At 31.5% G+C, this 288,358-nt stretch overlaps 16 protein-coding genes, 1 long non-coding RNA gene and 1 other non-coding gene across 26 annotated transcripts; 9 read left to right on the forward strand and 9 right to left on the reverse strand.

The window, feature by feature from the left end:
• Positions 1-2,382: 2,382 nt before the first annotated feature.
• LOC132915416 (farnesol dehydrogenase-like) lies at positions 2,383-6,237 on the reverse strand. The gene is made up of 5 exons (XM_060975210.1): positions 5,904-6,237; positions 4,593-4,719; positions 3,543-3,675; positions 2,890-3,030; positions 2,383-2,439 (listed from the first exon to the last, which is right to left on the reverse strand). The coding sequence occupies exons 1-5, from the start codon at positions 6,196-6,198 to the stop codon at positions 2,383-2,385; spliced, it is 753 nt and encodes a 250-aa protein (XP_060831193.1). The 5' UTR covers positions 6,199-6,237.
• A 1,997-nt stretch (positions 6,238-8,234) lies between these two features.
• On the reverse strand, positions 8,235-12,276 carry LOC132915425 (farnesol dehydrogenase-like). The gene is made up of 5 exons (XM_060975218.1): positions 11,977-12,276; positions 10,666-10,792; positions 9,615-9,747; positions 8,975-9,115; positions 8,235-8,525 (listed from the first exon to the last, which is right to left on the reverse strand). The coding sequence occupies exons 1-5, from the start codon at positions 12,269-12,271 to the stop codon at positions 8,469-8,471; spliced, it is 753 nt and encodes a 250-aa protein (XP_060831201.1). The 5' UTR covers positions 12,272-12,276; the 3' UTR covers positions 8,235-8,468.
• Positions 12,277-13,964: 1,688 nt separating this feature from the next.
• Positions 13,965-18,405, reverse strand: LOC132907040 (farnesol dehydrogenase-like). Its single transcript, XM_060959777.1, has 5 exons — positions 18,020-18,405; positions 17,606-17,732; positions 16,655-16,787; positions 15,990-16,130; positions 13,965-14,593 (listed from the first exon to the last, which is right to left on the reverse strand). The coding sequence occupies exons 1-5, from the start codon at positions 18,315-18,317 to the stop codon at positions 14,531-14,533; spliced, it is 762 nt and encodes a 253-aa protein (XP_060815760.1). The 5' UTR covers positions 18,318-18,405; the 3' UTR covers positions 13,965-14,530.
• A 4,339-nt stretch (positions 18,406-22,744) lies between these two features.
• Positions 22,745-27,888, reverse strand: LOC132907045 (farnesol dehydrogenase-like). Its single transcript, XM_060959791.1, has 5 exons — positions 27,556-27,888; positions 25,165-25,291; positions 24,090-24,222; positions 23,682-23,816; positions 22,745-23,168 (listed from the first exon to the last, which is right to left on the reverse strand). The coding sequence occupies exons 1-5, from the start codon at positions 27,851-27,853 to the stop codon at positions 23,109-23,111; spliced, it is 753 nt and encodes a 250-aa protein (XP_060815774.1). The 5' UTR covers positions 27,854-27,888; the 3' UTR covers positions 22,745-23,108.
• A 3,564-nt stretch (positions 27,889-31,452) lies between these two features.
• Positions 31,453-36,215, reverse strand: LOC132907053 (farnesol dehydrogenase-like). The gene is made up of 5 exons (XM_060959801.1): positions 35,894-36,215; positions 34,814-34,940; positions 32,798-32,930; positions 32,390-32,524; positions 31,453-31,876 (listed from the first exon to the last, which is right to left on the reverse strand). Exons 1-5 carry the CDS (start codon positions 36,189-36,191, stop codon positions 31,817-31,819), a joined length of 753 nt encoding a protein of 250 aa, XP_060815784.1. The 5' UTR covers positions 36,192-36,215; the 3' UTR covers positions 31,453-31,816.
• A 7,917-nt stretch (positions 36,216-44,132) lies between these two features.
• LOC132907031 (synaptosomal-associated protein 29) lies at positions 44,133-46,410 on the forward strand. The gene is made up of 2 exons (XM_060959769.1): positions 44,133-44,559; positions 44,919-46,410. The coding sequence occupies exons 1-2, from the start codon at positions 44,290-44,292 to the stop codon at positions 45,432-45,434; spliced, it is 786 nt and encodes a 261-aa protein (XP_060815752.1). The 5' UTR covers positions 44,133-44,289; the 3' UTR covers positions 45,435-46,410.
• Positions 46,411-47,070: 660 nt separating this feature from the next.
• On the reverse strand, positions 47,071-54,054 carry LOC132907062 (uncharacterized). 2 transcript variants are annotated; one of them, XR_009658108.1, is made up of 3 exons: positions 53,919-54,054; positions 47,555-47,645; positions 47,071-47,314 (listed from the first exon to the last, which is right to left on the reverse strand). It is a non-coding gene; the product is annotated as an uncharacterized LOC132907062 (long non-coding RNA). The 2 variants fall into 2 exon arrangements; XR_009658105.1 differs by lacking the exon at positions 53,919-54,054 and adding an exon at positions 48,603-48,813.
• Positions 49,584-52,277, forward strand: LOC132906996 (peptidyl-prolyl cis-trans isomerase FKBP4). Of its 2 annotated transcripts, none has more exons than XM_060959698.1 (6): positions 49,584-49,740; positions 50,096-50,429; positions 50,541-50,661; positions 50,760-51,007; positions 51,087-51,596; positions 51,853-52,277. In XM_060959698.1, exons 2-6 carry the CDS (start codon positions 50,097-50,099, stop codon positions 52,018-52,020), a joined length of 1,380 nt encoding a protein of 459 aa, XP_060815681.1. In that variant the 5' UTR covers positions 49,584-49,740; position 50,096; the 3' UTR covers positions 52,021-52,277. The 2 variants fall into 2 exon arrangements, with proteins under 2 accessions (XP_060815681.1, XP_060815690.1); XM_060959707.1 differs by having other exon boundaries at positions 49,585-49,740; positions 51,842-51,959.
• Positions 54,055-54,432: 378 nt separating the features above from the next.
• LOC132907015 (GMP reductase 1-like) lies at positions 54,433-57,145 on the forward strand. 2 transcript variants are annotated; one of them, XM_060959733.1, is made up of 6 exons: positions 54,433-54,665; positions 55,104-55,223; positions 55,383-55,640; positions 55,749-55,937; positions 56,028-56,227; positions 56,299-57,145. In XM_060959733.1, the coding sequence occupies exons 1-6, from the start codon at positions 54,579-54,581 to the stop codon at positions 56,492-56,494; spliced, it is 1,050 nt and encodes a 349-aa protein (XP_060815716.1). In that variant the 5' UTR covers positions 54,433-54,578; the 3' UTR covers positions 56,495-57,145. The 2 variants fall into 2 exon arrangements, with proteins under 2 accessions (XP_060815716.1, XP_060815726.1); XM_060959743.1 differs by having other exon boundaries at positions 54,434-54,665; positions 55,120-55,223.
• Positions 57,132-66,347, reverse strand: LOC132906963 (far upstream element-binding protein 3). 3 transcript variants are annotated; one of them, XM_060959666.1, is made up of 14 exons: positions 66,024-66,347; positions 65,466-65,544; positions 65,060-65,260; positions 64,320-64,449; positions 62,928-63,176; positions 62,636-62,807; positions 62,317-62,523; positions 62,035-62,218; positions 61,796-61,953; positions 61,592-61,706; positions 61,349-61,510; positions 61,051-61,268; positions 60,685-60,967; positions 57,132-57,765 (listed from the first exon to the last, which is right to left on the reverse strand). In XM_060959666.1, the coding sequence occupies exons 1-13, from the start codon at positions 66,105-66,107 to the stop codon at positions 60,710-60,712; spliced, it is 2,217 nt and encodes a 738-aa protein (XP_060815649.1). In that variant the 5' UTR covers positions 66,108-66,347; the 3' UTR covers positions 57,132-57,765; positions 60,685-60,709. The 3 variants fall into 3 exon arrangements, with proteins under 3 accessions (XP_060815649.1, XP_060815653.1, XP_060815642.1); XM_060959670.1 differs by lacking the exon at positions 57,132-57,765 and adding an exon at positions 58,636-58,882; XM_060959659.1 differs by lacking the exon at positions 57,132-57,765 and adding an exon at positions 58,921-59,625 and having other exon boundaries at positions 66,024-66,346.
• A 539-nt stretch (positions 66,348-66,886) lies between these two features.
• On the forward strand, positions 66,887-70,195 carry LOC132906985 (glutathione synthetase-like). Of its 2 annotated transcripts, none has more exons than XM_060959686.1 (12): positions 66,887-67,061; positions 67,457-67,640; positions 67,712-67,787; positions 67,865-67,989; positions 68,056-68,098; positions 68,169-68,242; positions 68,299-68,463; positions 68,566-68,719; positions 68,778-68,885; positions 68,987-69,276; positions 69,350-69,523; positions 69,988-70,195. In XM_060959686.1, exons 2-11 carry the CDS (start codon positions 67,465-67,467, stop codon positions 69,474-69,476), a joined length of 1,338 nt encoding a protein of 445 aa, XP_060815669.1. In that variant the 5' UTR covers positions 66,887-67,061; positions 67,457-67,464; the 3' UTR covers positions 69,477-69,523; positions 69,988-70,195. The 2 variants fall into 2 exon arrangements, with proteins under 2 accessions (XP_060815669.1, XP_060815661.1); XM_060959678.1 differs by lacking the exon at positions 66,887-67,061 and adding an exon at positions 67,074-67,334.
• Positions 69,609-83,405, reverse strand: LOC132906945 (vitellogenin receptor). 3 transcript variants are annotated; one of them, XM_060959628.1, is made up of 32 exons: positions 83,294-83,405; positions 82,574-82,640; positions 82,354-82,481; positions 81,822-81,965; positions 81,182-81,287; positions 80,939-81,088; positions 80,704-80,820; positions 80,417-80,542; positions 79,987-80,202; positions 79,651-79,822; positions 79,150-79,351; positions 78,856-79,047; positions 78,662-78,782; positions 78,422-78,562; positions 77,885-78,137; positions 77,540-77,742; positions 77,306-77,458; positions 76,891-77,018; positions 76,687-76,811; positions 76,014-76,216; positions 75,133-75,308; positions 73,364-73,608; positions 72,823-73,136; positions 72,443-72,682; positions 72,168-72,320; positions 71,786-71,931; positions 71,618-71,709; positions 70,766-71,003; positions 70,506-70,683; positions 70,124-70,421; positions 69,944-70,064; positions 69,609-69,883 (listed from the first exon to the last, which is right to left on the reverse strand). In XM_060959628.1, exons 1-32 carry the CDS (start codon positions 83,309-83,311, stop codon positions 69,764-69,766), a joined length of 5,286 nt encoding a protein of 1,761 aa, XP_060815611.1. In that variant the 5' UTR covers positions 83,312-83,405; the 3' UTR covers positions 69,609-69,763. The 3 variants fall into 3 exon arrangements, with proteins under 3 accessions (XP_060815611.1, XP_060815621.1, XP_060815630.1); XM_060959638.1 differs by having other exon boundaries at positions 83,309-83,330; XM_060959647.1 differs by lacking the exon at positions 69,944-70,064.
• Positions 83,406-84,424: 1,019 nt separating this feature from the next.
• LOC132907025 (zinc finger protein 236-like) lies at positions 84,425-87,844 on the forward strand. The gene is made up of 3 exons (XM_060959755.1): positions 84,425-84,592; positions 85,341-86,010; positions 86,321-87,844. Exons 1-3 carry the CDS (start codon positions 84,532-84,534, stop codon positions 86,484-86,486), a joined length of 897 nt encoding a protein of 298 aa, XP_060815738.1. The 5' UTR covers positions 84,425-84,531; the 3' UTR covers positions 86,487-87,844.
• LOC132907009 (ATP-dependent RNA helicase me31b) lies at positions 87,676-96,066 on the forward strand. Its single transcript, XM_060959720.1, has 8 exons — positions 87,676-87,939; positions 88,944-89,113; positions 89,248-89,454; positions 89,553-89,724; positions 89,805-89,955; positions 90,051-90,246; positions 90,364-90,534; positions 90,681-96,066. Exons 2-8 carry the CDS (start codon positions 88,973-88,975, stop codon positions 90,975-90,977), a joined length of 1,335 nt encoding a protein of 444 aa, XP_060815703.1. The 5' UTR covers positions 87,676-87,939; positions 88,944-88,972; the 3' UTR covers positions 90,978-96,066.
• Positions 96,067-99,305: 3,239 nt separating this feature from the next.
• Positions 99,306-115,198, forward strand: LOC132907069 (leucine-rich repeat-containing protein 24-like). Its single transcript, XM_060959820.1, has one exon. It carries the CDS (start codon positions 100,619-100,621, stop codon positions 102,599-102,601), a length of 1,983 nt encoding a protein of 660 aa, XP_060815803.1. The 5' UTR covers positions 99,306-100,618; the 3' UTR covers positions 102,602-115,198.
• Positions 115,199-145,777: 30,579 nt separating this feature from the next.
• Positions 145,778-145,860, forward strand: Trnal-uaa (transfer RNA leucine (anticodon UAA)). Its single transcript has one exon. It is a non-coding gene; the product is annotated as a tRNA-Leu (tRNA).
• Positions 145,861-168,971: 23,111 nt separating this feature from the next.
• LOC132907302 (uncharacterized) lies at positions 168,972-179,770 on the reverse strand. The gene is made up of 7 exons (XM_060960253.1): positions 179,711-179,770; positions 179,469-179,591; positions 176,904-176,966; positions 176,122-176,184; positions 175,950-175,991; positions 175,800-175,874; positions 168,972-170,152 (listed from the first exon to the last, which is right to left on the reverse strand). The coding sequence occupies exons 1-7, from the start codon at positions 179,768-179,770 to the stop codon at positions 170,078-170,080; spliced, it is 501 nt and encodes a 166-aa protein (XP_060816236.1). The 3' UTR covers positions 168,972-170,077.
• A 7,744-nt stretch (positions 179,771-187,514) lies between these two features.
• Positions 187,515-201,706, forward strand: LOC132915438 (arginine kinase-like). The gene is made up of 4 exons (XM_060975224.1): positions 187,515-188,074; positions 190,623-190,788; positions 198,791-199,092; positions 201,590-201,706. Exons 1-4 carry the CDS (start codon positions 187,571-187,573, stop codon positions 201,704-201,706), a joined length of 1,089 nt encoding a protein of 362 aa, XP_060831207.1. The 5' UTR covers positions 187,515-187,570.
• Positions 201,707-288,358: the final 86,652 nt, after the last annotated feature.

Consider the following 288,358-nt stretch of genomic DNA (forward strand, 5'->3'; position numbering starts at 1 on the left):
TTGAACAAAGAAAATTTTATTTCAAATATTTGCGAATCACAACTTTACAAACGTAATTAAAAGTTAATGTCTTTCTAATTCGACTTCAAATACGTTAAAGAATGAAAAATTCTAATATTTAAGACTCTTTATTTATAATTAAAAACACTAGGAAGAACAGCTGTATCGTATTAGAATTCGCACACCTACAGAAATATCGCAATGCTAGTACGGACAAAAATATTCTCTCGGCTTCAATTCAAATCCAAATCAATATCCATTCGAAATTTTAAATCAAAACGGATTTAGATTACTTTCCGATCCTAACTCAACAGGAATTCAATTTTTCGAAATATTAATTAAAATCTACGATTTGCCCAATGAATATCACGATGGAATGATATATATATCAGGCAAGAAAAACAAACACTAAGCTCATGAAAAATAAAGCAAATATACGCGAATAAAGTAAATAAAATAAAATATAACAAAGCATAGTGACAAAGTAGTAACAAGAGTGACTTCCTATGCTCTGAATGATCAAGAGGATCGTTTGCCATTCTGGCTGGCTCTACCTACTTATAATTTACAGACGTACCAGAAAGTATGCTACCTATGACATAGGTAAGAGTACCTACCTATACCTACATATCAGTAAGATAACATAGGTAATGCAGGTATCCTACCTATCCAATGTGACCCTATATATAAAACATGACATGACAAGCACAGCAACATTGACTGCATAATTCACACACATGACACCTGGGCGCTAGAGTTTAGCGCATCATTTTCACACTCTATTATACCTATCATTTTGACGAAACCGACTGATCAAAGCCAGTAGCCGTTGCGTAAAACACGCAACGTGATAAACGCTGTATATGATGCAGCTTGTTGCGATCAACAAATTACAGGGTGCGCCGTTAGAATTCGGACAGAATTCAATTTGTAGTTCCCACCATATTAGAATTCAGATGTTTGTGCTGATTGACTCTGAAGTTAGTTAAATATGTCAATAAGTCTTCTATAACCTCAAAATGACAGAACTCGTTAAGCAAAACCCGGAATACGATAGAAGAGCGGCGATTATAGAAAGTCTTCGCGCCGGGTGGATGCCAAAGTGAATCGGAGGAACGACCGTTGGCTGGCCCACAATCTCGAAGATGTTCCTGTTGTGGGCAAAACCAAATTTCCAGCAAGTGTTCACGTTTTGAGCGTTGTCTCAAGTGAGGGCGACGTCATGCCTCCGCACTTCTTCCAAAAAGGCGAAAGAATCACAAAGGAGGTTTATTTGGAGGTCCTGAAGACAGTAATAAAGCCGTGGATGGAAATTACGGCTTCTGGAAGGCCGTATTTATTTCAACAAGATGGCGCACCTGCTCACACAAGTCATCTTGTTCAAAATTGGCTCTCTGACAATGTGGACATGTTTTGGTCGAAAGATTTCTGGCCTCCTAACAGTCCCGACCTAAACCCATTGGACTATTACGTGTGGGGCGTTATCGAGAGACAAACTAATAAATGCAGGCACCCCAACGTCAACTCCCTACGAGCTGCTATCGAGTCAGAATTCGCGACAATTAAACGCGACCAGTTGAAGTCAGCGTGCTCGCGCTTTAGAGCAAGAATAGAGCAGGTCATAGAGGCAGAGGGTGGTTACATAGAATAAAAGTTCTCAGCAAGGACCCTTTAAATGAGATATAACAACATTTTCATGTGTTTTTGTGTATTGACTTAAATAAACAACTTTCTGCACAAAACTTCTTTTGTCCGGATTCTAACGGCGCACCCTGTATATATTGAAATAATAAACGAATTGAAGTAATATTTTAGCATAATCTTATATTAAAAACCATAGCAGATCTACGAGAAGAAATAAGATTTATATATTTAAGAAATAGCTATTGAACAACGGTGTATACTAGGAATTAAGTTGGAAAAATTAACCTAAAAATTCTTACAAAATATTGGACTAAACATTAGCTTCCATATATTACTTCATATATATTATTTAATATATCGTTTAATGAAAAATAAAAAATCTCTTCTTCTAGTACTTCTCGTTTATTAAATAAACAAATTAATTTAACGAAACACACAAAGTTGGATTTCTTAAAAGATACATCCCGATTTTCCATGTTATGTTTTACCCAAAGAATTTGTCTGATGAAATCAAACAACGTTCTTACGTTTCTTTATGATATATTATAAATAAGGAACATTAAAACAATATCGAAATTAACGAAATATCCCCTGATTTACCCCGATACTTGCAGGATAGAAGTAACACACGGATTTTGTTGCTATCGTACAATGATCTAATAATGTGATCAGCTGCAAAATTCATTAAAATCAGCGGTTTGCGACATCTAAACAATGACATCCTTAGATTCAGGCACTTCATGGTAAAATAGCATTAGATCCCAAGCCTTGTGGTAACACCGTGATTTCCGCAATCTGCAAACAATATTTTTATGAATACTAAAGTCAACCATTACCAGCATAATTATTAATGTCAGTACAATACCCAGATATGTCCAATGCCCAAATATGAAGAAAGAAATAAAAGAAAATGTCAAGTAGGTAAAATAAAGGAACATAAATAAATTAAAAAACAATAAAATAGGAGACGAGTTAAAATAAACGAATGTGTAAAAAGTGTTATCTAACTCTACAGTTGTTATACGAATTATATGGATTTATATAACGACAGAATTAATAATATTTCTCTATACAGGTATTTTGTCGAGTACCTAGACCCGAAAGGATCACAAATTCTACAGAAACGTGGAAACGAGAATAATGTAAAGGACATTAAAACCAAGGGTTAAAATTTGAGACGATGATGTTGCTGAGAGATGTTACAGTGTGTATAGTTTTATGGATAGGCATTTTATCTGTACATACCTCTACCGATCCCGGTGTTCCTAGCACGTAAATCACTATTTCGGCGATGTCCCTATCTTTTAATAAAGTATCTGGGGAGACATTCATGTAAGTATAAAGCCGTTTCAACATATCCGTCCGAACATATCCAGGGCTAATGGTCTATTTAAATATACAAATAAAACAATGTGAGAATTGTATGTCCTTATAATACATGCATGACTACATTTTATTATTGAGAATTATATTAATAAAAGTAAAATCATAAACAATTCTATAGAGCCAATTTTAATTATAAAAGTAGGAACGCTATATATCAAACAGTTTGGTCGCATTCCAAATTCGTTGTAAAGAAGATAATTTCAAAAAGGAATATCACTGAGAACCCATTTGATTTCATTTTGAACAATTTTCTGAATTGTTGAAAAGGTAATTGTTTCGTGCAAACAAACCAACATTATTAGAAAAATGTAATAAGTTTCATTACTAATTAATGAACTTTTATTTTCATTGAATGTAATAATTTTAAATAGCACGACGCGTGTTCATGAAATATTAGTTCACCATGAATGGCCTTACAGCATTATATATAGGCTTTAATTACCAGCCTTTACTTGCCGAACAAAGATAATAATATATAATATTGTATACATATGTAAATAATGACCTCTTACCGTTATTTTGATATCCAGTGCGGCCGCCGATATTTCGTGACGGAGTTCTATCCCTAGAGCTTGTAGAGCGTATTTACTAGGACCATACATGCCCATCGGTATGCTTATAGCTTCAAGATATAATCCGGCTATGCTACAAATATAACATCATATTTAATTTAAAAACGTCATAATTCAGCTGAGTGTGCAAAATTAGCATAATATCCTCATCCTGGATTTTAATAACACTTTATGTTCTTCCTTCTATCAGGCAAACAATTGAAAAGTAATAATAAAGGAACAGTAGAATTCCAAAGACTTCGCAGAATAATAAAATAACCATAATTATTAAAAGAGATATAAACTTAAAGTTACATCGCGTTAAAGGATGTGCAAATGTGATAACGTATCGTTTATTTTTATGGTTTTTGGTCTTGAACTTACATCGACAGAAATTATATCGATTGAGTGGTTTATGGTATATAAAAATATAAAGATGTAGTGCAACACTCGCATATTGTTGAATATATTCGATAAATGAGATCTCAGTTTGACAAATCGATGTATATCTGTATGAAATGTAAACATTATTTATTTAATCCGGCTCTACATTGCATTAAAAATAAACTTCTCCTCGTTCTTCTGTGTCTGACATGTATATTATAACTTTTTAAAATTCTAAGAATTACTTAGACAAAGTATCTCCCGAATTGAATTAAAGTTTATTTTAATATAAAACAAATATTTTCTGATAAACCATACTATACATTATTTAATGATTTAAGTAGTTATAATTAAGCAAATATATACAATATACATATAAAAATATATTAAACAAAAACGTTCTTGCCACGAATAGAGTTTATTTTGCAGTGTTCGATATAAGAGTTATGTGTCTTGCTATGAATCATTTTATGATGAAAACTGAAACTATACATTTCGATTTAAAAAGAACAAATAAGATTGCAAAGAATGCAGAGGGATATTAGCCTGGAAGGCTAATCAATATTTTCAAGCGAAACAATGATTTTGTAAATTACTGAGGAAATAAATATAAGGTGTAATAATTACTCGGAGATATTAATTATATGACCCCTACTCTGGCGTTTTCTCATAGAATTCATTGCTTCTCGTGCAAGAATTGCTGGAGCCATCAAGTTAGTATTAATGAGATCCTGACATTCCATGGAATCTGACTCTGTAACAGAACGTTTATAATTAGATCTGACGTATACAAATATACATATTATTATGTATCCAAGTTACAGTAAAACTTATTGGATTTAATTGTGTGTAGAATGGTGGGATTTTTTATATATTACGCTTATTATATGCGTGTATTTTAATCATTCTTATTCTCTCAGGCTTTCTGAGCTGTTAAACTTCGTAGTCTTTTTAGAGTTAGTAGTTTCTCGGGAGTTCTGCCTTGATATGATTTGATTTATAGTGTATACCATCTGGTGACCAGCTCTAATACTGTGAATACTTTAGAATGCACGAAAATGTCATTTATGGATATATCGTCTTCTTCAAAATATCGCTATTTTGTCCTTTAATATCACAAAATATTGATTTATCAATACCGCAAGACGCGATTATTACCATTGTATTTATAATTTTATCTCTTTTTAATTAATATTTCACGTTTTTCCCGAACTGATAAGACGATAACCTGAGATAAAAAATGTCAACACTTAATGAAGATAAAGCTGAGTTTATAATTGTAAAACATTTGTAACATAGCATAAATTGCAGTCGTCAGTAAAATATCAATGCCAATTTATAGATAACAATTTATCAAAATTTATCACTTAGAAATTGTAACGACTGAGATTAACGTATCTTGGAAAATCAAAGATCTTTATTTGTTTTGTTTGTACGTTTGAGCATCCGGTCTAACAAAACAAATATACCTCTTCCTCGTACCATGGAACACCTTCAACAGTAAACCGGTGACTTTACCTTAATGACGTTAACTTAATAAAACAAGATCATTCAAAATAATGTTTGTATTCACTCGAGCTGTTATATTAATGGCAAAGCTAAATTGATTTTTTTGAAATTACTCACATAACTGACTTCTCAGTTAATTCTGACGAATTCTGAGACACTAATTGCACATAAACACTATTTATGCAACGAAAGCGTTCCTACTACAGATAGTGATATGCTATAGGAAAATCCTGAATATAAATATTATTCAGCCATCTGGCCACAAATGACTGGCATTAAACGAATCCAGAATATTGTAATCATTTTACACCTTCAGAACAAAAAGTGTATAACCCATGGTTACTGGCAATATTTGAGAAGAAAAAGAAAATGCAAATGCAAACATGCATTTCGTAAAGCATCCTAGATTGATATCAATAAATATTTTACCCATGACATATGAGAGACTGAAGATGCCAGCATTATTCACTAGAATGTCAACGCCACCAAACTTTTCCTCGATCGTGTTGAACGTTCCAAGTATTTGATCTTCTTCCGTTATATCGCACCTCATCGGAAAAAATAAGTGCTTTCCAATCATTGCAGCAGCTTCCACGAGCTTATCCATTCTTCTTGCTAAACCAATCACTTTAATTCCATGGCTAGCCAGAGCTTCCGATATCGCGAGACCAATTCCTCCGCTCGCGCCAGTCACAAGTGCTACTTTTCCGTTCCAACAATTCATTACTCGTATTGCCGTGTTACAAAGTAACTGCGCGTGATAGACTTTTCCGTTATAAGAAGGATTTCGAACTCTTGCTCCTACCAATTAGCGGCCACTTGAGACGTACCGCAGGAAGTAACGCGTACTTATATCTCCGTAGAAACGTATATATAATAACTTACTATTTACAGAGTGCCCAGATGCAACGAGTTAAATATCTCGAAACACAAAATGAAAAATACGGAAGGATGTTTCGGATGAAAGTTATAAAGAAGCTGATGGTACAATCATGAAAATTTTGAGAAAAATCGCGATTATATTTCTTTTATATATTCATTATTGCGCGATTTGCGTTTATAATCACAACAAATACAAAATAAAGAACAATGCAAAAAGTAGCTGTCTATTCCATATGATCTCGGAAACCTATTCTACACAAGTGGTCGTTACATGTGTTTGTTTATACCAGCTAACTTCTGTTTACCGAGTTCAAAACCTACAAGATAATGATGACTCATTACAAATTGGTTATTATGATCACTGTGGTAGTTTTTGTGTTATACGCGTTCCTTATTTATTTTAACCGAAGAGAAGGTCGGGTACATGTTGTTACTTTGTAACGAAAACTTTATTCGAAATCATGGATAATGGATCGTACATGTAACTCCATCATAATATTTAATTAAAACTAACTAAAATATTTTATCGGCCGGTCAAATTGACCGCTCGCGGTAGGCAAGGCAGAATATAATTTTTTCTTAGAAGAAAAAAAGCAAATTCAAAGTAACTATCGAAAAATGTATTGTATGCATGTTTTAGGAAAAGTTAGAAATTATGAAGCTATATTATAACGTTCAATTATCGTTAAATTCGTGTAGAATTTCGAAAACCGTCAATTTGACCGGCACTGGAAAGTTTAATGTTAGAATAGCTACTTTTTCCAATGTGGCAGTTCTTCAATTGATGACATAACATTCAAGCCGAATTATTAGCGAAAAGTAGATAAGATAGGGAAATTAAATAGAACATCCATTTTGTTATTTTATTGGTGATGAATGGACCGCAGGTTTGTATGCATTTGTGAAATGTTTAGAGGTGCAAAAACACACAAAGTGCACATAGTATGTAGAAATATATTAAATATCTAAAGAATAGTACTCTTTATAATAATTATTATATCAAACAACTTTTTCAACAAGTGCTAGTTTTCTAATTAAATCGGAAAGATATAAGTTTTTACAGAAGTTCGTAAATATTGCAAACTAATGATGAATCATCAATCTTTACACATTAACATTATAGAGCACTTATCTTGTCACATATATATCATCTTAATTACTTATTACTGTTTTTTCGAAATATTAATCGAAATCCACGATTTATCCAATGCTCAATATCACGATGGAATGACATATATATCAGCCAAGAAAAATAAATACTAAGCTTATTACAAATAAAACAAATACCACGAATAAAATAAATAAAATAAAATACAACAAAGCATAGTGACAAAGTAATAATAAGAGTAACTTCCCATGCTGTAGATGATCCAAAGGATCGTGTGCCTATCTATGAGATAGGTAAGAGTACCCACCTATCCTACATAGACCTCACGACCACCACGATTCTCACACACGACATCTATGCACCAGATTTTGGCACATCACTTAATGCGATCAGCGAAATATATATTGAAATAATAAATGAATTGAAGTAATATTTTAGCATAATCTTATATTAAAAACTATAGCAGACCTACAAGAAGATATAAGATTTACATTTTCAAGAAATAACCGTTGAACAACGGTGTATACTAGGAATTAAGTTGAAAAAATTTACCTAAATATTTTTACAAAATATTGGACTAAACATTAGCTTCCATATATTATTTCATATATATTATTCAATATATCGTTTAATGTAAAATAAAAAGCTCTTTTTCTAGTACTTCTCATTTATTAAATAAAGTAATTAATTTCATAAAATATCCAAAGTTTTATTTCTTAAAGAATACATCCCGATTTTTTATGTTGCATTGGACCGAAAGAATCCTTCTGATGAAGTCAAACAACGTTCTTACGTTTCTTTATGACGTACTATAAATAAGGAACATTAAGACGATATCGAAACTAACGAGATATCTCTTGATTTACCCCGATACTTGCAAGATAGAAGTAACACACAGATTTTATTGCCATCGAACAATGATGTAATGATGTGATCAGCTGCCAGATTCATTAAAATTATCGGTTTGCGACATCTAAGCAATAACATCCTGTGATTCATTCCAATCATCCTACAATAGCATTAGATCCCTTGCCTTGTACTAACACCGTGATTTCCGCAATCTGCAAACAATATTTTTATGAATACTAAAGTTAACCATTACCAGCATAATTATTAATGTCAGCATAATACCCAGATATGTCCAATGCCGAAATATGAAGAAAGAAACAAAAGAAAATATCAAGTAGGTAAAATAAAGGAACATAAATAAATTAAAAAACAATAAAATAGGAGACGAGTTAAAATAAACGAATGTGTAAAAAGCGTTATCTAACTCTACAGTTGTTATACGAATTATATGGATTTATATAACGACAGAATTAATAATATTTCTCTATACAGGTATTGTTCGAGTACCTAGACCTGAAAGGATCACAAATTCTACAGAAACGTGGAAACGAGAATAATGTAAAGGACATTAAAACCAAGGGTTAAAATTTGAGACGATGATGTTGCTGAGAGATGTTACAGTGTGTATAGTTTTATGGATAGGCATTTTATCTGTACATACCTCTACCGATTCCGGTGTTCCTAGCACGTAAATCACTGTATCGGCAATGTCTGTATCTTTTAAAAAACCATCTTCGGAGAGATTCAAGAATTCATAAAGATCCTTTAACATATCCGACTGAACAAATCCAGGGCTAATGGTCTATTTAAATATACAAATAAAACAATGTGAGAATTGTATGTCCTTATAATACATGCATGACTACATTTTATTGTTGAGAATTATATTAATAAAAGTAAAATCATAAACAATTCTATTGAGCCAATTTTAATAATAAACGTAGGAACGTTATATATCAAGCAGTTTGATCGCATTCGAAATTCGTTGTAATTTAAAAAAGGAATATCACTGAGAACCCATTTGATTTCATTTTGAACAATTTCCCTAATTATTAAAAAGGTAATTGTTTCGACCAATCAAACTAACATTATTAGAAAAATGTAATAAGTTGCACTATTAATAAATGAACTTTTACTTTCATTGATTGTAACAATTTTAAATGGAACGGTGCAAAAACATGAAATATTAATCCACTTTAAATGGTCTTATATCCTTGTAAGACTTAAATCGCAATCTGTACGTATCGAACAAAAATATCATTATATAATATAGTATAGATATGTAAATGATGACCACTTACCGTTAATTTGATATTCAGTTCGGCCAGTGCTATTTCGTGACGGAGTTCTATCCCTAGAGCTTTTAGACCGTATTTACTAGGACCATACATGCCGATCGGTACGGTTACAGCTTGAAGATATAATCCGGGAGTGCTACAAATATAGCATCATATTTGAAAACGTCACAATTCAGCAGAGTGTGCAAAATTAGCATAATATCCGCACCCTGGATTTTAATAATACTTTTTTATGTTCTTCCTTCTATCAGACAAACAATTGAAAATAAATAATAAAGGAACAGTAGAATACCAATGACTTCGCAAAATAATAAAATAGCCATAATTATTAAAAGAAAGATATTAACTTAAAGTTACATCGCGTTAAAGAATGTGCAAATGTGATAACGTATCGCTTATTTTTATGGTTTTTGGTCTTGAGCTTACATCGACAGAAATTATATCGATTGAGTGGTTTATGGAATATAAAAATATACAGATGCGGTGCAACACTCGCATATTGTTGGATTTATTCGATAAATGAGGTCTTAGTTTGGTAAATCGATCTATATCTGTATGAAATGCAAACATTATTTATTTAATCCGGCTTTACATTGCATTAAAAATAAACTTCTCCTCGTTTTCTTTGTGTCTGATATACCTATTATAACATTTTAAAATTCTAAGAAATACTTGGACAAAGTATCTCCCGAATTGAATTAAAGTTTATTCTAAAGTAGAACAAATATTTTTTGACAAACCATACTGTACATTATTTAATGATTTAAGTAGTTGTAATTAAGCAAATATATACAATATACATATAAAAATATATTAAACAAAAACGTTCTTGCCACGAATATAGTTTATTTTGCAGTGTTCGATATAAGAGTTATGTGTCTTGCTATGAATCATTTTATGATGAAAACTGAAACTATACATTTCGATTTAAAAAGAACAAATAAGATTGCAAAGAATGCAGAGGGATATTAGCCTGGAAGGCTAATCAATATTTTCAAGCGAAACAATGATTTTATAAATTACTGAGGAAATAAATATAAGGTGTAATAATTACCCTGAGATATTAATTATATGACCCCTAGCGTTGCGTTTCTTTATAGAATTCATTGCTTCTCGTGCAAGAATTGCTGGAGCCATCAAGTTGGTATTAATGACATCCTGAAATTCCGTGGTATCTGAGTCTGTAACAGAACGTTTATAATCAGATCTGACATATAAAAATATACATATTATTATGTATCCAAGTTACAGTAAAACTTATTGAATTTAATTGTGTACAGAATGGTGGGATTTTTTATATATTACGCTTATTATATGCGTGTATTTTAATCATTCTTATTCTCTCAGGCTTTCTGAGCTGTTAAACTTCGTAGTCTTTTTAGAGTTAGTAGTTTCTCGGGAGTTCTGCCTTGATATGATTTGATTTATAGTGTATACCATCTGGTGACCAGCTCTAATACTGTGAATACTTTAGAATGCACGAAAATGTCATTTATGGATATATCGTCTTTTTCAAAATATCGCTATTTTGTCCTTTAATGTCACAAAATATTGATTTATCAATACCGCAAGACGCGATTATTACCATTGTATTTATAATTTTATCTCTTTTTAATTAATATTTCACGTTTTTCCCGAACTGATAAGACGATAACCTGAGATAAAAAATGTCAACACTTAATGAAGATAAAGCTGAGTTTATAATTGTAAAACATTTGTAACATAGCATAAATTGCAGTCGTCAGTAAAATATCAATGCCAATTTATAGATAACAATTTATCAAAATTTATCACTTAGAAATTGTAACGACTGAGATTAACGTATCTTGGAAAATCAAAGATCTTTATTTGTTTTGTTTGTACGTTTGAGCATCCGGTCTAACAAAACAAATATACCTCTTCCTCGTACCATGGAACACCTTCAACAGTAAACCGGTGACTTTACCTTAATGACGTTAACTTAATAAAACAAGATCATTCAAAATAATGTTTGTATTCACTCGAGCTGTTATATTAATGGCAAAGCTAAATTGATTTTTTTGAAATTACTCACATAACTGACTTCTCAGTTAATTCTGACGAATTCTGAGACACTAATTGCACATAAACACTATTTATGCAACGATAGCGTTCCTACTACAGATAGTGATTTGCTATAGGAAAATCCTGAATACAAATATTATTCAGCCGTCTGGCCACAAATGACTGGCATTAAACGAATCCAGAATATTGTAATCATTTTACACCTTCAGCACAATAAGTGTATAACCCATGATTACTGGCGATATTTGAGAAGAAAAAGAAAATGCAAATGCAAACATGCATTTCGTAAAGCGTCATGGATTGATATCAATAAATATTTTACCTATGATGTATGAGCGATTGAAGATACCAGCATTATTCACTAGAATGTCAACGCCACCAAAGTGTTCCTCGATATATTTGAACGTATTAAGTATTTCATCTTCTACCTTTATGTCGCACTCGATCGGATGAAATAGATACTGTCCAATCATTGCGGAAGCTTCCGTGAGCTTCTCCATTCTTCTTGCTAAACCAATCACTCTAATTCCATAGCTAGCCAAAGCTTTCGATATCGCGAGACCAATTCCTCCGCTCGCGCCAGTCACAACTGCTACTTTTCCTAACCAAGCATTCATCGCTTGTGTTACCGTGGTGCAAGGTAACTGCGCGTGGAATACTTTTCCGTTATAAGAAGGATTTCGAACTCTTGCTCCTACCAATCAGCGGCCACTTGAAACGTCCCGCAGCAAGTAATGCGTACTTATATCTCCGTAGAAACGTATATATAATAACTTACTATTTACAGAGTGCCCAGATGCAACGAATTAAATATCTCGAAACACAAAATGAAAAATACGGAAGGATGTTTCGGATGAAAGTTATAAAGAAGCTGATGGTACAATCATGAAAATTTTGAGAAAAATCGCGATTATATTTCTTTTATATATTCATTATTGCGCGATTTGCGTTTATAATCACAACAAATACAAAATAAAGAACAATGCAAAAAGTAGCTGTCTATTCCATATGATCTCGGAAACCTATTCTACACAAGTGGTCGTTACATGTGTTTGTTTATACCAGCTAACTTCTGTTTACCGAGTTCAAAACCTACAAGATAATGATGACTCATTACAAATTGGTTATTATGATCACTGTGGTAGTTTTTGTGTTATACGCGTTCCTTATTTATTTTAACCGAAGAGAAGGTCGGGTACATGTTGTTACTTTGTAACGAAAACTTTATTCGAAATCATGGATAATGGATCGTACATGTAACTCCATCATAATATTTAATTAAAACTAACTAAAATATTTTATCGGCCGGTTAAATTGACCGCTCGCGGTAGGCAAGGCAGAATATAATTTTTTCTTAGAAGAAAAAAAGCAAATTCAAAGTAACTATCGAAAAATGTATTGTATGCATGTTTTAGGAAAAGTTAGAAATTATGAAGCTATATTATAACGTTCAATTATCGTTAAATTCGTGTAGAATTTCGAAAACCGTCAATTTGACCGGCACTGGAAAGTTTAATGTTAGAATAGCTACTTTTTCCAATGTGGCAGTTCTTCAATTGATGACATAACATTCAAGCCGAATTATTAGCGAAAAGTAGATAAGATAGGGAAATTAAATAGAACATCCATTTTGTTATTTTATTGGTGATGAATGGACCGCAGGTTTGTATGCATTTGTGAAATGTTTAGAGGTGCAAAAACACACAAAGTGCACATAGTATGTAGAAATATATTAAATATCTAAAGAATAGTACTCTTTATAATAATTATTATATCAAACAACTTTTTCAACAAGTGCTAGTTTTCTAATTAAATCGGAAAGATATAAGTTTTTACAGAAGTTCGTAAATATTGCAAACTAATGATGAATCATCAATCTTTACACATTAACATTATAGAGCACTTATCTTGTCACATATATATCATCTTAATTACTTATTACTGTTTTTTCGAAATATTAATCGAAATCCACGATTTATCCAATGCTCAATATCACGATGGAATGACATATATATCAGCCAAGAAAAATAAATACTAAGCTTATTACAAATAAAACAAATACCACGAATAAAATAAATAAAATAAAATACAACAAAGCATAGTGACAAAGTAATAATAAGAGTAACTTCCCATGCTGTAGATGATCCAAAGGATCGTGTGCCTATCTATGAGATAGGTAAGAGTACCCACCTATCCTACATAGACCTCACGACCACCACGATTCTCACACACGACATCTATGCACCAGATTTTGGCACATCACTTAATGCGATCAGCGAAATATATATTGAAATAATAAATGAATTGAAGTAATATTTTAGCATAATCTTATATTAAAAACTATAGCAGACCTACAAGAAGATATAAGATTTACATTTTCAAGAAATAACCGTTGAACAACGGTGTATACTAGGAATTAAGTTGAAAAAATTTACCTAAATATTTTTACAAAATATTGGACTAAACATTAGCTTCCATATATTATTTCATATATATTATTCAATATATCGTTTAATGTAAAATAAAAAGCTCTTTTTCTAGTACTTCTCATTTATTAAATAAAGTAATTAATTTCATGAAATATCCAAAGTTTTATTTCTTAAAGAATACATCCCGATTTTCTATGTTGCATTGGACCGAAAGAATCCTTCTGATGAAGTCAAACAACGTTCTTACGTTTCTTTATGACGTACTATAAATAAGGAACATTAAGACGATATCGAAACTAACGAGATATCCCTTGATTTACCCCGATACTTGCAAGATAGAAGTAACACAGATTTTATTGCCATCGAACAATGATGTAATGGTGTGATCAGATGTGAGGTTTATTAAAATCGGCAGGTTGCGACATCTAAGCGATGACACTCTGTGAGTCAGTTATGCTGTGGAGTACCTGAAGTTGCCGTGCCATGTGGTGTTATCGTAATTTCTGCAATCTGCAAACATTATTTTTATGAATACTAAAGTTAGCCATTAACAGTATAATTAATGACGTTCGCTCAATATCCAAATATATCTAACATGCAGATATAAAAAAAGGAATAAAAGGAAATATAAAGTAACTAAAGTGAAGAAACATAAATAAATATAAAAAAAATAAAATGGGGAAAGTGTTAAAATAAACAACTATATAAAAAGCGTTATCTAACTCTACAGTTGTTATGTGAATTATATGAATTTATATAACGACAGAATTAATAATATTTCTCTATACAGTTATTGTTCGAGTACCCAAACTCGAAAGGATCACAAAATGTTCGTGACCCTGAGCTCGAAAATATGTGGCAGCTAAAATTATTTATCACAGGAAGGATTGACTGACAAAGATTATTTGACAGTAAAATAGAAGGATGATAAAGAAATTATTTATCATTAAGTGAAAGGCCGACGAAGTTTATATAAGGTGGACTGTACACAAACTGAACAGGTTTAATGTGAAAATGTCTCGACGTAAGTCTCAAAGAACTGGTGACTAAACTGTTAATGGACACTGAGTGCACTGTCAATGTCCCCAGAATGAATAGCGAACCAAAAATGAACTGTGCGTGTCATCCCAAAATGAACTGGGAATATCTGCCCAATATGAACTACGATACTACTTGACAGAATTGCTAGTGCCACTTGAGTGAATGATCGTTAATGCCTATTAAACGTAGCCGAGAAGAAGCTCTTTGTAAAACCTTTACACGAGCGATGTTGGCAAAAATAAGACACGTGGATTAATTGTCCAAGTATTTTCGACTTTGCGTCGAAGAATCTGTATGCTAATTCCGCAATGTCTTATTCAGCGATTATAACAAGCAATAAAATCTTCATGAAGCGCTATGATTTGACCAATACATACTAGAGTAGAAAATTAAAGAAGGGAAAATTCCTAACTCGCTGACCGTTACAGACGACTGCAACAGAATAAGTGTATTCCTCAATATCTTCATAAAGTTATTAGTGCTAGGAGAATCAGAATTTCTTATAAATATAAACGTATAATGATATAAACACACAAACATAAAAACAAAAATGTATAAAGACATAAATGCTTAAAAATATAAATGAATAAAAATATAAAAACATAAATGTAAGATATAAGATGACCGTAAGAAGAAATTCTGACTTGGTATATAAAACTTCGTATACAATGAAATGCGAAGGATATCTGTACGAAACAGATATCTTAAATTAAAAACGAAATAAAACAAGTACAAATGAGGGACCGTGGAAAGGAGACTAATATAAAGGACATTAAAGCTATGGGTTAAAATATGTGACGATAATCTTGCTAAGAAATGTTACAGTGTGTATGGTTTTGTGGATAGCCATTTCATCTGTACATACCTCTACCTTTTCCGGCGTTCCCAGCACGTAGATCACTGCTTCAGCGATGTCCGCATCTTTTAAGCCATAATCATCAGGGATGTGTGTTATATTACGAATACTTTTTATCATATCCGTTATCACAGCTCCAGGGCTAATATTCTATTGAAATGTAAAAATAAAACAATGTGGGAATTATATTATATTGTATATGCGTATATTAAACACATGATTACATTTTATTATTGAGAATTATGTTAATACAAAAGAAATCATAGACAATTCCGTTAAGCCAATTTTAATTATAAGAATGACAACGCTATATATCAAGCAATTTGATTGCACTTCAGATTTATTGTAAAGACGGTAATTTAAAGAAGATATCATCAGGAAACCAGTTGATTTAATTTTGAGCAATTTGAAAAGAAGTAAGCATTCTTAAAAAGGTAACTGTGTTGTACAACCAAATTAACATTATTAGAAAAATTTAATAAGTTGTCCTGTTAATTAGTGAACGTTTATTTTCATTGGTTGTATTAATTTTAGATGTCATGAAGCGTAATCATAAAATATTAGTAGCATTAAATAGTCCTACATCTTTGCAGGATTTAATTCTTCGATCTTTACCTATCGACCAACAACAGCATATGTAATATAATACATATATGTCAATAATGAACTCTTACCGTGATTTTGATATTCAGCTTAGCTGCGACTATTTCGTGACGGAGTTCTGTCCCTAGAGCTCTTAAGCCATATTTACTAGGACCGTACATGCCGATCGGTATGGATATAGATTCAAGACATAATCCGGCTATGCTATAAATATGAATTATATTTAAAAATGTAACACTTTAATCAAGCTATCTGTGCGAAATTAGTATAATTGAAAACAGTATGGTTTAATTTGGAGAAAAGTACCCCCATCATGGATTTCAATGAAACGTTTTTAAGTTCTTCGTCCTAACGTACAAACTACGAGAAAGTAAGCAAATGTGATAGACGTTTCATTTGTTTTTATGATTTTTTATGTATTTTGGATGTTATGTATATATCGATAAAGGTTATATCTATTGCGGAGACAATAGAATATAAAAATATAGAGATACAGAGTGACATTGACATATTACTGAAATTATTCGATAAATAAAATCATAATTCGATAAATCAATCTATATCTTTGAGATATGCAAATATTCTTTATTTATTTCGGCCATACATTGTATTAAAAATGAATTATAACTTTTTTAATAATTCTAATAATATGGTAGGAGAAATGTTTCATGAATTTAATTCAAATTTATTCTAAAATGAAACAAATACTTTCTGACAAACGATACTTTACATTATTAAACGATTTCAGTAGTTGTAATTAAGCAAATATGTACAATATACGTATAAGAATATATTAAACAAAAACGTTATTCCCACGAATAGAGTTTGTCTTGTAGTGTTCGATATGAGTTATGTGTCTTTCTGTGAATAATTTTATTATGAAAACTGAAACTATATATTTAGATTAAAAAAAAAAAATAAGATTGCAGAGGATAAAAAGCGACATAAAGTAATATATTTTTTCAAACAAAACAGTGATTTTGTAAATTACTGAGGGGATAAGTATAAGTTATTATAATTACCTAGAGATATTAATTATATGACCCTTAGCATTGTGTTTTTTCATAGATTTTACTGCTTCTCGTGCAAAAATTGCTGGAGCTATCAAGTTAGTATCAATGAGTTTACGATATTCTTCAGTTTTTGAGTCTAAAACAGAACGTTTATAATTAGATCTTACAAATACAAATATACATATTATTATCTATCTAAATTACAGTAGAACTTCGATTATCCGAACTAATTGTGTGTAAAATGTTGAGATTTTTTACATATTACACGTATTATATACATATATTTTAATTATTTTTATTCTTCCAAGTTTTCTGAACTATTAAATTTCGTATTCTTTTTAGAGTTCTTTCTTGCTGTGGTTTATACCATCTGATGACTATATTCGTAAAACACCATATATCGATATGAATAAATATTTTTACCGATAATAGGTGTGGAACTAAAAACTCCAGCATTATTCACTAGAATATCAAGGCGACCAAACTTTTCGTCGATCCATTTGAACACCTTAAGAATATCTTCTTCGTTCGTTACATCGCACTCGATCGGGAAAAACTTATCCTTTCCAATTTCTCTGGCAGCTTCGTGAAGCTTGTCTATTCTTCTTGCTAAACCAACTACTTTAATGCCATGGCTAGTCAGAGCCTTCGATATAGCGAGACCGATTCCTCCGCTCGAGCCAGTCACAATTGCTACCTTTCCAATCCAGCGATTCATCATTCGTATTGCGGTGCTACAAAGTCACTACGCGTGGAAGTGTTCCGTTGTAGTTTAAAAAGAGATTTCGGGCTCTTACCCCTACCAATCGCGGCCACTTGAGACGTCTCGCAGCAACAACTACTTAATATGCAATCTACAGAGTGCTCAGTTTCAATGCAACGAGTTAAATATCTCAAAACACAAAGTGAAAAATACATAAAGGTGTAATACGAAAAATACGGAAAGTTATAGAGAAGTCGAAGTTACGATTCTGGTAACGATCGCGATTATATTTTTTTTTATGAAGTATATTCGATACAGGAATTATAGTTATAACTATAGCTATACGTCCGTTCCCCCCACCCCTTCTCCAGAGTTGAATTAGTCAGTGCAAACATTCGAATTACATTACGTAAAGATACGTAATAAATACCTATAGCGACTAGAGTTAATGAGTGTAATTCCTAGTCAATTACCAATGTTTAGGAACAAACATTGTCGCAAAAAAGTAACAATACAAAAGTTAGCTCTCTATTCTATATTATCTCGAAAAGCTATTCTAGCCAAGTGATCGTTACATGTATTTGCTTTAAATAGCTGACTCGTGTTTAACATAGCTATTACATGTACTATACTCATAAAATGTTGATGACCCATGATGAGTTGTCATTACGATTTCTTTTAAAATTTTTCCTGCTGCGAGCACGTTTCTTGTATGTTTTAACCGAGGAGAATGACAGGTACATGTTGTTGTTACTGTATAATAAAAGATTTACTTGAAATCTTGGATAATGGATGGATAATAGATATAACTCCGTCATAGTATTCAATTAAAATCGCAATATTTTCCAATGTGGCAATTCTTCAATTAATGACATAACATTCAAGTGGAACTACCAACGAAGGACAGATAAGATAAGAAGGTTAAATATTGTAGAATTACCACTTTGTTACTTTGTGAATGATGAGACCGCAGATTTGTATGTATTTTTGAAAAGTTTCGAGATGTAAAAACACACTTTGGCTAATATTACAAATCGCTTCTGTTGTTACATACAAATTCTGTCGATTACTTAGATATACGCAATTTCAGTAATACTACTTGATTAGCTTTATCAATTTTACTAGTAGACATGTCGCCGTTCCAGTGCTGCAATGACGCAAATACGAAGCAATTTTTCAGGATTCGAAAGAAAACAATTTCATTTAGTAAAGCTTGTAATTAGGTATCAATGTATATGTTATATAATATTAAGACAAACAATATTTTTTGCCTTCTCTAGTTACTCTTAAGTACGTCTGTGTAACTAAGACTCTTATCGTTATTCTTACAAAATGCGATAGCCAACAGCGAATACTTTTTTTTTTTATTTAAAGAGTTTGACCGAGATTACTTTATACTTTATACTTTATACTTTACTACAGTAGCCATACTGTATGTTTCATACATAATTCGGACTTATAACTCTAGCTTAAGGCCTTAATTATACAAAAGAACGATAAGCGATAGGACATCCGATAGGCAGTAAGCGGTAGAGCGGCAAATCGAGCACGGCTGAGCAGCAAAAAATAATTCAAACCTATATCATTGATTAAGTCACGTCTGTGGATTTATTGTATATAAGGAATAAGCCGTATAACAGCTAAGCGACGAATGTATTCGCTTAACGATGCCACGATCTATAACTTTAATTTATTTTATGACCCCCAAACATCTTTTGCTGCTTATCGTTTTTTACTCATCACGGCCATAAAACGCTATTCAGTTTTAAATGCCCAACAACGAATATTTCCATAAAAACATAATTAAAATTATGAAACTGTTATACTGAAAATATTAGATATGTCTAAGACAGGGAACTTGTTTATTTTAGAAGTTGCAAATTTGCAGTTACGTGATTATTGCCTTGAAACGAAGATATCTACATATATTGTAGGTGGTACATCACACCCGACAAGAATGATTAATTAAATCTTATTTTTCTTCTACGATTTATCCCAATTTCAGTTGGAACAGAATTATATTTCAACTAGTTACGAAAATTACACTGCATAGTTGGATTGATTTGAAATTTCATGAAACTTCAAATCATGCTGAATGGCTACTCTTCGTTAATTTATTTCATTCACTTTCATCTATGCACTTAGTAGAAATAGAAAACATAGCAAAAACCAGAGAATAATTATCAGTATAAAAAATATACATATATTAAACGCGTTGCAACGCATGTTCACTGCATGCGTTACGATTGAAAATTATATTTTATATATTTATCACATTAACTTCTAGAGCGACATTTAGCTTGACGTAGATAATAATTATGCTTATGTAAGCTGTTAGATATTATTCGTTTTGGACATTATATAAAATGTGGTATAAATACGATTAATATGTACTTGTGTTGTTTTATTCTGATGATTATTTTTATCTATATATATATATAGATATATATTAGTTATATATATATTAGTTATATATATATATATATATATATATATATATATATATATATATATATAACTAATCTGACATTAATGACAGTCCTCCTAAAACAGTAATTTTAAAAAAATATCGCCAATAGTGATTTATACAAAATATGTCAAAGCTCTTGAAGATAATTACAATGTCTTTATGTTTCTCCTTGTTCCCTATAACATGTAAGACTAGTAATACCCTAAAAAATTTCATATAGTTAGAGAAAAAGTTTACTACTCGATCTTTTGCAAATATGTAACAGGATTTCACTCGCTTCATAGAGATCGTTAAATAATGGTCATATTTAAAAGCACTGGATTTGGTTCTGTAATGAGAGAAAAATACATGCATGTATACATTGAATTGTTTGCATTAACTTCTATCATATTTTAAACGTAGATACCAGAAGTTCTCAAGTAACGCTTACTGAGATACTTCATTCTCTGTTTATTCAAAACATGATAACGTGTATTTTAATCGAGTAATTGAGGCTTATCTCGTAGCATTTACTTTTCATATTTGAAAGTCACTCCCAAGTGAAACAAAAAAACAAATAGAAATTTGATAAGGTAAGATTCATTTGCTAGAGATATGACATGCACAAGATATTCAATAACTGACAGTACAATCCAGCAATTCTAATCGTAAATTTGAATTTACGATTAGATTAAAATATTGAATTTATTCAACTTCCACTTTTGCTCGTATTTGTATCAGCAGATGCAAAGTCAGGGATCCTATGACAAGGTTAGGATTATTGTCTGCGAGGATAAATCTGATGCGAAGTCACGGCGACGCTAGAAAGTCACATGCGGGCGCCTCTAGCGCAACACAAAGAAGCCCAATGAGGTGAGTTCTAAGTTAACAAACAAACTCGATCTGAAATCAGGGTGTAAATATAATTATGTATATTCTAGGTACGCATGCAATATGGAATTATCATAAAAATTTATAAATGATAATTGGTAACTATGATATTTAATCAAAGAATTTAATATCAAAATTGTTTTGCTCGTACAAAACATTCATTTCACCGCGCCAAAATTCACACTACAGGGAATCGTAAAGAAAGATACATGACATTATTACAATTAGTTATGGAATTTCGCAAAACTCCGAAGATCATAAGAAAGTCAGGATAGAATGCGTGCGCGAACTGAAAAGGATATGCATTGAACAGGAAATGAATAGAGAATACTAGATTATACAGACACTAAATTTTACTGACAATCAATTACTACATATTTATGATAGATTAAAATCTTGACGGAAAAAATAAGTATTATGTGTGAACTAAATATAGCACAAGCAAGTATTTGCACAACAGTATTTTTACACGCGCATTTGATCGTCGTCTTTCGCGAACAGTTTCAGGAGTCAAGGTCGTCACTGATAGGCGATTTTCGGACGATCCCATGACCAGCTGCGCGCCAGTAGGAGAAAGTCTATATAAGAATGTCGCGAATTTCAAACATTAAACAAATGTGAATTCCTCTTCTTTGATGCTTTGATGTGAATATTAATTTATTGTTATAAGTAGTCATTAATTATTTCATTACTTCATTACGGACTATAAGGTATAAGTACCTAAGACTACTGAGTACAGATAACACTCAACAGATACATGCAAAAAAGGGAAAAAGAACAAAAAGTACAACAGACGCGCATTCTTAACAGTAACAGCATTTATGTACAATTCAGATGGCAAGTAAAAATATAGTGGGAAGTGGATTGGATTAGGACTCAGGAAAGGTCTCGTATGTAGCCACTTCGACGCGATAAGAACTGGCACCTGATATTTGTTTTCAGAAATTAATCTGTAGAAAACTATGCCAAGCTAAGAACAGCGTAAGATGTATAAGCAACAGTTTTAATTATGTGATAAATATGTGTAGGCTAAGTCTATTGTACGCACTTACGCACAAAGAGGTACTTTTTTCTATTTAAAGGGAAAAATATAAAGCTCCGTTTCCTAATCCATTTCTTTATTAAATAGGATAATGGATCTAACATAGTGCCCAAGGTTCTACTCCATAAAACATTCATACATACATCTTGATTGTACCATATTGCGTTAAGATTCACAATCGTTCTGATGAAATTATCGGTTCTTACATTCCTTTGTATAAATGGTAAGAACTTAATAGTAGTAATAATGTAAATACAAAAGGTTAATCGAATATCTAACAAGATATGTCTTCAACTACTCTGATACTTGCAAGGTAGGAGTAACACACTAATTTTGTCGCCATTGTACATTGATGCAAAGATGTGATCCGGCGTGAAGTTCATTAAAATCGGCATGTTACAGCATCTAAGTGATGACTAACTGTGAGTCAATCCCTCTGTGGGAAAATAAATCCCGTGCCGTGTGGTATTACCGTGATTTCCGGAATCTGCAAACAATATTTCTATGACTATTGAAGTTAATCATTATTAGTAAAAATAATAACGTTCACATAATATTGACATATGTTCTTAATTGAAAAAAGAAGAATTCTATCATCCTATAATCATCTATCATCCTATAATAATAGAATGGTTACTTTCACATATCATAGAAAGAAATATAAAAATTGTATGTCTAGAAAGAAATAAAAGAAAATATCAAGTAGGTAAAATAAAGGAACACAAATAAATAAAAAAAGAATAAAATAAGAAAGAAGATAATTCAATAATCAACTGTATAAAAAAGGTTATTTAGCTCTATAGTTGTTGTACGAATTATATGAATTCATATCACGACGGAGTAAATAATATTTCTTGTGTTTCTTCTATAATGCGGGAACGTGGGAACGAAGTTGCTATAAAGGCAATCAAAGATGTGGGTTAAAATGTGTGACGATGATTTTGCTAAGAGACGTTACAGTGTGTATGTTCTTGTGGATAGGTATTTTATCTATACATACCTCGACCGTTTCCGGTGTTCCTAACGCGAAGATCACTGCTTCGGCAATGTCTTCAACTTTTAATATAAAATTATTGCTGACGAAATTCCGTACACCTTGTATCATATCCGTCATCACAGCTCCGGGGCTGATGTTCTATTAGAATATAAAGATAAAGCCATGTGAGTATTATTTGTTCTTATAGGGTATTCATGGTTATATCTGATTATTCAGAATTACGATAATACATGGGAAATCATAGACAATTTTGTTGAGCCAATTTTAAGTATTGAAATAATAACGCTATCTATTAATGCCATGTGTTTTCAATGTTCCCACCTTCGAAAATTATCATTTTCTTATCTGTACGTATGGACTAAAGATGACATTAAATAATATACTATACATATGTAAATAACGAGCTGTTACCGTGATTTTGACGTTCAGTTTGGCCGCGTTTATTTCATGGCGGAGTTCTATTCCCAGAGCTCTTAGACCGTATTTACTAGGACCGTACATGCCAATCGGTAAGGCTATAGCTTCAAGATGTAATCCGGCAATACTATAAATATGCTTCATATTAAAAAATGTAATAATTTAATCAAGCTGTCTGTGAAAAATGAATATAATGGAAAATAGTATAGTTTAATTTCCACGAAATCAGGGATTTTAATGAACCTTTTTTAAGTTCTTTGTTCTAACGAACAAACTATGAGAAAATAAGCACAGACATTTTGTTTGTTTTCATGTTTTTTTATATATTTCGGATATCCTGCATATATCAATAAAAATTCTACTAATTGGGGAGATTATGGAATATAAAAATATAGGGATATACAGTGACATTGACATATTACTGAATTTATTCTACATACGAAATCTTAATTTGGTAAAGCAATCTATTAGATTGTCCCAAAGATTGTTTCATTTTATAAAGAAATAATAGATGCACAACATTTCTTATTTTATATTATTTTATCGAATTATGTATGATCCATTCTGTTCCATCGGAACATATGAACAACACATGATAATAATATTATTTCCTCATAAAACGAATGAAGCTTGTGGTACAACTTAATACATTTGGGCGAAATGCAAATATTCTTTATTCCCGGCCTTATATTGTATTGAAGAGAAACTTCTTTCCGTTTACTTGGTGCCTGATATGTCTGTTATAACTTTTTTAATAATTCTAATAATATGTTACGAGAAGTGTTTCATGAATTCAACTCAAGTTTACTCTAGAATGAAACAAATACCATTTGAAAAACGATAGTCTTATTTTGTAGTATTCGATATAAAAGTTACACGTTTTGCTTTTGTTTTCTCCGTTTGCAAATAAAAGATGAAAACTGCTTCTTTAGTTTAAAAAAAAACAATTAAGATTTGAGAGGACAAACGGAACAATAGATTCATCGGCATTTTCCACAGATATATTTAACCGACGCTGTCATCAATAAATTACGGAGGAAATATGTTCTTATGTAATACATAGAATTACCTGGAGATATTAATTATATGGCCGCAAGCGTTGCATTTTTTCATAGATTTTACTGCTTCTCGTGCAAAAATTGCTGGAGCTATCAAGTTAGTATCAATGACCTTGCGATATTCTTCGGTTTTTGAGTCTGTAACAGAATATTTACGATTAGTTGATATAAACAGAAACGTATCTATGAGTATTATTATATATCCAAGATATCATTAGTAAGAGTAATTAAATATTACAATTGGAACATGTAAGAATCAACGTTAGATAAAATAACTTCAATTTCGCGAGTAAAACTGTATTATTTGTGTAATATTTGACATTTATAACATTCACATTTAAAAATAATAACTAGAACAGCATCATTATTCTAAAATAATAGATACTGTAGGGAATCACACAACTGGGAACAAAATATGAATTATATTTGAAAACATCAGTCGAAAATATCGAGCACAATTCTTTTTATCAGATTTCATTTTCGTAAAAACTGTACAGATATATCCTAAATACATGTACCAATGTTTTTATCTGGTGACTTTTGCTAATTTGAAAGAAGAAAGTCTTGATCAAAACCTGATTAATATAAACCTAAGTTTCGAAATTGCAAAGCAACTGCTAGTAAATTATCAGTAAAATATCAGTGATAATTTATAACTAACAATATGACAAAATAAATATTCAAAATAAATACTCAAAACAATATGTCAAAATAATAAATCAAAATCACATATCTTGTCACATCAAAGGTTCCCATTTGTTTATTTGTATGGTTGAATTTCTGCTCTAACAAGCAAATGTTGTAATGCTTATGTTTTAATGCAAATGTATGTAAATACTCCTTCCTCGTACTATGGTACGCCTTCAACAGTAAACCGATGACATCAAAATTAAATTAATCAAGTACAATAATTCAGAGAAATGTTTGTAATCACTCGAACGGTTATACTTTTAACGAAATTGAAATTTTCTTGAAATTTTCCACACAACCGACTTCTCAGCTAATACTGAAGAAATCTGAGACACTAACTCCACATTGTCAATGAAATAATACACACAATAGAAAACAAACAATATTCTACAGCCCTATTTATGGACACAGAGAAAGCATTCAACAAAATAAACCACGAAAGCCTACTACAAACAATCAAGAAACAATTCCCGGAACAAATATACCAATTAACAAAATCATATATGAGCAACAGAACCTTCACAATAAAAATCAAGGCTGCATACTCCGAAGTCAAAGACATCAAAGCAGGGGTTCCGCAAGGAAGCGTCCTAGGACCTATATTATACACACTATACACGGCCAACATACCAACAACTACCAATAGCAAAATATTGACATTCGCGGACGACACAGCCGTACTAGTCAGGCACATTAACCCTGTAACAGCAGCCACAATACTACAAAAACACATCACAAAAATAGAAAAGTAGCTACAAGACAAACAAATTAAAGCTAACCCTGACAAATGCAACCACATCACATTCACACTACGAAAACAGAACACCAAACATCTTCCTGAACGGCACGCAAATAACACAGACAAGGCAAGTCAAGTACCTTGGACTTCACATAGATACATACTTCACATGGAAACAGCATATCAAATCAATGATAGACAAAATACAGACAGCAAGGAGACAAATGCACTGGTTAACAAACCGAAAATCCAAACTAAGCACAGAAAACAAACTAAAAATATACAAATAATCATAAAACCAATCTGGACCTACGGAATTCCACTATGGGGAACAGCAGCAATGAACCATATAACCAAAATCGAAACAATGCAAGCCAAAATCCTTAGGACGATAGTAAACGTCCCATGGTACGTTAGAAACGAGGACATACGGAATACCAACGGTCAAGGAGGAGATTACCAGACTCGCAAAAGATACAGAGAAAGGATAGAAACACACCCGAACCAGCTGGCAGCGGATTCGAACAACATAACAAACATCGCAAGAAGACTAAAAAGAAAACACCCAATAGACCTCATAAAAGATGTAACCTAGCAAACACGAAGATGGCACCCCGCTGGGGGTAGCCACCCACATGCTATATTTATTATTTTATTTTTTTTTTTTTACCAATAAGATATAACACTTTACCAAATGTCCTTCAGGACAAATTGTAAAAAAAACAAAATAAACTAAAAAAAAAAAAGAAAACAACTAACTCCACATCAACACTATTTGTCCAAGGAAACTTTCCTACTACAGATAGTAGATAAACGAATCTAAATTATTGTAACCATTTTACATCTGTAACACAATAATATAACCCATAATTGCTGACAATACTTAAAAAGAAAGAAGAATACAGAAAAAAAGAAAATGGAAATGAAAGCACATTTGTAAAACACCATATATCGATATGAATAAACATTTTACCGATGATAGGTTTGTCACAAGCAAGTCCAGCATTATTCACTAGAATGTCAAAGCGACCAAACTTCTCGTCGATCCATTTGAACACCTTAAGAATATCTTCTTCGTTCGTTACATCGCATTTCATCGGGAAAAATTTATCCTTTCCAATTTCTGCTGTAGCATCCTGAAGCTTGTCTATTCTTCTTGCTAAACCAACTACTTTAATGCCATGGCTAGCCAGAGCTTTCGATATCGCGAGACCGATTCCTCCGCTCGAACCGCTCACAAGTGCTACTTTACCGGACCAACGATTCATCATTCTTGTTGGCACACTGCTACGTAACTGCACTTGAAAACACTGCGTTACTTTATATGACGGCTGGCACGCACTGGCCTTGATTTCTACCAATCAGTGTTCTCTCATGACATGTCGTTCCAAGTAAGTACTTACATAATACATTACATTCTATATGTTACGACCATTCGCGGAGAGACGCGGTCGCGAGGAAAACGCGTCAGCGAGAGGTGTAAATTCTCGCTACGATTCGGTTAATCGACGCCGCGAAATAGTCGTTCCCCTTGTTTCGATTAAGATAACAGGGGTGGTTCAATGAATCTAACACTGTATTAGCAGGTTAAGATACTAGGTATATTTAATCTTACTAGGTATATTAAATCTTACAATAATATGAGCGTCACAAATATTTGGCGATGAATACAATAAATGTGTTACAGAGAACTTCAACCGACTTTACGATATTTCTCAACGAATTAACTAAGCGACTTTCTTCGGCGGAACTCTCGAAGTATGCAGTTATGTCTTACAAACGGACTGATTTAAGGGTAGAGTCGTTGCTCGACTTGTTGATTGCTCGGACGATGAAAACGAACTGACTTGAAAGTGACGATGCTGTGTCGAAGGAGAGCTAAAGAAGAGTGTGTCTAACGCACGGGATCATTGGATTTATTGATGACAGTTTTTGGCCGGGAAAGTGAGGGTATTAGACATTGTTTCTATTGGCTAATAAGACTGTCGATGGACTAGGAAGGGTCTTAGCCGCCCTCGATAGAGAGTTGATACTAGGAAGCATCGCATGTGTGCAAAACTAACTTTCACGTGTTTTCCCGAAAGAAACCATAAACCTTAGAAAACGATTTCGTAAAAGGATCTTTGTTTGATCTGAAAGACTTTAGCTAGATTTTTCTGAGATTTATGGTCGGTCCTTGAGAGTCTTAAGGGTATGCAATAAAGATGTACGGACATCGGGCTGCCATCCTGCCCGCGATGTGAGGCCCGGTCCAGCTAGAGAGTCGGCCGACGTAACACAATAGAAACGTGTTTGTAATGACCTTCAATCAGCAGGCCTCGTACATTAAATGCAATTAATTAAATATCGCAAAACATAACATACAAAATGCAGAAAGATTATTCAGTAGTAAATTATAGAGAGACAGATAATTCGATCATGTATATTCCGAGGAGGATAACAATTTTATTTATTAGAAACATTGGATATATAAATCATAGCTATAACTGTAGCTCCATACAGTCAGTCCACCTCCTCCCACAACGAGTTTAGTAGTCATAATTAATTGGTGTAAATAATCATAGCAATCTACTACAAAGACACGTACTAGGTACCTACAGCGGCTGCATTTGCTAAGTACAAATTCTAATCAATCATCGATGTTCAGGAACGAACTTTTGTTGAAATGAAAAGCTAGTTTTAGAACTCTATTTATGGTATTCTTTATATTTAAGGTGGACTTTTGTTGTGATAGTACTACACGAGTGTAGATGTCGATGCTGTGGTAGTGCTGCTTTTCTTATTATTTTTGTATTCTGGAAAAAATATCGGACTCCGATCTCCGGAATTTGAACCTGGAGGCCGAACGTTTGTAACCTAAGGAGCTAACCACTGCGCTGCCGTCGTCCGAAAGTACTTCTCGGCGTCCGGTGGTATTTGTTGTCGAATGCCATCACATATTCATTGTTACGTGATTTATATTTATATTGACAGCAAATAAAAAATAGAATACAAAAATAGCTCTCTATTCCATAAGATCTCGAAAACCTATTCTGCTCATAACAACTGAGTCATGTTACAAAAAGAGACTAATAATACTTATAGAGCACCATAGCTATAAAATAGCGATGAATCATTATGAGCTGGATATTTCGATCGCTTTGGCAGTTTTAGTGTCACAAACGTGCTCCTTATTTATTTTAATCGAATAAAATAAAGAGTACAAGTTGTTATTACTTTGTACTTGTAGATTTACTTAAAATCTTGAATAATGTGTCATACATGTGATTCTGCTATAGTTTTTAATTAAGGTCGCAATATAAAGTGCATTTTAGTCAAGTGACTCATCCTTATCTTGTTATATTCACTATTGACATTTGAAAGTCATTGCTAAGCGTAACAATTGCGAAATGCAAAAGTAAACGGATAGAAATATGATAAGATAAAATTGATTGGTCAGAAATGTTACATGTACAAGGTATTCGGTGACTGTCGGTGCAATCCAGCAATTCTAATCGTAAATTTCTAATTGAATTGATTCAGCTTTCACTTCTGCTCTTATTTGTAGTCATAAATATGTTACATGTCAAGGCTGTGAGTACCGTGATATGGTATTTTATGAAATACGGTTGCAATTATTTTAGTAATGTGCTCCAAAGGTCATATATATCAAATTCTGGATTACTGTTTGCGAGGATGAATTTGAGGCGAGGTCAGGGTGCTTCTAGAATGAAGTCACGTGCAGACGCCCTTGGCGCAAACATCAAGAAGCCGAAGTTGGCGAAAAAACTCGATCCGAAATCAGCGTATCACTAGGAGAAATGGAGCAATCGATCTTGATACGAGAACGTGGAGCTGTTAGGGGGATTGGACAATGACCCTAACGGGAAATCGGGGAACTTTCATAAGGCTTGTTGTCAAATTGTTTTGCCAGCGCAAAACATTCATTTCACCGCGCCAAAATTCACACTACAGGGAATCGTAAAGAAAGATACATGACATTATTAAAATTAGTTATGGAATTTCGCAAAACTCCGAAGATCATAAGAAAATCAGGATAGAATGCGTGCGTGAACTGAAAAGGATATGCATTGAACAGGAAATGAATAGAGAATACTAGATTATACAGACACTAAATTTTACTGACAATCAATTACTACATATTTATGATAGATTAAAATCTCGACGAAAAAAATAAGTATTATGTGTGAACTAAATATAGCACAAGCAAGTATTTGCACAACAGTATTTTTACATGCGCATTTGATCGTCGTCTTTCGCGAACAGTTTCAGGAGTCAAGGTCGTCACTGATAGGCGATTTTCGGACGATCCCACGACCAGCTGCGCGCCTGTAGGAGAAAGTCTATATAAGAATGTCGCGAATTTCAAACATTAAACAAATGTGAATTCCTCTTCTTTGATGCTTTGATGTGAATATTAATTTATTGTTATAAGTAGCCATTAATTATTTCATTACTTCATTACGGACTATAAGGTATAAGTACCTAAGACTACTGAGTACAGATAACACTCAACAAATACATGCAAAAAAGGGAAAAAGAACAAAAAGTACAACAGACGCGCATTCTTAACAGTAACAGCATTTATGTACAATTCAGATGGCAAGTAAAAATATAGTGGGAAGTGGATTGGATTAGGACTCAGGAAAGGTCTCGTATGTAGCCACTTCGACGCGATAAGAACTGGCACCTGATATTTGTTTTCAGAAATTAATCTGTAGAAAACTATGCCAAGCTAAGAACAGCGTAAGATGTATAAGCAACAGTTTTAATTATGTGATAAATATGTGTAGGTTAAGTCTATTGTACGCACTTACGCACAAAGAGGTACTTTTTTCTATTTAAAGGGAAAAATATAAAGCTCCGTTTCCTAATCCATTTCTTTATTAAATAGGATAATGGATCTAACATAGTGCCCAAGGTTCTACTCCATAAAACATTCATACATACATCTTGATTGTACCATATTGCGTTAAGATTCACAATCGTTCTGATGAAATTATCGGTTCTTACATTCCTTTGTATAAATGGTAAGAACTTAATAGTAGTAATAATGTAAATACAAAAGGTTAATCGAATATCTAACAAGATATGTCTTCAACTACTCTGATACTTGCAAGGTAGGAGTAACACACTAATTTTGTCGCCATTGTACATTGATGCAAAGATGTGATCCGGCGTGAAGTTCATTAAAATCGGCATGTTACAGCATCTAAGTGATGACTAACTGTGAGTCAATCCCTCTGTGGGAAAATAAATCCCGTGCCGTGTGGTATTACCGTGATTTCCGGAATCTGCAAACAATATTTCTATGACTATTGAAGTTAATCATTATTAGTAAAAATAATAACGTTCACATAATATTGACATATGTTCTTAATTGAAAAAAGAAGAATTCTATCATCCTATAATCATCTATCATCCTATAATAATAGAATGGTTACTTTCACATATCATAGAAAGAAATATAAAAATTGTATGTCTAGAAAGAAATAAAAGAAAATATCAAGTAGGTAAAATAAAGGAACACAAATAAATAAAAAAAGAATAAAATAAGAAAGAAGATAATTCAATAATCAACTGTATAAAAAAGGTTATTTAGCTCTATAGTTGTTGTACGAATTATATGAATTCATATCACGACGGAGTAAATAATATTTCTTGTGTTTCTTCTATAATGCGGGAACGTGGGAACGAAGTTGCTATAAAGGCAATCAAAGATGTGGGTTAAAATGTGTGACGATGATTTTGCTAAGAGACGTTACAGTGTGTATGTTCTTGTGGATAGGTATTTTATCTATACATACCTCGACCGTTTCCGGTGTTCCTAACGCGAAGATCACTGCTTCGGCAATGTCTTCAACTTTTAATATAAAATTATTGCTGACGAAATTCCGTACACCTTGTATCATATCCGTCATCACAGCTCCGGGGCTGATGTTCTATTAGAATATAAAGATAAAGCCATGTGAGTATTATTTGTTCTTATAGGGTATTCATGGTTATATCTGATTATTCAGAATTACGATAATACATGGGAAATCATAGACAATTTTGTTGAGCCAATTTTAAGTATTGAAATAATAACGCTATCTATTAATGCCATGTGTTTTCAATGTTCCCACCTTCGAAAATTATCATTTTCTTATCTGTACGTATGGACTAAAGATGACATTAAATAATATACTATACATATGTAAATAACGAGCTGTTACCGTGATTTTGACGTTCAGTTTGGCCGCGTTTATTTCATGGCGGAGTTCTATTCCCAGAGCTCTTAGACCGTATTTACTAGGACCGTACATGCCAATCGGTAAGGCTATAGCTTCAAGATGTAATCCGGCAATGCTATAAATATGCTTCATATTAAAAAATGTAATAATTTAATCAACCTGTGTATGCAATATTAGAACAATTTATAAACAGTATGGTTCGATTTACAGGAATGCTCCCTCATTATGGATTTTAATTAAACTTCTTTAATTTCTTCGTTCATACGTGCAAAATACGATAAAACTGCATTCGGATCCCAATGACTTTGTAGAAAAATAAAATACCGACCCTCATTAAACGAAAGGAATTTGCGTAATGTTTCATCGCGTTACAGACGCAAATGTAATAGATATTTCATTTGTTTTTATATGTTTTGGTGCAATTTGGACGTTGTGCTGATATCGATGGAGAGGACTATGGGACATAAACATAGAGAGATACAATGCATTGAAGCGCAAGATATCACCGGATTTACTCGATAAATGTAATTTTATTCAATCTATATCTACCTATGTCTAGTATATCTACAGGGTGCGCCGTTAGAATCCGGACAAAAGAAGTTTTGTGCAGAAAGTTGTTTATTTAAGTCAATACACAAAAACACATGAAAATGTTGTTATATCTCATTTAAAGGGTCCTTGCTGAGAACTTTTATTCTATGTAACCACCCTCTGCCTCTATGACCTGCTCTATTCTTGCTCTAAAGCGCGAGCACGCTGACTTCAACTGGTCGCGTTTAATTGTCGCGAATTCTGACTCGATAGCAGCTCGTAGGGAGTTGACGTTGGGGTGCCTGCATTTATTAGTTTGTCTCTCGATAACGCCCCACACGTAATAGTCCAATGGGTTTAGGTCGGGACTGTTAGGAGGCCAGAAATCTTTCGACCAAAACATGTCCACATTGTCAGAGAGCCAATTTTGAACAAGATGACTTGTGTGAGCAGGTGCGCCATCTTGTTGAAATAAATACGGCCTTCCAGAAGCCGTAATTTCCATCCACGGCTTTATTACTGTCTTCAGGACCTCCAAATAAACCTCCTTTGTGATTCTTTCGCCTTTTTGGAAGAAGTGCGGAGGCATGACGTCGCCCTCACTTGAGACAACGCTCAAAACGTGAACACTTGCTGGAAATTTGGTTTTGCCCACAACAGGAACATCTTCGAGATTGTGGGCCAGCCAACGGTCGTTCCTCCGAATTTTATAATTTCGACCGGCGTTCTCCCGGCGCGAAGACTTTCTATAATCGCCGCTCTTCTATCGTATTCCGGGTTTTGCTTAACGAGTTCTGTCATTTTGAGGTTATAGAAGACTTATTGACATATTTAACTAACTTCAGAGTCAATCAGCACAAACATCTGAATTCTAATATGGTGGGAACTACAAATTGAATTCTGTCCGAATTCTAACGGCGCACCCTGTATATGAAGTACAAACATTATTTATTAAATCTGGCCTTATTCGTTATTAAAGATAAACTTTTTGTCGGTTCCTTTGTGAATGACATATCTATTTGTAACAGTTTTAATAATTCTAATGATATGTTAGGCGAAGTGTTTCATGAATTCAACTGAAGTTTACTCTAGAATGAAACAAATACCATTTGAAAAACGATAGTCTTTATATTATTTAATTATTTCAGGAATAATATGTAATTCAATAAATATGTAAGATGTGCATATAAATATTATATTGTAAATATATTAGGCAAACAATTGTATTCGCTCGAATCGAGTTTATTTTGTAGCATTCGACATAAAAGTTATATGTTTTGCTTTTGTTTTCTTCGTTTGTGAATAAAAAATAAAAACTGCTCATTTAGATTAAAAGAAAAACAATTAAGATTTGAGAGGACAAAGGGTACGGATAAATTCATCGGCATTTTCCAGAGATATATTTAACTACCACTACCATCTATAAAATACGGAGGAAATATATTCTTATGAAACACATAAAGTTACCTGGAAATATTAATTACATGGCCGCACGCGTTGCACTTTTTCATAGATTTTATGGCTTCTCGTGCTAGAATTGCTGGTGCTATCAAGTTGGTATCAATGACCTTGCGATATTCTTCGGTTTTTGAGTCTGTAACAGAATATTTACGATTAGCTGATACAAACAGAAACATATCTATGAGTATTATTATATATCCAGGCTATTATTAGTAAGTGTAATTGAATATAACAGTTGGGACATGTAAGAATCAACATTTAGATAAAATAACTTCAATTTCCCGAGTAAAACTGTATTAATTGTGTAATATTTGACATTTGAAAAATTCACATTTAAAAATAATGACTAGAAAAGCATTATTATTTTGAAATAGTAGATATTGTAGAAAGCAAACATCTGGAAACAAAATCTGAATTTTACTTGAAAAGATCAGTCGAAAATATCGAACATTTTTCACACAGCATAAGTGCTAAGCGTCAGTAATATACCAGTGATAATTAATAAATAACGGTTTGTCACGTTTGTCAGAATAAATACCACTTAGAGATTTTAACAACTGAAAATCACATATCTTGCAAAATAAAACGTTCCTATTTGTTTTATTTGTATGTTTGAATTTCTGGTCTAACAAAACAAAAGTTGTGATGCTTATGTTTAAATGCGAATGTATTTAAATACTCCTTCCTCGTACTATTGTACGCCGTCAACACTAAACCAATGACATCAAGATTAATTCAATCAACTACGATAATTCAGAGGAATGATTGTAATCATTCGAGCGATTATACTGATAACGAAATTGAAATTTTCTTGAAATTTTCCACACAACCGACTTCTCAGCTAATACTGAGGAAATCTGGGACACTAACTTTCACACCAACAGTATTTGTCCAACAAAAGCTTTCCTACTACAGATAGTAGATAAACGAATCTAGATTATTGTAACCATTTTACACCTGTAGCATAATAATATAACCTATGATTACTGGCAATACTTAAAAAGAAAGAAGAATACAAAAAAAGGAAAATACAAATCGTAGCATATTCGTAAAATACAATATATCGATATGAACAAATATTTTTACCGAGAATAGGTGTGGCGCCAAGAACTCCAGCATTATTCACTAGAATATCAAGGCGACCAAACTTTTCGTCGATCCATTTGAAAACCTTAAGAATATCTTCTTCGTTCGTTACATCGCACTCGATCGGGAAAAATTTATCCTTTCCAATTTCTGCTGTAGCATCCTGAAGCTTGTCTATTCTTCTTGCTAAACCAACTACTTTAATGCCATGGCTAGCCAGAGCTTTCGATATCGCGAGACCGATACCTCCGCTCGAACCGCTCACAAGTGCTACTTTACCGGTCCAACGATTCATCATTCTTATTAGCAAACCACAAAGTAACTGCGCAGACAGGCACGGCGTTACTTTATATGAAGAATTGTACGCACTGGCCTTGATTTCTACCAATCGGTGTTCTCTCACGATATGGCGTTCCAAGTAAGTACTTACATAATACATTGCATTACATACAAATGTGTATGTAATGACCTTCAATTAGCAGGGCTCGTACATCAAATGCAACTAGTTAAATATCCCGAAACAGAACGTACAAAATACAGATGATGTTTCAGTTGCAAATTATAGAGATACAGATGATGCGTATATGTAAATCCCGAGGAAGGTGTCGATTACATTTTTTTTATTAGAGACATTAGATACATAAATCATAGCTATAACTATAGCTCCACACAATCAGTCGCCCTCCTCCTCCTACAAGTTTAGTAGTCATGATTAATTGGTGTAAATCATCAGAGCAATCCACTACAAAGACACGTACTAATATCTACACCCCCCCCCGGTAGTAATTCGTAAGAGAACCCGTGGCACCTCTACCAAACGTCGGGATGATCACCGTGGAGGTTTTAGCCGGTACGAATCCGGCACTACCCGGCGCCCTCCCCTCGGAGGGCGCGGAGCACCTATGAAGATTTCCTCCACGAAAAAAAAAAGGTATCTACTGCGGCTGCATTTGCTAAGTACAAAGTCTAGTCAATTATCGATGTTCAGGAACGAACTTTTGTCGAAATGAAAGGCTAGTTTTATAACTCCATTTATGGTATTCCTTATGTTCATTGTTACCTGATTTATATTTATATTGACAACAAATAGAAAATAGAATGCAATACAAAAAATAGCACTCTTCCATAAATTCCCGTAAACTTATTCTACACAAGTGATTGTTACATGTTTTTGCTTATAACAACTGAGTTATGTTACAAAAAGAGACTAATAATACTTATAGAGCACCATAGCTATAAAATAGCGATGAATCATTATGAGCTGGATATTTCGATCGCTTTGGCAGTTTTAGTGTCACAAACGTGCTCCTTATTTATTTTAATCGAATAAAATAAAGAGTACAAGTTGTTATTACTTTGTACTTGTAGATTTACTTAAAATCTTGAATAATGTGTCATACATGTGATTCTGCTATAGTTTTTAATTAAGGTCGCAATATAAAGTGCATTTTAGTCAAGTGACTCATCCTTATCTTGTTATATTCACTATTGACATTTGAAAGTCATTGCTAAGCGTAACAATTGCGAAATGCAAAAGTAAACGGATAGAAATATGATAAGATAAAATTGATTGGTCAGAAATGTTACATGTACAAGGTATTCGGTGACTGTCGGTGCAATCCAGCAATTCTAATCGTAAATTTCTAATTGAATTGATTCAGCTTTCACTTCTGCTCTTATTTGTAGTCATAAATATGTTACATGTCAAGGCTGTGAGTACCGTGATATGGTATTTTATGAAATACGGTTGCAATTATTTTAGTAATGTGCTCCAAAGGTCATATATATCAAATTCTGGATTACTGTTTGCGAGGATGAATTTGAGGCGAGGTCAGGGTGCTTCTAGAATGAAGTCACGTGCAGACGCCCTTGGCGCAAACATCAAGAAGCCGAAGTTGGCGAAAAAACTCGATCCGAAATCAGCGTATCACTAGGAGAAATGGAGCAATCGATCTTGATACGAGAACGTGGAGCTGTTAGGGGGATTGGACAATGACCCTAACGGGAAATCGGGGAACTTTCATAAGGCTTGTTGTCAAATTGTTTTGCCAGCGCAAAACATTCATTTCACCGCGCCAAAATTCACACTACAGGGAATCGTAAAGAAAGATACATGACATTATTAAAATTAGTTATGGAATTTCGCAAAACTCCGAAGATCATAAGAAAATCAGGATAGAATGCGTGCGCGAACTGAAAAGGATATGCATTGAACAGGAAATGAATAGAGAATACTAGATTATACAGACACTAAATTTTCAATTACTACATATTTATGATAGATTAAAATCTCGACAAAAAGATAAGTATTATTTCCAAAGTAAATATAACACAAGTAATTACACGATAGTATTTTAACACGTGCATATGATCGTCGTCGTTCGCAAACAGTTTCAGGAGTCATGGTCGTCGCTGATCGGCGATCTTTGGACGATTCCGTAAACAGCCGGACGTCAATACAAAAAAGTGTATCTAAGAATATCACAAGTTGCAAACGTTTATAAATTCTATTACTTCATGACAAACTGCATGTGTAGCAAAGTCCAAAACTACTGGGCACAGCTAACACACAACTGATATACTCAATGAAAAAACAAGAAAAGAAAGGAAAAGTTAGCAACAAAAACAGTATGCAATTAAAATCCAAACGGTAGATAAAAACATAATGAAAGGTGTGTGGGATTGAGAGTTCGAGCAGGTGTTGTATGTAGGCACTTCCACTGGATGAGACCTAGCAATTAACATTCTTTTTCAAAACTTAAACTTTGGAAAGCAATACCAATCTAAAAACTACGATAACGTAACACGTCGTAAAATGTATGAGCTTGAGGTGTACATGTTTGTTTGTTGCTGTCTGGCCGATATAGTTGTGGTGATAGTGCGCTACTGCTAGTGTATAGGATGAGACAGGTTCTGCTGCGAATCGCCGGTGTCGCTGCTGGGGTACTGCTGTATTTTTCTTCTCATTTTTGATGCCGTGGAAGAAAAATTAGACTCCGGTCGCCGGTATTTGAGAGAACCCGGGTCCCGAACGTTCGTAACCTAAGGCGCTAACCACTGCGCTGCCGTCGTCCGACACTAGTTAGTGTCGAGTGATGATATTTTTGCTGTCGAGTGCCGCCACAAGTTTCAGTCTTAATGTATATGTAGGCTAAACCTACTGTTGTCTCGGAGTGGGAGGTGTCGGCCGAGGAAACATCTCGGATCATCTCTACATCGTGATGGACGTGACAATCGGTGGCGCGGGAGGCGACCATTCGTTCGGGTCGTGCGGGCCCGAAGGCTCATCGAGGAGAAGAAGAAGGAATTTCCCGCGATGGGCGGCGACCCGCCGCGACGAGGATTTCATGACTGCGGCCGCAATGGCCGTCACCTGGGCAGAAGAACCCCCGGCGGATGAAGAAACGGGGGCGAGGGCAGTCTGCCTGAGACCCGACTTGCACGCGATCTGCGATTCATGTATGCCGCGGTCCGGAGCTCCACGCCGCGCCGGTGTGGTGTACTGCTGATCTGAGGAGTTCGCCCATCTCCGCGTGGTGTACATCCGCGCCAGGCGCCGGTATACCAGATCCCTACCGCGAAACGCGAGGGCCTCTGCAGCGAGCCATCAAAGAGGCGAAGAGACGAGCCTGGGATGACCTTCTGGCCACCCTCGACTCCGATCCCTGGGGGCGCCCATACAGACTAGTGTTGAACAAACTCCGTCCTTGGGCATCCCCCACGACGGAGAACATGGACTCTCAGTTCCTGGAGGAAGTCGTCGGGGCCCTGTTTCCGGGAGCGGTGAATGAGGAGGAAGGCAGGACAAACGAAGAGCGGGAGCTACAGCCGCCGGGGGAGGAACCACGGGACACCGCGGGAAACTGGAGCCCGGAGTCGGCGATCACTGAGGATGAGCTGACCGGAACTGTCGAGAAGATCGGAGCGCGGAAGACCCCGGATCCCGACGGAGTTCCGGCCCGCTTGTGGAAGGAGGTCGCCGGAGTCTTGGTCCCGAGGCTGAGAACTCTGTTTGACAGATGCCTGTCACGGGACGAATTCCCCGTCCTATGGAAGGTCCTGTTGCCGAAGCCGGGACGTTCTCCAGACTCACCTTCCGCCTTTCGACCTGTGTGCCTGTTGGACCAGGCTGGCAAGCTGTTGGAGAGGGTTGTGGCTGCCCGACTCGAGTCGCATTTGTCCCGACGTGCTCCCGGGCTACACGACAGCCAGTTTGGCTTCCGGAAGGGACGGTCTATGCCAGTAAGTAGTATGTAAGTCTTACTTTGTAAGTAGTATGTAAGATTTTGTGGATAGGTATTTTATCTGTAGATACCTCGATTGTCTCCGGTATTCCTAGCGCGTAGATCACTGCTTCGGCGATGTCTCCAACTTTTAACATAAAATCATCGTAGATATCCCCGACATCGTGTATGATATATATTTTATCATATCAGTTATAAGAACTCCAGGGCTAATGTTCTATTGAAATATAAAAATAAAACGATGTGAGAATTGTTTGTGCTTAAAGTACATGCACGACCCCATTTTATTATTGAGAATTACGTTAATACATGGGAAATCATAGACAATTTTGTTGAACCAATTTTAATTATAGAAATAACAACGTTATATATCAACGCCATGTGTTAGATTTAGATTTTAAATGTTCCCACATCTTTGTAAATTTTCATTTTCTTGTCTTTATGTATGGATAAACAATGGCATTAAATGATATACTATACATATATGAATAACGAGCTGTTACCGTGATTTTGACGTGCAGCTTGGTCGCGTTTATTTCATGGCGGAGTTCTATCCCGAAAGCTCTTAGATCGTATTTACTAGAACCGTACATGCCGATCGGTATGGCTATAGCTTCAAGATGTGATCCGGCTATGCTATAAATACGAATTATATTTGAAAATTTTATAATTTAATCATGCTGTCTGTGCAAAATTGGTATAATTGGAAACAGTATGGTTTAATTTGGAGGAAAGCACCCCCATCATGGATTTTAATGAAACGTTTTTAAGTTCTTTGTCCTAACATACAAACTACGAGAAAGTAAGCAAATGTGATAGACGTTTCGTTTGTTTTTATGCTTTTTTATGTATTTCGGATGTTATGCATATATCGATAAAAGTTATATCTATTACGGAGACTATAGAATATAAAAACATAGAGATACAGGGTGACATTGACATATTACTGAATTTATTCGATAAATAAAATCATAATTCGATAAATCATTTTATATCTGTGAGAAATGCAAATATTCTTTATTTATTCAGGCCTTATAATGTATTAAAAATAAACTTCTCCCCTTTTTCTTGGTGTCTGGTATGTCTGTAATAACTTTTTTAATAATTCTAGTAATATGTTGGACGAAGTATTGCATGAATTCAAGTCTAGCTTATTTTAGAATAAAACAAATACTTTCTGAAAAACGATTCTCTTATTTTATAGTGTTCGATATAAAAGTTATATGTTTTGCTTTTGTTTTCTTCGTTTGTGCATAAAAAATAAAAACTGCTCATTTAGATTAAAAGAAAAACAATTAAGATTTGAGAGGACAAAGGATACGATAGATTCATCGGCATTTTCCACAGATATATTTAACTAACACTACCATCTATAAAATATATTCTTATGAAATACATAAAGTTACCTGGAAATATTAATTACATGGCCGCACGCGTTGATAGATTTTACTGCTTGTCGTGCAAAAATTGCTGGAGCTATCACGTTAGTATCAATGACCCTGCGATAATCTTCGGTTTTTGAGTCTGTAACAGAATATTTACGATTAGTTGATACAAACAGAAACGTATCTATGAGTATTATTATATATCTAAGCTATTATTAGTAAGAGTAATTGAATATAACAGTTGGGACATGTAAGAATCAACGTTTAGATAAAATAACTTCAATTTCGCGAGTAAAACTGTATTATTATTTGTGTAATATTAGTATTTTGAAATAGTAGATATTGTAAGGAAGCAAACATCTGGAAACAAAATCTGAATTTTACTTGAAAAGATCAGTCGAAAATAGCGAACACAGCTTCTTTGAATCAGATGTAATTTTCGTAAAGATTGTTCGGATATTCCTTAAATACATGTGACTATTTTTTTAACTGATGAATTTCGAAAATTTGGAAAACAAAAGCCTCAATCAGAACTTAATTAACGTACAGCTAAGTTTCGATATTGCAAAGCATTTTTTACACATCATAAGTGCTAAGCGTCAGTAATATATCAGTGATAATTAATAAATAACGGTTTGTCACGTTTGTCAGAATAAATACCACTTAGAGATTTTAACAACTGAAAATCACATATCTTGCAAAATAAAACGTTCCTATTTGTTTTATTTGTATGTTTGAATTTCTGGTCTAACAAAACAAATGTTATAGTGCTTATGTTTTAATGTAAATGTATATAAATACTCCTTCCTCGTACTATGGTACGCCGTCAACACTAAAGCGATGACATCAAGATTAATTTAATCAAGCAAGGTAATTCTGTATAACAATAAAATTAATTTTTTCTGTTATATTGATAACAAAGCTAAACTGATTTCTTAAAATTTGCACATAACCGTCTTCTCAGCTAACGGTCAACATTATTTGTCTAACGAAAGCTACAACAGATAGTGGTTCGGTACAGGAAAATCCTGGATAAGAATGTCATCCAACCATCCGGCACCAAATAACAGGCATTAAACAAATCTAGATTATTGTAACCATTTTACACATTTTGCACAATAATTGTATAACTCATGATTACTGACAATACTTGAGAAGAAAAGGATTACAAGAAAAGAAAATACAAATGCAAGCATATTCGTAAAGTATCATAGATTGATATCAATAAATATTTTACCGATGATAGGTGTAACATAATCAGCTTTGACATTATTTACTAGAATGTCAAGGCCACCAAACTTTTTATCGGTCCATTTGAATGCACTTAACAATATTTTCTTCTTTCGTTACATCGCACTCGATCCGGAAAAGGGATACTGAGACAAGTACACAAATACGTATATGATAAACGGAAGATTATTATAAATGTATATATGTCGTAAATAAGTAAGTACAATTGCATATTATCTAAGTGTAGATTGTACTGGCAATGTAGAAAAAATGACAATGACAATAAACGTGTAAAGTAATGACAAAGACAATAAACGAGTTGTTATAAATAGTCATTAGTGGTAATGAGAAATTATGACACTTAATGAATTTATTATCGATAATACTCCGTTCATTGCCTCTTCTACACTGCTATATAATTCATACCGCATACATTTATTTCACCGCATCAGAATTCACACTATACTTATATATAACGTTCCTAAAATTAATACTATGGGGCACCACAAAACTACAACGATTTTTAAAGATATAAAGATGGAGTGCGTGAAGGCGATAACTACAGCGCTCTCAGTACGAGAGCTGAAAAGCAACATAGGAATAGAGAAAGAACTCTGCATAGGGGGAGATCTCTTGTTTCCTTGCCTAATGACGCCTGCATATTTGTGCAGTAAATATGTAAATGTTACAGCGATCAACGAACGGGTCAGCCTGCACGCATGCAACCTTCTGTTTTCATTCTTATGTCGCATCCACTTACATGGTAACATATGGCTTGCCTACTCTATCTTTATACTCTATAGCGACGATACATAACATTACTACTCTCATTGACTTATCATGAGGCATAACACAAAGTTTAATAAAATGACTACACCACGGTTATAGTATAAATGTGTCTCGATACTCGCTAGGGACAACCGTCCAAAAATTGCGTCGTGAAAAATTAACATGGAAAACAATAAAGTTATCGTGTTTGCGAGACAGAGATAAGTAGAGTGTCTGCCTTTGTTTGGGACATTCATAGCAAGTCACGCATGCGCAGAACGAGAACTTTCTTTATGTTGATTTTTCATGACTCAGTTTTCAGACGGTTCCTTCTATGCTTTCAGCATAGGAGTGTCCAAACCTATTTAATGATTGTGGTCTATATTAGATGTAGTTTATGATTCATGATTTCATTTCTGAATTTTAAATGGAACTATATGCAATATATTTTTTATTATATCTAACTTAAAATATACCTTTTAAGGAAAAAGGATAGTTATTTTTCAGAAAGATAGCAGGATTATAATTCGAATTCTTAGAAAAAATTTATAAACTTTGATTTTCTATTAAAATATTTGAATATTACTGATGACCTGCGATACATATACATTTACATGTAGACTGCCATCTATAACGTAGTTTCAGACTTAGCCCACAGTATAAGATTTTACGTGTCTTGTGTCTACGAATGTCACTGTATCGGACGATTTAGCCAGAGTTTGAAGCAGATTTAAAGACAATATTATCAAGTGCGCGATACGCTGTAAATATGGCAAGTCAAAATTATTTAAGTGATCCAAAAAATCCTTTCTTCTCTCTTGAGGATGATATAGACGACGAAACTTTTCTAAAAAGTGCACCACCAAGATCTGGTCTTACGACTTACAATCAGTATAATAATTTTGACAATGGCCTCGAACAAAAACGTCAACAATTATTGCAACGAAAAAAGGAAATAGAAGAACGTACAATACAATCAACAAAAAGGTCTATTTCGCTTTTAAGAGATTCCGAACAGATTGGAGCTGCTACTGCAGAGGTGATTCTAATAATTTGTCACTATTAAATATGTTATTTTTTACGTCTTACTATAAAAATGTATTTCTTGAAATATTTATATAATGTTTATTTGGTAAATCCTGTTTGCCCATTTTTTATTTACTATGTTAAATTGTTTTTAATATAAAAGAGATAATTTGTTATTATAAGGAAACTACTGCATTTAAATTTAATATTTAATTTATCTAAATATACAAATTAATTTGTGAATTATATAAAATATATTAAAATGTAAAATTTATTATACAATATGAACAAAATATTTATTTATTGCATGTTCTCTTTAATGTATTTCACTACACATATATGTATAGCTGTATATTAAATGTTTTATTTCAGGAACTCATTAGACAGAGAGAACAATTAGAAAGAACAGAGAAAAGATTGGATGATATTAATAGCACGTTAAGGTTTAGTCAAAAACATATCCAAGGAATAAAAAGTGTGTTTGGAAGCCTTAAAAATTACCTCAGTGGTAAATCAATGGATGCACCAATACCATCAACTATATTATCAGAATCTTCTAGCTCTGAATCTATGACATCTCCTGCTCTATCTAATTCGTTAGAACAAGTACAGACTAATATAGCTAATACAAGTCCAGCATTAAAATTGCATGGCCTAGATAATGATATAGAAACAAATTCTTTAAGCAATAATGTGAGCAAAGTATTAGAACAAAATTTAGATGAAATGAGTGGTTCATTAGCTAGATTGAAAGGTTTAGCAATAGGACTGTCGGAAGAAATAGATCTACAAAATGACTTGATCGACAACATAACAGATAAAGCAGAAAAGACAGATATTATGCTTCAGAAACAAAATAAAGACCTAACTCATTTATTAAAAAAATAAGTCATATATGTGCAATAGATAAGATTTAAAAAATGTGTTTAATATATTAAATTCATTTATATTTTAAATGAATGAGTAATAAATATTGCCTTCTTTAGTTTGAAAAATTTTCATATATGTTATTTATTTTGTAAGATTACTTTATGATATTTTGTAAAATACATATTAGAGTAATGTAAAACCTTATGAAGAAAAGTATAAAAAAAAGAATGCACTTCTATACTCATAATTATTATTTCAACTACTAGTTTTATTATTATTCACTTTGTATATTATAAGAAATTTCAATTTAGAATTAAATATATATTATATTTCTTCTTTCCTGTTCTCAGCAAGTCAAATTATCTTTAATTTTCCTGCTAAAGTTATTAGACTTAAATTTTTTAAAATATTATATTAAGATTTAAATCATTTTTATATTGTTTTAACCTTATATATCAATCAATGAACTAAAAATTATACAAAATACTGTGATAGAAAAGAATCAGCTGTAATGGATAAGTGATAATTCTTATCTTATGACAATTCAAATATTACATTTCATTAAAATTTACGGCAATGAACATTGTTGTTAGGAATATTAGATAAACTTAACAATTTTTGTTTAAATTAGATAAGTTTGATAATGCAATCTGATGTTCAATAATAATTGTGCATAAACCATATCAAAAAATGTAAATAAATTACATATAATATTAATAAATGTTACTATAAATTGAAGAAAACTGATTTAAGGATATAATTCTGAAAGCAATGTTCTGTATACTACAAACTGCTTTAAATGTAACAGTTTATGTTGCTTGTAATAGGATAATTTTCTTTGGATAAATTTGCATATAGATATTTTGTAAAAATAAGTATAGGAATACATTATAAACCAAATTATCTAAAGAAGAGGAACTTCCCTTTAAAATTAATAATAATGGAAAATGTACAAATATTTATACAAATTACAATTGCTATTTACACAAACCTATAGTTATTCGTTTTTATTATATTATATATATATTATACATATATATTAAATATTTGGTAATGCCCATATAATCATAAAATCATTAAATACATTTATAGATTTTAAGCATATATGCTAGTAATGGAAAAAGATCTTAATTACATGGTATGTCACTTGAACAAGGAAAATATTTATAGTTTATAAGTACAACTTCAATCTCACTGCCAGTGATATTAAATAAAATTAAAAAAGAAATGTGTTATAGTTGTTTGACCTCATTTAAATTATATTGTCATCTTTATATGTGTATATGTAAGTTTGATATAATATTAATAATGTTGTATTATTGCACATGTATCGTAGCTATATGAATGTATTATATTTGCATGTACTTATCCATAGTCATTTTTTTTCTCTTTTGAAGATAAAACATTGATTTCCTTAATACATTTTCTACACATAGAACTATATATGTATAATTTGATATACTTGTATTAAAGAGGAAATGTCCTCTCTACTTATATATAGTACCTTTATACATTTTTAATATATAAGATAAAAATAATTAATGTTTTATACATATTGAATATTTGATATATTAATAAATAATCATGTTAATAATGTAAGAGAAATATAATTATAAAACTGTCATTGAGGTATACAAATAATAAAACCATGACATTTATCGTAAATTCAATTTATCTACAAGAAAATGTTCTATTTGTTCTAATTTTTGTTTCATTATGTGTTAAAAACAACAGTATATATAATTATATATATATATATTACTTTCAACAAAAAAATATAATTCTTTTACAATATTTTATTGATTTGATCTTATTATTTATTTTTTCTTCTATTCCATTTATCTCAGTTTTTCTGCGTTAAGGTTGTTGAGTGGTACTGGTGGTGGTGCTTTGTCTACCTGCAATTAAGTACAATAAATTAAATATTATGTAATGGAAAACTTTTATCATAAATTACTTGATATTTCCAAAAAGGAGTATTTAGATTTAAAATGTTTATTGATATAGTTGTTTATATTTAATGTTTTTTTATCCAAATCAACTAATTGTTAAAAATAACAATTAGTAATTTGTGAATATTGAATTTTGAAATTTATTAATTTAAAGATAATATTTGCTACTATACAAATGTAACTTACCACCGTTTCCAAAATTTAACCGTCGACAACCAACTTTGCCATCATGATGGGAAGCAAAGTGAGATTGAACATTCATAGAAATTCCGGATGCCTATCAATAAAAAAAGGTCTATGCTACACAACGCATTATTAAAATTAAAATACATTTTAGACTAACGATTTTTTGATATAAATAATACAATATCTGCTTAGAAAATATTATGGATTGCATCGATTAATGTATTAAAATATACGCGTATGATCTTACTTAAAAAAGCTATCTTTATATCTATTTATATTACATAATCACATGATTTTAAGGTATACAAAATTATTAACGGATTGAATAACAAAAAGGTTATTTGCAATTGAAATTATAAAATTTAGATTTTTATTATGAAATATTATAAAGTTATTGGTTAATATAGTTGGTAATCATTTGATGAATGTATCAGTAAAATATTACACCAATGATAATGAAACGCCCTCAAGATTACAGATAAGCTGTTTCAGGAACGAAGCAAAACCGTAAAATGATATAAATTTATTACCTTAATTACCTTCACAGAGGAACCTAAAAACTAACCACAGTATATTTTGCATTAAAAAAACAATAGTAATGCAAATTTCAATTCATCAAAGAACATGATTTTATGCAAAAATAATACATAATAATATCCAGTGTATAGTATAAAACACTATATAATAATAGAAATCGTTCCAGTGAAATTTTTGATGGAGTGATGATATATAAAAGGGACGTAAACAATAGTAGAATAAAATACTTAAACAACTACATTTCGATATATTATTATCATATTTGTAATTTCTCGGGAATCAATATGATAATTATCAAAACTACAACAGCATATTCATATAAATTGCAGCGCCAATTTTAGTTTTTAGTTTTATAAATTTATATGTATACACAATGCAATAAAAGTAAGTTTCTTTTGCTCTTATACAAATTGTTCTAGTTATCTAAGAGCATTTAAATTCTTCTCTCAGTACTACAGTCATTTATGACATTGAGTGGCAATACAGTATGGAAATATTATCAAAGCCTTACCGCAATGAAAAGTAATATACAAAGAAATAAGTGCATTTTGAACAACTTCATCCTGAGATTTAAATTGGAAAAAGACTCTTGTAATCTGGATGTTTGCGTATTTATACTTGTACAATACAATTAAAGTATTTATCTTCCATCAGAGAAGTATATTTGCACGATTACATTTCCTGTAATCTTCTACAGTAATTGCGTGTTTTTATCTTTGTTTTGTGTTAATATTACTCTTGTACAGTGGTTAAAAAATACGTGTTATTTGTTAGTTGACATAGAATTTAATTGCAGTAAAATTGCATAATTTTAATCAGTTCAAAATCTTCAGAAAAGCACGATAAAAAATATCAAACGAATGAAAAAATAATTACTAAAAATTCCATTCGTGTCAAATAATCTTCTTCTCACTACTCGATTTAATTTACGATTTGCTATATTTATTAATTACATTATTATGTGCAACTAAAAGGAGCGATCTATCATTTATATTCTTAATTTAATATAAAATGATTATAAATTGTACATATACATACACATTTTGTCATAAGTGACATATTTCTCAATATTTTATTTTTATGAATATACATAATTTACATAAAGATTCTGTATTCGTTTAATAAAAAATATGTAAATTATATAAGAAAATAAATAATGTAAATAAAACATAATATATTACTTTTATTACATAATATTTTATTTTATATTTCATATAATTTGTAGTAATAAAAGTAATATGAAATACGTAAGACTAGTTATTCTATTAGGTAAAACTACAAATAATTTATTCATAAAATAAAGTTAGATATATAAACAAAATATATTTTGTTTATACGATTTTTATAATCTAATTATTATAAATAAAGACATAAATTCACTGGAAATGTATTACTTGCAATTACTCGTATCTATTCGTATAAAATATATCGATATTACAATCGAGATACTGCAACTAAAAGTCGGTAATCGATACGGAAACGAAGCTTTAGAATTTCTGGTAAGTTCTATGGAATTGATTACTTTGAACGAACTGCGAGACCAGACCAGTCAGTTTCTAGTTTCTAGAATCGTCTGCCTTACTTTAACGTATTTTTAGTGTTACGTAAAAGACTATTTTATTACAAAGATATTATTTAAAGATATAGAAGTGAGTATTTTTGTACATTTCATGTACATATGTACATACTTTCGTTTATATTCTGGAATAAATATGTATATTTGTGTACATTTTCTTCTATTCCTATAATAGTTAACTGCGTTAAATTTGTCATTTTTATTAAGAACTGTGGCAATATTAATTTTCAACTTATTAGTATCACTTTTCTCTTATATTGAATTTTAAAAAGATTCTGCTTTATGTTATGCTTGTTTATTGTTTGTTATGTTTATTCTGCGTTCTGTATCAATAATCAAACCTATTATTTTTCGTAATATAAAATAGTAAATAGAAATAAAACATTAAATAAGAAACATGATATTTATTATGCTTTCTTTAAATTTAGAATGGCCATAGACATTTCTCCGAACAAGGATGGAGGTGTACAGAAAGAAATAATTAAGGAAGGTATAGGAGATGAAACTCCATCACCTGGAAGCAGTGTAATAGTACATTATACTGGTACCTTAATGGATGGAACAAAGTTTGATTCAAGCAAGGATCGTAATGAACCATTTCAATTTGAACTTAAGAAGGGAACTGTAATTAAAGCATGGGATATAGGGGTAGCTACTATGAAAAAGGGCGAAGTTGCACTATTAACCTGTGCTCCTGAATATGCATATGGGAAAAATGGCAGTCCACCTAAAATTCCTTCAAATGCAACACTTAAATTTGAAGTAAGTTATTAGGTTCAAATTTTTCACATTTATATGAAAATATTAATTTTTAGTAATATTATATTTAAAACTTCAATTAATAAAAAATTTAATATTGTGAAATATTGAAAGATTGAAATGATTGATTGGAAAGGAGAAGATTTAAGTCCCGAAAAAAATGGTAGTATTGAAAGGTATCAGATTGTACAAGGAAAAGATTATATTACTCCACAAGAAGGAGCTTTAGTAAATGGTAAATATAATTGTGCATGATATTTCCACTTTTTGAATATAATCTTTGAATATACTCTACTTTGAATATAATCTATCTCAAACTTATTCCTTTTTCAGTACATCTAACTGGAATGTATAATGGGAACGTATTTGAAGATAGAGATGTACAATTCTCCCTCGGAGAAGGAGAAGATTGTGGTGTTATAGAGGGTGTAGAAAAGGCTTTGGAGAGCTTTAAAAGTGGAGAAAAATCAAAACTAAAAATTAAAAGCAAATATGCATATAAAAACGTTGGAAAGCCTGAATTTGACATTCCACCAAATGCAACTGTAGAATATACAGTAGAATTAAAAAGCTTTGAAAAAGTAATTATTTCACTAAGATATGTAAAATAATAAATTAATTGTATTATTTTTTAATTCACATATTCCATGCACATTCCAGGCGGTAGAAGCTTGGTCCTTAAAGAGTCATCAACAAATAGAACAAGCTAAAGTGTACAAAGAAAAGGGAACAAATTATTTCAAAATAAACAAATATAACTTAGCAATTAAGATGTATAAGAAAGTAACTTCATTTTTGAAATATGAAGATCGCTTTGAAGGAGTTCTTAAAACGGAAAGAGATAATCTTATTTTATCAGCGCATTTAAATTTGGCTTTATCTTACTTAAAAATAGAGCAAAATGTTGAAGCAAAAGATGCATGTAATGAAGCTTTGAAATTAAGTCCACAAAATGAGAAAGCTTTATTCAGGAGAGGACAAGCATACCTCGCATTAGCATCACCTGAAATTGCGATTAAAGATTTCCAAGAAGTTTTGAAAATAGAACCAAAAAATACAGCAGCTATAAAACAAATTGGAACTTGCAATAATCTTATCAAAAGGCAATTAGCAAAAGAGAAAAAACTGTATGCAAACATGTTTGACAAATTTGCCCAAGAAGACAAACAGGTTTGTGAAAAACAACAATAATCTTATATAATATAGACTGGAAGTATTTAATTTTTTGTTTTATTCTTATATGTATAAACTTAATGATTGATAACATGTGTTTCATTTATATTATAATACATAATTAAAAAATATGTAGAATACAATAAAGTTGTTTAAATTTATGTCTGGTTAAATGCATATTCAAAATAAGTTTCTACACCATAAATTTCTACGTCGTGATACGTTTGACCATAAATTGTTAGTAATGTCACAGAAGGAAGAGGAGGAGCTGCGAGATCAACCAGATGTGATGTGTGGGACCTTGGGTGAATGGGGGCAGGAAGAACGACCTGGAGGTAGAGATGCAACTGCCTTTGAAAAGGAGAATCCTAACATACTTATGCTCAATGCTAATGGTACTGACGAATTTAAAAATATGTAAAATATTAATTATTTATCTGCTCCATTCCTTACACTGCCCCGGTTTTAACTACCACCAGTATGAAATTCTGTTAACTATTGGTTTCTAATGTGTTCCAAGTAGTACCATTTCAGCAGTACCACATAAAAATGCATGTCATTTAATTTACTATCTAGTTTATTAGTATTCTGTGACATATGATGCAGCCTAGTCAGGAAATTTCGTATTTTGCGTAATTGAATCAAAATTTTTAAGGAATAAAATTTTCTTACTACTCATCTTGTTCAGTTTTTTTGTATATATTCAGGACATAAGGCAAGAATTATCAAAATTTAATTCAACATAAATTTATTTTGTAATTTTACCAAATGTAATTTATCTTTATTTACAAATTTATGTTCAAAATTACAATGTTTACATTATTATTATTACATGTTTTTCATTCCATATAATTACAAATGCAGTGTGATAAAACTAAATGATAATATATAATACTTGAACAAGTTATACCCTCGAATTTTATTTACCTTTATATAAACAATATTATAAATTATTATTATTACATGCAATACTAAAAGAAGGTAAGTGATTTTTAACAACTTAAAAAATCTCAGAATGTTGCGTTTGAGCGGACCTAGGCATCATTTCCGTGCAGTTCTATCTTTCGGTGGTATAGAAATATTCAGTATCATTCTGATCGCAAGAATCTCAACAATTCAACCAAAACAATGCTATAACAATGAAATAAAAAATATAAAAACTTGTATTTTTCTTATTTTGTTGATTTAACAATAATTGCGTCATCACCGGAACAAATTACAGGGAACAACGAAAATTGCTTTGAACCATCAATTTCATGGAGCAACAGTGGAAATATTTACGATTTACAACTTACAACGCATATAATTTCGTAATATAAATAGTTCCTAGTGTTATCTATAACCTGCACCGACAATGACACAATTATTAATAAATTGCCGAAACAAGAAAATAAAGTTTCTTATTCTTCATTTTATTGTTATAAGATCGTCTTAATTGAAGTGTTGAGATTCGTACCGAATGATACCGAATATGGTACTCTCGAAAGGTGGACGATGCGATCAACTACACAAGCGGTTGTATCCGAGTCCGTTCAAAAATAACATTCTGATATTACATTGAATACTAAAACTGATGCTACATGCATTGTTTAGAGTTTAGTTCGACTTCTCATCACTATAACAAACAACTTTCGTCGCTTGCCAACTAATGGAATTCGGTCGCAACGTATTCGAGGCCAGACGGATTCAGCCATCGCCATATGAGGGTTAAACTAATTTCTACTTTTTTAAACTGGTCTGTCTAGATATGAATTCCGTGAATTGTCTTGCTGTACCACATTTGCTTTCCTTATTCCTCATTTTTACATTTAATGTGTTTACAAGATCACATCCATAATCAGATAATAGCACTCAATTTGTAGAAAGTCATCAGTTAATAAATTTTAAGTTACAACAGAAGGATATATTTAATACATTAAAAAGAAAAAATGTCGAACGAAATAGAGAAAGGGTCATGATGTTTATAAAAATATGAATAATTACATTGGAATTACATTTCAAGTAAGCACATCGAGCTAAATGAGAGAATACACAGAAGCGGCTAATTGCTTGCTTTGATTTCGAAGCTATGTCAATATTCGTGAGCGCGTGGGTAAATAGAATCATCGGACGAAAATGCGAGACTCGCTTCTCCTTATCATATAGAGAACAGCGATCGTCTTCTCCTAATTGTAATGTCAGATATCTCGAGATATTAATCCTTTGGCGATAACGCATGTATCCAAACCGCTCTGTGTTCTCGCCTATCATATAATTATGATTCTAGCAACAGCTTACAGATGGCGCACGACATATAATTGTAATAGTAAGCGTACTTACATGTTGCACTGCTGCCATTATGAATGTTCTCGCGAACGCGGGTTCCTCCGAGTTAAACGAATAACTCTGTATCCTGTATCTAACTGCTTCCTAAAGAATTTTTATTAATTTGCTTAGCAACAGAAATGTTGATGCAGTAATAAATTAGCTTATGACAAAAAACTGATAGTTTCAGTTAAAACGTAAATATTAAGGCTGTAGTAAAATTATTCTTTTTACTTACTCTTACAATTGAAGTAAGTAAAAGATAAATAAATAAATATATCAAATAAAATTGTATAAAAATTGAAAACTTATAATATTAATAAAGAACTATGCAATAAAATTACCTAAAAGTAAATAAATATCATAAAGTATGTTGAATTATATACGTAAATTTTGTTTTTGCTATTGGTTATCTTATAAAGTTTAATCTGGTTTAATTAATACTGCAATAGATATATCTTGCAATCTTATTGGTAAGCCTTACTATTTGTACGTGTTAAACGAATGATATGTTCAATTACTAACACATAGTCAACGACTATTAAACACATTTAAGGAGATCAGCGATCAGCGCGAAACTACAGTCACATTCACACACATATAATCATTAGCCCTCGACAGGACTGGATTGAAGTCGTGTGCTAAAAGTGACTGAGGAACTAATTGTTTTAAAAAATGCCTAATATTATAAACGATATCAAATTAGATTTTAAAGATGTTTTATTACGCCCAAAAAGGAGTACGTTAAAGAGCAGATCCGAAGTAAGTAATACTTATATAAATTTTATTAAGATTGGTAGACAAGGCTACATTTTTTCATCCTTTTTTTTTAAAGTTTTAATCAAGTTTCATATATAGTTAGTAGAATGTAAAATTATAATAATACAAACTTTTCGTAATTAATATGTAAAAAGACACTTTTTTAAAATATGTATAATAAAAGTATTTTTCATGAACACAAGAATATTATTAAAATTTCTACTTATTAAATTTTCATATTATTCCTGTTTATTAAAACTTACTATTAACAGATAATAAATTTGATATCATAATTATAAAAAATTTATATATTTGCAACTTAATACATAATCAAGAACATGTGTATTTATATATCTCATTCTTTATGAGCATTTATTAATATTATTTCAAATTATTAATTTCTTATTCAATATTAACGAATGAAATACGTTACAATTCTAGGTTGATTTATTTACAGAAATTACATTTCGTAATTCGAAACAAACTTACAAGGGAATACCTATAATCGCTTCAAATATGGATACAGTAGGAACATTTGAAATGGCTAAAGCTTTATCAAAGGTATGTTCCAAATGTTTATTCTTTATTGTGCTGCAATAAAATTGACTCTTGTAGTAAAAATTATTATTATTATGATTAATAAATGTATAATGTTATATTGTAGAATCACAGAATATGAACAAATTTGATGTCTTCATATTCCTTTTATTACATTTTTAGTACGGTCTATTTACTACCATTCATAAATATTATTCGGTGGAAGAATGGAAGGATTTTGCTTCTGAAAATGCCGAAAATCTTAAATATGTAGCTGCCAGCTCTGGCACAGGGAAAGAAGACTTTGAACGGTTGTCAAATGTCTTGACAGCTGTACCAGAATTATCTTTTATTTGTTTAGACGTAGCTAATGGTTATTCTCAACATTTTGTTGAATATGTTAGAAAAGTGAGGGCTGAGTTTCCTAATCACACAATAATTGTAAGTAACTATATTATAATTTTTAAGGAAAAAATAACAGGCATTAAATTTTTTACCAGTAATTTAGATCTTGTATTTGAAAGTAAAGATTTATTGCTGCTATTGTAGGCAGGAAATGTAGTTACTGGTGAGATGGTAGAAGAATTAATATTATCTGGAGCTGATATAGTAAAAGTTGGAATTGGCCCTGGATCTGTGTGTACTACACGAATGAAAACTGGTGTAGGATATCCACAGCTAAGTGCTGTAATTGAATGTGCAGATGCGGCTCATGGTTTAAAAGGACATATTATTTCTGTAAATAACAGTATACTGTGTTTGTATATGTAATAATCTTTGTATGAATATAATTTTATGTGAATTATTAACAAATGTATTTTATTTTAGGATGGTGGTTGTACTTGTCCAGGTGATTTAGCAAAAGCTTTTGGTGCTGGAGCAGATTTTGTAATGGCAGGTGGTATGTTTGCGGGACACGATGAATGCGGAGGTGATTGTATAGAAAAAAATGGCAAAAAATATAAACTTTTTTATGGTATGGCTTCAAGCACAGCAATGAAGAAGCATGCTGGTGTTGCTGAATATAGGTTGGTATATGGATATAATTATAATTTTAAAGTAAATTATATTCTTAATTTTATTCTTTAAACCTTTTTAGATCATCAGAAGGTAAAACTGTGGAAGTGTCTTATAAAGGACCAGTGGAAAATACTATATTAGATATACTAGGAGGTTTGCGTTCTGCATGCACATATACGGGAGCTGAACGGTTACGTGAACTCCCACGTCGTGCTACATTTATACGCTGTACGCAACAGTTAAATCCAATGTATGGTCCACCACCAGAAATCTGAAGCTATTCTAATTATTTAATCTATTGTAGTACACATTTAGGGAAATTATTATTACAATGGATCAATTAACAAATGCTGTTATTTGCTGGCAAATAATGTTTATGTAAAAATTTAAAAGCTTCAACTAATGTAAGTGTATATACGTTTTGACGACAATTTTAAATTGCACTGGATTCAGTGAATTCAAAAGAAATAACGCTTAAGAGCACAAATATGTGAACTTTATTTTTATATTTATATTCTTTTTATGAGTATTTCAAGTTTAATTGTATATAGACATATACATATATAACATTACTCATGTTTAATAGTAATACACATACAAGTAGAATCTGCCAATATTAGAATGAAATATATCTAAATTTATTTTGTAAAATGATTCTATAAAGCTAGCAGGATTATATGTTTGATGCATATATGCATATAACTTCCACATTTACATTTACATTACATTTTACATTACTTAATTACATATATGTACATATGCAGAAAGTAAATTTACATATACATGCATGAGTGGAATACGAATTTTAAATGTATGTATAATAATATTATGCCAAATAATATGTTAGTAAAAATATTAAAAGCTGGAATTCTGAAATATTTAATTGGTGATTATTTTATCAATAATAAATAATTATATCTTGAGAATCATGTTTTATTAAGATATTTTTTGTAATATTTCACAAATTAATAGTTCTACAAACCTTACAAACCTTTCCTTTAAATATTATTGAAGCTAACATTTTATATTAAATATCATACGCTTCAAATATCCATTACTTGAATTTCTTGATTAGAATGTATGAAACGTACCGTCTTTGTTCCTGAAACATTTTCATTATTTGTATCTACTGCTATAATTAAAAAAATATAATAAATATAATCTTTAAAAAAATTGTGTATAATATTTCACGCTAACAATTATATTCAAATATCATTAATACACAACTACTCTATCTTTTAAATAATAAAAGAATTAAGTACTATTTGGTTTTACTTACTTTAAATAAATTGTAACTGATATATAAAATATATTACTAAAACAAATATAAATATACATTTTTTAAACTTTTTGCTGTTACATAAAATAAAAACAATTCTCTTTAATTTAAATGTCTAATATAACGTTTGTACATTTCTTGCGTGTATTAATTGTACTTAAACATATATTAGAGAACAAGACACACATTAAAATTTTAAGTTATAACAGAAAAAGGGAATACATGGTATTAAAAATCATACCAAATCACTGCCGGTTTAATTCATAACTGTAACAAAAAGGATAAATCAAAATTTGAATTTTCATATTATACAACTCTATAAAAAATATAAGGCGAAATTCATTTTGTACTTCAGTCATTATTATATCTACACTACCTAGATGTAGAGATTGTGATTTAATAAGACTACATTTATACAAAGTTTTCTTTCAATCATGCTATTTTCGGCTATGTTTAAATATATTTGTACATATAGATATTCAACCATACAAATAAACTATATTTAAGTGTAATATAATATTAGCAACAAATACAGGTATACAAAACAAATAAAGTTCTGATCCTGAAAAATTAAATGTGTTTGATACGTACAAGAAAGTAATGTATTTATAAAATACATAAAAATATGTTATGAGTTAAAAAAAATAATTTTATTATGCATATGTGTATCAATACATATATATTAATAATTGTCACTTTTTAATAAAATTGAATACTTTCTTTTATCATTGCAAGCGTAAATCACAACATTAAAAAAACGTAAATAACAAGTTCTGTTTGAAATTATATCTAGTACACATCCAATATCACATGTCAAAATTTTTATGCAATTCATAAGTAAAAAATGAAACAATAAGTATACAAACAACATTTTTACGTTACTTATTTGAAATTAAGTTATACAATTAGTTTGTTTTAATAAGTAAAATATTATATGTGAAGAAACAATAAATATATAACAAAAAAAAAAAAAAAAAAAAAAAAAAAATGCCAGTCATGTTTACAAGTATGCTTAACATGATTATGTAGAAATACATAGAAAATATATCTGAATATTGTAGATGACAAAAATTTATAAATTCAATTTTGATAAAATTTAGATGATTTGAAACTTAGTTTTACATATGACTAGTAGAATTGTCTACTATAATTAATATATTTGTGAAAATTAGTAAATAATATGTAAGACATATTCTATAAGTTATATATAACAAATAATGTGTGTGATTTGATATGCCATCCATTATTCTCTGGTTTAGCAGGTCCTGATTCCTTTGAATATAAACACACAGAATGTTGAATGAAAGTCTTAAAATAGTAGATCCCCCTGATGAAATTTATCGTAGAACAGGTAAACATCCCTACAATTGGCTGCTCCAAAAATCTAAAATAGTAGTGGTATATGACAAGAAAAAGCAAAGAAACCAAGGTAAAATTGTATTTAGTATTGTTATAATAGCATATATGTGTACGTAGACCATCATATGTGCATCATATGCATACATAATAGATAAAACAGTTCATAAACAATAGAAACGAATTTTAGCTGTCTTTATAGCCAGCTTTATACTTATAAAGTTTTCCTAATTCGATAAAGATAAATGTTTCATGAATGAACCAGTGAAACATAAATAATGATATATCGAAATAAGTATCTAAATGTATTTCTTATCAATACATTGGTAAGGATAATTTTTAGTATCTTTAATGATAAATGGGAAGCATAATATGGATATTTTGTTGCAGATTCCTCGTTCCTGTTTCTCACCTGCTGCTTCACCTGCCAGTTTCAATTTATGTTACAATCAGGTGTTATGGAACAAAAATACATACAATATTATAAGTAAAACACAAGTAGACATCATGTTAATATCATATAATGTTAAATTCTGGCATTTCTCTCGTTACTTAAAATTAAAACCATGAGTATCCTACAATATGTATATATCTATGTATATAAAAGAACACAAAATATTATGGTATAAACAAAACATAGTTGGTTCTAGTGGCATTTTTTAAAGTCTATGGATTTTGCGAAGCGATCAACTATCGTAATTTATTGTAAACAGTATATGAAGTTACAGCAGGCATTAACCGCATCCTGATGGGAAACTATCTGAAAACTATCTGAAATAAACAAACAATAATAAAACACATGAAGCATATATAAATGTAAATGTACTTTCAAAGGTGTAAAATATATCATATTAATATTTAAATAAAACATTAAAATATCATAGAGATTTGTCATTTTTACAAACATTTATCTCCCTGAAAGTATCAACAGTTATCAGTGTGGGTATGATATTTCCTTCTTCTTACACCATTGATTTTCATAATAAACAATAAATATATCAAGCCAATATAAATGTAAGTGATTGAACATAATAACATATGATTAATATATGCACAAACAATCATGTTGTATCAAATTATTTTGTGTGTATTATATCAGAAAACAATTTTTCCTAAGTAGAGAAGAGGATATTTTGTTTAATCGTAATTTGTTTTGTACTGAAACATGTAAACATATATATAAATGTACATAATATATACAATATTCATGAAATATGAATTATTGTACTTATTTTCCTTAAAGTTTATACTATAGAAATCATGTATAAATTTGTAAACAACCTTTTCGATGAATGCTTTCCATTTGTCAGAATTAATTAAAAGATAAATCAATTCCTTTCTTTCCCTCTCTCTTTATGTCAATTACTAATTTCGTAATTCACCAAATTAGAGTTTTTACTATAAGTTTATATCTCTGAATTTCATGAATATTTTTTTAGGTTCATGAGTAATTTAGGAATAAATTATAGTATAGCTATAGTATACTTTATATAATTATATAACTTCAAATTATTTCACAATACTTAAAAACTGCATGATTTTATTGCACTCGATTTTACATTGACTTAATATAAATGAATATTTAGAAAAATTGTATGATACAAAGAAAGGAAAAAGATATGAAAAAAAAAAGAGAAGAATTAATCATTAGTTTCGCAAAATTCTTGGATCTTCTATTGTAAAGTATTTAAAAGATAAAATAAAATTGAAGGGAGGAAAATTATACCAAGAAATCTCCTTGACATATTATTAGGCTAAAACTTTTATCTCATACAATTTTCTAATAATTCATGCATGTTTATTTATGGTACATAAATAATAAATACTTACAGCTAATATTTTTCCTGGTGGAAGTTTAACTTTCTGTATTTGTTTGTGAGTAAGGATAGTTTTGATAGCCCGTTGGAAAAGACGGATTTTGTTGACCGGTTTGTGGCTGTGTGGTAGCTCCAGCTCCCGCTGCATAGTAGCTCGTTGGAGTTGAACTAGCGTTTATTGTTGGATAACTACCGTAAGCTTGTGGAAATGCATTAGGAGTCCCACTCGCTGGACCAGATTGACCTTGCATACTTTGTTGCATATTTTGAGCCATTTGATTGTTTTGCATTCCCAACTAATAAATATATAAAATTTACTATTTTTTATACATTAAATCCATTGTGCTATAGTTTTTCATATTTGTGATAATTAACATACCTTCCCTGCTTTCATTTGAGCTTCTATAGCTTCTGCTTCTTTTATTTTACCAATACTTCTATAATACTCTGCCCATTGTGCACTATAATCAGCCTGACCTCCATTCTGTGTAGCTCCAGTTTGTTGTTGTTGCTGTTGCTGTTGCGTTTGTGGTTGTTGTTGTTGTGCTGGACCAGCAGTATTAGCTGTTGATGTATTAGTTTGGTTTTGTGTATTTCCTAAATGTAAAAATAAACTTTTTTTAATGTTCATATTTTGTACCAACCTGCCTAACTTTTGCATTTTTATAATATTTTACCTGACTGTTGATTATGATCTTGTTTTCCTTGTTTTGCTTGTTGTTCAATCATATCTGCTTCTCTATGCATACCTAATGATCGATAATATTCTGCCCATTGTGCACTATAATCTGGTTGTCCTGTTTGTGGATTTACTTGAACAGGAGCTTGACTTGCTGTACCTTAATCAATGTATAATGTATAATAGAATATATGCGTTGAGTACTTATGTCTTTTTACAATGTAGATGTAAACATACTTACTTGTATCAGTAGTTTGAGGTTGGTTTGGCCAGGCTTGGTAAGCTGTTCCAGCATTCCAAGTTGGATTATAGCCAATTGCTCCTTGTGTACCAGTAAATGACGTATTAGCTGGAGCCTTTGATTTAATTTATATCAATGAGTTATTAAGTAAGTTAATAATATTTTTCTCACACGTACTTAAAGATTGTATTATCAAATATTTACCATGCCTAACTTTTCGCTAAATATTCTTTTTGCATGCTCTACTTGTTCAGGGTTTCCACGAATTATGAAAATTTTTTCATTTTCATTACTTTGATTTCTTCTATCTAGTTCACAATGTGCTCCAGTCTGCTGATTTATTTGTTTAATGGTTTCACCACCTAAAGTAATTAAATGCTCACAATATTTCTAACATAAAGGATACTTAACTTATATATTTATAAAAATCAATATAATTTTACCTTTTCCTATAATAATACCACATTTCGAAGATGGGACAGTGAACATTGTTTCTATTTTATCTTGCATAGGTCCTCCTTGACGCCTATCCCATCCGCCATATTCATTTGGATTACGATTATTGCCAAATCCATTACCTCGTGGGCCACTTCTTGCTCCTATATTACTTCTACCATCATCTCTTCTCTAAAAAATAAGTACAAAGATTGAGATAAAGGTAATATTATTCTTATGAAATGTAAAGAAGATGTAATAACATAATATAGAAAAGATATAATAATTACCATTACACTATCAATAAGTTCCTGAATGCGTTGACGCACTTGTTCTACAGCTTGATGTTTGCCAGACACTATGCACTTTCTGTCTCCTGGGCCATCCTCCCGTCCCTGTTGAAACTGAACTCTTGCACCAGTCTCTGCCTGTATTTTTTTAATCATATCTCCTCCTTTACCAATAACAACACCTACTGCTGCTCTTGGAACAAGTACCTAATAATTAAATACAATATTTGTTTATACAAATACGATCATAACTACAAAATAGTTTCTAAATATTATAGATAGAAATTACTGATATTTATAAAAAAGTATGATATCGTACTTCTACTCCATCAGTGGTTCCAGAACCATGGTTAAAACTACTATCATTTGAATAATTTCCACTCCTATCATTTCCTCTTGCACCTCTATGAAACATTTGCATTTCTTTTTCAGCTATTAATTCATATACTAGTTGTTTAGCATATTCTACCTTTTGTGGATCACCAGTTATCCTATATAAAAAAAAGAGCTATAACTTTACTATCTCTTAAAGCAGTCTACATTTCAAAAATGATTCTTCTTTACACCAAAAAGGAACAAAAAACAAGGAATTAAATTGTAATTATTATTACCTTAAAGGTTTTTCTTGTTCTTGAGAAGGACCTTCTTGAATAACAACCATCTTAGCTCCAGATTTTTCTTGAAGTTGTTTTATCGTTTCTCCGCCTTTCCCAATAATTAAACCAACTTTTGGCCCAGGAATCATTATTTCAACAAATCCTGAATGACTCATTATTCCACCACTGCTTCCACCCATATCACCAATTCCTTCAGTTCTACTTCTTTGATTTACAATTGATAATACCAATTCTTTTGCTCGACTGAAACACACACAATTTAAATGTGCAATGTAATTGTGAATAATGTTAAGTTAGAATTATAATATAATCTATTAATGTACAGTAATGTAATTTGTTTGCAACACATGATGTGATGTCTACTGTGTGCCAAGGTATTATAAGTCATGAATGTAACATTAACATTTTGTTGGACAAAGAGTTATTTCTTAAGTGTATAATAAAATTAAATTTCATGTTAAAATGTCGTAGGCTTAATTATAAGCAGATTTAAAGAAATAAAAATTCAATTTCTCTTCTTGTTGCGAATAACACGTCCCCATGCATATCCTATCCTCCTTCCTTCCTTCTTTCTCTCCATATCCTATTGAAAGCAAAAAACTATTAGTAAGTACAAAATTATTAAATTAAAAGCCACAACTTATTGATAAATTCTCAATGGGAAAATATTCTGAAGCGTATGTAAAGTCAAGTATGAGCCCGCTATTCACATCCAGGAGCTAAGTAAAGACTCTGTAAAACATTTGACAATTTCAATATGCGAAAGCATGTAACCTACATTTAAGAAATGCATGTTAACATGAAGTGATAGCATATGGAGTATACTAAACACACGCAAACTATATTTCACCAGTACTATCTGTGCTTGCAGCACATTTTCTAATGAGTACAGTCAGTGTATATAAAGCATTATAATTATATATTACAACATCACAATGTAGATTTTTAAACCATTTTGTCAAATAGTTGATACTTTCAGGTGTTTCTAGGAGATTTTACAGTGGAACTAGGTGGATAATTTGTTATTTAAATTAATAATAATCTAATAATTTCGTATATATCAAATATAAGGAGGATAGCAGGTTTGTTTTCCTATATATGTGTTTATAAAATGTACACACATATATGTAAATACATATTTATATATATGCACATATAATTCTTTCTTCCTTTCTTTCTATGTATATATATAACTGTATGTATATATACATAAGCATATGTACAGATGTAAAATATATATTTTGCATTATGAGTGTAATCAATAAGTGCCACTTGACATAACACCACGAAGTAATCCTTTGTTCTAGGCAAAACTTTATAAAGTGGAAATTGCATTGCATACAAAATAGTTGAAATTAACGAAATAAGAAGGGAAAAACAAGTTACTTGACAGCTTCTCGTGAGCCAGTTAATGTGCAAAGACGTTCAGGTAGCCCACCACTTTCTGGTGCCATTTGTATTTTACATCCTGTTTCACTCTGCAATCTTGTTATTTGTTCTCCACCTCTGCCAATTACTGTAAAGATATTATTATTAATTATGATAAACCATTCAAACTTATTATGCTAATTTAATTTCTAGTTTGAATTTATATAAACTACATTAAATCTGTTGTCATTAATGTTGGTAAATTCTTTTATGGTAGTTACACGATTTATAAAAGAGTATTGAAATATAACATAATGCTAATTGCAAATCAAAAAATAGTACTTTTTGATTTAAATTTAATGCATAGACATCGAGAATATCAAACATATAAACATTTTTTTATGTATATCAATTGATTTTTCAAGAAAGAAGAAATATATAGGATAATATACTGAAGTAAGTAGTCAAATTTTATAACCACATTCTGTTCTTTCTTATTTTGAAAAAGGATTACATAAAGATAAGTCTAGGAGCTTTTCTGAGTTATAAACACTCTTCATTTATGCTTGCAATGCCTGTAATTTTATAAAATGCTAATAATTAATAAAATAATGCCAAGAAGTGTTTAATATCTCAGAAACAAAAGTTTCTGGACTTATGTTTGTATGACCTATCTTCATTCTTAAGAAAAGTAAAATATAATATCAAAATTTGATCATCTATTTTGTCATCCTGTATACAAATAAATGTTTACTTACTCAGTCCAACCATGTTATCTGGAACTCTGATATCTTCATTACAAATACCTCCTACATTTCCAATCGGTCCTCCTGAAGATCCCGCTTGTCCTGTTCGTCCTGTTGGATTAATTGATTCCCCTAATGCATTACTTCCTGCTGGGCCTCGAAGTCCCATTAATGGGTCTGATACCAGTGATGCCATTTTTTTTGCTTCAGGTTCTAAAGTCATGAATCCATGTTAAAAATATAGTTTATTTTCATTCTCTATTGATATCTTATAGTAAAATTCTTGTTATATTTAAAGAAATTCTAAATATGTATTGTATCAGCATTATTTTTATATATATACATCCTAATTTTAAATTCAATTCTTAGTATGCTTAATTTTATAATAAATTTTTATTGCATATATGTATAATATTACCTGATCCATCTTCAAGGGGTCGTTTTAACTTTGTATCTTGATTATTTTGAGCACCAGCTGGATTAATCTTTGCAGCTATCTAAAACATATAATCATAAAAAGTTTAAATTATTCATAGCTTATTGAAACCAAATATATTTAACTAATATAAATAAATCAAAAGACAATGCTAATAATTATAGAATAACTTACCAATCAAAACTTTTTTACTATATTTATTAAAAATATATAATTCATACAAATATGAATTATGTGCATATAAATGACAAATTAAATAAAACAAATAAGCACTGTAAATTAAAATTTATTAACACTATGAATATCGTGTAAACATTCCGAACTCTTTTTTTTATAATTTTCAAATAAGTCAATAAACGTTTAAATAGAACACCATTAACCGAAACAAATGCGATTACTCATACAGATATGAGATTTTTGTTTGTTGATGATAAAAGTCGACGTATGGTTCTAACAAAGGTGTGAAGTGTGATATGGCCTACTTACGGAAATATGATTTAACCATAACCTAAACCGTATTAACTTAACGTATGTACTTACTTGTTTTGCACGTTGCAAAGCTGCCGCAAATGCTGAGCTTTGACTAAAATTCTGAGGCGGAGCAACCGCTGAATAGTCACTCATGATGGAACATGAAGCAGCGATACAAATAAAACTATTCTAATATTTCTTTCAGGAAATTGCTATTAATGATTAATTTTGTTTGATTAACTCTAATGTTTGAGGTTTAAAACGTATTTCACACAAAATAGAAATATTTTAACAAATTGCTTTGAAAATACACAATATTAGAAAGCAAAAGTTTATGACTGAAAGAACTGTGCTTTTACAGAAAGATCAGTACAGCGCAAGCGTCGGTCATAGAATATAATATTTTGAAGACTGGTAATTATTTTAGAAAGACATATCAGTGAAGACAGAGCTTGAAATAGAATTGTATACAGCATGTCTGGATACCTAGAAGAAAAAAGTTGGCACATAAAGTTCTCTTCCATAACATTTAAATTCTATTCGTTAACACATATTTAAAATACATAAATAAATAATATATATATTTTGTAGAATTATATATATATATATCCATATGTTTATTACGCAAAGATGAATTAGTACTATTTAAGTATTATCAATGCAAAAATATTTATTTATATTAAGAAAGTTGGCAAAATAAAGTTTGGATAAATGTTTCACTTTTTAGATATTTACATACTATGTATACATAACATGTGTACACCTCTTCATCGGGTGTATACATATGTTCATGTTATATATATGTATATATTATATATATTAAATAATACATTTTTATCGAATATTGTATCATCTATTTATAAAATAATAATATATATATATAGGTACTGTTTATGAAAAATGTGATATATCTGTACGAAACTTCAATATATGTGAAAGATAAAATTTATAATGTATTTATTATTGTTAAATAAAATTTCTTTTCTAAGACGATTGAAATATTTTTCGGAAATAATGACATGTTATGGTTGTTGCAATTGTAATATTTATATGAATAATTATTTTTATTTGAAACTGGAAATACATGATAAGGATTTACATTATCATGTACGTATATGTTTACACTTACACGTAGTTTCGTCTTTGTGTAAAGTTATGTTTAATCATAAGATAAAGATATGGCTAGTCGCTTACCCAACAATTATTTTGAATGATAGTTGATGCAGACTTTAAGTGTTTCTTGTTTGAAATTTCGTATATTTTATTAAATTTATATGACAATGGAAGCTTCACGTTTAGAACCTTGTATTCAATTACAATTATCAAGGGAAGAATTAGAAAATGTTGTAGATAAGGCTAAGGATTGGGCCCTTATGCATGGTATTAATTTATAGATATATCAAACTAATGAAAAAACTGGCTCATTGTTTCTTATTCGTCAACATATATAATAACGATTTTATTGAAATCAAACAATTCAAATTTAACTTATTTTTATTCAGGTATTAGTATGCGATCAAAAGTATCCTTTAATAAAAATCAGGTACAAGTTTTACCATTTACTTTATTACCATCAAGTTTTCCTAGAAAAAAATTTGAGAAAGCTAAAGGTATACAAGTATTATTGAATGAACTGATACATAAGGTTGCACATGATAATAATTTTCTAATAAAAAGTTTAAAAAGGTATATAAAAATAATAAGTTGTTTGTATTTGTATTTATATGTGTTATAGATAACTGTTTTATATCTTTTAGTACAATTGATGCAGATCCATTTACAGCAAAATTATTTAACATATATGAAACTATATATAAGGAAGGATTTAGTCAAGTAAAATATTAACATAATATAAATTTATTTTAAATAATGTATGATGAATAAGTCTCTAAGCAATTTTTCTCTTATAGACTTTAAGTCTTGGTCTACTTCGATCAGATTACATGTTACATGAGAATCAGATTAAACAAGTTGAATTAAATACTATTGCAAGTAGTTTTGGAGGAATAGTTACAGTTACTACTCAATATCATAAGTAAGTTTTTGTTACAAAGTACACAATATATTTTGTATGTTGTATCCTAATATAATACATTTTTAGATATATCTTATCAGAAGTTGGACATGCGGATAAAGTAAAAAATGTAGGTATCTTTAATTATTCTGTATTTATTAAGTCTTTCTGATCTTTATTAAACTTTTGACCATGTTTAGATTCCAGAAAATAATCCAATTAATGGACTCTGTAAAGGGCTAATATATGCATGGAAATTATATGATAATGAAAAGTAAGTAGTACAAATATGGTAGCTAACCGTTAAATAATTAACATATTTTATTATAGGGCTGTAATATTATTTGTTGTTGAAAGTATTACTTATAATGTATGTGATCAGAGATTTCATGAATTTGAAATTTCTAAAATTAATCCTGATATTAAAATAATCAGAAGAAGTTTAAGAGATTTAGTGTCCGAAGCAAAGTTGGGACCAAATAAACAATTAATAGTGTATGTAATTATATAAAATATTTGAGAAGTTGTTTAGATATTATTAAATTTACTGTCTATATCTAAATAAGAAATTATAAAATAATATTTTTTTATTTTTAGTGGAGATTTAGAAGTTTCTGTAGTTTATTTTCGTTCTGGTTATGAAGTTGAAGCTTACCCCACTGAACGAGAATGGGAAATTAGATTATTAATCGAACGTTCAAAAGCAATAAAATGTCCATCAATACAATATCATCTAGCTGGTACTAAAAAGGTATAAAAAATACTCATTGTTGTTCTGAACAGTGTAAATAATAAATAACTTTTATTAGGTACAACAATCTTTAGCTTATCCTAATGTACTTAATGTACTTTTAAGAGATGATAATACAATAAAACAAATACAAGAGGTATTTGCTGGACTTTATTCTTTAGAATTTGTAAGTATTAGAAAACATTAATTGCAATTGTAATTTATACATATGATCATTTTAATATTACATTTTGAAGCTATTTTTATACTGTTCTGCATTGTAAACAGAATAACGAAGCAGAAGTAATAATTGATAATGCTATGTCAAATCCTAAAAAGTATGTTTTAAAACCACAAAGGGAAGGAGGAGGAAACAATGTTTATAATGAAGATATAAAGACTCATTTAGAATCCATGAGAAATTCAGAAGAACGAACAGCTTGGATATTAATGGATCGTTTTTATCCTCCTGTGCAAAAGAATTATATTGTACGTGCTCATAATGAACCATTTGAAGATAATCATTTAGATTTCTCTGATGTTGTATCAGAACTTGGTGTTTATGGTGTCATTATAGGGTGTGTAGTAAAATATATTTCTTTCATAATTATTCTAGAAATTATATCGACTGACTAAGTTCTCATTTTACAGAAATAATAATGATATTATATACAATGAAGAGGTAGGACATATTCTGAGAACAAAACCATCAAATGAAAATGAAGGGGGAATAGCAGCTGGAATTGGAGCTATTGATAGTCCTTATTTAATTAGTTAATACAAAAGATATTCGTATAGTTGCGAATTACCGGATATAGTTCAAAAGTATGAGTAATTTATATTATAGAATTATATCTTTATATATAATAATGTTAATAAAGAATGTTAAATGATAATTATTATAATTAAATATTATTGATTATTCTGTTTTTATTAATTGTATGTAAAAGGATATATACATGAAGGTTTTACATATTATTAAATATTTATAAAGTAGGTAAATAATTATGTACATAGTTAAATTTGAGTTTCATTTTAATTTAGCAAAAGTTAATATATATTATACTATATTAAGCGAATATCCTGTCCATTAGTAGATTCTTTAGATTCGTCATCTGATTGATCGAAATTGAGAAGTTTCACCATTTGTTTTTCGCCCTTTTCTGGTATATTTTCATTGTGATCCTAAATATAAAAAAAAAACATATATGTTTTCTACAACTGAATATGATGTAAGTAATTTACCTTTTGTATATCTATAATCGGATTAACGTATTCATGTTCTCCAGGTGGTAAACCAGAAATATAATTGAGCGAAGGTGTGATCTCATTTCGTTGCTGATATGATGGATTTTGGAAATGAATACTGCAAGTAGGATAAGAAGCTAATATTTCTGACTAAAAGTGAATTATCGATTAATTTACCTGAGATTATTTTTCTTTGAAAAGCGTGGTTTAATTTTCTGGTAATAAAAGTAGACTAACGCAACTACGATACATGCTAGTACCGTAATTATTATACCAATTAAGGTCCCGTGTTGATAACGAATATTTTCGTTTCTACGGCCAGCTATTCTCGTATCAAATTTAATTTTTATATTTGTGTTTTCCATGCAAGTACTTCTGGAATCTTTCAGATATCCATTGTGACAAATACATGCGGATCCGTTGTTTCCCGAAACACACATGTAACTGCATTTATGTCTCTCGCAAGTGTTTTTTCCTAATACAGAAATGTGAGTTTTGAACGTATTTCTTATTAGAAAATAGCATAAAATTTTGATAATCAATTAATTATTTAACTAACCAATAGGTTGCCTTATTGGGTGCGAAATAATAAAGTACTTGTCGATATTTGAAATACCAATGGTAATCGTTACACACGATTTGTCACCGTATAATTTGCATTTTTTTACTTTACCAGTTGTACTCATCGACCAATATAAAGAATCCTCGTATACGCTAATGCTCAAAGCCTGATGAACCTATGATATTAAAAATAAGAATAATATGAACATATCTCGAACAATATCTTCCTTGCATAAATTATAATCTAATAGAACTTACATCTGTGTTTAAAACTATAATACGATTAGAACCATCTAAATTCGAGGACTCAATATTTTTATGAAACGTATCTGACCAATACAATCTGGATCGCGTATAATCAATAGTTAACGCAAAGACAATACCAAGATCTCGATGTACAATCGCTGTTATATTAGTACCCATTGTATTGGATCGATATATTCCCGTCATAGGTCTATCGTAAGATGTCCAAGAAGTTTGGCTCCAAAACAACCACCTAAATTGAATAATAATATATATAATATTATGTATAATACTATATATATAACAATAATATATGTACTATATATATTATATATATAATAATTGAATAATAATAAAAAGTAAATGTTCACATATAAAAACTGCTACAAGATAGTATACTTTACTATACTATCAGCACTAAAACTTTATAAATCTTATGACTAAATGTTTCAAAGAATTTAGCACTGTGATTCGTGTCTCAAATTACCCTAAACCTTTGGGATGAATGATTTACGATCGTATTCTTTAAATCCTTCAATTTTGCAGATAATATATATATATATATATATATAATATTTTATATATTATATATAATTATATATATTATTGTTTAATTATATATATATACTTATTATATATAATTATTAATTATTATTATATATATAATTATATATATATATATAATTTTCCAAATTTTATTTTATACATAATATATTGTAATATGTTGTATAATTTGTAATTTATAATCAAATTATATTATATAATAATAAAATTTGGAAAATAAAATAAATATTTATTTAGAATCGAATGAAATCATTTTTAAATGTTACACGCCAAAGAGGTATAAGTTTCTTAATTAAAACATACCCTTCTTTTGGTTCGACGGCAATAGAGACTGCTCGGTTTTTTAGTGGGATTGGTACTACTTTAGCACACTTCTGCTGTTCTAGATTGCATACCTGTAAATTAAAATTTAAAAGATTTTCATTGCTAAATATAAATACCGAATGAACGCGAATAATGAATATTCGATACCTGAATACTGCTAAAATAATCATTATCATTGAAGTATACGTTGTCGGTAATCCAATCAACAGCTAGAGCTCCCGGTCTGCCAAGGCCGGTAACAGTCTTTCGTTCCTTGGTTTTCATGTTTATTTTACTTACCATGCCCAAGATATCTATGGGAGATATTGTATTCGGAGTTTAACAAAATGAAGAAATAAGATTATATTAGAAATTTAGTAAAATGTTTGAATCAAAGCAATAATGCGTATGTTGTATATAAAATGCATATGCATGATTTAGTCCGTAAGTGAGCTATAGAAAAATTTTTTTGCTAAATCATTAAGGATAGAATGTGTTTTGGAAAAGAATATTTTATGCATTAAGACAAGTAAATTTTGTTTGATATTACCATTGCTCCAGTAGATAGTGTTTTCCCTCGTGTTCGCATCAATACCGCTTATTTCAGGATTTAGTTCTTCATAAATAACTTGAATTGAATTTAAATTTGATGATAACCTCCTGATATCAGCATTAGAAACAGTAATTATTTCCATTTGTGATCCTACAATAAAATAATTTGTTACAGTATGAAATATTCACCTATTATACATTTTCTATAATTATTTAATTATTCCAAACGCAAAATAAACAAAATAAAACTTAAGAAGCTAAGTGTTTCTTTACCAGCCACTTTGCATGAAGTTTTATCGCTTCGAATGACGTATCCCTCGTGGCATGAACAAGTAAAAGATCCATTAGTATTATAACATACTTGTGAACAAACATTGTTTTTACATTCGTCAATATCTTCGCAGGATTTAAAATCATTACTCAATTGATATCCATTTCTACAACCACAGACGGGACCAATGGGTGTTTTGTGGCACATATTTGTGCAGGGATTGTATTTGGTACACGCAATTGCTGTAAAAATATATATTTTAAATGTGAATTATTGTGTTCACATATTACAGTAACATTGATTCAATTTATCAATTATTAGAATTGTTAAGTTACAATTAAAAATGATATATTTTCATTTCTTTTGTCTGCACTGTACGTACCACATTGTCCGAATTCATCGCTTCGGTCGGAACAATCTACTTTTCCATCGCACACATTGGCAAAGGGGAGGCAGGCACCGTTGGAACATTTGAATTCTTTGCAAATAGAATTCGTGCTGATACCACTTATTTTCGAATTCGAATTACCACCGTCACAATCTTTTTCATCCGATCCATCCCCACAATCATCTATCCGGTCGCACACCCAGCTTTTATCGATGCATTTCTGATTGTCGCAAACGTATTCTTCCTTTTGGCATCGAGGGCAATTACGTTCATCGTCGTTCTTTGGACAATCTGTAACGCCGTTACATCTACGAAAACGATAAGTTAATAAAACGGAATAATTGTTTGCTTTCTTCATTTCATTATGATGAAAATACATTTATTAAAAAAGGGATGTATAAAATTAAATGAAACTCATTGTAATTTAAATTTACTTACTAAGTAAGTAAGCAATGTGATAGTCTTAGAAATTGATTAAGAAAATGAATGTAAAATAATTAAAAAATTAATAAATAATAGTGCTAAATTGACTAACCTGACTTGTTTCGGAAGACACAGTTCTGTGTTGAAACATTTATACTGATCTACAGTACAATTGACATAATTTCTGTTACCCGTATCCTTGCAATATTGTTCATCGCTGTCATCCTCGCATTCACTGACTCCATTGCATTTTAGCATTAAATCGATGCAACGACCGTTGGAACAGGTAAACATCTCGGTTGGACACGCGTTTCTTTGGCATGTTTCGCTCTCGTCGGAACCGTCTGGACAGTCAGCCTTTATCCACATGAAAAATTAAATAATTATGCAATTAAATATTTTAACAAAACAGGCTGGGTTTACTTTTTAACTAGTTGTACACAATGTATAAAAAATAAGTGTAAAAACTATCGTAATGTGATTCTACACTCCTCAATAAGTGGAGTTTCGTAAAAAAATATTCAAAGGGAGAGAAAATTTCAAAGGGATTATGGGTCGCAAATGCCCTTCCTGTCAGAAAAAAATGTTGAAGTTTTAATAATTCTTAAACTGGCTTTATTTGCAGTGCGTTTATATTCTGCAGTCGGATCTTATGTAATTTGCTTAAGAAACGTGAACATAAAAATCGCAAATACGTCGCATTTATTACGTATGCAAATGTAGGTAATGATGTAGGCAAAAAGATAGGGGCGATAATATGATCTCCAATAATCATCTTTGATCGAAACTTTCAACATCACTGCTTGTGGATTTTTGTAAGCCCAAATCCTGGCACTTTGTCGATTGAGGATGTTACAACTCGAGGAACTGCTTTCCATAAATAAATCCATAAATAACACACGCTCTAAAAAGCATGGATCGCATGGTAACTTACACAGCATGGCAAAAGTTTTGTCAAGTAGCATAGTCATTTGCCTGGAGTGCTTGAACGCGGCGAATTTTTTAAAGACGTAAATTTTTTTCTCTGATTATTCGTCGCACTGTTACGTGACTGATTCTTACTCGATGAACTACTTTATGTAGGTCTAATAGTGGATAAGAACGAATAAAAGCAATAATCAACCTATTCTTCTTTACGCTAATTGATGCGGGCTCGATCTGTATTTAAATGCCGCAATATTAATTTTTGATTATCAAATTCTTAACATAGTCGCTGAAAATTGTATTATCATGGAATGTCTCCTGCACACAGAGATTTACCATTATTCCTGTATTTTGATATATTTCTCGAGGTGATTCCTAATTTTTTGTTGCTTCGTAAAAAGTACGTTACTTTTTCATTAAATGAGAGTAATTAAATGTAAACACATTATGGATTAAACCAGTTTAAGGAATATTAAAACTTTAATACTTCTTTCTGACAGGAAGGGCATTTGCAGCCCATGATCCCTTTGAGACTTTCGTTGCTCGTGATGAGTAGAACATGTTGCAATAAAAAAAATTTGACCTTAAAAATCATGCTAAAGATTAATTTTTGCACGAACATTTTTTTTACAAATCTCTACCGATTCAGGAGTGTAGTGATATGGAGGAGTATGACCAAGTTGTCGTTCCGCCGTTTTTCTTTGTCGAGGAAAGTATTAATTACGATATAATCAACAAAGACAATGGATAGTGCAGTAAGATTGATTCATCTTTCTCGTTTTCCGTTCAAGTACAATTTAAGTGCATTAGAAAAGTACAGTTGCATTGTTTTTAAATTACAACGCATTATACGTTGTTATATTACAAAAATAAACAATAGTGTATAATTTACACGTAAAAAATGAATATTTCGTAAGGTACTGATATAAAGAAGCCTAATGGAAGGTTTGGACTCACCTCTCCATCGCATTTCCACGTTTTGGGTATACAAGTCCCGATTTCGCATGCGAAGGCTTCGCTATCGCACTTGTGTTTGTCGCAATTAAGTTCGTCCGAAAAATCGGTGCAATCACTTTGTCCGTTGCACACGAGATATTTCGATATGCAAGCCCCTTCGTGACATTGAAACTCATCTGGAAGATATTAGAGTCATCGTGAATAATTGTTGGCCGCTTGACGACGAAGGCCTTTATTCAGCCTTCATTCTGCATACATATCGAATATAGTTTTTCGATGTTGATGTCTTATGACAATAGCATTATTCGACTCGTTTACACAAGTTCGAGATATCTTATCGCGTCGAATAAATTGATTGAAAAAGAATCGAAACATGATCTTGATAAGGTATATAACTGAGAATCAATCGGATATTTATTTTTATTTCCATGCGAGAGTTAGAGTTCAAGGAAAAGTATGTATATAGAAATATAAGAACAGGAAGAAAAAATATAAATTTTTCTCTCCTTACTTATATAAATCGATAAAGTCAGTGGTCTTTCTATTGCTTCAAGCTTGAGATTAGTTATGAATAGATATTATCAATTCATTTAATCACTAATAACGTGACTTCAGCTATGATTACTTTATTCGCGTGTTACGATTGTTCAAGCAAACAACACGATAGTTTTAAACAATATTAATTTATTGATTCAAATAAATATTCGATCTATTTAATAGTTTCATTCACTGATCTCTCAATTTGATCTACATTGTCGTTCGCTTTATATACACAGTATATAATTTTTCGCTTATAACGTGTGCTCTAAATGTTTAGACAGTCTTGTTATTGTAGACAATAAGCACGTTATAAATAAGATTTAGTAAGGGTTTTGATTTACTGGAGTCGCATTCCTTTTTATCACAGCCTTCCTCATCCGATCGATCGACACAGTCGTAGTGGGAATTACAACGTTTCGTCTTGCTTATGCAGTCGCCGTTTTTACATTGAAACTGATCCTCATGCTTGCACCTTGACCAATGGTGTTCATCGCAAATACTTGATTCATCTTCACCATTAGGACAATCCTTTATTCCGTCGCATCTGAAGTTATTGTGAAATATTTAAGTTTAATAACGCATTCAGATATTAAATATAAAATATAAATGATAGTAGTATTTTCAAATTTACAAGTATATTCTGCATATCAAAATAAAATAAGATGAATTCGTATATTTTTATCCAATAAAGGTATGAAATAATTTTTATTGTCATGTTACAGTCGTGAATTAGCAAGTGTTGAATGCCAACGCAGACTGATGGTTTCCATCGTTTAAGTGATCTTAAAATTATAAATTGATTGAACATCGTACAATTCGTTTGATACGATTGATTCATCAAGTCTTATACTAAAAATACAAAATAGTAATTATCCATGAAGTAAGAATTTCAGTGACTATGTTTCAGAGATTAAATTTTTATCTACTCATGATTAATAGACATAGAAAGTTACAGAATACACTTATAAATTGATAAATTCCATGACTGAACCATTCAAGATAATAATATCTTACCTTTGATGGGATTTTATGCATATATCGTGTTCTCCACATTTTATTTCGCCAGCATTACACGCAGTTTGAAGAGTACACGTTCGATTATCTACGTTCAACATCATGTCGGGTGGACACGCACAGATCTGAAAATTTAAATGAAATATAAGTACAAGGATAATCGGATCTCAAAGAAATCGTATTATTCAAATACTCTAAGCTTACATATGAACCAGCATTAGATAACAGGCACACGTGAGAACAATTTCCGTTGTTGTTGTGACACTGGTGATTTTGTACGTACGTTTGGTGTAAACTTATTAACTGCATTCTATTCAAGTTTTCAGGTACTTCTGAAAGATACAATTGTTTCTGTATAATTGGTATAATTCTTTCTTTTTTATATTCGATTATCTATACGATAAATTGGATTGCGTGATTAATCGCTATTTGTATTCTTTATTCTCTTTATATCCCATTATTATTTTATTTAATTGCATAAAATGCTAAGAATAGAGAAAACTTAGTTAAGATTAAATCCATTCATCTAGACAATATATTTAATTATGGTTGACGATTCAGGTCTGTTGATTAATAATTGATTATCAAAGAGTTTTATAATTTATTTCATATTACTCACCTAATGTAGTATGCTTCTGATATTGCTGTGTGTTGCTTTTGTTGGTCCAATACAATTTGTTCGATTTATATTGAGTCCAAAACACATAGTCACTAAGAACAGTGAGACTCACGGGTTCCGCTAATCCAGTGCGGAAGATATATGTTTCGAAACCTAAAAAATTTAATTATATTTATATTTATATCTATATTATAGCCATTAACATTAGTCGTTTATCACGATAGAAATACAAACCCGGAATGGTCGTACTACCAATACGACCAGTGCCTTGATCACTCCAAAACAATAGTTTCAGAACTCTGTCGTAGCACAAAGATATTTTCGGTCCAATTAAAGGTGTCTTATTCCCTTCGATCGTGACTCTTGGACCAAGCCCGTTCATGTTCATTAGGTCTATGCGATACAATTCATTCGCTCTGAATACGACCATCATGATACTAAAACATCATCATCTTATATAATGATCTTTCCATAAAGATTCTATCATAATGCTTAGCAAATTAAAATAAAAAAAATATATATATTGAACTATATCGAAATTCATTCGTCCTTTTGCGATTCATGTACAAAAATGATTACCTTTCTTCAGGTACAAGTGCAATATCGTAAGGCTCGTCTTGGAAGTAGAAGATCGTTTTCTCATTGTTGTTCAGGTTGTGGACCTCGATAGTTTTGTGTTTCACATCCGACAAATATAGATTATTTCCGATGTAATCGAAATCCATTCCACCTAGTATTTCGTTTTCAATAGACATCATGCTTTTCTCTTCACCAGTTTGCATGTTAAAATGGAAAATGTTGTCCCTTAGCTGATCGCTGGCTAGTAAACCACCTGTGTCGATTTTTGTTCGATAATATTGAAAATATTTAAAAGCAGCAATGTTATATAACTATAATGATATAAATGTTACATATGCTCGATGATTTTTATAAACATTAAAGCGTTGTGATGTCATTATGAGCTTAAATAAAATCACGTTAAATAACATTATTCGACTTTGAAAGGTTTCGATCGCTTGTTTAGAGCAACGAATATATATTTGTTATATGAAACATTATGGTTTGTCTATTGGAATAAGTAGGATGTTTGTCAATAATCGATTATTAAAGTCGTACCAGTAAGTGGATTATAAGCAACCTCGGTGACGTGATTTAATGTGTCGCTGATAGTAATTTTCGGTTTTCCCAATAGTTCATGATAATAGTCTATGAATCTGTTTCCTGCTGCGATAATTAAATGCGTCTTCTTCTTGACCGCTGGAATTTATTTAATTCGTGTGTATATTTATTTAGTTATTAAATATCAAGTTGCGTCTTATATTTAATTCGCTAGTTTACGACAATAATACAACTTACCACGACAAGTATGGTTATCAGAATTTAATTCTTTGTCCAATGTGCAAGCGCAAGTATAGCTATTCGCTGAGTTTAATAGACACAATTGCGAACAGGGGCTTGAATTGCAGGGATTCGGCATCTATTATCAAATACTGCATCATTTATTTACGAATAAATTGATGAGAAAGAAAGAAATGAACGCATAGAGTTACCTTGGGTTTTAAAACAGAGTGATATATGTGTATGCCATAAATAGTACTGTTTGCAGACGCTAAAACTTCCCAATTTTTACCAGTGAATTTATCACATGATTGTATGGTATTAGATATCCAATCGCTCCAGTACAACTTATTTTCAAATACAGCTAATGAAAATGGCCTCTTTGCTATATCTTTTAATATGGCCTAAAATGGTACAAATAAAAAGCGAGTAAATAATTTTTACTGCAATTATGGTTCTTCAGATGAACATTTTTCTAATGTTCGGTGTAGAAATGTGAAATATACCCTTCGATCTGTGCCATCCAGTCGTACCGATTCGATTACTTTTGCTTTAGCGTCTATCCAGTATAATCTTTCGTTCGCGTAATCGATAGATAAACTGTTTGGCAATTCTAAATCTTTGCTGACTAACACAGTGTTATTTTTTCCATCCATACCTGCCCTTAATATGCATGAATCCATGCCCCATTTGGACCAATACATTATACTGGAAACACATAATTTTATTATTTATTTTGAACTTGTAAAAATTCCTTAATTTGTGTTACTTCTTAAATATTTAATTACAGAAAGTATAATAAAAAGCTGATAAAAACAAGATATGGCAATTTTATAAAAGTAGTAATATAAAATTTCATAATTCTTTTTTAAACAGATATTTAGGGAGATTGAAATACTTTATTTATCCGGATGCTGAAATTGAATCTAATTTACTGATTTGAAATGAATTGAAATTGCTGATTTTGAATCTCAATTTTCAGTCTTTTACGTTTGAAATGCACTTACCCACTGGACGGTAATAAAGCAAGACCTCGCGGTTTATCGTTCTGTTCTTTTATTATAATAGTGCAATAAGAACCATCATTGTTACAAACTCCGATATGCATATAACCACCGTCCGCGAAATATATGTTGCCTGTTACCCAATCTACTGCCATGTCATCGGGGCTGTTTAAACCTTGAAGATATATATATGAAAATGAGCAACAAAGGAAATAAGTAACGTACATGCAAACTTCAGATGTGTGTATCACTCTGATCTAATGAAATTAAAATTTTGTAATAAAGTACAGTAAGAAAGATTAGAGTAATTTGAGAATACGATTTATATGCATAATTTACCTGCTGTAACAATGACCTCTCGCTGCGAACCATCCTCTAAACTTTTGATTATCGCTTCGTTTCCGTCCTCGACATCGGACCAGTATACATTATTCGCGTCTAAAGAAATGGCCACGGCGTGTTGCAAATTTTGAGTCACCGGATAATACAACCGAGAATTGAGATAAATACCACGGATTTCAGATTTAACTGAGAACATCATCAAACCTTCGCCACCTGTGGTTAAACAGCAGAAAATAGATACTAATTAGAAATACGTAAATATTTACGAAAATGAGGCTTTTTATCTTTCAAGAAGGTATTTATCTTTCAAAACTTTTCCTTTTTACTGTTTCTATTTGTTCTATCACTCATATAATATAGAACCTATCGCAGATAAGAATTAAATTTTTAAAATATTTTGTTTGTACAAAACTGAGAAAAGATTTACCTTCGGCTTGACAAGTTCTTTTGTCATCGTTCAGACTGTAACCAGATTGACACGAGCATGTGTAAGATCCAACGCTATTGATACATTCTTGATCGCAAACTCCGTAATTATCGCACTCATTCATATCTATAAAATAATAAATATGTATATAAAATAACTTTGTAGTTTCTTTTTGATCATGGTTTTAGTAATTAACTCGAATCTAAATCAGATCTGAATATTTATGCCTGTATTCAAGCTTTAGTTCAGTAAAAAGAAAAAATAAATTGTTCATCTTTTATCTTTACCCTCGCATGAAGTCTGATTGTTCACCAACTTGTAACCTGGTCGACACGAACATTGAGCACCTTCAGGTGTTTTTCTGCAATTATGTTGACACTTTGCTTCCTTGCACGATGCATCAGCTATGATTGGAAACAATTAAACCTGTTACTGTCAAATTGCCAAGGCTTGGCTCAAAATTACCATCACTCAGATTTTATATTATTGAGTCGAAACAATATCTCCTTTATTACTACTTACCCTTCATACATGCATCTATATCTTCATCTGAATTATCCCCGCAGTTGTCCTTCTCATTACAGGTTGTGTTCAGAGAAATGCATCTTTTATTTTTGCACAGATATCGATCGTACTCGTTGTTACATTCATCGACTGGTATCATATAATTCTCTATGGATTATAAAATAGCAATGTAAATTTGAAACTTGTAGATCTTATTTAACATCAAAATATAGTTTACGGAAAGAAAAGAAGAAAAATTACCGCATTTTTCTTCATCGCTCTTATCCGGACAATCTGGGATACCGTCGCAAACCCATTCGTTTCTTATGCAATGGCCATCTTTGCATTTGAATGCGTCGCAATTTACCTGCATTAATTGAGAATATATCGATTAGAAGAATATTTGTAATTCATATAATTTTCAAATTAGTAAGTCAATCTGCTGTAAGAAACCAAAGAACCACCTTGTAACATACGTAAAGTCTGATGTACAATAAAGTATTATTATTATTATTATTATTATTATCATTAGTATTATTGTTATTATATAATCTTAAAATTCATTTAGAATATAATATATCAAGAAAATTAAATATTTCACTTTTGCGTTCAAGTTACTATAAATTGAGACAAAAATAATATATCTTATTAACATCATTATTGCTTAAAATAAAAATAATAAGTAGCTGATCAATTATGGAATGCTTGATACATGCATCATATATAGATGAAAGTTATGAATAATTGTAATGAATATCTTCAATCTGTAATATCGATTGATATTTAATCTAATTTATATTATAATTCATAAACAAACTTATATATTTTTTCATTCTCGGAGTACCGATCTAGGAATTATGCTGTCACTTGATAAGAGGTCAAAATTTAAATGCGATCTCACATCTTTTACGCAACCATCGTACTCATCACTGCCATCGGAACAATCTTCTTTTGCGTCGCAGAATTTTTCTATCGGTATACAAGTATGAATATCGGAACATTGGAACTCGTCTATAGCGCAACGTATCATTTCAAGGTTTTGAAGCTGAAATAAAAAAATTGATTTTGTTACATATTAGAAGTATAATATAAGAATATTATATATATTATATATATATATATATATATATATATATATATATATATATATATATATATATATAATATAAGAAACCATTTCGTTGTAAAATATACAGTTCCGAATAAAATAATAATTTATAAGATAAAAATAAATATGTATGTAATCCAATATATATAGTGTATAATACTTTATCGACTTATGGAACATATTGAGAAATTTCAGACGTGGAATATTTTGCAATCTCTTGCAAATAATTTTAAATTATTTAACTACTTTAATAATAAAAAATATAACAATAAGCAATATATTATTATAAATATCGTTTTGATGATAATTATGAATTAATATATACTTGGTAGTCTTCACAACCCGTTTCGTCGGAACCGTCACCGCATTCATCTTCTCCATCGCAGCGGAAGGTGGATGAAATGCATTTTTTGTTCGAGCACAAGAAGAGATCCGGTGGTTCGCAGCCTATAGCTTCAAATTAAAAGGTAAAAAAAGTATAAATTAGAATGCGCTAGAAACAAATTGTTACTGAATCTAATTGTAGTATGTACGATTAAAGTTACCTGCGGTATCGGCGCGCGGGTTGAAGATGCTTACAACTAGAAGTACGAACAATTTGCGATACATAATCTGAAATAATTTTTGTCGAATTAATTCACATTTTTATTAAGCAATTGGAAATATTTTCCTATTGTTTTAAAGTCTTCATCGGCATAATTTGTTTAATCGTTAGAATGCCATGGTCATCGTAGAAAACTAATTCAAAAATATTTGGTTTTTATATCATTGATACAACAGGTATGAGAGCAAAAGTTCAAGCGTTACAACACAATGAAGTAAACATAAGTTGAAGAACGCAATTATGATAGAATTTGAGGGTCAAATCATCATCGTATCACTTTTCGATGGTTAAAGTCTTTTCAACGGCACCAATGTTCCTTGTGTATTACTAATTGTATCTTCTCATTTATGTTTTTCATACATTTTCAACTATTATAAATGCTTGAGAATCTCGTAAATGACACAATATGAATAATAAATAAAATACTAATCAGTATATCCAATACATTGACAAATGTAGATTTTAAGTATATTATACAAACTTAGATCTGCAAAAATGATATCACAAGCGAAACTTATTTTCATTAAATTAAGTAAAGTTTGTTTTAACTACACTAACCCCTAATAAAAACTACGGAATCAGATCTGAATTAGGTACTCTTTATAATAAAATTGGCGAAATGAACATTTTATAACATAACTACAAAGTGGCATATACTTACGAGAGGTGTTCTTACCATTACGACTGTTAAACGAAAACTAAAGGCCGTTACAGAGACCGTACCAAAGTTGTGTAGTTGAGGTCGTTTTTCTAATAATACACATATTGTTATGAATGCTTCTGTGTAGGTTATTATACATTAATATAGATTTCATTCTATTCAGACTTTTGAACGGGATTAAATCATAAATAAGAAATGATTTATACATACATAAATTATTTTTTTTTATGTATATTTATTAAATTTAATACTAAATTTATTATACAATATATTATAAACTAACTAATAAAACAGTTAATAATTATAACAGTAATGTTAGAGTAATGTGTATAAATAAATATTTTTTGAGAATATTTCGTATAATATGTAAGTACACGTGAATTACGCTTAGGAATGATAATTTGTTCTTTTAAAAGTTATAATTTATCGTAAATTTCGCGTAATAGAAGAAATTGTATATGACGGTACAAGTTTCGTAAGAAATGTATACAAACAGTTAGTTCGATTATGTATACACATTATTCTTAAGTTTAAATTTGCTCGACCTTTACGAAGCTGGAAACGAATAACGTTTATATGAAAATTATTCCAACAATTAAGCCATTTCTCATTGCAACTACCATACCATTTTTAATTTTTTATTTTTACAAATTATTATTTATTACTTTTCAAATTTTTATTTTTACAAATTCTTATAAATTTTTACGATCTTTATACAAATATGAAATATATATATATATATATATATATATATATATATATGTGTGTGTGTGTGTATTTCCAAATATTCTACTGTAATATTTCCATCTGCAAAATAAATAGGAAGATTAATTTCTATAAATAAACTATACGTGTTGTTCACATATCCTATAAGAAAAGAACAATCCCCTAATATATCGTTACCACCTACACTTAACAAAAATGATAAGCTTTACCCTGCGCTTAATTTGGATAATTTGAAGAAAATATACATTTTATTATATTATTTAATAATTTGCTTCTCCTTTTCGCCTATCCTGAGTGAGAAAAAGAATCGATCGATGATGCCTGGAAATGCGTTTTTTTCTCACATTGGCTGTGGGTGAATCTTTCGATATTACAGTACTGAAGGCATAAAGAAGATAACAAATGCCTATCAACTATGTGACAGTGGTTTGCTCCATCGCTGTTGCAACGCCCAACACTTTATTGTATTTCGTTCCTTTAGTCAAGTTGTGTCCGTTCGTATTCGCGAAAACATGCCGCGTTGTTTGATCAAGTCGATGACAAGATACAGAAAGACCGATAACTCTTCTGAAGGTAAGAAACATTTCTTTGCTGTACAGTAAGCTACAGTATGCCCAGAAACGACGAGTGATATTTTAGCGTGGTTATGAAGAAGAAAGTACGTATGTATATCGTGTAACTCATAAAGTTGTTGAAAAAGATGAATTGCGTTTCTTGCCCTGAATCTCAAGGTCCATTTTTAGCTAGACATTCGTTAATGATAATTAAACAATTCGCATATAGAGCGCGTATTCTATCGTAAAAGAAAAGAAAAAATTTGTTTCATGAGACTTTACCAGTGCGCGCCCCACTATCCCCCAAACTTCTAGCATATATTATACGTTATTCTACTCGTTTTCACGTGTTGAATACGAATATTGTATTCGTTTTAGTCGGAGATGATGATATTACCTAAAAATTCGTTAGATACAGTTTCAACTTCGAACGTGTTTTCTTTGAAAGCTAACCCAAATCTACCTTAAAACTAACTTAAAATCAAACGTAAATCTAATGTAAAAATTTAATGGTACGAAACTAAAGGTACGTATGCCGAAGGAAAGATGACAACCATAAAGTGTATTAGCTTGGCTTTCCACGTTTGTATTTTTTTGTATTTTTGGCACGGTTTTGCCCGTTAAGGGGGTTTGCCCGGTTTGCTCCGCTAAGAACGAATGCGATATTGGTATTCAGCGTGTTAAAACGAAAAGAATGATGTGCATTATGTGGAAAAAACTTGGGGACACTGGTAAAGTTCGATCAATTGTTTTTCGTACATTAATAGAGGCAGAATTACCATGGACGCCGCCGTCATCGGTTGATGCGAAGAGAAAACATCAGACCAAAGATAATTCTACGAAATGTAGTAATATATGGACGTCTTCGAAATTACCAATCGTAACACGATATACGTTTAATAAAGAAAATACTATGTTGTGGAATAAAGAATCTAATGTAGACGAAGTAAAGTTAGGGATGGTAAATTTTTCTAACATCGAAAATACGATATCGTCGACTACTACGAATGTTTCCATGAATACCAATCAGGTAGTGATTGACCCTAATAATAAACAAAACGTGGAGAAAGTGCAAATACCATTGACATCAAATTCCGAAAAAGTAGAGTACCCGGTAAACGTAAGTAATAATGAAATCAAGGTGGCAGTAAATTTGAATAGGACGTTCAATGAAACTGAGAATCAAACGACCTCGCAAGCATTATATCTTACTCCAAATAAGAAACAGATTGATTCCCAAAATCAGTATCTGGGTGGCAATATGAAAACGTCGGGGGTGGAGAATCCACAAAATTGGAAGCGAAATAAAACTATGCATTATTGTCCCTACTGCCGCAAAAGCTTCGATCGTCCATGGGTGTTGAAGGGTCATCTCCGCCTCCATACTGGTGAACGACCTTTTGAGTGTCCAGTCTGCCATAAATCTTTTGCTGATCGGTATACAATACTTCCTTGTTTTCGTTCAATATTTATCGGTACACCACAAACATTAGCACGCGTTACAAATAATAAAAAGATTTTGTAATTTTGTTGATATGTAATGATTATGATAGAAAGTTTTTAATGAAAAATGTATAAGAATGAAGACGACAATCAGATATCTTGATCGCGTAATCCGTGCGTAATGTGTTAATTCGTGCATCTCTTGAAATTATTTATTTTTTAATAAATTAAGAAGTTAATTTTATTGATTTAATTGTATCGTTTTATAAAATTAAGGCTACGGTGTGACGTATATATTTTGTAGATCAAATTTACGTGCGCATCAAAGGACACGGAATCACCATCAATGGCAATGGCGATGCGGGGAATGTTTCAAAGCATTCTCACAAAGACGATATTTGGAACGACATTGTCCGGAAGCTTGTAGAAAATATCGAATATCTCAAAGGAAGGAACAAAATTGTAGCTAGAAGACAAATTTTATTTCTTTAATATAAACATATTTATATAGACAAATGTATAATATTATACATTAAATATATTTCGTTAATTAACTACGTAAAATTTGGATTCGAAATATTGTATTGTTATTCTAGTATAAATATGTACATATACTATACAATAGTATGATAAAACCATAGAACAACTTTTAACTTTTTCGCTCGTACTATTTCCCTTGGGTCAAGTTTATAAATTTCAATAAGTGGAAATATTAATTATATAATGTTAAGACAAATTCACATGTCTCTTTTCTACGAATAATAATTGTTTTATTTATTACCAATGATAGAAGCATTTGAATCGACAAAGGATATGACATAGAAATAAAAATTCGAATAGCTTGATCTTTATTTGTTAACTATACATATTCTTTGAGAAACAAAATCTCATTCAAAAATATTATTTAATTCTGTATTTAGTAAGTAGTAACAGTATTAATTGAATTTGATTTATTTATCGTCGCAGTTTTATGGCTCCTCGTAGCGTTAATTTTACGAATATACACATATATATACATATATATACACATGTTTATAATAGACCATTATAGTTTTATAGCTCCCCGTAATGTGAATATTGGCACGATAGATATGAATTGTACAGTAACGTAGTCGAGACAATGAATAAAGAAATTTTAGTAATAAATTGATTGATTACGTATCATAATTACATATTATCATTGATATATATATATATATATACCCACTTGTTAATCTACATATTTACTTTTGTTGTTAATATGTTTAAGTTCAAGTCTGTTACCCAATTTATTATTTGATTAAAGTGTTGAGTAGTTCAAATCTTAATTAGTTGGGTTTATTTCCCAATTATTTAGAGCTCCATGGGTAACAACCCAAATCCGAATTCCCTAGAAGAACACACAATAAATATACCGATAAATGTTGGGGCACAAAAACCCAAGTGACACGAAGCGAAGTTTTCTAAAAATTATAAAACAAAAGGAAAATAATAAATTAGCTAACTAACTAACTATAATAGTAAATGGATCGACGTTCGATCGAGCAAGTTCGAGATACGATACGAGGTACAATTTAAGAGTGCGCCTTAAAGCCTCGCGTGAAATTAGGCGTCATCATCGATAGAGGGCGCGCAATAATGTAACGGTTTCTAACCTAAGTGAGTTTACTCTTTCATGGCGCATGTCGTGTACGTTCAACGAGGAATAATTATCACCCGCATTTGACGCAGTGCGTTAGTCTCATATTACTAACGGAAAAGAACGTAATATAGTGCCGCGTATTACGCGATACGCTTTCCGAGCAAGTAATCCGTGTTAGTGCTTCGTAAGAAAGAACGCGGCGGTTAAGCACTGCAAAGAAAACTTGACATTGGAACGGCCATTTTGGCGTGTTGTTTCCTAATCGAGTGCTCAGCTCAGCATCGATATCCATCCATTTCAAGGCAAGTAGCTCTGTACTATATAAAAATTTTGTTAAACGAATGATTTTGCATTTAAGGGAATTTCGTTTTTCGTTCGGTCGTGTACATATATTCAGAAAGATTTTGGACTTGTTCCATAGAAAAGAAAATTGACTTTGCACAGATGGTCTGTACTCTGTTTTTCATCCTGCTCACAAGTATGTCTGACGGTAGTAACGTGATGTATTAACATCGACCACCAAATCAATCTTATTAGTATATTGAAAGTATGCCGTATAAATAACATGCGATTATAATATTAATTACGATTTTCTGTTGAATATGCATATGTATGATATATAAAAATGTTACCAATATTTTAAACTTTCCGAATAAATTATCTTCGTTTTTCTCATGGATGTGATATATTTGGTAAACTTCGTTTAATTTACTTCGTAAACAATTTTGTGTCTTGTAATTGCTGTTTTTGTTACAAGTTATATAAAGATTATGAAATACATTGAAATGATTGCAGTATTAATGTTATATTAATTTAGGCAATGTATTATAATTTTCCAAAATTCCGTTTTATATTATGTTTTAATTTATAAATTTAATTTCATGTTAATTCATAATAATTTTATAATGTTTTAAATGTTAATGATGTTGTGAAATTGATATGTCTAAATGTAGTATGTATATGTTCTTCAAAATTCAAAGTTTTTCTAAACAATATCAGTAGCCAATATTGAACTGTTAAACTTCCTTATAAGGTTGAAATACATAAAAACTAGTATTCTTCCAATCAGTATACCTATGATGTTTACATTCTATTGTGATCTTTTCAACAGGTCACATATATTGATATTGCTTTTTGTTCTATGAACGTGTTAATGTTCCATTTATGTCTTATACTCGCAATTTCAAGTAACTTCATGGTAGTGTTTATTGTTTATTCTATTATAGTTAAACAATTAATTGTGTAAGATATTTATTATGTATTTTAAGTAAATATTCCATTTGTAAAAGAAAATTTATATTTTTAGGAAATAGATAATATTTCATCATTTCCAAAATGATGACAGAAACACATATAAATTCCAATCATGTCCTAAATTCTGGTTTGAATACCAAATCAGAAATAGACAAAATGGACGATGTGGGTTGGAAAGCCAAATTAAAAATTCCACCAAAGGACAAACGAATTAAAACTAGTGTAAGTTATATATTATAATTATTCTAATTTTACTTTAGTTATACTTTATCCACTAATACAATTCTATGAATTTAGTTATTTTATCTATTTTTGGCTTAAATTATTAATAAAAATGTTTACACAAAAATTTTTAGGATGTTACTGATACTCGTGGCAATGAATTTGAGGAGTTTTGCCTAAAACGAGAATTATTAATGGGCATCTTTGAAAAAGGTTGGGAAAAGCCTTCCCCAATTCAAGAAGCCAGTATTCCTATTGCATTATCTGGTAAAGATATCTTGGCCCGTGCAAAAAATGGGACTGGTAAAACTGGGGCCTATTCAATTCCAGTGCTAGAACAGGTTTGCATATAATTAATTGCTCTAATATAATTAATTATGTTACTAAAATGTTTCATTGTGTTAACTTTAATATTGTTATTATTAATATATCACCTTAGGTTGATCCACGAAAAGATGTGATTCAGGCACTAGTACTTGTACCCACTAGAGAGTTAGCTCTTCAGACATCGCAAATTTGCATTGAACTGGCAAAACATATGGACATAAAAGTAATGGTAACTACTGGAGGAACAGACTTACGGGATGACATTATGAGGATTTATCAGACAGGTTTGTATTTAATGTATTTTTTTATAAGAACTAATTATAAAAATTAAAAATATTTTACTTATGATGTAACTCGTTTTTAGTACAAGTAATAATAGCAACGCCAGGAAGAATTCTTGACCTTATGGACAAGAATGTCGCAAATATGGATCATTGTAAAACTCTAGTTTTGGATGAAGCAGATAAACTACTGTCGCAAGATTTTAAAGGAATGTTGGATCATGTCATTTCCAGGTATATATTCTAGTATATAATTATTGATGATATTTTTTTATATTATATATATATATTATTGTACTTTAATTTTTTATTGTCATACATATATTTAGATTACCACATGAACGTCAAATACTGCTGTATTCAGCTACATTTCCCCTGACAGTGAAACAATTCATGGAAAAACACTTAAGAGATCCATATGAGATTAATTTAATGGAAGAACTCACATTGAAAGGTGTAACACAATATTACGCCTTTGTACAAGAACGACAAAAAGTTCATTGTCTTAACACACTGTTCTCCAAGGTAAGGTCACTGTAAGGTCTGTTTTACATAATATATTTAATATAAAAATTTACTGAAATAAGTTCTACTTTTTTTTTTATCAAGTACTTCTGCCTAATTTAGTTTTTGTTTTTCAAGTTGCAAATAACACAAAGCATAATATTCTGCAATTCAACACAACGTGTTGAATTACTTGCAAAAAAGATAACAGATCTTGGATATTGCTGTTATTATATACACGCGAAAATGGCGCAGGCACACCGAAATCGCGTGTTTCATGATTTTCGAGCAGGACTATGCAGAAACTTGGTAAGTGTGTAAAATTATTATATTATTAACTAAGTAAATTGTATGTGTTTATTGACTTTTTTTTAATGAGAAAGTTATTGAAGTTTAATTACAATGTTTAATTTTATGGAAAAGTTTAAAGTTATATATTAATGTATTCTCTATAGGTTAGCAGTGATCTGTTTACTCGTGGTATTGACGTACAAGCTGTGAACGTCGTTATCAATTTTGACTTTCCAAAAATGGCAGAGACATACCTTCATCGTATCGGCCGATCAGGACGATTCGGTCACTTAGGTATAGCAATTAACCTAATCACGTACGAAGACCGTTTTAATTTACATCGTATCGAACAAGAGCTTGGAACAGAGATTAAACCTATTCCAAAGGTAATAGATCCAAGTTTGTATGTAGCAAGACCAGAAGACAATAATAGCATGGAAGAGGGTAATGTGTCTAAGTAGTTTCGATACATCATCATGATGTTTATATGCGCTCAAAGAGTTTGAAGTGTTAAATGGTGATTGTGTGACTCGTACATGTAAGGCATACATTGCTATGCTTTGAACTCACAGAGTGAAACATTATTTCAGTCTGAAAAGTATTGTCTGGGGTGTTTAACAGTGTATAAAGACAAAACAGTGCTATGAACATTTAGATTTAAAAAAAAAGTGGTCTATATAGAAAAAAATTGAAAATTTCAATTAACATCATACTAAAACGGCGGAAACATGAATTACTTGTAAATAAGGCATACTGAGCATGAAACAGTGAACTCAGTGAATGAAGTGATGCGAATGCCGGTGCGAGTCATTCTTTGTACATAAATACATATAAATGTACATAATCTAAAGTGCGCGCCAGAGTCAAGCCATTATCAAGAGCACAACATGTAAACAAATAACATGAGTAACATAATAATCATTACATTTTACCACAAACTGTAAATATTACATGTGAGTATTCATCATTTTAATAGTAAATTTTTATACAATGGCTTCATACTTCCAAGATTTTTTTGTTCCTTAAGAAAAATGTGATGGGATGTGTGATTTAAGAAGAAACACAGCATAATGAGAGTAAACTACAGTTTAATGCTGTTTGTATCTGAATACCATAAATTAATCCATATACCCATTACTTTTGCATTACCATACTTTACATATAAATTCTTCTTAAATATATGATCACAAATTCTAAATATTATATCGATCTTAATATTTGATCATGGCTTGATTTTGCTACCTGTCAATGCTGTCATACAACTCTGAAATTCAAATCACTTTTCAAAAAAGGCGAGATAATCTTTTTTCTTTCTGTAAAGTGGTAATAGACTGTTTTAAACTTAATCTGATTTTTTTTTACGAAATTGTGATTGAGAGTCAGAGGTTGTAAAATTGACTAGTTTTATATAATTATTTTTTATAAATAACTGGCTGGTGGCATTTGTCGAAGTTAGGGATTCTATGTAAGATGTCTATTGAATATTTGTGTCTACTGTAATTCAAAATTGTTCCACCAATTGATATATGAGTAATGACATTATCTAGCAAGGATTCTTTGTTACATTTAAGACACATTTTAGGTAAAACTACGAATATAAGCAAAAATGTACATATTGTAGCATAATAACAATATCATTTTCTGCAACAGATAAAGACAACTGCCAAAATATAATGGAACGTCAGCATGGAATCCCCTTTTATTCTTGGTTTTTTTTTTTTTTTTTTGATATCTGTGTACATGTTAACCATATAAAAAGGTAAAAAAATGTAGACGCATGTAAGAAGTAATTTTCCATAAAGTAAATTTCTATTGTTAATATTCTCCCATGAACGAAAAAAAGTGCACCACCAGCCAAGACGACCTAGGTTTATGGAACGAAATGTGTATACATTAATAGGCAATAGTAGCATATTTCATATTTGAAGCAAAAAATTTCAATGAGAGATATTAATGAGAAAAAGGTGATGGAAAACGGTTTGGAATGCCTTTAGACTTATAATATCAGTTTTGACGGATATTTTGCTTCTGCGGTGGAGGAAACAGGAGAGATGTCCTATGACGACTAAGATCTTGACTGCTGGAATGAAGAGTTAGTATAGTATAGTATGATCTTAAAAGTATTTGAAATTTTGCTTTAATACAAATATGGAACTAAACTTAATTTTGAATATCCGTCTAATAACGCGATGGATTTTTATATGTGTAAAATTTTTAAATCTGCATGAGATAAAACACTCAGCTTTCTAATCAATATAGTTCCATATAATGTCAATATAAAATTAATATGTAATTATGCTTATTACTTAAAAACTTTGACTTTTAATTTAATATTTCGTATAGATGACACATATAAATACAATCATAATGAGTACGAATATTTGATACAAGAGTTCTATGCACTGACTCGTACGCATATCAAAGATGAAACGAAAAATCCTTTTCGTTCTCCGTTTTCATTGCCCACAATAAAATGTAAGCCTGTTTTTAGTATATGGGGTAATGTGGTTTTTGCACAAAACATTTTATATAATTCTGTTCTATTTAAGAAAAAGAAAATGATATGCTGTGAAATTATTAATTATCTGACGTATTATAAATTCTCTCTTGTATCCACTATCTGAGCATTAATGCTGTGATTTAGTATTATAGTATTAAAAGCATTAAAAACCGTTTTTCTATGCTGACACAAATTATAATTTCATACGTACGACGTTTCAATATTAAAAATGTGTCTGTAAACGCACGTATCAGGGTGCAACAGCATTATCTATCGATTTACACTTTTTTGCCAGTTTGAGAAAGAATGTGATTTAAGAAATTCGTTTATTATAGAAAATCTCGAAACAATTGAGTATAAGCGCGCATCGTATTGTTGCAAGAATCAGGCATTATGATGCTTGGAACGATAGAAAAAAAGAGCCAGTTAATGGTAGAGAATCAATGTGTAAAACGTTCTTTGCCATGTTGGAATATAGATTCCAAAGTGGAAAGAAAAAAAATTAGTTACAAAAATTGGCAGTGATTTATTGAAATAATTACGTAAGCGTTGTATTTATAACAGTTTAGAGAGGAACACATAGTGTTTTTTTCATTGTGGCTCTATCTTTTTACCGATTATTACGTTTTTTTTTCATATACGAAGTTACTTATGCTGAGAAAGAAAGAAGAAAAAGTGCATTTTCACCAATTGGATATATTGCATACAGTAACATCGTATATGAATTCCGTTCTAATATTATATTGTAATCCTTTTTTGTTTCTCTCGGTCTCATTCTTTCATATTTTATTATTTTCTTCATACGGAAACATGTAATTCAGTAAGTCGGACAGTATTTTGGATAATGTCAGTTCTAAAACAAAAAGAATACTCCTACATATTCACCACAAAAATTTTACTTTTGTGTTATATATATTTGTGAAAGTTCTATCATGGTTCTTTTCGCGAAGTTGTACAGACTAGGAAGACGTTCGTGTGTTCTTGGTCTTATTGACTTATAATTTAAAGCACCATTAGATCCGATACCGGAATATTTTGTGAGATATATTTTAAATCAATCTTTAAGAGAGTCAAGAATGTGCCAATGAGGGAAGATAGAAAGAAAAAAAATGTTCTTAAACACGCTGCATGGAACTGTGCCTAATAATTTTACGTGCATCTTGATTATTTCGTAAAATATTGTATACGTGTGTATTTGTTTATTTAGCAATTGTGCAACTGTGTCGAGCTATAACGAAAACGATAACTGTTGCAACATAAACGAATCATAAAACATGTGACTAATTGGGAATGGTCATTATAGTGTTTATCTTGACTCTTTTGAAAGACTGATATTCGTGTGAAATAAAAGTATAAATCTCTAATAGAAGCAGGGTGATAAAAAGAAAAAAAAAAATTGCTGAATGCAATGCTATGCGTATAGACTGAAGGAATAAATATATATTTGTTTTGTTCTATTATTGAAACTATGACAAGTAATCTTAACTTTAAAGTTACGTCATGCTCCATGTTGTGCATGGAATTTGAATCTGCAAAACCATAGAATGCATGTAATACATATATACATACATGTATTTCTTTTTGAAGCGTTTATGCTTGTACAAGAGTCATATAGTAACTTTGTTCTTTACCATCTTGCGAATGTTCCCTCATGTCTGTCGCATAGATAATATTTCCAAGTGAAGTTCCTATACCTCATCTTGGAGAAGGAAATACCCTTGATGTGGAAACAATTGTGTGAGGGCACCTTTGTAGCGATGTGTTAATATCTGGATTATGGGATAAGTAAGGGAAAAACCCTTGTCATCATCCTAAGGGTTAATAATAATCTTTAAGTATATACGATTCACTTCGTATGTGTAGTGAAGGAAATAACATCTTTACGAGACTGTGGAATGTTATATTCGTGAAACAATCTCGTACCTTCGTTGCAATTTACATTGGTTTTAACAGCCAATGCCAGCGAGCTGCAACACTATAAAATAAAGCATACTTTTACAATAGGCGAAAAACATATTTGGTCTCGAACGCATGTCCGAAAAATATTTGTAGTCCATGCAGCTCGTTCATAATGTTGGGACAACATCTCCAACAATCCGTGCAGAGACTATTAAAAAGAAGAAGAAGGTGAAAAAAGAAAGAAAAGAATTCGTAAAGAAAGTACCGTCAACATTCTATTTATAACAACTATGATAATTCATTTTCCAAAATCTCATTTTAATAGTATCTGAACATCGAATATTCCTCAGCGACGGTACTTCGAAAGAAACACATATATTTTGCAAATTGTACCCTTTTCCGTATTGTTCACAAACAATGCAACAAATTCTTCATGACACGTTCAAACGGAATTGGTTTATCCTTTGACAAAGAAAGAGAAAGAAAAAAAAGAAACTTTTGAAGTACGAATTCTCTTGTAAATGCAAGTCGTACAATACCGTATATTTGTTTCTAATGTTTTATACATGAATATGTGCACTTTAAAACCTTTTCATTTGCAAAGCAATAAGTGTCATATATTTTGAGACAATCGCACGATATTGTTCGGATTGCATGAAATTAAAAGATAAAAAGAAAAAAAAAAAAAAAAAAAAAAAAAAAAAGAAGAAAAGAAAAATGAAAAATCATAAGAAATCGTATGATCCTTATCTGATCGTATGTGTTGATCGAATGTTTTTTGTATCTGAAATTTTTAAGCATTTCTGTAACTTGAGAACACCACCCCCTCTGTGTTGTTATGTACGTTCGATAACGTGAAATTGATCGCGTGCGAAAACAGAATCGAAGAAAAAAACAAAAAATGAGATTATCTGTTATATATCAGGAACATAAATTGTTTATTTCTCAATTGTAAAGATAGGTTTGTGCCTGAATTACGAAAAGAACCTTTTTTATTTGTTTTTCATTTCTGCAAAGCACAGACCCGATCTAATGGAAAAGATTAAAAAAAGAAACAATAAAATTAAAAGGCATGTCAATGAATTTTGTTTTCGAAAGGAACAAAATAGCAAAGAAAATTTGATCCTTAATAAAATTTCCGGTTCAGTATACCACGTATATTTTCTTTCCAATCTGCCCTATTTAAATTAATCAAAAAATAATATTGACATATTAAATGTGCAAAAAAGATTATATATACAAGCAAGTGTTTTATACGAACACAAAGTGGATAATTAGAAGATAATTTCTACGTGTAATTACGTATAACTGAAGTGGATAATCTGTCCAACGAATTCAAAAATATTGTGGCTAAATCTAGCTGTATCAGAACTAATCGTACAAGCATTACATTTATCTTTTACGGATTTTATCAGCTACTATTGTTTGTTTCGCTTGCAACAAGGACGAAGAAAATCAGCTTCTTAAAAGATTCGGATGATCGATATTACGTGTAGTGATCATGGAAGTGTTCTAAATTGAAAAATTGGAAATATGTGAATTTATTACTTATTTTATATTATCTTGTATAATAATATCTTTTAAAGGGAGTTGAAGATTAAATCGCTTAATGCCGTTGAAAACAATATTTTCTTTAATATACTAATCTCAAGATTTTTCAAATTTTGTTAGTTGGATGTTTTACGGATAAAAATAAAAAAGAAACATTACGCAAGCATAAGGTTTGATCGTTTGAATATTTATTAAAAAATGATGACACAAGTATATAATATAAAAAATATAATAACCAATTACTTGTTAGTACGATCCAGGATAAGAATACAAATTGATTTTATTACTATGTGAGTTTCTTATTTTATATGATAATAAATTCATCATATTTCATTGTCATAATTTAATAGAATTTCTTTGTTTTTTCATGGAACGATTTTGTACCGAGATAGTACCTATGCAAATACAAATAATCTACGAACAATTCGAAACGAAAGCCGTGTAATATAATTTAATTTTACAGTTACAAAAATGTTTGAACTCGTGTCTCACGAGATTAGTGATCATCGATCGAAATTAGACTAGAAGTTTCATTCACAAACGATAAATCCTCCGAATTGTTTCGCGCGATTAATCAGAAAATATTTAATGGCGCTTGCTAGGATCACTCGTATCCACCGATCGGTCATGGTCGAACGGGAATATGTGTTGGAAATATAATTCCTGGTTAGAAGCGACAAATATTGATACGATCGTGCAAATACAATTCCATCCTTGTAATTACATTCATCTATCCATATAGTATAATCGCGAATCTCTGTTACGGATGATCGACACGACAGCATACGAGTGTACACAAACGTGCGATCTACCGATTGCTCTCCAGAGTATATATAAATTATATCACTCTGAAGTATTCTTTTCTTCCTGCACACCGGTGGAAGACATGAAATAATACTATCAGCGATCCAACATGACACCGGTGTTGTAGCAACCAATTAACGGCCGTCTGTGATAAGTATTCACTCCCTGATCGTACTTATCGTACGATCCACGCGTCGTAAATCTACGAAACAGTCGCGTTAACGCTCGTAGTACACGCGTGCAGAGGTGTCGTGACCGGTTGCAGGGAAGAGGGGTTGCTTGAAAAATGTGGCGAGCTAGCCAAATCTCCGATAGAGCCAGCAGCGATTCGACAAACTTCCACGGCACAAATCCAACCGTTTGGTCGTCTTCCGGCTCGATGTTCTTTTTTTTTTCTTGCGAGGCTTCCAGCTTCGATCCGGCAGAGGGTTGCTTTTGCGGATAGCTGATGGAAGACGAGGAACGGGAGCATAGTTTCGGATAAGAATTATATTATCGGCTCGTTGGTGCGCTCCGAACGAGCGCTATTGATTTTAAGTAATCGCTTAAATAGCGTCAGTGGCCTGTGCAACGGGTTGCCATCGAGTGCAAACGACAGAGACAAGCGAAACCCGCACCAGAACTTGCAATAGACGCCGTGTTCTTGCCTCCGTGGTTTCATCTTCCATTTAATTCACCTAGTTCGACTTTCTTTACAATTTCTTTACAATACTCCAGTCTTAATCGAAGAAGCTATCTGTATCTGTGAGATTTGTCGGCACTGGACAAATTGATAGAGGCTCCAAATCGAATCTCGCATGGGAACAGGAAACAGGAAGGGACTCACTGAGATGCACAGGAGGGTGAAGGGTGTATAGTTGAATTCTCGGAACATATTGGACAGGCATCGAACGTCTTTACCGGAGGGTTCTTTGAAGGCTCGCGTCCATTAAGGGTGCATTACGCGAGGGCGTACGAGCGAGAAGGCACGTGCACTTGTCGCTTCGGACGATCAATTAACCCTAAAAGGTCCTTTAGGGAAAATTCGCCGGCTATGTACGTATACGTATGTACATGTGTATATATGTGTAGTACATAATGGCTGGCGCCGTTCACCGTCATCCTCCGTCGTAATGTCACCTTTACTCTCGTTGTAGGCAGATTTAGCGTCCTCCCTCTGTCTCCAACCCTCGACTTCTTCGAACGAACCTAACTTTCCTCCACGGAAGGAATACCTCCATTTTCCGTATAATTTCCACGGGAGATGACAGAAAAGGAAGGAGATTCCCTGGACCGGCGAAGAGGCGGCGAGCCGGCCAGGCGGGCCGATGGGGAAGCACGCGCAAACTTCTCGAGAATGTAAACGCGAGCAACGAAGAATCGCGTTGGTGGAAGAGAGAACACGCGAGCGAAAGAATGAAAGTAGGAGGAGAAAAAAAATGGGGGAAGAATGACTTTTCCAGGGTTCTGTGATCGTAGCCGGAAAACGACGCGAGGAGAAAGAGACCGTCTGTGGCGGTTGACGGTAGCCGATAGACGATATCGTAACCACCGTTGCTGTTGCCGGCCTTTTCTCTTTCTCTTTTCCAGCCGCTTCCACTGCATCCACCCCTCTAGCAAGCCAGCCGTAATCTGGCAGTGCATTTAACCACTTTGTGAAATAGCCGTATATCTCGCCACTGTGACGTAGCATTCGATACGTCGAAAAGGGTGGTTGGAGGACTGTGGGTGGCACGACCATGACAGGGGGCAGGGGAGGGAGGGAGGGAGAGAGAGAGAGAGAGAGAATGTGCGAGGAAGAAACGTACGGGGGTAAAGCGGAGGGTGGGGGTGAGGTCAGGAGACTCGGTAGGAAAACGTGGAGTAGGTTGGGGAAAGAGGAACCACGGCGCGGCAGCGAGAGTATCTAGTGGCTAGTAGGTTGTGCGCGCGCCCGTACACCCGTGTACCCCATTTAGAGGGGTGGAAAGCGCCGGTACGAAGGTGGGGTGGCTTATGTCCAAGAGTAGGGAGTAGAAACGATCCCTACTACCCCTCTCTAGCCGGTTGGGAAAGCGCACGAGCTGTGTCTGGTTATATGGGAGTGGCGGGGGTTGTGGGGGGATTTCATAAGGGTAGAGGGGTTGTGGATAGGGGTTCGAACAGAGCTGGCTTAGGCAAGGGGGTGAAGGATGCTGGTGGATGAGACTGGAGGAGAGGAAAGGCGCCGTAAGGGGTGCTCGGAATCACGGTGGTGGTGTGTACACCCTGTGTATATAGTCTGGCCAGAGTGGAAGAAGGGTGCGCCCTACTTCGCGTCGGCGTTTTCCCTCCTGGCAGTGTGCAACGACGTATCGAAAGAAGGACAGAGAAAGCGAGCACAGGCTGTCTCTCCGGTTCGGTGCCGGGCTTTTCATAGTCTCTCATTTCACGACGAGCGTCCGTACCATCGGTTCGAGTATTTTGCGCGTTCGACGAATATCGGGAGTGAGAGAAAAAAGAAAAAAAGAGGAGAAAGAAGGAAAGAGATAGCGAGAATCGGCTGGGAAAACAGAACGGGGAACGCGAACCAGCGAAGATCGCCTGGCACGGACAACGCCTCGGGCACGGAGCAACGCGAGAACGAGATAGGACTACGGTCTGTATCGCGAGTATATTTGGTGATTCGCGTTAGTACGCGTCGTCCAAGGTGGTGGTGCAGAGTATCGTCCGTCGACGAGGGTGTTGTTGCCGTTATTGGTTCTCATCGATAGTGAATCGTGGAGTTGGTTTTCGTCAGCTTCACGGAAAGTGCACGTTGATCGACGCGTTTACGTAAGAACGACGGACGCTCGTGGTGTATGGTTACTCGTACGTGCTCGTATGTATCTCAATGTGCGCGCGCGCGTGTGATAAGTACCGTCAAATACGGGAAGACGAGTCAGGGAAAGAGACGGCGGAGGTTTTCGTCGATTCGTGAGTTTGCCGAAAATACCAATTTGGTCAGCTTCGATCATCGCGTATCCTTCGAAGATCAAAGGACAAGTATTCGTTATCGTACGTCGAGTGGTCGCCGAGTCGACGAATCAGAAGAATTCACGAATGGACGAGCCGAGATCGTTTAATCCCGACCCTCTCGTTTGCATAATTAGCCGTGCTGCACTGCAACAGCTACACGGAGAGAAGGGTTCGCGTAAACTTTGCTATAAAGGCTGAGGTGGCAGTCGTATTATTCGACGATACGAGGAGGAGGAATCGAATGTGTCGTTAGAAGGAGACGAGGGAAGGTGAGAACAACGACCGAAGGTGTCTCGCCACCGAAGCCTACTCGAAGAAGGAAATGGAAAAAATGGGCGTAAGCTTGTTGACAGAGTATTTTCTCGGGAGAGCGAAAACATTTCTCGCTTATTGATGCGCCTGGCGAGGCTAGCGTCCTCGAGCAACATAGTCGGGGCGGATAGCGTCTATCGCAACCAGGACCAGCATTCGACAATAATAAACGTGTTCGTCATGGAAATCGCGGTGTTCTTGTTTTACGTGACGACGTTGCTGGGCATTGTGACCAGCGACAAGTGCGCTGTCGAGTGTTCTTGTAAGTGGAAGAGCGGGAAGCGCACGGTCGAGTGTGTAAATCGTGCCCTGACTAGCATACCGGAGTGGGTCGATCCGGAAACGCAAGTGTTGGACACAAGCGGTAACGACATTCGGACCCTGCCGAGTAACATCTTCAAACGTGTACGTTTGACGAATCTACAGCGTCTCTACCTACGCGAGTGCCGTATCGACCGAATCGATAGCGAGGCACTGGCCGGCCTTACAAATCTGGTAGAGCTCGATCTAAGCCACAACCTCTTAACGGTGGTCCCTACTGCAAGTTTCTTGGATACACCGTTCCTCAGGGATCTCGTACTGTCCAACAATCTTCTCAAGAGAATTCACTCGCACGCGTTCAAGAGTACGCCGAACCTGGTCAAGTTGGATCTGTCTCACACGCAACTGGTTGAGATCGAGGCGAAAGGATTCCGAGGCTTGGAATTGTTGGAAAGTTTAAAGTTAAACAATAATCAGTTATCGACCCTTCATCCCGGCACGTTCGAGCCGTTGAACAAACTCACGAGCATAGAACTTCACGATAACCCTTGGATCTGTGATTGCCATTTACGCGAGATGAAAATGTGGCTCGTGAAGCATAATCTGCCGACCCTTCAAGCACCCATTTGTCACGGTCCGAAACAATTATTGAATCGTACCTTTACTGATTTGAGTATCGACGATTTTGCCTGTCGACCGATTCTCTTGATAGCTAGTCGCTACGCCGAGGCAACGATAGGCGAAAATGCCAGTATCGTGTGTCGAGTTAGTGCGATACCACCAGCCAAGGTGAAATGGTATTGGAACGGACGTTTGCTGACCAACCATTCGGCATTCAGTGGCTATCAGAAGATTTTGATCTTTGAGGAGGGTCAGTTCCGGAAAAGAAGTACACTAGTGCTGACGAACGCTCAAGAAGCAGATTCTAGCGAGTTCTACTGCGTGGCAGAAAATCGTGCTGGTAGCGTCGAGGCGAATTTCACTCTTCACGTATCCCTGAGAACCGCTGGCATGTCTACTCTCGGTTCCGGCCAAATTGCCGGTATATCCGCCGCTCTGGTCGTGCTCATTCTCTTTATACTCCTTATCATTCTCGTGTTGTTCATTCGTTTACGAAGAATGCCGTTGAAAGATGTGAAGTCGTCGGTTCCTGCGGAAGGGGTGTCCGCCGATAGTACAGGTGGTAACAACGAGAATCCATCATCGGCAACGTCGACTACTCGCAGAAAACACGAAGAAATTGAAACAACGTCGTTCGGTGTGGAATCGAAGCCACCGGCGTCCTTAAACCTGAGCTACGTTCAAAGACCTCAAGCAGCGATCTTGCAGACAGAGAACGAGTACGGTTCGATCGGTCGTTTCGATGATCAGAGCCAACAGCCCTCGGTGATGGTTGCACCGGGTGCTTGTTTCTCTTCTACTACGTCGCTGATGCCGATCGACAATCCTGATCTTATCAGGGACACGCGACGTGGTTCGGCGGAAGACATCACTCCTTACGGCGGAGCGGACTATAGTCGTATGGAAGTGGTGGACGACGCGAAGAGCCTTTACACGAGTTGTATGTGGGAGGCGAGGGATACGTGCAGAACAACAGTTCCGATGAGCACGTACCCTTCGAAGGAAGCCCTAGCCGTAGTGGCACCTATGGTCGAGCAATTTCCGCCAGGGGCGAAGCAACTAAGAGTATGGCAGAAGGGAGTTCCGGTTTTGCCACCGGTGTCTGCGTTGAAGCGTGTCCTCGGCTCGACGCGTAGCTCCCCCGATGAGGGTTATCAAGAAGGGACTGGAACTGATGTCTAGGTACCGCTGCTTCATTACTGTGACGCCCGGCACCGTTACCTGGAGCTTCGTAGACGCCACCAGGACGACACCGACTGCTGAGAGACGTCCTGTCCAGTGCCGGACGAGCGGTAGTGAAAAAGAAAAAAAATTCTCGATTTAATTTAAATATCGAATTCCGTCGCGGATATTAACGTGATGGACTAGAACGTCGACCTGTCACGTGGATTGCGTATATATAAAACGTATAATATATACATACCACATGTTACACACTCGTACATACGTATATATAGACCGAGAGAGTGATCGATGAAATGGCTCAAGATGTATTCCGTATGTGGATATACATACGTATAGAAGGGTGGCAGACACCGAGAATGGGAAGTCATTCGGCCGACTCGGTGGAAACGAACGTCCACTTGTCGCGAGATTTACGTACAGTGGTCGATGAAATAGTTGAAGGTGCCGTCGTGACTAATGCACGGAACACATAAAACGAAGAATCTGTCGAGGACTCGATCGATAAATTCCGCCATCTGTCAGCTCTCGAAAAATAACGCCGGCTTTCTAACCTCAAAGAACTTTTCATTTCGAACGTTTTCGCGTCCGTTTTGTGTGTCCGACGTGTAGCACGATAGGAAGAATATCCTACTCGACATTCTAAACGAACGGAACGGTCAACGCGATCTGGTAAGAACGACGACGTCGTTTCGGTGGTCTTGCAGTACAATGTTGACGGCTAACACTTTCTATATGAACGATTAAGGGATATTCGGAGGAAGAACAAAAACGAAAAAAAAAAAGAAAAGAAGAAGCGAAAGAGATATCACGAAAAATGGAATATAGTAACATAACGTTTAAAGATACGGTTTAAATATACCGTTTCTTAAGATAATGTTTACGAGAAGACTGCAGTGCATGTTCCGAAGGATGTGTAGATAGAGACAGATACGCGAGAGAATAATTTCTATTTACCGTGTGTGTTGGCTACCGTGTATACTACATACGTGAATTTTCTAGTCAATTTCGAAGGTGTAATTAGACGATGTTAGATGATTTGGATATGGTGTGAGCACGACGACAATACGAGATCGAGAATACGACCGACGTGCGATTACGCATCGCGGTAACGATGCTCGAAAAATTCATCCCATTTTCCGTCGCGCGTCTAACGATTCGTCGATCAGATTGTTTTTTCATTTATTATTATCATCATCAACGGTACGTACGAATTATGAATACGTTATAATTTCGATAGTCGGAGTAAGATCGAGTATCGAATCGATTCGGAATAACTAACGGAAACGCGACATACGAGGGAAGCGATATTGTCACATCGGATAGTTATTGACGTTCGTGTTCGAGGACGAAAATTCACGGAAACGGTAGAGCGTGAAATATGACGTCGGGTACACCTCTGGATCCGTCGTTGCAATTCTCCTGACGATAAATTGATTTACTTTGCCGTGCGTTAGGAACCGTTCAAAATATATTCGTGTAACGACACACTGTCTCTTTCGATATCGATTCATCGAGAAATTTCACAGACCTTAAAAGCGTTAGTTTACCTACGTCAATGGTAATATCATAATATGTGCGTATATATCAATATCGATACGTCGGTATCGATACATCGAATAATTGCTGACATCGCGAATGATGACAATTACGAACGTCGCGATACCTCTATCGAACGAGATATCTAATCAACGATTGAATTCGGTGAACAAAGAAAAAGTAAAAAGAAAGTGAGAAAAAAGTTCGCAATTCCCAGAATGTATCCGTCGTCGTTCGATCTCTGTCTGTTTTTTTGTATTACCCGGAGCCAATAGAATCAATTACATAAGACTGTATAGTAAGCACAGGAAGCCCGTAAGCCAATTGCAAGCGAATATAAACTATTGCTCAAACACTGAAACGAGGGGCTTGCGATTGGTTGACCGGCTCATGCCTCGCGTTAGTGTCTTACGTAAGTGAGTCTGTGTGTGTTGATCTAGACACTTTGGCGGTAAGCGGTAAGCCAAAACGCCAATTGCGAATATCGGTCAGTTATCAACCTGTGTCTGTGTTTGTGTCCTGTGTGTTCCGTGTGTGTGTGTATGCGTATTTGCCCGACTATGGTTCGTACGTGTCTTGAGAGCAGTGTGCCTGAATATACGTATTTGAACGTATGTGATAATATGATCCAGACCATGTCTACATGCGGACGTGTGAATGTATGAGTGCACTAGTGTATACGTGTGCTCGCGCTCGGCATCGAGAGATCGAGGGTGAGATAGTGCATGCGGTGCAGTGCTTGCAATTTCTACCGATTGGTTTATCGCCTATCGTTCAGGCCGGCTGCTTTTCTCTGCTCAATGATCCTGGAACCGATCGACGTATTCGTGATGAGGTAACAAAAAAAAAAAAAAAAAAAAAAAAGAAAAAGAAAATAAAATACGAAAACGACGGAAAAAATGGAAATAAAAATGCCATGCCAAATACACTGACTGGTTCTATTGAATCGTATATTTTACGCGGATCAATAATACGTGGTACAGGCTGGAGAACACGACAGGACACGTTTCTAGTGGTCATTTTATTCGTCGACGAACGAGTCCACGGGTTTATTGGTTGTTTCCCGACCGGTATCTTGGCCAAATCACGGTAATCGCAGTGAAAACACGTGACAACCGGGGCACGAGAACGCGTTCAATGGATTTTACTGGAACGATCTTTTTTTCTCTCTCCCGATCGAATTTAACTTTATTCGTTGCGATTCGTAACGAACGTTTACGCGTAACGCGCGTGGACCGTGTTCGAATGGAATTTAAAATTAGGCAAACTAGGGAAACTATGGAATTTATGTTATGTATCTGTCCATAACACGAAATTTACTGTCATGAGAAATAGACACGAATGATTTGCCGCCTTTTCCCTCAAAAATACATGGTTTGCATCACGTCCAGAATAATTTATGCGTATCATCGTTTAAAGTGAGCCATAAATGATGTGCATATGTTTAACGTGGATTGCCCTTTGTCCTTTCACGTATTATTTGTACTTGTATGAATATTTGTCCTTTCTCGAATATTCGTCTTGTTACGATAACATTGTTCCTTAACGATCATTTTGTTCCTATTAGTGTTTTACAATATCGTTCGTGTTATTAAACGTTTATCTATTTTTGTTTTATTATTCGTTAATAAAAAGTTGATTCACGACATTTTATAATACCTTCTATCAATTATATATAGAAATGTTAATTATTTTACTATTTAGAGTTTCTTGCAACCGAGTCACGCCAATGCGACATTTAAAGACTACTCGTCCATGCATCGGAAGTAACGATATTTACCGCAGATTGTTTTCGTTTACCCGATCTTTTTATGCGTCACTGACACGAAACGCTATTTTTCTTTGTCGTTTCCTGCAACGAAATCGATCAAAATCAAACAAATTCTTCTCATGTTATATCTTGATCAAAATATTATTGATGAAACAAACGAATATCAAGTAACCAAATATTTCTCGACATTAGAAATACAGGTATAATTAAACATACAGGCGAACAAAAAGCTTAATATTAAGTTTGCGAAACTATTAATTACAATGAACAACCTATATTATTTACTGTTAGAAGTTCTTCGATTCTATCATATAGTAATAATTTATTAGAGTATATATACATATATATCACTCGAATATTATGACATATCAATCCACCGTGTGCCATATTAGTGAAACATATCATGCATTCCTCGATACGATTTACATTTTATCTATCTCAGTGTTTTCCTTCTTTTAATGACCTGCTGTTTGCACAACCGGGTATCGGAGTTAATTATTTGCAAAGTAACGAAATACGCATAAGCTGACGACAATGAACGTAATGAACGGTCAAATCGGATTTAACGCAAAGTAGGCTGGTTCATAAAGGAGTTGAGCCGTAATGTATATTTCGAAATGCAAACGTCACGTGAAATGGAGCAACACGGTTTATTAATTTCTCAGTAACTATAATTTCACAAATTTGGAAAGTCGACAGAACGAAATGCACCCGCGTTTTCGTTACAGTTATGTCCGGCATGCAGTGGTTACACGAAGTATTGGCACAAAGCTTTTTTTTTAGCAGATTCTACATTTCATTTTCAGAGCTTTTTCAGTCATGTGATAGTACCTACTATTAAATGAAATGAAATGTAATATATTTGTATCCAATTAACTAGTATATAAATATTACAATAAATACATTGCTGTGTCAATATACTTTGTAGCCACTGTGCATATATTTTCGAACTGTTTGACGAGAAAAAGCGTTTCGTTCTTTTTTGTGTATCGTATCGACGATACACTTAAAAGGATTCTTTCCTTCTAGAATGGAATTAGAATTATACTCGTACTTTGCCTGTAATCTGCACCAATTGTGAATAAAAGAATGAATGAATAACACGAACAAAAAAGAAAAAAATAAAAGAAGGGTTAAAAACAAAAGGTTTGCGTATGAACAAATTAACTCAGGAGAATACATTTAGAATTTTGTTCCTAGTCTGTGTAGTGTTTTTTTTTTCGTTTTTCTTTCTTTTTTTTTTGTGACGGGTACAAATCTCTGAAATACAATAGCGTGCGGTCACAGTGGTGGCTAATGAACATTCACAATACAGCTCTCCTGATGTTACTGCGTACAATATTGCGATCCATATCATTTGAGCGTCATAAAAGCTGACAAGCTGGCATGTCTGACAATGAGTCGTAGCGGAAAGGTATCGCGAACAATTACTCGAAGCTTTATATTCCCCGAGCGGATTAAGGGAGATATTGCTTCTTCATATGATGGCTTCAAGCACGTTGTTTTAATTTTTTTGTCATCCCCTGTCTGTGTTGTTCGCGTATATGAAAAATTAATATATTGGATGGATTATCTCGTTAACATGTTACTAAATATTACATCTCTTGTATTATATAGGAGAAAAGCACTGCCATATATATATATATTTTATTTGTTCCTTTTCACAGAAATAGGACTTGACTTACATATTTCTAATTCTTACTTATTTCCACACTGTATTTAGAGCATCCATTATATTCAAAGTCCTAACCCCAGTCTACGTTCCTGTCCTAAGCACACATATTTCATCTTATATCTAATATTAGAAATTTAAATATATATCTCTTTGTTTCTTCTAACTATATTATATTCACTACCCTATACTTAATCTATACATTATACACTATCCATCGCATATCAACCTTCGGCTTAGTTCGGTACCTACATATGTTCTTAAGCTCTTTCTAAAACTCTTACCCAGCTTATCACCGCTCCATTTATCCTACTTTTTACTATATCTTCCTTTCTTAATACGCTTAATACGTTAGAATCTAACCTATAGCAGCCGCTTTTGGCTACCTCCTTCTACTTTCTTCCTCAAGTATTCTGTCTTTCCCACTGTTTTTACATATTCGTTTGCTAATTCATTAATTTTCCTCGCAACCTTTCTTCATTCCGTCCTTATTATAAACCGCTAAAAATACTTCATTCATCTTCATCTGCCTTCGATCTATATACTATTACAGAAAACATTATATTCCGATATTAATGATATTTAAAGTAGCCATTAAATCGTAAAGAATATGGTAAAATCTATTTTTTATGAATTTGACAAATCAGTTTTTTTTTATTATCTACAAATATTTTTAGATTATTTAAATGTAGGGCCTTTGACTTAATATACAGGAAACGTCAAAAATAGAGATAATATCATAAGTCGAATTTGTATATTTTATTTATATAGCGTTAATATGAGTAAGAAGTATTTTATTATCGCCTTAAAATTATCCGCAAGAAAACAGCATTCCTTTTTTTGTTATTTAATGTACAACAATTATAGATCACGGTAATTTTATTCCTTTTTAGATTAGACTCATGATTAAGCTAGGTGACTGGACAAATTGTAGAATGTCCAATTTAGATATGTGTAATTTATTTAATCTTGATGTATTAAGAAAAATTGAAATATATAAAGATTGTTTTGTATGAAATTATGACGTGCTATTATATCTAAAACTGGATATTAAAATTTGAAATACCATAACTATAACATTGTTAAATTCGCTGAATTCCATTTTGTCCGTGAAATAATAGTTTAAATAAGCAAAATAGTTTATTTATTTAACATTATAATTAATAATTACGCCTCGATTAAGAGTAATTGAAGCAATATCTTTCACGCGACATTATAAAATAAATTCCATGTAAATTCTATATAAGAAGATAATTTCATAAATTCTATATAAAATATTAGAGAACAATTTCTTCCTAGCTCATACTTTAGCATTATACTTGCAATTTTCAATGAAACTGAATGCTTTTTATGCCACTTGGTTAAATGTAATTTATGTTTAACAAGTAGTACATATGAAAAAGAGATTAGTTTGAGTTATAAATACGATACTTACAAAAGTTCTTTGTAATAAGTAACGCTTATTTTTCACTGCCAGTTCAATTTCGTTCTAATAATGTAAGTTTTTCAATTTTATAACTAGCAAAATTTTCGTTACTAACTTACAGAAAGGAAAACGTTGGCCATAAGAGCAAGAGTTCACATACGTTTATGAAACTCTGTCTTATCTTTTATTATGAAACGATTGCTTTCCAGTGCAATTTTATTATCTGTTATATATTGATAAATATGTTTTCTTATTGTAATATCAATTAACATTGATTTCCTATACTGCAAACTTGTTCCATTAGTATGAATATTTATTACCAGACTACACATGTTCACGGGAATTTACATTTTTATGAATATTTTATAAATCTTTGCATGTTACATGTGATCTAAACATTTCTATATTTAAAAATTTTTCATAAATGTATAAACCTGCGTAGTCTATTATCAATAAATTCAGGATATATCTTATAATCATAATGAGAAAGTAGTTCGTGTTAAGAAAGGCCGCCGATTGGTTGGGTGGCTCAATCTTGATGCCGATTACTTGATTTGCTGTTTAAGTGTCCTTTCCATTTACCGAGCAAATATTTAACAATAATCTATTCCGTTAATGTAATTTCACGTCGGCAATATCAGTTCCTACGACTTTATTATAAATTTGCATCGATCATACAAAGTGTATCAATTATGTCAGTTTAAGTAATAACGAAAAGTAATCATGATAAAGAAAGAACATGTAAATTGGAAGTTTTGCAATGACGATGTGATGTATATAATTTTGTGGAAAAATATATTAAATTGGATTATATCGATATTGATTTAGAAAGTTTCAACAAATTGTTACTCTTCAACTTCGTGGAAATTCGATTTCGTGCACTCTTATTTTACTTGTTTACTTTTCTCACGTGTACGTGATGCAGAAAATGTCCATCTAAATAAATGATTATTTTCCGATTGTATTTAGACGTTAACATACGCGATTTTGCGTGAACATGCACTTGAATACTTAATGGTATTGGGATATTGATAACCAACTAAATATTTTATATACAAGTGTGTAGTCAGTGCGGAACTTAAATAGGTTGAATAAGTGGAAACAATTAACGCGTATATTTTATAACAAAGACGGATTTAAAGAATTATTAATAAAAAAGTTATTCAGACAATATTTAAGCTAAGAAATAAATAACATAATTTTATAATAATAAACAGTCGAGGAAAATATTTTATCGTGTAATTCGTAGAAACTATTCTGTACTTTTAAATAATTCATTTAAAATTATTCCATTTTACGTAATAAATATCCAATGAGTTTCAACTTGATATTATATAAAAGCCGCATCACAATGCGTGTTTTATATAATTGTTCTGACATCCAAATAGGTAGCTAATAGAATAGAGAAAACTGTCTTAATACGTATACATTCATAAAGTCGTTCGTATATCATTCGTGGAAATTTCTGCACGACATCGTATATATATAAGAGAAGTTCAAAGTGAAGAGACCGAGCCGACATTGAAGTAGCAATATAAAGTAATTAGGCAAAGTAATTAAGCAAATTCTGTATATCGAGCAGTATGCAATACCGACTACTTTAATTGCTTGATGCATCTTTTCGCGCTTTATTCATGCCTTCCTTCGAACCAGGATTCAGTTCAGCCGTAAATTCAATAAATTTAATTAGCAAGCGTTTCGTTTCTCGGTTGATATTCCAGTAGCGAGCTCGTGCTGTTAGATCGCTCGTATATGATATATTGTTAATACGCTCATAATCCGTTCTCACAAATAAATATTGCAACGCTAAAAAAAAAAAAAAAAAAAAGAAAAGAAGAAAGAAATCTCACGATAACTCGTTTATTTTATGCTATTAACATGTAGCAATTAACGAGATGGTATAACATAGCAAACAGTACAAAAAATAATAGCTTTGCGAAGTTAATTTCGAAAATTGGAACAGCGATGATCGTTTATAAAAATGATCACAAAATGTTGCTAAGGTGTTGTATTATTTCGATTGTCGCGAAATGAAATAATAGATTATTTTTCTCCAGTCTGTATCACGTGGCATAGCGGAAGAATCGAAGTTGAAACTGAAGGACATTCACACGATTTAATGCTTTCAAGCTATCGAGAAGTAAATAGCCCTTCTAAAGTTCAATAGTTCGCGAAGTTCCTTTCCACTCCTCGCTCCTCTTCTTTATTTTTTTCTTCTTTTATTAAGGAACTTGACGTCCAGACTTTTATTGCTCCCAGCGGAGGAATAAGTAATAGCCTTACCGGCAGTTTGATCTTCGTTACCGGTATTTTTTCGAAGAAGAAACTTTTCTTTCCTAACGATCGTGCAACCTACCATACTTTGGCGTTTATCTCGACTCGTACTACTTGATCATACAGTTTGATACAGTACAGATAACATTTTACGACTCATGCCGCTGAAAAACAATGATTTCTCATACAGAACGTATATCTTTGTGACGAAATTTTCAACATACACTATAAATACATATATATACATACATACATATATAACTTCCACATACATGTATATTTGAAATGCATCAATGACCATCGAGAACGAATTATTAATACATTAAAAACCGCTTATGTAATATCACGTTTCTTCATAGGTGAAGCATGGCCAATTATCGATGAATTTATTTCATTTATTTGAATTAATAAAGATAAGCGACGCAAAGAATATTTGAAAGCCGCACTTTTTAAATACTCATGTCTTGCCCTAATTAAAGAAGGTTTTCTATTTTAGGATTTCCGTACAGTTATCGACAGTTATATATCGGGTTGTTTCTTCATGATTATTATATTTTTTCACAAAAGAGATCATTCGTCAGATCAGGCCATTTCATCGATAGCGAGGTACGTTCCGATCATCTCGTGTCTACATGTTCCGAAATTTATGAATGTCCGGGAATCACGGAACGTCAGGCGTTCCCATTGTTCGATCACGATTAATTACGCAGAAAAGTACCAAGCGTGTTTCCCCTGTTTGACGCTCGATATTCGACATCACGCAAGCCGGAGACTCGTCGGCTTTCGTAACGATTATCAGCAACATACGATTGTATGGAAACTTTGAATAAGAGTTTAAAGCACATTTAGCATATCTTGCGAAAAGAGTTTTCTTACAACGTTCAATGTGTTCTTAGCATACACATGTATCAAGGAGAAGGCAGCCCTTCGGTGATGACGTCGATTGTATATGACCGACGTCATCTTTTTTCTAATACCTTTTTAACAATCCAACGTGCGTTCTAAACATTTTTCAAATAAAAATATTCGTTTCAGTGTTCATCGTGGAAGGTAGGAATCGTAGAAACTTGTTCATATTAAACATGTTAAGTTACATCGTTGCACAAGTTTCAAACATCTAACGTTCATGCCTCTTTAACATTGCATCGTTTTCTGACGAGATATCTGTAATCCGTGTCTGTTAATACAATAAGTCGGCAGAGATAGCGAAGTCATACTTTTCCGTTAATTCATCTTTCATCATATGTGCTCCGATTGCGTTCGTGTTCCAACTCTTGTTTTCATACAGTTTCTAATATCGGTCTGGAAGGGTTTACCAAGCAATACGTCGAAAAGGAGGAATAATATGTCATGGATAACGTGTGTGTATACTTGTGCGTAGGTGTCTGTGTACGTGCGTTTTGTCGCGCGTACGAACAAAACGAGAGAAAAAGAAATAAGTTATTTTTTGGTGTTGCATAGCTTTTGCATATACATAAGTGGTTGTATCGTATAGAGTGAGTTGTTTGGATATACAATTTGGATGGATGCATAAAGAGAAATGCAAGGAATGTTACGATAGAGAACGCTGAGAAGGTTGCCAGTATGAAAGTAAAGTATGACCGTAACGTACGATAATATGCTGTCACGCACACTTGACGATTCTATAGGTGTTCTTAATGCGTTTCGAAGCTGTTTGTTGAACATGTCTGATAAGCGTGTTAAATTAACTTCACCAAGCTTTGTCTTTCTGTTTGATTTCGTGCAAATCATCAAACACTCATGCGTCATCGTCATCTCGAGTGTGTTATGTAACACATTACATGCGGCTGCTTTCGTTTTGCAATCGCGACATTAATCATGGTGAAATTTATTTCCGTATGTTCGCGATTAGTCGAGCGTTCAAGTTGAAATTGGGCTATTTGCATTGAAAAGTTGGATAGGATTATTTTTCTATTTAAATTAAATTTGATGCTAGAATTATCTTAGAAAAGTGATCATAGAATTTTTCATAGAAATTTTATAAATTTATGACGGTGCATTTTTTAACAGTTTCTATGAGTTTTTGTAAATAGGTATAAAGGTTTTTCTTTTGCGTTATACGTTCTTTCATGTATCGTTCAGTTTCATTTCTCCGGTACTATGTATTGCACAATTACAATATGTATAGTTTTATATTTAGTTGACGGTAACTTCTAGTACTTTAGAACAGAATAAGTAAATGGGAAATTTCTTAACAAGAAGTTACATATTTAAAGAACATTCTTTGGTTGATGTTTCTATATTTCATCAAAGAATTATAACGGTAATTCCCAGAAACCAATTGTAATTTTTATTTCCTTAAAATCCTGTATAACCCATAGTGAAAATCATCTTCGTTTTCAAAGTCTGATTTTACACAAGATATTTTATATTTAAAGATTTGTTGTTAATTTATATTTGCTGTTACTTCGAGTGTGTACGTAGAAAGGAAACTCGCTAATGCGAGTTATGTTTCACGTACACGATTCTCGTTCAGGACGAAAGTTTTTCAGACGAAGCAAAATTTTCACATTGAATTTTGGTGAGCTTTTCGATGCAAACTGCGACTTTTCGGTAAAAAAAAAAAATTGCAAAACTGGCGCACAAGCATCGATTTAAAAGGCAAAAATGCAATACAAAAATTTCGTCTCGTTCGGTAACGTGTCGATATACGATGAACTCATGTTATGCAAATGTGTAACGTTTAGAAGTTTGATCGACTAAGTGATCGTTTTCGGCGTGATATGCAATTTTCATACGTACAGCCGTTTTTACGAAAATGAGAACAAGACATTTGAATATTCGCATAACGTTCTCGCTCAATTCCATTTTATAGTAACGACCCCTTTGTCGTTCCTATCGTTTAATCGAGTATCTCGTGAAAAACTAAGGTTAAGCTTCCTGTTACTAACGACGAACTGCCTAACGACCGTTTCAACGAACACCTCGAAAACGCGATTCACGAAGAATCGTCTATCGTACTGCCATGGGATTGTTCCTGATACAATAATCCTGAAACCTTCTGAAAAATCTGTCATTTTACTTCTTGAATATTAAACACAAGTTACGACTGGCGAATTTTTCTAGAATTTAGCTCATCCTCGATCCCTCTGACAAAATTCTGATAGATCGGTGTTCAGATCGGTTCATATCCACACGTGACACGTATATCGAATATCGTTCGAGGGCTAAAATAAAGCAATTGAAAGAATTAGGAAAAATTCCCTCGGAAATCGTTGATGCCCTGTTAATAAAAGGGAAAGAGAGGAGCAGAAAAGATTGCGAAATAAATGTGTGTAAAGCGTATGCGCGCATGCGTGAGTATATATGTGTGTCTGAGCGCGCGCGTACCTCCTAAAAGGGGGCGCGGAATATCCTAGTTTGTAAATGTTTCAAATGGTCTCGGACAAGAAAAGTCTCGAGAGAAAGAGAAAGATTGTACGCGTGTATGCGAGAAGAAAAAAGACAACGGAAAGAGAAAAATAAAGAGCGGAGAAACCAGTTTTAAGGGATGTTAACGATGTACAAATGTGTAATTTAGTGTCGCAAGAGAAATCCGTCTACGGCGCGGTAACACGATAGCAGAAAATACTAAACAGAACAAACAAACAAATAAAAAATATTACTTTTATTTTACGAGCAAGAGAGAGAGAGAGAGAGAGAGAGAGAGAGAGAGAAGTGAGAAAAAGAACGCGCATACAGGTGAACCTTTAGAGAACCTAGGCGTACCTATATTTCCATGATTACACATTTTTTGAACGTATACATGATAAATAGAAAAGAGAGATTACGTACCACGAGCGAGGGAAAAAGAACGTGAAGAAGGTGAAGGCCCTCTCCACACATTCACACGTACGGTAAATCATGTGCTATGACCGACAGTTGTCGAAATAAAATTCTTTTCGATCAAAAATATCTACTCGTGTCTGTTTCATTCGACTTACCTGGATTTTTACGCCCGCTTTTTAGTTTTATTTCCCTTTTCCTTTTTATCTATTTTTTAGTCATGTAAATCGAATACTGGAAGTGTGTATTATACTGGTTGGATGTAACAGCGATCGAATATAATCGCTCAATACGAACGTCAATTAATACGTATACACTGATGAAAAATTAAAACAGGGATCACATAATGAATATAGCAGTAATATGTTATATTAAGTTGCTTTCATTTTCACGATTATTCGCACGATTGTCAATTATGTGGTTCTTTTTTTTCGATGTATATTTCCGTCTATTTTGCGAACGTATACAGACTTGATGAGATTAAATATATTTTAAATACATCGTAGCCTAACGTGAGCGAAGCGAAACGTCGGTTTTTTAATTTTTAATCCGGTACTAAAATTGTTTGCGTTAAAGTTTTATCTGTTTGTATATATATCCATTAATTTAGTATTTAAAAGATTGAAAATTTGTGGTTTAAAATATATCAGATTTGTCAAAGTGTGACATATTCACTACCATGAGGAGCACTGGTCACCGATACAAAATTTCCCTTTTAACAACAATAGAAAAGCGCAGAATACGTCGAATTACAGTTCGACACTACATTCATTGTTTGCTTTAACGTTTGGTGAAAATGGAAAAATCCGATGAAATACGATCGGCAGCGAATGGATGAAAATTTCTAAATTTTTTAAAATGTCGAAAAATTGTAAAATTCGTTTTAGTCCTCCAAAAATCTCAAAAAGCTTTCAAAATTTATGAACGTACGAAAGTATGCTCGAGGCGAAGCACAATATTTAATATTATTTCGTACGTTCCATTTAAAAAGTAAATCCCACCACATGAAACCTTATAAATTGAATTGAATGCGGTCGTTTACGCGAAACGTTTGACAGAGGGATTTTAATATTCCTTGGAAATGATAATCGATGAGAAGGTGAGAACCTTCACAAGGCTGATCCACATTCATACACTGGCGGACAAAAGAAAGTTTATGGAATGAGAAGTATAAAGAGAGGAAAATTTTACATAAGCTCCGTTTTACGTTAGTGTTTTATAAACCGCATTTAGAGAAAAAATACATTTAGAGAAACTGTACGTAATATGCAACACTTGATTTTTGGAGCTTCCCCAAAAGTGAAACACGTTCATTTTTCAATGAAACTAACGTTAAAGAATGATAAAGTAAATAGACATTCGTATGTTAACTGCGCAAAAGTTTAAGTATCTTGAAGTCACGGTAAAAGTTGTAAAAAAAGAAGTTAAATGCGGTGAGTTATAAAAGAGGTATCTAATATGGAACAGCTGGAAAATGTGTAAAGAAATCGCAAAGAACTTTATTTTCGCTATGAAAATGAATATTAATTTAAATAAAAATGATATATAAGAGAATGTCTTCCATATTCTTGACTTATATTATATTAGCTTTCTTTGTTTCCTATACGTTGAACACGCGAATAACTTAAAGCACATTCTTCGTGATCCCAATGAAGTCATTGAACCGATTTTTCATTATTATTGTCCCCCTTGTAATTGCCGTCACAAAATAAATAGAATTCTGTATTATCATCATCAGTAGCACCATTATGACCATTATGTACATTCAACGTGTTTCATATATATTATGTATATATATATAATAAATATAATATATATATATTTTATATATGTATATATTAGAGAGAGAGAGAGAGAGAATGAAAAAATCTATTAGTTGTCATTATTGAAAGCGTCGTTTTATCAGTCTCAGAGCCGATGTCAGATCGATCAGTCACATTGGATACAGGTGAGGAATTACGATGAGTTTGGAATGTCCCGCGGCAGACAGCTGAATAAAAATCTAATTTTCAGGTACCTGTCGGCATGTCTTGTATTACTGACGTATGAGTTGCGCACGCTTCCGTTTTATTGCTTTTTTTATTCCTTGTAAACAAAATATGGGCTTACGTACACGGTGACCCGCTTAACTAGGGTAACTTATAGCTCTGAAACTGGAAAGATAGAAAACAGAACGAAATATCATTAGGCAATATTAAATAATTCCGAATAGCACATGATCCGGTGACCTTTTATTCTGGAAGTGATGATATTTTAAAGATCTTAGTTACTTTATCTTCATAAGTAGGTTTATTTTTATTTTTCTATATCAACAGATTTCGTTCTACGTATACATATATTAGAACACCTGCTCTAATTCTATGAGATTGAAGGAGAGTTTAGAAAGTTTTCCCTATTTTATCATCTTTCTTCGTCTTATTTCTGTGTCTTTGCCTTATTTTGATAAGAAAGAGCGCACAGACAGGATACATATCTGAACCACTCAACCACGCAATTAAGATTTAAATATTCACAGTTTAACGCAGAAGAGAGGAATTCTCTCGTTTAAAAGTAACGCTTTTTAATTATTGTCTTAACTCTCATTTCTATGAAACGTCCAGAGTTCTAGAAATTTTTATTGTTCGTTCGCAAGTTTGATTTTTTTCCTCATTTCGGAGGCTGATATTACTTTTTTTCTTTCTCTGGTAGCTAGGTTAATATTACGTGTAATTTCGTTCATGGCACATAAACGAACGGAAATTCACGAAGAATGAAGTTAAAGACCCTAACGTTATTCGAGAAACGATATAATGTCTTCATAGCTATAATGTCTTCTTGAAACAAACGGCAATAGCTTTTATCCTGACGCAGGTAGAAACATTACGTCATATTTCTGCGATACTTTTGTATTTGCCAATACGTAAGTGCGAGGCAAACATTATAGAAGACTATGTTCGAATGGACGTTTCGTATATTGTAAGTTATAACCCTATGGCCAAGCAACGAAGAGGGATAAAAATGGTTTGATATACTGTGTACTTTTGAAGGAAAGGATCCCGTAAAATAAGAAGCAAAGTGCCAGTAAAGAGGAGGAGAAACGTAATTTTGAACGAGACGAAAATCGTGGAAAATGCATACCTACATTTTTTAGTATCGATTACTAGGAAAGTTCCGTTTTTATTAAACCAGTATTAGCTTAACGGAATTGTATCTTTCGCTCGATACGAATAGCTTTTTCTACGTTAAATAACAGTATAGATTTCAAAATTAAGATTATCATCGTTTCTTAAATAATTAGAAAACTTGGCGACTTCTATCAAAATTTATTTTGCAGAATATGGCAACGATTCAAATCTACTATTTATGCGAACAATATCGATTCAAAATATCTTGAATTTCACGGTACAATTTCACATTGGCCATTCCATAATAAACATCGACACCTGTATCGATATATCAGATTTAACTTCTTCCTGCAGTCGCCGTAGATTTTCACCTTTTCGTTTCATACTTACATGGTGACATTTTTATATACATATGTATGTATACTGCTTTTCGATACGAACAGTGCTTTTCAAAGGGGAAATCCAAATGCATGTATGGAAAGATATTTCTTCTCATAATCACATATAGCCTGGGAAGAAATTTCGTTGGGAAAATTTACTTTTAGAGATTGAAACATTTAAAATCTATTATGTATCTGTGCATCTGTTCCCATATTTTGTACGCAACGTAATCTTATTAACAAAATGACACACAATAGCACGTAATACATTTAATGTCAAGCGTCCTACAATAATACTGTAAGGTTTAGCATTATCGTGTCGCTACCGTTTCGATTTGTAAAAGTTAGGAAGTTTGGCACCGACATCGCCTATTAAAAACATCCGAGTACAAAAGCCTAGTAAAAAGTGCAGTTTGTAATTATAATAAATCTGGCAATATAAAAAATTCATATAGAGGTAATATAAATAAGCTTGAAAACAACTTGAGCTTTCATTTAAAATATCTGTTAATGCATAACACTTGTAGAAATCTGAAACGACATTTTAAAGAGTTCGTTAATGTGTCAAGTTAAAAAAGATCAAATGATTTTGAAAAATCTGTTAATTCGTAAACTTAACTTTTTATTTAATAAATCTGTTTCAAGCAAATATTTTCTTGCCATATACGCGTAATATAATTTTCTAGGCAGTTTTTCGTTGAAATTGATATCCTCGTCATTGATGCGATGAATTCGTGTTTCCGCGTGGAAGTCATTCGGTATGTCGTCCTGGTAGAAACATCTGGTGGAAATCTGTCCCGATGAAATAGCTAGGGGCGGCGCGGTGCGGGGGCAAGGGCCAGTTCGAAAACTTCATAACGGGCAATCGCGTTATCACGACAATACCGTGATTGGTATCATTCTATTTGCCCGACTATGATTCTATTTTTAGCGAGGAAACAAAAAAAGAGGGAAACAGGAGGGAAAAAGAAAAAAAGGTATTGATACCATCCGGGCGATGTTACTTTCAATTCCGTGAAATTTTCTATCTTGATTCGAAAAGAACGTTTACCGAGACGTACGTGACCTGAAATATACTGTACAGTTTAAGTACAGTAACGTCCAAAATTATGGACTTTGTTTTCGAGGAAGAAATTTGTCACATCCGGACGTTTGGATTTGCGCACTTGTAGATAGGTAGAGTGATAAGTTGAATCGATTGTACATTATTAATAGGGGACACTAATTCAACTGTACGTGACAATGTTTTCCTCGAAGCTGCTTGTTTTCTTTCTGTTGACAATATTCCGTGAAAATATTGAAAGTTAATATTATTACCTTATGTTTATCCATACCGATAATAAATCGTAATGCTACACGAATATTTAACTAAAATATGTTAATGTTAGTTAAGATTTTTTTTTTAGTTTTATAGCGCACTTTTTCAGTTCACTGATCGATCATTTTTATGCAATTTCTTCAACATTTATATAAATTCAGTAATCGAGTGTTTAGCGTTAAGAAAGATTTTACGGATTATTTTCTACTTGTGAAGTTTCTTACCCTGCTATTAATTACTTACACTTTAATATTTCAGTTTCGGTTGCGTGAACGTGATTTTAAGCACATTCCATCGAATTCGTGTACTTTTTAAAACTCAATTTTCAGAAGACATTCCGAACGATATTTTGCATCAATTAAATAACAAATTACTAAGTCATGGTTACAGGGAATTTGGAATAAATTTCATGAAATGTTCACGTCCTATAATACAAAAGACAAATCGTTCTTATGAATGGATTTTATTTGTTCTGAATACGATGAAATTATATTATCCGCTTTACAAAAGGATAATTTGTATAGATGTAATAGCTATGAGATTGAAATATTTTAATTGATATACTGTCATTAAATATTATCTAAATAATTTATCGATGACTGTTCAGTATCGTACCGTAAAATATTTTGACGAACAGTACGTAATTCGAATATTTTGAACAGTCAGTATACATATGTCGACTCCCTCGGACAGAATATGCGCTAGAACGCATTCAATTACTCTGTTAGACCTGCACGAAAATGTCGTGTCGATTGCTTGCGTATTGAAAATTCTTTTTCATCGCAGGCAACAATCGAGAGGGTTTTGATATTGAGCTATTGATTTTACGCTGGATTTATGGCTATGTATATTCTAAACGTGCGCGAATTCCGCGTTCGTAACTCTTTTTTTATTTACGCAAAGATGCTTTTTTTATTAGTTAGCTTTTGTTATCAGGCGATTTTTTCATTTATTCGCGAATATAGCGAAAACCATTTCATCGTAATGTATTCGTAGTTGCGTTCGTGAATGTTCTACGAAATTATTTGTCATAGATTCGTATTTGAACTTCTGTATTAAAGTTTGATGTCCGAATGGTTAATTGAAACTTAACGGTCTATACCACAGAACAGCGGCAATTATGATATATCAAAACATATTATTGGCCACAAAAAATAAAAAAAAAAAATTGAAATAACTATTAGAATGAAAAGTAAATCAAAAACCTTCGTGCATCGAGATAAACTGAAAACAGAGACAAAATAATCTTTTTAAAATATACATGACATTTTCAGAAGAAATGAATTCGTGCTTTATCAAAGAAAAAAGAAAAAAAAAAGACAAAATCCCAAACTCTATGAATATTGCAACACCAATAGTGTCATCGAACTTTGCTGCTGCACCAAATTTAAAGACGCAAGACACAAATTAAAAATATCCAAGAATATGCAATCACTTCCAACTAATAGAACACAATATAAGAAAACTCTAAGTTTACTGAAAGTGATAGACATTCTTCGCCGTCTATAGAATTATACAAAATTGTACTAACTCGCTAACTAGTTAATGGTTATCTAATTTGTCAACCTACTGATCTATCTACTGATCAACAGCACCAACTAAGGTAACTATACTAAATTAAACTTAATTACTATTTAAATATTTATACATAAATATTTATATATAAAATCTATTTGAAAGAATACTGGAAAGTTTAGCAATACTAAAATAGTTCAGTTTATTATTTTTATCTACATATACCTTGCTCTGTCACATCCAGCACTTATCTTGAAATGTTTGTTTCAGATTCCCTTCGAAGCTAAGAATAAGAAAGTAATTTCGAAAAAGAAAGAAAATATTTCAAACGCGGAGACTTAAGTTAACTAACTGCGAGAAACTTCTTTAATGATACTACATTTGGGAAAGGAGGGGAAACAATAACCACTACCGAAAAAAATTAAGGAGGAAAAAAAGAACAGAAATTTAAATACGCAGAGGCAAGAAGAAAGGAGCATAACGCAAACCGTGACCATACGTCTAAAGAAGTACACCATTCGCGAAGAAAGAGTTATTATGTTCATGGTGAAAGAAAGTTCTCATAAAAACGAGTCGGCTAATGCAACGTCAAAGACTCGACCGAGTGCGTGGAACGATTTGAAAACCCTTTCGAAATGGTAAAAAATGTCGGTGGTATGCCTCGGCGGTGTTTACGATCTTAAACAAAACTCCGACCGGTGAGAAACCGGAAAAAGCTGGCTCCTCGACCGAGATAAAACAGCGAGGAAAAGGGAAATAAGAAACTGGAAAGAGAGGAACGAAGAAGAACATCGAATAACAAGATTGGGGAGAAAAAATATATTTATTTCGTATAATGTAGGTACAGTCTTAACGGAAAGAAGGAGAGAAAGGAAGAGAGAGAGAGAGAGAGAGAGAGAGAGAGAGAGAGAGCAATATCTGGTGACATAAGAAAATTTAATACGTTTTAGTACTTTATCTCGCTGAGGCTGATGAAATCAGAGGCAACTTTCTGAGCTGAAAGAAAATTTCAGCTCATAATTAAGCGTAGTGAAAGTTTCATTTAAGCCACAAAGATTTATGGCGGCGAATGGTGTCGGTAATTCACTCCGATTACAGAGAGAATCATAAATCAGCATGCATGTATATTGCACATATGGACATCCTGAAGGATAATCCGAAACCGTCCAAGTTTGACTTTCTCGGTGCAAAGTTAATTCTCTGTTCTATTGGGGCGGGGACGTTTAAAATTCAGGGCTCGGTTAAGGGACGGATGTAACGTGCGAAAATGCCTGCGAACGTTGTCCCAATTTCTATAACGTTAACTTAAGGAAACGTTTATGGGGTTATATGGGGCGTGAATCGTGAAAAATTTCGTTCCCAAGACTGGAAACTCACGAGTTTCAGTCTGGTTTAATTAAATATTTAAGGAAAGAATGGGCTGCGTCAAAAATGAATTTTAATTCTGAGAAACTATGAGGCATTGCTGGAGTAATAACCTGCGTTATAAAAGTAAACAGATACTCGTGTTTCTCTGCTTTAAATAAATTAAAAATATAATTAATAATTTAACTAACAAATAATACATAAGTAGACAGGTAAATTGGTGCTACAAAAAAAGTAGCCATATGAATTATTCTATATTTATTTTAATAACATTTCCAATAATTGAAATTAAAGGTAGAATAGTTTATTATTCAATAAAGCGCTAAGTTAATTCTTCTATCATATATTTCGATATTAGTCATATTTTATATTATCTGTATTATTTTATTAATAGTAGTTTAACATAGATAGATAAGGACAAAGTTTAAATGAAATATTTTTGTGACACACGGTTTTAATCGTCCGAAAGACCTGTTACTATTTTAGCACCGTTTTTAACGTTATCGATCTCACGTAGTGGAATACGTAGCTTAACGATAGTCTCTAAAAAGGGTCCAGCTACGACAAACCTGACGATCTGTTAATTTCCACGAAATTTTAAATTATCTGAGAACTGAAGTACACCGGAAGGAGAGATCGTACGATTAAGTAAGAAATACCCATTTTTAATTAGCATGTATGTACGTTATTCGCGTCAAGTTGCGCTAGTTCGCGAATTACTCCCTCGATAGAATTCAAGTTGATGTTTCGCGACGTCAGTCAGCGGTAACAAGATGACTACACACTCTCTCGACGTTTCGCCAACGTTGCGACAATTAAATTGTTCCCTAAACCCGTGCACTTCTAACCCCTCTGCGCCTTTGCTATTATTATTCATTCGCACGCGGAATATCAAAAGCAAACTAAGTCTCAGCTGCTTTGCATCATCAGAAAGTATCGACGAAAAGAATCGGAGGTAATTTTAGGTTCTCGAAAGCCTTGGTCCGCTTGTATGGCCACGTTTTCGCGGTTATATTTTCGATCCAATCGCGAGCCGGCTAAGCCGAAACACGACTTGACCGTCACGACCTGGTCGTCTTTTTCTCCCCTCAAGGCCTGTCTTTCTTCCAGTTTTTTCCCTTTTTTGCAGCCGACCTTCCAATCTCTTTCAACCACGGTGCCCTTGCCTCCGTTAATGAAGCAGGCACGAATAGACTTCCTACTTGTTCCCTCTCTATCTCCTCTCACCACCGCTCTTCTCTTTCTTCCATTCTTTCCCGCACGTCTCTGCTATTCTTCCAGCTTCGATCGTCTCGCTCGTCGGTCTGTTTTCAACCCGCGAGCGGTGGCTTGCAATCGACGCTGGTAATTTCTGTCTTGTACGGCGTCGATGGGCTTTCGAGTGTGTTCGTGCTCGAACGACAAGTCAACTGTCTACATTCACACGCACGTAGCACGCACCGATCTTGCTGTGGATCTTCGAAACGCCCGTACATGCAAGTATGACGGTAAGTGAATGAAGATGCTGAGAAATATGAGCGTGCATGCAGATAGATGAACGCACACATACTCGAGGTCAAGCGTAAATATCCATCGGCACACACGTGGATACAGAACAAACAGATATAGAGCCAGAGGAGCAGGTTGCATCGGCGGATGTGACGCATCATTTTTCAGCTGGAAAATGCGAATTCAGCAGCGGCTTGAAAATTCACATGGAGGCCTCATAACGCATCCGACTGGTACTACCGACAACCTGACAACTATCTCGATTCCACTCTCTTCTTTTTATTTTTCGTTCTTCTCTTGCGTTCGCTGATTCCTCTTTTCTTCTCTGCTTACTGTTTTCTCCTGCACGCTTCTATCCTCATTTTTTCATCCCTCACTGCGGCTGGAGTAGCACAAGGAGGGCTGGATGTATAGGAAGGGTATTTAATAATTGACGTGTGCAGTTGCTGCCGATTGTAGTAATCAAAGCAGTATTTCACGAACAACGCACGCTGCCACACAGAAGTTTAAACGAAGGTACATAATTCGATTCTCTTCTTCTGTTGGACAATATACTGGTATCACTGGCGTTGGAATTTATTGGTATTGGGATTAACGCAATATATCCGATGTATTTTTAAATCTCTATTTGTCTTTGTAGTTTAGTTTAATTAAATATATTTAGTTGATACGTTGATGCCTAACGATGAATTGAGATAGATAATCCGATCGATTAATAAAACGGTATTAGGCTTGGGATTTTTGAGAATTTTATTTGCAATGCAGATAAAAAATAACGATTTGATATAACAAATCTTTTCAATTATTTTATTATTTATATTTTAGAGATAACATAGGCAAAGTCATTTATTCTGTGTTAAAATTAAATAAATCATTTTCAAATAATGCTCCATTTTAACTGAATTTCAAATATTATATCTTGTATATGTCCGAGTCATAAATAATGTAGAATTATTTTATAATAACGGCATCTGCTCTTGCAAAATTGTTTTTAACTTCATGTATCTTTCGATAATATTTCTGAACTTGTGTACATAAGACACTGAAAATTATACCTGACGAATTTGACAATTGACATTATCGCATCAGAAATTATTCGAAAGATCATTCGACGAAACGTTTATTCAAATACAAAATGTCAAATAAAGTAAAAAATTATATAATTTTTTAAATATTGAATAAAACGAAAAATTATTTCCAAATAATGGAACAATTCCAAGCAAAATAATCCCTCGTGTATTTCTCGCGTACGTATTATTATTTCAAAATAATATCTAGCCAAATAGGATAATGTAAGTATTATTTAGATAATCTTTTCATAAATATTTTATGTAAAAAATCACGCTTGGTTGGAATAAAAGGAATATATGTGACATAGCTATGTAATTTCTAATTGTAGGTCATAAGGCGTTACAAAGGATTAAAATCGAAAGTACTTACCTGTATTATACGTATATCGCTGTCTCGCTTAGTTGTGTACTCATACATTTAAAATTTAAAGCGGATAATCCGTAACCTTTATGCAGTAGTGTACCCACTTCTTTCAAGTTTATTAAAGAATCAGGTGAATTCTAGCTTCTTAATCTTATTACACGTTATGTGTTTCTGACTTAAGCTGTTCGAAGCGTAATAGTTTCAAAATATATGGCTGCCGGTCGTTGGCTTATAACGTCGTTCATTATTCAATAATTATTCGAGCAACTTCGCGTGTCGGAAAAACTGAGGATTATATTTTTAGTACAAACCTTATTTATCGATTTTCACCGTTGAACGTTGCAAAGTTCGTACCCTGAACTCGAGGTAACAAAACGCCCGTCTGTTGTAACTTTATTAGTAAAACAACAAAATAAAATGGTTCCGATATTTAATATCGAGGCTGCTTAAAATACACACACACACACATTCTGCATAAAGAAATTTTAACGTACCAAAAATACACTGAAGTTCATCGAAATGATTTTTATGATTTTAAATTATTAGAAGAGAAATAGATTTCTATTAATTAAAATATCGGCAGATATGCTTTGATATTTTTTGAACGCCGGCATAACGAGACTCTCTTCAAATAAGTAGGTAAGTAAACAAGGGAAAGTTAAAGTAAACAAGTATGTTTATACTTTTTTTTTCGTTAAAAACGTATTAAGTATAGTAAGTTCGTATGATGAAAGCGTCGAATAAAATTTACTGTACCGTCTATACATTTCAATGTTTTCAGATATAATACATCATTTCTTCTAGTATTCATAGAGGGTTCAAATTTATCGCGTTTGAGTTTGAATTTACTTGAAAGAATTGCTTCTTTTTTCTCGAAGTAGGCATAAATAAGTCCCCGTTCGGAGTTTAGTTGCGTTATCTGGTCTCCTTACCAGCGGTGCTTATGTTTCGTTATCGAAGGTGTCCAACATAAATTCTTAAGGATACCAGCGAGACATATAAATCCCGCGATGACCCCGTGTCTTTTGATCGTAAAAAATATACATCTGTTCTTTCTAGTTTAGATACGTTAACGTTAGCGTTAGATACGCTTGAACAGAGGCATACCGTACGTGACATCTCGTTTATTCGTAATGTCTTAGCTGGTGTTGTAAATTATCCGAGAATATTCAAGTTACTTAAAATCTATACACTTTGCAGAGCTTTTAGATTCTCATTTATGCTTTTTGTACAACAGATTGTTCAACAGATGATTCAATTAATTAAAATAATTAATTAAATTTAATCATATTAGCCAAATGTGTATGCCAACCAGCTTGGTAATAAAATTGATATTCTTCATGATTCTATAACAGTTTTCGAACGAGCCATTGTTATTACGTGTAATAACTGTTCTCAATTATCTGTATCCCTTGTTCTGTCTTATTCGTCCGGTATTCTTTGCATTTAATTTGCTCTAAACGAATATTTTCCGTTAATAAATATTTACAATGTTAGCAATAAGAGGTTCGAACCTAGTTAGCCGATGTTCGGACCCATATGCCACCTACTTGAGTCTATCCACTAGCCTAATTACTTATCGAAGGTCGTGTGAAATATTTCACAACGAAGAGTAGTACTTTTATCGTGGTTTGATTCCGTTTGTCCCACCTTCTTCCTTTCGTTTTAGTGTAGGAAACGCGAAGGGCTAAAATGTTGCCGTGTGCCTGACGGTGGACAAAGATGGCTAATTCATAGCCCCTAATAGGCAATCACTGTTTCTACGAGCGGCCAAACATCGCTTGCCGCGGCGGGCTGCGGTAACTCGACGACGTTGCGTCGAATTTGTTTCGCTCAATTACTCGTGGGTGTGTTCCCTTGACGCTGTGCCAACCTTTCTGTTTTAATTTCGTCGCGGTGCGCCGCGTCGTGTTCCTCCGAGAGGGAGGCTCCCCTCTTTATGAATGCACGCGCGCGCACGTCGTCGCCGTGAAAAAATTAATCCCCCGGGACCTTATTATTTCCGATTCCGCGGCGAACAATTTCGTTGCCTTTGTCACGTCGCAGGCACGTCCCAGCTTCCTGTTTCCGTGATTTGGCATCCGACTACTATTCGCTGAAACTGACTTTCGGTCCTTCGGTATTCAGCAGACAAATACATTGCCGCTTAAAAGTATTTAGATATTAACTTACTTTCGACAATTATTTTTTCAGAACGTAATCTACCCTGTACATGTGTAATAGGTGTATGAATTACTTTGTGGTGTAATTCTTCTCTGTAGTAGATTTGTTGTTTATTTAGGAAAAATCAGAATACAGTTACATCTTGGACATAATCTTCATCACCTTCTATGCATTTACACTGTTTCTCGGATGATTTGCAAACTCCTCTCGAGAAAAATATGCTGGTTTTGATCGAATAACATTGGCAATGTTACCATCGATCTTTTCGAATCTTCTAAATTCCGAATCGGCCAGGTGATGTTGTAGCGAACGACGTACAGACGGTAATCTAAGAGGTCTAAGTATGGCAAATAAATCGCGTTAGGGAGATTTTCTCAGTCCATGATTCGCTTAGTTGCTTTTTGCCGTATGTAACCGGACGTTGTTGCACGGTAATATCACCTGCCGAGTTTCACTGCTACCTTTTCCTCACGATGTCACGCAAACGCATCAGTTGTCGTTAGTAATGCTTAAAATTGACTATCTCATCGGGTCGGAGTAACTCCTAAGGCAGGTAAGACATTTCATGTTAAAATGAAATAATAATTAATTGCGAGCGCTACCAATTGATTTATACACGTAAAATGATAATAAAAATAATACCAACATCTGCAACGTTTTTCTGCTACGCATATGCAATTGGGAATGTCGTCGAACTTAGAGATTCGCGTTTGATATCATTCTTTATCAAATTGATCTATGTTTAATGGAGAACCGTTCGATTTTCGATTATTTTTTTCGTCGAGAATGTAGGAATTAAAATGTCACGTAAGTCGCGTTTTCAATTTCGTTTCGTTTAGCCTTCTTCAAGTTTTGACAGTTTCTAGCTTCCTTGAAGTTGTCCATATCAGAAATCTACCTAAGAAACGGAAGTTATTTTTAGCAGGGGTCACAGCCTTCCTACTTTAGTTATAAAATTATACAGAGATGTACCAAGAAGAAGAAGAAAAAGAGAGAGAGAGAGAGAGAGAGGACGAGTTTATCTTTTAGAACTGTTGTAGAATATTATGACACAACAAAGCTTATTTGTAAAAGTTAGTATGAGATACTGTAAGTGGGTCTTCACGTGCAATTGAATGTATAGTAGGTAGAAGGATCGATTTGGACTTCTTTAAGGTCTTCTCATCAGTGGTATTGAAGTTACGGTTACGAATAGAAAATTTATAGAAGGAATATTTGAGAATGTTCGTCTACCTATAATCTACAGCTGTTAGTACTGTAATGAAATGAAAAAAAAAGAAGATCAAATCGAATATCTTACGTAAATGTAGAAACGAAACTTCGCGTTTTACATTACAACCAGGTTGTAATCTACAATTTTCGTTTATATGTTATTTCGTTTCTTCAGATTTTATTAATATATTTTAGGAATATCTTCCTTTTCCTTCCATTAACTCTTTTTATTAAAAGTCAGACGGACAAGTATGTTTCGAAGAATGCTGAACATCAGTAGAGACGTGTCTTGCGCAAATATTTCTTGCCAGTGGTATGTAAAACTAATTTCTTCTTTTGCAAAGCGAAGAATGGAAATGTTGGAATTTTATATTAAATTCATTCTAATAATTAAAATTGCAACGTACAGTATCTCCATGTAGAATATCCCTTTTAAAAGGAACGCGTGGATATGAAGATTAACGATTACAGTTTATCTCAAATATTGGTTTCGTACAGTTAAAATACGATAGGTAAACAATTTGGAGAAATATGGATGATGATTATTAATTAAAGTGCTGTTCTTGCCACGCGTGTACTGATTGCTTTTATAAAAACATATTTATAATATTACATAAGCTTAGTTATATGTATGTACATTGGTTCGTAATCAATTCTCGAAGAGGGGAAAATATATCAAGATCAAAAGCGACTGACCACAGCGATTTTTTTCCAAACGATGTTATTTCCGCTGCTTTTGAGATTTGGCTTCGTATAACTTTCGAAACATGCACGTTAATTGCTTTTACCTCGCAACGTATCTTTGCAATGCTTCAACACGTTTATCATAAAATCCTGCATACATACTAACTAGAGATAACAAGGAACATTTTCTGTTGTTAAAATCGTGTAAAATGTAATATTTCACTTAATCTCTCGAACAAATATTTAACGTCAAAAACATCGACTTTATATTTGTTGTTTGTAAATTTATGCGTGCAAAATAATCTCACAACTCTGTCACATTTTTCTCTACACTATTGCTAAAAGGCATCTAGACATTTATTTATTTTTTAGACGATGTAATTTAGTTATAAAATCGCAGCTATTATTATTGTTATAGCTGTGTACTATACATACATTAGAACATATGAAGCGACAAAATGGATATTTAAAACTTAACATATAATGATAAAAATGTCTTGCGAAATTTTTAAATCAAGTGTGAGAAATGCTTTATCGTCAAATTGTTTAATTTGTAAATCGTAAATCACGTGAAACAAGACTCTTTTATGCGAATAGAAAACTTATGACATTGATTCAAACTTATCTATAACTGAACTACACATTTAATTATATTATACCGATGCTAGAAATATCTTGATAAATAATAAAAATCTACAGTCTACTAACTCCATAAGAAAATGGCAAATACTATTTCAATCATTTTCTTGATTAATTCATCATTTCGTGAATTCATCATAATCATGAACTGATTAATTCATAATTAATCCTCATCATATCCTGTTATTCGTTCTATTCTATTCTATTCTATTCTATTCTACTCTATTATTTCTAATTTAGAAATAAACTGCCTTTCAAGTTAGAAATATGCAATAACAACTTCTAATCCGCGCTGGATCAGCGTACGTCTGAAATAAAGACATTACGCTGATTCAGTCGTGTGCATGTTAAGTTAGCAGCGACTTAATTTTTATAGGAAAAACGAAGTGAAGCATAAAGTCTGCATTTTTTTAATAATCATGAGCGGTGTATTGTGCCAGTTGGTAAAATTTCTTTTCGGATGCAACATTCAATTTATCCGCAGAAATGTGGTTTCAATAAATGTTGATAGGAACGAGGCTCCGCTAATGCGGCAAAAAAGCCAACGTATATACCCAGGTAATTATCTGAAACGTAGCGAGAGATTCTCACGCAACAATTATCGTATTTCGCCTATGCGCATCGATTTTTCGCCGTGCCTATCGCCTTTTCGCCATGTCTATTGCCGATCACAGTCAATTCGCTTTCATATTTCTTCCGCGCTCGGAGAAGATTGTGCCATTCTATTTTATTACAGCTGTTAATGGTACTCTCGAGCGATCCCGCCTTTCTGAAAACATTGAAATAAGCGAAACAAGGTAATTACGAACTTTTCCACTAACTTCTGTTAAATTTACCAGTCTCTCGACCGAGCAAGAATATCGAAAATCGTCGAGGACGCTGTTATTGCTCGAATGAATGTATCCATTAATAGGCAGAGGGAATAAAAATGCGAAATATCAAGAATAAAATTCTAAGTACGAAGTGTAGAATATTTTTTACGTAACGTAAAGGCAAAAAACGTTGAATTTTTTTGAAACGTATATTGAAAATTATTACGTGCACTGAGAAAGGAATTAGCGTACTTGTATATGGTCATTGAAAATCAAATTGAAATTTTGATGTAATTATTAATCGTGCCAAATTTTACTTCCTGGCTATAACCTGCTGCTTCTGAGTGCTTTCTTTATAATTAAACTTGCATTCTATTAGAGTAAATGGGATACACCGTATCCAGTAATTAAGAGATTTTAGGGAATTTCTGTTGAATATAATCTTTGTTTTCGCTTATAGAATTACAACTACCTATTTATGAATCGAGAATCTCTGAGGAATAAGCATACATACCACAGAAATGTAGATTTACAATAAATTTGTAGGATAGAAAATTTAATTCAAGAAATCCATTGCATCCAATCCAAGATAATACATTGTAATTATCTTAAATTAAAGTAAATTAGATGGCGAACGACAACTATTATTATTTCATGAACATAACTGGGGAAGTGGGATATAATAAATAGATTCGTTTTATTTACTGTGTTGGTTATTTAGTATATTTCTACACGTTATGCATATTCTGTACATTTCCGTACCTTTAAATTTCCTATGAACGTACAATATAACATCCGCAGTCTAATTACAACCTCTATTATATTTTATGCATCGGAGCTGGAACTACAATTTATTCTTGTTATACGAGACCAAACAACTTCCATCGAAAAGACAATTTAACTTCAGCTTGTTTCTGTTAGCGAAAACTTTTATTTTCCAATGTCTTTTTAAAAGAAAGCACTTAACTTCGCTTCAATTCACTTTTGCTATAAAAAGCTGCTTCTTTTTCAGTTCTGTCATTGTTACCGTATCTGAACAACACATCACCCTCAAAACGTTCGAGAACCCTTGAACAGGCCAGACGAGGCGAGGCACCGAATCGAGAGCACTCGCCCGAAGACTATTCTTCGCGCGAGTTCAATTTACGAATTGCTTTTCTTTTTCAGTCGCGTGTCGGCTCTTCGCGGCTCAAGATGCGGAAACGAAATTCGTGCGCTTTGATTAATCATCTAGAAGCAGTATTTAAAAGCTGTCGTTCTATCAACATCACGATCAACCTTGAATAGCACGACCGAGAACCAACCTATAAAAAAGTTTATCTTTTCTGTCGCGATGCACTTTGATTAATTTGACTTTGCGGTGAAGGAAACGTTTAATGACGAGATGTTCTATGTAGGAACGTTATTAGGTATTACGAAGCGCAAACGCAGTGAACCTTTTTCCTCAATGAATGATTATGAAACAACCAAGAATGATTAATCTTATATATCGTCGGTTTGCTAGAAGAGTGGTATATCTAAAAAACAAAGTTGTTGATTTTGTGACATTTGCAAAATGTCACTATAAATATTTCTTTTCAACAGGATGATTACGAAACCAACGAGGAAAAGATAGGAGAAATTACGCTGCATCTAAAAAATTAAGAGTAATTTCATATATCATTGATGCGCTAGAAAAGTAATATATTAAAAAAAATTGTCAATTTTGGGACTCCAAAAGCGAAGTATTTTCTAAAAGAATAGCGTCGGTTATTTTACATAAGTTATTACATAAGAAGCGAGTTATTTTAAATAATAAAATTGTACTATTTGATAAGAAGATCGTATTCGTGATCATTTTATCAAAAACATTGAATTCTTTTTTTTTTAATAGTAAGCGATATACATGAACAACAGATAAGTCGACTAATTCGGAGAAGATTTTACGAAAATTTGTTGGAAAATTACTCGAAAACACGTCTCTGAAAATTACTTGAAAACGCGTCTCGGAAAATTATTTGAAAACATGTTTCGAAAAAATTCCATCAATTCTGAATTTACTATCGGCGGAAGGTTGGAACGAGCGATAGGATATTGCTACTAACTGTCCCATTGGACGGACTATTTGAACGAGCCGTCGCGCGATAAGCCACGCCAACTTTCGCCCTTTAAAAATTGAAAAGAGGACGCGCGTCGTTCGTCGTCGATTCATTACCGGGCCGCACGGTTAAAACGTCACCGTGAATAGGTCTTTCAGGAATTTTGTTTTCACCACGATGACGAAAAGAAAAGTTCGTCCGTCGTTCTCGCGTTTACATGGACGTTTACGCGGTTGTTCCTCTGTATTTTTCAATTTGTTTCTTCATCTCTGTTTGCTGAGTGGGGGAAATGTACATATACTACGTTCATAATTGTTAGGACACTTACAGAAAATGAGAGGAACTTTTGAAACGATTAGGAAATTACAAAAACCTTTGAGAATTGTTACCTCGTTTGGAAGTTTGCATAATAACAGAGATTATGGAATCTCAAAATAAATAGGTAAATAGGTAAAATAAAATAAATAGAAAAGTAAATAAAACGCATCTCACGTTAAAAATTTCATCTTTGTGTACGATAACGTTAAATTTCTCGCTTGTATTTACTACAACTCATTGTTTTATACAATTTTAGCAATTTGGAATTTATGAAAAGCTTCTCACGGAAAACTGTCTTTCAACAATTTTCAGCGATTCACCAAAATTCTTCTTCTAATTTTGATGATACGTTGATACTGACTTATCTACCTTGTCCCACGACTTCTCAATTGAATTCAAATCTCAGGATTCTAATACTCCTCCATTATTTGCGATAATCCTCGGTTTATTTCAGCTCGACAAACGGGGTAATTCTACTCGACCGGAAAAATCTAACGGAATGGATGTCACTGGAGTAAACCATTTTACTAAATTATTCGACTAAATTATAATGTTCACGCATGATGTGTTACTGAATTACTCGACACTCGACTAAAATACTGGACGTGTCTGTGCGAGCCTTCGGTAACGGCACGCACCATACGAGCCTTCAGTCTGTCAGTCTTAATCGTTTGATGAGTATCGCGTATTACATCGTACTGTGTCTATCTCTGACACGCTAACCTTGTATAAAAATACGAACAGCAGTTCATATTTCTCATCCTTTTTCGTCACGATGTAACACTGAGCGAGTATATATACACTTAGGCACAAAAGTGACCGTTTCCCGCTACAACGAGCTTTCCTTAGTTTCCTACGCGCGATTTCTCGCCCATGCTCGATAGCTTCCTTATGTATTCTGTTTACGGACTTGTTTGAATCGTTTCAAAGTTTACGCAAGTTTGCGCAACAACGTTCTTACTTGCGTTACATCGATACGTCTGCTCCGCAGCGTGGGAAGCTGGCTGTGATTGAGGGATCACCGGAGGGGTTATCTAGGTGTTTTCAGAAGAGTTGAGTTCTCCTTCAAGTTGTTTCCTGGGATTTTGAAAACCAAGAGACGGGCACTCTTTTACTTGGGTTCGAGTCTTTCGAGTTCGAGCCTATAGTTTCCCATAACGTCGGTAGCGTATCGCGGGATTTATTGCCTTATATCTAGGAAGAGGCACGTTAACGATTGAATGTTTTGGAAATACACGAGTACTGGAGGTGAAGATAAAGTAATTTAGAGTGTGGTAACCATATAGTTTAATCTGCATCTCCTCGTTGAATTTTCCTCTCATGTAAAAATAAATTACGCTAGATTATCATGGACACAAGAAATTGATATCAAATTAAGAGAAGAGTTTTGTTCCTTTTTTATCATTTTCCTTGCGTAAGTTCACGGTAAATTAAAAATATTATTCTCGCCTATTTAACGTTACTTTGGACTTATCGTAGTTAGCTACCGTAATAAAACACCATATGCTCACGATGGTTCCGTTGTTTGTTTTCTGTCTGTAGAATTATAATATAGTTACCAGACATGCCAACATAATTAATTATTCATTAATATCATATAATGAATTCATGTATTGATTTTTCCCATTTAATTAATTTAAGCAAAAATGAATTTAACGAGATACACAATACCACTCGAATAATTTAATATCACGCGGGCATAATTATTTACTATATCGGTTAAAATAGTAAATATCGCATTGTCGTTTTATATCTATATGAATATACAGGGAATCTCCTAAACTGTCGTATATTATCTTCTAAATTTTACGTTATTCGAAAAAGTGTTTCAAGTAAAGCATGCTCTGTTTCAAGGCCGACGCCTTATGATAACCACCAAATTCGTCTAAGTGGAGGCGATTTCGAGACTTCACGTTGATCTTTGTCTTTTTAAATGGATATATACATTTTTTCCTATGCCATTTAATGCAGTTCTTAATATTATGCAAACAAGTGTCAAGGTATTTGTATCTGAAAATGTACAGTTTAAAAGATATCTCAATGTTAATTTCATTAAGTTGAGTGTATGAAAGACTAGGATAACATAAACGCAAAAGCTCTGCGTTATCCTTGCTTGTTTTTCTCATGATAAATTTCACAATAAATTTCTTTTTTGTAGAGAATTAAAAAATGCATCGAACGATGCATAAAAACGCGTATAGTTCTACTCAAACAAGACAATGGTCATCGTGAAATTTCGAAAGCACGTCCACCTACGATCATCAAAAGATACCATTCTTGAAACAAAGCGAGTTTTATTTGAAGCACTTTTTCGGATAACGTATAGTTTAGGAGTCGTTTGCGTGGATCGACTAAAATGAGACACTCTGTATATTCAGATAAACACCTTCATCACATGTATAATTAATTCACCATACGACGTTTAATCTTTTTCAGTGTATCAGTTTGTATATATTCGATAGCGCGTTAAAAAAAAATGTCGTTTCTCCGCACTGCATTTATAGTGTTTCGTGTAAAACTTTATGACTGTCGAATGTCAGCAAATTCACTGGCTACGTAGTATCGTAGCGAAGAAATAAAGTAGTTTCAGCGTCACACGTGAAATCGTAATTTCGCTTGCACGTTCTTCGTGTTCAGCCACGTAACTCCTGCGAATCGCTATACACGTTTGTTATAGCAATTTCTATAGCAGGTTCAACGATACGAAGATTCTTGATCAGATTGTGCGTTGCGCGGAATGTTTGATGAGAATTAAAATAGAAAAAAGGAAATTGTAGTTTTAACAGTATACGGTGGAATTGGAAATGTGAATTCGATCAATACAATACTTTGTAGCAGAAAGGAAGTTTCGAGGCATAACCGTAATATATTTTAAAGTAGAATTGCTGAATAGAATTTTTGAATATCTAAGTCTTCCCAACCAGGGAACATTTCATACGATATTTTATTAGTTTCTTATATTATTTCTCTCCTACCAATTGTTTCAATTTAGCTACACCGAGTTCGATAAAGGTAAATTTTTATTAAGTAAACATTTAAGTATCTTTAATAAGCAAACTTTTTGTCTGTATTTTATTTCGTATCAGTATAATTTGTTTAATTTTGTTAAGAGAATAAAAGAGAACGACATTTGTTCTACGAGTAATTATGTGAAATAATGAGGATCTGCTTTTATGTTAAAATTAAATTCAAAGAAAATTAATATCAAAGTTGAAAAATATTTTATATACCGCTGTCGTGCAACCCACTTTAATGCATGATTACAGACGTTTTTAATTATTTAGTCATTTCATATATTCACCTATTTTATGTCCAATTTTCATAAGAAATCATAGAGACGAATACGATGTTAAATTCTCTTATGTTTTATTCGAAGAAAATTTGATCGCCTGCTACAAAATCTTTTTATCTGATTGTTTTGAAAAGAAGAAAACATGATATTCGTTAGAATAGGATCTTTAGGAGCAGTATGGAAATTCTGTTTTCTGTTGTATCAAACAAAATAGGTAGTCGTAGCAATCTCCTTTCGCCATTGCTGAAAATTATTAAAATATTCCTTTGGACAAGACCTCGGAGATTAACGCAGGACACAAATCAAGAAAAGAATCACGCGCCGGGACTTTTTCCAATTTACACGGATTCCTTCAGCGGCTTTAATGCAATCATACCTACTTCCGAACGTGCAAGTTTAACTTCTTACGAAGTTAATTTTCTCCGCTTGCACATCGTTGATTCTGCGAAGAATCGAATAAATGAACGGGTCGAATAGAGAAAGAAGGGACTTAAACGGACAAGTGTGGAATTTTTATGCATTTCGATCTGTTTATTCAAACAATTTCCCTGACTGATTATATAAGAGGAACCTGTGTTTCTTTCATCTCTTCCTTTTCTCCTTTTTATACTATTGGAAACATATTTGCTTTCTTCTTTATATTCTTCCTTGGAATATTTGGCATGAAATATCTTTTTTCTCTTCTTGCTGTTCTTTTCATACGATAAGTATATTCATTAAAGCGAATAGACTACTATTTTTCGTTTCTATGATTTTTATGATTTGTCTTTATTTATTTTCCTTCATAATCGAGGGTTTAGAGTCGCAATCACTAATTGATGAGGAATATTGACCTATTATTTCGTGCCATAGATTATGCATATACGAAAGTTTCAGAAAAGATTTTTCGAATAGAGTGAAATAAGCTTATTTATTTTTGCAAGTACTTTTTTCAAAAGATTCGTCGCTTTTTAAAAGTTTGCACGTTACAAATCTTCAAATATGCTTTAGAAAAATCAAAATTAAAACTGATGCAGGATAAGGGATATTTATAACATTTATTTGATAATACTTATTCAATAACGTTTATTTAATAGTACTGATTGAGAAACTATTATGGTTTCAATAATGTTAGTATAGCGCGAAATATAACTGATTAGTTTAAGAGATATCTCAATTTTAATTTTGCAGAATATCATGCGAAAGAAAAGATAGACGTAACGTGGTACTCTTTTATTTATGTTTTCTTTATCGTACACATGATATTCTACAAAATTAAAAATAATGTATCTGATATATGTGATAATAGTGATAATAGTAATACAAATAATAATAATATATCTAATGTAATAGAAATAAAATATCTTTTAAACTAATCAGTTTTCGACCATGTTACTCTAATACCTTCCCACGTAATATGACGAGAGGGTTCGATGTATGCAAAAAAAAAAAAAAAAAGAGAAGAAAAATGGTTTCTATTAAAGAAAATAATGCAACTGCAAAATGCACATTTTTTTACTTGCGAAAAAGATATTATCATGAATATATAGCTCAACGCTGAATGAACCATTCATCTTTTTCCTCTTTCATTCTTTTCTCGTACTTATCGTTTGCGACAAAAACGCTGGGTAGTAAATCTGTGAGCTTCCTGTGTACGAAATCTTTCAAATATTACGAAAAACACGAATGATACGAAAAAACGTTTCATAAAAATTGCACGACATTTAACTTTCCGATTATCTCCAGCGAAGTCGAGATGAAAATTTTTAAGCGATTATCTCCTTCCTTTATCGCATATTCTTGTTGCTGACACTTGAAGGCTTTGGAGATACTATAAGCTTGTGCTTTACGCATCCGCTATCGTGACATGAATTTTCGAATTCGACAGAGCAATATTAGCTAAACATTGGGAAAGTGTGACCTTGTGTTTCGACAATGCCATACCAGTAGTAGCGTTATAAAAAAACATCTTTATGTGTCCCCGTGGTATACAACGGATAACGCTAATGGCTGCGACATGGACACATCGAATTTTATGGTTCATATCTTGATAGTGGATGGTGCGAAGGACAGGGGACAGCAGTGTTTTGAAAACGTCTGAGTGTTAGTTACAAGAATGTATAATAAAAAATGGAATTTTCCATTTAAAAATCGTAACATATCCTTCGCAAGAGGTTTCAGGGTTATCGCAGGGTCAAATGCATGAGAGTATATATATAGCACGTGCCCCTCGATATCGTGCAATTTTCGCCTGAAACGTTATTTTGTATCATTCATGTTTTTCGAAATATTTAAGCGGTACGAGATAAACCGGACACACTGTATATTAACACGTGTATATGAAAGTTTTATATAAATTCAGCCTCTCCTTTTTATCAGCAAGCACATTCCTCGTTTCTTCTTTCTCAGACATCACCGAATTTTTTTTTCCAAAATACAGCCCACTCTCTCGAGCACGAGTCGTCGATCTGAAATATTGATAAGATTCCCCTGTTCGCGGGAAGCAAGCGGCAGAGATTACGAATGCGGAGGAATCCGTGACACTCGCAGACGTCATTCCGAGTGGTCCGGTCACGAGGATGATAAGTGGGTGTGAGAGGCGCTGGCGGCCAGGAGCCGGGGTAAGAATGAAAAATTTCATTTTAAAGTGCGCCAGGACGAAGCCATTCCTGTAAATTAAACTTTAATCAAAAATTCCCTTGAGTGAAGGCTGGCTAGAGAGCGGGTTACGCTGCCGCGGTAAACCATGCTTCCTCTGAATCAGCCGCGAAACGTGCTGGAAAAAAACACACTCCTCCACGTTTCCCGTTTTTTCGAAACATCGTTATTAAATGAAAATTTGTTCCTTTCTTCTTTGCAAGATCGTCGCGATTAATTCGATGGTAGTTGCATTCGGTTGCTCGAGACTTGTCGAAGAGATTTCGTGCGTGAGATTCTTTGGGTTTCGATCGCGTTATCAGTAGATCGCGTTTCGTTCCGACGTTTCGCGAATATTTCGATTTGCTTCTTCAGATTTGAAAGATCTGAAAAGAAATGTCAGGCTTCTGTCGAAGAAATGAACTGAATCTGAAAGAAGAATTCTCGGATCTCTTCTGAAGAAATAAATCCGAGCGGTCACGAAACGTGTCAATAATACGATGAAAACCCGAAGAATCACAAATCATCACATTCATTGTGAAAGTTTGCGATTTAAAGAACCGCGCGATTTGATTTTATTTAAATCATCTTGAAAGTTCTCACGCTGTTTCGAAATGTTTAGCCTCAAAGAATATAATTAACTAAAATCTCGTTGAAATTTAATTTTATTCAACATTGGAAATGTCGAAGTTTTTTCTTGTCGATAGGTGCGCCTCTTAGATATATTTTTGTTATAGCTTAAAGCAATTTGAAAACGAAAAAAATACTCGTCTTCCGTTGAAAGTACCGTCTGGTCATAACCCGATCGACTTTTTGTAATTAATATAATTTCTATGATGTTTGATACACTTTTGCCAGCTTATCGCAAGAACATTAGTTCCGCATACGTAAAAGCCTGAATAATTAAAGGAAAGAAACTGTCGACAGTCCTTTTTCTTAAATCATCTTCCTGCAAGGAAATTGCCAGCGAAGAAGTAAAGAGTGAAAAGCAGTTGAAGATGAATCAGAATGATGAGATAGAACTCAAGTAACCAGTTGATGTATATAATTTTTATACGATTATGTCATTGACTTGGTTATGCGTGTATGTATATTTCCTACGCGTTTCAATGTTTACCTTTGGTCTTCGAAACATACTGAACAACCAAACTGAACAACAACAAAATCAACTACTCGTTATTTTAAATAAAAGAAGTTGCGAGATTAAAACTATGACTAACATATGGACATTTATAAACACAAATAAAGTAATGGAACCGAAATAATTATAATGAGTACTTTATTTTGGATGTTTTGCATTTGGATATTATTGCGAATTATGAAACCTATCGTCTTATATGTATATTTTTGCACATTAAAATTTTCTATAAATAACATAAACATTTTCAATCTAATTGTGGGCTTTTGTTAAGTATATATTTATGTATTTCTTAGGAAAATTAAAAGTGGAAATAGAAGCAGTTGATATATTTACCGTTGCATGAAATTGAAGATTCCTGGTGGAAACTTGAAAGTGGGTTAATATATTAAAGTATTCAGTTGTTCTGGTTATATTTGATATGGTTATATGAAATTCTTTTGGTTATATATATGGTTATATTAAATTCTTCGTCTCCCTTCTTTTAGTTTCATCATTTCTTTTCGATGTTAAATTAAAAGCTATTCTTGTTTATTCAATGCGAATTCGCAAAGGTTTTTCTTATGTAGAAAAGTAATACCTTAGAAAGTAAGTATCTTAGTTTTCATTTGCAGAAAGTCAATTTGAAATTTTTCGTATTTTATTTCGAAAACATTAATACTATGTTTATAAACTTATCGGCCGCGTATACTCGTGTAACGTGGAGTAGGAAATAAAAATGAAGTCAACACGTGTAAGCGTATACATTATTACTAGCGTGATACGAATGTTAATTTTTCAGAATTACCAATATCATAATATAATTAATTCATTATATCTCAATTTTATCTGCCAATTTTAGAAGCCATTATTAGATTTCATTTTACGATTACGTATCGATAAAGATATTTATTAATTATCAGAAACCACGTACAGTAATAAAAAATATTAACTTTTACCGCTTTGACCTAAATAAATGCAAATGTACGTCGATTATATTCTGCTTTAGCTAAACCGTTTTCATTTAGCATTCAGATTTATCAGCCGTGATATTAGTTCCATTATCATTCGAAAATATTTCTATCGCTTCCCGTTGATATTTACTTGTTACATTTACTAGGTACACATACGTAATATTAAAGCAAGCAACAATCATTAAGGTTAATATTTACGTTTATAGTACACGCATCAGAATACTTGTTGATGCTTATGAAACACACACAAATACCCGCTCTGCAACAAGTTTTCACAATGTTTACAAGGATTCATAATCACGCAGAATATCATAAAATGTTAGATGTTTTACGATCATTATGCATGGCTCAGACAGAATTACAGATGTAATAATTTTTGTTACACCGATCAAGCTAAAAATGTCAATTTATTTGTAGCTTGTAGAATTGTTTAAAATTGCTATATGTAAACTTCTGTGAAACTGGCCAGTATTTTACAACGAAAATTGGAAAAATGCGCTAGCTTTTGCTACATTTTTTGACGAATGTATTTCTTTAAAAGCTCTGTAAGCTCTTTACATAGCTGAATTTTTTTTCTGTACCTAATAGTTTCCAGTATATTCTGTAAAATATATTTTCGAGAGTCTACTTTAAGGGATATTTGCATTTCGAGAAGTATGTTGCACGTAAATTTCATCAGAATCCTGCTCCTTCATTAGCGTTGGTAATATTTTTCAGATCCTTAATTATTCAATTATTTAATCGTTCGACTGTAACAGCTTTACGTACGTATTAAATGGGAACTATGGAATTCGTTTTGAACAGCGCCAAAGACATATGCAATTAGCGTATATATCTATATATATATCTACGTATATATCTATATATTAAAATACAATATACCAGAAAGAATGGCTCTAAGATATGTTTCTGTATATGTATATGCTTAATATGTGTTCAAATATACATAAATATAAGTTCAAATTGAGGTCTATGTTAAGTTTATTATTGGTTTTAATACTTATTTAGTGAAACTATAAGGATCGGAAGGTAGTATTTGTGGTGAGAATAGTATATAAGACAAGATAAGATATTGAAATAAATGGAATTTTAACTGGAAGCTTGCAAAGGACATGAATCAATAAATAAACAATAGTAATATTTTTGTAAGAACGTTACTAAACAATAAACAAGAATGTATCGAGAAAAAGTTCGATTATAAAGGCAGTTCACGTGTTGATAGTTTTTCGAAGATTTCTCCGACTATATGGAATTTGTGTATCGTTGTGAAAAACAGAGGAAATAATTTCAAATAGATTTCAATAAGCGAAATTCCTTTCTTTGAATTTCACGAATGGTATTTGCTTTCGCATTTTCGCCTTGCCTTTTCCATTCATCCTATATTTTGTTGATAATTCCAACGAAGTATCGTGGTCTGATTCCGATGAACTTTTGTGCGTCAAATAGTGGCGTTGTCACGTCGATCCTTTACCGGTCAAAATTGAATCAGTGCGCGTCGAACGCTGCAGTCAATCTCTCTCGTCAATTTCTAAGTGACTGCATTTCGGGATGCTCGATTAGCCAGCTGAAATCTCCTCGATAGTTGCGACGAGGTGTCTCGAATCGATAAAAGAGAAATGTCGAACTAGATTTGGCTTGGAAGTTCGAATCAGTAGTCGAACAGTATCGGTATTCGATTAATGTGTATTCGTACATTCTCGTTTATGAGAACACTTATGCTAAAATTACGCACATCTGAAAAATGATCAAGAAATCAATTGTTTAATTATTTAATTAATTGTTATGATATTTAAGCTGCCTGAGAAATACGTATATATAACAATTTGTACAATAGGAAATATATCAATTATAGTACTCATGTATTAATCTCAAGATATTGGAAAACGCATACATATGTATATAAACGTTTGTATATTTGAAAATATATGACACATAATAATATATAAGAAAAGCAATTAAAGTTGTAATTATATATATATAATATATATATATTATGTTAAGTTTATTGTTGGTTTTAAAATTGGTTGTAAAAAAAATATATATATATGTAAAAAAAAATATATATATATCATGAAAATAAAAATGATACTTTTATTTTCTAAGTGATATCGCTAGGGTGGCATAGTAATAAGTAATAAAGTACAACAGTAATAAGTAAATAAAGTAGTTTGTATAAATTTATATACACATACAAGAAATTTTTAAATTACATATCCTTACGAAGGGTTAAATAAAAAAGAGATAGCTTTATAGTTAATAGATCGATATTTATGATTTACTTATAGTTCGGTATTCAGTATGATCAGAATGTTGGTACTATAGAGCGACATCATTATACTGTGCAAATGTATATTTGACTCTACATTATATGTCTATTATGGTATTCACGAGGGACACACAGCGGTGCACGGTCAATAATGTGAAAATTTTACTTCCCAGAATTAGGTATACGCAATGTCTGGAATGCTTGGTTAGGTAATAAGTTAATATTCCGACTGCTATCAGGCTGAATGTTCGAATTCCACACGTATTTCAGTTGTTGGCTTGAACATCGCTTCATTGCTGCTCAGCTGTGCAAAGTGTCACGAAGGATAGGAATATTTCTGTGTCTTGAATAACACATTCTACGCGCATAATAGTAATTTCGAATTTTAGTATTTTCGCGCACGAAGAATTGATGCCGGTTTAAAGAGGCAGTTATTAAAAAATTTGGTTTTTATTCACGGGAAATGCTGGATCGATGTTTCATTTTATGACTTTAATACATTTCGTGGATAATACAATCGCGAGTACGCTGTATGGATGACATAATAAAGGATTACGTGCTTCGATATCGACTATTGCTTAATGCACTCTGGGAGTTTTAAGTAATAGTACTAATTGAAAACATTTCTTTTGTTTATATCGATGCCTGTAGTGGCTCTGATCGATAACCTGCTCGCCGTTAAAGTAGAACACCTGTTGATTTCTCGTAACAATAAATTTATTCTTCTTCAAGAAGTATAATTAAGGAAAAAAAGAGACATAGACACGAATCATTGATTAAAATTTTCTGTGTGCAAAAATATATCAAAGCAATATACACATAGATACGTATATGCAATTATAAAAAAAGTATTAGCACACTTTTCTGCGACATCTATGTATAATATTACTTTCTTCAATCTTTTTTATATCATAATTCGTTACCTCGAAGCAGTTGTATAATATGAATAAATAATAAAAGACATATAATAGACTGAATTTTTAATGAAACGTAAGATTTCAATTACCGTAAAGATGATATAAGATTTTAGAAACGTTTTGTAGTCGATATGGAACCAAAAACATAATGGTTTTAGAACTGGTATATAAGAACCGATATAGGAATCCAATCGAAATGGATGAAGTTATAAATTTCAGTACCTTGTAATAGGTATTCGCGATAAGGTTCTGTATATTTCAAGAGATTTGAGATCGATGTGTCTAAAAACTGTTTTCAACTCCTACTTACGATATATTTAATGCTCCGAAGAATCGTGTTTGTTCACAAATTTACGCAAGATTTTCTATGAAAGAGACTTGCCTGCGCCACTATTTTTATTCGTGTCTGCTGTAATAATAAAAATCGAAAGAGAGCTAATCATTAAATATGTCTGTTCCGAAATAACCAAGATCAATAAATGATAACAATGTCGAATTCGATCGTAATTACTATTCGCGACTTGTAATTATTAAACGATTATTATACAATTATTACATTGTTTCATCATGGTAAATAAAATCAGCTAATGAATTATTTAAAACACGCAATTCTATATGCAATTAGTATTCATAAAGATCGGAATATTTCTCAGTTTATGAATACTGACGACGAAACGTTGTAGGTACTAATTACAATTTGCGATAATTGATTATCTTGCAATGTAGATCGATACATACCCGCGATAAGTATACTTTCACACGTTTCAAGATGCCATGTATTTTCTACGTTAATTTCTTTATGCATCAATTGCAGGTATTTTTAGGAGATTTTTAGGAGATGTTATTTCTGCAATTAAATGCAAATAATAAGTGTATGCAGGATCAATTGTTCGATTTATTTTATGTTAAATAGAAATTTAAGAATATTTTAAAGAAAATACATATACATGTGTATAATAATGAATTTTCTATTATTTTGATATTCATCAAGAGATAAAAGTAAAGTTTAGAACACAGCTAGGTTGGCCGAGCGGTCTAAGGCGCCAGACTTAAGTTCTGGTTCCCTCTGGGAGCGTGGGTTCGAACCCCACACTTAGCAAATATTTTTTGGTGCTGCCATAGTGCCATGGCGACGAGCTTATTGCTAGTCAGTCAACTTCTGACCCGAAAATCGCGGATTTCAATTTCCGTCAAGTAGATATCTCCACCAAAAGTTAGGCTACCGTAGATGTTTTAGTTGATAAAGGTCAGTCACTATTTCATATCATTAGCGATTACGATACTCGAATACATACAAAATCGTACTATAAAAACATACTAGAGCGCGTGTAATTTTTACGTTCATATTGGTTGATTATAAATTTACATTGATTATAATGGATAATATTTCGATCATTACCTATATTACGAAATTATTCAGTAAGAATTACTTATCTTTTTTCTCAATAATTCTCAGTAACGCTACGTAATTTTCTAGTTCGTCTTTTTTCCAAATCATACCGTGAAACGTTATACATTCCCTTTGAACAGCTGCTATCGACAAAACGAAGAAGTAGTAAAAATCTGTGTAATAAAATTCTATATTACGCGTCTGTCCGCCATGCTACAGTCTTCGCCTGAGTTTATCTAAAAGTCTAAAAGGTTTGCTTCCTTCTAGAGAAATTAAATTTAATACGTCGTGCTCCACGTACGTTATATTTCTCAGGAAACAAGAAAAAACAATTATCTTTCTTTGACCTTACTAAATTCGTCTCTAAAAAAGTTAATAGGATAACCAAGTTAGTTAACTCAGCTTGTATATTTGACCCATTCGCTTATCAAGCTATACAAACGAACAATCCACTAATTATCATCTCCCTTCTACTCTTCCCTTCATAACTTAAGCTATCACTCATCTGAAATCTCGCTAGTGACTTTCCCTTTCTGAGCATCGCGCCGAGCAAGAAAACGCTCCCGATGTTGGCGAAATATCCTTTCGCGAATGGGAACGTTACGTTAGGTTAATGCAGACGTATGAATTACTGTCACGTAGCGGGAAGGTTTTCTGGACGGGGATGCGTAATTTGTACCGGTGGCTGCAGCATCGTGAGATGAATAAATCATCTGGCACTTATCGCGGCTAAACTTTTCGAAATGTACGAGACCCACAAGCTCGCGGCTCGTACGCGCACCTACGTTAGTTTCCTACGTAACGTCCTTTTTGGTCTCGCGGCTTTCAGAAGAAGACAGAGAAAGGAAGAGAGAGAGAGAGAGAGAGAGAGAGAGAGAGAGAGAGAGAGAGATTCGAAAGCGTCGAAAACGATTTATATCCGTCAGAAGGAACCGTCGCGGATTCCGTTGCTGAATTATTGTTTGTTTGACATTCTGATCTTCTTGGGCCAAGAACTTTTTTCTTCTTTTTTTTCTGCACGGTTAAGTGGAACAAGAAGAAAAAAAAAAAGGAAAATCCAGGGAATGAATATTTATCAGCCTTTGGCCGGGATTAGTCGCGGTAATTCGTACGTGTCTCGGCTCTTTTGCTGGATTACATAAATTTGGGAAAAGTACTTCTCACTGCAGAGATTTCTCGGATGTTTCTTTTTAGGGAACCGAGGTATTTATAGTTGATGCTTTGGATAATTCTTTTCATTTAATGCGATCTATGTTCCTCTTTTTGCGCGTTTTTTACAAGCGCTTTCTGTCGCTAAATGAATGAATGAATTTTTCAGTTGTAAGCCGATGAATGGTCGAGTCACGTTCTAGAGAATTATACAGTTACACGATAATGTAAGCGTATACGTATCTCTTTGACTGTCGTAATGCAATGAGTTTGCATTATGACAAAAATTTTATCATTTTATAATCATCACGATCTTTGTATTTTATATCATTTTGTAGTATTATTATTTCGTACAGTATATATCTTTTCAAAGAGATTAGGCGGACAAAGGATAATTTTTCAAAAACTCTACTATAGTTTAATGAAATTAATACTTTCCATTCTTTATCGAAGTATAGTCAACAAAGAATAAAATTTTACAGCAACGAAATTTCTTCTTAAAGGATTAAATGTAATAATCTATTATCTTATTTTAAATTTAACGTATAACAATATATTCGCAATTACCATTTTGCGCTTTGCAATTAACTGTGATTGCAATTAATACTTCACGAATCATAACGAAAGCTCTTAGCCTCGAAACCTTGTAAAGTTTTGCACAAAAAGATGTGCTCAAAATCCTTTATCCTATTTCTTGCAGCTTGTATATTTTCGATCCCGTGAAACCATCCAGCCAAACAGGAATACTTTTTGCTGCATCTTCTGCCAAACGGAAACTCGCCGAAACTTTCCTTCGTACTAATGTTCCCCGAATTTTCGTTGTCCCGATTTGCAAGCATTAGTTGATCAATTCCGCGACTAATAATGATAAAAGCCGAGTTGTTTCAGGGTGGAACCGCGTAAAAAGCGGCGGATAGCCCGGCTCAACGACGGAAATAACTATGGCTCCCGGTTCATTTTCATTTCTCCAACGGAACGGTCGGAACAGATGGCAAATTTTTGCCGGATACCATGTAAAACCGCTTTTAGTTCTTTCCACAGAGTTATATCGTATTTTCAGGGAGTAGTCGCCCACTTTGCCCACCGCTACTCCGTACGGTACCATTTTTCTTTGCGATTCGTACATTTGCACTCGGCTGAATTGTTTATGTAATTAGATCGGACGCGGTCCGATGGCTTTTATCTGTTTTGAGCGTTAAGGTTGTGTTCGATGTAGGAAACAAGTAATTTGGTGTCAATGGAATCGTAGCGAACGACTTGACAAGTGAAGTTCGCAATTTTCAGTTCGTTTTGAGCGCGGAGCGAATCGTCAAAAATGGAAAAAAGCCATACAGTGACGAATAATTTTGTTGGTTTTTGTAAATCGATAATTATCTATATATATATATATATATATATATATATATATCGATAATATATTACAGTATATATCATTACAGTACATATATCAATATTAATATTAATATATATAATAATACATATGATGATTAATATATCATAACTATATACACATATATAATGTGATTAGAGTGATGAAATACTAATTAGATCGAAAGACGCGATTTTTGTGAGATCCTATTGAAATTAGTAACAATTTATTGTTAACAAGCATGCAAGAATAGGTAATATAAGCTAACATGCAAAGTGTTCCAAGTATGACCGTAGATTGATAAAATTAGAAAAATCTATAAAACTGTACATACAGGTTTCAACGTTAGAATTTTTTAAAATATTGAGAATAAGAAAAAGGTAGGATACAAATTAAATTGCTCAGCAATCATACCTGAAGTTCTGTATGTATCGATGGATCTGTATGAAGAATACTTTCTCCTTTTCCGTAAATTTTGTTACTACGATGAATTAATATTTCAGACCAGGATTTATAAAAGCGAACAAAATTCTGGAGTATCCACGTTCATTTTAGCATTATTGATTAGATCAATATAACGACAAATAATACGATAATAAATAATAGCAACGAGGTAATTCTTGTGATATAAATTTAACGAGCTTCTTTTTGCAACACTTTTCAATTGTGACAGGGTAAATAAGTTTCCATTTTTAAGCTCCACTCGTGTACTTTTCTTTCTAAGTAAAAGCAGCGAAGTTTTACGATAAAATTTCGCGTCGGAACTTCGAAACTCGGATGCTCGTTTGTCCACGTGAATCATGCTTATAAGTTAAGAACAATGAGCCCATTAGAATCGATAGATAATTCTGCACAGTTGGATCGTTAACACGAGAATCGTTCCTCGTAAAATGTTTCCATATTCATTGGAAATATTACAGGAGACTCTACTATGTACGAGATGATCGAACATCATTACGGGCAATTATTCATTTCGAATGTCCTTTAGATACGATAACGCATTAAATATTTACCAAAAAATAGATTTATGGATTTATACGAATTTGATAAAATAAAAAGATGTAATTTTTGGAATTATGTAATGACCTTAAACAATGGTATCTTATAATTACTAAATTTCAAAAATTTATTTTTCCAATTTATAATTTCTTTTTAATACCGCGTTTACGTAGTTAAGCTTTCATAATTTAATAACTGTCCTTTTATAATTTCAATATATTTATTACGAACGAGACACTAAAATAATTTTTTACAAAAAACAAAATATACTGCTATATATACAACATACTAAATTTCCTGGATGAAAAACAAAATATGACAACGTGCGTAATGGTCTCGCAATTGTTCGCCTGTACATTTTCTAATACACGCGCAGCTACCGTATCGTTTATCAATTTTACCCGATAAACGAAACGTTATTCGGAACAACAAGAAACTAACAAAGTCGAAGCTACTTGTCACAATGGACTCTTCCAGGTCGTCTCAACCCCTAATCCGATTCCTATTAAACATTTCCAACATCGAAGGCGTCGATTCGATTCGAATTCGAAATCGAGCACACCATATTCCGAACTTGAAGCCCGTCGACGTAAACGCGATGTCGCCATGAATCAAATTTAACCCTTGTACAATATCTTCGACGCGATACCTACGGACAAACGATTGCATTGCGGTCCCAGCGACGATAGATTTCCAGCAGATGCATTTTCTTCGTGCGCACCTCGAATGGCTGCCCGAAATCATTGTTAGTTTACGAGCGTTCAGGAGCCGTGGCTCGGTCCCAGGCGGGCGTTACTCTTCGGCAAACTCAAACGCTCGCGATTTCCCAAACTTCTTTTGGTGCCGATGAGAAAGTGAAACGGCGAACGTCCACCGCACGTGGCGTACGATACTCCGTGACACGCGTAAATCACGCCGCCAGGGGAGTTTCGCAACTTCGACTGTCTTGCGAGCCCGAAATCACCGATATAGGGGAAACGTTAAGGGGGCAGAAAAGAGAGAGAAAGAGAGAGAGAGAGAGAGAGAGAGAGAGAGAGAGAGAGAGAGTGAGAGCGACGGCGGGGGCTATGGGGGACGCACAGGGGTTTTTGGTGGCATGTACACACGAACACGAGCACCGATACGTGCCAACAGGGCGATAGGCGAAGGAAGGAAGGGCGGAAGGAAAGAAAGAAGGAGAGGAGAGGAAAAAAGGACGAACGTGCAGAGCACACGTGTGGCCCATTCGTTTCGAACGTCCCCCTCTGCCGACAGGGCCAGCAGCAGGGACGAGAGGGAAAAAAAGGAAACGGTGGAGGGTAGTCACGCTTTAGGGGCATTTTTCAGGAGCCGTTTGTCGGCCACCGTGTCCTAGTACTCGTCCCTCCGTCTCTTCGCTACGTCTTCCCTTCTTTATCCGTTTCTCGATGGCTGCGTGGACGCCGCGTGTCACTGATCGATTTCTTCGATTCTTCTTCGAGCCTCGTTCGGATTAGTGGAATTATCTCACTCGAAGAAGTGTTCGGACGATCGATATTATCGCTAATATTGTTTTCAATGTTCAGGGTTTTCGATATTCTATTGAGTATATACTCGGGGCATGTCATTCGATCCAAACGAATATCTCCCGAGTTATATACGTTATTGGAAAAAGTTTCGAACAAAGCTCACTCTGCTTCGGGAAGGACATGTTGCGACGATCACAAATCTTACGTAGATGCACGCGCATTCGAGATTGCAAGGTAACCTTCGTCTTTTCTAAATGGTTCCATACATTTCTTTATGCACCATCCGATGTATTTTTTGATTCTATTTCAAAAGACCTTAAGTCACACGGGTCGAAAAATGAATAGTTTCAAAGATATTTTATCTTTGATCTTGTAAAGCTTACCGTATGAAACACAAGTAAAGATAACGCAGTGCTAACGCTTTGTTTTCCTTGTCTTTCGTATACTCTGATTGATGATAGACAAATTTGATGGTTATCGTAAGGCGCCCTCCATGAAACTCAGCAAGCTTTATTTGAAATGCTTTTTCGAATAATGTATAGATTAGGAGATATTTGCGTAAATCGATTAAAATGAGACGCTCTGTATATTGATAGTGAGATCGATAGAGGGTATCTTACGTACGATAATGTTGAGAAACCCGAATATTCACAATAATTATTGATCGTCTGAACGCGCCTTAAATTTAACTAAGCGACTAGAATTCGAGCATCTTGAGATCTTTTTACCAGCGCTGAAGTTGTTATTTACTTATTCCTTCGAATACTTTCTTCTACGTTTACTCTCGTTTATCAAGTCATTTGACTTCAAATCGCTTCAATTGCTCGAAGTAATTTGAAATGGTTCTTCAATGTGATTTAGCTTGAAATCTTTTTTTAATTTGAAGCGAGGCGTAATTATTCAACGATCTAAAAGAAACATGCTAGATAACGTTACTTCCAATATTTTACTTCCTACTGTTGATTCCTTGAACCAAGTCGTTTTCTCCTGTACTTTTATATCTTCCTTATTTCTTTGTTTTTATCTTCTACAGTCAAGAGTCCCACATGTACTTACCAAGACGACCTTGTCATAGCAACTGATTTCCTTACCCAAATTGACTTACTTGTTCCTCTTTTAATAGCGTTTTTCGCGCTTTAGCATTTCGTTACCAATAAATGATAATAAATATACGTATGTAATTACAAATTACATCATAAAGATAATTATCTATAAGGCATGTTCAATGAGGTAGTTGAACACCAAAAGTTTCTAAGATGTTCATATTGAGTCGTGAGGCATTCAAACTTAATTAGAATGGCTTAAAATGGACGTCGTGTAACATTTGCAAAATTACTTGACTAATATGTATGAAACTTCGCTTGAATACACGTATGTCTAGTCACTAGATTTCGACTAAGTCAAATAACATAAACCTGTATAAACTTAAAGTCAAATTACTTCAGGAAATTTGTCTAAATTGCACGCGTTATTATCACCTTCCGCTTATTTCCACGTTATATACAGATAGTTTCTTTACTACCACGACCAGAGATTTTCTGCCCTTTATTTCGAACGATAGATTTGTCAACCGGTCACTCGAACTGCAGGGTCCACTCGAAAGCACCGATACAATTGCGTGAGCCATCGGACGTGCATCCTGAGCACGGAGCAGATCGACACGGAACCATTCGCCACTTCACCATGTCCGGCGCTGTCCAGAGATTTCGCGGTCATGCGCCAGCTATTTATTACGATCCTGATCCTTCCAGATATAATTTATTGGATATCAATGGGAGCCGGCGAGCGACGTTACTTCGTCGATGATCCGTGGCCGAGAGACAGCCTCCTTAATCATCGACCGTAGAAAAAGCTTCTATTTACCGTAGCCATGGGTTATCATAAGCCGTGAGACTGGAGGGTGTGAGATGCGGAACGAGGGATGGTAAGCCAATATCATTCCCCGGGGAAATATTTCGTAGTTGGTAGAACGGCGCGCTTAAACGTGTTTACATGCACGGCGAGTATCTTTTCCCCTCTTTTTCTTTTTCTTCTTCTTCTGTATTTTTTATCATGTGCTTCGTTTTTCCTCACTTCCTTTTTTTCTCAAGTTGGTCCTTTACGGTTTCTTTTTACGGCCACGCAATTTTTCTCTGGCAAAATTTCCCTTCGCGACAAGATATGTATATGTATATATATATTTATTTATTTATTTATATATACATATATATATGCACGTACATATAATATATGTATATGTAGGATATATAAATGAAGGAACTAGCGAGAGGAGAGGCTGTTTTGCCTTTCCGACTAAAGCCAAGATATTTATCGAATCAAACTTCTCTTCGTGGATTTTTATGGCAGCTCGCGAGGGAAATTGATTCCCCGCGTGTGTTTACGACATCGTCGATGCGGAGGAAAAGATTTCTTATTTCCGTCGGATGAGATACGTTTCTCCTCTCTTCTCCGTCGACAGCTCTTCCGCGTCTTTAGATGGACTGGTATATCGGCCTTTGAACATCCGGATTGATGCATAACGGGTGTAGGGACGTTATTGGGGGGAATTTTGTGGGATTAATGGGGCGCGTTGAAGAAAATGAAATTTTGTAAATATATTGTGCCGTAGGGAATTATACTTGGTACATTTTTTAGATTTAAGTACAATTCGCGGAATGACGTATAAAGTAGGAGCAAGCAGTAAAATAGAGAGATAGATATCGAAAAGATGTGTCCGTCCTCCTCGTGAAAGAAGAAATCGATCAAGTCACGTATGTTTGATTTTGATTATATTTATTTATTTTTATGATTTATATTTATTTTACAATTTTATTTGATCGGTTAATAAAATTCGACTGTTTCAATTTGCTAATAATATCTTATTTGGTAATTTCACACGTGTTTCACTCCTTGCATTTAAAATTTCTATTTTTTATTTTATGGTAGCTTTATTTATGAGCGTAATTAAAATATATTTCTTCTTCTGCAGAGTCTAAACATGTAAGTTTCAAGTAAAAGCAGAATTCCCATTAAAGAAAAGCATTTTCTCATTTATGAAAAACGATCTCGGTTAAATGTTTATTACGTTATGTTAAGCTGTGTCTGAACACGTAAGACTTTAAATCTTGGTCTCTGTATATATTTTTGTTTAAATCTCCTTTTAATCTAGTTTGCTTCATTCTCAAACGACGTCTTATTTAAATACTCTATCCAACTCCTTTTAGCCTCCCCCCTCTTCTCTTTAACTTCCCTTCTTAATTGCCATTTAATTAGCTAATTAGTTAATTTTAATAATAAGTTTAATAGCAGTTAAATGGTAATTAATTACTTTGAAGCTAATGTGACTGGAGGAAGGAATTCTCTTTGCTTCAATTTATTCCATTCGACTCTCGTCACGGATACTTTTTATCTTCAACGGTAGAAAGGTTTAATTAATTGTTCTATTCTTATCGGCTTTCTCGATTTTTGAACATATTAAATAACAAAATTGACAAAACATTTGTCGCTCCACTTTCTTTCTTATTACAGATACGTCACACTAATGTCACGATTCCCCAAACGTTCGATTACTTTAACTCTTCGTGATATCAATCACTTTACAAGCATATAAAAAATGAATATAAATTTTGGTTATTGCTATGTTCCGCTAAAAATATTACGCGTTGGATTAATTCGAAGTCGAGGATGTATGTTCAAGTGTATTCATCAGCTGGAACGCGTGTTCGTTGTTTGAATATTAACGCATCAAGGGTTGGGGATTTGAATCGACGTGATTTGCTTTTCAAACATTTATGAAATAAAAATATGTACCGATCGTTGTATGTTATTTATAATTCTTTCGTATTACGCGTATATACAGTGTAAGTAAACAATTTAAGTTTGTCAGTCGCCTTTGAAACAGAAATATCTGGAACAATAACTAAAGATTTATTCTTTTAACGATTAAAAAGATTTATCAATCATGCAGGCGTGAAAGGGATACTCGCAGGATGAATACATTTTGGCTTTAAACTTTCAAAGAGGTGATTATTTTTTTATAGAAATATAACAACATTATAGTGTAACATTAAAGAAATCATAAAGGTTGCATGCGTTGAAAGAATAGGAAACGTTTTTTTCTTTTTTTTTAGTCGAAACTGTTACAGATAAATGATTTATTTTAGTCTCTAAGGCTCCTATTGTACATTAGAGTTATGATCATAAATGCCGATCAAGGTGAGGCTGATGAAGATGAAAGTATAATGTGCAAATAAATTTGTCTCCTTTCTATTGGAAATCTTTACTCGTGGCATCTATCGTTTAACCACGAAGAAACATAATAATACGCCTATGACCGTTAATGTGTCAATAATCAAGCTGTCTGTTGTATTGATCTTTATATAATAACCAAGCTGTCTGTTGTATCGATCTCTATGTGCCTAACCATTATATTATTCTCGTCTTTTTATCGTTCAGTCCACAAAAGTATCTAAATTATTAAATACATTCGATCGACGATAAAAATTCGTTCCTGGAAGATTCGTTGCATAATTTACTTCTACAGGTTCATACTTAATTCGTTCCGTGCATTCATAGTCGATTAATAAAAACGTTCCACATCGATGCGCCATTGATGCAGGTTCGAAAGAATTCGCTGCCCTATGGTAGAAATGAAATTTCCATACGTTGCGTAGCCAGATTTACTGAAAAGATGAAATTGCCTTTCGCTAGAGTAATTACATTATATTTCGTTCTATTTGGTCTATATCCAAGCACAATTTCGAGCTGAGTAGCGAGCTGAGAGGGTTTTCAAACGAATTATTCGATCACTGAATCGTGTCGTACTTAAAAGGGCATCAGTTTTGCTTGTTGGCACGATGTAAATCGATAAGATGTTTTAAACGGGTTGAAATTTCTATCTATTTCAGTTTTATTTTCCGATCCTGATTTTCTTTGTTAATTTCTCTCAGTACTTTTTTTTTTGGAAATAGTAGCGACTAAAAACAATCAAGAACGTTCGTTGATGAAAAGGTTAGAATTGGATTAAAAAGAGAAATTTATTTCCATCGCGATATTATTTATTGCTTTATATTAGATTCTGTTCTTTGTTTCGAATTTTTTGTTTGTTGGATACGACAGATTCGAGGAAAAAGGGCTAAAGATTTTCACACTACACGAGTGTTTCTCTATTCTGGAAATTTGGACGAACGACACGCGATTTCACGCCGATTCGAACAGACTTACGCGATTACGATTACGACTGACCTGATAAGCCTCCCCTTTGCAGCTGTTACAATCGATTGTACATCGTAGCCGATTGTTTATGCCAATGTCCGTTACGTTAGTACTCCGATTATCAAGATCTGTTCTTGGCTTATGCTACAGTTTAGGTAGTGTCTCTGATCTTTCGTTTATCTCATTAATAAAAGGGGGTTTATATCAATAAAAATCATTCTTATTAAATTTTTGTCTGTTTCTAGGAGAACGAAACTGTACCATTAAAAATTTTTATCGAATAGATTTCAATTTTTTTTTAGACAAAACACTCATCGTGTAACGTGATTCAGTGAAATAGATCTGGATAATACGGTGCAGTACATTACATATGTGTATAATATGATTGTACAAATTACGTGTGCATATTAGAAAAGAATTGTAGTCAATTAAATCACGAAGTTATGGATTTTATGATTAAGATTGCATCTGGAGCAAAACATATCAAAGCCAAATTGACGTGTCCAGAAATATACCCTTATTTGAACCGAATATTTTCTATGGAATAAGAAAAGCAACGAATGGAATATTGGAATAGCGATGATTATGACATTCTGATAAAATAAAACGAAATAAGTTTTATTTCTTTAGTAGTATTCATAAAAATTTGAATTTTCTTGAATATTTGTATCCAATCATCAGGTTGTGTTACATTTTCTCCGTCGCTAGACCATGGATTTTTATACGTTTATAGGAATTCAAAAGTTGTAAAAATGTACAAAATGCGCATAATATGCAAAAATATAAAAAATATTTAAAGTGAACTATCTGTTTTAATTTAAGATTTAATGGTTGAAATAAATGTTTATACATTCAGGTACCACAGTTCTTTAGTTACGTTAATAAAAATACGATATTGCGTACAAATTCACAGTATACTCGTCGCAATTACCAAGTTAATTTTGTTGCTCGCACACTTCCACATTCTCTCGCCAAATTTCATTAAAATCGAAATTTTTTGAATGATCGAGTCTCCTCGTTGGTGGTCATCATTAAGGATATAGGTGACACCGAAATATAGCCTGATCCTCGAAAAGCATCTCGCGCCAGGAAGTTGCAATAACGTGCGATTACCGCATCGTGCGCGACTTGGCCGAGAAAATGCCGAGGAAAACGTGCGCCACTGAAAACGACGCTCTTCAGAAACTTTTCGCTGGTGTCCTCAGTAGCACTATAGTATAGAGTATCTGTTGGCACGTTGGAGCTTTTCTCGCGTTTAGAGAAACAACGGCCATGGAGTTGGTAGCACGTGTGCTTTTATTGTCTCTGACGTGCTTGGCGTTTGGAGGCTGAAGAGAAAAGTGGCGAAAATCTGATAGATAGTAGTTTTGGACGGATTTCTGAGAATACAATCTGAAGATTAAGATGTTTTGCTTCAATCTACGTGAGCGCGATCATTGTTTGATAATTGAGCGACTTGATAGATTTTGATTTTCCCATGTCACTGAATTATTTTTTCCCCATTGTAATATAATTACAATATTATCGCGGTAGCTATTATGGTCTATTTGTAGCACAGTGGAACCTTTAGTATCCGTATTAACATAGACACATAATTGTTCGGACGAGGGAATTTTCAGATGATAGGAATCGATATTTCAGAAACAATAATACAAGAATAATTACATACGATATAACGTAATATTTTTATTCAATTAAATTAAATTTGATTAAATTTCTTTAAATTATTTCTAGATCCCATATCTTTTTTACTATTAGATTAATTTTTGTTAATACATTGAAGTAGATTCAATCATATTCCGTTTCTGTCTGAATCTAATTGTAAGTCTTCTTTCTCATGTCGTCAACAGTTTAAAATAAGAAGGCTTCTTCGTCAATCGTCAATTTCACTGTAATCTTCTTTTATTCAGCACGAGGAATTAAAATATTGATAATAATATATATCATATATATATAAATATTTCAAAATTTTGAAATATTTTCCTATGATATACATCTATATATACAGGTATACTTTTATTGCTGATTTATTATTACTACCATGTAACAGAGCATAGGTATATATTTTGCAATTTCATTAATGTTTTTTCTACTTTTTGAAACACCTGAATAATTTTCTATTATATGTTTTTGTTTATGACGCCGTTACTTATAGATCCTCTAGCGTTGTAGACTTTTGCAACTTTTGCAGTGTTTCCACATTTTCTACCAGCTTTTGTAATATCCTTCCTTTTCTTTCAACGTTCGGAACAACATATTTCCTCTTTGATATCATGATACACACGATACTAACGTGTACAATATTAGCTTTGTACCAAAGTAACAGGAAAGTAACATGAAATTATAGAATGGACATATAACAGTAAAGGACACAAGCAAAAAATATCGTTCCGTTTATATATAATAGAACGTTTGGATAGTTCGAAATGTTCGGATAGTAGAACATCCGGATAATAGATGTTCGGATACGAGAAATTCGACTGTATCGTATTTTCAACAACAAACGTCTCTTCCTTCTCGACATCTCTACAAAAATAAGATATTCGCAAAAAAAAAAAAAAGAAAAAAAAGAAAACAGTACCGAGGCATGGAACGAAGTTTTACTTTGCGATAATACTTTCGAAGTGAAACAAAATGATGTATATAACACTAATAATTTGTAAACATGAAACAAAGATTTTCTATGGTAAGTCCGATTTTTAGACTCCTACTCTTAGATTTTTAGACAGATTTTTAGACACCTCATATAGAACCAAACTTGAACAATTTCATTCTCCGGTAAAATACTTCTCTCATTTGTATCAGAAGAACGAACGAATTCTGCCAATCGAGTCTGGCGCGTTTCTCTGCATCGTTCACTCGCTTTCCTTCTATCTTTTTTCTACCCTTGTATCGCGTGGCCCGTCCGTGTTTCAAGAGACAAGGAGAGGTCGCCTTGATTTTTTTAAGTGACGCTACGTCCCTGGCCCCCGCCTGGGTTGAATTGTAGTCTAGCCCGAGAGGTAAATAACTTGACGAGGCTGGGCAGGAAATCGTGGGTGGAGCAGGCGGGCAAGGGTAAAAGAAAAATGGATCGAAAGAGTAGACTACGTTTTCCATGGGTATATACCTTTGTTTCGGGGAAAAACGAGTTTGAAGTCCAATCGATCACGTCCGCATTTAATCCCGAATTACTTCTTCCGTATCCGTTGTTCCACGTGCTTCGAGGCGCGATCGAACGATATCGGAGGAAACGAAAGCGATAAACTATACCTGTAAAAGCCACCGGCCCGCTGTTAATTTCCATAAACCGTGTACCTTTTGCTTCCGGTGGATCCGAGTAGTATGAAATATATATACATAAATAAAATAAAATAAACTAAACGCTCGGTAGGACTGACAATTAAAGGTTAATTAAGCCGTGGTTTTATAGATTTCATTGTGGATCTCCGTTATGTTATTTAACGAGATGTGTCCATTCCCCAGGGAAATATCGAGATAATTTATAATAACTGTGATTTGAATTTATGACGGCGAAGATTTTACACCGAGGAGGATATTCCTTTTTATTATGTTCGGTAAGAATAGCTAGGTATTAATTAAATGTATTAATTATACGTATATTGGTGATTACGACGGTAGATTAATTGTGAGTTATAGTTCTCGTTTTCGGTTGGATTAAAAACGAAATTAATTCGATGTCATAGAAAGTGCATTTAAAAATGTTTTCGCATTGTTATAATTTAATTATAATATAATTTAACGTCATGCGCTATATGTAAGATAAGTATTGTAATCAAATAATTTTTTCGAATTACTTGATATAACGCGTCCGATTAGATATAAACGATGATGAAGGGTAAACGGAAATATCGTATTTGACGAAGATTATTAAATAACATTAATTATTAACGATGTTGCGTTCGTGAGGGACGGGGAACACAGGAAAATTAAAAGCATAGTGAAAGTTTGCACTGTCATTGGTAGAAACAGTCGGGGATGGTTGTTGTGGATGATTTATGGGGATACCGTATGATCGATCTAATGCCAGTTTTATCGACAACGTAGCGAAGGAAATAATAAGACGTAGAAAGGAAAGAAAGTTTTGATTCCTTTCCCACGGATTAGTGCAATACATTAAAAGACTCAGTGATATGATTCAAAGACTCGATGGAAACCCAACAGGATATTTGTTATATATGTTTTTCAATAACGTGGAAACGATTGTTGTGCTATCTTCACCACGATACAAAAGGTACAACTACAAAATGGTTTCAACCATATAAAATATAAAAGAACGTCGAGACGCGGCACAACACGAAACGACTCAACGACTACTGCTCGACAACTATCCTAAGATCCGCACATCTTATCTTTTCCTATTTTACCATCTCTTTCACCTATTTGGGGCAAACTACGAAAACATTTCCAGTACATATTCACGTACAGTCACTCAAAATCTTGAGTGGCGACGCATTTTCTTCTCACCCACCGATCATTGACACTCTACATTCTTTCGGACATCTATTGCACTCAAAAACGCATTCATTCGCAACCAAATAATCTTGCCAAATTCTATAACATTGTATCATTTACATATTATTGTATATTATTACGGTTGCTGTAATAATCTCGTATTTACGTTATAACTTTTAATGCCGTGTAAACCCACAATACGATGAAACGGATCACAAAGCTTACATGCATAGCTCACCGTTGCATGCGCCAAGAACTCGTCATTCTCGTTTCAAGTTGATGCCCCAAGATTATACCGCGTATCGATTGAAGTAAGAGAAACATTTTATCAGACAAGAAGTCTTTACATAACGTCACCTATGAAGTAGATAAAAACGCGGCGGCAAACCGATCCGTTGGAAAAAGCCGCTCTTCGATGACAGCAAACATACTCAATGGTAAAAGGTGAGGAGTTTCGCGACTTCCTTTACACCGATGGAACCAGAAAGAACATGGTATAGAAAGACAAAGGGGCAGATATTTAACCAAAGGAAAGAAAGATTCGCATCGTGGTCGAGGAAAATTTATGGCGGTTAATATAATAATCCCAGGCGAGTTTCGTACAGGGATCTCAACTTACGAAGAGACTCGTGAATATAGAAAATTTCTTCCTGCCCGACTTATCCCCGGCCGAGCGGAATAATCTTCTTAGCTGATATCGTTTCGCATTTTTGCCGGAGAAGGCGAAAGGGTGGTTACGTAGCAGCGACAACAAACGAACTTGAACAAAAATGGAACAATACTAGCAGAAAGAGGGCTAGGAAAGAGAAGAAGAAACCACTGTCCTCCGAGAAACAAGCGGTGAAAACACGAGGGGCTAGAGGGAAAAGAGAAGAAAGAACGAGTAACAAATGCAAGAAAAAATAGAGCAGAACGAGAACCAGGAAGAAAGGGAGGAAACTTGGCCGTTGGGAGCAGAACGCGCTCGTATTGTGTGTATGCACAGATGCATATTATCGCTGGCCCCGATAGCCCGTGTGTTCGATCGGAACGAAAATATGTATGCACGTGTATATATTTCCTAGGCGAAGCGCGTCGAGGAGCCCCGGTTGTTCCTGGCCCTATAAAGCCTCGATACGCGTGCACTAGGTGACCAACGATGCGATTGGATCGATTTTTCCATATTTCCGCGTGTATCGATAACACGCTGGCTCTCGGTCTGGATAACACCCGCAACCTCCGGATCCTCCGAAGCGTTCCAGCTGTCTCTCATATTTCGCTTCTAAGTGGATTATCATCGTTGGGGATTTCGAGCGTCGGTCTTTGACGTAACGAGAACGACGACGATAGTGCCGCGAGTTCGAAGGCAAAGCGCGCATGTCGATGTTCAAGGCAGCCAATGGACTGGTTGAAATATTAAACGGGAGCAAAGACCCTGTTCTCGTGCACCACGTAGCCGTGGTTCAATTTCTGCGCTGGAGGCGGTCGAACGCGACGACGACCAGGGCGAAAGCGGAAGAAGACAGAGGACGGGTGAGGGGGCTGAATGAAAATAGACGACGACACCGGGAGAACGAGGGGGTGGCAAAGGAGAACCCAGTGGCAGGAGGGATAGAGGACGAGGGTTAGGATTTCGATGGCATTGCCAGCGACATCTACATTTCGCGACTAGCTGCAGGGATGCAAAAAGAGGTATCCCTCTCCCACCCCACGGCAGCGGCGCGTGCGCAACCCGTGAAATCTCGGCCCGTATTCGCCATATAACACGAAGAAACTTACCTCGATTCTGTACATCGCGGATGCTGCCCCGTGGCTTTCTTGCATTTTCCACTGCGCCCTTGATAAAGACTAGCATAACAGAGAACTGACAAGATGATTAGGCAAGGGAATGCGGGTCTGATTAGTTATTTCCCATAGACACAACCCAATCGTAAAGATAAGCACGCGTATTGGCTGAAAGTGTCACACGTATAAATAGAACCATATAGGAACCCGTGGCGATGATAAAGCGACAGAGAGCGGGATAATAGAGAGCCGAAGAGATGATTAAGCAAAGTAATGCGGGTCTGATCGGTTAGTTCTGGTAGATCCGATGAAATCGTAAAGATACAATCGGAGATAGAAATAAGAGTGCAGATAGCGGAAATAGGTATCGATGAAATTTAATCGAACTAGTAGTAGCGTTATTTATAAGTACAATACTTCTTTGTAATAAATAATTGAAGTTAATATATGTGCCGATGATTACGAAAGCAGTGCAAGTCATATTTAATGCTTTGCGTTCGTCGCGTGAACCGAATTTTGTTTAGCGACGCAACGATCAACTCGAATCAACCGTTTAATTCAATACTGCCTTGCAAAGGTGGTTTCAGACTATTGTATCGTAAACAGACGTAACGAAAAGTAAATGATAAAATCTTTTTTACACTTAAATACGGCATTAAGCAAGCTGTATTTAACGAAGCTTCATTAATATACCTATTTTTACTGTCTGCCCACTTACTTTTGTCCCCGATTCTAAGCACGCCTATTGGCCGAAAGTACCACAAATACAAATAAAGGCACGCTTAACCCACTTATTTATAAAATCAATTAACTCCACGAAATAAAATTTAATAAATTAGATTCTGTCAAACTAAACTAAACTAAATTAAAATTACTAAAATTTCAAAAGTGGCGTTGATCATCTTGACCTGTGAACGCTTCACATAGCAACACGTGACGATGAGTAATATAAAGCAGTACTTTCTTTTTGCCCCTGACCCATTCCGCCAACCGTTTCTTCAGTTCTGCACAGCACTTAGGATAAAGGAACCTGTATTTATATACATGATTAAGAAGATTCGACAAAGTGTCAGGAACGAGAGACAGTAGATATTAGAAAAGGAGAATTAGTAATATTGTGTAGTAGCGATGTTTCGTAGGTAACTGCTTTGAAGGGTAGTATAGATGAAGAGATGACGAAGCAGCGGGAACGAGGCTGAAGTATACGGTGGACGTTTTAAGGGGCTTGTTTTGGGGATGATTATGCGATATTGAGGAAGTTTAGTGAAGTAGAAGGGGATGTTGTTTAACCGGTATAATAGGGTCGAGTTGCAGTGTTGGTTTTATTAATGTAGGAAAGCGTGTTGTTAAAAGTAACCAGGGGATTATTATTGCCTTGGGGTTGAAGAGAATACGAGTAAGTAATAATAATATCAATCTGACCGGTAATTTAGTACATGAAAATTACGATACTGGTTTATTATCCATAAATTGGGAGATTTTAAAATGAACGGTGACAGTAAAAGTACAAGTAAATTTATGCTGATCGGTAAAAATATATTGCAGATCCGACAGAAGGATAATACATTTGCAAAATAAATTATTTTCCAGAAGACAAAGGAAATGATTTTTGTTTAATTAAATTTATAATTAATTGATGAAAAGATTATTCGATGATATTGGGAATAAAGTAAATGTTAGCATAGTTTAGTTATGAAAAGTAAAATCAATATTTTGGAAAAATGTTATGCATCGATATACGATTGTACGAACGAGTCTCAGCATTATGCATGCACATAATGGATCTTGAAGTTAGAACGATATTTTAATTTTCGAATATACCATTGTTTTAGAAATTAATCACATTAGTTTCTTTGCATTTGGAAATGTTTAAGAGAACGCTTTAACAATGCATGCGATGCAATTAGAAATTAACTGGGAGCGCTCGAGCGTCTAGGATATTCAATAATACGATATATCAACACACGTGATTGGCAATTGCGGTTGCTTCAAACACCTGTGTAAGATAGACCGACCACGATATACGTGGATTAATACGTTGCGAGGATAGATACGTAGAAAATTACTTGGAACATTCTCGAGCACCAAGAAACCGCCAAATGTACTCGATGTCGTTAAGAACAGAGTTTCGAATATCGCTAAATCGGAATAGGATATTTCCTGAATATCCAGACATCGCTCGACTATTTCAAGAAAAGGTAAGCAAATGTTGACCTTTCAAATATATGATTTCCTTAAAAGCCTTGTGAGCCGTTTTTTGAAATATCATAAAAGTAGATTGAAAATGTAGAACGAAGTCTTAGTATATAAAAAAGCTCTATTTCTGAGGAAATTACGAATTCTTAAATCTAACTCTTTTATGTTATTCGGTTTCGGGTTTGACAGAGAGGGTTTAAAGGAATTTTAAATCCAATATTCTTTTATTTTCATCTTACCTTGCGCTTTAAAATAGGTTTCTACTTTTCTCATATTTTACCACTTGACATTCCTGATTTATTATGTTTTATGTTTTTTTTTTACACCTTCTAATCCAAATAAAGATCGAGAGGAGACGCGTTACTAGATTTCGTTAGATACTGTCGATTTCCATACACTTGTAGGAAGTCTGGAAGTGCAAAATTGCACAGACTGTAGATACATGATATGAAAAAAATGTATAAAATATCAAAAATATAGTGTTTTCTACGATACTTGGTAGGTGAAACGATTTTCTACTTAAGTTCTATCTTCTTAATTATATTTTCAAAAACATGAATTTGCACGAAGATCCGCGATCTATGTACTACGTATAATTCTAAAGATATCAAATATTTTATCGATTATGTGAAAGAAGGAATATATCTGAATTAATCATCTTCGAATTTCCTTAGATAGCGTTTCTTTCGTTTGAAATGATCGAACGTGACTTTGTCAAGCCGCTCGATTCGAGAACGATACGCAAGGTTTAAGGGGTTAAAGCTTCGGTCAATCACCGATGTTTTTTTTCTGGTCACGTATCGCGACACTTTTTCAAGCGGATTTTATGAAATACTTTCGTTCGATCCTGTAAACAAAACATAACGTGCCAGATAAACGCAAACAAGTATTTCATATTATTTGGGGACACGGTAATTTCGTTAGGAATAATAAATAATAACACCCGATAATACATTTAAACAATAATTTCATCTAAGCTGAGTGGATACTATCTCATCTTATTTATTTCCTCTAACATTTTTTTTCCTTGCCATTTGTGTCGCTGCCAACAAGAATACGTGTTGGCAAGAGTAAATCGAACTAGCCATTTTGATCGAATGACACGCCTTTGTGCAGCTATGCAAGAGTCAAAGGAAGCAATTGATATTGTAGCAAAAGAGAGGAATATTTGTCGAACACCGCAGATTGTAGAAGCGTGCAAAAAGGAATAAAGCGAATTGAGTGTCGAAGTTTAGGTAATTCTACGGGAAACTTTTTGACGAATAGTTGTTATTGAAAAATAGATTGGTTACAGGGCTCCTTAAACTATGGATCGCGATCCGGTGAAGGGGTCGCGTAACAGAATTATGGGGCTGTCCAAATTTTTGCGATTGCCACGCACCAGTCAAATGAAAAATGCCGATCATCTGTCATTAAAGAATCCTTTCATCAAGTTATTAATCGTCATAGGGATGAAACACCAGCTTTTTAAAAAGTTGCTTCAATAGATTTTTGCTTGAAATTGGAACAGAATTTCCAACAATTTCTAAAATGATCTTAAAAACACTTACGATAGTTTGTACTGCATGCCTATTGTAAAAACGTCTTCACAATTGACGACTGCAAAATCCAAATATCGATCAACTCTAAAAAACGTTGAAGATGTTCTGTTGTATCAAATATTGAGCCAAGATTTAATTCTTTATGCAAGAACAAATAAGCACATTTGTCTCGTTAGTGTGTAAATTTAGTTTTATCCTAATAAGTGGTGATAAGTGATACAATTATAAATATAATAAAGAATTGTTTAAAATTAAACTTCTTTGATTTATATTTATTTTATTATCTTTATATATTTATTTTATCTATCTTTTTACGTATATAACCAAGTTCGTGTAAAATTTTCCTGAACAAAATAGGATCGCGAATTAAAAAGGTTTAAGAAGGTTTGGGTTAGGACAATTGGCAATTTGAATTTCGCGGATAATCTCCAAAGGTGGTATTTAGTGTTTGGTGGAAATGGACGACTTGTTGTAGAAAAGAAAATGATACAGTGAATTAGCGAATAATGGTGTTCGATGAAACAATATCAATACTATTAATTATTGCTACTAATATTGCTGCTGAAGGAATTAGTATGTTATTAAAAAATTGTAATAAAAATCACGTAAAAATCTGTAACACGTACGGTACAAAATATAAATTGAGAAATTAAATAAAATATTACATTTTGCAACTCTTTATCATTAAAATTACTAAAAATCACAATTATTAATATTTATTTTCTTTTTCCAAAAAGTAATAACACATTGTCTATTTTACTACCGAAATCGAGACTGATTTTCTTTATTAACGTTTCATTTTATTTAATTATATAGCAATGTAACATAAAAATTGCATTAGTCAACCATTAATAATTCTATATGCTGTTCAATATTTTACCCATAAATGGATAAACATCTTTTTTAAAAAATTCCATCAACAAGTGAAATGTATGAAGTTTCCTAAACAATTTTCTTTCGTATCGCAGCACTGAACACTAACTACCTATCTTCTCTGTGTCGCCGGTTATTAATGTTTACGCCAGGATGGTCGAAATTGTCGGCAGAGTAGGAAGAAGAGGAAGGGAGTAAGAGGGATGCGTATTATTTGAATTCAGTTCGACCAGATTATTCGGTTTGATTAATCAACAACGCACAACGACGGTGTGTCTCAAAAGATAGCCGGGCCGAGGAGTTATGCACACAGGGACAGCGATGAGTTATTGCTGTCGCGTTACCGTGGCCTGTTGTCCCATTGTTTCTATTATTACATACGTCAAACGCGCGAATGAATTATGCACGCTGCTGAACGTAGAAGTTGATTCGCGCGGCTAACGATGTTCCGTGTTTGTACATTACTGATCAAAGTTTCGATTGTTCGCGTTTCGTGTTCTCCGTTGAGAAACGAAGGAGTTTTAAGGAATTGACGAAAAGTGGTAGGATGGAGAAGAAGCTGTAGAATATGGTGAGATTCGAAACGAAGGAAACCTTTAAATTAAGTATGATTTATACTTGTACATTGATGACAAGAGTTTCGACTGTGCGTACTTACTGTTGAAAAACACTGTTGAAAAAAAAAGTTAAGGAATTGACGAAGAATAAAAATACGGTCGAAAGAAATTATCGGAAATAGTGAAATTCGAAAAAAGAAGAAAATCTTTAAATCAATTATGATTTGTACTTGTATATTAACGATTAATTTTATTCGTGTCTCGCATAGTTTGCGAATGAAAATCTCGTTTCAATGAATATTTTTCATTATCAAACTTAACAATGTTTATTCCAAGAGAAATATCTGTAAAGCTACCGTTTTTCAAAGTATTGAAATTTTTAGAATAGTTGGATGCATTTTGAATTTTTCCGATATTAATATTATAAGATAATTGATATACATATACGTATATTTAAACATTCCTTCATGGTTCTTTTGAATTTCATCTTACACAATTATTTTTCAATTTTCTACTACTTTCCATTGATTCTCTCTTTCACTAATTGGAACTTCTTCTTTTCATCTTTTGAAAATAAAATATCTTAAAAATGTTTTTCAACTATTTTATATATCGCAATCTCTATACACGAAAGATATAAGTCAAGTACATGTAACTTAGATTTGAATATAAACTTAATTTATAGCCTGCAAGTACAAATACAGTTGGCGTTAGTGAAAAATGTAAAAAAGGAAAGAAGGAAGAAAGAAAGAAAGAAATTAAAATCAAAAGAATCAAATTAAATGGAGCACGAGAATTACTCGATTGTTTCCTAACGTGTAGACTGTGGGTTCTATAAAGGAGAGAAAGAATGAGAAAATTGTTCGATTCACTTATCAAATCGATCAGATTCTGTAAATTCTGCTGAAGAAATGATATCGATTGTTCAAAATCGGCACAATGTTTGTTGAATCTATAGTTGTTTTCACCGAAGAAAACGAGAATGATTAGTGTACGTATGTGTATTGATTCGTGGTTAAATTTAGAATGAAATTAAGGCACGGTTAAATTGGGGACATTTCGACTGTGGAAATTAGAAACTATTAGGTATTGTTACGTAAATGAGAGAAGAATTTTTTACAATTGAATATTTTAATTAAATATAAACAATGTTAATTACTTGAATTTTCAATAGTTGATTTTTATAAATGATTATCCAAAAGTCCACGGTCAATTATCGAATAAAGTCCTTATTTTCAATACGTACATAAAATATTTATTTTGTACACTTAGCCTATATATTTACATACGTAGAAAATGCTAGAAATAATAAAACTAGAGAAGAAACTTCTTTTAACTTGCATATTTACGACCAATTTTACGCAGTCTTTCATAAATCGAAAACAGAAAGCCTTTCGCACTTCTTCCTTGAATACATGCCAAGAATCAACAGGGAAAAGGGGGAATGCGAATTTTGCCGAATCTTGAGTTTATCATTTTTTCATATGCTCCTGTATGTACTCTTTACCAGTGGGTGCGTCGTATTAATTTGCATTAAAATTTTCTGAATTTTGCAGTAGTTATAAGAAATTAGGGTGTACTGCGTACTTTTCATTTTCCACAGTTTAACGTGTCATATATTGCTTAAAATTATAAGTGGAAGTTGATGATGCAGAGGACTATAATGTTTTATTTCTATATAATATCTATGAATATATGTATATTATACATATATACATTTATATGTATATAATATCCATGAAAATATGAAGTTGTGACTATTATATATTGAAAAATGAATTTTCGTTTTCTGAGGAATACTAGAACTTGACATTTCCCCTTTTGCCTGTAGACTCTTCACATGTACATATATGTATGTATATTTTCTATGTACATTTTATTATAAAATCCACGTTTTATATTTGCAATTTTTAAATTGTAAAAAGTCAAATTTCGATACATTTTAGAATTTTTATTATTCACAATTACAAATAACGGCAGTGTCAACGTGGTACCGCTAGAAAATTATGACACTTCTAAATACTACTAAAACTAATCGAAAATTATTCTTATCGGAATATTATACTTCGATAGATGCATAATTTATAGACGTTTCACGATAATTTTCAATGTTTCAGATTCGTGTTAAATGCACATAAAAGAATGTTATACTGTTTAGAAAACAAGCACGAAGCTTTAATATGCCCCTCGTGGCGATCAGACGCGGCGAAAGTTTTCAGCGTTGGTACATGCACGAGCATCGCAAACTCATAACGCGTCTGCGCGTAATAAGTCGATGCAATTTGTACGTTCTTTATTGGACGCATTTGTATTTGCTTAATTACATTGTTACGCCGCCGGCTATTACTTCGACGCGGCCGAGTTAATGGGACGATAATACACTTTTCGTAACCTGCTCCGCCGCCATTCAGTCTGCGCCTGAAACATGCATGCGCGAATTTCTCTGAACAGAAGTATCTCTTTTGAAACGATAGCAGCTGGATTAATGAATTTTTAGGTAGCTCGAGATAATTTTAATTTTCTCCTTTCTACGAAGCAAGTTAACGAGTCTTCTACAATCTTTTTGGCATGGTATCACTTTTATTTAATCCTTTCGAGTTGAATTATTTAGCGATTTTAGCTTCAGTACTTTCGATTACGAAATTCGCATAGGAAATTTTAGTTATCGCTTTTCTTCGCTGGAGTTTATTAATTTTGGCAAAAGTTTCGTATAATGTAACATATCATATTCTTTTTTAAATCTTCCGAAGAAATTACCAATCGGAATAGAAATTTTTCAAAGTACTATTATTGTTTCCTTTCAGACAATTGTTATCTAGGAATTACCTTTTGAAATTCGAAAGATTAAGTAAGGACAGGTAAGCGAGAGTTAAATTCATGCTTTCGTTACGTTTGACAGCGTTCGAGTTTTCACAAATAAAATGAAATTGTCATCTCAAAAAGTTGTATCACTCGATAGAATTTTATAACATTATTTTATTAATGCGATGGTTTTTTTGGTAATTTGATTTTGTCTAACAGTGGAGAAGCTTTTCTGCGACGACTTACAGGGTAGAAATTGAAGTTTCGAGATTTTATTTCCTTTGCTGAAAGTAAATTTAGAATGTGAAGAATAAACAGGAAAAGACTAATGCTGCTTGTCAATATTCCGTGCAACTCAATTATATTCCTTCGAAACATTTTTCCAACTTGCCCCAACTCCTTTAACGTCTACGCTCTACATTGACTACCTTGTTAGCTTTTAGTTTACATCTTGTTATTTCAATTTATTTATAGATTTAACTAATGTAAAGATATTAAGGACAATCCTAAATTCAATAAACTCTTTAACGTTTTCCCTGTTTTTTAAGTTTTACGTTTCTCATTAGTCACTTTGTTAATTCGAATTATATCTCATTCCAGTTTCGTAACAAATCCAATTAATGCAAAATTACTAATTGCTGCCTATATTTTAGTTTCTATATTTTATACCGATCGTTTTATTCATATTTCATTTGCATCTTACTACTTCAGCTTTTCTATAAATTTAATTAACAAGATAAAGCTACGTATATTCTTTCACGCAACTAGAAAAGCGAAACCTAAATGAAGATTCATTACACTCTTTAAATATTGTAACAAGTAGTTTATTACGAATATTTATTCCATACGCTTTTGCACATATAAATTTAGATTCCCTATAAATGCATAAGTATCTGCAACCTAGCTAGAACAGAGCCTGTAGAAAAATTTCAATTGATAAAAGTTATTAAAACGCAAAACAGAATATTTTTAAGGTATATCACTTATACAATACAGAAATTGAATATCCTCCTCAACATATTTTCTGTTTCTCTTTTTAAAAATAAAATAAAGCCACAATTCACAACGATTGTTAACTTTCGCTCGTGTTGAATCGGAAACAGAAAAACAGGAAAAAGAAATTGAAAGATAGAATAAGATATGTACTATCTATAGATACTATATATCTCATGTACAACAAAAAATCCAACTTTAATACAACTTTAATACATTCTCTTTAAATCTTCAATCACAGTCATAAATAGAAACTCTAGCGAATGTACATGTCTTTAATACGTTTTTGCCTGTACAATTTCTATCTTATGAAACGCAACTGTAAACGTTAAATCCCGTCTTGTCGTCGTCGCAATCGTCGTTCTCATTGTTGTCTGGCGTGGACAGAAAAGTTTCCAGACACTTTTAACGCCCGTCGGCGTGATATACTTTAAGTTCGCACGATGTATATCTGAAACCGCGCGAATTTCCGCGAGTTCGTCCTAATTAACAAGATGAAAATCGCATTTCGTCCCTTTTGGTCGCAGCTGGGCTACGGGCAGCTTTTAATCGTTTTAATCTAATTTTGAAAAGCACAGGCTCGTTCGTACGACTGGCGTATTATCGCGTCGTGAGATCTTGCTTTTTCCAACCTTCTACAACCCCTGCACGGTGGCCGACGTTCGTTTCTTGCGACGAATTCCGTTGAACGCGCGACCTGCCGAGCTTGAATAGCGAAGTTAAGTTGTCACGCGACCGCTGAATGAACATCATACGTCTTATCTGCGTGATATATTCTGTCTATTAGCGTGGCCATCGTATTGTTAAAAATGTGATGAAAGGATAGCTGACGTAATTGCAAGGAGAATCCCATTGTACGACGCTCGAGAAGTTAAATGAAAAAGGAGATTCGCGAGGAATGTCCTAAGAGCTCTTCTGATAGTTCTATTAATTCCTTGAGTTAGCTGGTATCTTACAGTAGTTGTATAAATAGCGGCTGATAAAGGAAACTTTATAAAATAATAAGGCTAAAGAAGACAAAATAATTTTACAAACTCTTTCGCACGTCTTAAGAACGCTTCCATTAGTTGTATAGATTTCTTGAATTAGCTGCTATCTTATAGTGGCCGTATATACATTTGCGGATAGAAGAAAGTTTATAGAATAATAAGTGTAAAGAAGAACAACATAATTTTATAAACTCTTTGGAACTCTTAAGAGCGCTTATAATAGTTGTGTTAATTTCTTGAATTACCTGCTATCTTAAAGTAGTTGTATATACAATAGCGTAATAGAAAGAATATAAGAAGGTTTATAAGATAATAAGTGTAAAAGAAGATATCATAATTTTACAAAATAGATTTTATTTAATAAGAGCATTGGATAGATATATACCACAGAATGGATGATTGTTATGAACATGGTAAACAACTTTTAGTATAAAAGTTACTAAGATTCACGGTGTCTTAATTTTAAACTTTCTTTTATCTGCCACTATATGTATATTGACCTATTTGACGTGCAAATTTTGTCGGGTTTTAGAATCATCGATTATGTTATGACGATAGCAAATGAAAAATAACTTACTGTATACATCTCGACGATAAAATATGACATAAAAAAGATGAAAAATTCTAGAAAGTTCGTTAAAACCTAGAAACGTTCTATGTATTTTAAGAATGATTTATCGTAGTTCAGCTAGATATTCTTTTTTAAAACACAAAGAAGTTCTTTACAAAGCCGATACGGGAATTTTTCTCTAAAGAATTTTGAAAAATTTCTATTTCCTCTAATCTGTTGGATCTATTTTCAATAATTGTATGTATAACAAGATATTGCTTTTGTCTATAGTCGGACTATTTACAATTTCTGTACATTCTGACGTGTGATCAGAAGTTTTTCTCCGTTCGTTCGATTTTGTGTTTCGTAACACGTTCAACCGTTTAAGGGAAAGACAGATCGTAAAGGAAACTCGTGGAGCAACGAAAGTTCGAGATATAGGTTGAAAGGCGAGTTTGATTCTATTTTTGCGTCGGTCAATTGGTTTTGGGTATGTGGTTGTTAGCGCTTCTCTGGCTACACTTGAAAGTCACAGTGGTGCGATATTCTCTGTAAAGTTCGAAGTTTAGCGACCGTACGAGACGTTTGTAAAACACGTAAAATAGAATTTTATGATCCAACTGGGTTTAATAATTACTCGCCCGGTCGGAATAAGAGTGGGTACATTTTTTTGAAATTTTACTCGACTTTTCAACACGTTCCGTGCCCAGCGGTAAGTAAGCGTTTTGTCAGAGCTTTAAACTGGAAGAGTAGGAAAATTACGTTGGCAAATTTAATCGGAGGAAAATTCCACTTGTACTGAATTTTTTGACAGTTTCGTCTTCACTCGTATCCATTTTATTTGAACAATTTTTGCAAAGAATATCTCTATTTGTTCGATGGAAGTTTCAGTTCCGCTGACTATCGTATATAACCGATGATCCAGGGAACTTGTGAATCTTTTAATAGCGAATTGTTCGTAAAGCGAAGAAAAGAATAGAATTTGACGTTTCACTGCTGCTTTACTCAAATATGCCATCATTTTACTAAATTATTTTGCTGGTATATAACCTAAAGACACTATATTGCACGTGATATTTAATATCAATCAATAGCATTGAATAAACGTGTCTTTCTGTTACATCTATACGCATAAGAATGTAAGTACATTTTTTCCCAAGTATCCTGCCTTTTGCTTGCTTAATTAATATTATGCCTTGAACTCGTTTCATATCTACCTTTTGCATATACTTTTTATACCTACCTTTTTATTTTTATATTTTTGTAATGTTACAGTAAATTTACTTATCATAATATGGTAATACTTAAATCATTATATGGAATCAATAATAGTACTTGTCTGATAGCAAAATATTCAAACGTCAAAAGAGAACATTGAATTTTAATTATAGGAATTAAATGTTAATTAAACGATATGTGCTCTATTCAACCTGGAGCTATACGTTATTAAGTCGATAGGTGATTTCACACGTTCCAGTCACGGCGTGAATGAATATCAAACTACTTTGAAGTAATGAAATGGTGAATCTTTCATTTAATTAACAATGTCTACGTACATGAAGAATAGATAGCAGGAATTCCATCCTACTTTTTGAATTGTTAATAACTCTTCTAGATAGATTTAAATTTCGTAAAGGAATTATATAAAAAATTTCACATCAAAAGTATTTAAGTAGCCTAAACGATTAATTCATACTCTTTTATGAAGTTGCGAGATTTTCACAATTTTCTAATGGTTACACGCATTCTCTTCTTAAAATATTAATAAACATATTACATCTCCCTATTACGTATCCCGTTCGACTCATATATTTAACATTAATTAGAAAATTTCAACAGCAACTTCCTATTTCGTAAATTAAACAAGAAGAACAGAAGATAAAAAAAGATAAGGAAAAAATAGTATAAAGGTGTGTTACGAATGAAACGCGAAATTTAGATCAAATTTCAATTCTTTCAGATAATATCCGCGAATATTTATAAAAATTTTCAGATTATATTATTAGATTAGATTATTAAATTATTTTTTAATAAAACAGATTGTATCGGATCAATAGCAGAAGAAAGAAGTATTTTGAGATTAAGTGAGTAGCCGTTAAGATAAACTACACATATGTAATTATTTGATACGACAAGGAAAGAAACAAAAGACTTCGAATTATTAAGTTATAATATAAAATCATTCGAAACCTAAGAAGCTTTTATCTCGAATATAATTTTAATTGTTTAGCTTTTATATACATAAACGAATATTCCTTAAAATTCAGTAAAGTACAACTCGTTAAAAATGTGATATTTCATATGAAGCAACTAATACAAGATATATTAGATGTTTTCGCATTTACGTTTCTTTGTGACATACATTTTTCTTTGCACAAACTGGATAAAATGCATACTAACGTATTAAATATTATTATTTCCTATCGCAGTGTCTACAAAAAGTATTGGCACATATCGTTATCTCCCACTGAAGCATTTTTTTTCTCAGCTTCTATATTTCATTTTCACGGTATCAAATTTTTGGATTCATATGAAAGTATTACTGAATTATACGAAATTTAATACACTTCAATCTAATTAATTAGTACGTAAATGTTATGATAAATACAATAGTGTGCGAATATTTTTCGTAACTATTATATTCGAAAAATCGTATTTTGTTTGCAACCAAAACGCGATTTGCCTTGTTTCATGTCTTGTTCTGCAACAGGCGGATTTTTTAACGTCTTACCTCAGGTTTCAACAGTTTGTTGATACAGTTTATTCTGCTGCTCAGAATCTCCAACTCCAGGCGTTCCTTGTAGAGCTGTCGAAATACAGAGAGCTTAAGTCGCGTAACTCTAAAGAGGGGAGAAATTTATTCGAGTGTAGAACAACCTACCATTTTCTTCGTCTTCTCCTGGAACACATCGGTCTGCTGCAACTGGAAATCAGAAAGCAATTTACCATTCACCGTAACCGTATTGTTGCCCGTGCCGACCAACTCCTTCTGTACGAAGGCAAAACAACGAAATGCACTTTCGGCATGGTATACCGACTCGAAACAAACTTACGTGCTTATGAATGCAATTGTAGATCGGTCTGATGTCCGCCATGCTTTTCTTCCGCGGAATTTTCTGTAAATTAAACATGATTATATGTAGACCGGGTGTCCCATTTTAAACGATTCACACAACTATCTGCTGAATTATACGTTGTTCTAAAAAGCATCTCAAATAAAGCATACTCGATAAATTTACCATTATTAATTATACAAATAAAGCTCTTGTTTCGAGCAAAACATCTTATGATCTTATGATCCTCGCAAATCTTATCGATGTGGACGTTCCTTCGAAATTTCGATATGTCCTTTGTATTTTTTAAATAGAACTATACATTTTTTTTTGTACACCACTTGATGCATTTTTTAATTCTTTACAAAAAGGTACAAAGTATTTGGGTGGAAATGTGATTAGTTTAAAAGATATTTTAATCTTGAAAGACAAGGAAAGATAACGCAAAGCTTTTGCGTTTATGTTTTCTTTGTTTTTCTTTCACAATTTGATGAAATTAACATTGAAACATCTTTTAAACTACGCATTTTCAGATAAAAGAACCTTGATACTTCTTTACAGAGGATTAAAAACTGAATCGAAACAGGTATGAAAGAGTCTATAGTGTCATTTAAGGAAACAAAAGTTATGCTGAGATCTCGAAAAATGCCACCATATAGACAAATCTGGTGTTCATCATAAGACGGTCCCGTTTTATTTGAAACATTTTTTCGAAAAATGAGATGCCCTGTATAGTGATACTTCGTTTCAAAGTGAATTCAACATGTTGTTATTCGCCGTACCTTGTCTGCTTCTTTTTGCAATTCCAGGAAGAGTTTTTGATTCGAGACGATCGCTTTTGCACCCTGGGTTCGATACATGAAAATGAATAACTTGGTGTCTTTAAATATGTAGAATATTATTAGATCTATCGGAAAACTGACGTATTTTCGTATCATATATAAACCACGTAAAAGTCAAACATCAAATCAATTTCGTCAGGACGAAATCATTCGTCATCTTAAACATTCTATTTCCAGATTTTTATACTATAATTTGAAAATTTGTAACAGATAGTTGCTTATCGTGACATTCTATTTTTGCAGCAACGACAGATGTGTAATCTCTCAGGTTACCTGATATTTCATTTATCGAATGTCATTCTGTTATCGTCTCTGTGATCTATATAAAGATTATTGCTTGATATTTTAATTAAAACAATCACGTCAGGATATCATCTTCTTAGTTTTCTACTTTAGGAATTGACGGTTACGATAATTAAGTTATTTATTATTGTCGTGTAACATTACAATATATAACACGATAAGATTTAAGAAGACATTAAAGCTACAGAATAATATAAAGCAAAATTTTTAATCTTCGTTTAATAATATAGGGATACGTTTATAATAATGAGATCATTGATGAAATTATTGAATAGAAATTCATCTCTTGAAAGTTTAAGTCGGAATCCTGCTTAAAGAAATGAAGAATATTCCAAATCTCAATATGAAAGTGTGCTAAATAAAGTCGAACATGCTCGACGTGCTTGCAACTTCGTGCTTGATCAAATTAACCTTTCTCGCCGTTCAACGCCGATAAAAACTTTCGATCTTTCCGCTAATCAGAACACCGCAGAGAAAGAATGAGAAAGAAAGAAAGAAGGAGAGAAAGAAAGAAAGAAGGAGAGAGAGAGAGAGAGAGAGAGAGAGAGAGAGAAAGAGGAAAAAAAGAGGAACCGATGCAAACGAACACTCGTAATTGCGAGACATCTTGTCGACGATACTACGATACTTTCTCGACTGTTATCGATCCGTCTGTCTTCCGTTCATCCAGACGAATTAACCGGCCACGATTTAACAGAACAATTGTAATGCAACGAGGCGTTAAATCACGAGCTAACCTGTAAGATACGTTGTCATAAAATACAGTCTTAATCCATTTACAGCTTTTGGTTCTTTTCATTTTTAACATTGTTAACCCTGCAACATGGTTAATTTGTCAGATAGTTACAAAACCGTTTTGTAAATATATCTTTAGACAGTTAGACTTAAAAGTTTAATAATATAATAAATATATAAATGAGAAAAGTTAAGATTCATAAATAATATCGTATATTTACATGTTCATCTTAGATACATTTTTGCGGAACACTTGCTCTTATACATCACGTTACGTTATTAAGGCCACTAACGACTCAGGTTCGTGTATAACTTTCACGTGGAGAATGTATAAAATATGTAAATATATAAGTTTTATGTTTTACATTTGTTGTGTTACGTTTGTAGAAAAAATTCTATAACTTGGAATGGTTGAAAAGTTAAAAGATTAATATGATAAAAGATTTGAAGGTCTATAAATAAATAAATATACTTGTATAATTTTATAGTAGTTAACACTGACAGTTAACTCACGTGATGCCTAGTGTGGCGTCGCCGGTCGTTATAATATTAATACGTCGAGTGCCACGGAGGTCACCGGCGACTGACATTATACTTGCTAGTGACGTCATATAGATTAATCTCGGAATTAATTAAAGAGCTTAAGCTAAAGAAACATGTTCGTAAAATTTGTGATACTTTCAAATATTACCATAATAATATTATGAGGTGCGACACAAAAAGCACAGGACTGCACTTACAGCTTGGGAATGAAGCGTGGTAGGGGAAAGATAAAGGATCGACTATCAAAGATGTTTTGTGTAGTGACAGTGTTGCAAAGATTAGCTCGATCGTTACACTCACAATCGATACAAATGGATGCGTTTTCAATTTAGTGTTTCCGCTCGATCGAAAAATGTTGGACAGGAAAAGCAAACAGCAGATAAATATTAAGTTTTTTGCTAAGCTGGGAAAATTTGAAACGACATTTTTCAATTATTGATCAAACCTTACGACAAAGATTGTATGTCTCAAGTTCGTGCCTTTGAACCACTTCATCAAATGAACCCAGTTTTTGTCGTTAGAAAGTGCGAAAGCGAAAGCAACGGAAGGGATTTTCAACGGAATTGTCTCGAACTGAGTTGCCTTAAACGCTGGCACAATCATATGCGGTTGTGTGTCAACTCGAAAGGGAACTACTTCGAAGATGATCCTAGTTAATCTTCTGAATTTGTTTAATAAAAATAGTTACAGGCGCAGTCTTGTTTCTTTTGTGTCACACGTCGTATAGTACAATATAACAATGCGTTACATTATTATTAATATAACAATCTAATAATGTATTACCATACAACAATGTAACATTATTCTGCAGAAATAAGTGACAGTATTCCAATGCTGTGGCTGGCAGTCAACGTATTAAATTTTTTGTCCGATTGTCTCGCGAAAAGAACCGTTGTCATAAAAATGAGCAAAAATCCGACTTACCACAAGCGAACAGACAATGACGATGAACATCATGAGCAAGGTAACGAACGTAACGATCCCGCATTGCGGACCCAAATTAAACATGAGCCTCAGCTTAGTATCCGCCAGCAGATACTGGTATAACTGAAACCAAAAGGAATCATTTTCATCTGACACGGGGTTATCTCGTATTTTATGTCACTCCACTTTCTTATTCGCCAATGCGACTTTCGACAAAAAGATACGCATAACTGTCTACGGACCAGCCATTGAGGACCAGAATTATAGGATCTGTAGTATTTGTGGAATCTTGCGACTTCCATGGCGATTTCGAGTTTTGATACCGCGAAGCCGATAATTCTTCGCAATTGTCACGAGCATCACGTGAATTTGGACGGTCCACGCGAGTCGAAAAAACTGACAGTTTCGGCGGATCGTTTGACAGAAAATGGTCGACGTGTTTCCCTTGCCCCACCCTATTGCCCTTCCCCTCTTCCATATATAAGTACACATATTTACATGTATGTCTGTTGAATTTCGTACGAGAGGTATGTGTTCGAAAGTAATGCACGAATGGATATAAGATGAATTATGTAAAAGTATGAAGAAAATATAGAATAGAATTTTGTCATACGATGTTTTCTTGTTTCTGAGAAAATCGAATATGATAATGTATCGTGTGTACTTGAACATGGCTAATTTCGTACACTAAACGAAAGTAAATAATTGCAAGAGGTGATTTTATGTGTAAAAGTAAGTTGAAAATATAGAATAAAGTTTGTTCAGAAGACGCTTTATTTCCAAGAAAATAAATTTCAAAATTTCTCGTAGACCTGCCAATTCCTAACTAAACACGTTCAAACTCCATTTTTCTTGAAAATGAAGCATTGAACGCAAAAATTGAATTGCGCATTTTCGCCTTATTTTCGCACGTATTGAATATCCTCCTATCGTTTGTTTATTATTACTAATTGTCGGGTCATATCCACTCGGTAGTTTGTCAAGTTCAAGTATACTCGACGAATTTCCAAACTCGATTTCCTCTAGAACGGATCATCATATGAGAAAACTCTATTCTATATTTCCTTCTTACCTTTTTATCGACAATCATCTCGTGTACATAACTTTCGGACGCACCCTGTATGTATTTATACATCTATGTGCAGTGATCGATCGCGAGCAACGATAGAAGTAAACATCAATACAAATTGATGCGGCATGTTCAAACAATGTCGCTCACAATAATGATAATTCGGCCACGGGTACATGGCAACAACCGTACACCATCGTAACGACATTATTTTTTTTAGCGATCGGTGGCTTCCATCGGTAAAACGAACGACTTGATAGATTCTACCTGTTCCCTTTGCCATTTTCCACCCGCTTTCAACTTTTAGCCTTCGATATTTGCACGAACAATGGAAACGTGGTAGATTCAGCCGCGTGCTCCTTTGCAATAATCGCCAGACGCTTATTTAATTTTTCGTTCGTACTGTTTGCGGTTCGATCGCGGCCTCCGTAAAACGAAGGAGAAGTTAGAAACGATGGTCTCGTTGGTTTTTATCGTTAGCCGGGTCCCAGGGAATTCGCTGGATTTAATAATGAGTTTGATCGTGTTTGCTCTTTCTTGTTGTGCCTTCTAATGGATTTAAGCGGTTTCAGAATGTTCCGCATGATAATAGGCAATTCTTCGGACTAGTATCTCGTTTAGTGGAAGGCGTAAGAATACTGTTCCGGTTTTTCTCCATATTAAATGACATTGAACGGTATTTTGAAGTTTTATTAAATTCGCGTCGAAATATGTCGATCTGATCAATGAAGTTTGTTAGATATTATTGTTTTTAATGAAGTGTCAGTACCTTTCTCAACATAAAATGGAAGGCAAAATAAAATCCTTAGTAATTTTTTACATTATGCTTACAAGATGTGATATAATAATACAATAATAACAATACAACTAACGCCTTTTATATGAATATTTTGTATAACAAGTTTGCTCATAAAGCATGGAAAATTCTACAAATGAACTTTGCAAAATACAGGAAAAATTATAAAATAGTAAAGTGTTTGTATAACAAGTAGCTACTACTTGTCACTTGATGATTCACTAATATTATTATACATATATGAGTCATTGAGAAGTAACATTGACTAATTCCATAAATTGAAAAAAGTAGAAAGTACTGATATTCTATAAATAATTTCCTAGTTCTTTTTGGAACTTACTGTCATTTATAACACCTTGAGATAAATAAACTTACGAACGTAAGTGATGAGTGTTTCTTCTACGCTGAATATTAATTGCGTAGCTGGATAACGAAAATGAAAAGTTTACTAAACGTACAATTAATCAACTTAATTTCTGAGATGTTCAATTATCGTGCAAGGGGACTCTTGTCGAAAAATCGAAATCAAAAAATCGAATGACGATCACGATGGGACGAGCTGTTTGTCTCCTTCTTTCGAATCAGTTTCATCGGAATTGCGCCCGTGGTTGCAGAATGTCGTATTAACCTGACGACGACGCGACGTTGGAAATAGAATTTCATGACTATTTGTTGGCGTCGTCCGGACGTCCGAATGGTAGAGTCAGGATATCAGGCCGCGCCTCGAAATACACCGCATCCGTGTAAAAGACGTCTCTGTAAATTGTGGCGTAAATTGAAAATGTTTCGAAAGGTGGAGGAATGGCGTAGCGCTCGTGCGCGCTTTTCAACCAGAAACATTTCAACAGTACAGTTACCTCCTCGAAATTTCCGCGAGCCGTGCTCGCAGAGCTGCGCCCCGACACTGAATTTCACCTTTTGTTTAGTCCCGTTCCATCTTGTATCTTATCGCAAGATCGAAACACGTTGAATAAAAGGATACACATAGCAAGCAGGAGATAAAACGTAAAAGATCTGTGTTTGTTGTAATAGCGTTAAAAATAGCTTGCATGTATATCTGCTGCACAGACACTGTGAAATTTTATAATTGTCATTGTAGTTTGTAAAGTTTCCTCCTTGGAATTTCCGTAAGCTTTGCTTGCAAAGCTGCGTTTCGACACTGAATTTTGCCTTTTGTTCAGTCCTGTTCTGTTTTCTATCTTATTGCAAGATCGGAATATACCGAATGAAAGATAGTAAGTAGAGCAAATGTTCATGTTGGATGTAAAAACTGTAGTAGGAAATTAGATTTAACTGATTGTGAATGTACTGTAGAATGGATGTATGTAAGATGTGTAGGATGTTTAACGTTTCATTGGATTTGTCAAAAATATGTATGTGTATGCAATTATTTACACTTGAAGTTATCTATTTGGATTTCCAAAGAAGGTCAGTAAAGTTGTGTCAAATTAGCAATTTTATGTTAGATTTTATTGAATTATCTCTTCAAATTAAACAGTAAGTTATTAAATCAAATTCATCTACGAGAGGGGGATTTTTAAGAAGAGGAAGTAAAGGGCAAAGCACGAGAAAGGGGGACGCAAAAGCAACGGAACCAGGAGAACGGCTCGACTATCCGAATAGTGTTACGGTTCTTTTCCTTTTGCATATTTTATGAACCGTTGGAATATTATTAAACTTATATTACGTATTATATCAGAAAACGTTGATATGCACGGATGGAGATGTAATAAATACTTGCTTAAATGAAATTCATTTTAATCCATTTTAATCATGCGGAATTAATCCACGATATCGAACAAAGTTATGAAAATATGGTATTGCAGATATACGTTCGAGGTTAACACATGTACCTGAGAAAAGTTTTGACAAATGAACGGTGTTCAATATTTTCGCGACACACGAAACTGTTAGCTCACCGGAAACAGGATTTCACGGTTGTTCGTGATCGAAATGGCGATGTCGGAAGTCCGGCTCACCAGTCGAAATTCAAAATTCGATAGGCCATAAATAAAAAACTGTCGAGGTCAGCGCGGGAACATAAAAATCAATAAGATTTGGACATTTTCCTTTTCTCATGATCGCCGATCCCGACTTCAACAATTGAGGATTTGTTGGTCTAGATAAAAGTTTGCTACCGGTTTTGAAAAAAATATCTTCCACATAGAAAATTTGTGTGAAAATAGGAGGATCGCGTGTTACGGATGTGTAGATCAAAACGTTTGTCCCTGGAAGATAGTTTTATTCGCTCTCTTCATTTTTACTCTACACACAATGTAATCATCGATTATTTAGTATTGACTGATGAAACTTGCATATGAATTATGAAAATACCGAATATTTCGAGAATTCCTATTTATAAAATTTAAACACAAATAAATAAATAAATATATATATATATTCATAACTATGATATATTAGATAAAGTTTCATGTTTAAATAATATTGATTATTTAAATTATCTCCTTGTGTTATTCATATATGTGTGTTAAAACGAATCTCCCCAAATCTACGTAAGTGTTTCATTTAATTTCATGGACTTTATGATCAGAACCTCCTTTTTGTACTGTAATAAGTGGAACACTGCAACAGGAGCATTTTTAATCCACATAGACACTTCGTTTAATTCTTCATGAACACGAAATACACCTACGACTTTATGATCAAAACCTCGATTCTTGTCTTTCTGTGTATTGCAATAAGTGGAACATTGCAGCAGGAGTAATTTAAAGTACGCGAATGTACGAGTCTCTATACGTTGCTTTATTACTGAAGGGAGTTGCAAACATTACTTATGATAACCTCGTAATATATAGCATGCTCCAGCTGTGCAGCGAATAAACCACACGCAATATAGTTCTTTTTTTTTTCATTTAGACTGCGAACACGTCTCATGTGTACTCCTTAATTACGGTTGTTAACTAATTCCTTTAAAAATATGCTGAAGGCACGAAGATTATTGTTAATCGCGGCTTCTGTATAACGAGGATATCTTTTGTTTCTTTCTCGAAACATGGTTATCGTACAGCACGTTCAACGGAAAGCGAAAGAAAAGAATATATTTTTGATATAATATCTATTTTGCATTAATAATTTCAAAAATTGCAAAAGATTATAATTAATGAATTACAGTTAGAAACTCTATAAATAAATCTGTGCAAAAATTTTTTGGAAGAAATCATTTTCTTAGGAAAAGTACATAAAAAGAACGATCTCGTTGTCATTTTTCTCACAGATTTATGTCTCAAAATACGGTATAACATAATAAGTCTCAACATATTAATGATTTTGAAGAAATCATTTTTTAATATAATTGTCGTAAAGTAATTTCTTCAAAAAGTTTTTCGCGGAGATTTATAGGTGTCAAGACGCGGTATAACTTTTATTTTAACTATTTTTTTAATATCTTTTGTCGTTTACTATTTATAAGCACTTACATAAAAGCGTCAACTCGGATATAATAGTTGATTTCTCCATTAAAGTAAAAAACGGACATGAGAGAATTAGGGCTAATTTCTTAGGTAGGTCTAATGAACAGCTCTGCAAAATTTCATGAAAATCGGCATGTATTAGTCACTGGGGTTCTCTCGTTGGTATTCCGTCGTCAAGAATTTCTTTAAAATCTTTTTAATTTTTTAACGACGCGAAGCTCATGTACGAATTATATTTATATATGCCGTTATATATCGCATAGTCATTTGTTAACACACATACACATCGAGGATAAGTAGACGTTTCCTATAACATGAAATCATTTATATATGCACATTTCTTACAGCATAACCAACTATACAACATATTTAAACAAATTTCTACACGCAGATTTTTTTCACCTGTCAAAATAACACTTTTACACTTCCAACGGTACTACGACGAAAGAATTAAAATACAACTTCGTTTAACGTAATACCACGATCCAATGCAACATCCAAATCGCAAATTATAAACGTCGACACAACGATTTACGGTCGCTGGAATGTTCGCACTTGCCGAAAGAACTTACATTTGATGAGGAGAAGGATGTTGGGGAGGGGTAAGAGGTATGCGGGCCAATGGTTTTTCGCGACGAGCGGGAAACCAGATTTCGCGGTCGCTCGGCGTCGAGATGGCAATGCCAGAAGCGTCGAGCGTCCGTCAAAATTCAGAATATTCACGTCGCCGTCGTGTAGGGCTCTTCTGGCGCATACCGCGAGCCTCGAGAGCGGCTCGCACAAAAAATATGTGTAATTAAAACTCGACGCTCCGGGGGATCCTCCGCGAACGCCGTGCGCCCGGGAAAAGGGAGAACATTGGGTATAGCAGAAAGAGAGAAAACGATAGAGAGACGTCCAGACAAGCCGCCACTAGCGCGAAGGTTAGAGCACGGAATAATCAGCGGCTGAAGGATCGGCGACTGTAACGATTTCGGATTGAGACTGGATACTCTCTGTCGGAAGTAAGTACTCACTAAGCGTTCAACGACGGTTAAGACCGAGATCGGACGTCTGGGATCCGATTTTTTCGGAGTTCCTCCGGTGTTTCGGTATTTCTAGCGAATTTCGAAACAGTTTATACAGCGTCAACAGACCAATAGAAGATGATGAAAGTTTAGAATACACAGGGCGAGTCGATATGAAATATTATGTAAAATAATTCGTTACCTAAGCGATTTTCTCGAATAACGTTTTAGACGAGCTACGTTGAATTTGATGGAAATTATCGGATGGATGCAATGTTATTTTCTATATTTTAGATTTTCTGAGATATCAAGATGGTAAGGTAACATTCTGTACAGAAAAATATTAACCTATTTATACGGAAAAGCTATTAGTTTAGCAGATATTTTAACTTTAATTTGTCAAATTCAACGGACGAGGGACAAGAAAAGACGAGAGGTGGCATTCTTGTGTTCATGTTGCCTTTGTTTTTCATACGTTAAGTTTGACAAATTGAAGTTAAACTATATGCCGAACTAATGGAAAGGACAGAAATAGGTTAAAACCTTCTTATAGAGAATGTCCAACTAGATCTACTAATATTAGAAAAAATATACGCTGTCGTTTTAAGGACTCAAGATCAGGCTGATATTTCAGAAAATATAAGATATAAAAGAATAACATTGCGTTCATTCGATGAGTCCTTTGAAATGTAACATAATTTATTTAAAACGTTTTTGGATAAAACCAATAGGCAACAAGTTATGTTAGATAGTACATACTTCTTATTGACACATCCTGTATTTTCGTGGCTTGGATAGATATGACGACATCTTGTTCGCACGAGTGTGATGTAATACTGCGACTTGGTATTCTTTGCCTATTTCCATGTCTATTTGCGTGGATGAGTGTCGAGTAAAGTGAGAAAGAGAATGCGTTCTATCTTTATTCATTTTTTGAAGAGTCTTTGAGAGTTTTTTAAATTTGAAGATACTGAATGATTGTAATGGAAGCAAAAGCTTTCTTTGTACAAATTAGAAGGAATTGACTGCTATTTCAGAAATTTACCGTACATTTCCATTAGATATTACGGATGTTGTAGATTTTATAAATCCTCATTAGATTTTGGATATTTTCTAGATCCTATAGATCTTATAGGGAGATCTCGTAGAAATCTTGCAGATCTTTTCGCTCTCATTGATGAATCTTGTAAATATCTAGATTTAGTACACACACGTAAATCTTTCAATGTTATCCGTAATGAATATTCAGATTGTAGAATATTCCAACTTTTTTCTGCTATGCATAATCTTTTACTGATTTTGGTGTGATTAAAAACGTAAACTCTCTCTATCCTCTTTATTTAAAAAAACAGTCACATTATATATACCATGTATTAAAAAGGAATCAGATAATAAAACTCTTTTCTTTCTCGTTCAATATTCCACTCCTATTTTGTTTCTAATATCCATTATCTTACTAATTACAATACAATTTCCTTGTTTTTCCTTCTGTCGTACGAACATCAAAGAGTTGAATCATACGGAAATACTACTTGCCAACTTTCCTTATATGAAACATCTCCCCTCGCACCGGGTACAAAAATATCCCAAAAATTTCATCATCCGTTTCGCAAAGCTGTCGCTATTAAATTACCATGTTAGAACTTCCAACAACAATAAAACTCGAATTATACCTACAACTACGCCCCGACGCTATAATCCCAGCCCCTTATCCCTATTCCCTAAAACCATTTTCAGAACCAAATCCTTCGTCACTTTCCTTCTCCAACCCGGGCCAAGAGTAGCTACCCTAACGCAAGATGTGCGACAAACGGTTGTGTGCCTGCGAGAAGAAGACGATGCCGGGTTTCATGAACCCGAACGACGAGCGTTTGAAGGCCCTCGAACAAGCGTATGCGGAGTTCGCTCAAATCGATAGCAGGTCGCTATTGAAGAAACATTTAACGCAGCAGGTGTTCGATACGCTTAAGACACGCGTAACGAATACCGGCTCCACTTTGATGGACGTGATCCAATCGGGTTTAAAGAATCCAGACTCTGGCGTTGGTGTTTACGCGCCTGATCAGAACGCTTATGACGTGTTCGCTGCTTTGTTCGACCCAGTGATCGAGGAGTATCATATTAATTTCACATCGAGCGACGTCCATCCGGATTTGGATTGGGGAGAACCGGAGCAACTAGGAGATCTCGATCCCGAGAGACAATTCGTGATTTCGACGAGAATCCGTTGCGCCAGGTCGGTCAATGGGTATCCGTTGAATCCTACTATGACCAAATCCCACTACTTGGATTTGGAGGCAAAGGTACACCAAATCGAAAGGTTTGTTATAATTAGCAGACCGCGGATGTTTATTATATTTCATATTTTTACGAGCGTAATCAAACTTTAATTTAAATAGAGATTTAAGTAGAAATTATGAGGAGCTATAATGTTTAATAGTTATCAGTATAGGGAATATATTGAATAGAGATTCGTTTTACCTGTTACATGACAAGGTGATCAGATAAATGAGATCATTTAAATATCTATCTTATTTGTGTTTTGTGAATGAAAAAATTTCTCAGGACAAAGTTAAACTATTTCAGGAAAGAACTTTTTCTCGAGGTCATTTTTTCACGCGATCTCAATGTTATCGGTATATTTCTAAGTGAAACTCTATATTTTTGTATCCACCAATTGACGCGTTTTAAAAAGTATTAAGATACCTGCGTCTGAGAAGTTGAAAAGATATGTTAACCTTGATTCTGTAACGCTTAATGTGCGAAAAACTAGGAAAAACGTAAAGTAATACTCCAGTGTTTATGTTTTCCTTGTCTTTCGTACACTACATTTGATGAAATTAAATTCGGAATATGTTTTAAACCGCATTTTCCGACATAAGTACTTTAATACTTTTGTGTAGAGAATAAAAAATCACATCTACCAGCGTAAAAAGATACATAGGGTTCTATTTAAAAAAATACCGATGAAATCTCTTAAAAAAGATAAACTCGAGAAAAATTTTTTCTATGTATCATGGAATTCCATGTACCTCTTGAAATAGTTTAACTTTGTCTGGAGAACTTTTTTCAAACAATCGTAAATAAGGCAGATATTTAGGTGGTCTCATTTAGCTGAGACACTCTGTATATTATAACAAATACTTTGGATATTTTATATAATTTTTCGTGGTATGTATATTCTATACATTCTTATTTGTAATTGCGAATGATTCTGCAATTTTACATTTTCGTGAACATAAGTATAAAAATAGGATCTAAATAGACATTCGTTTCACTTATTAAATATCATAAAACTGTACTTTGGATATTTTGTATAACTTTACACGGTATATTCTATGCATTCCCGCATCGTAAAACTACCCATAAACCAAGCTTATTAAATTACTTACATTTTGTAATACGAACAGAGATTTGTAATATGAACTTGGTTTATAATTGTGGAACAGTCGTTGAAAGGAAAATCATTAAGCCTTTGGATTTTCGTTTTGCATGGTACTGGTAAAAAGCAATTTCGAGTTTTTTAGAAAGCGTAAATTCATGGAACAAGAGATAAAGTGTAGACGACTAATGCGCACAATGTTTTTCAGTTTTTGAAAATCGAAAGAAAGACCGGAGTTAAGACGTAACATGTAGCTCATACACGGAATTTAAAAAATATAGAAAATCAACAAAGGGTAGTAATGTTAGTAGCATTTTGTTCAAAAACGATATTAATATCGTACTCGTATTTAGTAATAGAATGAAAATTGCACGAATATTGTGCATATTCATTGTGCCAAAGAGAATGCCGTAGAATTTCCAACGTTTCAAAAAAAAAAAAAAAAAAAAAAAAGTACGGGATACGAAGGAATGTAGATTCCCATTCAGTTTTATGCGAGCTACACGGCAGACAAATAATATACTTCCTGATACAATGCAGACGAACAACCTGAAGTGTTCAAACGGATATTTCACATATTATTTCGCATGAAGCAAGAATATGGGCAAATTGCATGATTAGTTTTAGTGTTTGTAATACGGACATCATTTTTCCATGGTAAACGATGTAAAGAGGAAAGCAGTTTAGATCGTGGTTTTATTAATTAGATATTAAGATTTTGGATATTAAAATTTTCTAGAATTTTTACATATGGGGGAATGAAACAGACAGAACATGAATTCTGTTTTTAATTTTTGCTACTGTAATTTTATTACAGCGTTACATTCGTAACTTAATGTCGATAAAAAAAGTAATGAAATTTGCAACACTTTTATTCGTTTTCGCGTAAAACTGAATTCCCATTTGTACACCATAAACATCTATAAGCAAGACCCCTATTTAAACTCATTTTTCTTCCAATTCTGCTTACCAAACGGGAACAAAAAGGGAGCGAAGTAAACCCTTCAGCTAGCACTTCGTTCAATTCGTCAACGCGCCAACGAAAAAATCCATCAAAAAGAAAAAAAAAAGGAAAAAAGAGAAAAGGGAGAGAGGACTGGTGGGAAGAAAGAAGGAAAATAACCCGGAAGAAAGGGTAAAAAACACAGAGAGATAGAGAAACGGAAGAACAAGGTCTATGTCTTTACGGTTATACGGTTGGTTAACGCGTTAGAAAAGTTAAATCAAGCCGCACAATGTGCACGTAGCTAATTGATTTCTGCTGGCACGAAAAATCCCCTCGTTTCATTAAAGCGTATAATTGCTTTTTATAATCGCGTTTTACCCGCTTTGTTGTCGACTAGAGACAACTTGACTATATAAATCGCCACGAAAAAACTACTGCGATCGCCTTTTCCAATCTATTTACGCAGCGTATCTCTTCCGTTATACTTTCGTTTCTCTCAGTTCGTTCTTTCTTTCATCTTCAGGTACAGCAAGCCTTGCGCTCGTTAGATGGCGAACTGAAAGGGACTTATTACAGTCTGGCCGCGATGGACAAAGAGACGCAACAACAACTGATAGACGATCACTTTCTGTTCAAGGAGGGTGATCGATTTTTAGAGGCAGCCAACGCCAATAGGTTCTGGCCAAGCGGTGAGTAATGATCGTTCCCCTTTTATACCTCTGCGCTAACTTTCCTCAAACTTTAGCAGATCGATCGCCATAGCTTTTAAACCTGTCTGAAATTTATCTTCCGTCACTGCCTTCGTCGAATCTTGTTGTGGCAACAGTATCCTTGAAAAGCGATTCGACGATGCTTCGGCTCCACAGGACGCAGATTAATGAGCCTGATGGAGTCGCAACTTTTAATTTTATTTAAGCACGATCCGCGCCAGATGCGCCCTTCAGAGTGTCGGTAATTAGATCGTAAGCTGGAGCAAAGGTGCTTTGTGAGGATATTTGTTTGGGCTTATCATGCTTCTTTGTCTACTCCACGATACTCCTACAAAAGCTAATCAATTTTCAATCTAACACTTTTCTGATCGTTCTTAAGTCACGTGGAAACCTTGGTAACTGGACAATTTTTCTATTCCTTTTTCATTTCGAGAAAGAACTTAAACGCAGGAGGCTTACGATGGATTACATTGCTTGATATTTTGTGCTTTTGACAGTAATCTCATTTATTGAAGATATAAAAGACATTTCAATCGAAAGACGCACAGTTACTTTGGAAAAATTTGTAAACTGTTTCAAAGGACATTCGAATATCTTTGGAAATGGAGATGTTGTATAGAATGTTTTTAACTCTTAGCAATAGTTAAAATATCGTTCTCGTGTATTTGGTATGTCGTTTCGTGGTGTATCAAATAGTAGGAGGCTCCATGTACAGCGATAAATAGTACATAATATAGAAAGTGTACTAAATAGTATATTCGTAAAATATCATTTCCTCGAATAAAACTTTAATCGGGCGATTTCTTTGAAATATAATGGTATTTAATCAAAATAATTTCCACGCTATTTCAATTTTTCCATAATCATCATGAAATGTTAAATTTATGTTATCGACAATATTTGCAGCACATTTCCCGTGTTTATAATAAAGAAGGATATTAGACGAATATTTTGATGATTTGTGAAAAGCAATAACGATAATAAAAATCTTGTTTGCATTCAATAGGCGTGTATTATAGAAAATTTCTTTTTCAATGTGGGTAATAATGACGGTAATAATTGACAATAAGAGAAAATGTAATGGGCGATATTAAGCAATCAAACGCCGGGGAAACGAGGTTTCATATGAACTAGGCTAATACAATGTAAGTTGTTTAATAGGAATTGAGGTGAGCGAATTCAGAATAACCTGAAATCGTTCGCGAAGCAATTCTCTTAATCTGTGCTCCCAGTCAGCTTTAAACTTGAAATTACTTCTAAGCATCTCCATTCTCCTTATACATTAACCTTCCATTCGTCGTTCTAAAAATTTTTCTCTGCTTACTTCTAGGTAAGCGCAAACTAGACAATGTTTGAGGAAAATGAAAGTATAGTGTACGAATAAATAAATTTGATCAATCCGATGACTAATCCGGAATATATATTAAATTATGATCATCACTATGCACATTTTATCATTTGTTTTCCCTGTGAAAATTTAATTTACCATTTGTTCTTGCTAAATGTATGAAAATAGTAAACACTAAAAGTTCATAGCGTTCAAGTAATTTAACAAATAAATGAACGATGTAAGTGCCAAAAATAAAAGAGAAATATATTTCTCATTTTTATTTGAATTTATACTCTTTAATTTTTTAACATTCACTTCGGCATAATAAGTAATTAATATCGTAATACTAATACTAAATTTAACATTAATATTGAATTATAGTACATAAATACATTAATATGATATACAGCGTATTATAACATTAGCACCAATACCATTATAACAAAGTATTAGTATTCTTCGTACTGAATCAGACTAGAAAACGTTGTCAACGATACAGGACAATTATTCCATTCTGAGATTATAATCGTATTCGAGGCAATAATCGGTTAATTGATTTTCCGTGGGAAAATTCCGATTCGTCTTGTTCGCCGGCTTGAGGATCATCGCAGTTCGAGTAAAACATTCAATTACAATGCCGCAAGTTCCTTCAGCTCGTTTGAAAACATTAATCCACGGTAAGCCGAATGCTCGAAATTGGGCGGTTCAAGTTTAAACGAAGATTAAACCGAAAGTTTCTGGGATTAGAGGGAACCCGTTGGTAGATGGGTTAGCGAAATGGTGGCTTGACAAGTGTCACGACCGGTCCAGCTGTTTGTTGATTTTCATCGCGATTCTCTCTTGCCCGTATAAAAACAGTTCAATGCTTCCAGTGGATTTTCAATCAATCATCCTGAGGACCGTAAAAACGGGCCGTTTCACGGGATAAATTGTAAAAGGGCGGAATCTGATTTAAAACGAAAATATCGTTAAACGGCGGGATTGTTATTTACTGGATTTGATATAAAAACACGTTACGATAAAGATCGTTATTTATATTTTTCGGTCTATTTGTAGTTAGTTCGGAAAAGTATTCGGTTTTGATTAAGTTACGTGGTCCGCAGAGAATGATAAAAGGCTCGAGTTATTCAGAATAGAGCGAGAACTGTTGCCTCGAAATGCAGAAACGAAAGTTTTCTAGATATGTAATCCATATACTTTTGACGTACTAATTTGTGGTACATTCACAATGGAAATTAGTATATTTTCGTAAAAGCCTCGATGTAGATTTTGCCCCTGTTACTTTTATTCGATCTCTAATTTGTTGGTATTTCACAGAACAGTGGTTTTCGAGCGGTCAAATTGGCCGAAAGTTTTCTCTCCGTTTTGATAGGGAGTATCTCACTATGTTTTATATATAGCATTTCCTACATATAAAACGTAATAATATCGGCCATGAAATTTAGAAGTATCAAGTACTATTATACTACTTACCGAAAGAAGCAATAAGGTCTCAAGTCCTAACAAACGTAGGTCCATGTAACTGTTCGTTTCGGACCTATAAGATGCTTTTCACTTTGAGTCTTTAAGACAATACTTAAACGCAAGGTTTCGCAAGAAGGTAGTCTCGTCTGTCCAATTTAAATCACTTGGACCTCTATCTGCGAGAACATTAAAAAATTATAGTATATAAAAATAAGAGAAATAAGCTGCTATCAAGAAATAAGTGAAATGTCAGCGCTTTTTGAGCATGTGCATGTTTCTATGCAAAAACAACGTGGAAGTGTGTGTTAAAATGAACAGGGGTATATTCAAAATATGCGGCAGAGGTAATGTATCACTAACAAAGACATCTCATAACTCCGAAATGAATGGTTTTCCGACTCGTGTTTATGAAGACATTGTTTGCTTGTTTTAATGAATACCACATACTCCTAAAGCTTGTCCCTAACATTTTAGGAAACTCTATATATAGTATTCATAGCTTGTAATTTTTCAATATTATTGTATTGATACGTGGAATAATACGCATAACTATCATTGTACATATCACGAGTTGTAGTACCAGCGAGACTTCCGAGTCCAGAGGCCTAAATATCAAGTTCACAGAATGGGAATGCTGAATTTGTCAACTCCGCCAGTGTTCAAGATCTTATACCTCTATCACGATGAACTATTCATTCCCCAGTAAAGTAAAATGCAGAAGATTTATAGTTGGTAGAATCAACAGCGTGACAACGAAAAACTAACGCTTTTCGAATATCTAATTGTAGAACCTGTAGTGCGCAGTCAGAAGCATCAAAACTTCGAGTATCTTTCTATATTTCTATAAATTAAATTAAAAATCAACTCATCCTCTCGAGACGAAAAATCTCATTTCTACGATTCAGAGTTTAATTAAAAATCTTAAAAGCTCAACGTTTCCTACGAACATTGTCTTTGTTGCTATTAGCAGATGTGATTTGAAGTTCTAAGAGTTCCATGGAAATTCAAAACCCAGTTGAATCGGTACGAAGTGTACAACTTTCTGCGCACTTCGACCACCCTAATTCTTCACAGAATTAAAGATTATCGTCGGTCTGAATCGAAATACAAACCGATGGTATTGGCATTTATGTGGGTCTCCGTAGCTTGACAGAAAGCCGACGAAGGGTTCCGTGATTAAATGAACTTGCACTAGCGATTTTCATCATGATGGCCTTGGGAAATCTCTTTGCTGTTGAGATTAAACGGCTCAAAAGGGTTAAGGTATATTAAAGAGACTAGGCCATGTACAAGAGAGAATCAGCCGCCATTCGAAGGGAGTTTTCAAAGCTAACCAAAGAGGTTTCCTCCTCTTATCGTGAATACCTCGCCAATGTAACTTATTGCATTTTAGCACGGTCTTCGTCAACACAATTGCTGATTATATTATCATAAACTGTCAACGCGAGCGCGTATTGTGGTAGAAAGTCTTTAACTTTGTCCTTCAGTATTTAACACTGAGGTGTTTTCTACAATACGATAGAGTCTCTAAGTGTGTTTATTCCGAGTAAACGCTAAATCTTGAGAAGAAATAATTTTAAGTGGCAAATCTTCGAATGGTTACAAAAACACCACTTGACTTGGTAGGGACTTGATGATCGGAAACGTTTCTTAAGATGTGTAAGAACTGTAAATACGATTTCTTAAGAAATATTGAATTTAATTCTAAAGTTGCAATATCCTATTATTTCGAGAAATATTGATTATGTGATTCAAAATAATTGATACTCCAGCTTCTTTGAATAATTTTTTGTTGTCGCCCCCCCTAGACTTAACTGATAATTTAAACTGCTCATCATCAATCTTTTTGGAGAGAAGAGAAGCATTATAAATAGATAAATACACATACTAAATATATTTTTTTCGAATAATACAATAAGGACATACATGTACGAGGATTTCGTAGTCGCACGGAGATCCATGGACCACCGCAGGCTAAAAACCGCTGCTCTATACGATTTCTTTTTATTATTGTGCTCGTATAAAGAAGTTTCTTCGGGGATGTAGCCGAATAATTTTTTAATAAAGTAGGTTTTGTTATTCCGTATTCAGTATCTTAAAGATATCTTAAAAATTTTGTCTTCTTGTTTCTTTCAAATAATCTCACATACATATACATATTCTATAATATTTAAGGTAACATTATAAATATATTTTAGCATTTTCAATAAATATATGAACCAGGTGAAACCATAGATGAGTAACACCCGAAAAAGAATATTGCAAAGGAATTTTCCACAACACTGTATATTCTTCGAACAAAACTCTTCTTATTGTTGATAGATAATGATATCATTTTATTTTATATTTAATTCGTTAACGTATTGTTTATTCTTCAAATAACACGATCGTTCGTTTGATGCGCGTGCAAAATTATCATCACAGAGGCTGCGCTATGTTCAGGTGTACCAAACGAATATAACCGAACATTTCATTTCCGTCTTTCGATTGTCCTCGTGCAGATAATTGTCGCTTTTGTTCCTTTGAACCGCACTAGATAACAGATTGCCTTTGTGACTGACCACCGTTGCTTGTTATTTACGAACGCTCGTTGCCGTTCGATCAAATTATTTTTCTCCCTTTCAGTTCACGTTTCTCGAAGAATCGTATTACGATCGTGTCTATTTTGTTTCCATACATTGATATTACTACGTACCAAGAATATTTTTAGTCCAAGTTTTACGTGAAACTAATAAATAGACGCCTTGAATCGATATAGAAATATACACATATTTCGAATGATTTGCTCTATTATCTCAATCGTAAGATATGACAGCGTATACAGGATGATTCATTATGAACTTTTGATGTGATTGTCTTCCGAGCTACGTTCGTTATACATGTACTCGTCATTCGAAGAACTATTTCCTCTATAATTCAAATTGTAAGGTAAGGAAGCCTGCATGAGGAGCTCCATTATAATCTTACGATGTGCTTGTCTTTCGAATTATGGTCGTTATATATTGGGTATTAGAAAAACTGTTTCAAGCAAAACTTGGTTTTTGCACGGACAATATTGTATAAGCAATGTCTTTGAGATTTTAAGATGATGATCACTTCTAAATGAAACGAAATTACTTGAAATAAAATTAATCGTTTTCTTGTTTAAACGAAATCACAATTTACTTTTAGAACTACATGTACTTTATAGTAATTCATTGTACGAAAGATCAAAAGCCAGAGACAAAAATATTCGATAGTACACAGATATATTACACAGGTGTATTACACAATACACAGTATATACAAATTTTTCTACTAAGATTTAACTTTGCGGAGGGGTTGGTCGAGGAATTGCAGGTGTAAATATTACGAAGTTCGTCACTTGTATTACTTTCCTTCACAGCCTCTCGATCGTAACTGAATCACTTTTTGAAATTGATAATAGTTTTGTATCTGTTATATCGTATCATTGTCTTAAGGTTGCGACAGGTTAAACGACTAAGAAAAGAAGCTGACCTTCTCGAAGTGCGATTTGTTGCACATCAAAGCAAAGGTCAGTTCTATTTTTATAAAATTCGATGCACTCCTATCGCTGCCAATGACAACATACATCAATAAATTTATACGAAAAATGTCATAAGTTAAATTTTGATAAGAATACAACTTCGAATTTTCCCCTTAAAGATGCTAACATTGTTACGTTATAAGCAACTCAAAATGTTTTTTCAATTCCTGTCAACATCACGTGAACCGTAATTTTATACGTGTTATGTTATTTAGAAAAGGAGCTAATAATATTGTAGTTTGATATTATTATAGTCTACGCAATGGGCATTGACTCAATCATAGATGCTAGCCAAACAAAAAAAGAAAACTATTTTTCCGTAATTATCGAAATTAAATATAATCCAGAAAATTAAATATCCTACGTATTTATTTACTTTTTCAATATTTATTAATTAATTGTACGACTTTCGCGTATTTTTGAAAGTATTTCTAAAAGTATTTCTGAAAATATGCTGGATACCGAAAAATATATTTTGGAAGCCAAATGGTTAGCGCAGTCGTTTATAAAACTATTCGAGGAATATCCGTACTTATTCGTATCTACGCTCTTTTCGCTGTTTTCATGTATATCTCTCTTTCACGATACCTACTCAAAGGGTAAATCCAGTGCCGATTTAAAGATAATCGAATGTGGTTTGGTTACGACATACCATGCTGCGTTTCCATTTGCCTTAGGCAACGCGGGATTGAATTATTAATATTCTATTCTGGTTGCGACGCACATGCGGCCCTGTTTACAAAGAACAACGTAAGGAAACCGAAAAATTGCGCGGTGAAAAGGAAATTTTCTTCCGTATCGAATGTTTAACTCGGTTTTTACGTTCCAGTGTTTCAATCGGATGAATAGAAATTCGATACGAAACACTGTCAACCGGTACAGTCTACTATATTATAAAATTTATCGCACGAGGTGTACACATAAAGCAATACATAAATAACCATTAGCCATAAACAAAATTGACATAAAACTACGTTTCCTCAAATTTTCACTATTATTGCAGCATATCATAATTTTAATTTAAAGAGTTGGAACCCCTTTTTTACGTTTAATTGTGCAATAATCATTCTCAAAATTTGTAATCACACACGAAGTTCACACAGAAAAAAAAATTTCTTTTTTCGACGCTGTTATCGCAGTATATCGTAATTTTAATTTACAAAGTTGGAACACCGTTTTTATGTTTCAGTGGGCGGTAATAATTCTTAAAATTTTTAGTCATACACAAAACTTACATAAAACTACTTTTTCCCAAATTTTACGACACCGTTATTGCAGCATATTGTAATTTCAATTTGCAGACTTGGAACTTCCCCTTTTTTTACGTTTCACTGGACAGTAACGATACTCAAAATTTTTAACCGTACACGGAACTCAAACGAAAGCATTTTCTTTCAAATTTTACGACGCTGTTATCGCAGCATGCTATAATTTTAATTCACAGCGAAAGGATTAATATTAAAGAAGATATTATCACGAAATTTTAAATCCTACGATATATATCGAATCTCACAAAGAAAGATCCGCGATCTGCTAACTAAAGCGGCCGAGTCTCTTTTCTGAAACTTTAAACTTTAAACGAAGAAGAAACAAAATGCTACCCTTCTTTTCTCGTTACCCACTCGCTATCCTATTTCCAGGCAGAGGAATATTTTTTAACGAGGCAAAAACTTTTCTCGTCTGGTGCAACGAGGAGGATCACATGCGTCTGATATCGATGGAAAAGGGTGGCAATCTGTCGTCCGTGTACTCGAGGCTTGTTAAAGCGGTTACCGAAGTCGGGAAGGAAATACGATTCTCGCGGCATCGTCGGTTCGGCTTCCTCACATTTTGCCCGACCAACCTGGGGACAACCATCAGGGCCTCTGTTCATATCCGCCTTCCCAAATTGAGCGAAAATTATGCGAGATTCGAAGAAATCGCGAACATGTACCATCTTCAGGTGAGAAATAATATCGATCCTACTCTGCTTTTTTTCTTTTTCTACCTTTCTTACTGGATCGTTAAAGAAACTAGTCTACTTTACATATAAATGATAGGATTTGAATAATCTTCTTTATTCCAAACAAAATTTGAATAGTCTTCTTTATTCCAAACAGAATTTGAATAGTCTTCTTTTTCTATTGCAAAGTTCTTCTTTATTTTTATTTCATTCTTCAATAACGAAATTGTGAACTTCTGAAGGAACGTTGTAATGGAAGTTAGTGGTATATTTATTTCGTCAAGAAGGGATAAAAAGAATCTTTTGAATTTCAATGTTAAAAATGTAGTTTTAACTATTATCATTATTGATGGGAGTCGGATATTCTAAGGATTTTGCGATATTTTACATGAAGAACGTGATAAACGTGATAAATCTCCACAATTATATTCATTGAAAAGAAAGGACTGCATTACATACGTAAATCAATAGGATCATGCGATGTTTATCTTCTTTCACGTAAATATTTTACGTATAAATGCGCACATTTTTCATTACAAAAATATGTAATCATTTTTTCCAGTATGTAAGTAGTATGTTCCAATAATCTCAACGGTGTATCAAAGAAATGTAAATTGAACGTACGATAGAATGACTTCTGAAACTGTTATGATAGCGCAATTACGAGACACATAAACAAATAATTTTAAGAAAATATCTTCAATGGAGTTTCACAGTTTAATCAGTTCAAATGAATTTAACGATATAGATAATGCGTTTAAAAAATCGATTTCAGATCGATCGTTCACGCGGCTGTTACGAGTTACAAAATCGTAAATGGGTAAACAGAGAAATAATTCCACGGTTCCACGTAATTATCATTATCGAACGTTAGTAATCTTTGAAATGCTAATGAAACGAAACGCAACAAGTATTCCTTCGGCTCGGGATCAATGCTGATCGTTCGTACGAAATATTTATATCTTTTGCGCTGAGCGAAGCGGCGATGATGCTTATACAAATCCCAAGTGTATACAACATAAACTATAGTTACGGACGAGCACGTACAAACAAGTACAGTTATGAATATTCCAAGCTTACAGGGGAAATATTTGAACTGGATCTACGCTGTCTACGGGCGAAGAATCTACGAAACGTAAAAACACACAGTTTTACTTACTACGTGAGCTTATTTATTTTCCTTTTTCCTTTTCAGTTTCAGGTTTATTGTATCTTTTTTCTTTTTCCGCGCCTTTCCTTTTCTTTTTTTTTTATTCTATTCCACGCGAACGTGTAGCACGGTATTATTAAATTTCACTAGCATCCCGTGGATAACTATAGCGTGATTAAAAGTGACAAAATACGCCTGATTCCTCGCAGCAAATATCGAGCTGGAGAAAGCATAGCGCGTGCCGAGCGGATTTTAGTCCCGAAGCGTGCATTTTTAAACGCGAGAGAATTTGACTTTGAATGAACTTCCTTCGCAGTTATAAATTCTTTGGAACCGCATTATTGAACTCAGCTTGTTTAATCCATCTGTGGGTTTGGTTTATTGGACGGATTGTAATTGATTCATACTAATGATCGTAAGAGTAATATATCTTTATTATACATGTAGTAACATTATATGGATATACAAAGAAATAAAACACGATATTGGTACTAATTAAAGAATATTAAAATGAACGCAAACCTCGTGATTATTAAATTTAACTCCGAGAGACAAGAATAATATAATTTTAAAAATACGCGGAGTTCCATAACGTTCTGGCCATTTTCATCATATTTCTCTTCATTCTCATCATATTTACTTTGAAAATTGTAGTCACAACATCAATCGCTAAATTTAAGCTTTCGATTCGAAAAGTCGAGTTGACTGCATGCCACGAGCGTATAATTAATTATTTGTACACTACCTCTTTAAGAAAATCTAGAATATTCACCTGTCCTCTTAATATTAAATTTGAAAGTTGCGTTGAACGTTATAATTAGATCGGTATAGTGAACTTATTTTACTAGAAAATTGACTGAAAAATTAAACGTTACAATTAAATTGTAAATGACAAATATATGGCCGCTTAAATTCCCTTATTTTCATTTGCTTTATTCAATATTTAATTTTGGTGTAACTTTTTGATGCGTGATCGAGTATTAATTAGCCATCAATATACGCATATCTACGTAATTGTATGCGAATAAATAGATTTTCCGCGCAAAATTAGTAACATTTTAAATTGAAAGAATTATTCGTTCTCACGTTATATGTGTCATTACTCAAATAATTATCAAGTCATTTTCGGGTCATTCTTCAGGTACACGTGAAAGAATGAAAAATTATTGAAATAACACGACTGGAATAATTTACGATGAACATCGAATAATTATTCACTGGATAAATCATTCGATTGAAATATCATTATTTAATCCCCTATCTTGAGTAAATATTTCTTCCATGCCATTTAAGATACCTTCCAAATTCTAAACTGCATTGATAGATATTCCTTCTGCAATATTATAGATAGACGGATTAGTAAATATATTAGTCAAACATAATCCGGTAAGGGCAAGAAGTAGTAATATTGTTAGTAAGGGATATAACGTTGCTCACTCAATAGAAGTTGTAGAAACAGCATAAGCTAAATAAGACAACCCAAGAAGATAAAATACTAATTAAATGTCTATAGTAATAGTAAAATTAATATCGCGATTTGAAACAGTAAATATACAGATAATTTACGAAATTATTTTAGTCTTATTTTCGTTAGAAAGTATTACGTGACATTGTATTACGATATATTATATTACGTCGTATTATAAAATATTATAATATATTACATTATACTATATTACGTTATATCATATCACGTTATACTATATTACTATAATATATTCAATTACGTACTCTATTACGGTATATCATATTACAATATAACATATTGCTTTGTATTACGTTACGTTACGCTATATTATATTACCTTATATTATATAACGTTATAATATATAACATTATAATATATTACACTATGTTATATTACGTTATATTATATTACGTTATACTGTATTACGTTAAATTGTAATATGTTATATTATATAACCCTATATTATATTACGTTGTATTATATTACCATATACTGCATTATGTTATGTTGTATAATGTAAATTATATTACAGTATACTATACTACATTATGTTATATTGCGCTATAACATATCACGTTGTGTATATTATCTACCAAAATACGAGCAAACAAGTGACATCTAACGACGACAGAGGAATAAAGTGGATAAACAGTACAGTTGTCAGTAAGTAGTAAACAGTAGGAGACACAAGTGGAGAGCTGTGAAGAAGTCGCAAATCGAGATAATAAACGAACAGTTGAAGAACGCACGGACTAGCATAGTGTACCTTCCAAGATTAACACCGCAGTCATATTGTATTACGTTTCAGTACACTACCGGTTATATATCTTAACACGTTATATATATCGCGTAATAACACATTACGCAGTATTGATTTACCTAAAGATACAGTACGTTATATCAAAATACCAGGTATTGTAATATGTTACAATATAATACGTTACACTATAATAGGTTATATTATATTACGGTGGCCTGCATTGCGTTAGACTGAACTACGTTATTATACATTACGTTATATTGATATAGTTATAGTATATAAAGATATATACCATTACCTTATATTATATTACCTTATAATGTATTTCGTTATATAAAAATACGACATAACCTATTACGATATATGGAAATACGTTATAACATACAACGTTAAATGGTATTCCGTATAACGTATAACCTTATATGGTATTACGTACTAACGGATAACGTTATATAATATTACCTTATAAGGTATAACGTAATATACTATTACGTTATAACGTATAACGTTATACAGTATTACCTTATAACGTATAACGTTATATAGTAATACATAATAATGTATACGGTTGTATTCTCTTACACTATAACGTATAACGCTATATAGTGTTACCTTATAACGTATAACATTATATAGTGCTACCTTATAACGCATAACGTTATATACTATTACGTTATGACGTATGTCGTCATGTAGCACTGCGTAATAACGAATAAGGTTATAACGTATAACATTATATACTATTACGTACTAACGTATAACGCTATAAACTATTACGTTATAACGTATAACGTTATATACTATTACGTTATAATGTATAACGTTATATACTATTACGTACTAACGTATAACGCTTTATACTATTACGCTACAGCGTATACCGTTATATAGTATTACGTACTAACGTATAACGTTGTAAACTATTACGTTACAACGTATAACGTTATATACTATTACGTACTAACGTATAACGTTATATACTATTACGTACTAACGAATAACGTTATCTACTATAACGTTCTAACGTTATATACTATTACGTACTAACGTATAACGCTATAAACTATTACGTTATATCGTAGAACGTTATATACTGGTACGATATAACGTATAACGTTATATACTATTACGTACTAACGTATAACGTTATATACTATTACGTAATAACGCGTAACGTTATATACTAATACGTAATATCGTATAGCGTTATATACTATTACGTACTAACGTATAACGTTATACACTATTACGTAATGACGTATAACGTTATATACTAATACGTAATAACGTATAACGTTATATCATATTACGTACTAACGTATAACGTTATATACTAATACGTAATAACGTATAACGTTATATCCTATTACGTACTAACGTATAACGTTATATACTATTACGTACTAACGTGTAACGTTATATAGTATTACCTGATGACGTATAACGTTATATACTATTACGTAATAACGTGTAACGTAGTATAGTATTACCTGATGACGTATAACGTTATATACTATTACGTAGTAACGTATAACATTATATACTATTACGTACTAACGTATAACGCTTTATACTATTACGCTACAGCGTATACCGTTATATAGTATTACGTACTAACGTATAACGTTGTAAACTATTACGTTACAACGTATAACGTTATATACTATTACGTACTAACGTATAACGTTATATACTATTACGTTATAACGTATAACGTTATATACAGTTACGTAATAACGTATAACGTTATATACTATTACGTAATGACGTATAACGTTATATACAATTACGTAATAACGTATAACGTTAAATACTATTACGTTATAACGTATAACGTTATATACTATTACGTACTAACGTATAACGTTATATACTATTACGTAATGACGTACAACGTTATATACTAATACGTAATAACGAATAACGTTATATCCTATTACGTACTAACGTATAACGTTATATACTATTCCGTACTAACGTATAACGTAATATACTATAACGTAATAACGTATAACGTTAAATACTATTTCGTACTGACGTATTACGTTATATACTATTACGTACTGACGTATTACGTTATATACTATTACGTACTAACGTATAACGTTATATACTATTACGTAATGACCAATAGCGCTATATACTATTACGTAATAACGTATAACGTTATATACTCTTACGTAATGACGTATAACGTTATATAGTATTACGTACTAACGTATAACGTTATATAGCATTACGTTATAACGTATAACATTATATACTATTACGTACTAACGTATAACGCTATAAACTATTACGTTATAACGTGTAACGTTATATACTATTACGTTATAATGTATAACGTTATATACTATTTCGTACTAACGTATAACGCTTTATACTGTTACGCTACAGCGTATACCGTTATATAGTATTACGTACTAACGTGTAACGATATATATAATTACGTAATAACGTATAACGTTATATACTATTACGTAATGACGTATAGCGCTATATACTATTACGTAATAACGTATAACGTTATATACTCTTACGTAATGACGTATAACGTTATATAGTATTACGTATTAACGTATAACGTTATATAGCATTACGTTATAACGTATAACGTTATATAGTATTACGTTCTAACGTATAACGTTATATACTATTACGTACTAACGGATAACGTTATCTACCATTACGTTCTAACGTTATATACTATTACGTACTAACGTATAACGCTATAAACTATTACGTTATATCGTAGAACGTTATATACTGTTACGATATAACGTAGAACGTTATATACTATTTAGTTATAACGTATACCTTTATATAGTATTACGTCATAACGTATAACGTTATATAGTATTACGTACTAACGTATAACGTTATGTAGTATTACCTTATACCGTATAACGCTTTATACTATTACGCTACAGCTTATACCGTTATATAGTATTACGTACTAACGTATAACGTTATATAGCATTACGTTATAACGTATAACGTTATATACTATTACGTACTAACGTGTAACGTAATATAGTATTACCTGATGACGTATAACGTTATATACTATTACGTAGTAACGTATAACGTTATATACTATTACGTACTAACGTATAACGCTTTATACTATTACGCTACAGCGTATACCGTTATATAGCATTACGTACTAACGTATAACGTTATATAGTATTACCTTATAACGTATGACGTTATATACTACTTCGCACTAACGTATAACGTTATATACTATTACGTTATAACGTATAACGTTATATACTATTACGTACTAACGTATAACGTTATATACTATTACGTTACAACGTATGACGTTATATAGTGTTACGTACTAACGTATAACGTTGTAAACTACTACGTTACAACGCATAACGTTATATACTATTACGTACTAACGTATAACGTTATATACTATTACGTTATAACGTATAACGTTATATACTATTTCGTACTAACGTATAACGCTTTATACTATTACGCTACAGCGTATACCGTTATATAGTATTACGTACTAACGTATAACGTTATATAGTATTACCTTATAACGTATAACGTTATATACTATTACGTACTAACGTATGACGTTATACAGTGTTACGTACTAACGTATAACGTTGTAAACTACTATGTTACAACGTATAACGTTATATACTATTACGTACTAACGTATAACGTTATATACTATTACGTTATAACGTATAACGTTATATACTATTTCGTACTAACGTATAACGCTTTATACTATTACGCTACAGCGTATACCGTTATATAGTATTACGTACTAACGTATAACGCTATAAACTATTACGTTATAACGTATAACGTTATATACTATTACGTTATAATGTATAACGTTATATACTACTTCGTACTAACGTATAACGCTTTATAGTATTACGCTACAGCGTATACCGTTATATAGTATTACGTACTAACGTATAACGTTATATAGTATTACCTTATAACGTATAACGTTATATACTATTACGTACTAACGTATAACGCTATAAACTATTACGTTATAACGTATAACGTTATATACTATTACGTTATAACGTATAACGTTATATACTATTACGTTATAACGTATAACGTTATATACTATTACGTTATAACGTATAACGTTATATAGTATTACGTACTAACGCATAACGTTATATATTAATACGTTATAACGTATAACGTTATATAGTATTACGTTACAACGTATGACGTTATATAGTGTTACGTACTAACGTATAACGTTGTAAACTATTACGTTACAACGTATAACGTTATATACTATTACGTACTAACGTATAACGTTATATACTATTACGTTATAACGTATAACGTTATATACTATTACGTTATAACGTATAACGTTATATACTATTATGTTATAACGTATAACGTTATATACTATTACGTTTCAACGTATAACGTTATATACTATTACGTTATAACGTATAACGTAATATACTATTACGTTATAACGTATACCGTTATATAGTATTACGTACTAACGTATAACGTTATATAGTAATACGTTATAACGTATAACGTTATATACTATTACGTACTATCGTATAACGTAATATACTACAACGTAATAACGAATAACGTTAAATACTATTTCGTACTGACGTATTACGTTATAGAATATTACGTAATTACGTATAACGTTATATACTATTACGTAATAACGTATAACGTTAAATACTATTACGTCCTGACGTATTACGTTATATACTATTACGTACTAACGTATAACGTAATATACTACAACGTAATAACGTATAACGTTAAATACTATTACGTACTGACGTATTACGTTATAGAGTATTACGTAATGACGTATAACGTTATATATAATTACGTAATGACGTATAACGTTATATACTAATACGTACTAACGTATAACGTTATATCCTATTACGTACTAACGTATAACGTTATAAACTATTGCGTAATGACGTATAACGTTATATACAGTTACGTAATAACGTATAACGTTATATACTATTACGTAATGACGTATAACGTTATATAATATTACGTAATAACGTATAACGTTAAATACTATTACGTACTGACGTATTACGTTATATACTATTACGTACTAACGTATAACGTAATATACTACAACGTAATAACGAATAACGTTAAATACTATTTCGCACTGACGTATTACGTTATAGAATATTACGTAATGACGTATAACGTTATATACTACTACGTAATGACGTATAACGTTGTATACTATTACGTAATGACGTATAACGTTATATACTATTACGTACTAACGAATAACGTTATATACTATTACGTACTGACGTATTACGTTATATACTATTACGTACTAAAGTATAACGTAATATACTACAACGTAATAATGAATAACGTTAAATACTATTACGTACTGACGTATTACGTTATAGACTATTACGTAATGACGTATAACGTTATATACTATTACGTAATGACGTGTAACGTTGTATACTATTACGTAATGACGTATAACGTTATATACTGTTACGTACTAACGTATAACGTTATATACTATTACGTTATAACGTATAACGTTATATAGTATTACGTACTAACGTATAACGTTATACACTATTACGTTACAACGTATAACGTTATATAGTGTTACGTACTAACGTATAACTTTGTCAACTATTACGTTACAACGTATAAAGCTATATACTATTACGTACTAACCTATAACGTTATATACTATTACGTTATAACGTATAACGTTATATAGTATTACGTTCTAACGTATAACGTTATATAGTATTACGTACTAACGTATAACGTTATAACGTATAACGCTTTATACTATTACGCTACAGCGTATACCGTTATATAGTATTACGTACTAACGTATAACGTTATATAGTATTACCTTATAACGTATAACGTTATATACGATTTCGTTCTAACGTATAACGTTATATACTATTACGTTATAACGTATAACGTTATATACTATTACGTACTAACGTATAACGTTATATACTATTACGTTACAACGTATGACGTTATATAGTGTTACGTACTAACGTATAACGTTGTAAACTACTACGTTACAACGCATAACGTTATATACATACTATTACGTACTAACGTATAACGTTATATACTATTACGTTATAACGTATAACGTTATATACTATTTCGTACTAACGTATAACGCTTTATACTATTACGCTACAGCGTATACCGTTATATAGTGTTACGTACTAACGTATAACGTTATATAGTATTACCTTATAACGTATACCTTTATATAGTATTACGTCATAACGTATAACGTTATATAGTATTACGTACTAACTTATAACGTTATGTAGTATTACCTTATAACGTATAACGCTTTATACTATTACGCTATAGCGTATACCGTTATATAGTATTACGTACTAACGTATAACGTTATATACTATTACGTTATAACGTATAACGTTATATACTATTACGTTTCAACGTATAACGTTATATACTATTACGTTATAACGTATAACGTAATATACTATTACGTTATAACGTATAACGTTATATAGTATTACGTACTAACGCATAACGTTATATATTAATACGTTATAACGTATAACGTTATATAGTATTACGTTATAACGTATACCGTTATATAGTATTACGTACTAACGTATAACGTTATATAGTAATACGTTATAACGTATAACGTTATATACTATTACGTACTATCGTATAACGTAATATACTACAACGTAATAACGAATAACGTTAAATACTATTTCGCACTGACGTATTACGTTATAGACTATTACGTAATGACGTATAACGTTATATACTACTACGTAATGACGTATAACGTTGTATACTATAACGTAATGACGTATAACGTTATATACTATTACGTACTAACGTATAACATTATATAGTATTACGTACTGACGTATTACGTTATATACTATTACGTCCTAGCGTATAACGTAATATACTACAACGTAATAATGAATAACGTTAAATACTATTACGTACTGACGTATTACGTTATAGACTATTACGTAATGACGTATAACGTTATATACTATTACGTAATGACGTGTAACGTTGTATACTATTATGTAATGACGTATAACGTTATATACTATTACGTACTAACGTATAACGTTATATAGTATTACGTTATAACGTATAACGTTATATACTATTACGTACTAACGTATAACGTTATACACTATTACGTTACAACGTATAACGTTATATAGTGTTAAGTACTAACGTATAACGTTGTAAACTATTACGTTACAACGTATAACGTTATATACTATTACGTACTAACGTATAACGTTATATACTATTACGTAATGCCGTATAACGTTATATACTAATACGTAATAACGAATAACGTTATATCCTATTACGTACTAACGTATAACGTTATATACTATTACGTACTAACGTATAACGTAATATACTATAACGTAATAACGTATAACGTTAAATACTATTTCGTACTGACGTATTACGTTATAGAATATTACGTAATAACGTGTAACGTAATATAGTATTACCTGATGACGTATAACGTTATATACTATTACGTAATGACGTATAACGTTATACACTATTACGTTACAACGTATAACGTTATATAGTGTTACGTACTAACGTATAACGTTGTAAACTATTACGTTACAACGTATAACGTTATATACTATTACGTACTAACGTATAACGTTATTTACTATTACGTTATAACGTATAACGTTATATACTATTACGTTATAACGTATAACGTTATATACTATTACGTACTATCGTATAACGTAATATACTACAACGTAATAACGAATAACGTTAAATACTATTTCGCACTGACGTATTACGTTATAGACTATTACGTAATGACGTATAACGTTATATACTACTACGTAATGACGTATAACGTTGTATACTATTACGTAATGACGTATAACGTTATATACTATTACGTACTAACGTATAACATTATATAGTATTACGTACTGACGTATTACGTTATATACTATTACGTAATGACGTATAACATTATATACAATTACGTAATAACGTATAACGTTATATACTATTACGTAATGACGTATAACGTTATATACTATTACGTAATAACGTATAACGTTATATACTATTACGTACTAACGTATAACGTAATATACTACAACGTAATAATGAATAACGTTAAATACTATTACGTACTGACGTATTACGTTATAGACTATTACGCAATGACGTATAACGTTATATACTATTACGTAATGACGTGTAACGTTATACACTATTTCGTTACAACGTATAACGTTATATAGTGTTAAGTACTAACGTATAACGTTGTAAACTATTACGTTACAACGTATAACGTTATATACTATTACGTACTAACGTATAACGTTATATACTATTACGTTATAACGTATAACGTTGCATACTATTACGTAGTAACGTATAACGTTATATACTATTACGTACTGACGTATAACGTTATATACTAATACGTAATAACGAATAACGTTATATCCTATTACGTACTAACGTATAACGTTATATACTATTACGTACTAACGTATAACGTAATATACTATAACGTAATAACGTATAACGTTAAATACTATTTCGTACTGACGTATTACGTTATAGAATATTACGTAATAACGTGTAACGTAATATAGTATTACCTGATGACGTATAACGTTATATACTATTACGTAATGACGTATAACGTTATACACTATTACGTTACAACGTATAACGTTATATAGTGTTACGTACTAACGTATAACGTTGTAAACTATTACGTTACAACGTATAACGTTATATACTATTACGTACTAACGTATAACGTTATTTACTATTACGTTATAACGTATAACGTTATATACTATTACGTTATAACGTATAACGTTCTATAGTATTACGTACTAACGCATAACGTTATATACTAATACGTTATAACGTATAACGTTATATAGTATTACGTTATAACGTATACCGTTATATAGTATTACGTACTAACGTATAACGTTATATAGTAATACGTTATAACGTATACCTTTATATAGTATTACGTCATAACGTATAACGTTATATAGTATTACGTACTAACTTATAACGTTATGTAGTATTACCTTATAACGTATAACGCTTTATACTATTACGCTATAGCGTATACCGTTATATAGTATTACGTACTAACGTATAACGTTATATAGTATTACGTTATAACGTATAACGTTTTATACTATTACGTACAAACGTATAACGTTATATACTAATACGTAATAACGTATAATGTTATATACTGATTACGTACTAATGTGTAACGATATATACTATTACGTAATAACGTATAACGTTATATACTATTACGTAATGACGTATAGCGCTATATACTATTACGTAATAACGTATAACGTTATATACTCTTACGTAATGACGTATAACGTTATATAGTATTACGTACTAACGTATAACGTTATATAGCATTACGTTATAACGTATAACGTTATATACAATTACGTACTAACGTATAACGTTATATACTCTTACGTAATGACGTATAACGTTATATAGTATCACGTACTAACGTATAACGTTATATAGCATTACGTTATAACGTATAACATTATATACTATTACGTACTAACGTATAACGCTATAAACTATTACGTTATAACGTAGAACGTTATATACTATTTAGTTATAACGTATACCTTGATATAGTATTACGTCATAACGTATAACGTTATATAGTATTACGTACTAACGTATAACGTTATGTAATATTACCTTATAACGTATAACGCTTTATACTATTACGCTACAGCGTATACCGTTATATAGTATTACGTACTAACGTATAACGTTATATAGCATTACGTTATAACGTATAACGTTGTATACTATTACGTACTAACGTATAACGTTATATACTATTAAGTACTAACGTATAACGTTATATACTATTTTGTTATAACGTATAACGTTATATACTATTACGTACTAACGTATAACGTTATATACTATTACGTTATAACGTATAACGTTATGTAGTATTACGTTCTAACGTATAACGTTATATACTATTACGTACTAACGGATAACGTTATCTACTATTACGTTCTAACGTTATATACTATTACGTACTAACGTATAACGCTATAAACTATTACGTTATACCGTAGAACGTTATATACTGTTACGATATAACGTATAACGTTATATACTATTACGTACTAACTTATAACGTTATATACTATTACGTAATAACGCGTAACGTTATATACTAATACGTAATATCGTATAGCGTTATATACTATTACGTACTAACGTATAACGTTATACACTATTACGTAATGACGTATAACGTTATATACTAATACGTAATAACGAATAACGTTATATCCTATTACGTACTAACGTATAACGTTATATACTATTACGTACTAGAGTGTAACGTTATATAGTATTACCTGATGACGTATAACGATATATACTATTACGTAATAACGTGTAACGTAATATAGTATTACCTGATGACGTATAACGTTATATACTATTACGTAGTAACGTATAACGTTATATACTATTACGTACTAACGTATAACGCTTTATACTATTACGCTACAGCGTATACCGTTATATAGTATTACGTACTAACGTATAACGTTATATAGTATTACCTTATAACGTATAACGTTATATACTACTTCGTACTAACGTATAACGTTATATACTATTACGTTATAACGTATAGCGTTATATACTACTACGTACTAACGTATAACGTTATATACTATTACGTTACAACGTATGACGTTATATAGTGTTACGTACTAACGTATAACGTTGTAAACTACTATGTTACAACGTATAACGTTATAGACTATTACGTACTAACGTATAACGTTATATACTATTACGTTATAACGTATAACGTTATATACTATTTCGTACTAACGTATAACGCTTTATACTATTACGCTACAGCGTACACCGTTATATAGTATTACGTACTAACGTATAACGTTATATAGTATTACCTGATAACGTATAACGTTATATACTATTACGTACTAACGTATAACGTTATATACTATTGCGTTATAACGTATAACGTTATATACTATTACGTACTAACGTATAACGTTATATACTATTACGTTACAACGTATGACGTTTTATAGTGTTATGTACTAACGTATAACGTTGTAAACTACTATGTTACAACGTATAACGTTATATACTATTACGTACTAACGTATAACGTTATATACTATTACGTTATAACGTATAACGTTATATACTATTTCGTACTAACGTATAACGTTATATACTATTGCGTTATAACGTATAACGTTGTAAACTATTACGTTACAACGTATAACGTTATATACTATTACGTACTAACGTATAACGTTATATACTATTACGTACTAACGTATAACGCTATAAACTATTACGTTATAAAGTATAACGTTATATACTATTACGTTATAATGTATAACGTTATATACTACTTCGTACTAACGTATAACGTTATATACTATTGCGTTATAACGTATAATGTTATATACTATTACGTACTAACGTATAACGTTATATACTAGTACGCTACAGCGTATACCGTTATATAGTATTACGTACTAACGTATAACGTTATATAGTATTACCTTATAACGTATAACGTTATATACTATTACGTACTAACGTATAACGTTATATACTATTGCGTTATAACGTATAACGTTGTAAACTATTACGTTACAACGTATAACGTTATATACTATTACGTACTAACGTATAACGTTATATACTATTACGTTATAACGTATAACGTTATATACTATTACGTTATAACGTATAACGTTATATACTATTACGTTTCAACGTATAACGTTATATACTATTACGTTTCAACGTATAACGTTATATACTATTACGTTATAACGTATAACGTAATATACTATTACGTTATAACGTATAACGTTATATAGTATTACGTACTAACGCATAATGTTATATACTAATACGTTATAACGTATAACGTTATATAGTATTACGTTATAACGTATACCGTTATATAGTATTACGTACTAACGTATAACGTTATATAGTAATACGTTATAACGTATAACGTTATATACTATTACGTCCTAGCGTATAACGTAATATACTACAACGTAATAATGAATAACGTTAAATACTATTACGTACTGACGTATTACGTTATAGACTATTACGTAATGACGTATAACGTTATATACTATTACGTAATGACGTGTAACGTTGTATACTATTATGTAATGGCGTATAACGTTATATACTATTACGTACTAACGTATAACGTTATATACTATTACGTTATAACGTATAACGTTATATACTATTACGTACTAACGTATAACGTTATACACTATTACGTTACAACGTATAACGTTATATAGTGTTAAGTACTAACGTATAACGTTGTAAACTATTACGTTACAACGTATAACGTTATATACTATTACGTACTAACGTATAACGTTATATACTATTACGTTATAACGTATAACGTTGCATACTATTACGTACTAACGTATAACGTTATATACTATTACGAAATGACGTATAACGTTATATACTAATACGTAATAACGAATAACGTTATATCCTATTACGTACTAACGTATAACGTTATATACTATTACGTACTAACGTATAACGTAATATACTATAACGTAATAACGTATAACGTTAAATACTATTTCGTACTGACGTATTACGTTATAGAATATTACGTAATAACGTGTAACGTAATATAGTATTACCTGATGACGTATAACGTTATATAATATTACGTTATAAAGTATAGCGTTATATACAAATACGTAATACGTATAACGTTAAATATTATTACGTTCTGACGTATTACGTTATATACAATTACGTAATACGTATAACGTTAAATACTATTACGTTATCACGTATTACGTTATATACTATTTCGTTCTAACGTATAACGCTTTATACTATTACCCTACAGCGTATACCGTTATATAGTATTACGTCCTAACGTATAACGTTATATAGTATTACCTTATAACGTATAACGTTATATAGTATTACGTACTAACGTATAACGTTATATACTATTGCGTTATAACGTATAACGTTATATACTATTACGTACTAACGTATAACGTTATATACTATTACGTTACAACGTATGACGTTATATAGTGTTAGGTACTAACGTATAACGTTGTAAACTATTACGTTACAACGTATAACGTTATATACTATTACGTACTAACGTATAACGTTATATACTATTACGTACTAACGTATAACGTTATATACTATTACGTTATAACGTATAACGTTATATACTATTACGTTACAACGTATAACGTTATATACTATTACGTTACAACGTATAACGTTATATACAATTACGTTACAACGTATAACGTTATATACTATTACGTTACAACGTATAACGTAATATACTATTACGTTATATCGTATAACGTTATATAGTATTACGTACTAACGCATAACGTTATATACTAATACGATATAACGTATAACGTTATATAGTATTACGTTATAACGTATAACGTTATATACTATTACGTACTAACGTATAACGTTATATACTATTACGTTATAACGTATAACGTTATATACTATTACGTAATAACGTATATCGTTATATACTATTACGTAATGACGTATAACGTTATATATAATAACGTAATGACGTATAACGTTATATACTATTACGTACTAACGTATAACGTTGTAAACTATTACGTTACAACGTATAACGTTATATACTATTACGTACTAACGTATAACGTTATATACTATTACGTTATAACGTATAACGTTGCATACTATTACGTAGTAACGTATAACGTTATATACTATTACGTAATGACGTATAACGTTATATACTATTTCGTACTAACGTATAACGCTTTATACTATTACGCTACAGCGTATACCGTTATATAGTATTACGTACTAACGTATAACGTTATATAGTATTACCTTATAACGTATAACGTTATATACTATTACGTACTAACGTATGGCGTTATATAGTGTTACGTACTAACGTATAACGTTGTAAACTACTATGTTACAACGTATAACGTTATATACTATTACGTACTAACGTATAACGTTATATACTATTACGTTATAACGTATAACGTTATAGACTATTTCGTACTAACGTATAACGCTTTATACTATTACGCTACAGCGTATACCGTTATATAGTATTACGTACTAACGTATAACGTTATATAGTATTACCTTATAACGTATAACGTTATACACTATTACGTACTAACGTATAACGCTATAAACTATTACGTTATAACGTATAACGTTATATACTATTACGTTATAATGTATAACGTTATATACTACTTCGTACTAACGTATAACGTTTTATACTATTACGCTACAGCGTATACCGTTATATAGTATTACGTACTAACGTATAACGTTATATAGTATTACCTTATAACGTATAACGTTATATACTATTACGTACTAACGTATAACGTTATATACTATTGCGTTATAACGTATAACGTTATATACTATTACGTACTAACGTATAACGTTATATAGTAATACGTTATAACGTATACCTTTATATAGTATTACGTCATAACGTATAACGTTATATAGTATTACGTACTAACTTATAACGTTATGTAGTATTACCTTATAACGTATAACGCTTTATACTATTACGCTATAGCGTATACCGTTATATAGTATTACGTACTAACGTATAACGTTATATACTATTACGTTATAACGTATAACGTTATATACTATTACGTTTCAACGTATAACGTTATATACTATTACGTTATAACGTATAACGTAATATACTATTACGTTATAACGTATAACGTTATATAGTATTACGTACTAACGCATAACGTTATATATTAATACGTTATAACGTATAACGTTATATAGTATTACGTTATAACGTATACCGTTATATAGTATTACGTACTAACGTATAACGTTATATAGTAATACGTTATAACGTATAACGTTATATACTATTACGTACTATCGTATAACGTAATATACTACAACGTAATAACGAATAACGTTAAATACTATTTCGCACTGACGTATTACGTTATAGACTATTACGTAATGACGTATAACGTTATATACTACTACGTAATGACGTATAACGTTGTATACTATAACGTAATGACGTATAACGTTATATACTATTACGTACTAACGTATAACATTATATAGTATTACGTACTGACGTATTACGTTATATACTATTACGTCCTAGCGTATAACGTAATATACTACAACGTAATAATGAATAACGTTAAATACTATTACGTACTGACGTATTACGTTATAGACTATTACGTAATGACGTATAACGTTATATACTATTACGTAATGACGTGTAACGTTGTATACTATTATGTAATGACGTATAACGTTATATACTATTACGTACTAACGTATAACGTTATATAGTATTACGTTATAACGTATAACGTTATATACTATTACGTACTAACGTATAACGTTATACACTATTACGTTACAACGTATAACGTTATATAGTGTTAAGTACTAACGTATAACGTTGTAAACTATTACGTTACAACGTATAACGTTATATACTATTACGTACTAACGTATAACGTTATATACTATTACGTAATGCCGTATAACGTTATATACTAATACGTAATAACGAATAACGTTATATCCTATTACGTACTAACGTATAACGTTATATACTATTACGTACTAACGTATAACGTAATATACTATAACGTAATAACGTATAACGTTAAATACTATTTCGTACTGACGTATTACGTTATAGAATATTACGTAATAACGTGTAACGTAATATAGTATTACCTGATGACGTATAACGTTATATACTATTACGTAATGACGTATAACGTTATACACTATTACGTTACAACGTATAACGTTATATAGTGTTACGTACTAACGTATAACGTTGTAAACTATTACGTTACAACGTATAACGTTATATACTATTACGTACTAACGTATAACGTTATATACTATTACGTACTAACGTATAACGCTATAAACTATTACGTTATAAAGTATAACGTTATATACTATTACGTTATAATGTATAACGTTATATACTACTTCGTACTAACGTATAACGTTATATACTATTGCGTTATAACGTATAATGTTATATACTATTACGTACTAACGTATAACGTTATATACTAGTACGCTACAGCGTATACCGTTATATAGTATTACGTACTAACGTATAACGTTATATAGTATTACCTTATAACGTATAACGTTATATACTATTACGTACTAACGTATAACGTTATATACTATTGCGTTATAACGTATAACGTTGTAAACTATTACGTTACAACGTATAACGTTATATACTATTACGTACTAACGTATAACGTTATATACTATTACGTTATAACGTATAACGTTATATACTATTACGTTATAACGTATAACGTTATATACTATTACGTTTCAACGTATAACGTTATATACTATTACGTTTCAACGTATAACGTTATATACTATTACGTTATAACGTATAACGTAATATACTATTACGTTATAACGTATAACGTTATATAGTATTACGTACTAACGCATAATGTTATATACTAATACGTTATAACGTATAACGTTATATAGTATTACGTTATAACGTATACCGTTATATAGTATTACGTACTAACGTATAACGTTATATAGTAATACGTTATAACGTATAACGTTATATACTATTACGTCCTAGCGTATAACGTAATATACTACAACGTAATAATGAATAACGTTAAATACTATTACGTACTGACGTATTACGTTATAGACTATTACGTAATGACGTATAACGTTATATACTATTACGTAATGACGTGTAACGTTGTATACTATTATGTAATGGCGTATAACGTTATATACTATTACGTACTAACGTATAACGTTATATACTATTACGTTATAACGTATAACGTTATATACTATTACGTACTAACGTATAACGTTATACACTATTACGTTACAACGTATAACGTTATATAGTGTTAAGTACTAACGTATAACGTTGTAAACTATTACGTTACAACGTATAACGTTATATACTATTACGTACTAACGTATAACGTTATATACTATTACGTTATAACGTATAACGTTGCATACTATTACGTACTAACGTATAACGTTATATACTATTACGAAATGACGTATAACGTTATATACTAATACGTAATAACGAATAACGTTATATCCTATTACGTACTAACGTATAACGTTATATACTATTACGTACTAACGTATAACGTAATATACTATAACGTAATAACGTATAACGTTAAATACTATTTCGTACTGACGTATTACGTTATAGAATATTACGTAATAACGTGTAACGTAATATAGTATTACCTGATGACGTATAACGTTATATACTATTACGTAATGACGTATAACGTTATATACAAATACGTAATACGTATAACGTTAAATATTATTACGTTCTGACGTATTACGTTATATACAATTACGTAATAACGTATAACGTTAAATACTATTACGTTCTGACGTATTACGTTATATACTATTTCGTTCTAACGTATAACGCTTTATACTATTACCCTACAGCGTATACCGTTATATAGTATTACGTCCTAACGTATAACGTTATATAGTATTACCTTATAACGTATAACGTTATATAGTATTACGTACTAACGTATAACGTTATATACTATTGCGTTATAACGTATAACGTTATATACTATTACGTACTAACGTATAACGTTATATACTATTACGTTACAACGTATGACGTTATATAGTGTTAGGTACTAACGTATAACGTTGTAAACTATTACGTTACAACGTATAACGTTATATACTATTACGTACTAACGTATAACGTTATATACTATTACGTACTAACGTATAACGTTATATACTATTACGTTATAACGTATAACGTTATATACTATTACGTTACAACGTATAACGTTATATACTATTACGTTACAACGTATAACGTTATATACAATTACGTTACAACGTATAACGTTATATACTATTACGTTACAACGTATAACGTAATATACTATTACGTTATATCGTATAACGTTATATAGTATTACGTACTAACGCATAACGTTATATACTAATACGATATAACGTATAACGTTATATAGTATTACGTTATAACGTATAACGTTATATACTATTACGTACTAACGTATAACGTTATATAATATTACGTTATAACGTATAACGTTATATACTATTACGTAATAACGTATATCGTTATATACTATTACGTAATGACGTATAACGTTATATATAATAACGTAATGACGTATAACGTTATATACTATTACGTACTAACGTATAACGTTGTAAACTATTACGTTACAACGTATAACGTTATATACTATTACGTACTAACGTATAACGTTATATACTATTACGTTATAACGTATAACGTTGCATACTATTACGTAGTAACGTATAACGTTATATACTATTACGTAATGACGTATAACGTTATATACTATTTCGTACTAACGTATAACGCTTTATACTATTACGCTACAGCGTATACCGTTATATAGTATTACGTACTAACGTATAACGTTATATAGTATTACCTTATAACGTATAACGTTATATACTATTACGTACTAACGTATGGCGTTATATAGTGTTACGTACTAACGTATAACGTTGTAAACTACTATGTTACAACGTATAACGTTATATACTATTACGTACTAACGTATAACGTTATATACTATTACGTTATAACGTATAACGTTATAGACTATTTCGTACTAACGTATAACGCTTTATACTATTACGCTACAGCGTATACCGTTATATAGTATTACGTACTAACGTATAACGTTATATAGTATTACCTTATAACGTATAACGTTATACACTATTACGTACTAACGTATAACGCTATAAACTATTACGTTATAACGTATAACGTTATATACTATTACGTTATAATGTATAACGTTATATACTACTTCGTACTAACGTATAACGTTTTATACTATTACGCTACAGCGTATACCGTTATATAGTATTACGTACTAACGTATAACGTTATATAGTATTACCTTATAACGTATAACGTTATATACTATTACGTACTAACGTATAACGTTATATACTATTGCGTTATAACGTATAACGTTATATACTATTACGTACTAACGTATAACGTTATATAGTAATACGTTATAACGTATACCTTTATATAGTATTACGTCATAACGTATAACGTTATATAGTATTACGTACTAACTTATAACGTTATGTAGTATTACCTTATAACGTATAACGCTTTATACTATTACGCTATAGCGTATACCGTTATATAGTATTACGTACTAACGTATAACGTTATATACTATTACGTTATAACGTATAACGTTATATACTATTACGTTTCAACGTATAACGTTATATACTATTACGTTATAACGTATAACGTAATATACTATTACGTTATAACGTATAACGTTATATAGTATTACGTACTAACGCATAACGTTATATATTAATACGTTATAACGTATAACGTTATATAGTATTACGTTATAACGTATACCGTTATATAGTATTACGTACTAACGTATAACGTTATATAGTAATACGTTATAACGTATAACGTTATATACTATTACGTACTATCGTATAACGTAATATACTACAACGTAATAACGAATAACGTTAAATACTATTTCGCACTGACGTATTACGTTATAGACTATTACGTAATGACGTATAACGTTATATACTACTACGTAATGACGTATAACGTTGTATACTATAACGTAATGACGTATAACGTTATATACTATTACGTACTAACGTATAACATTATATAGTATTACGTACTGACGTATTACGTTATATACTATTACGTCCTAGCGTATAACGTAATATACTACAACGTAATAATGAATAACGTTAAATACTATTACGTACTGACGTATTACGTTATAGACTATTACGTAATGACGTATAACGTTATATACTATTACGTAATGACGTGTAACGTTGTATACTATTATGTAATGACGTATAACGTTATATACTATTACGTACTAACGTATAACGTTATATAGTATTACGTTATAACGTATAACGTTATATACTATTACGTACTAACGTATAACGTTATACACTATTACGTTACAACGTATAACGTTATATAGTGTTAAGTACTAACGTATAACGTTGTAAACTATTACGTTACAACGTATAACGTTATATACTATTACGTACTAACGTATAACGTTATATACTATTACGTAATGCCGTATAACGTTATATACTAATACGTAATAACGAATAACGTTATATCCTATTACGTACTAACGTATAACGTTATATACTATTACGTACTAACGTATAACGTAATATACTATAACGTAATAACGTATAACGTTAAATACTATTTCGTACTGACGTATTACGTTATAGAATATTACGTAATAACGTGTAACGTAATATAGTATTACCTGATGACGTATAACGTTATATACTATTACGTAATGACGTATAACGTTATACACTATTACGTTACAACGTATAACGTTATATAGTGTTACGTACTAACGTATAACGTTGTAAACTATTACGTTACAACGTATAACGTTATATACTATTACGTACTAACGTATAACGTTATTTACTATTACGTTATAACGTATAAAGTTATATACTATTACGTTATAACGTATAACGTTATATACTATTACGTACTATCGTATAACGTAATATACTACAACGTAATAACGAATAACGTTAAATACTATTTCGCACTGACGTATTACGTTATAGACTATTACGTAATGACGTATAACGTTATATACTACTACGTAATGACGTATAACGTTGTATACTATTACGTAATGACGTATAACGTTATATACTATTACGTACTAACGTATAACATTATATAGTATTACGTACTGACGTATTACGTTATATACTATTACGTAATGACGTATAACATTATATACAATTACGTAATAACGTATAACGTTATATACTATTACGTAATGACGTATAACGTTATATACTATTACGTAATAACGTATAACGTTATATACTATTACGTACTAACGTATAACGTAATATACTACAACGTAATAATGAATAACGTTAAATACTATTACGTACTGACGTATTACGTTATAGACTATTACGCAATGACGTATAACGTTATATACTATTACGTAATGACGTGTAACGTTATACACTATTTCGTTACAACGTATAACGTTATATAGTGTTAAGTACTAACGTATAACGTTGTAAACTATTACGTTACAACGTATAACGTTATATACTATTACGTACTAACGTATAACGTTATATACTATTACGTTATAACGTATAACGTTGCATACTATTACGTAGTAACGTATAACGTTATATACTATTACGTAATGACGTATAACGTTATATACTAATACGTAATAACGAATAACGTTATATCCTATTACGTACTAACGTATAACGTTATATACTATTACGTACTAACGTATAACGTAATATACTATAACGTAATAACGTATAACGTTAAATACTATTTCGTACTGACGTATTACGTTATAGACTATTACGTAATAACGTGTAACGTAATATAGTATTACCTGATGACGTATAACGTTATATACTATTACGTAATGACGTATAACGTTATACACTATTACGTTACAACGTATAACGTTATATAGTGTTACGTACTAACGTATAACGTTGTAAACTATTACGTTACAACGTATAACGTTATATACTATTACGTACTAACGTATAACGTTATTTACTATTACGTTATAACGTATAACGTTATATACTATTACGTTATAACGTATAACGTTCTATAGTATTACGTACTAACGCATAACGTTATATACTAATACGTTATAACGTATAACGTTATATAGTATTACGTTATAACGTATACCGTTATATAGTATTACGTACTAACGTATAACGTTATATAGTAATACGTTATAACGTATACCTTTATATAGTATTACGTCATAACGTATAACGTTATATAGTATTACGTACTAACTTATAACGTTATGTAGTATTACCTTATAACGTATAACGCTTTATACTATTACGCTATAGCGTATACCGTTATATAGTATTACGTACTAACGTATAACGTTATATAGTATTACGTTATAACGTATAACGTTTTATACTATTACGTACAAACGTATAACGTTATATACTAATACGTAATAACGTATAATGTTATATACTGATTACGTACTAATGTGTAACGATATATACTATTACGTAATAACGTATAACGTTATATACTATTACGTAATGACGTATAGCGCTATATACTATTACGTAATAACGTATAACGTTATATACTCTTACGTAATGACGTATAACGTTATATAGTATTACGTACTAACGTATAACGTTATATAGCATTACGTTATAACGTATAACGTTATATACAATTACGTACTAACGTATAACGTTATATACTCTTACGTAATGACGTATAACGTTATATAGTATCACGTACTAACGTATAACGTTATATAGCATTACGTTATAACGTATAACATTATATACTATTACGTACTAACGTATAACGCTATAAACTATTACGTTATAACGTAGAACGTTATATACTATTTAGTTATAACGTATACCTTTATATAGTATTACGTCATAACGTATAACGTTATATAGTATTACGTACTAACGTATAACGTTATGTAATATTACCTTATAACGTATAACGCTTTATACTATTACGCTACAGCGTATACCGTTATATAGTATTACGTACTAACGTATAACGTTATATAGCATTACGTTATAACGTATAACGTTGTATACTATTACGTACTAACGTATAACGTTATATACTATTAAGTACTAACGTATAACGTTATATACTATTTTGTTATAACGTATAACGTTATATACTATTACGTACTAACGTATAACGTTATATACTATTACGTTATAACGTATAACGTTATGTAGTATTACGTTCTAACGTATAACGTTATATACTATTACGTACTAACGGATAACGTTATCTACTATTACGTTCTAACGTTATATACTATTACGTACTAACGTATAACGCTATAAACTATTACGTTATACCGTAGAACGTTATATACTGTTACGATATAACGTATAACGTTATATACTATTACGTACTAACTTATAACGTTATATACTATTACGTAATAACGCGTAACGTTATATACTAATACGTAATATCGTATAGCGTTATATACTATTACGTACTAACGTATAACGTTATACACTATTACGTAATGACGTATAACGTTATATACTAATACGTAATAACGAATAACGTTATATCCTATTACGTACTAACGTATAACGTTATATACTATTACGTACTAACGTGTAACGTTATATAGTATTACCTGATGACGTATAACGATATATACTATTACGTAATAACGTGTAACGTAATATAGTATTACCTGATGACGTATAACGTTATATACTATTACGTAGTAACGTATAACGTTATATACTATTACGTACTAACGTATAACGCTTTATACTATTACGCTACAGCGTATACCGTTATATAGTATTACGTACTAACGTATAACGTTATATAGTATTACCTTATAACGTATAACGTTATATACTACTTCGTACTAACGTATAACGTTATATACTATTACGTTATAACGTATAGCGTTATATACTATTACGTACTAACGTATAACGTTATATACTATTACGTTACAACGTATGACGTTATATAGTGTTACGTACTAACGTATAACGTTGTAAACTACTATGTTACAACGTATAACGTTATAGACTATTACGTACTAACGTATAACGTTATATACTATTACGTTATAACGTATAACGTTATATACTATTTCGTACTAACGTATAACGCTTTATACTATTACGCTACAGCGTACACCGTTATATAGTATTACGTACTAACGTATAACGTTATATAGTATTACCTTATAACGTATAACGTTATATACTATTACGTACTAACGTATAACGTTATATACTATTGCGTTATAACGTATAACGTTATATACTATTACGTACTAACGTATAACGTTATATACTATTACGTTACAACGTATGACGTTTTATAGTGTTACGTACTAACGTATAACGTTGTAAACTACTATGTTACAACGTATAACGTTATATACTATTACGTACTAACGTATAACGTTATATACTATTACGTTATAACGTATAACGTTATATACTATTTCGTCCTAACGTATAACGTTATATACTATTGCGTTATAACGTATAACGTTGTAAACTATTACGTTACAACGTATAACGTTATATACTATTACGTACTAACGTATAACGTTATATACTATTACGTACTAACGTATAACGCTATAAACTATTACGTTATAAAGTATAACGTTATATACTATTACGTTATAATGTATAACGTTATATACTACTTCGTACTAACGTATAACGTTATATACTATTGCGTTATAACGTATAATGTTATATACTATTACGTACTAACGTATAACGTTATATACTAGTACGCTACAGCGTATACCGTTATATAGTATTACGTACTAACGTATAACGTTATATAGTATTACCTTATAACGTATAACGTTATATACTATTACGTACTAACGTATAACGTTATATACTATTGCGTTATAACGTATAACGTTGTAAACTATTACGTTACAACGTATAACGTTATATACTATTACGTACTAACGTATAACGTTATATACTATTACGTTATAACGTATAACGTTATATACTATTACGTTTCAACGTATAACGTTATATACTATTACGTTTCAACGTATAACGTTATATACTATTACGTTATAACGTATAACGTAATATACTATTACGTTATAACGTATAACGTTATATAGTATTACGTACTAACGCATAATGTTATATACTAATACGTTATAACGTATAACGTTATATAGTATTACGTTATAACGTATACCGTTATATAGTATTACGTACTAACGTATAACGTTATATAGTAATACGTTATAACGTATAACGTTATATACTATTACGTCCTAGCGTATAACGTAATATACTACAACGTAATAATGAATAACGTTAAATACTATTACGTACTGACGTATTACGTTATAGACTATTACGTAATGACGTATAACGTTATATACTATTACGTAATGACGTGTAACGTTGTATACTATTATGTAATGGCGTATAACGTTATATACTATTACGTACTAACGTGTAACGTTATATACTATTACGTTATAACGTATAACGTTATATACTATTACGTACTAACGTATAACGTTATACACTATTACGTTACAACGTATAACGTTATATAGTGTTAAGTACTAACGTATAACGTTGTAAACTATTACGTTACAACGTATAACGTTATATACTATTACGTACTAACGTATAACGTTATATACTATTACGTTATAACGTATAACGTTGCATACTATTACGTACTAACGTATAACGTTATATACTATTACGTAATGACGTATAACGTTATATACTAATACGTAATAACGAATAACGTTATATCCTATTACGTACTAACGTATAACATTATATACTATTACGTACTAACGTATAACGTAATATACTATAACGTAATAACGTATAACGTTAAATACTATTTCGTACTGACGTATTACGTTATAGAATATTACGTAATAACGTGTAACGTAATATAGTATTACCTGATGACGTATAACGTTATATACTATTACGTAATGACGTATAACGTTATATACTATTACGTAATAACGTATAACGATAAATACTATTACGTACTGACGTATTACGTTATATACTATTACGTACTAACGTATAACGTTATATACTATTACGTTATCACGTATAACGTTATATACTATTTCGTTCTAACGTATAACGCTTTATACTATTACCCTACAGCGTATACCGTTATATAGTATTACGTCCTAACGTATAACGTTATATAGTATTACCTTATAACGTATAACGTTATATAGTATTACGTACTAACGTATAACGTTATATACTATTGCGTTATAACGTATAACGTTATATACTATTACGTACTAACGTATAACGTTATATACTATTACGTTACAACGTATGACGTTATATAGTGTTAGGTACTAACGTATAACGTTGTAAACTATTACGTTACAACGTATAACGTTATATACTATTACGTACTAACGTATAACGTTATATACTATTACGTACTAACGTATAACGTTATATACTATTACGTTATAACGTATAACGTTATATACTATTACGTTACAACGTATAACGTTATATACTATTACGTTACAACGTATAACGTTATATACTATTACGTTACAACGTATAACGTTATATACTATTACGTTACAACGTATAACGTAATATACTATTACGTTATATCGTATAACGTTATATAGTATTACGTACTAACGCATAACGTTATATACTAATACGATATAACGTATAACGTTATATAGTATTACGTTATAACGTATAACGTTATATACTATTACGTACTAACGTATAACGTTATATACTATTACGTTATAACGTATAACGTTATATACTATTACGTAATAACGTATATCGTTATATACTATTACGTAATGACGTATAACGTTATATATAATAACGTAATGACGTATAACGTTATATACTATTACGTACTAACGTATAACGCTATAAACTCTTACGTTAAAACGTAGAACATTATATACTATTACGTTATAACGTATACCGTTATATAGTATTACGTTATAACGTATAACGTTATATAGTATTACGTTATAACGTATAACGTTATATACTATTACGTACTAACGTATAACGTTATATAATATTACGTTATAACGTATAACGTTATGTACTATTACGTTATAACGTATAACGTTATATACTATTACGTACTAACGTATAACGTTATATAATATTGCGTACTAACGTGTAATGTTATATAGTATTACCTGATGACGTATAACGTTATATACTATTACGTAATAACGTGTAACGTAATATAGTATTACCTGATGACGTATAACGTATAACGTAATATACTATTACGTTATAACGTATAACGCTATACACTATTACGTACTAACGTATAACGTTATACACTATTACGTTACAACGTATAACGTTATATAGTGTTACGTACTAATGTATAACGTTGTCAACTATTACGTTACAACGTATACCGTTATATAGTATTACGTTATAACGTATAACGTTATATAGTATTACGTTATAACGTATAACGTTATATACTATTACGTACTAACGTATAACGTTATATAATATTACGTTATAACGTATAACGTTATATACTATTACGTTCTAACGTATAAAGCTATACACTATTACGTACTAACGTATAACGTTATACACTATTACGTAACAACGTATAACGTTATATAGTGTTACGTACTAATGTATAACGTTGTCAACTATTACGTTACAACGTATAACGTTATATACTATTACGTACTAACATATAACGTTATATACTATTACGTAATAACGCGTAACGTTATATACTAATACGTAATATCGTATAGTTTTATACTATTACGTACTAACGTATAACGTTATACACTATTACGTAATGACGTATAACGTTATATACTAATACGTGATAACGTATAACGTTATATGATATTACGTACTAACGTATAACGTTATATACTAATACGTAATAACGTATAACGTTATATCCTATTACGTACTAACGTATCACGTTATATACTATTACGTACTAACGTGTAACGTTATATAGTATTACCTGATGACGTATAACGTTATATACTATTACGTAATAACGTGTAACGTAATATAGTATTACGTTATAACGTATAACGTTATATAGTATTACGTACTAACGTATAACGTTATGTAGTATTACCTTATAACGTATAACGCTTTATACTATTACGCTACAGCGTATACCGTTATATAGTATTACGTACTAACGTATAACGTTATATAGTATTACCTTATAACGTATAACGTTATATACTATTACGTACTAACGTATAACGTTATATGCTATTACGTTATAACGTATAACGTTATATACTATTACGTACTAGCGTATAACGTAATATACTACAACGTAATAACGCGTAACGTTATATACTAATACGTAATATCGTATAGCGTTTTATACTATTACGTACTAACGTATAACGTTATATACTATTACGTAATGACGTATAACGTTATATACTATTACGTAGTAACGTATAACGTTAAATACTATTACGTACTGACGTATTACGTTATATACTATTACGTACTAACGTATAACGTAATATACTATTACGTACTAACGTATAACGCTTTATAATATTACGCTACAGCGTATACCGTTATATGGTATTACGTACTAACGTATAACGTTATATAGTATTACCTTATAACGTATAACGTTATATACTATTACGTACTAACGTATAACGTTATATGCTATTACGTTATAACGTATAACGTTATATACTATTACGTACTAGCGTATAACGTAATATACTACAACGTAATAACGCGTAACGTTATATACTAATACGTAATATCATATAGCGTTTTATACTATTACGTACTAACGTATAACGTTATATACTATTACGTACTAACGTATAACGTTATATACTATTACGTTATAACGTATAACGTTATATGCTATTACGTACTAACGTATAACGTTATACACTATTACGTTACAACGTATAACGTTATATAGTGTTACGTACTAACGTATAACGTTGTAAACTGTTACGTTACAACGTAGAATGTTATATACTATTACGTACTAACGTATAACGTTGTATACTATTACGTTATAACGTATAACGTTATATACTATTACGTACTAATGTATAACGTAATATACTATAACGTAATAACGTATAACGTTAAATACTATTTCGTACTGACGTATTACGTTATAGAATATTACGTAATGACGTATAACGTTATATGCTATTACGTAATGACGTATAGCGTTGTATAATATTACGTAATGACGTATATCGTTATATACTATTACGTACTAACGTATATCGCTATAAACTATTACGTTATAACGTAGAACGTTATATACTATTACGTTATAACGTATACCTTTATATAGTATTACGTCATAACGTATAACGTTATATAGTATTACGTACTAACGTATAACGTTATGTAGTATTACCTTATAACGTATAACGCTTTATACTATTACGCTACAGCGTATACCGTTATAAAGTATTACGTACTAACGTATAACGTTATATAGTAATACGTTATAACGTATAACGTTATATACTAATACGTACTAACGTATAACGTTATATACTAATACGTACTAACGTATAACGTTATATAATATTTCGTAATGACGTATAACGTTATATACTAATACGTAATACGGTATAACGTTATATACTATTACGTTATAAGGTATACCGTTATATAGTATTACGTACTAACGTATAACGTTATATAGTAATACGTTATAACGTATAACGTTATATACTATTACGTTATAACGTATAACGTAATATACTATTACGTTATAACGTATAACGTTATATAGTATTACGTACAAACGTATAACGTTATGTAGTATTACCTTATAACGTATAACGCTTTATACTATTACGCTACAGCGTATACCGTTATATAGTATTAGGTACTAACGTATAACGTTATATAATATTTCGTAATGACGTATAACGTTATATACTAATACGTGATAACGTATAACGTTATATGATATTACGTACTAACGTATAACGTTATATACTAATACGTAATAACGTATAACGTTATATCCTATTACGTACTAACGTATCACGTTATATACTATTACGTACTAACGTGTAACGTTATATAGTATTACCTGATGACGTATAACGTTATATACTATTACGTAATAACGTGTAACGTAATATAGTATTACGTTATAACGTATAACGTTATATAGTATTACGTACTAACGTATAACGTTATGTAGTATTACCTTATAACGTATAACGCTTTATACTATTACGCTACAGCGTATACCGTTATATAGTATTACGTACTAACGTATAACGTTATATAGTATTACCTTATAACGTATAACGTTATATACTATTACGTACTAACGTATAACGTTATATGCTATTACGTTATAACGTATAACGTTATATACTATTACGTACTAGCGTATAACGTAATATACTACAACGTAATAACGCGTAACGTTATATACTAATACGTAATATCGTATAGCGTTTTATACTATTCCGTACTAACGTATAACGTTATATACTATTACGTAATGACGTATAACGTTATATACTATTACGTAGTAACGTATAACGTTAAATACTATTACGTACTGACGTATTACGTTATATATTATTACGTACTAACGTATAACGTAATATACTATTACGTACTAACGTATAACGCTTTATAATATTACGCTACAGCGTATACCGTTATATGGTATTACGTACTAACGTATAACGTTATATAGTATTACCTTATAACGTATAACGTTATATACTATTACGTACTAACGTATAACGTTATATGCTATTACGTTATAACGTATAACGTTATATACTATTACGTACTAGCGTATAACGTAATATACTACAACGTAATAACGCGTAACGTTATATACTAATACGTAATATCGTATAGCGTGTTATACTATTACGTACTAACGTATAACGTTATATACTATTACGTAATGACGTATAACGTTATATACTATTACGTAATAACGTATAACGTTAAATACTATTACGTACTGACGTATTACGTTATATACTATTACGTACTAACGTATAACGTAATATACTACAACGCAATAACGTATAACGTTATATACTAATACGTAATATCATATAGCGTTTTATACTATTACGTACTAACGTATAACGTTATATACTATTACGTAATGACGTATAACGTTATATACTATTACGTAATAACGTATAACGTTAAATACTATTACGTACTGACGTATTACGTTATATACTATTACGTACTAACGTATAACGTAATATACTACAACGTAATAACGTATAACGTTAAATACTATTACGTACTGACGTATTACGTTATAGAGTATTACGTAATGACGTATAACGTTATATACAATTACGTAATGACGTATTACGTTATATACAAATACGTACTAACGTATAACGTTATATCCTATTACGTACTAACGTATAACGTTATAAACTATTACGTAATGACGTATAACGTTATATACAGTTACGTAATAACGTATAACGTAATATAGTATTACCTGATGACGTATAACGTTATATACTATTACGTAATGACGTATAACGTTATATACTATTACGTAATAGCGTATAACGTTAAATACTATTACGTACTGACGTATTACGTTATGTACTATTACGTTCTAACGTATAACGTAATAACGTATAACGTTAAATACTATTACGTATTACGTTATAGAGTATTACGTAATGACGTATAACGTTATATATAATTACGTAATGACGTATAACGTTATATACTAATACGTACTAACGTATAACGTAATATCCTATTACGTACTAACGTATAACGATATAAACTATTACGTAATGACGTATAACGTTATATACAGTTACGTAATAACGTATAACGTTATATACTATTACGTAATGACGTATAACGTTATATACTACTACGTAATGACGTATAACGTTGTATACTATTACGCAATGACGTATAACGTTATATACTATTACGTACTAACGTATAACGTTATATACTATTACGTACTGACGTATTACGTTATATACTATTACGTACTAGCGTTTAACGTAATATACTACAACGTAATAATGAATAACGTTAAATACTATTACGTAATGACGTGTAACGTTGTATGCTATTACGTAATGACGTATAACGTTATATACTATTACGTACTAACGTATAACGTTATGTAGTATTACCTTATGACGTATAACGCTTTATACTATTGCGCTACAGCGTATACCGTTATATAGTATTACGTACTAACGTATAACGTTATATAGTATTACCTTATAACGTATAACGTTATATACTATTACGTACTAACGTATAACGTTATATGCTATTACGTTATAACGTATAACGTTATATACTATTACGTACTAGAGTATTACGTAATATACTACAACGTAATAACGCGTAACGTTATATACTAATACGTAATATCGTATAGCGTTTTATACTATTACGTACTAACGTATAACGTTATATACTATTACGTAATGACGTATAACGTTATATACTATTACGTAATAACGTATAACGTTAAATACTATTACGTACTGACGTATTACGTTATATACTATTACGTACTAACGTATAACGTAATATACTACAACGCAATAACGTATAACGTTAAATACTATTACGTACTGACGTATTACGTTATAGAGTATTACGTAATGACGTATAACGTTATATTTAATTACGTAATGACGTATAACGTTATATACTAATACGTACTAACGTATAACGTAATATCCTATTACGTACTAACGTATAATGTTATAAACTATTACGTAATGACGTATAACGTTATATACAATTACGTAATAACGTATAACGTTATATACTATTACGTAATGACGTATAACGTTATATACTATTACGTAATAACGTATAACGTTAAATACTATTACGTACTAACGTATTACGTTATATACTATTACGTACTAGCGTATAACGTAATATACTACAACGTAATAATGAATAACGTTAAATACTATTACGTAATGACGTGTCACGTTGTAAACTATTACGTAATGACGTATAACGTTATATAGTATTACGTACTAACGTATAACATTATATACTATTACGTTATAACGTATAACGTTATATGCTATTGCGTACTAACGTATAACGTTATACACTATTACGTTACAACGTATAACGTTATATAGTGTTACGTACTAACGTATAACGTTGTAAACTATTACGTTACAACGTATAATGTTATATACTATTACGTACTAACGTATAACGTTGTATACTATTACGTTATAACGTATAACGTTATATACTATTACGTACTAATGTATAACGTTAAATAGTATTACGTAATGACGTATAACGTTATATACTAATACGTAATAACGAATAACGTTATATACTATTACGTTATAACGTATAACGTTATATGCTATTGCGTACTAACGAATAACGTTATATACTATTACGTTATAACGTATAACGTTATATGCTGTTGCGTACTAACGTATAACGTTATACACTATTACGTTACAACGTATAACGTTATATAGTGTTACGTACTAACGTATAACGTTATGTAGTATTACCTTATAACGTATAACGCTTTATACTATTACGCTACAGCGTATACCGTTATATAGTATTACGTACTAACGTATAACGTTATACAGTATTACGTTATAACGTATAACGTTATATACTATTACGTACTAACGTATAACGTTATATACTAATACGTTATAACGTATAACGTTATATACTATTACGTACTAACGTATAACGTTATATACTATTACGTTATAACGTATAACGTTATATACTATTACGTTATAACGTATAACGTTATATACTATTACGTTATAATGTATAACGTAATATACTATTACGTTATAACGTATAACGTTATATAGTATTACGTACTAACGCATAACGTTATATACTACAACATAATAACGTATAACGTTAAATACTATTACGTACTGACGTATTACGTTATAGAGTATTACGTAATGACGTATAACGTTATATATAATTACGTAATGACGTATAACGTTATATACTAATACGTACTAACGTATAACGTAATATCCTATTACGTACTAACGTATAATGTTATAAACTATTACGTAATGACGTATAACGTTATATACAATTACGTAATAACGTATAACGTTATATACTATTACGTAATGACGTATAACGTTATATACTATTACGTAATAACGTATAACGTTAAATACTATTACGTACTAACGTATTACGTTATATACTATTACGTACTAGCGTATAACGTAATATACTACAACGTAATAATGAATAACGTTAAATACTATTACGTAATGACGTGTCACGTTGTATACTATTACGTAATGACGTATAACGTTATATAGTATTACGTACTAACGTATAACGTTATATAGTATTACGTTATATCGTATAACGTTATATGCTATTACGTACTAACGTATAACGTTATACACTATTACGTTACAACGTATAACGTTATATAGTGTTACGTACTAACGTATAACGTTGTAAACTATTACGCTACAACGTATAATGTTATATACTATTACGTACTAACGTATAACGTTGTATACTATTACGTTATAACGTATAACGTTATATACTATTACGTACTAATGTATAACGTTATATACTATTACGTAATGACGTATAACGTTATATACTAATACGTAATAACGAATAACGTTATATCCTATTACCTACTAACGTATAACGTTATATACTATTACGTACTAACGTATAACGTAATATACTATAACGTAATAACGTATAACGTTAAATACTATTTCGTACTGACGTATTACGTTATAGAATATTACGTAATGACGTATAACGTTATATACTATTACGTAATGACGTATAGCGTTGTATAATATTACGTAATGACGTATATCGTTATATACTATTACGTACTAACGTATATCGCTATAAACTATTACGTTATAACGTAGAACGTTATATACTATTACGTTATAACGTATACCTTTATATAGTATTACGTCATAACGTATAACGTTATATAGTATTACGTACTAACGTATAACGTTATGTAGTATTACCTTATAACGTATAACGCTTTATACTATTACGCTACAGCGTATACCGTTATATAGTATTACGTACTAACGTATAACGTTATATAGTATTACGTTATAACGTATAACGTTTTATACTATTACGTACAAACGTATAACGTTATATAATATTTCGTAATGACGTATAACGTTATATACTGATACGTAATAAGGTATAACGTTATATACTATTACGTTATAAGGTATACCGTTATATAGTATTACGTACTAACGTATAACGTTATATAGTAATACGTTATAACGTATAACGTTATATACTAATACGTACTAACGTATAACGTTATATACTAATACGTACTAACGTATAACGTTATATAATATTTCGTAATGACGTATAACGTTATATACTAATACGTAATACGGTATAACGTTATATACTATTACGTTATAAGGTATACCGTTATATAGTATTACGTACTAACGTATAACGTTATATAGTAATACGTTATAACGTATAACGTTATATAGTATTACGTACTAACGTATAACGTTATATACTAATACGTTATAACGTATAACGTTATATACTATTACGTTATAACGTATAACGTAATATACTATTACGTTATATCGTATAACGTTATATAGTATTACGTACAAACGTATCACGTTATGTAGTATTACCTTATAACGTATAACGCTTTATACTATTACGCTACAGCGTATACCGTTATATAGTATTACGTACTAACGTATAACGTTATATAATATTTCGTAATGACGTATAACGTTATATACTATTACGTACTAACGTATAACGCTATAAACTATTACGTTATAACGTAGAACGTTATATACTATTACGTTCTTACGTATACCGTTATATAGTATTACGTTATAACGTATAACGTTATATAGTATTACGTACTAACGTATAAAGTTATGTAGTATTACCTTATAACGTATAACGCTTTATACTATTACGCTACAGCGTATACCGTTATATAGTATTACGTACTAACGTATAACGTTATACAGTATTACGTTATAACGTATAACGTTATATACTATTACGTACTACAGTATAACGTTATATACTATTACGTAATGACGTATAACGTTATATACTAATACGTAATAGGGTATAACGTTATATACTATTACGTACTAACGTATAACGTTATATACTATTACGTACTAACGTATAACGTTATACACTATTACGTAATGACGTATAACGTTATATACTAATACGTAATAACGAATAACGTTATATCCTATTACCTACTAACGTATAACGTTATATACTATTACGTACTAACGTATAACGTAATATACTATAACGTAATAACGTATAACTTTAAATACTATTTCGTACTGACGTATTACGTTATAGAATATTACGTAATGACGTATAACGTTATATACTATTACGTAATGACGTATAACGTTGTATAATATTACGTAATGACGTATAATGTTATAAACTATTACGTAATGACGTATAACGTTATATACAATTACGTATTAACGTATAACGTTATATACTATTACGTAATGACGTATAACGTTATATACTATTACGTAATAACGTATAACGTTAAATACTATTACGTACTAACGTATTACGTTATATACTATTACGTAATGACGTATAGCGTTGTATAATATTACGTAATGACGTATATCGTTATATACTATTACGTACTAACGTATATCGCTATAAACTATTACGTTATAACGTAGAACGTTATATACTATTACGTTATAACGTATACCTTTATATAGTATTACGTCATAACGTATAACGTTATATAGTATTACGTACTAACGTATAACGTTATGTAGTATTACCTTATAACGTATAACGCTTTATACTATTACGCTACTGCGTATACCGTTATATAGTATTACGTACTAACGTATAACGTTATATAGTATTACGTTATAACGTATAACGTTTTATACTATTACGTACAAACGTATAACGTTATATAATATTTCGTAATGACGTATAACGTTATATACTAATACGTAATAAGGTATAACGTTATATACTATTACGTTATAAGGTATTCCGTTATATAGTATTACGTACTAACGTATAACGTTATATAGTAATACGTTATAACGTATAACGTTATATACTAATACGTACTAACGTATAACGTTATATACTAATACGTACTAACGTATAACGTTATATAATATTTCGTAATGACGTATAACGTTATATACTAATACGTAATACGGTATAACGTTATATACTATCACGTTATAAGGTATACCGTTATATAGTATTACGTACTAACGTATAACGTTATATAGTAATACGTTATAACGTATAACGTTATATACTATTACGTACTAACGTATAACGTTATATACTAATACGTTATAACGTATAACGTTATATACTATTACGTTATAACGTATAACGTAATATACTATTACGTTATAACGTATAACGTTATATAGTATTACGTACAAACGTATAACGTTATGTAGTATTACCTTATAACGTATAACGCTTTATACTATTACGCTACAGCGTATACCGTTATATAGTATTACGTACTAACGGATAACGTTATATAATATTTCGTAATGACGTATAACGTTATATACTATTACGTACTAACGTATAACGCTATAAACTATTACGTTATAACGTAGAACGTTATATACTATTACGTTCTTACGTATACCGTTATATAGTATTACGTAATGACGTATAACGTTATATACAATTACGTACTAACGTATAAAGTTATGTAGTATTACCTTATAACGTATAACGCTTTATACTATTACGCTACAGCGTATACCGTTATATAGTATTACGTACTAACGTATAACGTTATACAGTATTACGTTATAACGTATAACGTTATATACTATTACGTACTACAGTCTAACGTTATATACTACTACGTAATGACGTATAACGTTATATACTAATACGTAATAGGGTATAACGTTATATACTATTACGTACTAACGTATAACGTTATATACTATTACGTACTAACGTATAACGTTATATACTATTACGTTATAACGTATAACGTTATATGCTATTGCGTACTAACGTATAACGTTATACACTATTGCGTTACAACGTATAACGTTATATAGTGTTACGTACTAACGTATAACGTTGTAAACTATTACGTTACAACGTATAATGTTATATACTATTACGTACTAACGTATAACGTTGTATACTATTACGTTATAACGTATAACGTTATGTACTATTACGTACTAATGTATAACGTTAAATACTATTACGTAATGACGTATAACGTTATATACTAATACGTAATAACGAATAACGTTATATACTATTACGTTATAACGTATAACGTTATATGCTATTGCGTACTAACGTATAACGTTATACACTATTACGTTACAACGTATAACGTTATATAGTGTTACGTACTAACGTATAACGTTATGTAGTATTACCTTATAACGTATAACGCTTTATACTATTACGCTACAGCGTATACCGTTATATAGTATTACGTACTAACGTATAACGTTATATAGTATTACGTTATAACGTATAACGTTTTATACTATTACGTACAAACGTATAACGTTATATAATATTTCGTAATGACGTATAACGTTATATACTAATACGTAATAAGGTATAACGTTATATACTATTACGTTATAACGTATAACGTAATATACTATTACGTTATAACGTATAACGTTATATAGTATTACGTACAAACGTATAACGTTATGTAGTATTACCTTATAACGTATAACGCTTTATACTATTACGCTACAGCGTATACCGTTATATAGTATTACGTACTAACGTATAACGTTATATAATATTTCGTAATGACGTATAACGTTATATACTATTACGTACTAACGTATAACGCTATAAACTATTACGTTATAACGTAGAACGTTATATACTATTACGTTCTTACGTATACCGTTATATAGTATTACGTTATATCGTATAACGTTATATAGTATTACGTACTAACGTATAAAGTTATGTAGTATTACCTTGTAACGTATAACGCTTTATACTATTACGCTACAGCGTATACCGTTATATAGTATTACGTACTAACGTATAACGCTATACACTATTACGTACTAACGCATAACGTTATGTACTATTACGTTATAACGTATAACGTTATATACTATTACGTACTAACGTATAACGTTATATAGTAATACGTTATAACGTATAACGTTATAGTCTATTACGTACTAACGTATAACGTTATATAGTATTACCTTATGACGTATAACGTTATATACTATTACGTTATAACGTATAACGTTATATACTATTACGTTATAACGTATACCGTTATATAGTATTACGTACTAACGTATAACGTTATATTGTATTACGTACTAACGTATAATGTTATATACTGTTACGTACTAACGTGTAACAATATATACTATTACGTAATAACGTATAACGTTATATACTATTACGTAATGACGGATAACACTATATACTATTACGTACTAACGCATAACGTTATATAGTATTACGTAATAACGTATTACGTTATATACTATTACGTACTAACGTATAACGCTTTATACTATTACGCTACAGCGTATACCGTTATATAGTATTACGTACTAACGTATAACGTTATATAGTATTACGTTATAACGTATAACGTTATATACTATTACGTACTAACGTATAACGTTATATAATATTTCGTAATGACGTAAAACGTTATATACTAATACGTAATAAGGTATAACGTTATATACTATTACGTACTAACGTATAACGTTATATAATATTTCGTAATGACGTAAAACGTTATATACTAATACGTAATAAGGTATAACGTTATATACTATTACGTACTAACGTATAACGCTATACACTATTACGTACTAACGCATAACGTTATGTACTATTACGTTATAACGTATAACGTTATATACTATTACGTTATAACGTATAACGTTATATACTATTACGTTGTAACGTATAACGTAATATACTATTACGTTATAACGTATAACGCTATACACTATTACGTACTAACGCATAACGTTATGTACTATTACGTTATAACGTATAACGTTATATACTATTACGTTATAACGTATAACGTTATATACTATTACGTTGTAACGTATAACGTAATATACTATTACGTTATAACGTATAACGCTATACACTATTACGTACTAACGCATAACGTTATGTACTATTACGTTATAACGTATAACGTTATATACTATTACGTACTACAGTATAACGTTATATACTAATACGTTATAACGTATAACGTTATATAGTATTACGTACTAACGTATAACGTTATATAGTATTACGTTATAACGTATAACGTTATATACTATTACGTACTACAGTATAACGTTACATACTACTACGTAATGACGTATAACGTTATATACTAATACGTAATAAGGTATAACGTTATATACTATTACGTTGTAACGTATACCGTTATATAGTATTACGTACTAACGTATAACGCTATAAAATATTACGTGTTAACGTAGAACGTTATATACTATTACGTTATAACGTATAACGTTATATACTACTACGTTATAACGTATAACGTTATATACTATTACGTTATAACGTATAACGTTATATACTATTACGTTGTAACGTATAACGTAATATACTATTACGTTATAACGTATAACGCTATACACTATTACGTACTAACGCATAACGTTATGTACTATTACGTTATAACGTATAACGTTATATACTATTACGTACTAACTTATAACGTAATATACTATAACGTAATAACGTATAACGTTAAATACTATTTCGTACTGACGTATTACGTTATAGAATATTACGTAATGACGTATAACGTTATATACTATTACGTAATGACGTATAACGTTGTATAATATTACGTAATGACGTATATCGTTATATACTATTACGTACTAACGTATATCGCTATAAACTATTACGTTATAACGTAGAACGTTATATACTATTACGTTATAACGTATACCTTTATATAGTATTACGTCATAACGTATAACGTTATATAGTATTACGTACTAACGTATAACGTTATGTAGTATTACCTTATAACGTATAACGCTTTATACTATTACGCTACAGCGTATACCGTTATATATTACGTACTAACGTATAACGTTATATAGTATTACGTTATAACGTATAACGTTTTATACTATTACGTACAAACGTATAACGTTATATAATATTTCGTAATGACGTATAACGTTATATACTAATACGTAATAAGGTATAACGTTATATACTATTACGTTATAAGGTATACCGTTATATAGTATTACGTACTAACGTATAACGTTATATAGTAATACGTTATAACGTATAACGTTATAGTCTATTACGTACTAACGTATAACGTTATATAGTATTACCTTATGACGTATAACGTTATATACTATTACGTTATAACGTATAACGTTATATACTATTACGTTATAACGTATACCGTTATATAGTATTACGTACTAACGTATAACGTTATATTGTATTACGTACTAACGTATAATGTTATATACTGTTACGTACTAACGTGTAACAATATATACTATTACGTAATAACGTATAACGTTATATACTATTACGTAATGACGGATAACACTATATACTATTACGTACTAACGCATAACGTTATATAGTATTACGTAATAACGTATTACGTTATATACTATTACGTACTAACGTATAACGTTATATACTATTACGTAATGACGTATAACGTTATATACTAATACGTAATAAGGTATAACGTTATATCCTATTACGTTAGAACGTATAACGTTATATACAATTACGTTATAACGTATACCGTTATATAGTATTACGTTATAACGTATAACGTTATATAGTATTACGTACTAACGTATAACGTTATGTAGTATTACCTTATAACGTATAACGCTTTATACTATTACGCTACAGCGTATACCGTTATATAGTATTACGTACTAACGTATAACGTTATATAGTATTACGTTATAACGTATAACGTTATATACTATTACGTACTAACGTATAACGTTATATAATATTTCGTAATGACGTAAAACGTTATATACTAATACGTAATAAGGTATAACGTTATATACTATTACGTACTAACGTATAACGTTATATAATATTTCGTAATGACGTAAAACGTTATATACTAATACGTAATAAGGTATAACGTTATATACTATTACGTACTAACGTATAACGCTATACACTATTACGTACTAACGCATAACGTTATGTACTATTACGTTATAACGTATAACGTTATATACTATTACGTTATAACGTATAACGTTATATACTATTACGTTGTAACGTATAACGTAATATACTATTACGTTATAACGTATAACGCTATACACTATTACGTACTAACGCATAACGTTATGTACTATTACGTTATAACGTATAACGTTATATACTATTACGTACTACAGTATAACGTTATATACTAATACGTTATAACGTATAACGTTATATACTATTACGTACTAACGTATAACGTTATATACTATTACGTTATAACGTATACCGTTATATAGTATTACGTTATAACGTATAACGTTATATAGTATTACGTACTAACGTATAACGTTATGTAGTATTACCTTATAACGTATAACGCTTTATACTATTACGCTACAGCGTATACCGTTATATAGTATTACGTACTAACGTATAACGTTATATAGTATTACGTTATAACGTATAACGTTATATACTATTACGTACTACAGTATAACGTTACATACTACTACGTAATGACGTATAACGTTATATACTAATACGTAATAAGGTATAACGTTATATACTATTACGTTGTAACGTATACCGTTATATAGTATTACGTACTAACGTATAACGCTATAAAATATTACGTGTTACCGTAGAACGTTATATACTATTACGTTATAACGTATAACGTTATATACTACTACGTTATAACGTATAACGTTATATACTATTACGTTATAACGTATAACGTTATATACTATTACGTTGTAACGTATAACGTAATATACTATTACGTTATAACGTATAACGCTATACACTATTACGTACTAACGCATAACGTTATGTACTATTACGTTATAACGTATAACGTTATATACTATTACGTACTACAGTATAACGTTATATACTATTACGTTATAACGTATAACGTTATATACTACTACGTTATAACGTATAACGTTATATACTATTACGTTATAACGTATAACGCTATACACTATTACGTACTAACGCATAACGTAATGTACTATTACGTTATAACGTATAACGTTATATACTATTACGTTATAACGTATAACGTTATATACTATTACGTACTAACGTATAACGTTATATACTACTACGTTATAACGTATAACGTTATATACTATTACGTTATAACGTATAACGCTATACACTATTACGTACTAACGTATAACGTTATATACTATTACGTTATAAAGTATAACGCTATACACTATTACGTACTAACGCATAACGTTATGTACTATTACGTTATAACGTATAACGTTATATACTATTACGTACTACAGTATAACGTTATATACTATTACGTTATAACGTATAACGTTATATACTAGTACGTTATAACGTATAACGTTATATACTATTACGTTATAACGTATAACGCTATACACTATTACGTACTAACGTATAACGTTATATACTATTACGTTATAAAGTATACCGTTATATAGTATTACGTACTAACGTATAACGCTATAAAATATTACGTACTAACGCATAACGTAATGTACTATTACGTTATAACGTATAACGTTATATACTATTACGTACTAACGTATAACGTTATATACTACTACGTTATAACGTATAACGTTATATACTATTACGTTATAACGTATAACGCTATACACTATTACGTACTAACGTATAACGTTATATACTATTACGTTATAAAGTATAACGCTATACACTATTACGTACTAACGCATAACGTTATGTACTATTACGTTATAACGTATAACGTTATATACTATTACGTACTACAGTATAACGTTATATACTATTACGTTATAACGTATAACGTTATATACTATTACGTTATAACGTATAACGTTATATACTATTACGTTATAACGTATAACGCTATACACTATTACGTACTAACGTATAACGTTATATACTATTACGTTATAAAGTATACCGTTATATAGTATTACGTACTAACGTATAACGCTATAAAATATTACGTACTAACGCATAACGTAATGTACTATTACGTTATAACGTATAACGTTATATACTATTACGTTATAACGTATAACGTTATATACTATTACGTACTAACGTATAACGTTATATACTACTACGTTATAACGTATAACGTTATATACTATTACGTACTACAGTATAACGATATATACTATTACGTTATAACGTATAACGTTATATACTACTACGTTATAACGTATAACGTTATATACTATTACGTTATAACGTATAACGCTATACACTATTACGTTGTAACGTATAACGTAATATACTATTACGTTATAACGTATAACGCTATACACTATTACGTACTAACGCATAACGTTATGTACTATTACGTTATAACGTATAACGTTATATACTATTACGTACTACAGTATAACGTTATATACTATTACGTTATAACGTATAACGTTATATACTACTACGTTATAACGTATAACGTTATATACTATTACGTTATAACGTATAACGCTATACACTATTACGTACTAACGTATAACGTTATATACTATTACGTTATAAAGTATACCGTTATATAGTATTACGTACTAACGTATAACGCTATAAAATATTACGTGTTAACGTAGAACGTTATATACAATTACGTTATAACGTATAACGTTATATACTATTACGTTATAACGTATAACGTAATATACTATTACGTTATAACGTATAACGCTATACACTATTACGTACTAACGCATAACGTTATGTACTATTACGTTATAACGTATAACGTTATATACTATTACGTACTACAGTATAACGTTATATACTATTACGTAATGACGTATAACGTTATATACTAATACGTAATAAGGTATAACGATATATACTATTACGTACTAACGTATAACGCTATAAACTATTACGTTATAACGTAGAACGTTATATACTATTACGTACTAACGTATAACGTTATATACTATTACGTTATAAAGTATACCGTTATATAGTATTACGTACTAACGTATAACGCTATAAAATATTACGTGTTAACGTAGAACGTTATATACTATTATGTTATAACGTATAACGTTATATACTATTACGTTATAACGTATAACGTTATATAGTATTACGTACTATCGTATAACGTTACATAGTCATACGTTATAACGTATAACGTTATATACTATTACGTACTAACGTATAACGTTATATAGTATTACGTTATAACGTATAACGTTATATACTATTACGTACTAACGTATAACGTTATATAATATTTCGTAATGACGTAAAACGTTATATACTAATACGTAATAAGGTATAACGTTATATACTATTACGTACTAACGTATAACGTTATATAATATTTCGTAATGACGTAAAACGTTATATACTAATACGTAATAAGGTATAACGTTATATACTATTACGTACTAACGTATAACGCTATACACTATTACGTACTAACGCATAACGTTATGTACTATTACGTTATAACGTATAACGTTATATACTATTACGTACTACAGTATAACGTTATATACTATTACGTAATGACGTATAACGTTATATACTAATACGTAATAAGGTATAACGTTATATACTATTACGTTATAACGTATAACGCTATACACTATTACGTACTAACGCATAGCGTTATGTACTATTACGTTATAACGTATAACGTTATATACTATTACGTTATAACGCATAACGTTATATACTATTACGTACTAACGTATAACGCTATAAACTATTACGTTATAACGTATACCGTTATATAGTATTACGTTATAACGTATAACGTTATATAGTATTACGTACTAACGTATAACGTTATGTAGTATTACTAACTAACGTATAACGTTATGTAGTATTACCTTATAATGTATAACGCTTTATACTATTACGCTACAGCGTATACCGTTATATAGTATTACGTACTAACGTATAACGTTATATAGTATTACGTTATAACGTATAACGTTATATACTATTACGTACTACAGTATAACGTTATATACTATTACGTTATAACGTATAACGTTATGTAGTATTACCTTATAACGTATAACGCTTTATACTATTACGCTACAGCGTATACCGTTATATAGTATTACGTACTAACGTATAACGTTATATAGTATTACGTTATAACGTATAACGTTATATACTATTACGTACTACAGTATAACGTTATATACTATTACGTTATAACGTATAACGTTATGTAGTATTACCTTATAACGTATAACGCTTTATACTATTACGCTACAGCTTATACCGTTATATACTATTACGTACTACAGTATAACGTTATATACTATTACGTAATGACGTATAACGTTATATACTAATACGTAATAAGGTATAACGTTATATACTATTACGTACTAACGTATAACGCTATAAACTATTACGTTATAACGTAGAACGTTATATACTATTACGTACTAACGTATAACGTTATATACTATTACGTTATAAAGTATACCGTTATATAGTATTACGTACTAACGTATAACGCTATAAAATATTACGTGTTAACGTAGAACGTTATATACTATTATGTTATAACGTATAACGTTATATACTATTACGTTATAACGTATAACGTTATATACTAATACGTTATAACGTATAACGTTATATACTATTACGTACTAACGTATAACGTTATATACTATTACGTTATAACGTATACCGTTATATAGTATTACGTTATAACGTATAACGTTATATAGTATTACGTACTAACGTATAACGTTATGTAGTATTACCTTATAACGTATAACGCTTTATACTATTACGCTACAGCGTATACCGTTATATAGTATTACGTACTAACGTATAACGTTATATAGTATTACGTTATAACGTATAACGTTATATACTATTACGTACTACAGTATAACGTTACATACTACTACGTAATGACGTATAACGTTATATACTAATACGTAATAAGGTATAACGTTATATACTATTACGTTGTAACGTATACCGTTATATAGTATTACGTACTAACGTATAACGCTATAAAATATTACGTGTTACCGTAGAACGTTATATACTATTACGTTATAACGTATAACGTTATATACTACTACGTTATAACGTATAACGTTATATACTATTACGTTATAACGTATAACGTTATATACTATTACGTTGTAACGTATAACGTAATATACTATTACGTACTAACGTATAACGTTATATACTACTACGTTATAACGTATAACGTTATATACTATTACGTTATAACGTATAACGCTATACACTATTACGTACTAACGTATAACGTTATATACTATTACGTTATAAAGTATAACGCTATACACTATTACGTACTAACGCATAACGTTATGTACTATTACGTTATAACGTATAACGTTATATACTATTACGTACTACAGTATAACGTTATATACTATTACGTTATAACGTATAACGTTATATACTAGTACGTTATAACGTATAACGTTATATACTATTACGTTATAACGTATAACGCTATACACTATTACGTACTAACGCATAACGTAATGTACTATTACGTTATAACGTATAACGTTATATACTATTACGTTATAACGTATAACGTTATATACTATTACGTACTAACGTATAACGTTATATACTACTACGTTATAACGTATAACGTTATATACTATTACGTTATAACGTATAACGCTATACACTATTACGTACTAACGTATAACGTTATATACTATTACGTTATAAAGTATAACGCTATACACTATTACGTACTAACGCATAACGTTATGTACTATTACGTTATAACGTATAACGTTATATACTATTACGTACTACAGTATAACGTTATATACTATTACGTTATAACGTATAACGTTATATACTAGTACGTTATAACGTATAACGTTATATACTATTACGTTATAACGTATAACGCTATACACTATTACGTACTAACGTATAACGTTATATACTATTACGTTATAAAGTATACCGTTATATAGTATTACGTACTAACGTATAACGCTATAAAATATTACGCACTAACGCATAACGTAATGTACTATTACGTTACAACGTATAACGTTATATACTATTACGTTATAACGTATAACGTTATATACTATTACGTACTAACGTATAACGTTATATACTACTACGTTATAACGTATAACGTTATATACTATTACGTTATAACGTATAACGCTATACACTATTACGTACTAACGTATAACGTTATATACTATTACGTTATAAAGTATAACGCTATACACTATTACGTACTAACGCATAACGTTATGTACTATTACGTTATAACGTATAACGTTATATACTATTACGTACTACAGTATAACGTTATATACTATTACGTTATAACGTATAACGTTATATACTATTACGTTATAACGTATAACGTTATATACTATTACGTTATAACGTATAACGCTATACACTATTACGTACTAACGTATAACGTTATATACTATTACGTTATAAAGTATACCGTTATATAGTATTACGTACTAACGTATAACGCTATAAAATATTACGTACTAACGCATAACGTAATGTACTATTACGTTATAACGTATAACGTTATATACTATTACGTTATAACGTATAACGTTATATACTATTACGTACTAACGTATAACGTTATATACTACTACGTTATAACGTATAACGTTATATACTATTACGTACTACAGTATAACGATATATACTATTACGTTATAACGTATAACGTTATATACTACTACGTTATAACGTATAACGTTATATACTATTACGTACTACAGTATAACGTTATATACTATTACGTAATGACGTATAACGTTATATACTAATACGTAATAAGGTATAACGATATATACTATTACGTACTAACGTATAACGCTATAAACTATTACGTTATAACGTAGAACGTTATATACTATTACGTACTAACGTATAACGTTATATACTATTACGTTATAAAGTATACCGTTATATAGTATTACGTACTAACGTGTAACGCTATAAAATATTACGTGTTAACGTAGAACGTTATATACTATTATGTTATAACGTATAACGTTATATACTATTACGTTATAACGTATAACGTTATATAGTATTACGTACTATCGTATAACGTTACATAGTCATACGTTATAACGTATAACGTTATATACTATTACGTACTAACGTATAACGTTATATAGTATTACGTTATAACGTATAACGTTATATACTATTACGTACTAACGTATAACGTTATATAATATTTCGTAATGACGTAAAACGTTATATACTAATACGTAATAAGGTATAACGTTATATACTATTACGTACTAACGTATAACGTTATATAATATTTCGTAATGACGTAAAACGTTATATACTAATACGTAATAAGGTATAACGTTATATACTATTACGTACTAACGTATAACGCTATACACTATTACGTACTAACGCATAACGTTATGTACTATTACGTTATAACGTATAACGTTATATACTATTACGTACTACAGTATAACGTTATATACTATTACGTAATGACGTATAACGTTATATACTAATACGTAATAAGGTATAACGTTATATACTATTACGTTATAACGTATAACGCTATACACTATTACGTACTAACGCATAGCGTTATGTACTATTACGTTATAACGTATAACGTTATATACTATTACGTTATAACGTATAACGTTATATACTATTACGTACTAACGTATAACGCTATAAACTATTACGTTATAACGTATACCGTTATATAGTATTACGTTATAACGTATAACGTTATATAGTATTACGTACTAACGTATAACGTTATGTAGTATTACGTACTAACGTATAACGTTATGTAGTATTACCTTATAATGTATAACGCTTTATACTATTACGCTACAGCGTATACCGTTATATAGTATTACGTACTAACGTATAACGTTATATAGTATTACGTTATAACGTATAACGTTATATACTATTACGTACTACAGTATAACGTTATATACTATTACGTTATAACGTATAACGTTATGTAGTATTACCTTATAACGTATAACGCTTTATACTATTACGCTACAGCGTATACCGTTATATAGTATTACGTACTAACGTATAACGTTATATAGTATTACGTTATAACGTATAACGTTATATACTATTACGTACTACAGTATAACGTTATATACTATTACGTTATAACGTATAACGTTATGTAGTATTACCTTATAACGTATAACGCTTTATACTATTACGCTACAGCGTATACCGTTATATATTATTACGTACTACAGTATAACGTTATATACTATTACGTAATGACGTATAACGTTATATACTAATACGTAATAAGGTATAACGTTATATACTATTACGTACTAACGTATAACGCTATAAACTATTACGTTATAACGTAGAACGTTATATACTATTACGTACTAACGTATAACGTTATATACTATTACGTACTACAGTATAACGTTATATACTATTACGTAATGACGTATAACGTTATATACTAATACGTAATAAGGTATAACGTTATATACTATTACGTTATAACGTATAACGTTATATACTATTACGTTATAACGTATAACGTTATATACTATTACGTTATAACGTATAACGTAATATACTATTACGTTATAACGTATAACGCTATACACTATTACGTACTAACGCATAACGTTATGTACTATTACGTTATAACGTATAACGTTATATACTATTACGTACTACAGTATAACGTTATATACTATTACGTAATGACGTATAACGTTATATACTAATACGTAATAAGGTATAACGTTATATACTATTACGTTATAACGTATAACGCTATACACTATTACGTACTAACGCATAACGTTATGTACTATTACGTTATAACGTATAACGTTATATACTATTACGTTATAACGTATAACGTTATATACTATTACGTACTAACGTATAACGCTATAAACTATTACGTTATAACGTATACCGTTATATAGTATTACGTTATAACGTATAACGTTATATAGTATTACGTACTAACGTATAACGTTATGTAGTATTACGTACTAACGTATAACGTTATGTAGTATTACCTTATAACGTATAACGCTTTATACTATTACGCTACAGCGTATACCGTTATATAGTATTACGTACTAACGTATAACGTTATATAGTATTACGTTATAACGTATAACGTTATATACTATTACGTACTACAGTATAACGTTATATACTATTACGTTATAACGTATAACGTTATATACTATTACGTTATAACGTATAACGTTATGTACTATTACGTTATAACGTATAACGTTATATACTATTACGTACTAACGTATAACGTTATATACTATTAGGTACTAACGTATAACGTTACATACTAATACGTTATAACGTATAACGTTATATACTATTACGTACTAACGTATAACGTTATATACTATTACGTTATAACGTATACCGTTATATAGTATTACGTTATAACGTATAACGTTATATAGTATTACGTACTAACGTATAACGTTATGTAGTATTACCTTATAACGTATAACGCTTTATACTATTACGCTACAGCGTATACCGTTATATAGTATTACGTACTAACGTATAACGTTATATAGTATTACGTTATAACGTATAACGTTATATACTATTACGTACTACAGTATAACGTTACATACTACTACGTAATGACGTATAACGTTATATACTAATAAGTAATAAGGTATAACGTTATATACTATTACGTTGTAACGTATACCGTTATATAGTATAACGTACTAACGTATAACGCTATAAAATATTACGTGTTAACGTAGAACGTTATATACTATTACGTTATAACGTATAACGTTATATACTATTAGGTTATAACGTATAACGTTATATACTATTACGTTATAACGTATAACGTAATATACTATTACGTTATAACGTATAACGCTATACACTATTACGTACTAACGCATAACGTTATGTACTATTACGTTATAACGTATAACGTTATATACTATTACGTACTACAGTAGAACGTTATATACTATTACGTAATGACGTATAACGTTATATACTAATAAATAATAAGGTATAACGTTATATACTATTACGTACTAACGTATAACGCTATAAACTATTACGTTATAACGTAGAACGTTATATACTATTACGTACTAACGTATAACGTTATATACTATTACGTTATAAAGTATACCGTTATATAGTATTACGTACTAACGTATAACGCTATAAAATATTACGTGTTAACGTAGAACGTTATATACTATTATGTTATAACGTATAACGTTATATACTATTACGTTATAACGTATAACGTTATATGCTATTACGTTATAACGTATAACGTAATATACTATTACGTAATGACGTATAACGTTATATACTAATACGTAATAAGGTATAAAGTTATATACTGTTACGTTATAACGTATAACGTTATATACTATTACGTACTAACGTATAACGTTATATACTAATACGTTATAACGTATAACGTTATATACTATTACGTACTAACGTATAACGTTATATACTATTACGTTATAACGTATAACGTTATATACTATTACGTTATAACGTATAACGTTATATAGTATTACGTACTATCGTATAACGTTACATAGTCATACGTTATAACGTATAACGTTATATACTATTACGTACTAACGTATAACGTTATATAGTATTACGTTATAACGTATAACGATATATACTATTACGTACTAACGTATAACGTTATATAATATTTCGTAATGACGTAAAACGTTATATACTAATACGTAATATGGTATAACGTTATATACTATTACGTACTAACGTATAACGTTATATAATATTTCGTAATGACGTAAAACGTTATATACTAATACGTAATAAGGTATAACGTTATATACTATTACGTACTAACGTATAACGCTATACACTATTACGTACAAACGCATAACGTTATGTACTATTACGTTATAACGTATAACGTTATGTACTATTACGTACTAACGTATAACGTTATATACTATTTCGTAATGACGTATAACGTTATATACTAATACGTAATAAGGTATAACGTTATATACTATTACGTTATAACGTATAACGCTATACACTATTACGTACTAACGCATAGCGTTATGTACTATTACGTTATAACGTATAACGTTATATACTATTACGTTATAACGTATAACGTTATATACTATTACGTACTAACGTATAACGCTATAAACTATTACGTTATAACGTATACCGTTATATAGTATTACGTTATAACGTATAACGTTATATAGTATTACGTACTAACGTATAACGTTATGTAGTATTACGTACTAACGTATAACGTTATGTAGTATTACCTTATAATGTATAACGCTTTATACTATTACGCTACAGCGTATACCGTTATATAGTATTACGTACTAACGTATAACGTTATATAGTATTACGTTATAACGTATAACGTTATATACTATTACGTACTACAGTATAACGTTATATACTATTACGTTATAACGTAGAACGTTATATACTATTACGTTATAACATATAACGTTATATACTATTACGTTATAACGTAGAACGTTATATACTATTACGTACTAACGTATAACGATATATAGTATTACGTTATAACGTATAACGTTATATACTATTACGTACTACAGTATAACGTTATATACTATTACGTTATAACGTATAACGTTATATACTTATACGTAATAAGGTATAACGTTATATACTGTTACGTTATAACGTATACCATTATATAGTATTACGTACTAACGTACAACGTTACATAGTAATACGTTATAACGTATAACGTTATATACTATTACATACTAACGTATAACGATATATACTATTACGTTATAACGTATAACGTAATTTACTATTACGTTGTAACGTATACCGTTATATAGTATAACGTACTAACGTATAACGCTATAAAATATTACGTGTTAACGTAGAACGTTATATACTATTACGTTATAACGTATAACGTTATATACTATTAGGTTATAACGTATAACGTTATATAGTATTACGTACTATCGTATAACGTTACATAGTCATACGTTATAACGTATAACGTTATATACTATTACGTACTAACGTATAACGTTATATAGTATTACGTTATAACGTATAACGTTATATACTATTACGTACTAACGTATAACGCTATAAAATATTACGTGTTAACGTAGAACGTTATATACTATTACGTTATAACGTATAACGTTATATACTATTACGTTATAACGTATAACGTTATATACTATTACGTTATAACATATAACGTAATATACTATTACGTTATAACGTATAACGCTATACACTATTACGTACTAACGCATAACGTTATGTACTATTACGTTATAACGTATAACGTTATATACTATTACGTACTACAGTATAACGTTATATACTATTACGTAATGACGTATAACGTTATATACTAATACGTAATAAGGTATAACGTTATATACTATTACGTTATAACGTATAACGCTATACACTATTACGTACTAACGCATAACGTTATGTACTATTACGTTATAACGTATAACGTTATATACTATTACGTTATAACGTATAACGTTATATACTATTACGTACTAACGTATAACGCTATAAACTAGTACGTTATAACGTATACCGTTATATAGTATTACGTTATAACGTATAACGTTATATAGTATTACGTACTAACGTATAACGTTATGTAGTATTACGTACTAACGTATAACGTTATGTAGTATTACCTTATAACGTATAACGCATTATACTATTACGCTACAGCGTATACCGTTATATAGTATTACGTACTAACGTATAACGTTATATAGTATTACGTTATAACGTATAACGTTATATACTATTACGTACTACAGTATAACGTTATATACTATTACGTTATAACGTATAACGTTATATACTATTACGTTATAACGTATAACGTTATGTACTATTACGTTATAACGTATAACGTTATATACTATTACGTACTAACGTATAACGTTATATACTATTAGGTACTAACGTATAACGTTACATACTAATACGTTATAACGTATAACGTTATATACTATTACGTACTAACGTATAACGTTATATACTATTACGTTATAACGTATACCGTTATATAGTATTACGTTATAACGTATAACGTTATATAGTATTACGTACTAACGTATAACGTTATGTAGTATTACCTTATAACGTATAACGCTTTATACTATTACGCTACAGCGTATACCGTTATATAGTATTACGTACTAACGTATAACGTTATATAGTATTACGTTATAACGTATAACGTTATATACTATTACGTACTACAGTATATCGTTATATACTATTACGTTATAACGTATAACGTTATATACTAATACGTAATAAGGTATAACGTTATATACTATTACGTTATAACGTATACCGTTATATAGTATTACGTACTATCGTATAACGTTACATAGTCATACGTTATAACGTATAACGTTATATACTATTACGTACTAACGTATAACGTTATATAGTATTACGTTATAATGTATAACGTTATATACTATTACGTACTAACGTATAACGTTATATAATATTTCGTAATGACGTAAAACGTTATATACTAATACGTAATAAGGTATAACGTTATATACTATTACGTACTAACGTATAACGTTATATAATATTTCGTAATGACGTAAAACGTTATATACTAATACGTAATAAGGTATAACGTTATATACTATTACGTACTAACGTATAACGCTATACACTATTACGTACTAACGCATAACGTTATGTACTATTACGTTATAACGTATAACGTTATGTACTATTACGCACTAACGTATAACGTTATATACTATTTCGTAATGACGTATAACGTTATATACTAATACGTAATAAGTTATAACGTTATATACTATTACGTTATAAGGTATACCGTTATATAGTATTACGTAGTAACGTATAACGTTATAGAGTAATACGTTATAACGTATAACGTTATATACTATTACGTACTAACGTATAACGTTATATACTAATACGTTATAACGTATAACGTTATATACTATTACGTACTAACGTATAACGTTATATAATATTTCGTAATGACGTAAAACGTTATATACTAATACGTAATAAGGTATAACGTTATATACTATTACGTACTAACGTATAACGTTATATAATATTTCGTAATGACGTAAAACGTTATATACTAATACGTAATAAGGTATAACGTTATATACTATTACGTTATAACGTATACCGTTATATAGTATTACGTTATAACGTATAACGTTATATAGTATTACGTACTAACGTATAACGTTATGTAGTATTACCTTATAACGTATAACGCTTTATACTATTACGCTACAGCGTATACCGTTGTATAGTATTACGTACTAACGTATAACGTTATATAGTACTACGTTATAACGTATATCGTTATATACTATTACGTACTACAGTATAACGTTATATACTATTACGTTATAACGTATAACGTTATATACTAATACGTAATAAGGTATAACGTTATATACTATTACGTTATAACGTATACCGTTATATAGTATTACGTACTATCGTATAACGTTACATAGTCATACGTTATAACGTATAACGTTATATACTATTACGTACTAACGTATAACGTTATATAGTATTACGTTATAATGTATAACGTTATATACTATTACGTACTAACGTATAACGTTATATAATATTTCGTAATGACGTAAAACGTTATATACTAATACGTAATAAGGTATAACGTTATATACTATTACGTACTAACGTATAACGTTATATAATATTTCGTAATGACGTAAAACGTTATATACTAATACGTAATAAGGTATAACGTTATATACTATTACGTACTAACGTATAACGCTATACACTATTACGTACTAACGCATAACGTTATGTACTATTACGTTATAACGTATAACGTTATGTACTATTACGCACTAACATATAACGTTATATACTATTTCGTAATGACGTATAACGTTATATACTAATACGTAATAAGTTATAACGTTATATACTATTACGTTATAAGGTATACCGTTATATAGTATTACGTAGTAACGTATAACGTTATAGAGTAATACGTTATAACGTATAACGTTATATACTATTACGTACTAACGTATAACGTTATATACTAATACGTTATAACGTATAACGTTATATACTATTACGTACTAACGTATAACGTTATATACTATTACGTTATAACGTATAACGTAATATACTATTACGTTATATCGTATAACGCTATACACTATTACGTACTAACGCATAACGTTATGTACTATTACGTTATAACGTATAACGTTATATACTATTACGTACTAACGTATAACGTTATATACTATTACGTACTAACGTATAACGTTATATACTAATACGTAATAAGTTATAAAGTTATATACTATTACGTTATAAGGTATACCGTTATATAGTATTACGTAGTAACGTATAACGTTATAGAGTAATACGTTATAACGTATAACGTTATATACTATTACGTACTAACGTATAACGTTATATACTAATACGTTATAACATATAACGTTATATACTATTACGTGATAACGTATAACGTTATATACTATTACGTTATAACGTATACCGTTATATAGTATTACGTTATAACGTATAACGTTATATAGTATTACGTACTAACGTATAACGTTATGTAGTATTACCTTATAACGTATAACGCTTTATACTATTACTCTACAGCGTATACCGTTATATAGTATTACGTACTAACGTATAACGTTATATAGTATTACGTTATAACGTATAACGTTATATACTATTACGTACTACAGTATAACGTTACATACTACTACGTAATGACGTATAACGTTATATACTAATACGTAATAAGGTATAACGTTATATACTATTACGTTGTAACGTATACCGTTATATACTATTACGAAATAACGTATAACGCTATAAACTATTACGTTATAACGTAGAACGTTATATACTATTACGTACTAACGTATAACGTTATATACTATTACGTTATAAAGTATACCGTTATATAGTATTACGTACTAACGTATAACGCTATAAAATATTACGTGTTAACGTAGAACGTTATATACTATTACGTTATAACGTATAGCGTTATATACTATTACGTTATAACGTATAACGCTATACACTATTACGTACTAACGCATAACGTAATGTACTATTACGTTATAACGTATAACGTTATATACTATTACGTTATAACGTATAACGTTATATACTATTACGTACTACAGTATAACGTTATATACTATTACGTAATGACGTATAACGTTATATACTAATACGTAATAAGGTATAACGTTATATACTATTACGTTATAACGTATAACGCTATACACTATTACGTACTAACGCATAACGTTATGTACTATTACGTTATAACGTATAACGTTATATACTATTACGTTATAACGTATAACGTTATATACTATTACGTACTAACGTATAACGCTATAAACTATTACGTTATAACGTATACCGTTATATAGTATTACGTTATAACGTATAACGTTATATAGTATTACGTACTAACGTATAACGTTATGTAGTATTACGTACTAACGTATAACGTTATGTAGTATTACCTTATAACGTATAACGCTTTATACTATTACGCTACAGCGTATACCGTTATATAGTATTACGTACTAACGTATAACGTTATATAGTATTACGTTATAACGTATAACGTTATATACTATTACGTACTACAGTATAACGTTATATACTATTACGTTATAACGTATAACGTTATATACTATTACGTTATAACGTATAACGTTATATACTATTACGTTATAACGTATAACGCTATATACTATTACGTTATAACGTATAACGTAATATACTATTACGTTATATCGTATAACGCTATACACTATTACGTACTAACGCATAACGTTTTGTACTATTACGTTATAACGTATAACGTTATATACTATTACGTTATAACGTAGAACGTTATATACTATGACGTTATAACGTATACCGTTATATAGTATTACGTTATAACGTATAACGTTATATACTATTACGTACTACAGTATAACGTTATATACTATTACGTTATAACGTATAACGTTATATACTATTACGTACTAACGTATAACGTTATATACTAATACGTTATAACGTATAACGTTATATACTATTACGTACTAACGTATAACGTTATATACTATTACGTTATAACGTATAACGTAATATACTATTACGTTATAACGTATAACGTTATATAGTATTACGTACTAACGCATAACGTTATATACTAATACGTTATAACGTATAACGTTATATAGTATTACGTTATAACGTATAACGTTATATACTATTTCGTAATGACGTATAACGTTATATACTAATACGTAATAAGGTATAACGTTATATACTATTACGTTATAAGGTATACCGTTATATAGTATTACGTACTAACGTACAGTAGCGGACAAAAGTTTAAGACGAAATGGAAGAAATAAATAATTGATTTACTTTCCATAAAAAATATAAATACGGTGTTCTACTTTTGGTATTAACTAATTGTACATTTGTTTGTACACTTAGAAAAAAAATTTCATTTTGATATTTTGCTCAATAGCTAAGTTATAAAAAAGGAACGAAATCTGTATAATATTTCGTCGGTCAAAAGTTTAAGACTATACAAAAAATATTAATTTTTGGTTAAAAAATATACACAATTTTTGTTTAAATTCAATATTTTGTTCAATATCCGTTATTTCTTATCCCTTCGGTACATCTTCTTGGCATAGAATCTATTAATTTTTTATATTAATCTACCGTAATATTATTCCAGGCTGTTTCAATCGTAGAGTAAAGTTCATTTAAATTTTTCGGTTTATAACCTTGTACTGTCTTTTTTATGATGCTTCACAAATTCTCGATTGGGTTAATGTCTGGTGATTGCGACGGCCACGGCAGCACGGTGATATTTTCTTCTTGAAAAAACTGTTTCACAACCCGAGCCGTGTGCTTCGGATCATTATCATTTTGAAAAATAAAATCATCACTCATATTGTTGCGTGCAAAAGGTAACATTGTGTTCTTGAGTATGTCCTTGTATTGAAAACGGTCCATAATTCCATTGATACGACATATCGGACCAGGGCCGCTTCGAGAAAAACACGCCCACACCATAACGTTGCCACCACCATGTTTAAGAGTTTTTAAAACGCACTGTGTTTTCAAACTTTCGCCAATTCGACGTCTAACGTACCGTATCCCGTCAGAACAGACGCGATTGAATTTCGATTCGTCAGAAAACAATACCTTTTGCCAATCTTCACTTGTCCAATGCTTATGAGCTTTAGCAAATGCAAGTCGTCTTTTTCGATTCCTAGAACTCAGCAGTGGTTTCTTTTGGGGTTTTCGTCCTCTTAAGTTAAAGTCTTCTAATCTTCTCCTAACAGTTCTAGCACTAATTTGTGTATCGTTTTCATAGTTTATCTCCGCAGCAATATTATTTGCACTACGAAAACGATCCTTTTCGCTCAATCGATGAATCCGGCGATCCATTTTCGGTGTTGTTTTCCGTGGTCTTCCGTTTTTCGGTTGATCGCAATACATGCCTGTCTTTAAACATTTATACCAAGCTTGTTTACAAGCTGTTTCTGACCTGTTCACTATATTTGCTATTTCGGTGAAGGTTTTACTTTGCTTTCGCAGCCTTACGATTTGTTCCCTTTCGTTTTCAAGTAAATTCTTTGATTTACCCATAGTCTGTTCCTACCTAAATGAATTTTAAGCAATAAAAGGTACACTAAACAATGATTTTGACATTCCAGAATCAAAATGTTCAAAAACTGTACTCGTACTCACGTTTTACACAGATCGTCTTAAACTAATGTCCACTGTTTCCAAGTGCTAGGCGGTAACTAACTGTTGTAACTCCTACATTGTTTGTATTTAACAACTGACTGTCTGAGGTTACGAAGGTCAAACATACAGCTACGTTATTCCAAAGAGACAAACCGAATAGAAGAACAATATGCGTATAAGATGTTTGTAATCCGGTTTACAAATCATCGTCTTAAACTTTTGTCCGCTACTGTATAACGTTATAGAGTAATACGTTATAACGTATAACGTTATATACTATTACGTACTAACGTATAACGTTATATACTAATACGTTATAACGCATAACGTTTTGTACTATTACGTTTTAAAGGATAACGTTATATACTATTACATACTAACGTATAACGTTATATACTATTACGTACTACAGTATAACGTTATATACTATTACGTTATAACGTATAACGTTATATACTATTACGTACTAACGTATATCGTTATATACTATTACGTTATAACGTATAACGTTATATAGTATTACGTACTAACGTATAACGTAATATACTATTACGTTATAACGTATAACGCTATACACTATTACGTACTAACGCATAACGTTATGTACTATTACGTTATAACGTATAACGTTATATACTATTACGTTATAACGTATAACGCTATACACTATTACGTACTAACGCATAACGTTATGTACTATTACGTTATAACGTATAACGTTATATACTATTACGTACTAACGTATAACGCTATAAACTATTACGTTATAACGTAGAACGTTATATACTATTACGTTATAACGTATTACGTTATAACGTATAACGTTATATAGTATTACGTACTAACGTATAACGTTATGTAGTATTACCTTATAACGTATAACGCTTTATACTATTACGGTACAGCGTATACCGTTGTATAGTATTACGTACTAACGTATAACGTTATATAGTATTACGTTATAACGTATAACGTTATATACTATTACGTACTACAGTATAACGTTATATACTATTACGTAATGACGTATTACGTTATATACTAATACGTAATAAGGTATAACGTTATATACTATTACGTTATAACGTATACCGTTATATAGTATTACGTACTAACGTATAACGTTACATAGTAATACGTTATAACGTATAACGTTATATACTATTACATACTAACGTATAACGATATATACTATTACGTTATAACGTATAACGTTATATACTATTACGTTATAACGTATAACGTTATATACTAATACGGAATAAGGTATAACGTTATATACTATTACGTTATAACGTATACCGTTATATAGTATTACGTTGTATCGTATAACGTTACATAGTCATACGTTATAACGTATAACGTTATATACTATTACGTACTAACGTATAACGTTATATACTATTACGTTATATCGTATAACGTTATATACTATTACGTTATAACGTATAACGTTATATACTATTACGTTATAACGTATAACGCTATATACTATTACGTTATAACGTATAACGTAATATACTATTACGTTATATCGTATAACGCTATACACTATTACGTACTAACGCATAACGTTTTGTACTATTACGTTATAACGTATAACGTTATATACTATTACGTTATAACGTATAACGTTATATAATATTACGTACTAACGTATAACGCTATAAACTATTACGTTATAACGTAGAACGTTATATACTATTACGTTATAACGTATACCGTTATATAGTATTACGTACTAACGTATAACGTTATGTAGTATTACCTTATAACGTATAACGCTTTATACTATTACGGTACAGCGTATACCGTTATATAGTATTACGTACTAACGTATAACGTTATATAGTATTACGTTATAACGTATAACGTTATATACTATTACGTACTACAGTATAACGTTATATACTATTACGTAATGACGTATAACGTTATATACTAATACGTAATAAGGTATAACGTTATATACTATTACGTTATAACGTATACCGTTATATAGTATTACGTACTAACGTATAACGTTACATAGTAATACGTTATAACGTATAACGTTATATACCATTACATACTAACGTATAACGATATATACTATTACGTTATAACGTATAACGTAATTTACTATTACGTTATAACGTATAACGCTATACACTATTACGTACTAACGCATAACGTTATGTACTATTACGTTATAACGTATAACGTTATATACTATTACGTTATAACGTATAACGTTATATAATATTACGTACTAACGTATAACGCTATAAACTATTACGTTATAACGTAGAACGTTATATACTATTACGTTATAACGTATACCGTTATATAGTATTACGTTATAACATATAACGTTATATAGTATTACGTACTAACGTATAACGTTATGTAGTATTACCTTATAACGTATAACGCTTTATACTATTACGCTGCAGCGTATACCGTTATATAGTATTACGTACTAACGTATAACGTTATATAGTATTACGTTATAACGTATAACGTTATATACTATTACGTACTACAGTATAACGTTATATACTATTACGTAATGACGTATAACGTTATATACTAATACGTAATAAGGTATAACGTTATATACTATTACGTTATAACGTATACCGTTATATAGTAATACGTACTAACGTATAACGTTACATAGTAATACGTTATAACGTATAACGTGATATACTATTACGTACTAACGTATAACGTTATATAGTATTACGTTATAACGTATAACGTTATATACTATTACGTACTACAGTATAACGTTATATACTATTACGTAATGACGTATAACGTTATATACTATTACGTACTAACGTATAACGTTATATACTAATACGTTATAACGTATAACGTTATATACTATGACGTACTAACGTATAACGTTATATACTATTACGTTATAACGTATAACGTGATATACTATTACGTACTAACGTATAACGTAATATACTATTACGTTATAACGTATAACGTTATATAGTATTACGTACTAACGCATAACGTTTTGTACTATTACGTTTTAAAGGATAACGTTATATACTATTACGTACTAACGTATAACGTTATATACTATTACGTCCTAACGTATAACGTTATATACTATTACGTACTAACGTATAACGTAATATACTATTACGTTATAACGTATAACGTTATATAGTATTACGTACTAACGCAAAACGTTTTGTACTATTACGTTTTAAAGGATAACGTTATATACTATTACGTACTAACGTATAACGTTATATACTATTACGTTCTAACGTATAACGTTATATACTAATACGTTATAACGTATAACGTTATATACTATTACGCACTAACGTATAACGTTATATACTATTACGTTATAACGTATAACGTTATATACTAATACGTTATAACGTATAACGATATATACTATTACGCACTAACGTATAGCGTTATGTAGTATTACCTTATAACGTATAACGCTATATACTATTACGTACTACAGTATAACGTTATATACTATTACGTAATGACCTATAACGTTATATACTAATACGTAATAAGGTATAACGTTATATACTAATACGTTATAACGTATAACGTTATATACTATTACGTACTACAGTATAACGTTATATACTATTACATAATGACGTATAACGTTATATACTATTACGTTATAACGTATAACGTTATATAGTAATACGTTATAACGTATAACGTTATATACTATTACGTACTAACGTATAACGTTATATACTAATACGTTATAACGTATAACGTCATATACTATTACGTACTAACGTATAACGTTATATACTATTACGTTATAACGTATAACGTTATATACTATTACGTACTAACGTATAACGTAATATACTATTACGTTATAACGTTTAACGTTATATAGTATTACGTACTAAATCATAACGTTTTGTACTATTACGTACTAACGTATAACGTTATATAGTATTTCGTCCTTAAGTATAACGTTATATAGTAATACGTTATAACGTTTAACGTTATATACTAATACGGTATAACGTATAACGTTATATAGTGTTACGTACTAACGTATAACGTTATATACTATTACGTTATAACGTATAACGTTATATACTATTACGTTCTAACGTATAACGTTATATACTAATACGTTATAACGTATAACGTTATATAGTATTACGTACTAAAGCATAACGTTATGTACTATTACGTTATAACGTTATATACTATTACGTACTAACGTATACCGTTATATAGTATTACGTTATAACGTATAACGTTATATAGTATTGCGTACTATCGTATAACGTTATATACTATTACGTACTAACGTATAACGTTATATAGTATTTCGTCCTTAAGTATAACGTTATATAGTAATACGTTATAACGTTTAACGTTATATACTAATACGGTATAACGTATAACGTTATATAGTATTACGTACTAACGTATAACGTTATATAGTAATACGTACTAACGTATAACGTTATATATTATTACGTTATAACGTATAACGTTATATACTATTACGTACTAACGTATAACGTTATATAGTATTTCGTCCTTAAGTATAACGTTATATAGTAATACGTTATAACGTTTAACGTTATATAGTAATACGTTATAACGTTTAACGTTATATACTAATACGGTATAACGTATAACGTTATATAGTATTACGTACTAACGTATAACGTTATATACTATTACGTTATAACGTATAACGTTATATACTATTACGTTCTAACGTATAACGTTATATACTAATACTTTATAACGTATAACGTTATATAGTATTACGTACTAAAGCATAACGTTATGTACTATTACAGTATAACGTTATATACTATTAAGTACTAACGTATACCGTTATATGGTATTACGTTATAACGTATAACGTTATATAGTATTGCGTGCTATCGTATAACGTTATATACTATTACGTACTAACGTATAACGTTATATAGTATTGCGTACTATCGTATAACGTTATATACTATTACGTACTAACGTATAACGTTATATAGTATTTCGTCCTTAAGTATAACGTTATATAGTAATACGTTATAACGTTTAACGTTATATAGTAATACGTTATAACGTTTAACGTTATATACTAATACGGTATAACGTATAACGTTATATAGTATTACGTACTAACGTATAACGTTATATACTATTACGTTATAACGTATAACGTTATATACTATTACGTTCTAACGTATAACGTTATATACTAATACTTTATAACGTATAACGTTATATAGTATTACGTACTAAAGCATAACGTTATGTACTATTACAGTATAACGTTATATACTATTAAGTACTAACGTATACCGTTATATGGTATTACGTTATAACGTATAACGTTATATAGTATTGCGTGCTATCGTATAACGTTATATACTATTACGTACTAACGTATAACGTTATATAGTATTTCGTCCTTAAGTATAACGTTATATAGTAATACGTTATAACGTTTAACGTTATATAGTATTTCGTCCTTAAGTATAACGTTATATAGTAATACGTTATAACGTTTAACGTTATATAGTAATACGTTATAACGTTTAACGTTATATACTAATACGGTATAACGTATAACGTTATATAGTATTACGTACTAACGTATAACGTTATATACTATTACGTTATAACGTATAACGTTATATACTATTACGTTCTAACGTATAACGTTATATACTAATACTTTATAACGTATAACGTTATATAGTATTACGTACTAAAGCATAACGTTATGTACTATTACAGTATAACGTTATATACTATTAAGTACTAACGTATACCGTTATATGGTATTACGTTATAACGTATAACGTTATATAGTATTGCGTGCTATCGTATAACGTTATATACTATTACGTACTAACGTATAACGTTATATAGTATTTCGTCCTTAAGTATAACGTTATATAGTAATACGTTATAACGTTTAACGTTATATATTAATACGGTATAACGTATAAAGTTATATAGTATTACGTACTAACGTATAACGTTATATAGTAATACGTTATAATGTATAACGTCATATACCACTACGGTATAGCGTATAACGTAATATACTATTACGTACTAACGGATAACGTTATATAGTATTACCTTATGAAGTATAACGTTATATATTATTACGTAATAATGTATAACGTTGTATACTATTACGTAATAACGTATAACGTTATATACTAATACGTTATAACGTATAACGTTATAGACTATTACGTACTAACGTATAACGTTATATAGTATTACCTTATGACGTATAACGTTATATACTATTACGTACTGACGCATAACGTTATATAGTAATACGTTATAATGTATAACGTCATATACAAATACGGTATAGCGTTTAACGTAATATAGTTATACGTTATAACGTATAACTTTATATAGTAATACGTTATAACGTATAACGTTATATTCTATTACGTTATAATGTATAACGTCATATAATAATATGGTATAGCGTTTAACGTTATATACTATTACGTACTAACGTATAACGTTATATAGTATTTCGTCCTTAAGTATAACGTTATATAGTAATAGGTTATAACGTTTAACGTTATATACTAATACGGTATAACGTATAACGTTATATAGTATTACGTACTAACGTATAACGTTATATATTAATACGTACTAACGTATAACGTTATATATTATTACGTTATAACGTATAACGTTATATACTATTACGTACTAACGTATAACGTTATATACTAATACGTTATAACGTATAACGCTTTATAGTATTACGTTATAACGTATACCGTTATATAGTATTACGTACTAACGTATAACGTTATATAGTAATACGATATAACGTATAACGTTATATGCTATTACGTACTAACGTATAACGTTATATACTAATACGTTATAACGTATAACGTTATACACTATTACGTACTAACGTGTAACGTTATATACTAATACGTAATAACGTAAAGCGTTATATACTATTACGTACTAACGTATAACGTTATATACTATTACGTACTAACGTATAACGTTATATACTAGTACGTAATGACGTATAACGTTATATACTAATATGTAACAACGTATAACGTTATATGCAAATACGTAATAACGTATATCGTTATACATTATTACGTACTAACGTGTAACGATATGTAGTATTACCTGATGTCGTATAACGTTATATATTATTACGTAATAACCTATAACGCTATGTACTATTACGTACTAGCGTATAACGTTATATACTATTACGTAATAACGTGTAACGTTATATAGTATTACCTGATGACGTATAACGTTATATACTAATACGTACTAACGTAGAACGTTATACACTATTACGTAAAGTCGTATAACGTTATATACTAATACGTAATAACGTATAACGTTATATACTAACACGTAACAACGTATAACGTTATATACCAATACGTAATAACGTATATCGTTATACACTATTACGTACTAACGTGTAACGATATATAGTATTACCGGATGTCGTATAACGTTATATATTATTACGTAATTACGTATAACGTTATATACTTATACGTAATAACGTATAACGTTATATACTAATACGTAATAACGTCTATCGTTATACACTATTACGTACTAACGTATAACGTTATATACTATTACGTACTAACGTGTAACGTTATATAGTTTTACCAGATGACGTACAACGTAATATACTATTACGTAATAACGTGTAACGTAATATAGTATTACCTGATGACGTAGAACGTTATATACTATTACGTGCAAACGTATGACGTTATATACCAGTACGTAATGACGTATAACGTTATATACTATTACGTAATAACGTGTAACGTATTATAGTATTACCTGAAGACGTATAACGTTATATACTATTACGTACTTACGTGTAACGTTATATAGTATTACCTGATGACGTATAACGTTATATACTAATACGTACTAACGTAGAACGTTATACACTATTACGTAAAGTCGTATAACGTTATATACTAATACGTAATAACGTATAACGTTATAACGTATTAAGTGCTAACGTATAACGTTATATACTATTACGTACAAACGTATGACGTTATATACCAGTACGTAATGACGTATAACGTTATATACTAATACGTAATAACGTATAACATTATATACTATTACGTACTAACGTGTAACGTTATATAATATTACCTGATGACGTATAACGATATATACTATTACGTAATAACGTGTAACGTAATATAGTACTACCTGATGACGTATAACGTTATATACTATTTCGTACTAACGTATAACGTTATAAACTAATACGTACTAACGTATAACGTTATATACTATTACGTGCTAACGTGTAACGTTATTTAGTATTACCTCATGACGTATAACGTTATATACTATTACGTACTAACGTATAATGTTATATACTATTACGTACTAACGTATAACGTTCTATAGTATTACCAGGTGACGTATAACGTTATATACTATTACGTACTAACGTATACTGTTATATACTATTACGTACTAACGTATAACGTTATATACTAATACGTAATGACGTATAACGTTATATACTATTACGTACTAACGTGTAACGTTATATAGTATTACCTGATGACGTATAACGTTATATACTAATACGTACTAACGTAGAACGTTATACACTATTACGTAAAGTCGTATAACGTTATATACTAATACGTAATAACGTATAACGTTATATCGTATTAAGTGCTAACGTATAACGTTATATACTATTACGTACTAACGTGTAACGTTATATACTAATACGTAATAACGTATAACGTTATATACTAATACGTAACAACGTATAACGTTATATACAAATACGTAATAATGTATATCGTTATACACTAATACGTACTAACGTGTAACGTTATATACTAATACGTAATAACGTAAAGCGTTATATACTATTACGTACTAACGTATAACGTTATATACTATTCCGTACTAACGTATAACGTTATATACTAGTACGTAATGACGTATAGCGTTATATACTAATATGTAACAACGTATAACGTTATATACAAATACGTAATAACGTATATCGTTATACATTATTACGTACTAACGTGTAACGATATGTAGTATTACCTGATGTCGTATAACGTTATATATTATTACGTAATAACCTATAACGCTATGTACTATTACGTACTAGCGTATAACGTTATAAACTAATACGTAATGACGTATAACGTTATATACTATTACGTAATAACGTGTAACGTTATATACTATTACGTACTAACGTATAACGTTATATACTATTACGTACTAACGTGTAACGTTATATAGTATTACCTGATGACGTATAACGTTATATACTATTACGTAATAACGTGTAACGTAATATAGTATTACCTGAAGACGTATAACGTTATATACTATTACGTGCTAATGTATAACGTTATATACTAATACGTACTAACGTGTAACGTTATATAGTTTTACCAGATGACGTACAACGTAATATACTATTACGTAATAACGTGTAACGTAATATAGTATTACCTGATGACGTAGAACGTTATATACTATTACGTGCAAACGTATGACGTTATATACCAGTACGTAATGACGTATAACGTTATATACTATTACGTAATAACGTGTAACGTAATATAGTATTACCTGAAGACGTATAACGTTATATACTATTACGTGCTAATGTATAACGTTATATACTAATACGTAATATCGTATAACGTTATATACTAATACGTAATATCGTATAACGTTATATACTATTACGTACTAACGTATAACGTTATATACTATTACGTACTAACGTGTAACGTTATATAGTTTTACCAGATGACGTACAACGTAATATACTATTACGTAATAACGTGTAACGTAATATAGTATTACCTGATGACGTAGAACGTTATATACTATTACGTGCAAACGTATGACGTTATATACCAGTACGTAATGACGTATAACGTTATATACTATTACGTAATAACGTGTAACGTATTATAGTATTACCTGAAGACGTATAACGTTATATACTATTACGTACTAACGTAGAACGTTATAAACTAATACGTACTAACGTAAAACGTTATATATTATTACGTAATAACCTATAACGCTATATACTATTACGTACTAACGTATAACGTTATATACTAGTACGTAATGACGTATAACGTTATATACTAACACGTAACAACGTATAACGTTATATACCAATACGTAATAACGTATATCGTTATACACTATTACGTACTAACGTGTAACGATATATAGTATTACCGGATGTCGTATAACGTTATATATTATTACGTAATTACGTATAACGTTATATACTTATACGTAATAACGTATAACGTTATATACTAATACGTAATAACGTCTATCGTTATACACTATTACGTACTAAAGTGTAACGTTATATAGTATTACCTGATGTCGTATAACGTTATATACTATTACGTACTAGCGTGTAACGTTATATAGTATTACGTAATGACGTATAACGTTATATACTATTACGTAATGACGTATAACGTTATATACTAATACGTAATAACGTATAACGATATAGTATTACGTAATGACGTATAACGTTATATACTATTACGTAATAACGTGTAACGTTATATACTAATACGTAATAACGTATAATGTTATATACTATTACGTACTAACGTATAACGTTATGTAGTAGTACGTAATGACGTATAACGTTATATACTAATACGTAATAACGTATAACGTTAAATACTAATACGTAATAACGTATAACGTTATATACTATTACGTACTAACGTGTAACGTTATATAGTATTACCTGCTGACGTATAACACTTATATACTATTACGTAATAACGTGTAACGTTATATAGTATTACCTAATGACGTATAACGTTATATACTATTACGTACTAACGTGTAACGTTATATAGTATTAGCAGATGACGTATAATATTATATACTATTACGCACTAACGTATAATGTTATATACTATTACGTACTAACGTATAACGTTATATACTAATACGTAATGACGTATAACGTTATATACTATTACGTAATGACGTATAACGTTATTGAGTATTACCTTATAACGTATAACGTTATATACTATTACGTACTAACGTATAACGTTATATTCTATTACGTACTAACGTGTAAAGTAATATAGTATTACCTGCTGACGTATAACGTTATATACTAATACGTACTAACGTAGAACGTTATACACTATTACGTAAAGTCGTATAACGTTATATACTAATACGTAATAACGTATAACGTTATATCGTATTAAGTGCTAACGTATAACGTTATATACTATTACGTACTAACGTGTAACGTTATAAACTAATACGTAATGACGTATAACGTTATATACTATTATGTAATGACGTATAACGTTATTGAGTATTACCTTATAACGTATAACGTTATATACTATTACGTACTAACGTATAACGTTATATACTATTACGTAATGGCGTATAACGTTATATTCTATTACGTACTAACGTGTAACGTAATATAGTATTACCTGATGATGTATAACGTTATATACTAATACGTACTAACGTAGAACGTTATACACTATTACGTAAAGACTTATAACGTTATATACTAATACGTAATAACGTATAACGTTATATACTAATACGTAACAACGTATAACGTTATATACAAATACGTAATAATGTATATCGTTATACACTATTACGTACTAACGTGTAACGTTATATACTAATACGTAATAACGTAAAGCGTTATATACTATTACGTACTAACGTATAACGTTATATATTATTACGTAATAACCTATAACGCTATGTACTATTACGTACTAGCGTATAACGTTATAAACTAATACGTAATGATGTATAACGTTATATACTATTACGTAATAACGTGTAACGTTATATACTATTACGTACTAACGTATAACGTTATATACTATTACGTACTAACCTGTAACGTTATATAGTATTACCTGATGACGTATAACGTTATATACTATTACGTAATAACGTGTAACGTAATATAGTATTACCTGAAGACGTATAACGTTATATACTATTACGTGCTAATGTATAACGTTATATACTAATACGTAATATCGTATAACGTTAGATACTAATACGTAATATCGTATAACGTTATATGCTATTACGTACTAACGTATAACGTTATATACTATTACGTACTAACGTGTAACGTTATATACTAATACGTAATAACGTAAAGCGTTATATACTATTACGTACTAACGTATAACGTTATATATTATTACGTAATAACCTATAACGCTATGTACTATTACGTACTAGCGTATAACGTTATAAACTAATACGTAATGATGTATAACGTTATATACTATTACGTAATAACGTGTAACGTTATATACTATTACGTACTAACGTATAACGTTATATACTATTACGTACTAACGTGTAACGTTATATAGTATTACCTGATGACGTATAACGTTATATACTATTACGTAATAACGTGTAACGTAATATAGTATTACCTGAAGGCGTATAACGTTATATACTATTACGTGCTAATGTATAACGTTATATACTAATACGTAATATCGTATAACGTTAGATACTAATACGTAATATCGTATAACGTTATATACTATTACGTACTAACGTATAACGTTATATACTATTACGTACTAACGTGTAACGTTATATAGTTTTACCAGATGACGTACAACGTAATATACTATTACGTAATAACGTGTAACGTAATATAGTATTACCTGATGACGTAGAACGTTATATACTATTACGTGCAAACGTATGACGTTATATACCAGTTCGTAATGACGTATAACGTTATATACTATTACGTAATAACGTGTAACGTATTATAGTATTACCTGAAGACGCATAACGTTATATACTATTACGTACTAACGTAGAACGTTATAAACTAATACGTACTAACGTATAACGTTATATATTATTACGTAATAACCTATAACGCTATATACTATTACGTACTAACGTATAACGTTATATACTAGTACGTAATGACGTATAACGTTATATACTAACACGTAACAACGTATAACGTTATATACCAATACGTAATAACGTATATCGTTATACACTATTACGTACTAACGTGTAACGATATATAGTATTACCGGATGTCGTATAACGTTATATGTTATTACGTAATTACGTATAACGTTATATACTTATACGTAATAACGTATAACGTTATATACTAATACGTAATAACGTATATCGTTATACACTATTACGTACTAACGTGTAACGTTATATAGTATTACCTGATGTCGTATAACGTTATATACTATTACGTACTAACGTGTAACGTTATATAGTATTACGTAATGACGTATAACGTTATATACTATTACGTAATAACGTGTAACGTTATATACTAATACGTAATGACGTATAACGTTATATCGTATTAAGTGCTAACGTATAACGTTATATACTATTACGTACTAACGTATAACGTTATGTACTAGTACGTAATGACGTATAACGTTATATACTAATACGTAATAACGTATAACGTTAAATACTAATACGTAATGACGTATAACGTTATATACTATTACGTAATGACGTATAACGTTATTGAGTATTACCTTATAACGTATAACGTTATATACTATTACGTACTAACGTATAACGTTATATTCTATTACGTACTAACGTGTAAAGTAATATAGTATTACCTGCTGACGTATAACGTTTTGTACTATTACGTTTTAAAGCATAACGTTATATACTATTACGTACTAACGTATAACGTTATATACTATTACGTCCTAACGTATAACGTTATATACTATTACGTACTAACGTATAACGTAATATACTATTACGTTATAACGTATAACGTTATATAGTATTACGTACTAACGCAAAACGTTTTGTACTATTACGTTTTAAAGGATAACGTTATATACTATTACGTACTAACGTATAACGTTATATACTATTACGTTCTAACGTATAACGTTATATACTAATACGTTATAACGTATAACGTTATATACTATTACGCACTAACGTATAACGTTATATACTATTACGTTATAACGTATAACGTTATATACTAATACGTTATAACGTATAACGTTATATACTATTACGCACTAACGTATAGCGTTATGTAGTATTACCTTATAACGTATAACGCTATATACTATTACGTACTACAGTATAACGTTATATACTATTACGTAATGACGTATAACGTTATATACTAATACGTAATAAGGTATAACGTTATATACTAATACGTTATAACGTATAACGTTATATACTATTACGTACTACAGTATAACGTTATATACTATTACATAATGACGTATAACGTTATATACTATTACGTTATAACGTATAACGTTATATAGTAATACGTTATAACGTATAACGTTATATACTATTACGTACTAACGTATAACGTTATATACTAATACGTTATAACGTATAACGTCATATACTATTACGTACTAACGTATAACGTTATATACTATTACGTTATAACGTATAACGTTATATACTATTACGTACTAACGTATAACGTAATATACTATTACGTTATAACGTTTAACGTTATATAGTATTACGTACTAAATCATAACGTTTTGTACTATTACGTACTAACGTATAACGTTATATAGTATTTCGTCCTTAAGTATAACGTTATATAGTAATACGTTATAACGTTTAACGTTATATACTAATACGGTATAACGTATAACGTTATATAGTGTTACGTACTAACGTATAACGTTATATACTATTACGTTATAACGTATAACGTTATATACTATTACGTTCTAACGTATAACGTTATATACTAATACGTTATAACGTATAACGTTATATAGTATTACGTACTAAAGCATAACGTTATGTACTATTACGTTATAACGTTATATACTATTACGTACTAACGTATACCGTTATATAGTATTACGTTATAACGTATAACGTTATATAGTATTGCGTACTATCGTATAACGTTATATACTATTACGTACTAACGTATAACGTTATATAGTATTTCGTCCTTAAGTATAACGTTATATAGTAATACGTTATAACGTTTAACGTTATATACTAATACGGTATAACGTATAACGTTATATAGTATTACGTACTAACGTATAACGTTATATAGTAATACGTACTAACGTATAACGTTATATATTATTACGTTATAACGTATAACGTTATATACTATTACGTACTAACGTATAACGTTATATAGTATTTCGTCCTTAAGTATAACGTTATATAGTAATACGTTATAACGTTTAACGTTATATAGTAATACGTTATAACGTTTAACGTTATATACTAATACGGTATAACGTATAACGTTATATAGTATTACGTACTAACGTATAACGTTATATACTATTACGTTATAACGTATAACGTTATATACTATTACGTTCTAACGTATAACGTTAAATACTAATACTTTATAACGTATAGCGTTATATAGTATTACGTACTAAAGCATAACGTTATGTACTATTACAGTATAACGTTATATACTATTAAGTACTAACGTATACCGTTATATGGTATTACGTTATAACGTATAACGTTATATAGTATTGCGTGCTATCGTATAAAGTTATATACTATTACGTACTAACGTATAACGTTATATAGTATTGCGTACTATCGTATAACGTTATATACTATTACGTACTAACGTATAACGTTATATAGTATTTCGTCCTTAAGTATAACGTTATATAGTAATACGTTATAACGTTTAACGTTATATAGTAATACGTTATAACGTTTAACGTTATATACTAATACGGTATAACGTATAACGTTATATGGTATTACGTACTAACGTATAACGTTATATACTATTACGTTATAACGTATAACGTTATATACTATTACGTTCTAACGTATAACGTTATATACTAATACTTTATAACGTATAACGTTATATAGTATTACGTACTAAAGCATAACGTTATGTACTATTACAGTATAACGTTATATACTATTAAGTACTAACGTATACCGTTATATGGTATTACGTTATAACGTATAACGTTATATAGTATTGCGTGCTATCGTATAACGTTATATACTATTACGTACTAACGTATAACGTTATATAGTATTGCGTACTATCGTATAACGTTATATACTATTACGTACTAACGTATAACGTTATATAGTATTTCGTCCTTAAGTATAACGTTATATAGTAATACGTTATAACGTTTAACGTTATATAGTAATACGTTATAACGTTTAACGTTATATACTAATACGGTATAACGTATAACGTTATATAGTATTACGTACTAACGTATAACGTTATATACTATTACGTTATAACGTATAACGTTATATACTATTACGTTCTAACGTATAACGTTATATACTAATACTTCATAACGTATAACGTTATATAGTATTACGTACTAAAGCATAACGTTATGTACTATTACAGTATAACGTTATATACTATTAAGTACTAACGTATACCGTTATATGGTATTACGTTATAACGTATAACGTTATATAGTATTGCGTGCTATCGTATAACGTTATATACTATTACGTACTAACGTATAACGTTATATAGTATTTCGTCCTTAAGTATAACGTTATATAGTAATACGTTATAACGTTTAACGTTATATATTAATACGGTATAACGTATAAAGTTATATAGTATTACGTACTAACGTATAACGTTATATAGTAATACGTTATAATGTATAACGTCATATACCACTACGGTATAGCGTATAACGTAATATACTATTACGTACTAACGGATAACGTTATATAGTATTACCTTATGAAGTATAACGTTATATATTATTACGTAATAATGTATAACGTTGTATACTATTACGTAATAACGTATAACGTTATATACTAATACGTTATAACGTATAACGTTATAGACTATTACGTACTAACGTATAACGTTATATAGTATTACCTTATGACGTATAACGTTATATACTATTACGTACTGACGCATAACGTTATATAGTAATACGTTATAATGTATAACGTCATATACAAATACGGTATAGCGTTTAACGTAATATACTTATACGTTATAACGTATAACTTTATATAGTAATAAGTTATAACGTATAACGTTATATTCTATTACGTTATAATGTATAACGTCATATAATAATATGGTATAGCGTTTAACGTTATATACTATTACGTACTAACGTATAACGTTATATAGTATTTCGTCCTTAAGTATAACGTTATATAGTAATAGGTTATAACGTTTATCGTTATATACTAATACGGTATAACGTATAACGTTATATAGTATTACGTACTAACGTATAACGTTATATAGTAATACGTACTAACGTATAACGTTATATATTATTACGTTATAACGTATAACGTTATATACTATTACGTACTAACGTATAACGTTATATACTAATACGTTATAACGTATAACGCTTTATAGTATTACGTTATAACGTATACCGTTATATAGTATTACGTACTAACGTATAACGTTATATAGTAATACGTTATAACGTATAACGTTATATGCTATTACGTACTAACGTATAACGTTATATACTAATACGTTATAACGTATAACGGTATACACTATTACGTACTAACGTGTAACGTTATATACTAATACGTAATAACGTAAAGCGTTATATACTATTACGTACTAACGTATAACGTTATATACTATTACGTACTAACGTATAACGTTATATACTAGTACGTAATGACGTATAACGTTATATACTAATATGTAACAACGTATAACGTTATATGCAAATACGTAATAACGTATATCGTTATACATTATTACGTACTAACGTGTAACGATATGTAGTATTACCTGATGTCGTATAACGTTATATATTATTACGTAATAACCTATAACGCTATGTACTATTACGTACTAGCGTATAACGTTATATACTATTACGTAATAACGTGTAACGTTATATAGTATTACCTGATGACGTATAACGTTATATACTAATACGTACTAACGTAGAACGTTATACACTATTACGTAAAGTCGTATAACGTTATATACTAATACGTAATAACGTATAACGTTATAACGTATTAAGTGCTAACGTATAACGTTATATACTATTACGTACAAACGTATGACGTTATATACCAGTACGTAATGACGTATAACGTTATATACTAATACGTAATAACGTATAACATTATATACTATTACGTACTAACGTGTAACGTTATATAATATTACCTGATGACGTATAACGATATATACTATTACGTAATAACGTGTAACGTAATATAGTACTACCTGATGACGTATAACGTTATATACTATTTCGTACTAACGTATAACGTTATAAACTAATACGTACTAACGTATAACGTTATATACTATTACGTGCTAACGTGTAACGTTATTTAGTATTACCTCATGACGTATAACGTTATATACTATTACGTACTAACGTATACTGTTATATAATATTACGTACTAACGTATAACGTTATATACTAATACGTAATGACGTATAACGTTATATACTATTACGTACTAACGTGTAACGTTATATAGTATTACCTGATGACGTATAACGTTATATACTAATACGTACTAACGTAGAACGTTATACACTATTACGTAAAGTCGTATAACGTTATATACTAATACGTAATAACGTATAACGTTATATCGTATTAAGTGCTAACGTATAACGTTATATACTATTACGTACTAACGTGTAACGTTATATACTAATACGTAATAACGTATAACGTTATATACTAATACGTAACAACGTATAACGTTATATACAAATACGTAATAATGTATATCGTTATACACTAATACGTACTAACGTGTAACGTTATATACTAATACGTAATAACGTAAAGCGTTATATACTATTACGTACTAACGTATAACGTTATATACTATTCCGTACTAACGTATAACGTTATATACTAGTACGTAATGACGTATAGCGTTATATACTAATATGTAACAACGTATAACGTTATATACAAATACGTAATAACGTATATCGTTATACATTATTACGTACTAACGTGTAACGATATGTAGTATTACCTGATGTCGTATAACGTTATATATTATTACGTAATAACCTATAACGCTATGTACTATTACGTACTAGCGTATAACGTTATAAACTAATACGTAATGACGTATAACGTTATATACTATTACGTAATAACGTGTAACGTTATATACTATTACGTACTAACGTATAACGTTATATACTATTACGTACTAACGTGTAACGTTATATAGTATTACCTGATGACGTATAACGTTATATACTATTACGTAATAACGTGTAACGTAATATAGTATTACCTGATGACGTAGAACGTTATATACTATTACGTGCAAACGTATGACGTTATATACCAGTACGTAATGACGTATAACGTTATATACTATTACGTAATAACGTGTAACGTATTATAGTATTACCTGAAGACGTATAACGTTATATACTATTACGTACTAACGTAGAACGTTATAAACTAATACGTACTAACGTAAAAAGTTATATATTATTACGTAATAACCTATAACGCTATATACTATTACGTACTAACGTATAACGTTATATACTAGTACGTAATGACGTATAACGTTATATACTAACACGTAACAACGTATAACGTTATATACCAATACGTAATAACGTATATCGTTATACACTATTACGTACTAACGTGTAACGATATATAGTATTACCGGATGTCGTATAACCTTATATATTATTACGTAATTACGTATAACGTTATATACTTATACGTAATAACGTATAACGTTATATACTAATACGTAATAACGTCTATCGTTATACACTATTACGTACTAACGTATAACGTTATATACTATTACGTACTAACGTGTAACGTTATATAGTTTTACCAGATGACGTACAACGTAATATACTATTACGTAATAACGTGTAACGTAATATAGTATTACCTGATGACGTAGAACGTTATATACTATTACGTGCAAACGTATGACGTTATATACCAGTACGTAATGACGTATAACGTTATATACTATTACGTAATAACGTGTAACGTATTATAGTATTACCTGAAGACGTATAACGTTATATACTATTACGTACTAACGTAGAACGTTATAAACTAATACGTACTAACGTAAAACGTTATATATTATTACGTAATAACCTATAACGCTATATACTATTACGTACTAACGTATAACGTTATATACTAGTACGTAATGACGTATAACGTTATATACTAACACGTAACAACGTATAACGTTATATACCAATACGTAATAACGTATATCGTTATACACTATTACGTACTAACGTGTAACGTTATATAGTATTACCTGATGACGTATAACGTTATATACTATTACGTAATAACGTGTAACGTAATATAGTATTACCTGAAGACGTATAACGTTATATACTATTACGTGCTAATGTATAACGTTATATACTAATACGTAATATCGTATAACGTTATATACTAATACGTAATATCGTATAACGTTATATACTATTACGTACTAACGTATAACGTTATATACTATTACGTACTAACGTGTAACGTTATATAGTTTTACCAGATGACGTACAACGTAATATACTATTACGTAATAACGTGTAACGTAATATAGTATTACCTGATGACGTAGAACGTTATATACTATTACGTGCAAACGTATGACGTTATATACCAGTACGTAATGACGTATAACGTTATATACTATTACGTAATAACGTGTAACGTATTATAGTATTACCTGAAGACGTATAACGTTATATACTATTACGTACTAACGTAGAACGTTATAAACTAATACGTACTAACGTAAAACGTTATATATTATTACGTAATAACCTATAACGCTATATACTATTACGTACTAACGTATAACGTTATATACTAGTACGTAATGACGTATAACGTTATATACTAACACGTAACAACGTATAACGTTATATACCAATACGTAATAACGTATATCGTTATACACTATTACGTACTAACGTGTAACGATATATAGTATTACCGGATGCCGTATAACGTTATATATTATTACGTAATTACGTATAACGTTATATACTTATACGTAATAACGTATAACGTTATATACTAATACGTAATAACGTCTATCGTTATACACTATTACGTACTAAAGTGTAACGTTATATAGTATTACCTGATGTCGTATAACGTTATATACTATTACGTACTAGCGTGTAACGTTATATAGTATTACGTAATGACGTATAACGTCATATACTATTACGTAATGACGTATAACGTTATATACTAATACGTAATAACGTATAACGATATAGTATTACGTAATGACGTATAACGTTATATACTATTACGTAATAACGTGTAACGTTATATACTAATACGTAATAACGTATAATGTTATATACTATTACGTACTAACGTATAACGTTATGTAGTAGTACGTAATGACGTATAACGTTATATACTAATACGTAATAACGTATAACGTTAAATACTAATACGTAATAACGTATAACGTTATATACTATTACGTACTAACGTGTAACGTTATATAGTATTACCTGCTGACGTATAACACTTATATACTATTACGTAATAACGTGTAACGTTATATAGTATTACCTAATGACGTATAACGTTATATACTATTACGTACTAACGTGTAACGTTATATAGTATTAGCAGATGACGTATAATATTATATACTATTACGCACTAACGTATAATGTTATATACTATTACGTACTAACGTATAACGTTATATACTAATACGTAATGACGTATAACGTTATATACTATTACGTAATGACGTATAACGTTATTGAGTATTACCTTATAACGTATAACGTTATATACTATTACGTACTAACGTATAACGTTATATTCTATTACGTACTAACGTGTAAAGTAATATAGTATTACCTGCTGACGTATAACGTTATATACTAATACGTACTAACGTAGAACGTTATACACTATTACGTAAAGTCGTATAACGTTATATACTAATACGTAATAACGTATAACGTTATATCGTATTAAGTGCTAACGTATAACGTTATATACTATTACGTACTAACGTGTAACGTTATAAACTAATACGTAATGACGTATAACGTTATATACTATTATGTAATGACGTATAACGTTATTGAGTATTACCTTATAACGTATAACGTTATATACTATTACGTACTAACGTATAACGTTATATACTATTACGTAATGGCGTATAACGTTATATTCTATTACGTACTAACGTGTAACGTAATATAGTATTACCTGATGATGTATAACGTTATATACTAATACGTACTAACGTAGAACGTTATACACTATTACGTAAAGACTTATAACGTTATATACTAATACGTAATAACGTATAACGTTATATACTAATACGTAACAACGTATAACGTTATATACAAATACGTAATAATGTATATCGTTATACACTATTACGTACTAACGTGTAACGTTATATACTAATACGTAATAACGTAAAGCGTTATATACTATTACGTACTAACGTATAACGTTATATATTATTACGTAATAACCTATAACGCTATGTACTATTACGTACTAGCGTATAACGTTATAAACTAATACGTAATGATGTATAACGTTATATACTATTACGTAATAACGTGTAACGTTATATACTATTACGTACTAACGTATAACGTTATATACTATTACGTACTAACGTGTAACGTTATATAGTATTACCTGATGACGTATAACGTTATATACTATTACGTAATAACGTGTAACGTAATATAGTATTACCTGAAGGCGTATAACGTTATATACTATTACGTGCTAATGTATAACGTTATATACTAATACGTAATATCGTATAACGTTAGATACTAATACGTAATAACGTGTAACGTTATATACTATTACGTACTAACGTATAACGTTATATACTATTACGTACTAACCTGTAACGTTATATAGTATTACCTGATGACGTATAACGTTATATACTATTACGTAATAACGTGTAACGTAATATAGTATTACCTGAAGACGTATAACGTTATATACTATTACGTGCTAATGTATAACGTTATATACTAATACGTAATATCGTATAACGTTAGATACTAATACGTAATATCGTATAACGTTATATGCTATTACGTACTAACGTATAACGTTATATACTATTACGTACTAACGTGTAACGTTATATACTAATACGTAATAACGTAAAGCGTTATATACTATTACGTACTAACGTATAACGTTATATATTATTACGTAATAACCTATAACGCTATGTACTATTACGTACTAGCGTATAACGTTATAAACTAATACGTAATGATGTATAACGTTATATACTATTACGTAATAACGTGTAACGTTATATACTATTACGTACTAACGTATAACGTTATATACTATTACGTACTAACGTGTAACGTTATATAGTATTACCTGATGACGTAGAACGTTATATACTATTACGTGCAAACGTATGACGTTATATACCAGTTCGTAATGACGTATAACGTTATATACTATTACGTAATAACGTGTAACGTATTATAGTATTACCTGAAGACGTATAACGTTATATACTATTACGTACTAACGTAGAACGTTATAAACTAATACGTACTAACGTATAACGTTATATATTATTACGTAATAACCTATAACGCTATATACTATTACGTACTAACGTATAACGTTATATACTAGTACGTAATGACGTATAACGTTATATACTAACACGTAACAACGTATAACGTTATATACCAATACGTAATAACGTATATCGTTATACACTATTACGTACTAACGTGTAACGATATATAGTATTACCGGATGTCGTATAACGTTATATGTTATTACGTAATTACGTATAACGTTATATACTTATACGTAATAACGTATAACGTTATATACTAATACGTAATAACGTATATCGTTATACACTATTACGTACTAACGTGTAACGTTATATAGTATTACCTGATGTCGTATAACGTTATATACTATTACGTACTAACGTGTAACGTTATATAGTATTACGTAATGACGTATAACGTTATATACTATTACGTAATAACGTGTAACGTTATATACTAATACGTAATGACGTATAACGTTATATCGTATTAAGTGCTAACGTATAACGTTATATACTATTACGTACTAACGTATAACGTTATGTACTAGTACGTAATGACGTATAACGTTATATACTAATACGTAATAACGTATAACGTTAAATACTAATACGTAATGACGTATAACGTTATATACTATTACGTAATGACGTATAACGTTATTGAGTATTACCTTATAACGTATAACGTTATATACTATTACGTACTAACGTATAACGTTATATTCTATTACGTACTAACGTGTAAAGTAATATAGTATTACCTGCTGACGTATAACGTTATATACTAATACGTACTAACGTAGAACGTTATACACTATTACGTCAAGTCGTATAACGTTATATACTAATACGTAATAACGTATAACGTTATATCGTATTAAGTGCTAACGTATAACGTTATATACTATTACGTACTAACGTGTAACGTTATAAACTAATACGTAA

Source organism: Bombus pascuorum, chromosome 1 (genome assembly GCF_905332965.1).
Source record: "Bombus pascuorum chromosome 1, iyBomPasc1.1, whole genome shotgun sequence".
NCBI lineage: Eukaryota > Metazoa > Arthropoda > Insecta > Hymenoptera > Apidae > Bombus > Bombus pascuorum.

Excerpts from the sequence above, each read along its gene's own strand:
- LOC132915438 (XM_060975224.1), top strand. The coding sequence starts at position 187,571 with ATGTGCGACAAACGGTTGTGTGCCTGCGAGAAGAAGACGATGCCGGGT. Across the intron at positions 188,075-190,622 it reads ACTTGGATTTGGAGGCAAAG|GTACAGCAAGCCTTGCGCTC; the intron begins GTACACCAAATC and ends TTTCATCTTCAG. Across the intron at positions 199,093-201,589 it reads CGAACATGTACCATCTTCAG|ATAGACGGATTAGTAAATAT; the intron begins GTGAGAAATAAT and ends GCAATATTATAG.
- LOC132906963 (XM_060959666.1), bottom strand. The coding sequence starts at position 66,107 with ATGAGTGACTATTCAGCGGTTGCTCCGCCTCAGAATTTTAGTCAAAGC. Across the intron at positions 64,450-65,059 it reads AGATAACATGGTTGGACTGA|TAATTGGCAGAGGTGGAGAA; the intron begins GTAAGTAAACAT and ends ATATCTTTACAG. Across the intron at positions 63,177-64,319 it reads GGCTCACGAGAAGCTGTCAA|TCGAGCAAAAGAATTGGTAT; the intron begins GTAACTTGTTTT and ends TGTGTGTTTCAG.
- LOC132907015 (XM_060959733.1), top strand. The coding sequence starts at position 54,579 with ATGCCTAATATTATAAACGATATCAAATTAGATTTTAAAGATGTTTTA. Across the intron at positions 55,224-55,382 it reads TGGCTAAAGCTTTATCAAAG|TACGGTCTATTTACTACCAT; the intron begins GTATGTTCCAAA and ends TTACATTTTTAG. Across the intron at positions 55,938-56,027 it reads TAAAAGGACATATTATTTCT|GATGGTGGTTGTACTTGTCC; the intron begins GTAAATAACAGT and ends ATTTTATTTTAG.
- LOC132906996 (XM_060959698.1), top strand. The coding sequence starts at position 50,097 with ATGGCCATAGACATTTCTCCGAACAAGGATGGAGGTGTACAGAAAGAA. Across the intron at positions 50,430-50,540 it reads ATGCAACACTTAAATTTGAA|ATTGAAATGATTGATTGGAA; the intron begins GTAAGTTATTAG and ends AAATATTGAAAG. Across the intron at positions 51,597-51,852 it reads TTGCCCAAGAAGACAAACAG|AAGGAAGAGGAGGAGCTGCG; the intron begins GTTTGTGAAAAA and ends GTAATGTCACAG.
- LOC132907302 (XM_060960253.1), bottom strand. The coding sequence starts at position 179,770 with ATGGAAGTCGCAAGATTCCACAAATACTACAGATCCTATAATTCTGGT. Across the intron at positions 179,592-179,710 it reads ATTCTGGTCCTCAATGGCTG|TTATACCAGTATCTGCTGGC; the intron begins GTCCGTAGACAG and ends TTTTGGTTTCAG. Across the intron at positions 176,185-176,903 it reads TGCAAAAAGAAGCAGACAAG|AAAATTCCGCGGAAGAAAAG; the intron begins GTACGGCGAATA and ends TTTAATTTACAG.
- LOC132906945 (XM_060959628.1), bottom strand. Across the intron at positions 79,048-79,149 it reads TGGATGGCACAGATCGAAGG|GCCATATTAAAAGATATAGC; the intron begins GTATATTTCACA and ends GTACCATTTTAG. Across the intron at positions 78,138-78,421 it reads TGCTTATAATCCACTTACTG|GTGGTTTACTAGCCAGCGAT; the intron begins GTACGACTTTAA and ends AAATCGACACAG.
- LOC132907025 (XM_060959755.1), top strand. The coding sequence starts at position 84,532 with ATGCCGCGTTGTTTGATCAAGTCGATGACAAGATACAGAAAGACCGAT. Across the intron at positions 84,593-85,340 it reads GACCGATAACTCTTCTGAAG|AGGCAGAATTACCATGGACG; the intron begins GTAAGAAACATT and ends GTACATTAATAG. Across the intron at positions 86,011-86,320 it reads CATAAATCTTTTGCTGATCG|ATCAAATTTACGTGCGCATC; the intron begins GTATACAATACT and ends TATATTTTGTAG.
- LOC132907040 (XM_060959777.1), bottom strand. The coding sequence starts at position 18,317 with ATGATGAATCGCTGGATTGGAAAGGTAGCAATTGTGACTGGCTCGAGC. Across the intron at positions 16,788-17,605 it reads CATATAATTAATATCTCTAG|CATAGCCGGATTATGTCTTG; the intron begins GTAATTATAATA and ends TCATATTTATAG. Across the intron at positions 16,131-16,654 it reads AGCTGAATATCAAAATCACG|AATATTAGCCCTGGAGCTGT; the intron begins GTAAGAGTTCAT and ends ACATTTCAATAG.
- LOC132907031 (XM_060959769.1), top strand. The coding sequence starts at position 44,290 with ATGGCAAGTCAAAATTATTTAAGTGATCCAAAAAATCCTTTCTTCTCT. Across the intron at positions 44,560-44,918 it reads TTGGAGCTGCTACTGCAGAG|GAACTCATTAGACAGAGAGA; the intron begins GTGATTCTAATA and ends GTTTTATTTCAG.
- LOC132915425 (XM_060975218.1), bottom strand. The coding sequence starts at position 12,271 with ATGAATGCTTGGTTAGGAAAAGTAGCAGTTGTGACTGGCGCGAGCGGA. Across the intron at positions 9,116-9,614 it reads AACTGAATATCAAATTAACG|ACCATTAGCCCTGGATTTGT; the intron begins GTAAGTGGTCAT and ends ATATTTAAATAG. Across the intron at positions 8,526-8,974 it reads GAACACCGGAATCGGTAGAG|ATTGCGGAAATCACGGTGTT; the intron begins GTATGTACAGAT and ends TATTGTTTGCAG.
- LOC132906985 (XM_060959678.1), top strand. The coding sequence starts at position 67,229 with ATGACAATGGAAGCTTCACGTTTAGAACCTTGTATTCAATTACAATTA. Across the intron at positions 68,243-68,298 it reads AAATTATATGATAATGAAAA|GGCTGTAATATTATTTGTTG; the intron begins GTAAGTAGTACA and ends ATTTTATTATAG. Across the intron at positions 69,277-69,349 it reads GTTTATGGTGTCATTATAGG|AAATAATAATGATATTATAT; the intron begins GTGTGTAGTAAA and ends CTCATTTTACAG.
- LOC132907053 (XM_060959801.1), bottom strand. The coding sequence starts at position 36,191 with ATGATGAATCGTTGGACCGGTAAAGTAGCACTTGTGAGCGGTTCGAGC. Across the intron at positions 34,941-35,893 it reads TGGCGCCACACCTATTCTCG|ACTCAAAAACCGAAGAATAT; the intron begins GTAAAAATATTT and ends ATTCTGTTACAG. Across the intron at positions 31,877-32,389 it reads GAACACCGGAAACGGTCGAG|ATTCCGGAAATCACGGTAAT; the intron begins GTATGTATAGAT and ends TATTGTTTGCAG.
- LOC132907009 (XM_060959720.1), top strand. The coding sequence starts at position 88,973 with ATGATGACAGAAACACATATAAATTCCAATCATGTCCTAAATTCTGGT. Across the intron at positions 90,247-90,363 it reads TTAACACACTGTTCTCCAAG|TTGCAAATAACACAAAGCAT; the intron begins GTAAGGTCACTG and ends TTGTTTTTCAAG. Across the intron at positions 90,535-90,680 it reads CAGGACTATGCAGAAACTTG|GTTAGCAGTGATCTGTTTAC; the intron begins GTAAGTGTGTAA and ends TATTCTCTATAG.
- LOC132907045 (XM_060959791.1), bottom strand. The coding sequence starts at position 27,853 with ATGATGAATCGTTGGTCCGGTAAAGTAGCACTTGTGAGCGGTTCGAGC. Across the intron at positions 25,292-27,555 it reads TTGTGACAAACCTATCATCG|ACTCAAAAACCGAAGAATAT; the intron begins GTAAAATGTTTA and ends ATTCTGTTACAG. Across the intron at positions 23,817-24,089 it reads AACTGAACGTCAAAATCACG|AACATCAGCCCCGGAGCTGT; the intron begins GTAACAGCTCGT and ends ATATTCTAATAG.
- LOC132915416 (XM_060975210.1), bottom strand. The coding sequence starts at position 6,198 with ATGAATTGTTGGAACGGAAAAGTAGCACTTGTGACTGGCGCGAGCGGA. Across the intron at positions 4,720-5,903 it reads CAGTCTCTCATATGTCATGG|AGTCAGATTCCATGGAATGT; the intron begins GTAAAATATTTA and ends GTTCTGTTACAG. Across the intron at positions 2,440-2,889 it reads GAACACCGGGATCGGTAGAG|ATTGCGGAAATCACGGTGTT; the intron begins GTATGTACAGAT and ends TATTGTTTGCAG.
- LOC132907069 (XM_060959820.1), top strand. The coding sequence starts at position 100,619 with ATGCGCCTGGCGAGGCTAGCGTCCTCGAGCAACATAGTCGGGGCGGAT.